Below are 243,793 nucleotides of genomic sequence, written 5' to 3'. Positions count from 1 at the left end.
AAAACGAAAACGTTTGCATATTCCAACATCATTTTCATGGGATTTAATTTCAGATAGGGATTATCCTGATTCCATTTCTCTGAGGAATAACCAACAGTTGGAAAAATCAAAATAAGAATAGTTTTTGGTCGTCCAACTTAATCTAGAACTTGGCGTTATGAAACATGAAAAATATCCTAAAAACATCACACCATGTAGTGCCAAATTCAGATGCGACGAAAATTTTCGCCTGCACCAAGAAGAGGTCAATACACACCCAGCGCCCAGCCATTGTACGCTATTGGTTTTCCGAGCCGCACTTACAGTTTAGCCTTACCATCTATACACCGGCCGTCTGGCCACTCGAATCCCCATACCATTTTAGCACAAACCAACACACGAAAGCAACAAGTGGCCAAACTGGTTTTGCCTTCTCAGTCAGTCACAAGAAAGCTTAATTCTTTGGATTGCAATTTTTCGTTAGTGGCTTCGCCTTTGCCCGTATATTCCTCCACTCTTTTACTTCTGACGTAAAGGTGTGCGGTCCACTTTCAGCATGGTCCCAGGTTCTGCTGCTCACCTGGGACCAAGCAGAAAGCTCGTACGACGATTGAGTGCCATGTTGGCGGGTAGTGAGTGCCTCGAGTGGAACTGCCATAATAGTTTATGGCAGAATAGGGAGCTTCGGTATATAAAGCTCAGGGGCTGTTTCGATAAATTCGCGAGAGTGATGCGCTTCAGAAGTTTGAGGAGTTGCAACGATGAACTGTACAGAGCGACCAAATAATATTTATTTTATTTTGTATGTAAATCTTTGCTCCCAATAATTTATTTTCCGAATTTCCAAGAAAAAAATGTACATCTGAGAAGGTCGATAAATACCAGGTTTATGCATACGAAACCGGATTTTTTCATGTAGGACTACGTCTTTGATTTCTATATAGGGAGGAAAAATGTAACGATATAATATTACGAAAAATTAAAGGTTTTCAAATGTTGTTCTGCCATTAAATTATTTCTAGAGAATATTTTGGGTGATATATAAAACATAGCTAATGTATTTTAAGCGTGTTAGAATGTTTTAACGATCTACAAAATTATTCGAATGTGATCTATCAAAAGAACGAATGAAACGATTTTAACGGAAGTTGGTTTGATGTTACATGATGCAATGTATTTCATTAATGTAACTGATATGTTTGATCTCTCAAAAGTGAAATGTAAAAAGAAAAAAAGAAATAGATTTTTGTCGTAAAGTTGAAAAATGAAATAAAGAAAATCAATATTCATATCGTTCAAATGCTGTCTCGTTGGAGGAAAATACGCGCTTCTCTTTCTCAATACAAATACAAAATACATAGAAAACATAGTACTAACCCTAACTTAACTTTTTTGTGTATAAATTTTACTTGAATTTCCATCAAAACATTACACCATAATAAATCATTATAACATAAAATCATAACATTTATCCCCCAATTGCTGAGAATGTATTGCTTTTTCACATCGAACACATTTTTGATATGTAGAATTTACTTTCATTAAAAAAAATGGTTTGAAAGCGTGTATTCCTCTCGAATATCCATTTTGCATTTTTGCTTCATAGAATTCATGTTATGTCGAATTGCGTCGCAAGGTTGACATATTTGCACAATTCGATTGGACTTGAGTCGAACGGATTTCAGAATGCGAAATTTCAATCCATTCGGAACATTTTGGAACTCTGACGCTGTTATGGCGATGCTCATGATAGCGTTTCCCAAGTGAATGTATTCTTCCTCAACCCACTTATGTTGATTAGGCCGTAGGAATCGCAATCGTTCGCTCTCTACCTTCGCGTACATGTCGACCATGAATTGTTGGCACAGCTCACGACATCATATAATGACATCATACGATACACATAAAATCCATCGAGCGCACTACTTTATTTTATTCGTCTGGTATAGCTATTCATAAATATTATATAAAAAGGGGTAATGATGTACATAATGAATGGAGTACCTGTGGCAGGATCACGTTGTCTAATGTTTGTGCAATGTTCATCTTGTTCTTTCAGAATGGTCGGGCATTTTTCGACAAAGATATTTCTTCTGATTTGCATTGTGTTCACACATATTCTAGAGCTTGCCACTTAGAATACATTCACGGCGTGTTGTTTAGTATAGAAATCTCAACTAAGTACTACTAAAAGTGATGCAAGTAATACTACGATGAGAAGGCGAACGCTGGGAACGTTAGTGCTATTGAAGAAGAACATTGAGAGAATCGTAGAACGATGTGCGTTAACGATGAATTCCAGATTTTTTTTTTCGAATCACAATTTCTCGCGTCATTGTGCAGACACCTTCTATGTTCCTAGTAACGCTTGCGCACTGAATCTAGACACGTGCTCTCCAGCAGATGTTTTATCAGAATTGATTACAATAACGTGATTGTCATTTTGTAAACCAAGCAAGTGTGATTTGAAGTTTTTCGATAATTCGTTGTGCTCATTCAAAAATACTTCTAGCTCGCCGGCGATACGCCTGGCTCAGGGAAGTGAGGTTACTAGCGAATGTGTGGATGAATGTTCGATCTAGCGCCATCTGTCATTTAACAACATAAATAAATTCTTTCTGTTTGAAAAACGACCGACGGTAAAATTATTTCAATTTTGTATGTATAAAGCTACTAAAATCGCGATTAAAAATAGGGAATGGGGGTTTAAATTTATGGTTATATGTATTGTTTGAAGAAAAATTTAAGAAAAAATATCCAATTTTTTAACTGCATAGACGCAGGGCCCGAAATCTTCGACGGTGAAAAATGAAGACCGGCTCTACTCCCAGTAGCTCCAACAAAAAAAATGACTTGACTAGAAAATGAATTGACTAGCGTTGACTAGCGAGGATGACTGGTGAACTAGTCCAGTCAGTGGTTATTCTAACTGACTCGACTAATGAATACAAATCTGCCTCTTCATTCAACTGACTTCAATCCACATTTCCATTTCCCCCTGACACTAATTTTGTACCCCCGTATGCAATCTTATTGTACGTCCATATAAAGTAGAACGAAAACTTGACTCGTAATGCAAAAAAGTAGTTACCCCATCAAACGACGGTTTATTTTCTACCCATCGTGAACTCAAACCAACGAACTTAGACATTTATCAAGTATGCTAAAAAGGTCCCCGCATTAGTATAAGTTAGTATTAAGCGTGCAAAATAGCTCACACACAGCACGCTATTTACAGAAAATTTACAGAAAAATCTAGCTCACCTGTAGCGTTTGTCAAACCACGGTGAACTCAAACATCGATACATGCATAAAGATACATGGGAAAGAGAGAGAGGAACGAATTCGTTTTAGAGGAAGTCACTTCAAAATGCAATGAGGACAATTTGACTGGAAATAATGAAATGATATAGTCGAGTCGGTAGAGGGAAATACCGACTGACTGTTCAGTCGTTTTGGCGGAGAAACTGCGTGAAGAAGCCAAAAGCCATTACTAACTGACTACGGATATAGTCAGTCGGTTTGTCAGCCGACTATCCTCAGTTGACTATGACTATGCCGTGCCTTGCATAGACGCACCCTAATCGGTATTAAATATTTAGTAATCGATATCCTAGCGGAATCGTATATAGTTTACAACCTATTCTCATGCTTACCAAATTTTTTGTGCATAATTTCTCCAAAATCAAACACAAACAAACTCCGTGACACGAGATTTTTATATATACAGCCATTTCATGCCAAATCGATATAGTTGTTCTCAGATTTCTATGAAAAGTGGTAGTTTTGTTCTTTATTGCAAAATATTAGACCCGTTTTTTTTATTTTTTTCGTTAGGGTTACCATTTCCATTTTAGGGTGGTCCGAAAAATCAACTTTTTCCACTTTTTCCCAAAAATGATTTTCTTTAAAAATTCATTACTTTTGAAGTACTGAACCGATTTAGATGATCGACATGTCAAATTAAAGCCAATGAAAAATTGAACTTGCAAAAAAGAAGGATTTTATTTACGCAATTATTGATTGTAATCGTTTTTTATTGTTTTCATGGCTTTGGACTAGAGGACGCTATATTTTTTTATATTTTTTATTGAAAGCTGAGGATTTTTAGGACATACATATGTTGATATCAGAGACATAACATAAAATATATTGATATCATAGATGCTATGATTTTTCAAATTTAAAAATTAAAAAGTCTACGTTTATGTTATTTAAAATATTCTCAGCTATCCACAAAAAATATAAAAAAATATAGCGCTCTCTATCTTTAACCGAGAAAACTATGAAAAACTAACTCAATCAATAATTGAGAAAACGAAAATCCAAAAAGTCACAAAAATAATAGGAATACCGGTAAGTTTCTTTGTTTTTTTTCAAAAATCATTGCTTTGTTCTGCAAAAATTGTTACAAATTTAATATTCAAAGTATTGCCAATCGCTAGTCACAACTTCTTCCCATATTTCCGGCAATTCACGGATCCCTTTGCGGAAATAATCGGCCGGTTTGTCGGCTAACCACGAATCGATCCAATTTTTGACTTCATCAAAATTGGAGAAGGGCTGGTCAACCACCCATGTTGCATCGATCGAAGGAGGTAATAATCGGACGGAGCAATGTCTGGAGAATACGGTGGTTGTTCGCACGTGAAAAAACGGCGATCGTCGTCTCGTGGCTTCAATTCATACGGCATCCAATGTCCTATTTTTCGGATCCTTCCCATTGGTTTTAAACGATCGGATATGGTTTGCTGAGCTACTCCAAGTGCATCTGCAAGATCTTGTTGCGTTTGTGACGGATATTGATAGAATAAAGCCTCCAATTCTTCATCTTCAAACTTTTTTGGCGCTCCGGAACGTTCTGCGTCTTCCAAGTTTGAATTACCACTTTTCAACCGTGCGAACCACGTCTGACATGTTCTCTCAGTTGGTGCAAGGTCATCATAAACTTCCACCAAAATGCGATGACTTTCCGCAGGTTTTTTCTTCATATTGAAGTAATGAAGTAACACTCCCCGTAAAAACATGGTACGAAATTCGACATATTCGAAGTGGCAAAAACTAGGTTATTCACGCTTCAACTTTTTGACATATACTGATGAAGACGCGAAATGACAGTAGCTTTCCAACGAATGTCTGGAAATTTGATTCACTGGAATAATAATCAAGTTACACCATCTGTTGTAAAACCGAAGAAACTTACCGGTACACCCAATAGTATTTTAAGCAGAACTAATTCATAAGCTTCAATTTGATATGTCGGTCATCTGAATCGGTTTAGTTGTTCAAAAGTTACGATTTTTTTTTTATAGTGGGATAAATGAGGAAAATTTGTTTTCTCGAATCATTGGTTAACTTTGAAAAATTATATCTAAAAAACGAAAAAATTAGCATCTCTGATATCGAGATATGTTATGTGAAAAATCAGCTTTCAAGAAAAAATATAAAAAAATATAGCGTCCTCTAGTCCAAACCCATGAAAACAATAAAAAACTACTACAATCAATAATAATGAAAAAAAACCATTTTTTGCAAGTTATTTTTTACGAAAGGCTAGCTTATTGGCTTCATTTATATATCGATCATTTAAATCGGTTTAGTAGTTCTGTTATGAAGTTATGAATTTTAAAATAGTAATTTTTGGGAAAAAGTGAAAAAAAATATTTTTCGGACCAGATATTTAGATATTTCTGATTACAACACAAATTTTGAAGATAGTAAAACAAGAATATAATTTTGCGAATATAGTAGGAATATATATTTTTTTATTTTACTCGATGCTTGCGCTGTGGGGAAGATCAAGAAACTAGCCTCCATATTCAATAAGTTCAGCGTTTCAACGTCGCCCTATACAGGAAGCAATCAATAGTAATGATATGCAATCTTCCGAAATTGGCTTTTTAATGCTTTCCGCAACATTCGTTGCACTATTCATTCATAAATTTCTGTAATGTTTGTTCTGGTCAACAAAAATTTCGAAATCCTACATTAACAATACGATCGTGCCTTGGACACCACCCTTTTAGTTTTCATTCGCGTCGAATTGGATTGGAAGAAAAAAAAACCTGCCAAACAAATACTGTGGAAGAACTAAAATTAGACAATCAGTACAGCAGGGCGTTTATGGAGTTTCTTTCCAGAATCATTCTATGTACAACATATCTTAACCAATGACATAATTTTATTAATTGGATTTCAGAAAGCTACCCAACAGATGCAGATGAGTTTGCCTGTGTTTCTTAGTTGATACTTTCGTTTAGCCTTCTCAACTTAGATAGGCAAATATCAATAGTGACATAGTGGAATACCTAATTACAATATGGTTTGATCAGATGGACTTCAGAAAGTTGAATCAGTATTCGTGTTGCTACATCTTGCCTCCTCCATTGAGTTATCGTATTTTTCTTGTCTTTATCTTAAAATAAATATATTTCTTTGTAGTTCTATATCACCCTGTGTTTTGTAATTTTTCCGCCAGTTTTCGAAAATTTTAATTTCTAACTTTTTATTTAACACTTTTTACACAACTTAAAAACTCATTACGACACTTATATCGCTTCTGTATCATCTAAACTGTAACCGTACAGGTAGTTTTTGGTATCTCCGAATAAGTAACGTTCAGCGCAGTATTCTTATTGTATCGTTCCCATTTGAGTACTGTTAACACATAATAGTAGTTCTCGAAATCGTTTATTGCTGTTGCAGTAGGAGGTTTTCCAGCTCGTCGGCACTTCTCATCAGGAAGGCGGCACTTTCCCGGTAACCTGTGACCAATTGCTTGACCGCCGTGATCTCGGCGCTGTTCAGTTTGTGCGCCAGGATGGGTCGTTTCATGGAAAGATCCGTAGGAGCTGAAAGAGAGAAGGCGATGGAGTTTTAGTCATCGATTTGATTGAACTTCTCCAGTTTGCAACGCTCACCAGTACCGGATGCGGTCATCGTTGTGCTTGTGCTATTGGAACTGTTGGCAGAGTTCATAAAATTCTGATAGTGTTGCGATCGGTTGGGAAACCCGGTGTTATAGTCGTGGAAGTTGGAAATGGTTGGGACGGTTGTTGGAATGGTGGGCGTAGAGCTGGCACTGGCACTCGGGATGTTCCTGAAATAAGTTTAGTCCTAGATTAGAACAGGCAGTTGGGGAATAAAATTTGCTACACTTACAGTTTCATCTGATTTATATCTGGAGTCGGAGTCTGTACAGGTGACAACTTAGGAACACTCGTCAACGGTTCTGTTTTGACCGCTGGTACAGATTCTGTTTCACATTTGAGATTCATATTCTGATACAGGGTTGGTACATTCGGAGGTTCTGATGTCTGGAATTGAACAAAAATGGATTAGTATCGATAATAAATAGTTAACGAAAATCCTGAATTCCCTCCTTCATTGGAAGTGGACGTTTTACCATATAACTTACCGCCGTTGTTTGACTGACAGATTGACTGATCGGTTCCAGTCCTATCCGCATCCGTTTGGCGTTGAGGCTTTCGTTTTCGCAAGCAAGGGCCAGTATTTGCTCGGCTTGTACGGAAGTCAAGTGGGCTGGCGTTGGCCGGGACTAAAATGTAAAATAAAGGCTTGTTAAAAGAGTTCGAACTTCCACTAAATTTATGTTCCTTGAGATCAACCTCACTTACAGTGTTCTCCCAACCCTCGCGAGTTTTCTTATTTCGCCGACAGGATTTGAGATACGTTCGTATACGTTTTCTGGCCCGCTCCGCAAACTCCGGGAACTGACGGGTGCACGAATCGATAATGGCTTGAATCTTCTCTTTTGGCTGCTTCGAAATGGGAATAATACGATCCAGGTTTTCGTCCACGAACAATCGAACGAACATGTTGAACGCCTTCAGCCGTTCCGGATCGTTAACGGTGGCCTCAATGCGATCTTCAGAATCATCTTCCGACAGATCGTCGTCATCTTTCTGCTCCGAGGAGTTAGTTTCATCCTGTTGCTCGATGGGGGAAGGCTGCTGGCGTTCGGTGATCGGTAGCTGATTGAACGATGTCTTGGCGTTCATCGCTAGCGCGTTTTGGTACTGCTGCCAAAGGTTGGTCATTGTGGCTAGATCTGGTCCTTCAGAACCATTTTGAGCTATATAGTAAAATAATGGTTAGTAATGATTCAAAGGTGCGGCGCGATGATACACTAACATTTACCTGCCGCTGAGTTCTGGTAGTTCCACGCAAGTAGCATCAGTTTGAATTTGTCTGCGTCCTTGATTAATCCTGCAAAAAAAAAAGAAAGAAAGACAAAATGGTAAGATACACGTACTTATACTGTATGTGATAATATTTTACAAAATTAATTTTCAGTTTTACGTTTTACTTATGGCAATAAACTGCGTTATATGAATTATTTGAGTCGAGAAGGTTATTCTAATAGAATATTTTCGTAGTTAAATGTTTGCTCGTCCGCGCACCAAGCGAGCGTTCATGAGTTCAATTCCAGAACCCTCTTCATTAACTGATCGTTTAGTTATCTTTTTTTATGCCATTTGTTTATTTTAGGTCCATTAGCATTTTAGCTGTAACGGAGCCAAATTTTGATCGTGTACATGTCACATGTTTATCATATCTATAAATAGCACATTACACAGTTGATATTTTTCGGTGTAAAAGTATTCCTTCTATACCATTGCATATGATACATTACACAGTAGCCAATTAGGCGTAAGAGTATCCCTTCTATTCTTCTATTATCCATTTAGAGCACCGGACAGCGTAGACAGTTGATATGATCACTGTTGTGTTATGAATAGAACAGCAGCCCGATATTTCGATCTTCATTCGACCGTGGATCGATCTCCATCGCCGATGATTGTTGCGTGAACGTAGTTATTCTGTAACAATACAAAGATGGTCAATGAGGACCCTGAATTTTGAACTCACGATCGATCACTTACTAAACAAACGTGCAACAAATGCGGCTACGAAGACCCCCAAGTTGTCCTTTTGAAGGCTAATGTTCTTTGCAGTTTAAAGCTTGTTCAATCGACAAAACACCGGCAAAGAGTTGATGTATCGCTTGGCTCGAGAATATTATACAGAATCACATGCTCTCATGACTGATCAAGATTACCGGATTAATACACTTAAGAAAATTCAAAGTCTAACAACATTCAACGTGTAGCTCATGGATGCGCAAAGTTATGTTCTGAGTCCTTCCTCTTGTATGTGAATTACCGTCGTAGTCTTCCTTAAGCCACCCTCAGCCATTTTCCTAATGGCACACACGCTATTACCCGAAATTTAGCAACAAATCTTGGTGTCCGAACTGTTCTCGGCCGGGCAGGGGAAGCTCTTGCAAATAGTTGTCCTTCCTGTTCCAGATTCTTTTCTTTGCCTGACCTTCTTTATTTTGTAGCATTTTGACGCTCAAGTGATTTCCCAACCTTTGGAATGTCGTACCATCAAAGAATCTATATTTACCAGAATCTGGAACTTTAGACATGAATTCTTGTCTTCATCCAAGTCCAACTCCCGAAGCTGGTCTGCACGAATAATCTTGGCGGTGTTATTCAATTTACCTAAACTATGTATTTTAAGGTAACTTTATCGCTTACACAGGGTGTTTTTTTTTGTTTTTAGAAGAGGGTTGCTCGGGGATTGAGCTGAAGGAGATGGTTTCAATAATGTTCAGCAATGTCCGAGCCTTCTGTCGCATTAACTCACATGGTGTCGAAGTTGTGTTTCGTTGTTGAAGTTGAATATCAACTGATTCCTTATTGTTTTTCAGGTTGAACGGTCCAACTGAACAGTGGAGAAAAATGAATTCTACCACGCTGAAAGGCATTCTTTTGATCAACCGAAATTTGTAACAATATAATATATTATAAGCACTGAGTTAATAAAAAACCCGTCAACAATTGAGATGCTGGTTTTCAAATAATGATCATATTTCTTCTGTCAACCACTCAGGTTATTCTCCTGGCCTAGTGTGGACATCACGCAATGTCATGTAAATCTATTAATATTTCTCCGAGGTAGTTAAAAGCATCTTTTTGGAACGATCTTTTCACATTCAGCTCTCCAGATCAACTTCGGATGTCAAATCTTAAGCGAAGGAATAAATGATTTGTTGGCAAGAATTCACAATGTATCATCATTCGCTTACTCTTCAGAGACTTAAGTGCGGCTTGTCCGAAATAAACTGATCCAAAATTTCTGTTCTCTAGATTCATGCAATGTTTTCAAACTCCAAAGTTTAAACTCATTTTTTTTTTGGCTATGAACCATCCCAAAGAAGATTCCCACAAAGAATCTATTGATGTCACTGACTGCGAGAACGTAATGATGGAAAGTACACCCAAACTAGCGTTGGCAGAAAACATGTCATCTTTGGCAGAAAAGATGCCATTTAGTGTGCTGGAGAGTCAAATACGCAAATAATGAGCTGTTTTAAAAGCTTAAAAATGGTTTGTATGTATGTGTGCAGACATCTCTTTCTGTTTTCTTTCCTCATTTCAGTTGGGATTGTGCCAAAAAAAAAGTCCATACGACGTCAATGGGGATCGAACCAAGGCCGGCTGGAATGCAAAGATATTTTACACGATAACGCTATCCACATGGCTAATGATGCTTCAGCAGTTGTTCAGCAAATACGTGATAATATTGCACCTGATTATAAAATGAAGTTGGGAAGTGTTTTCTAAGAGTAAAAAAGGAGCGCACGAAGGAGAACAATTTCTATCTCGGTCTTGGCCGTGTATTTGGCAAAGTATGCGGAAAGCTTATTTGTCTTTTGTTTCGCTCGCTCGTATTAATCTTATATTGCTGTACCATGTGTGTTATACAAATGCTTACCAGTATTTGTGAGTCATGACATTTTCTGTTATGTTATGTCTCATTTAATGTCATAAATCGGGATGACAAAACATGAGCTAAAACTCGATTTTGGGTGTACAACTCATACATTATGCATGTTGCACAATAAATTTCAACTGAAATTTGAGACATTTCTTTTGAGCGTGCATTTGAAAAACCCTGATGAAATGGTCTACACTTTCAATCGAAACACCGACCTCTCAATCCAGGATGTCAGGTACAAGTTGGGAGCCTCGCACATGACAGTGCAGTGAACCAAGAAACGCACCGGTGAAGGAGTCGCAAGAAGGTGAACCCTCCAAATCACGACGACAGACAGAACACGACGGCCAGCCAGCGATCCCGGAAGCTGTATACAAAGCTGCTCTCGAAGTTCTATTTATTTCGCCATAACAACATCGTTGAATTTCATTTGAGAAAACATCAGAATGAAAATGTTCTGCTTAATTCACGGTGAACACAAAATGAAATGTTTATAACCTTGCATACAAATCATTTCATTGTGAAGTGACGTTCGTGCTCAGGCCCTGTATGTCATTTCCAGCCAACTGGAAGTAGATTCGCTGCAAAAAAAGAGGATTGTTTTAGGATCATAAAAAAGACGGTTGAGGACCATTATTTTTGAAAGTGTCGAAAAAAGAGACTTCCGACTTGTTCTCTGTTTTTTCCATTTTTTTACACACATGAACCACATCAACAGTAGAAAATACAGTTTAAGAATTATACTATATATTCCAATGCCGAAGTCACCCAAAAACAAGAATTTTATGTGACGAATAGCCGTTGCAATTTAGACGGTAGGATCAGGGCCACCTTCTCCTACTGAAAAATAAACTCTTCTGCTCCGTTCTTTTCTGATGTGTGTTGGATGAAATTGCATGAAACCGTTGACCGCTGAGAGAGAAAATGTAATTAGAAACGTTACACTGTATATGCAACCTTTATGACTAAATTGAAAAGTTCACAAGCGCACTTTTTTTCAGTGAAAATCGAACAATTCATGGAAGTTCCCCTCAGTTTTATCATGACATGTTGCCGAGTTGCCCAGTTAACGATTGACTACTGTATTTGTTGGCAAATCACCGAGCCTAATGCGCTTATTTTGATTGAATCATAATAGTGTTACTGAAGTTATAGAAGCGTTCAGAGGATAATCTAGATAGAAAACGGATCCAAGCTTGGGATAGTTCTGACGGGATATCCTCAGTTTATTGTGTTAGCATATGATAATGACGAGTGATGATTTCTGTCAAACTCATCGCCAGTTATCAAATTGAAAGTTTCACCCATTTAATATCACCGGAGCGTCTCTCAAATAAAGTTATATTGAAAGTTTCATAGCATGGAAGTCACGGTCCCACTACACCACAGGCGCAGGTAATCGACTAATCATTCTAGGGTACCGCACAACATTGAACCGTATCGTTTTCATTTGTGTTTCATTACTGACGTTTCGGATACAACCACAAAACTTTTATTTGACCATCTTCTCCCTCTTGGATGGCACTAACGTTCCCAGAGAGTCCTATGTCGTCTCAACGTAGATATTACTAGCATAATTTCTTATTAGTTATGCTAAGTCCCGAGCAAGTTTCAGAGTAAGTTGTCAGTGGAAGCTTCTAGAGATTGGGCTCGATTTTCTATCGATCTAAATTCTTCCCGGGCTGGAAATTTGATTGACATGCCTTGAGGTTCTTTTCACTTCGCATACTGATTCCTCGGGTGAATGTATCAGTCCATATACATGTTGAAGGGTGGAACTATCAGAATTTAGTCAACCTAAATTTGATGCATTTCTTTTGAGTCTGCATTTGATAATCCCTGAACACTACTCATTTTGTAGGTGTATGCGTGGAGAATGATTCTCCATTTTGAGTTTGACGTTTGATGTTAAGTTTCCAAAATGGTTTCCAAGCAAGAGAAGCAGCGTTTGAAATTTTGTACAGCGACCTCGATAACTCTGTTCACTGGATACTTTGTTCACTGCAAAACGCCAATTGGCTTTGAACTGTCGCTTTCCACCGTTTTTCGCGTCTTTTCCAAGTTCCACTTTACGGTTTCCACATATCTCTCTATAGGGCAGAACCATACCATCGTCTACTTTTCATAATGCATTTAGTACAGCATTTATATAACATATACGCCATAGCAATATAAGAGCATTATGAGAGAGCAAATCAAAAGACACATAGCAAATAAGCACGCATTAACCCTATCCTCACAGATTCACGTTTATGCTTTCCTTTTGACTTTTACTTTTCATATCCAACTTAATTAACTAGTGTAATATTCTCACGTATTTGTACAACAGCACCAGTGGCTATGTGAATATCGTAGTCGTGTAAAACCGCCTTGAATTCCATCCGGTCGTGGTTTGATGATTCCTGCTGGGCATCGTTTGAACTTTTTGACGTGGGACTACGTCTAACCGGAGTATATGGGGGGTAAAATGAAGACCTAAACACAGAACATGCAGGAAAAAATGAAAGATTCCGAATGCTTATAACTCGAACATTTCTTACTGGATCGAAAAGATGATTGCATCAATTGATAGGGAATATTTCTACGCTTCTATCGTAATTAATAAAATGTTATTTTTCACTAGATAAACAATTGAATAACTGTAAAATCTTAAGCGTTATCTAAACGCCCTAACTGCCTCAATTGGCCCGATCTACGGTTTCCTTAACACAGCCTTCAAAACCAAGCAGCCTTGGGGAAATCGGCATTGCAAATACATGAAAGTATGGGGACTTTTGTTCTCACCGAAATGTGTTCCCTAACACAGACTTCAAAACCAAGCAGCGTTAGAGAGATCGGCATTTCAAATACATGAAAGTCGGGGGCTTTTTTGTTCCGAGTGAAATGTGTTTCCCTAACACGGGCTTCAAATCCATGGAGCGTGGGAAAATCGGCATTGCATATACATGACAGTCGGGGGTATTTTTGTTCCGAATGAAATGTGTTAACACAGACTTTAGACTTTAGAACCAAGGTGTCTGAGGAAATTGACATTGCAAATTCATGCAAGTCGGGGGCATTTTTGTTCCGACTGAAATATGTTTGCCTAACACATTTGGCTCTGCAAATAAATGCAAACTGCGAGTACTTTTGTACTCGCTTGCCTTTGTGCAAACTAGAATATGTTTCCTTAACACGGTCTTCCGGGGGTACTTCTGCACTCGCATGTTTTTTTTTTGCACTCCGACAGGTGTTTTCCTAACACGGATTACAAAAGCGGGTACGAACACCACGCTTTGGCTCGGTTATTCAAGATTGCATTGAAGGATATGCCTTCATATATTCTGCTCACTGAATTCCTACGCATACCATTTGATGATTAGGCAAGATGTTGATTACCAATTGCTGCGATGACGCCTATTGATTAAACAATATGCGTTCGACGTATATGTCAAAATCGAAACTGAGTGCCTAAAGTTCATCAAATCAAGCAAATTAGCGGTTCGAGAAATACGTACACTTGAGAGATGCAAAGTTCAGAAGGAAACGTTCGAGAAGTACGTACACTTGATAGATGCAAACTTCAGAAGGAAACGTAAAATGAAATAATCGTTTGATAATTCTTCCGTTCACATATTTTGTCCTAATCATCATACCAACGAAGAACATAATCTATCACAATGCATGAATTGAATATGGAATTATACAATCTTTTTACTCATGAAGCAAATATATTGAATTCAATTGAATTCGAGAATTGTTCCATTCAATCAAAAATTTAATCAATACAAACAAATGATTGGTACGATAAGGTAGTCCCACGTCAACCTTGTGGTTATATCATAGATATTAGGCTGTCAAAAAAGTCCTGCGGTATTTCCGCGAGGTGTCGTTGTAAGCGCGTAGTTCTAGTTGTATTCATTGTATCGAGTCATACTATAGCTTGTTGGAAAGGTATTTTTGCGCGCTATAATATAGTCCTTGACAGTGTTTTGTTTGGTTGAGTCGTTCGTGAGTTATAGTGTCGCAAATATGGAGCAATATAAAGAGAAAATCCGACATATTTTACAGTACTACTATGACAAAGGCAAAAATGCATCTCAAGTTGCCAATAAAATTTGTGCAGTTTATGGACCCGATACAGTTTCCCTTTCCACCGCACAACGATGGTTTCAACGTTTTCGTTCTGGTGTAGAGGTCGTCGAAGATGCGCCACGCTCCGGAAGGCCTGTCGTCGAAAATTGCGACAAAATCGCTGAATTAGCCGAGAAAGACCTAAAAGAAAGTAACTTGAACAGAGTGTCTATTCTCTGTTCACTGGATACTTCAACTAGAGCGCTGACTGGCGTCGTCTAAATCAGCCTTTACGACAACGTGAAGCGCAAACGGTCGTGGTCGAAGCCCGCTGAAGCGGCTCAGACGGTGGCCAGGCCCTCATTAACGGCCAGGAAGGTTCTGCTGTGTGTTTGGTGGGATTGTCAAGGTATAATCTATTATGAGCTGCTTCCCTATGGCCAAACGCTCAATTCGGACCTGTACTGCCAACAACTGGACCGCTTGAAGGTAGCACTCATGAAGAAGAGACCAAAACGGCGCATATTTGACTTAAAATAGATGATTGTAACTAATTTTATGAACAAATGAAAATTCAAAAAAAAATACCGCAGGACTTTTTTGACAGCCTAATATAACCAACCCATTTTTTTCTCCAAGCGTTCAGTCTGAGAGAAGAGATATCTGCTCCCATACATATACACATTTTTAAACTATTGAAAAAGATGCTTTTATTTCTTCATTTCACTCTTCAGCACACGAAAAAACATTTTTTTCTGTCGAATTTGATATTTGAAATGTTTGATAATTTGATATTTTTGCCAACGCCTAGTAGAGGAAAACGACCTAGTTTGATGAACTCATTTGATGGAAAGTGCTCAGGTAGGTATACACTAAAGTCTGCTTCAATTAATATTGGAACACAAACAATTGCGTGTAGTTCAGTCATTTATTAACGAATTAATAATTTGTTTTTCATACAAATGTAGCATTTTCTTTACTCTTCCATAAAAAAAAAATTAAAAAATTATTCATTGCTGTTTCGAAGAAATTCTCGTACTTTTCCCGTAATACGGCACATTAGGCGGCGCACACCCTTTTCGTCCACCGTTTTGGCGATTTGATTCCACCAGTTCTTCATTTGAGTCATGTTCCTAACAAGTTTTCCCTTTGCCTTAAGCCTCCGCTTCGTGATTGCCCAGTATTTCTCTATCGGCCGGAACTGGGGGCAGTTTGGGGGGTTGAGGTCCTTTGGTATTACGCTGACCCCGTTCGTTGCGTACCATTCCATAACCGTTTTGCTGTAATGGCAGCTTGCGAGGTCCGGCCAAAACATTACTGGACGGTCGTGGGCACGAATAAACGGCAGAATCCGTTTCAGTAGGCACTCTTTTTTGTAGACTTCTGATGTCATTGTCTTGTCAGTGAGAAAGACTTTGGTTTTCTGTCCACAACTGCATATCCCCTGCCAAATCATGTACTTGCGGGCGAATTTATCCGCAAACACGAACTTAAATTTTGCAGGTACATCCCCCCGAGCCGTCGCCAAATAAAATGTTTGACCTGGGATTTGCCCAAAGTCCGCCTTCACGTAGGTCTCATCGTCCATCAGAATACATCCGTCGAACTTGGTCAGCACTTGGTCGTACAGCTTTCGAGCACGGATTCTGGCCACATTGTTCTGCTTCAGCGTCCGATTTGGCTGTTTGCTGGCTCGGAATGACCTTATTCCTTCCCGGAGACGAATTCGTCGCACCGTACTGTGAGCGGCCTGGAACTTATTGGGCAAATCGCGGTCTGAAAGATTGGGATTCCTCTTGACGGCCTTGATGACTTTCCCACGCAGTTTCCGGTCGACAGTTCCACTCCGACGCTTCGAATGCGGCTTCCGAGCCGTCGTCAATGTTTCCTTGTACTGCTTGATAACACGCCATACGGTATTTCTGGGCATTTTAAGCTGTTTAGCTAGCTTAGATGCCGACAACAATGGATTTTCAAGAAAACTGTGCACAATTTTATCTCTCCGTTCGGCTTCCATGGCGGTTGTTTACAAAATGCTATCGTTTGGTGTTATGACATAAATACATGGTGAAAGGTAATGAATTTCCCGACACGTGGGTGAAAAAAGTTTCCAAATCCGTCCACTAGGAGCGCCACAATGAGCAAAAGAATTTGTTCCAATATTAAATGAAGCAGACTTTATATATTTTAGTCAAAATGTTCATACAAAATTGATATCAAATGTGCCACACTTTGGAATAAAATTTTCAGAGAGGGACTTTCTCACCTAAAAGTACACTTAGAACGAGGGTAGGTGGGGGTGATCCCCGTTGAAACTTTTATTTTCCTAGGTCAGCCTAATTCACGAATGGCATAATCTTTATCATAATCAATTTTTCAATCTGTATTTCAAACTCACCAGCATATGCATCTTCGGCAGCAGTCCCGCCACTTGTCCCGTTGTTCTCCGTGGACTCGCTATTGAATGGCATGGAAATTGAATCCTGCAAAAAGAAAAAGAAAAATACGCATGAAAACAAAATAGGATACGTTCCATAACGAGTAAGAATTGTTGCAATCGGAGAGTATATCCCAAATGAACATAATCTAGTTGAACCCGTAAAACGAAACATCTAAGCTCTTGCTTTTGACAACTCCGTGTGTGCAAGCAGATTTCGAGGCATATCCCCTCATAGTCAGCCATCAAGGGTAGGAAGAGGGAGGTCGAGGACAGAATACAATTTCAGCAACGCGCGATTTATGCCGTCATTAGAAGTAAAAACGAAAATCCAAACATAGCGGAGGGGAACAATGAACAGGCAGGGCTTGTATGGGAATATGCGGGGAGGAGGTTGCATATTGGATGCACCACATTCGCGTTCTCGTCGTCACAGGACAGTGCGTTATTGGGGAGGTTTTTCGTTCACCCCCTTGTGCAACCGGGAAGACGCTCCGAGTGGGGTGAGTGGTGGAGAAGATGAGCATCAAGTTTGAGCGAGCGGTGGTGAAGCGGGAGCACACCTTGCTGGGAGAACAGAGGGGTTCATAACATCCCCTTCGGCTGTTCGGCAGAGGAAACAGCATATCATCCCCATCAGATTGAAGCGTATTTGATTCGAAACAGAGGGGGAACTCTGGTACTGCGTATCTGTTCATCGAAAGCCTCCAAAGAAGCTTGGGGGTGGAAACGGTACATCCGTCACTCAGCACTATACAGTGCCGCTAGTGAACGGCATTGCAAGTTCACAAACAGCGTTCGGTGGTGTCGGGGTTGGGGAAATGAAGGTCTGTCCAATGCTCTAATCCTGTGAGCCTCCGGACTGAATAGAGACACCACCGAGGGAGGCTTGATACCAACACGCTATGTCGTATTTGGGAGTGTCAAATGTAAAAAAAAAGAAACGGCAGGACTTCGTATAGATAATATATTACTCTCCATACCGCTTGTGGAAGCGATTGCTCAGTGGAATGAGTGCAATACATAGGATCTCCATCGACCACCCACTATTCGGACATGTCCTCAATTTCCGCACCACTCCCAGTGTTCCGCGTATCGGAGGGAACCCTCGTAAAATATAATCACTCGTCTTCACAAACTTTAGCCTTTATAAGAATACCCCTTCTCTTGATGGCTAACCAAAACTCACCCTTCAGTCCCTCTCCCACCCACACACACCCTGTCCCAACACGTCCCCTAGCAACTATTCTAAGATCCTTCCAACTTTTAGTCTTATACGGATACCATCAGCACTGACGGCTTGGCAAGGAAACGGTCCCCTTCGTTGGTTTTTTCTTCGCCTTCGTTCGATGCTACTCTCCTGTCATATCCCCTGGTCTCTTTCTTCGGCTTAAGATTAATTAATTTTTATATTTTCAGCCATCAGACAGCAGGAAAAGGATCCTACAAAAAGGGTAGCTCTAATGTGCCGTAGGGAAACAGGAAGCGAGTGGGAGGAAGTTCCGAGCGGCTCTTGGAGCTCTAGCGCCGGGCTCAGATAATAAAATGGGAAAAGCTGAGACAAGGGACGGGCAGCGAGATAGAGCGAAGAAAAAAATCTTAGATGAAGAAGTTGGGGGAAAATTCGATTCGGACTTTTTTGGCATTGCTTTTACCGTACCGGAGCTCTTTGGGTTCGTTATCCAGCAGTGAGTCCCCCAAACCCGGACCAACGCCGGGATCCAACTTTTATATTTCTTCAACTGTGGCGTTGGGATCAAGGCAAGGGAAAAAAAACTTCCCTTCCGACTCGGTAGGTTCCTACTCTTCGCTGTCGACCAATTCCCGCCCCCTACTCTGGATGGGCCGATGGGATGCTGAGGACGACCGTTGGGCGGGTAGGGCGCAAATGGGAACAGTGTACATCAGCATCCAAGCGAGAAGAAGAAGCAACGTCGGTGTATGTTTTCCTGCCTGTCTGCCACCATCTGAGAAGGAAGCGGGGGTTTCTTCCTCATTTCTTGTTGGCGTTCAAACTGTCAGGAATTAAAAAAGATAGATGACGTGGAACGACTTGTGAGGCGCTCAGCCCCGGCAGGGTGGCATAAAGATAGCCAAAAAGCTTTCTCCGGGGAGGAGTGGGTTTTACCGGGACGGAGAAATAGAATTTGGGAAAGTAAGTGGTATTTCTCGAAAGGAACGAACGGTCCTTTTCTTGGGCTTGCTGATGAAGGGACCTTTTTTTCCCTCCGATGGTTTGGGGTTTTGTATTGATTTTCGGCAGAGGTTCGTTACATGGACGATGTGGCGATGCCAGGGAAAATATCACCAGAGCCATCACCAGGAATCCGATAGTTGCGGATAGTTTGTACGGTTTGTGAATGTTGGCTTCAATCGTGCGGATTGAAATCGTTACGAGGAGATACTTCAAACAATGGCTATATTTGTCTTGAAGCACTGATTTGCAATTGATTTACTATGATTTACAGTCCAGATATTCCGATTCTTTGATTATATCGGTATTTCAACACACAGCAAAGTGTTATCTCAGGGAATACAAATATCTCTCTAAAGCCACCTTCGAGAAAGTATCAACCTCCCTCATATAGTATTTGTCAAATTCCCTAATGTTCAAGAATCTGTTGTTGATAAAATACTAAGTTATGAAATATTTTTTTGTTTTTGTTCCGTTCGACAACGATCATTTTATAATCTCTCGAATTAAAATCAGTATTGAATTTTTGAACCTTGCGAACTGGATCGAGCTGATCTTGAACAACGTTTGGGTATATTGGAATAATTATTTCAAAAAACAAAAATCATCTGGACATATGTCATCTCGTAACGCTGCTATAGGTGATTGAGGAACAGAGTAAGCGTGCACATTGGCGAAGTTCTCAGCGGTGTACGAAGACTGATGGTAGCCACAAAAGCCTGCCCTCTGATAGACAGCCAACATCTGGAGCACCAAAACAGCGGTTCGATCGGTTCTGAATCCTACTGACAGCTGCGTCAGATAAAATGTAGGCACTTTTATAGGTTTTGAGCCCCACTGATAGCTTTGATGCTGGCATCATCCGAGCACATAGGAAGAGATATGCGATAGCAGTGCCCTGACAGCAGCCTTCAGAAACTCAGCCGTTTCACGTTATTATCAGTCGTATCGTTCGTATTAAATTTATCCATTTCTATCAACAGGCCTGAACATGAGTGCCCTAGTGATGCTAATACTACAAGGTTAATATCTACTTAAAACTATGCCTAACTGGAAAGAGCGGTCAAGTATGCCTTTTTCAAGCTTGCACGAGGTAAGTGAAAGTCATAAGACAAGTAGCAACGGTTCAGAACACGAAACATACTCGATACGGGTTCGTTGTAACCGTAATTTGTACGAGAATGACGAAGGCAGAGAAATGTATGAGGTACGCAGGTTACAAAGGTGTAGGTTAAAATTGATCGACTGAAGAAGATCAGCACAGTTGATTCTCGAGGAAATCAGATCTGATATGAAGGTTGCCTTCGCTGCTTCGCTACGTAAGCACAGCTAGTCGAGTCCGATCAACTCACAACGATCCTCATAGCTTGGTAGATTCAAAGGTTCACTCCAAGGCAAATTACGTAGGACGAAACGGACGAATTTTCGCTGGATAGCCTCAATTCACTGGAATTCATTTTGGTAGTAGGGAGACCATACTATGCACGCGTATTCAAGAGTAGAGCGAACTAGAGCACAATAGAGAGCTTTGATACAACGTGGATCTTTGAACTGATTGGTGACGCAAAAAAATGAAACCTATTATCCTAAATGACTTGGTGATGATGTACAAGATATGATCGCGGATCGTTAGCTCAGACTCTAGAACGATACCAAAATCCTTGATAGTCATAACCAGTCTTTCGACAACCAGTTACACATGTCCGCGTGATGTTCAAATTCCATGTTTGTGTTTAAACACGAAAATACTTTTCGCTAGTGTTCAATATTTATTCCAAACACGCCCAATGCAAAAACACAAACATGTTTATAATCACACGCGTTTCTCACATACATGATGTTTACAATTCAAACACATCATGTGAAAAATATACCATCCATTGTCGCAATATTTCATTGCTCTTCACGTGCACCTTTTCATGCACAGAAAAAAAAAATTTCTCCCAAAACATTTCGTTGCAAAATACATTTTCATAGAAACGAACCAGAAATTAAGTTCGTTTTTCCCGAAAACATTCTCTGAATTGAATTGAAGTCTGGGGAACCGAGGGCACAGCGGGGCGACATCATACAAATGCTGCCCATATAAAGAAATAAATAGAGTAACACGGGGTGATTTGGTCATATGGGGTGATTTTGACCACTCCTTTATCTCAAAAATTACGACTCAACTTGGATTTTTTATAATGTCATTTCTTTCTATTGATGAACCGTATGTACCTAAAGTAAAAAACCTTTGGTAAAACTTCAAAAGTAGAGGGAAACGGTAGCATAAATACAGCAAGCCCTTTGATCGTCAAAAAATGTGAGTTTTCCGATAGTGGTTTTAAGGTTTTTCCCGCTTATTAAACAAACTTTTCATGTATTGTGCAGTACAGTTCTGTTCGCCTACGGAAGAGGAACAATTTGATGTAGCGAAACTGTAAGTTTGATAACAATAAATGAAATTAATTGCATTTTAATTTTCGCATGTTGTGTGGGGTGAATTGGTCCTACAGGTTTGAGACTTTTTTTGGTCTAATTGATTCCAGATGCCTCTGAATCACAAAAAGAGGATGGACAGACAACGTTGGAAGAAGGAGGAGCTGGAAAGAGCAACGCAGGCCATCGAGAACGGATTTTCTTTGCCAAGCATCGAAAGTGTTTGAAAATGCTCGACCAACAGTGAAAAGATTCATGCAGAATTCGAGATGGTGTCAATCCAACTTTTCTGGTCTGGAATCTGGCCAAGACACCTGGTATCGATCCCAACACATTGTTACTGATTGTAACATTATCCCAAAATACTTTACAGAAAACATAAGTATGTTTTTTTTCGATGAAACACACACTGGACCAAATCACCCCGCATCAAATTTTAATGTCCAAAAATCATCTCTTTTATTTTTTATATATTTGGTAGATTGAAGCTTTATATAATGATTAAACATTATTTTATTTGAGAGAAAACAAGTGTAGCTCAGTATACAATGTGATATTTTTTATTTAGACCGTATTGATTTGGAAATATTAGGCGATTTGCTTAGGTGGTCCAAATTCCCAACCCTACTCCCCTACTCTAAAATTAGTTTTAGATGCATGTGTTCAGGAAAGTTTACACCTATTCTTGGTATTTTGATGTGGGTAACTAAACATCTCCGCCACGCTCCACCAATTTTAGTACTTGTTTGAACAGCTAATAATAGCGGGTGTTACTCGAATTCAATATATAAATTGATGCGTGCACTGAATAATGATATCAATTGCGAAGAACTCTGATATCAATTGATGTTTATTTTGTTCAGAACAGATAAAGAAATTTATTTTATTTGCCCAAAATTTCAGACGAAGCACCCATTGACATGATGGGGAATTTTCACTGACTTCACACGATCAGTAAGATATGAGTGTAACCAGTTCAAAAAAAAGCTATGGAATCCATGGCGCTGAAGTTTTGCGTCAGCGAGGTCATAATTGATTTTATCGAACGCGGTTGAAAAATCTGTATAAACAGCATCGATTTGGTTACGAGACTGTAGAGAGCGGGCGATGAGCGATGTGTACAAAACCAAATTTGTGGGAGTGAACCTGGGCACGAAACCGTATTGTTGGTCGGAGATGAAACTGCTGCAGGCGTGAGAGATAGTATCCAAAACTATTATTTCAAACACCGACAATTTTTAAGACATTTGTGTGTGCATGGAAAGTCGCAGTACACTTTTAGACAGTGCAAGTCGTTGTTATTTTCGCATGTCTGATGATTTGATTTAATAATTGTACAGGAATTTAAATTGAGCCTAAAACGACAAGAAACGTTATGGAAACAGAGTGTCCGAAATTCGAATTCACTCTGTCCGAAATTCTTTTTTTTCCACAAATAGTGTTCGAAGTTTGATTTTAATTCGCTTCAATTGAAAAACATATTATGTTCTCAATCAAATAGGTACCACAATAGAAAGCTTAAAAGCCTATTGAACAAATTTACTTAAAATATCAATTAAATAATACCGTTATCAAATTCCTCTTTTATATATAAAACGAATACAAAAATATTTTTTTAATCGATTATATACAGTGAAAAGAAATCAAAAACTGTATATAATCGAGTCCGCCCTGTATTCGATTATTGCCTGTTCCGTTCGATGGCACATGGTCTGGTTGATCAACACTTACGATCATTTGGAGAAATGAAACAAATGGCTTGTTTCGTGGATAACTCCAGAAAACGTTCGAGTTCTGCCGGAAAGATGGTAAAAAGTTGTAGCAAGCAATGGGCAATGTTTCCAATGATTCGTTTGTTAACGTTTTTTAGATAAAAGCTACATTTCATAGAAAGCAGCGAGAACTTGATTGCGCATCTAATAAATTGTCACACCCCCCGTCACAGATTATCGATACCCCACCAAACCCCTTGTTCGTGAATCGTGAATTATCAATCACTTTGTAACGGGATAATAATAAAGAAAGTAGACTTACGCAAACTCAGTTATACAGTGACTCAAATCCGTAATCGTACTCCACCATGCAAATCTCTTTTCACTTCTTTTGAAAGTCGGAAACAGGCTTTCGGAACATTCTATTTAGATAAAATTATAGTGTCATATGAGAGTTAAAAGGTTTGCTATATGTTTTCAGAATAACGGTTTCTATTTCTCTAGAAATGGCGAATGTATGTGCTAATGTATGAAAATTGACTCAAACTCATAATCGTACTCTGGTTGAAATCTCTACTCGATTTCGAAGGCGTTGGCCAATTTCCTAATTCCATCATTATTATGGTATCCCTTGTTCATTGCAACTATCTTTAGCTGTCTTTAGCCTGATCTACGAGTTTTTTGGTGTATTCAGAAGGTATATTAATCAATTTTTTCATTAAGTGGTTTTAAAATCGTTAGTTTTAGAAATTTAATGGTTTCTAAATTTCCTACACAGATAACCTCCTGAGTTTTTTTTTACTGGGATTGATGTCGGAAGATTGTGGAGGAATATCAATAACTTTTGAGTAGTTGTAATGTATTCATGTGCGAACTTCATATGTCTTGAGTCATTGGGTCATTGTCTTGGCAAAACTTGAATACTCAACTCTATCCCATTTTGTTGACACGCCTTAACTCGTAGATAAGGCTAAAGACAGCTAAAGATAGTTGCAATGAACAAGGGATTCCATAATAATGATGGAATTAAGAAATTGACCAACCGCCTTCGAAATCGAGTAGAGATTTCAACCAGAATGCGATTATGAGTTTGAGTCAATTTTCATACATTAGCACATACATTCGCCATTCTTAGAGAAATAAAACCATTATTCTGAAAACAGATAGCAAACCTTTTAACTCTCATATAACACTATAATTTTATCTAAATAGAATGTTCCGAAAGCTTGTTTTCGGCTTTCAAAAGTAGGGAAAAGAGATCTGCATGGTGGAGTACGATTACGGATTTGAGTCACTGTATGTACAACGAGACAGGTTAGTCAACTGTGGTGACTGAAGACGATATGTCTGTAACTGAAATACTAAAAATTGAAAAACGCATTTTGATGCTGGGTACTATGAATAAAGTTCCAAATTTGTGTAAAATGATTTGGGTTATAAAATCTGTAGATTTTTTAACATGTTATCACTTTATCTCATTTTTATGGTACATACTCAAAGTGATATTCCGGATTCATGGAATAATAGTTGCAATAGAAAATATATGACAACCAAACAATTCTGATAATTGCAATCATCCACATCATCAGCAACATTACATTGAATTAAAACTTATTGTTCCTGCCGATTAACTTCAGTCGCTCTCCCATAATGAGTCGGGCTAAACTGTTGCATTATCAACAAAGAAAAGCGCGAAAGATCGTAGAACAAAAAATCCATGCTTGGTGTTTACTTTGCTTACACTATTAACAGAACATTAGCATTCCGCCACCGCATAAGGCAAAGCGAGGAAGGAACTATATCATTTTCACTGTAATCCCACGCTCAATTCGCCAGCACTCTTTGCACCACTCACCTTGCTGCTGTGCATCATCGCACTTGCTTTTCTTTTCGCTGCCATCCCAAACAACGTGTGTATACAGGTAAGCGTATTTCGGTTGCAGGTGGTTTACGCCAACGCCAACACACGTGCACGTGGTTTTAATACCGTATTGTCAGTATTATTATTATTATTATTATTATTATTGTTATTCAACACAGCAGCGAGTGCGCGGAAAATTGCAAGAAAATCGCACAGCAGATTCAAACGGGACACACAAACACAGACACAGCAAAATGGCACGAGGCGAAAAACCGCGTATTTTTTGTTTATCCACGCGTACGAATCGCGGCAGAATCAGATTGCGATCAATCGTTGATAGCCAACGGAAGCAAGCAGCACATATAGACGATGTGGATGGTTTCACCAATTTTTGTTTTTTTTGTTTGAATTAAAAGACAAAAAAGAGAAAGAGAAAAATAATAGTTTTATGATTTTTTGAATCACTTCTCACATTCACACTCTTTTATGTAGACAAAACTTTTATTCTTTTGGTTTTGCTTTGATTTAATTTTCTTAAGATTTTGATTTCGGCTAAAACTCACTCATTGGTATTGTACACACTTTGGAACCAAATCCCTAATCACTGGTAAGACGCGAAGCGTGTTTGTCTGGGGAAGCCGATCCGCACTCGACGACGAGCGAAGAAACACAAACGCTCTGTCAAGACCAGCCGAAGACTATTATTATCCTTGAAGGAAAAATGTAAGATGGAATGTGCCCTTCTCGTCTTCTAAGTTCGAGGGGTTCGTGTACCGTGCTGATGATCTGCTCCTGCTCCTTTGCTCCTCGCTTTCGGGTGTATCTCGGTCTTTCTTGGGTAAAGACCCCCACCACCACCCCCTGCTTGGTACCGGATCCTTGAGTCTGGGTGTTCAGATGTGTTGGTGGTTCGACTTCTCGGGGAACAACCCCTTCCTGATTAGAAGGGGGGTTTGGGTGGTTTCGGGTGGCAGACAGGACACCGAAATGGGTGCTAGCAAGTTGATGGTATTGCTTGAAAGCTTCCTGGAAACTGTAATGACACACACTCCAACAGCCTAGAATCTCTGAATCCTTCCGGAACGCCGCTTTCCGATGTCACTTCTCGCCGAATACTAAGTTTTGACTGACCAAAACATCGTTGCTGCACACCCTATACATAGACAGCGCGAGAAGCTCTTTCCTGAACCAACGCAGGAGGGTGGCGAAGGGTGCGCTTTCTCTTATGTACCGAAAAAGTTTTTTTTTCCTGCGCTGCTTCTTCCCGAGATAGCACACTGCTCTTGCATTATGTATTTGTACAAACCATCATCTACCTCACAAAATTCCCTTTTCTACCTTCTCCTTCCATCATCCCGTGTTGGGCACGCGGCGGGTTTGGGGTGGGTATCGTCACCCTCTCATCCAATCTTTCACCCAGCCAGCGGGCCCGTGGAGAAGTTGGCCTGCCACCGATGGATGATGGTAAGCATCAGCCCTTCTTACGCGCGGGAGGAAAACTCTTCGCAGCAGGATTATGCTGTGTGCAATTTTCGTTCTGGCGTGTTCTGGCATCAGCCCTCTTCTCGTTTGGTACAGCGAGTCGCCTCAAATCAGCGGCGCTCAACTGCTTCTAGCGCGCCGTTGTTGCTGATGATGCACAGTGGGAAAATAATTTCTAAAACACTGTTTTTCTTCGACTTGTTGTTCGTTCAGTAACACTGTATGCCAAGAGTGTGTGTTTTGAATTAAAGTGGGGAGAAACTACTTTGATTAATAAAATCAACAAATATTAGAATAATTTGTTTGAAAGGTCGTTTTCACTATCAGTCCCGAAACTCAATTAACATACTAGGGTAAATGATCTTGGTTTGTCCGATATGGGGCGTTTTTACGCTACTAGTAAATACAAATCGATTTTTGTTCATGAAAATCACACATAATCGATACGAGTTTGGGTTTGTTGAAAAGTCCCAAGTCTCTAGTTGCTAATACTACTATAAGGTGTTGAAATTATTCAAATTTTTATGTTTTCTGATCATGGTTTGTCCGGTTTTAGAAATCACCATTTTTGAATGAAAACATTCGAATTCACAAGCAGATGTTGCATATATCATTGCTTGAGTTTACTGTCATCATATTGATCTGTTCATAATTTAGGCTTTCTTCAGAATATTACCTTTTCTTGGGCATTTCAAAAGTGTTACCCTCAACACAGAGAAACTTTATTTCTGCTATCCGCGAAGGACACAATAAACAAACTCCTGCGCGCCAAGCGGTTGCCATAGAAATCATATGGATAAAATAACATCATTGAATTGGACAACTTGAGAATTGAGTTCATCAAAATGTGTTAATTTAATGGTTTAGCTATGTGAATCTGATACAAATGGTGTGCAAGCATGATGTTTACAATATTTTTAAATGTTATAATCCAGAAAAGGTCTGAATACGTGCGAAATAATCATCTGGTGATAGATTAAAAGTTAGCTCGAATGAGGGGCGCATTGACACAAATAGAAGGTATTTTATAATCCTTCAAAACATGTGATTCCGTAAAAACATACTATAAAACTACTGTAAATCATGAAAAAGATAGTTTTATTTATATTTTTTGAATCATTCGAATACCGTATTTGACACAGGAGCGCTGAATTAGAGCATTCAAAAAAATGGGCAAACCATGATCAAATTTTCGACTGGACAAACCAAAATCATTTATTTTAGAATGTTCTAGAATATTTCATAGATTGGATAAAATTCTAGGAACAAACGCGGGTAGCTTACCGTATAACATTGGAAAAGTGAAAGATTCATAAAGAAACTTATTTGTAAAAAAAAGCTTCATTCTTACAACACAACGAAGTATAAGTGAGATCAAAACTCGTTTTTTTTGTTTTCGAAATCTTGTTTAAACGGTACATTTATTTAAGATCTTTACGATCAATTTTTTTTTTAATTTTTTTCCAGTATGAATAAAATATTTTCTATCGCGTAGCAGAGGTTTTTTTTTATTTAGATTTTAAGTGATGATTTTCGCTACAAAAACGAAAAAAAATCATATTGCCGCCATTATATTTTTAAGTATTTTAACTAATCGGCTAAAACACGTCCTCATAAGCCATATTTCTAGTCTCAAAGTTTTCAAATACATCTTCGAATAAACTCTCAACACGCTGCAAGAGATTCGAACACTTGACTAAATCTCAAATTCCAAAATCAATCGTCAAAAACCAATGTTTTTGGCAGTCTACGTCGAGGTCCCTCCTTCATTTAACAATCTCCCCATTAACTCCATCACCGAGGAATGCAAGCACCGATGATTGTCTAAAATTTTCAATGTACAGTGAAGTCGAGCGGATAGAAGACGATGCCCGCATGACTTTCGATTTATGTTGACAGTAAGTAAAAACTCATTTCCTCATTTCCTCATTGAATGCGAAGGCCGATGGCTCCATTGTCCCCTGACTATCCTCAGTTGGAAATGACTTTACCGAGCCCTGTTTGTGATCGTTGTTTCTTTTGTACGGTAGGCTGTCTCGGTTGTGTGCTCCGCTTGAAGAGTTCATCGCAAGCAAAACCCCAAAGGACTAAATGTTTCTTTCTTTGTTATATCCTTTTATTTTCGGTCGTTCAACAATTCATGCAAAAGCAGAACATACTCAATTTAAACCTGAAATACAACTTTTATTGTACTATTAATATTTTTACCAACTAACAAACGTTGATAAACATTGTGGGTGTAAAGACATCGGTCATTTAAACAACTTCGCATACTTGAAATATTCGAAAAATAATTAGACTACTTTTTGGAAAAAGCCAAAATTATTTTCTTAATTTTTTACAAAAATTTATTACAAAAAAACTATGATACCTACAAAATTCTTGTCAAAGGATGATGTGTAGGAAATTGTTTAAATTTTTACCAAAAAATACCAAAAAATTTCGCTAAAAAAAGTTAGTTTAACAATAAAAATCCATTTTTCTCAAAAACGTATTTTTTTATTAATTAATTTTAGATCTTATTAAAATATGAACTTTTGTCGCAGACGTCAACTTTCTATCTGTTATAGTTTTTGGAATATAAGTCATTTTTGCATGAAGACTTCTGAAAAAAATAATGTTTTTCTCGTAATATTTTTGTGTGTAAATTCTCACGTTTGACATGTTCTTGACATGTTTCTAAATAGAGCATGCATGTAAGCATGTAAATTGCGATAATTTATACATAAAAATGTTACGAATTAAACATTAATAGTATTTTTTCAAAGAAAAAAATGAAAAAGTTGTTGTTCGAAAAACTTTTTCTATGTAAAGTGCCCATTTTCCAATGTATGGGTGATTTTTTGTAAATTCAAAGGGCTTTTTCTATCAATTTTTTTCAGACTATTAAAAACACATGTTTCCGAGAAAAAAAAATTTTAGTTTTCAAAATACGAATTGAAAAATTTTATTTTTAATGAATTTTTTTTCCAAAACTTTGTTTGGTATTTTTTAGTGAAAACCTAAGTAATTTTCTATATTTCATTCTCTGATCAACTTTTTGTAGATCTTATTGTTTTTAAAACAAAATTTGAAAAAACACAAAATTAAACAAAAAACCGCAAAAAAAATCTATCCGACCTACAAAATTTTAGCCAAAGAATGGAGTATAGGAAGTTATTTTGGTTTTCATTAAAAATTATCAAAGAATTTTTTGGAAAAAAAAAATTAATTCAAAAAAAATATGTTCAAAATTTAAATTCATTTTTCTTGAAAACGTATGCTTTTAAAATTCAGAAATTAATTTTTTAGATAACCTTTTTGCTACCGAATTTTTTTCACAAAAAATTTTTGGTATTTTTTTGTGAAAATTTACACAAACATTTCCTGCATTTCATCCTTTAACAAGAATTTTGTAGGTATCATAGTTTGTATGTTATATTTTTTAGTAAAAATTGAGAAAAAAAATTTGGCTATTTTTAAAAAGTAGTCTAATTATTTTTACAATATTTCAAGTATGCAAAGTCACTTTACACCCACAACGTTTCTCTACTATCTGAGATGGTGCTGCCAACTCCTAAGACAAGTTGGCATGAAATTCATCTTTTTCGATATATTATTTCGTTGGAAAGTTACAGCCAAAAGTATGAGTCACCTCAAGGGATGTAGTATTGCAGTACGAATGTTTGAGCGCGTTTTTCCCGAAACCATGTTTTTTCAACTGGTGGTATCGATATCTCAGGATCTATTCGGCCGATTTGGCTGAAATTATTTATCAGCATGTAAAAATGATTTTTTTGAAACGTTACATAGCCCTTTCCTGATATCACATTTTTTCGATTTTTTTTAATTGCCACAATTTTAGCAATTCTTCGTAATTTCTAAAACCCCTATATAACGCTTTAAGTATTGTCCTAAAGCTTTAGAAGATTCATTGGAATTCCATCTGCGACACCCCGTTGCTCCAGAACCGATACCACCAGTAAAGAACCGATTTTCAGACAGTGTCTACGCATCCAGCTGTAAACAGCGTAATAATCATTATTCATACACCCAAAAAATGGAAAATATACCTTAAACAAAAACCACAATAGCCGAACACTTCACTTTATTCCTAACACAAAAAACACGAAAATTCATTATTTTTCGACCTTCCAGACAAGGAACCCCCCTTAAGGGGGTAGTACACTATGAACATCATTAAAAGTATGTGATTTTCACGATTTTTTCAACGAGAAAATAAATTACTATGATTAATCTGGTATCACAGCTTAATCTGATATGATGACAGTCAATTGGACCGTCCCCTGAGTCCCCTTTTAAACTGATGGGATTTCCACAAATTTTTCTAGTGGACCGATTTCAACCAATGATTTTTTTACCCATTCGGTGTGGTTACGACCAAGCTGCGCCATGTTGTAGTGGATATCTCGTTCTACGCAGAGGATACTGCTCGTTTAAGCTCTTCAAATCACTCATACTGCTGGTAAGCTGCATCTACTATTCGTCCGATCACTCCTCATAAGTTCCTGACAGGATTTTGATCGGTAAACAAGCTAACCAGTCCAGAATCTGAAGCTTAATAGGGAAGATAATCGCATGGTTTAATTAATAGAGGCTTCTGGAACGAGAACTACTGGAACGATTCAGATGATCGACATATTAAATCAAAGCCAATGAGCTGGTTTTTCTTGACCACACTTTTTACTACACTTGGAAAAAAATGGTTTTGATTGTGTTTGTTTTTTTATAGTTTGCATGGTTTTGGGAGATGGCGCCAGTGGTTGTGTGGTTAGCTCACAATCCGATCGGCCTGGGTTCAATCCCAGCTGGCGTCGTTGGGATTTTCTGAGGCGAAAAATCTCTTGTTACGTCTTCCTTCGGAAGGGAAATAAAAGAAGTTGGCCCGGCTCATGAGTTGTTGAGTCTGATAGGTAGGAACAGGTGGAGTCGCCTCCCTGATGTCGGTGATTGGCACTAAAGTGGCGGAAATATGCCGACTCAAAACAAGCGAAGATAAAAAAAAATGGTTTCGGGACCAAGGGCGCTATATTTTTGTATATAATTTCTTGAAAGCTGAGCGCACATAACATATCCAAAAATCTGAGAGGTATTTTATCTCGTTTTTGAGTTATCATTTTTCAAAGTTTGGATGGTTTTCCGGACCATCCGTTAACATTGAAAAATCATAACTCAAAAACGAAAGAAAAAAAATGGAAATTCTATCAGAAGGAATTGGTGGGAAAATAACCTTCAATCCTTTCATCTTATGAAGTTCGGTTTCCAAAGAATAAAAGTTGAAAGGTTGAATCCGAGACACGACCGCATAATATAAAATTGGTTATATTTCAAGAATGAATAGTGCTAGAAAAAAATGTTTTCATGTTAATTTCATTCACATTCATTGTATTCACATGTAGACCCTATTTCAAAATTGTTTTTCTTAAATGGTTAAGATTTCGGAAAGTATTGAAATTCCACAAATTTTCAAAAACTCATACATGCGATTTAATGAGTCTGACATGGCACCGCTATACGTCAAAATTCGTTAAATTAAAGAAGTTTTCTAATAATAATAATCTAAAAAATATCGAAGGGGTCATGTTTTGAGCTATAAACATGTTTAATATTGAATTCAATTTTTGAGTATGATTTATCAATGGTGTATTCAAAATCTTATATTTTCTGTATAGCTCATGATTTCCCAACAACTTTGTTGCACATCCTATTTCAATCAGACATCTGGATTTCGATGTTTGCTTGCAAAAAAAAGTCTGTATACGTCCTTATGAAGAATCAGTCATAGTTAAAATTGGTCATCTGATAATCAAAACTGTGTCTCCATAGCCTTCACCTTATGTACAAAGAACCAAAAAATCTGAGAGGATCGAGACAGAGGTCGGCTGATTTGGCGTGGAATTATTCTATTCGCAAATTTTGTATCCTCGAATTAAAAACTAGTATTATTCGAATACCGCTGAAATTATTGAGAGGATGCAAAATCTCAGACGCTTGTGATCAAACCAAAACCCTAAGCAAACTTTCACTGGTTCAGGTCAATCACGGAAAGCAACTACGAAGTGTACAGTCTGCCCAAGCTCAAGCTCAAACTCAATCTGAATCACTGTTAAAATTTAGTGTTAAGATATTTCAAGAGACCTACGAACACTTGACGAAAAATCTCCTCCTATTTTTCAGATTAAATGTATTTTTGGAATATAAATTAACGTTTTTTGATTATGCTTACAAAATTATTAAGCATAACTTAAACAACAATTTCAAAGCTCCGTTAGTCCAACACCGGGAAATTAGTTGTCATATGATCCAAAGCCCAACTTAATTAGACTTTAACTTCGTAATTTCTTTTTTTTTATTAATCCGTTTATTTTTACAGGCTCAGTTACATAAGTTTAAAGGAGCCATACTCTTAACTATATTTCTACTAGCATATATTGACATGTTTCCTTAATTCTATGGTTAATAAAATAGGAAACCGATTACTCGCGGTCGACTCGAGTATCGTAATTTCTTGTAGTTAATAATAAAAATTATAATATTTTTGACAAGGGATCAATATCAGCAATAGATTTTTTAAAATTCAAATACAAATAAATGGTAGCTTAATACACTCAAAAGCGGAGATATAATAAATTCCAGCCAGTGGACAGACACAATTCGTTACTAGATATTGTAAATTCTTTACACTAGAACTACCGACCGGTCTAAATGACCGGTTGTGTATTTGTTCATAAGAATTTATCTTGAAATTTTATTTGATATTTTGTAATAATGTAATGATTTTTTTTAAATATAGTTTATTTCCCTTGATTTTTCTACAGTTTGACAGTTTAGTTTGGTAAAAATAGGTATACAGGGTAACTTCGATACAACGTTCATTTTACTTTCAAAATTGTACGTTGTATCGAATTGTGCGTTATATCAAAGCATAATAAAGAGCTCAGAAACGTAGCTTATGTTACTTTATTGTGTTGCTGTTCGAGTAAAGTTAATGAATAAATTCAACTAGAAGACGAAGCCAACCTTTTCCAGGATGTTTTCCTTCGCATTGTTGATTAAAGTATGATTCATTTAGAATCCGGAATCACAAATCAGTTGTATTTCGGTATTGGTTAAAGGTACAAAACAAGCCTTAGTGTCAAAATACAGATAATTTATTGTTCTTTCAGAAAAAAAAACATTCAAAATATTATTCTTTTGTACTTTGAAAATGCGTACGTTATATCGAGGTAAAATATACGTTATATCGAGGGTACGTTATATCGAAGTTCCCCTGTATTAAAACTGTCGATAGTTCGAGTGTTAAATATGTATCAAATACAGTCATTACCACTACAATAAAATACGAAAACTCGCAATCTACATGGCTTCATAATGACCAATCTGACGAAAACTTTTCCCGTTGTTCCACACGGATGCTCTAATCGTCGAGCCGACTAAGGCAGCACAGTCCCAGGCAGCTTGGTACTTTTGGCCCATGGACCATGTGCTTCTGTGTGGGGGGAGGCATTTCCGAGGGTGGCTGTGTTATTCGGTTGGTCTCCATTCGCATCTCACTCTGGGCTGATTTCTCTTTCCCCATCGAAAGGTAGGAGACACAGTGGTGGCTGTCTTGCAACAGTCCTTTCTCTCTCACCCACGGGTAACCGGTGGTGGCACAACAACCGAGGAGCACACCGAGGAAGAACCGAATCCTAGCCGAACCGAACCTCACACCCCGTCCGTGACCGAGACGTGGTGTGGGGGAAAAAGTCGAACGAGTAGACCGCTGCGATAGCATAAGGAGGGCTGCCTTGCGGAGGCAAGCGAGTTTGAGCCTAAGAGCGCACTGGCACCTCACACCAGAAGTTATTGAAAGTTACCCTCCAGGCTCCCACCCACAGTCCACGTGCGCGACGACAGCAGGAGACGTTCTCATGTGGGCAATGTTCTCTTGGCGTATATTTTTTTCGCGACCTAACCCGACTCAGTGGACAGGGAGGCAAGAAGTGAATAGATGCGTCATGCCATCTCTCCCACGCCGCTTTCTGCTTGAGAGTAATAAAATATAATTTCTAGGCCGGTCGGGGGAGGAAAAGCGGTGATGAGAGGGGGGTCGAAAATAAGTCCTGCTAATTCTTCCAGCCATTACTTTTACGGTGCGATAATTACAGTTGGATGAAGAACGGTGGTTGTTGAGAGTGTATTCATTGACTGAAACATTTTCAATTTTAAGAAAAGAAAACCATCGAAATATGTCATCCAAACTACTATCATTTTCTGTGTGAAAGTCACTGCCTTATTCAATCATTAAAATTTATATATTTTTGTGTTACTCTCGTCGTGACGACCAGCGCACTGTAAGTGTAAAGAAACATTTCTCGTTTTTTTTATACAAAAAGGGAATTCAATTGTAAGACAAAACTTATTACTAGTTTATTCAAAGTATGCTCCACCGGAAACCACAACTTTAGCCCATCTTTCCAGCAATACACGGATTCCAAGCTGGTAGCAGTATAATTGTTTTGCAGCCATCCAGCTATCAAATCATTTTTTTGATTTCTTCATAAAATCGGAACTGATTTTCAGAGAGGGCCGATGCCGAAACCAGAACGATTTGTAGTCTGAAGAAAAAATATCTGAGGAATATGGTGGGTGAGGTAGAACCTCCCAGTCCACTCTTTCTAGATAATTGTTGACAAATCAATGAACATGTGGTCTGGCATTGGCATGCTATAAAATAATCTTGATGTGTATATTCTCCCATTCCGTTCGTTTTTCATTCAGAGCTATGTTCAACCATATAACCTGTATTCGGTACCATTCACGAGTGACATTTTAGGACGGAAGTTTAGGCTTCCAATCGCTTCCAAAATCATTGCTTCTGAGTCGTCTAAATCACTATTCACACATCACCAAATTAGCAATGGATCATATTTTTTGTGAACCACGGCAAGCAAACGTAGACTACCAGCTAAACTTTACTTGGAAAAAAATGGAATAAAACTTCCCGCAATTAAGTTTCTAAGGTAGAAAATGAAACATATTATAAAAAAGGCATACCGTTCTGAATCATATTTCGGACGCTCAAGGCATATGCTGCAGAAAACAGATCTAAGCTTTATGCACAGGTATTATTTGGTTGATATTATTAATAAATTAGTGCAATATGCTTTTAAGCTTTCTGCTTTGGTACCTATTTGATTGAAAACATAAAAAAAATCATCGAATAAAATACTTTTCAAATGAAGCGAATAAGAATCAGACTTCGTACACTAAATCAAATTTCGGACAGATTGAACTCAAATTTCGGACACTTCATTTTGTAATTTTTTGGACGAAAATTACATTACACTTGATTATATTTTACAGTCAACTGCGAAACACACCAAGCAATCACAGTAAACTGTTAACGATGATGAGAACTGATGAAACACGGGAGAAATTCAAATATTTATGAACGGGTAAATTCTACGTGCTCACGCTAAGCAAACGTCAAACACAAACGATAATGAGTAGAGTTGTCAGATTTTTACCGATTATGCTATAATTCAAATGTAGTTCTAATATGAAATGATAGTGAAACCAAGGGCTTACTCTAGAGAAGCAATTGTGGTATTAATTTGATAGTTATATCATCAGTGAATTAAGCATTTCAAGATATTAGAACAAAGTGTCCGAAATATGATTCAGAACGGTACTTCAACACCTAATATTTCCTGTGAGCGACTGTAAGCATGAATAAAGGCTTAATTTCCCATTTCAAACATATGTGTCTAATGGTATATTGATTTACACAACAATGGTAAAGATAAACCTATTTCATGCGCTTTGTTGGTTTAGGTGTCGTAATGATATCACCGAATCAATGACACAAATATAGTTGTTTAATATTTAGGGACATTTTGTAATACATTGTAGCGAAACATTCTTCTCGCAAGTCGTTTAACCAACGCACTCAAGCTGCTGCGAGTATTAGCTTCAATGTGTATCCATCTCCCAAGTCTGTTCTTCCTGGCCCGATGAACTAAGGTTTTTTTTCTCCCGAACAGGCTTCTGGAAGTAAACCCCACCGGTTGGTGGCGAACGAAAACCTTTTAGCAGTAACAAAAACTTACCCAACCTTACCCAGCCAGGGACGCTTTTCTGGAGGGTGGTCATTCTGATGCTGTTATAGCGAACAAAAAGGGCGGAAAGGAGAATGAATATTTCAGCTGGGAGGCACCCACCAAACTCTGACAGACGACAACGGCTACGGAGACGACGACGACGATGCTGACGATATCTAAAAGCGAGATGGGAAAATGAAAGGGATTCGGTGGAAAACCCGCGCGTTCCAGAAAAAAGAGAAACCATCGGTAACATTGACATGGGGGAGGGGGTGAGGGATTCTAGTCTTCTGTGCCAACGACAGCGACACTATAGCTACGCTCTTCATTCCCCGTTCCACGCTAAATTATCGACCCACCGCCCACAACGATACCGATTTCGCTGGTACTGGTAATCATTTTTCCTTCTGATATTTCTTCCAAAACCTAACCCTCGAAGCGCGCGTTTTTGCCAAAATCAGCTTTTGGTTCTCGGTCTCCCCCGACTGCTGCTGCTGGCTTTCATCCTTTTCGGTTTCTATCGTCATACAGCGAAACTCATCCTTTCCATTTGACGAGCGGACCGGTGGGTTTGCGAATGGCAAGGTTGCCAATGCTTCAATGTCACCTATACTCAATTCGAATACGCGGATTACCACCTTCGTTCAACCTAATGTCGCTACCCTCGAATGGAAAATTCTCTATTTTATGGTGGCTAAAATCAATTTTTCGATCAGAAAACTGCCAACACTGCCCGCCATCTCATCCCCCGTTGATGCGATATCAGCGGGAGGAAAAAAACCATATTCCGATCGTGAAATGTCGTCGTCTCCAGCCACATCGCAACGGCAGCAGCAGAAGCCACCGCCAACAGCGTCGGAGCTGTCCTCATCGACGAACGACCGTTGCCTCTCGTTTGCACGCTCATCTCCAAGTTCCAGCCGCCTGAATGAGTCTTTCCGTGCCAGCAACTGTCGCCCAGCGCTGAATTTTATCATCAGCAACTCTACCAACTGTTCGGTACCTACTGGTAACACTACCATCCTATCGTGTGTCCTGACGGATACAGCACGGAGGAAGCAAACGAGCGGCCGAGAGGAAGGAAAAGCTGTGGATGTAGCGCCCTTGTTCGCAGCGATGGGGTCCGATGCTTCCGGTGCTGCGCTAAATGATACACAGAATCTCTGTTCTTTTCTAGTTCAGTAATATTTCCATCGGAAGGTTCCTGTGGGCGTTCCATCATTCGGTTAAATATTTGCCATCCTACCGACTGGGACAGGTTACATTGTTTTCGGTCAATATTTCTCCTTCGAAGGCGGTTAATAACGCATTTCGACTGCTTGAGGCCTAATGTTGCATAGTTTGTGAAATTGGAGAAATGATTACTTATACTTTCTCTGAATATACTTTGAGATGACCCGCGTAATCTTGATGTACACTTTGTCGAAAAATATTCCGGAATTGATCACATGGATTTGCCAAAAAGTTTTTCGCTATTTTGGTTACAATTGTCGCGGAATTCGAGCACGATCGATCATTCCGTTTATTCGCAGTATTCGATTTATTCTGGATTTCAAAAGGGTTTTTGTATTTTGTGTTTCGAATTTTTTGAAAAACATTTGTGGAAAAAGAACTCATGGATTTTGCACTACGATAACCCACTTCTTCTCAAGGATAGCATTATTTGGTACATTTTTTCTCAGTCTTTAGTAATGGATATGTGGAAATTTCTCTCTGCAGCTTGAACACGCATATCTCACGAGAACGAACCAATGAACATTCAACAAATTTTGCCTAAATATGTAAACAAATTTTACAAAATTTATTCACTATTAGCGTAATTGACTCGAAATTAAAAAAAAAAGCTTGTCAAAATTTTATCCCACAAACAAAGGGTATTATTTCGGTTGTCTTCCAGTTTGCCCGGCCCGCCGCAGGTGGTAAAACGTGTGAAACACTTAATAAATCGCAACGCGATGAGTCATGAAACGTATTGTCGGCAGGGTTACTACAGTGTCGGGCAAAACATTAAGACCACTGCTCAAGCAAAAAAAAAAATAAATAAATGACGAAATTTTGAAAAAAAAACCCAATCCAGTGCTTCAATCCATTTATAATAATTTATTTGCATTGTTCGAGGAAATTTATAACATCTGTAGTTAAAATAAGTGTTAAAAATGCGTTTTAAGCATACTTAACAACTAAAATGACGCGACAAAATATAGGACCAGTTCCTCGTTTCGGCTGCTTCGAGTGTTGCTTCGACCGATTATTGAAAAAAATTAATTGTTTCTCGGTAGTATTTTGTGTTTTTCGAATCTTGGTAAGTATTTATCATGTAAACAAGAAGTATGTATGGTATTAATTCTCGAATTCTAGTTGCAATCAACGAAAAATGGATCGCGCGTATAATTGCACGGAAACACAGCGGATGGCCATCTGTAAAATGTCCAAGACAGGCTAGAAGGCCAGGTAGGCAGTAGTTGGCACGAATAAAATATGTGAAATACTTAAGTATTCGCGACGCGATGAGTCATGAAACACATGGTCGGCAGGATTACCATATCTACAAATTAATTTGTATTTCTATGGATTTTTCGGGTTTTTTGAAGCCAAGAATCTGTAGTTACAGATTACAGACTTTTTGGGTTTCATATGAATATACATTTTTTTTTAAATGACGTCCCAATATTAGATATAACTTGTTGTGAATAATATTTTTCAGCTCCAACCTATTTTTTTAACCTTTTTTAAGGCCGTGGAAACTAGTCAGTGAACCGACTCCAAATTAAGAGAACATTTTCTTTACATGAGAAGGAACACATATTTGCCTCTGAAAATTTTTTAACTATTGGAACAGTTGAAAAAATTGGTGGCAATATAGTTGCCACTGCCCGTTATCCCCAAAAACACTTCACTTTTCTTCACTTCATTGCGCCTTTGGTTATGCAAAAATCAAAACAATATTTCTAATGCAGCGATATCGATTATTTCAGCGATTTACAATATTTCTAGTCAAGCGAAAAAAACTGTTTTTATATAGAGTTTCAAAGAAAAAATTTAAATTTGAAATTTCCATCAAATACACCATTTATTTTATTGAAAAAAGTGCATGATCTTTCACAGTAGATCCCAAATAGCACATTTACAGTGAAAGACTTTTCAACAAAAAATGCAACCAATTTAAACATAATTTTTCGCTCTAAAATCGTGGTTTTGTTACAAAATAATGACTCCCAGATTAATATCGTACATTTTTAGCAGCAAAAAAAATGGAGTATTGCCAGATACCTTTAGAAGGTTTTAGCTAAATAAAAATATTCCAAGTGCAGCAAAAAGAATATTTTTTGTTGGTGGCAATATAGTTACCAGTACCTGTTAATGGTTTAACAATCTATTGCAATATAATTATAGGATTGCCAATAGTTAAGGTAAAGGTGGAAGCTAGCCACAAATGGCGACCGAAACTTAACAGTGAAACGAATTGAAATGAACGGCTAGATGACCAAAGCTATTTTATTGTTTTTTTTTAACTAGGTTTTTCTATTTATTAATGAATTTAATGAAATTTTATAACAGACTGAAACGCCCGAACTCACTTCAAATTTGGGGACCAGAACAATATATCTTACTCTCATGATCAATATATGTCCAGAATAAAACATCAAATATAGGTAGCAGGATAAGACTTTAGAGATTTTGGACAACATCTGAAGAAGCCACAAGATATCTATGTCGGTGTTAAAGCTGTAGAAACAGATACTTCTGAACTCGGCAGGAATCGAAATATATATTTTAGAACCATCTGCTGAATCGTAAAACAGTTGAACGACGAATGTTTGAATAAAAAAATTAAATTTGAATAAAATCCTACCGATTAATTTATATAGAAATGAAAAACTATCATAACCTATCCGTATTACTATTACTGGCCTTACGTGAGTATCATCAACATGATGATTTAATGATAACTATGCCAATCAATGATACTAAAGTGAAGATTATTCTCCAAAATTCTATTTTTGAATTTTAACACAGATATCAACACAGATTTTCTGAGACAAAACTAGGATGAAAAGATTCTTTTAGACCAGACAACACAGATTTTACTCTGGCAACCCTGATCGTCGGTCCGTTTTATTGTAGACGTATTTTCTCGGTTGCCTTCCAAGGTGCTCCCATAAGTATTGTCCGCCGCCGCGTGTTCAAATAGATAAGAAAAAGGTCGACGAACTTATCGTTTACGCAACACATTCCGAAATTTCGTTTCGTTGAGTTGGATCTTGAATCCATTCAACGAAAACATTCTTTAATTTAATTTCACTAGGTATGTAGTGATATATCTTGTTTACTCCGGATCATATGTAGTGTAACTGTGACGCGCAATCGAAATAAAGTTGTTCCCAATCGGGTAATAACAATGCAAATAGGATTTGTTTTATTTAATAAAAAATGCAGGTGCTCCGTTAAATGTTTTTGCTATAAAAAGTGCTCTGCCATAAAAAAATCTGAAAATCACTGCTTTAGGACAATACCTAAAGCATTGCATAGAGGTTTTTGAAAATTAGAAGAATTTGACCCAATCGGTCGAGTAGATCGTGAGATATTGATAGCACCAGCTGAAAAAACCTGGTTTCGAGAAAACGCGTTTCAAAACAAGTACAGTCATGATTGCTAAGTGTTCTTTCAGTAACGTTTGAATGCGGGTGAATAAAAAGTCTGGATTTGTCTGGATATTCATCGAATAGACGTTTTTTTAAATTTTTTTATGTTGTGATTTGCGATTTTAATGATTTTTAATGCAGTTCATGTTTTTGCATGTTTTTGAGTTCTTTCTTCGTTTTATTTTACAATTTTCGCGACAAAATTGTTGAAGTAGATCTTACGCTTCAGGTTTGCCCAGAAATTCTCGATAGGACGCAGCTAGGGGACGATGGGTTCGCCAACTTGGGTATCACATCGATATTCAGCCGCTCCATCTCTTCTAACGACCGCTTCGAGTAGTGGGCCGACGCCAGGTCCGGCCAGAACACCGCGTCTTCACCCTTATGGTTATTTTTATGAACGACGCAACTTCCGGCAGGCACTTCGTACTATAAATTACCCCGTTCACGACCAGTCCGGAGCTAAAGAAGAGCGGCTTTGACATCCTCTTCTTCCGACTGTTGCCAATAGTGCAAAGATGTTTTAGATGCCGGAACGGGCGTATCCGACGTCCACAAAGTACCGCACGATGTCCGTTTTCGACGCGATGAGGTACCGTTTATTGAACGCACATACTTCTGAACGGAGTAGCTTCACTATTTTCGCCATCACGACTGATAGAGCTGTCAATTTTTTTCTGCTGACTCATTTCTGACATGTTACTATGATTGATGCTGCATGAGTAGTTTCGTGAGTGTGTGGTAACCCATGAAAAATCGGAAATTTTTGTCCATTTTTTTTTAATGCAAACGTTAATTCTATAATGGATAGTTAAAATATTCTTTGTTTTATTTTTTGGTGCTCGAAAAAAACGTCCGAAATTCGTACCTCTACACTAGAATACCCCCTTAATGTGGAGGAGCTGTGGTTTCAACAAGACGATGCAAGATGCCGAACCGTGCGTGTGGCATTTCTTTATCGAAAATGGGCCTTTCCAATTGAACTTCCACCGCATTTTATGAAGGAAATCATATTCAAACAAAAATTACAATGAATTATGTTCCGAATAAAGCCGGATTTGAAGATATTGATACTATTTAGATGTGTTTTATTCCAATTTAATGTTTTATATCTCTTTTGAAACCGCCCTGTATTACAGCATTAGTTTCGTTATTTTATAGCCTCGAATCGTATAAATAAAAACAAGAACTAGCAGTGGCATTTTTTCGAATATCAATTTGATCGATTGTGAATAACAAAAGGAAGTCAAAGACACAATTCTACGAACGTGAACTAGTAGAAACGATAGTTGATAATTATCAACAGTAAAAATGGAATGGTTTGTAATGGTGCCTAGTTTGTCGATTGTACTCGATTAATGAAAACAATCCTTCCCCGCCCGGTAGTCACGTATCCTTCCCAAAGCCCCACTGTTCATCACCAAAACAATTTATCACACACTAAAACGGAAACATCCGCTTCATTGCCAAACAACTCGCAAATCCACCGGAATCGTTGGGTAAGTGTACAAATTGCACTGTTGCTGCGTTTTATCGTTTCGCTTCATTTTCTCCCTTTCATATTGTTCACACTCACAACAAGCGTGTGTTTGTGTGTGTAAACTTTTTCCCTCTCACACACTTAGTCACTTGTGCGGAGCTTTCCCCAGATTTATTGCATTTTCATGACCATGTTCTATGGATATGGAGAGCATCAGCAGCGTAATAAAAATGAAATAAAATTTGATACAACCACCTGTTGCGCCTTTCGGCTTTCGATGAACGAATGCTTGCTGCAGCAGACAACAATAAGCGAGAAGTGTACTCCCCGGGAGTGGTGTTTAGGTTGGGAAAATTAGAATGATTGTAATGATTACGATCATGTTGCAATCTTGAATGAGTGTAAGGAATTGGTAGAAAACGAAAGATGTAATTCCTGTTGGAAGAATAATTTGTTTGTTATTGGGTCGAAAAAGTGGTTATCATAAAAGCATTGAAAGCTGTTCATTGTTTCCAACTATGTGAAGCACGAACTAGTTTTTGTAATTCAGAGCAGCCTGCTGTTGCGTAGACTCTTGGTACGACTAGGTACAGTTCTAGGCTTTTCTCAAACCCTACTTCCAGGGTGGTTTTTTGTTCCTAAAAGAGTTCCCCAGTCTTCTGCTTAGATGTAACATTGGACGGTACCAGGACAGGTATGGCTAACAAAAAATTAGCGGAGAGTTCTGGAACACTAGGGGAATGCTGCCTGGAAGATATGTATGTATAAGCGATTTTTCGGTATCGCTGTTCTGTGTTCGAAGAGACTGTATACAGAAATGTTCCATGAACTTTTTCTCAACTTGCTGGTCCGCCAGTAACGTCCACAGAGTCGTGGTATGCCCTGCCAGTGATACGAGTTTGGTTGTATGACTGGGCTTGGTTGGTTGGTCTTGCGATGCTTGACTAAAAAACTCCAACCCCCTTGGCATAGAATCCGGACAACCTCCTAGGCGAGGTGATGTGCTATATTCGCTCACGCAACCGTCGATGGTCCCTGAAATTGCTAAGCCAAGCCTGCTGCAACGTTGGCAGCTTCTCTCGGCAGGGGAAAAAAATACCCTAACCCCCCCGTTCTCCAGCAATTGGAAGAGGACCGGCTTCGTTCTTTTCGCAAAAGTTTCCAAATCCCATTCCTCGGCTGCCACCACGCGGCAGAGCCTCAACACACAGACACAAACACACGCCCCAAGCCCAACATGCCGCGCGTACTTCATTTGCTTCAGTGGGTAGCGAAGGTTCGGTGCCGCTTATATTTATATATCAATCTATTTCTTCCCGTCGTCCCGTCGGCTAGGATCACGAGGAGGAGTGTTCGACGAAAAAAGTATGCTTACAGTCGGTCGTCAAGGAGCGTGTTTTGCACGGTTAATTTGGATTGGAAAATCGTATTGATTGCAGTTTTTCAGCACCTGAAAATGAAGAAGAACCGCGTTGTTGACGTAGGACTACGAAATAATGTCATTCAATTAGTGTATCCCATACAAATCCGAAAATCCTTCCCCAAGGTACAAAAACATTTTTATTATTAACCATGCATTTTAGCCAATTCAGAAATAATCACTCGATATGTTCATCTTCATTCTCCATTACTTCTCCAGGCGATTGCGAAACCTAGAGCATACCGTCATAACATAGCCCTCTGACATTGAAGCCCACGCCTTGGTAATGGAAGTTTTTAAAGGATCGACACTTGGGTGCGCTGACCCTTTGGGGCGCCAAAATCCAAGAATTTTGAATAGCATTTTTTCTCAACAAATATATTTTCCAATTATTATATTTCATCTTTCAATTGAGTAAAAAAACACCAATTATCAAGTAGTTGCTTCTGTCCGTACATGAAACCAATAACCTCTCTTTGATTTTCGCAAAATTGAAACACCAAACATCATATTCCATCAATACCCTTTTGATTTTTCGCTACGCATGCCTGGGCGTCCCTCCATGCAATGCAAAACAGATGCATGGAGCCAATACAGAGGGCTATTGCTATTGATAATTGCCCCATATCATTCGAAAAACCGGACAATTTTGTGGATTGATAGTTTTTTTTCAATGAAATAGATTTTGTTCCCTTATACCACTTGATGACATCTCGGCTGTAATGGCAACTTGCCATGTCAAGCCAGAATTTCACTAGATTTTTGTGTGATAGAATGAATGGCGAAATCCTGTTCTGAAGATGCTCCTCCTTGTAAACTTTTCCATTCATTGTTGGCCCTGTGATGCAAACCATTGTCTTCTTTCCACAACTACAGATCTCTTGCCAAATCATCAACTTATGGACAAATTTATCTGCGTAAACAAATTCGAACTTACGCTACGCTTGACAAGGTAAAATTTGTTACTGACTATATGTCCGAAATCCATTTTCACGTACCCTATGATCAGAAAGTACCGCTTTTAAATGAACAAAATCGAGTTAAATTTCAGGCATATTTATTTTGTCTTCTTCAAAATATGATCCAACACACATGTGCCAACACTTGACCCAGTGCTCCATGCATCCCTGGAAGGCCTTTAGTTCCCTCGTCGCATTCTCTTTGATCTCCTCGATCGACTGAAATCTCTTCCCACGAAGTGGCAACTTCAACTTGGGGAACAGAAAAAAGCGAGTCATATCGTGTGAATACGGTGCTTGCTCAATGGTATTTACTTGATGTTTGGTCAAATAATTCAGAAAATGAACCAAGACCGATTTAATTTTTTTATACCATCTGTTTATATTATAAGGCTAATTTTTTATCCTTATCACAATTTTAATCGTAATTTTTAATTCTAATTTAATAAATTAGGTATTAGTTTATAAATCAATCCGCGAAATTTCGAAAACAACTTTTTAACCGCTACTGAATGACTTGTATTTCGATTTCTGACATGTAAACAAAGCGTGCTCTGATTACACGACAAGAAAAAATCATCCGTTTGTGTGTAATAACGTGATAAATGTTTAAGACTACTTTTCGATACACTCCTTATTATACCCCACAAGCAAGATCTATCTAGATTCTAGGTTGTGGAGGAATGAGCAACGGGCATTGCAAGTCACCAAGAAAAGCCACAAGAAACCGGATACACCTCCTCTAAGCGAGGTGATGCTCCTTTAAACGTCTTTGCACAGTCCTGGTGGTACTCAAGATGCCACGAGAAGAGAGTCCCTACGCAAAATCTATTTATCGAATTTAACGCCGCTTAAGATTACATAAAACAAATAGAGCTACAGTATACAAAAAAACAGTCTATCCTAATCATAGCCTGGCCAATTTGTTTTTTTGTTTTGTTTCGACGTACGATTACGTCATTCGGGAACATATTGGGGTACAAATTTAAAATCGAAAATCAAGCACATCGTGAAAATTGTCCAATTTCAAACGCTTATTGCTTAGTCATTTCATGATGGATTGATGAAATTTTTGCGTCAATCGATTTCGGCGCTCCATAACAATTTATTTATATTGAATAAAATAATATATGTCATGAAACTAACTATCGAACAATTGAAAAATCTCAACCCCTAATCTAAGGGAAATAACCACTTCTAATTGGTCGAAATTGACGACACATGCGGCGGTTCCCTAACAGAGACATCAAAACCAAGCTGATTGGGGAAAATCGACAATGCAAATACCTGAAGGAAGGAAGGAAGGTCTTGTATTATAGAGACTTTAAACTTTTGCAATGCATTCGTCTCTAGCCTTGAGAAAGGGCCTTTGAAAACTCTACTCTACTCTATTACTCTACTCCAGCGCTACCACCGCCCTCTTGCCTTGAGAAAGGCACTCGATCCCTCGCCGTCCAGCTCGTCCAGCAACGATGTTGTCCAGTCGGTGTCCACACAAAGAATGAATACCTGAAAGTAGGGAAAGTAGCTTTTGTTCCCACCAAAATGTGTTCCCTAACAAAGACATCAAAGCCAAGATGCCCTAGGGAAATCGGCATTGCAAATACATGAAAGTAGGGGGAGCTTTTGTTCCTACCGAATATGTTCCCTAACAGAGACATCTAAACCAAGATGCCCGAGGGAAATCGGCATCGCAAATGTATGCAAGTTGGAGACATTTTTATATTGGGTGAGTGATTCGATTAATTCTAGCAAATAAAATTTAAATTTGGAACTTTAATGTTGGTTGCTTCGTGAAATTTCATATCAATGACCAATCGTGTATTGTGAAAAATTTAGCACAAGTGTAATTGTAAAATTGTATATGGTAGCAGTTGTGTTAAAAATGACTTGATATATGAAACGATTTATTTCAATTTTCATAAATAAAAACCAAGGTGTGTTCCCACTCGAGAACGGGTCGTTCGGTTTAAGTTGTCTGTTTTGTTGTGTTCATTTTCACCCAAGGAAAGTTCATGCGGCGAGAAAAAATTGGAAAGTGAAGAAATATTCGAGAAAGTGATTTCCCATATGCTCTCATATAGTATAAGGTGTTGTTAGTCCAACTAAAATTCACATTGGGTTGAATAAACGCTCAGAAAGTAAAAATCATATATTACAATATTACCTTTTCCATTTCAAATATGTTTTCTCTATAACATGTTTAACATGATTTTACTGATGTGAAAAACTGATAATTGTGTTCGGTATTGTTATCTTATATTACATTGGTGAGTTTTTTTTCTTTATTTCATCCATACATAACACAGGAGGCATCTCGTCTAGGGTCACAGAGGGCGGTTTTCCACTTCAGCATCTTCTATCTGATACGCACCAACGACCCAACGACTGTTTACCATACTTCTGTCATCATCACTCGGTAAACACTGGTGGAATGAACAAACGATACCCAACTATCAAACAAAATTGCCCTTCTCAGGGCCACCATATCATTATCAAAGAGTTTAACAATGTAATTCTTCAAACATATCCAAACTCAACAGATAGCCTAACGTAATCCTACATCAACTATGCGGTCGTGTCTCGGACACAACCCTTCTCGGACTTTTTCTGGTAAAAGACAGGTTAATTTGTGGATTGTTCCTCCATGATTTATCAGTTTATGTTTATTTATCACATTGCCATTAAAAATATGGCGTTTATACCTTTTCTGGAGATTTTATGTGATGAATTATGAAAAATGGTAGAAATTTACGCAAGAAAAAAATTATCCACCCCCAAACGGATACTACCATTTAAGTGTGTTTTACAGAGTTTTAGTGTGTATTCTAGAACTCTCTCCAATGTAAACATTTTGTCTAGCTGTCATTTAGTGCTCTTAAAATTTTCGTGCTCAAAACTTTAGTTTCGTGTTGAAAATTGGAAGTTATTTGTTGCAAAATACCCGAATGCACAAATTTCGATCAGCGTCCGAAATTTGATTATTGAACATCACAAAACTGGCAATAACTACCATAACTGCCGCTATTGTCCAGCTACACAAAGATACGGTCGCTAGGATTGTGCAGATGTACAAAAAGTGTGATTCTATCTCACCAGCTAAGCGATTGGGGCGTCTTTCAAAGACAACTGGCCGAATTGACAGAGCTATCGTGAAGAAGTTGGAGCTGGACCGAGGAATATCAGCTCCGAAAATTGAGAAACAGAATGGAAGCGAGTTTTCCATTCAACTGAAATCACAATCCGTGCGAAATCGTCTTCATAAGAAAGGTCATAAGAGCAAAGTAGCACTCAAGAAGCCATGGTTGTCCGCAAAAAATATCAAAAAAAGATTGAAGTGGACCCAGAACCACATTTAATGAACCAGTGGACCTGAAATAAGATGATTTGGTAAGACGAGACGAGAGTAATGCTATTTGGGTCTGATGGTATCACAAGAAAATGGCGAACCGGTGAAAGTTTGAAAAAGGAGTGTATGCGGCCTACATTTAAGCATGGCGGTGGTGAGTTACTTTACCAACATTGATTTTTCGAGCAACTAAGCATGACTTAGCAGGTAGATTCACGGTGTGAGTATCTATAGCTACACCCGGCGTTGGAGAACTTGAGTCTATCGATGGAATCATAACCAAGGAGGTTTATTTGGACAATTTGAAGCGAAAACTGCCAGCGTCTCCACAAAAGCTAAAGTTGGGGCGCAGATATACGTTCCAACAAGACGGAGATCCGAAGCACACCTCAAAGCTGGTTTCGCAGTGGTTCAAGGAAATGCGTATCAAGGTTATGGAGTGGCCAGCACAGTCTTCCGGCCTTAATCCGATCGAGCATCTCAATTTTGAAAATTAAGCTCCAGGAGCAAAAACCAATAAGCGTCCAGCAATTGCAGCAAATAATCTCAACTGAATGGGACAAAATCATCCCGGAAACAGCTAAGCTTGTTGAGTCGATGCCACGACGATTCCGAGCAGTTGTTGAAGCCAAAGGTGGTCACGTACCAAAACAATGCGAGCCAGATGAGTGGATTTATTTTTTAACTTTTTTTTTTGTATTAAATTCTAGAGAACTTGTTTTTTTTTATTTTTACCTCGCATGAATTAGCTTTGTTTTAACATTAATAATAATACACAACAATTAACCGTGTTATATTTCTGGTGGGTTTTCTGGAAGAAATCTAATTTTTCACTGGGGGTGGATAAACATGTTTGAATACTGTACAAATAATCATGAACAAAAACGACTTCCCCGGGAAGCTGACAAGACTGATTAAGACTACGGTGGATAGAATACAGTGTTGCGTGTGAATATCAGGTGGATTATCTGATTCATTCAAGTCCTGCATGGGGCGTCGACCAGTTGAAGATTTTAAACATTTTTTTCCAGTCAATTAATTTGCTTTGCTGATAACGTGAGTATTGTCGGCAGAACATTTGAGTTGGTATCAGAACATTACACCAGATATAAGCGCGAAGCAGAGTGAGTTGAGAATTAATGCGTCTAAAACCAAGTACATACTGACTCTCGGATTCGAGCAAAATATTTGAAATGAGGCAATGATGTAATGACCTCAAGACCTTCAAAATAAATGAATAAATAAATAAAACACTGACCCTCATGGTTGGAGTAAACGCAACTTTGCATAAATTTTCCATGCAATCCAAATAGGTTGTCGTGTTAAATTCATGACTAAAAATAGAGTCTAAATTTTAGTATGTACGATTATAAGACAAGAAATAATTAATAATTATAAATAGTTATTTCTTTCTAATAACGATGTTCAAATGAACGAATAGAAAAATTATGTGTCCTGATTTAATCGCGAAAACTCCTTAATATTAAAAAAAACCTCCAGAAGATTCAGATTTATGTTCACTATCGTGCTACACTGAACCCCACTGTACCCAAGGGGCAGAATGGATGTGGGCGCATTCCGAAATAGAGGCGGATATGCCGTGCGGATATACTTTTTCCAGCGTATCACCACTCACTCCGTGCTGGGTGCTGGGGTTCCTATTTCACTCTTCACTGCACCCCTCCGGCTCTGTACCATCACATCCTATCCACGCGTCACATCGGCGAAGAAAACTTTTAGCTTGGTTCGTTCATTTCCCAGATATGGAAGCTTTTGATGCTATAAACACCAACGTTGCTGCTTTTTCAACTCCAACTCCCGAATTCGTTTTTTTTTTCGTTCGTTCTCCCCCCTAAAATCGCCCACTTCGAACGGAGCGCATACATCCGCCGGGAAGGGGACACACTACGGACAAGGTTTTGGCTATCCTTGGCACTAATGCGAAACTCTCAGCTGAACCGTTCCATTGCTCCCACACCCCCGCACATCGAGGGCAGCAACAGAGGAGGCGGAGGTAGCCGTGGATCCAAAGGGACACACGAAAGAAATAAAATGCGGTGACCGACCAAAGGCGAAAAAAGCGACTAACGGGAAAAAAAATGAAAATGGAAAAATGAGAAACCTTCGAAACGGCATATACACAGATATACACATACACTCGGGGTGCGAGAGAGGACAAGAGATGTGCCGAGAGACAAGATGGCACGGAAGACCATAATCCTCTGCTCCTCTGCTTGGGTGTTTTTTTTTTGGGATACGCTCATCCAAAACGGGAAAAATGTATTTAAGGAACGCCTAGTCCAGTTCAGGAATGGGATCACAGAAATGGACAGCATGCCAAACCCAAAACCGCAGCATGGATATTTTTTGCGTTAGCTTAGAAGTGCTAGGCGCTACGCTAGGAATATTAAAGGGAATCCAATGTTCAGTCCGGGAAGCTAGAAATGAAATGACCGGTTTCTAATGGAGCTATGAGGAGGTTATTCATGTGAAAGATTGTTATTGAGAATCAGGGACGAAGCAATTCATGAAATGACCCGAAATGTCGCACCATAGGAGGATTCATTCTGATTTCGTTGCACTCATAGAATGCGCAGCATGCCCTCGAACACAACGCGTCATATGTAGATCGTCTTAGAGAACACGACGGAGCGCTCATCAACCACTGTACGCTTATACCATAATCCCGTGAAGCCTCTGTCACAGCCCTCCCACACCAGCTTAGTTGAAATTCAAAGTGTACATATCGGCGTTGAGCAGATCAACCGCACATTCTGCACAGAAAGAAAAACAAAATCCGTCGCATCGTGCGTATGCACACACCGTGAGTCAGCCGTTCTCCACCAACTCCAGACGCAATATATGGGGAACTCAGTCCCACCAAAAGGGATGCACACAAACTCCCAAAGCGAAATGCGCCGGAAAAAAATAGGAAGAGACTCGAAACAACCTCGTCAAAATGTTGCCTTCAGAACCAGAATTTGATTGTTTGATGGGGTGATCTTGAGCCGCTTTGTATCAAACATTTTAAGTTATCAAACTCAAAACGATCGGCACATCCCACAAAACACTCCTTCCAAATTTGAGGAATGAGTGAAAATTTTTCATACTAGAACCCACTTTCGCCCCAGCCGACAGTGTGCTAGGTGCAGTATATTTACCATATCGGCAGATTCTTGGGCGACGCACCACCGCTGATGACGACAAAGACAACGCTCTGGGACGATCCTACGACCCAACATCGGGAAGGTAGGTCTTGCCAGCGCTCATAGTTTCATTTGATTATACTTTTTCCCCTAACAGCAGCCAAAAAAGAAACGCTGCAAATTTTAAAAGCATCCGCTCCGCTCTGCCTGCCGCCTCTGGATCCGTTCCGAGAGTATACTGACTATGGAAGAACCGAAAAAAACCCGGCAAAAGCGGCTCATGGTTTTGAACCCTTCTCACCCCACGAGATGGCCCACCACTCAGCGTGATGTTGCTCCGGTCTTGCCCGTGCCGCTTTGCTTGGCTAAAAATGGTTTTCATTTACCCTCCCCCCGGGGTGCTTTATCGCAACGACGGCAGCAGCAGCAGAATCCAAGGGTTTCTCTTTCGATCCTCTTTTTGTGCCCATCCCACACTCCTCGGCATCGTCCCGTGTTTCTCAGTCGCGTCTTGCACGGATAGAGCGCACAGCCCATGGGTATCCCGCGAGTGTGGTGGGGGAACTTTTCCCGAAACCACCCGAACGCCGAGTTGGACGGCTTGATGGAAGCCGCATCGAAATGGCAGGAGGGACATTTCCACCAAAATGTGCCCACCCGAGTGGAAGTGGAAGGAGGAGAAAAACGTGGGGCCGAGAAGGAAGCTGTGTATCCCGGTACGGTACATTCGGCGAAGGAAACCGTTCGTACGCTTCTTGAAAGAAGCGCTCGCACATTGGGTTCTTGTCGAAAGTTTGACATTTTTTCAACTGGAATGTTTAACTTTGAAAAACCTGCTTGATGGACGCACGGCGCACGACTCATTGATTATATTGAGCACGATAGGTAGCAAATCAGATATATAAGCGTTCGCGTGACATACAAAAATAGCAACGAATATGTCGAGTAAACTCATCAAAAATCGGCTGAAGAGAAAATCATAGGAATTCGAATATAAACGTGTTAACAGGAAACACCTGCAGATAAACAGTACAAGAATCTTCGGAACCCGCTACAACAAATCAATCAAATCCTTAACAGCTGTTAGCATACAGATAAGTTGCTCATCAATGCACAGTTATTTCGTGGATCGGTAAATACCCAAGCCCGAACAACGGGTAAAATTTGTGAAAGTTTAACTGTCGCCGCTAGCTGAAATCAGCTGTTAGCGTTCGTTCAATTTTCCTTCCACCAGCTGTAAAGCGACAATATGAGCGCGCTGCCGTGCCACCGACCGAGCGGGGGATCAGATTACAAAGAGCTGATTCATTACGCGCACGCGTTCGCGAGTATGGATATAGGTCAGTTGTGCTAGGATCAGCAATTAGATTTCGTCGCGGTTTAACCTAACCAGCGACTGGAAGAGAACATACTGTATAAAAAGTATAGCATGGACACATATTCCCGATTCGAAAGGGATACCGAATTTGAACGCCCTTTGCTTCCCGGGTGGCAAAATATTATTGAATGAAATTGTAACTCCTTTCACACTGGGAAGCAAGGGGCATCAAAATTGCTGACAATCCATTATCTTAGTATTTAAGAACCCACTTCTTCTTCTTCTTATATGGCACTAACGTTCCTAGAGGAACTCCGCCGTCTCAACGTAGTATTACTTGCGTCATTTTCATTAGTACTTAGTTGAGATTTCTATGCCAAATAACACGCCTTGAATGCATTCTGAGTGGCAAGCTCTAGAATACGCGTGACCACAGTGCAAGTCAGAGGAAATTTCTTTGAAGAAAAATTTCCCCGACCAGAACGGGAATCGAACACGAACCCCCGGCATGTTAGGTTTGACGCTAACCACTCGGCCACGGGAGCACTTAAGAACCCACAAAGCATGTAAATAATCAGTATCAATAAAGTATCCAAAGAATAGTCAAGTAGTACGTTCGGGTCCTCTACATCCGAAAAAGGTTTTCCTCCGGCGTGAGGAAATTTACTAAGTTGCATCTTTCACTTCGCTACAAATCCTGAGTTACTCTGTTTCACTTGTGCTGCAAGTGGAACATAGAAACTTAGAAACAAACTTGGAATTAGAATTGGCCTGTACTGCAGGACGGTTCTAACCAAACCTCTCCCTTGCAAGGAAGTTATCATTGGAGTTCTCGTTACGCGGGATTTTCATTGTCTAACTTCTGGTTAAGTATTGGACGGTCTGTTCAGCAGAACGTCGAATACTGACCGGCAACCCAACTCGCGTCGTAAGGTCGGCGTGTATCGATCGCCGACATTAACCATGTTCCGATTCTTTTACTGTCATTTTTTGTCCCAATTTACTTCCTGTATGATTATGTGCTCCGGTGGCCGAGTGGTTAGCGTCATAACTAACATGCCGGGTGTTCGGGTTCGATTCCCGTTCTGGTCGGGGGAATTTTTCGTCAAAGAAATTTCCTCCGACTTGCACTGTGATCACGCGTATTCTAGAGCTTGCCATTCAGAATGCATTCAAGGCGTGTTATTTGGCATAGAAATCTCAACTAAGTACTAATAAAAATGACGCAAGTAATACTACGTTGAAACGGCGAAGTTCCTCTAGGAACGTTAGTGCCATTGAAGAAGAAGAAGAAGATGATTATGAAAAAACAGGAAGTGGGTTATATCTATGGTATAACCGCAAGGGTGACGTAGGACTATCGTTGATTTAGAGATCATTTGTTTGAAGTTGAATCTAAATCCATTCTGAATGAATGAATAAATGAATATTTGGGAGACTTCGAAAACGAGAGCGTTACGTTGGAGGCACAAGGTTTTATGCATCCAATATAGGATACGAAAATCCTTGTTCTGAAGAATAATCTTCAGAAGCTAACCTGCTAACTGTACTTGATTGACAAATCACAAACCCAAATGTATTATATTGATATTTTATGGATAGAAAACATTAAAATAAACTCTTTCACATGAATGTAATTTTAAATTCCAAGAGGAACTGGCAGATTATTTTCCGGATCTTTCTCGATGCTGAATGGCATCCAAACGGAAAGAATTCCGCGCGTGTATGTGTGTGTGTTTGTGTGTGTGTGTGTGTGTGTGTGTGTAGCGGCTGCTTCGAGATCTTCCCGGGGAACCGTTTGTGGCATCACTCTCCTCCTGATGGATTCATGTCTAGCCTATGGTGCACAAACAGGCTCTTGGTGACACCGTTCATCAGCGCTTTCATGATAAACGAAGAGCTTCACCACAACAGCGACAACATGCTCCAATCGCTGTTCAATTAGAACTGAGTGGATTTCCGAGCGGCGCTCACTTATATACCGATTGGTGATTTCAATAGCCTGTTTTGAAAGCAATTTTAAGACTATTGAAACAATTTTTTGGATCAAAAAGTAACAAGTATAGAAAGCGTAGACATTTTATCTTTCGAATGAAGTGTTTATCATACCATTTCATTCAGTTGTTTAGGAGCTATTAACGCTCAAAATCTCGGTCTCCGGCGTAACGCTTTCGTTTTCGAAACTTTGATTTTACACCCCGGTATAGAAATGAAAGACGTAGTCCTACGTCAAAAAAATTGGGCAATCCTGAATATGTCAAGTTATGAACGATATTTCAAGTGAAATGGGCAGAAAATTAGCTCAAAGAATGCAATCGTGCAAGTGGTCACGCAGGTCATATGAATATTGTTGCATTAACATTTAACACGTTGAGGTCCGGAGTGCTCTTACTGCGCTCTCAATTCATTCCGCATCAGGAGTATTAATAATGATAATAAAGGTAACCAATATAAGCATATAAGCTTATAAGCATTCCCTTTCGAACAAAAATACCTTCCACTACGATAAGAAACGTCGAAAATTTCCATAGAGTCGCCCCTATGTGGCTTAACATAGGATCTATAGTGAAAAACGTACTTTTTCGTTTATTTCACGCCATCCCCAAAAGCTTCGAGATAAAAATTTGAAAAAAAATACTGAATGTGCATCTCACTAAGGTGTATCCAAAAAAAATTTCATCAAAAATTGAAATACTAAAAAAACATTGAAATTAAAAAAAATAATTTTTGTGGTTTAGAAATTCAGTACTACTTTAATTCATATTTAAATGTATTCCTACGGTTTTTCTAGATATGTGTGATTATTTTCAGTGTTGCGCGGTACAAAAAAATATTTTTTTTTATATTTCCAAAGAGCCTGGCTGGGTAAGGGAGTACAAAGTGCCCCCAAACCAAATCACCAGCTGTGTGGAGAATATTGTATAGGGTACTAAATATGAAATTTTGACAGCAGTACCATATATTTGAGTCCTTATATGGTACAACATAGGATCTATGGTGAAAAATGCACCTTTTCGTTGTTTTTGTTGTTTTTGTGGCGTAATTTTTTCCTGATTTTTAAGAGCATTGCGAGACACAAAAATAATTTTCTTCATTGTCTGCATTATAATTTTTATTTTCTTGGAATCGATTATTTCATTATATTCGTGGTTTTCAATTATAAGGTTAAAATGAAAATAATAATAATAATTTGGATTTTTTTAAGTGTTTTTCTCATTAATCCGAAAGATCTTTCCACAAGGACTCTATTTTTTCAGAGCTCTATCGTACTGCTGACTCCTATGAATTTGGTAAACCATCTAAATCCAATGTAAAGATAATCTCATCAAAAAATCTTCGTACAGTGCAATGCTCTAAATATACCGACAAAATTTAGACATATAAAAAACAAAATTCAAATGAATATTAGAGCAGTACTTCAAAATAATTCAAAATTCAAATTCAAAATAAATTAAAAATTCCCAAAGGCCAAAAAAGTATTTCTTTTTGCGTAATCCTCTTCAAATTTCAATGTGGAACATGTGGAAAAAATAACACATACGAACGCATTTAAATAAAAATTAGAGCAAAAGTGGGTCTCAGAGTAATTTTTTTTTTTTCAAAATTTCGAAATGCCTGAAAATATATATATATTTTTCCGAAAAAAAATCACATGTACCTAAAATAGACGTAGGGAGAAATTTGAATAGGAACTAGAGTAGTACTGAATCTCAAAATAAAAAAAAATTATGAAAACTTAATTTAAAATAAAAATAAAAGTTAATTTAAATTTCTGTTAGTATTTGGTTTTTTGATGAAAAAAAAAATCACAGGAGGGTTGTGTCCGAGACACGACCGCATAGTTGACGTAGGATTCCGTTAGGCTATGTGTTGATGCGAATTTAAATTGGACTAACAAAACCTAATCTTATATGTAGAGCATATGGAAAATCACTTTCTAATATTTTCTAATATTTCTTCACTTTTCCAATTTTCCGCATTGTATAAACTTTCTTTGGGTGAGAATGAACACAACAAAACAGACAGCTTAGACCAAACGACCCGTTCTCGAGCGGGAACACACCTTGGTTTTTCATTTATGAAAATTGAAAACAATCGTTTCATGTATCAAGTTCTCGTGTGTGATTGTCCTTATACCCTCCTTTCCTTCCTTTGCGGGTAATTCGTCCCCTTGCTCTACACTTACACTTGTGCTAAATTTTTCACAATACACGATCGGTCATTGATATGAAATTTAACGAAGCAACCAACATTAAAGTTCCAAATTTAAATTTTATGTGCTAGAATTAATCGTATCACTCACCCTACTTGCAATACAAAAGTGCCCCCGACTTGCATATATTTGCAATGCCGATTTCCCCCAGGCAGCTTGGTTTTGATGTCTCTGTTAGGGAACACATTTCGGTGGGAGCAAAAGCTCCCCCTACTTTTATGTATTTGCAATGCCGATTTCCCCTAAGCAGCTTGGTTTTGATGTCTCTGTTAGGGACCCGCCGCATGTGTCGTCAATTTCGACCAATCAGATGTTGGTATTTCCGTAAGGGTAGGGGTTGAGATTTTTCAATTGTTCGATAGGTAGTTTCATGACATATATTATTTTCTTCAATATGAAAAATTGTTATGGAGTGCCGAAATCGTTTGAAGCAAAAATTTCATCAATCCATCATCGAATGACTGAGCAATAAGCGTTTGAAATTGGACAATTTTCACGATATACTCAATTTTCGATTTTCAATTTGTACCCCAATATGTTCCTACGTAATCCTACGTAAAAAAAAAACAGTATTTTTGATCATAGTTTTATATAGTTTTTGTGGTAAGTGGAAAACAGTAAAATAAACTCTTTTGTTTCAAAACAAATTGATAGTCCTGAGAAGGACTGGAATGGTTTAAAGGGTTGTGCGGAATCTGCGTTTCAGTAGGATGTAGCAGTTTAGTTTTGGAAGCGGTAGCTTTTACGGATTCGCTGATGCTTTCCTTGACTTTTGCGCCATCGGCTTCTGTGCGTCGATTTGCGAGGGTTTGATTGGCACCGCCACGACGAGCTAAACGACGGATAGCGGGTGTGATACGATGCGATGCAATGCTCTTCGCTCCTCTGCCTCCTTTGCCGCATCCAATTGTTGATGTGAAGAGGAGCGCACCAGCAATTTTTTTTTTTTTATTAAATCGTTTATTTTTACAGGCTCAGTTACATAAGTTTAAAGGAGCCAAACTCCTATCTGTATTGTTACAAGTATATATAAACATTTTTCATTAATTCTAGTGTTAATGAAGTAGAGAACCGATTACTCGCGGTTTGCTCGAGTTTAGAAGGGTGACATTTTTTTCAAAGCGCACCAGCAATGCACACTAGATTTAATTTGATGCTCTCCGCTGCTTCCTCTTCTTTGCTCCCTTTGCCGCACCGCATCCATCGTTGGTTGCCGATGGCTTCCTCTCCTTTGCCGCACCGTATGGTGTTGCTTGATTTGTAGAGCACTGCACACTAGAAGCCCAGATGTTTGCCGATCTGAGCGTTGAACGAGAATGAGAAATCCAAAAATGCTACCGTCCTTTTATATCAGTTGGTATGTGAGAAATAGGCGCCCCCCACTCGCTCGTCATGCAAATATTTGACTTATCGGGGAACGAAAGAAGCGAAGCAGGCGAAAAAGAAATGACGTCAATTTCGACCAATCAGTACCGTTTGGATAGGGGTTGAGATTTTTCAATTGTTCGATAGTTAATTACATGATATATATTATTTTATTCAAGGTGAAAAATTGTTATAGAGTGCCGCAATGTTTTGATGTAGAAATCTCATCAATCCATCATGAAATGACTGAGCAATAAGCGTTTGAAATTGGACATTTTTCACGAGGCGATCGATATTCGTTTTTCAATTTGTACCCCAATATGTTCCCGAAAGACGTAATCCTACGTCAAAAACAGTTCCTGATATAATGATCTAATCGTATTATATTTACCAATTTGATAGCACACAGTCCACTATCAACATTCTGTTCTCAAATCAGACCAGTATCCCCTGCAACGAGTCCACCACTCTCAAAAGTTGGGATACCACGCGGGACACTCTGCCGTTGGTTGCACATCACGGATCAATGTGAGGTGGTAACGTTTTTTCCGTCGTCGTAATTTTTTGGGAATTGGTTCTCTATCACAGCAATTCCACACGTTGCACTCGAGATAGCCTGAAGCAGCAAGGATGGGACAGTAACTACAAAAACAACAACTGTAGAACGAGTGTTTTTTTCTCGATTTCCGAGCGCAGATCGCCCATTTACCTGTCTGCGTAGAACAAACCATCGCAAACCAACGAACGGCTTCGCTTGCATTTTCATACTTTCAAATTTAACGCGGGGGCTCTCTCCGTTTACCTTTGTGGATATAATTATTAACAATATAATTTAGTGAAAATATATACGGTCCCGGGAACGTATTTTTTACATTCAAGCATGTGTTTGAATTTCCTTCAGCTAGGATAAGTGAAAACCAAAAAAAGGAAAATTCATTTCGTGCTGAATGCAAGGGTTAAGGGAAGTAGAGGGGTGCGGAAATGTACGAATTTGTCTAATGCAACGATGCGGTATGAACGCTGTTGTCTCCCGAAATGTAGAAATATGTCTGTGTATAATAAAATATGAATTAAACCGTGTTGCTGCACAACCTCTGAGAAACGAACGGATGCTGCGGGTTGGTTCGGGTAGAAGGGTGAGTGAGCACAGCGTGATGTGGGATGGTACGATGGTTGGAAAAAAGTTTCGCTAGAATTTCACTTTTTTGCGCCACTGACTGAGGCATCGGTCGGAGAGCGGAGGGGAACCCGTGCATCCTTTTATTTTAATTTAAATAATTGTCTAAAAGGGTTCTCCTACGGTTTCCACCTTTATATTTCACGGTCTTTTCCATTTAATGGAATAAAAGTTTCCCGGTTTTGGTGGGTGAGGCGCGCTTTGTAGCCGAAGAAAACTGGACCCATAATTTTTAATTGAAATTATGCAATCTAAAGCCTCACGGAAAGATTTAACATTCTGTTGTTCCATTTCAAACACACAGAAATTGTGTTCCAGACACACCAGGGAGCTTGGTTTAGCTAGGTAAGACTAAATTCAAACATAACTTCCCCGAAGAGTGTTTAACAATCTTATGTGCCTATGATTTATTATTAAGAAAATGTTCTTCAAGAAATTCAATCTCTTACGTCTTAGCTCTCACAAAGTCTCTCAATTATATGCCTACATAGGTATATATTTCTTGGGGGGGAAGTTGTTTAATAAGACTTTATATCCCAGACTACTGCGTACGGTGAATGGCACACCACGAGAGGAACATCTACCACCCCACAGCATCTATATGTACCCGCTCTGAAGCAAACCCCACAGCATCACCCGGTGCCACCCCAGCCAGTCTCGATGCCTACATTCGCTAAATCTCAACCCCTTCGCATCCTCGGCACTACAGGCACTATAAACAAAACGTGTGGTAAATGAAATTTTATGTTTCCCCATCCCAGCTGGTTCCAGTCGCATCCTATGCAGGGGTGCGTTTCATTCCCTGAGCAATCTGAACAATCTCCCTTTCCTGTGGGTGGGCTGAGTGGGTGAGAGTGTATGCACGAATCACCCTCCGACGTGGAAGGAGAATGCAACCATCGACTGCAACCAACATTCCCCTCAATTATCGTAAATACTATCTTCTCCCTGTGAGGCACACATCGTCGCAAGCTGCAAGCTGTGAAAGTTTCCCCCTTGTTTTTCAGACGACGAAAGCGCTGTGTTTGGGATAAAAATGCACCACTTGCCGCGCGACTGCAAATCGTTTCGTAAAGAGCGCGAAAAAAAACTGCGCCATGCTGCGCGAATTGAAACGTGAATAACTATTTTGTAACACTTCCCGATTCACGGGGTACAACAATCGCGCGAATGTTTCGCTCATTAAAAACCATTTCGGGAAGGATACGTTTATCGTGGGTTTTCACTCATTTTTACTATAACTGTTAGAAACAGTAGCTACGTTTCGTGTTCCGAAAAGTTTCGTGTAAATTAAAACGGGTTTTATTATTACCATGTATAATTCCATATCAAGTTTAGAAAGCGATTTTGAAATTATTAAGCCAACCCTCCAATCGATTAAAAATGTTAAATGTTAGCAATTTGTAATGAGATTCGTATTGAATAGTAACTAAAGCTTCGTTCGATTAGAATTGGGACACACTTCTCATTTTACTACAGCGCTTCTACTGGTCGATTCTGGATTGTTTTGATGGCAGATTGTTTGGAAAATTCATTTTTTCGGCGGTTATTGCAAAACGTAGTATTTAACTAAATCAACCATGTGTAGCTTGCTAAAACGTTTTGGTGAATGTTTAGGTAGCATTCGGATGGACCAGAGTAAAAAACTTTTATTCTGAGTCCAGATCATTTTAATTGTATGAAAGCGATCCTGAGATTAAGCTGATTTCTTCTGTTCCCTCTCTAATTGAAGAAACGGGCCTCGTTATAACGGAAATATTCGGACCCGAGAATCTTGCTAGTGTGAAATTAGGAGTTTTTTAAGTTTACTAGCAACCCCGGAGATCTTCGCCTTGCCCAAAATTGTTTTTTTTTATTTAAATTATTTCGAACCATACCGTTTCTACAAGAAATAGTTTTTTCTAAACGTACTTTCACAAGTGATAACAAATAACACCAATCGAATTTAAATAAGTGATAGAATGAAAAACGAATGTGATTGAATTCAAAACCTTTGTAAGCAATAAATACTATGTGAGCTTGAGCTTGGGTAGACTGTGCAATTCGTAGTTGCTCTCCGTGATTGAACCAACCAAATTGCACAAATAACACCCAGAATGACGCTTGGGACTAGCAAATCATTTTCGTTGTGCAGTTTTCAGTGATTCGAGCTTTAAATGGTCAATAACGACGCCGGCCACGTCCTTACAGTCACCAGAGGAAGGGAAGGAATGTTAGTATGATATTCGCCGCCCGAAGGCCAGAAGGGTCGCCTCTATAGCATGGTTCCCTAGCGTTTATCATGGAAGGGATAGTTGTTAGTGGGGAGGATTAAGAATCAGGATTCACTACGGTAAGTGATGTCATTATGTAAAAGCGAACTATCGAACTCGAATGAAAACCCGAAAAATTCGTATTACGACACACGGTAGAAATTATAGTTAGGTATCCTGAGAAGGAAAACCTGTTAAATGGAATGGACTGACAATATATTCCAGTATTTACCGCATGTACTTTTCATCGAAATTCAATCGCGATGACGAAGATTTATATTTGAGGAACCTGAGAAAGTATCCAAAAGAAATCTAAATATTTTATTATTTATCGCACGTATTTTTCGAAATCCTATCGCGATGACGTAGAGTTATATTTGGGAAAACCGAGATAAATTTATGTGTTCTATTCTTTTTGCACGTGCTGGAACTCGAACTTGCAGTATATTCCATAACTCAACGCGCGTATTTCTTATCGTAACTTACCAATCGCGACGGTGGAAGCTACATGTTTAGGATACCTGTATTGGAGGTATCCTAAACATACAACTCTCACCGCACACATACACATATACAAGTATTCACACAGAGGCTACATTTATATTCACATGACACACATATATAGCATATTCTACTGAAATCCTAGTAGAATCTGGAGTCCGATTTACGAAGCCTATCAAATGTAACTTATAATGAATATGGGCCCTATTCCAGAGAACGAGACGAGCAGACGAGTGCTCGTCTCGTTTGTTTCCATATTCCAGAAGACGAGCTCGACTAAAAACACACGAGTAGCTCGTCTGGCTCGATGACCGTTCGGCCGCGCTCGTCGATGAATCAGTCGAATCGTCTAGTTTGTTTGATGTGTTTGTTCACCTTGTTGATTGAAAGCATCGGTGTTTTTCTGCTCCGCCTTTATCTTCAAAAATCGTTTCACGGCTAAACTAGTATTGCCTAAGTAATGTATGTTTTCAACAGCAACCATCAAATTCAATTCAGCAATTGCAAGATTTTACAGATTTTCAAACGGGCCTCTTCCAAACAACACAACCAAATGTAAACATTGAACTCATATCAAGGGGTGCTAGATGACTGTTTTGAATATACTAACACGGCACGAAAAGGGTCTTCACATATTGAACGGAAATGAGTAATTCTAAATTCAAAACAACTACTTTATTGGAAATGCATATATATATATATATATATATATATATATATATATATATATATATATATATATATATATATATATGTATATATATATATATATATATATATATATATATATATATATATATATATATATATATATATATATATATAAAAAGATATATGAAACTTATTCCTTTTTCTTATGTTTTTTTAATACTTAGGCACTGAGAAAAGAGTATCGATTGATCAATTTTAAAACTGTTTGTTGTTTTTCTTAAAACAAAAACATGCCTTCTCATCTGACATCACTGATCATACCGAGAAAAACTGGCTGAAGTCTTTCCAGTCTACCAAATAAAACATTTCAATGAAACTCGTGTACTGGAATGGGATATTTTGCTCGTCTCGACAGTGACTGAAGCCGAGACGAGACGAGACGAAATGCTCGTCTCGTTTTCTGGAATAGGGCCCCATAAAATTTGGACACAAACCTGAATGGATGTAGAACCGAATCTGGTATCTATTAATTTACATTTGAAAATCAAAAGTAAAATGGGCAATTCCAGATGTCTTTTCTTAACCCATGTGGTCCATTCGCGTTGGTGGTTGATGGCCTCGTGCTCAAACCCGTGAAACGAAAGCGCGAAAAGCGAAATGGACTCCCAGGTGGAATAAACACACCCTCAAAACAATAATCAAGAATGGAATCCAACCTCACCGCGTGAAACATCTGTAAGCAATAAATACTATGTGGTTGATTAAGTTCTTGGTTGTAGTATTTACGGCCATTCCACGAGAAACGTCTTAAGATTCTGGTAAGTCGTCATTCAACAAAGAATACAATGCTGCTGGTGATTCATTCAAAGGTGGGTTTTTGACTTTGTCAACTGAATATCTCAAACTCATATGTTTCCGAGAATTCTGTGTTGACCAGGTTCCCAACCCAACAGAAGGAGAAGCTTTCTTCATGAAAAGAAAAAATAAATTTCCACTTCAGTTCATTTCGATTCATGAGTATGAATGAATATAGCAAAAGTTTACTCACGAACCTGTTTTTTCGCAATACTGATCATCGTCAGTGAATATCATCTTCATTGACATCCACCACGTAGAACATATAGAGAAAGGTATCCGAGACACGACCGCATTGTTGACGTAGGACAACTATTTTTCATTCAATTCGCATGCTTTTACCGTTCTGAATCATATTTCGGACGCTTAAGGCATATGATACAGATCTAAACTTTATGCACAGGTATTATTTGCTTGATATTTTTAATAAATTAGTTCAATATGCTTTTAAGCTTCCTACTTTGGTACCCACTTGGTGGAAAACATAAAAAAAAAACAAACGAATAAAATGCTTTTCAAATGAAGCGAATAAGAATCAAATATCGGACACTAAATCAAATTTCGTACAGATTGAATTCGAATTTCGGACACTTTATATTGTAATTTTTTGGACGAAAATTACATTACACTTGATTATATTTTATAGTCAACTGCGAAACACTTACCAAGCAATCACAGTAAACTGTTAACGATGATGAGAACTGATGAAACACGGGAGAAATTTAAATATTGATTAACCGGTAAATTCTACGTGATCACGCTAAGCAAACGTCAAACACAAACGATAGTGAGTAGTGTTGATAGATTTTTGCCGATTATGTTATAATTCAAATTTAGTTCTCATATGAAATGATAGTGAAACCAAGGGGTTTCTCTAAAGAAGCAATTGTGGTATTAATTTTATAGTTATATCATCAGTGCATTAAGCATTTCAAGATATTAGAACAAAGTGTCCCAAATATGATGTTGTCCGAAATATGATCCAGAACGGTATACCAATGATATGGAGAGAAAAAAAAATTGAAATTTTTCAAAAACTTTGAGTGGATACTCGAAAAAAATTATTCCCCATACGTTCTACAATTATCGTTTTCAGCCCAATTGGATTTCGTGTTCGCGAAATCAAGCTTCGTGTTCCGTTGGTGTGAAGCGAAAACGGCAATTCTCTGTATCAAACATGTATTCTATGTAACGGAAAAACATATTATTTGCAAGTGAATTAAGAATCTCGAGCGAAAATTTAACGAAGTACCAGGAAATGCATAGCGAAAGAAAATTGTGAATGACCAATTAAATGATCAATAAATGACGAGTTATGCGACTGAACCCACAAACATCCGCTTAGTAAGAAAGCGTGAATTTTCGAAAAAATACACATCAGTTTTGGGCGGTAAAAAGTTCGCCGGGTCAGCTAGTCATAGAATAAAAAGGCAGTTTGAGAAGTTAAAGATGACATGAATAGCTGTGTAACTTAATGTGTTCGTAAAACTGATATTAGTATTTAACTCCTCTCAACGAAAGAGCGAAAAACTATTCAAAATAACAGGTCAGGCGAATGATTGGCGTCTGAACCAAGATCAAAATGAGCTTCTTTACGCATATCTAATTTCCACCACTGGGTACCAGTTGTATTTCAAACATAAAACATAACAATTTTTAAGTTAATCTACTTAATTAAACAAAATGTAAAGGGAGATTCTTGAATTTACAGAAAAAACAGGGATATTGTAAAACCAATTCTAGAAAGTTATTTTTTAAATATTATTTCATTGAAATGTTGACCACGACTCCATTTCAGGTGTTCATAAGTAAAGTCCAATTTTGAGTTACTTTCTCGAGCCTATCGAATGGTATCCCTCCGATAACACGTGTGATGTTGTCTTCTGGTGCTTGAATCGCTGTTTACCGGCATACAAAAGATATATGATATACTCTCTTAAAAAATAGTCCAACGACGTCAAATCACAGAATCTAGGCGGCCAAATCACAGAATCCACTGGTCCAAAACGAGAAAAATTGCTCATCAATCAATCTCAATCATTGCGCAATATGTTCATCGTTTCGTGGACTTTGTACCATGTGGCACCTTCTTGTTGAAACCACATGTCAACCAGATTCATCTCGCAATAAAAAGATCGAAATTATTACACAATAGCGATCACCTTAGACAGTATCATTGTTCTCATCTGGATCTTCAAAGAGGTACGGACCTATGATACCCTCGGACCGAAAACCGCTACTTGCAGCTTGAATAAGATGACGCAGAACCCCCGTATTAGTATAATCAAATCAAATAATCCAAAAATGTCCAAAGAAACATAATATGGAGAGGAGAGGAGGGCACATTCGGGCACTTTTTGACGTGGGACTACGTCTAACCGGAGTAAATGAAGCCTAAAGACAGAACATGCCGGAAAAAATGAATGATTTCGAATGCTTATAACTCGAACATTTCTTAATAGATCGGAAAGATGTTTGCATCAATTGATAGGAAATATTTCTATGCGTCTTTCAAAATTAATAAAATGCTATTTTTCATGAGATAAACAATTGAATAACTACAAATTGTCAATCGTTATCTAAACGCCCTAACTACCAAATTTTTATTGGCCCAATTTACGATTTCCCCAACACAGACTACAAAATCAATGCACCCGTGAGAATCCGCTTTGCAAATATACATATACCCAAGTCGATGGGAATGACTTGTGTTCCTCTAATACGGACTTCAAAATCAATATGCCTGGGGGAATCCGCTTTGCAAATACATGCAAGTCTGTGGTGTTTTTGTTCCCACCGAAAGGTGTTTCCCTAAGATGGGTTTCAAAACAAAGATACCTGGGGAATTCCGATTTGCAAATGTATACAAACTGCGAGTACTTTTGTACTCGCTTGTTTTTGTGCATACCGGAATATGTTGCTCTAAAACGTACTTCTAAACTGAGAAGCCTGGGGAAATCGTCATTTCAGCTACTAGAGGTGAATGAACTTTCGCGGTTTGTAAGCATACTACATAAACATGAGAGATGCTATAATTTCAGAGGGAAAATTGTATTGGATTTTTTTGCGTGCGCGTTTGATCTAAAAGGCCCAGGAGTTTGTTCCAGGATTCAAAGGCCAATCATTCTGGTAAACAGAGAGCTTTTGCTTGAAACGGCTCAAAGCTGATTCATCCAGCGGCTGTAAGCGATGTCCAACCGCTAGTTGAGCAAGTGGCAAAGCCAATGGAATGTTAGTAAGAAAAACAATCGAGATTTTTAACGCGATTTTTTTTTGCACGACGCATCAGTCGCGTAAAACATTAATTCAGTTTACTTATGTTTTTAATTTGGTTGAAAATTGTACTACTTATTTTTTTAAAAGCAACTGCCCCCTTGCCCCTATTTATGTTTAAACATTATGGTTTCAGTATACCACAGATAGAATACCATTCAATTCAATATTCGTGGAGAATATTAGTTTTATAAAATCTAATCACTTCCTTGAATATCCAGCTGATTGCCCTCGATCAATTCTCCGAAATCACTACTCCCATATGCTCAATATAGGGACGAGCAACACTGGTGATGGTCGACCGCGGAAATCTGCATAGGGGGCCAAATATCCACGAGTCACGACGGAATGCAGCGCTCGGATAAACGCGATTGATAGAAAACAAACAAGTGGACCCTTTCGCCGCACATATGCACAGGATTAAATGAGAATCGATGATAATAACCTTCAGCAGCAGCAGAAATAGCAATTGCAGTCTCCTGTGTCCGACGTGTTTATATGTGTGGGGGTGTGTTTGGGTGAGTGTGTTCGAAGCAAACATGGGAGGGATGTTTGCAAGTGCCGCAAAGGAAACGAGAAGGTGAGCAGCGTACCACGAATGAACAGAACCGGCCGAAACAGGGAACGGATAAAATGAACAAAGGAATACCCGCCGCCGGGAAGCCGGTCAGGATCGGGGGAACTGTTGGATGTTCCAGAAACGGAAGCGCCAGGAACTGGAGGGCTACTCGGACCACACTCTAGGAGAAACGATAAGAGAAAGAGAGAGAAAATCGATACGACAAGAATAAGAAGCAAATACTAAGTAAAGTAAAGTGTCTTTGGCATGTTTGGGTACCGTAGGAGGAGTATAGGCTGGCTGGCATTTGGGAGATGCACGTTACCAGGATGGGGTGACATTCACTACTGTCTTGTAGATGCTGAAGGATGGGAAATCTTAAGAAACCTAGGTGCTTTTCTCGTGCATGTAGCGGAAATCAGGGCTTAGTATCGAAACATGAGTGTGTTTTGCAGGGAAATGTCAGCCCCCAAAGAGAATAGAATTGTAAGGCCTAGCGTTTATGAATTGTTTATGAAGAAGCGCAAGATAATTTCGGAGGTACAACAACGTTTATTGAATCTAACTGATCAATTGGCCAAAAAAAAGGAACAGATGATGAAAGTAACATGAATCTAAGCAACATACAATCTCATGTTTACACTTCAGCCAATCAATCGGCACATTTTTTCGGGTAGTAGAAGACGCCACTTATCACATTCAAATATGCCCAACTTGCGGGCGTCTGGGACCACAAACAACAAAGGCCGACTTGCGGTAGGTCACGCTTTTAAATTCAATTGGGAATGAACCGTACAAACATACATAAATACAGACATATAACCAAGAACGCTTGCTAGCGCGCGCTCGGCTATCATTATATGGCGCGCGCCATATTCTACCCATTTTGTACGCGACAATGCAAAGAGGTTGTGGTTTCACGCTAAGAACGCTACAATCGCCGAAGCGATAAGAAGGCCAAGACGATAAACACGGCAGTGAAGGTGGTGACGACGAGGACGACGATAACACTGGATGCTAGAAGGAAAAGGATAAATCTGTCAAGTCCTGAATCCACTCGCAAATCGTTCTCAAAGCTCCGGCATGGAATATTCAAATGTGGAAAAATTCTTGCCGATGAATGGGGGAGACGTGCGCCCAAAAGTGATGTGGCGATTGCTATTGATTTTTTGAAGTTCAATTCGTTCCTATATCTTCGTGAAAATCAAACACAAGGATATAAGACATTTTTTTATTAGAAAGGCATGGGTGTTCTTCTAATTTAAATCAAACTTCAATAACTGCTATGATAAGAGTAGCTAAAAATAACTTATAACTTCAGACAAATTAGATAATTTCGGATAATTTGGATAATTTCAGATAATTTGGATGATTCAAGATGATTTAGATAATTTCAGAAATAATCGCTCACCAACATAATTTCACAAAAGCTTTTTTTTTATTTTTGAATTGATGGAATTTAAAATAAATATATTTTTATTTGATCTCATGAAGAATTTTTTACGTTTCCAAAAGCGTCTAAAGATTAATTTCTTGATAATAAATAAATTTCTTGAAATGTTGATAATTAATGATCAAAGGACAACTTTTTATTCATTCAAAGATATCTCTGTGGTAAACGGTCGTACTTAAACGTTGTGTTGTAAAAAGTCAATACAATGTTATTAAAGATCTATATTCATTAGTTCGTGCATTGTCCAGGTCAGGGGCGAGCCGAATTTACTTATTAAAATTAAATAAAAAAGAAACTCTGCTCTGTAGCAGCCATAGATTGCACAAATAGGCATAAACTGTAACAATGCTCTTTTCCGTATTGACTGTGAAAAGAGAACCAAGCAAAGTCTGCATATAAGAGATCTGTCACAATTAAGTTACACTAGATATAACCATCCATTAATAATATAGTTTACACTATTCTGGATGAGCTATCCCAATTCCAGTAGCCGCTTTAGATTCCACATCGAAAACTTCTATGTGTATAAGAACTCGAATGCCATTTTTTGTATCTAATAAATATAAATATAAAAATAAATGAATATAAAAAAAATTAAAAGACGAACATAGCTTTTATCAACTGATTCTATGTGGAGATGTACATCAATTCAATTTGTTATCTATATTATTAGCATTTTAGACGCCAGCACAAAGAAAAGTCCATCCCCTATATGAATCAAATTTCGAACAAAACAAACGTATAAGTCTTTTAACTATTCTGGATTTCAATTAATGGTATAAAAAATAATACTAGGGGGTCTTCGTAGCCACTTACGATCGCTTAGTAAGCGATCGATCGTGAGTTCAAACACAGGGCCCTCAATTGACTATCTTTGTGTTGTTATAGTATAGCTACGTCCACCCATACAAATGCTCTGCTCTGCAAGAAATATCGGGCTACTGTTCTCTTAATAACCCAACAATGATCAATATCAACTGTCTTCGCTGTCCGGTCTGCTGAACAATGGAAGGACAGAAAGAATACCCTTACGCCTAAATGGCTACTGCTGTATAATTTACTATAATGTAAAGGAACAGAAAACCTAACGCCTAAATGGCTACCACTACTGTATAATTTACAATTTATAGAACCATAAACATATGTACGTGTACACGATTAAAACCCGGCTCTGTTACAGCAAAAATGCTAATGAGCCTAATAAATAAACAAATAATATTAAAAAAATAATAGTCCATATCTCATTTTCGATAAAAATCTCGTTGATTTCTTTCAAAATTTTTTTTTGTTTTCTATAAATTATCAAATAATCTCACCAAAACTTACCATTATAAAATGCAATTATCTTTAGACACAATTTTTGTATGACATATTTTCACCACTTGCAGGCAAAAGTGATTTGTGGCATGTGAGAAAAATCATTTTCATTTATAATTTTTATTACAAAAGTGTGTTCATTCCTTCTGCAAACCCATATTGACAGATGATACAGCCGACGCTCGATATTAATGAGGAAATCCGGATGCTTTGACTATAGCGCATCAATATCTTGACGTTTCATATAAAAGCATTTTATTCAAACGTCAAAAGTTTCACCACACGGACTTCGATACCGAATGGCCAGATTTGCAAGCGTCTTCGTAATTTTGTAGATATTTCATTTTTACTAGTCTTCTTTTGCGATTTCAATAGACTATAACAGACATTTGAAATTCAAGGAAACATAAATAAAAGCACTTGGTTTGGAAAATTAAAATGGAACCTTCAAATAGAAACAAAAATTTTTTGCGTACAAATCGAAACCACATAAGTGTACTAACAATGTGAGGTCGAAAGAGTGAGTAAAATGAAACAACATTTTATAAGTTTTTCATCGTTTTGATTTTGGTATTTTTTTGGCGGTGTGTTTCTTTAGGCTCCACTCTGTGCACAACATTAAACAATGATATTGAATGATTTTGAGAAAATGAGCAAAGAATATTAGGCGTTTAGTCAACGCTACCTTCGTACATATCACAAATTTTTCGCAGGTTTCTTCTTATTGTTCTTCTTCTTCTTCTTCTTCTTCTTCTCCCTAAGTCCCTACAGAAACTAAGACGCCTCAACGTAGTATTACTTGCATCTAAATACTGATAAGTCGGGATTTCTATGACAAACATTAGCTTATTTATAACACACAGGCTTATTTATAAAATTGAAATATTTACTTGTAGATAACATAATTTTCAAATATTTTTCGAAGACACTGAAAAAACATCTGGCATCTCTGAAGCTGAGAAGAACAGCCTGTAAATTTAAAGCGAGTATAATGATGGATTTTCGGGTAAAAACACAGATGTATAATGGAAATTATGGAACAAATTTATCTGTATCGAAGGAATATTATACGTTGTATTTTAGCTGTAAGTAGTGAAACAATCAAGAACAAGATTAGTACCTAATTTTATAATATAATGGTGAGGTCATAGTGGAACTATTAGAAATTTGTTTTACTAACAGTTGAAAAGGGGTCAAGGGTACCTGTTTTGAGCCTTGAAATATAATCAAATATTTATTGTCATTCAAATTTTTACAACTGGAAACTGCATTCAGTGCTCTTCTTCTTTCTTCCATTGAAGCGCCCAATTATAATAATGAAGACAATTGTTATTAATAAATTAATCGTATATGGTGCCCATAAAGACAACTTCTTGTGATCAAGTGATTGATTGATGCAGCTGGAATACAAAATTTCAATGCAGGCCCGGAATCTTATTGAGTGTGACTTTAAACTAAACGATCTCAACGAAGTTCAGTCGTTTATTATAAGAACTCACTTTTAATCTCTTCTGAAAAAAAAACTGGGAAGTGCAGATTAAGCTATGGCGCAGTTCAGAATATTATTCTGGTGCATCAACAGTTCGGAAGTGTTGCTGATCGACTGAGAAAAGAAACAGAACGCAAAAATGATACACGAACGGACATTCATCCTTGAGATAAAAAAAACATTTTAGGTACAACCATTCGTGCTATAAATGAAAGGCTGAATCTGCCGATTTCTGATCGCACCATTTGACCACGCACATCAAGAAGTAATCTGAAGGGCTATTTTGCTTAGAGGTGCTCAATGTTCAGCAAGGCCAACAAGTTAAAAACAATTTATCTTCGCAAGAATCTACGGTTCTGAATCATATTTCAGACGCTTGAGGCATCTGAGGCAGAAAACAGATCTTAACTTTATGCACAAGTATTATTTGGTTGATATTTTCAATAAATTAGTTCAATATGCTTTTGAGCTTTCTACTAACCTTGCTAACCTACTAAGGAACCGAGGTGGACATAAGCCGTAGAGGTAACGTAATCTGAGACGGCCGCCGACTTGCCGTCTACAGAGGCGGCCTCCCGCAAGCAAACCTGTGTTTCACCGATTGCCCGGTTAATTTGGAATATAAGAGAAAATCCAATGTTTCCAAGTTTCTCATGAGAGAGAGAACAGTATGCACGAAAGTGCTTTGCTGCGCTTTCGCCATTGGAGAACAGCCGAGTTTACTTCTATTTCAGAGTCTTTTGGAAATAGCTTCTTTATGCTTGCAGTTTCGTGTCTTGTGTATATTGAAGCGAAATGGATTGAAATGAAATAATAAATATTGTAATAATTTTTTGAATTACTTAAAGAACATCCGATTTAACCTTGATGCCGTCTTCACATCATAAAACAGAATAGTTTCTCATTTGAATGCTATAGTAGGCCATATAAAGAACTGAATTAATCCGTATATTTACATTTTATCATAAACAGCAGTGGGAAAAAAATATCTGATTCAGCCCTCATCATGTCTATACCTATTCTGTCGTTCTACGCATAGTTATCCCATCCCATTTTTTGACAATTTTCACTTTTCTTCATAAAATGATGTTTTTATGCCTCAACGTCTGGAAAACACAAAAAAAATATTGTTTGTTCCCAGCATTTAAAAAAACAACACCGAGCTCAATTGTCCCATGTTGATATTCTAGGCATAACTGTTCCGCCATGTATTTTTTGTAGATCCATAATGAATAAATCAGTTTAAGTAAAAGAATTTAATGCCACACTTTCAGCAGAGCAAATTCACTTATTTCTGGTTTGGAAGACGAACTAATTCTCAGAAAAATAAAAAAAGGTTAACAGAACACGTGCACACCTTGTTACTGAATGCCTAATAACAATGAGATTTATATTCTGGAAAGGTGTTGCAAATTACTCCCTTCTACATAAAACGATGTTTTTATGCATAATCTTTCGGAAAAACACAAAAAACTTAGTGATTCCTCCCAGTATTTCAGAAAACAACATCAGGTTCAATTTTCCCATGTTGATAGTCTAGACATAACTGTCTTACCATGAATATTAGGCCCGTGATCAACCTTGATAGATTCAAGTGAGGGGATTTTCTCACAATTCATTAAACAGTAGTTTAGTGCTCATAAAAAACCCGGTGTATTGCTAAATTGAATTACTTAAAGCTTCTGGTAGACAAATATGCTATAAAACTTTGATTGCGTTTTTGTCAGTTGCTAATTTTGGAACATGGGACATCTAGGCGTAGAACGGCAGTGTACCACTAGTCTAAATCTATATCTATGTTCGAGAATTTCAATAAGAGACGGTGACTAAGAACTTAGTGAAAGATGAATGAAGTACTTCAGGTCATCCCCAACCAAACATTTACACGGCGATGTAAATATTAGGGACTGCTTCTCATGGTTCAACGTGGGAAATTTTGTCCAAATCATTGATATTATGACGGCTCAGGAAAACCTGGAAGACTCGAAGCTGAAAATGGGACTGGAAGATAATTACATCTTCCAGCATGATAACGATTAAAATCTAATCGACTCGCCTCAAACCCATGGAATAATCATCCCAGAAATCCGAATTGAGCCCAATTGAAAATCTTTGGACTAGCGTTCAGCGTTGAGACACCTTTTATTTTTAGCAGCCCGATGTGTCTTCTTGCAGAGCACAACAGTTGTATGGATGAATCGAACTTATTTCGGCCGTGGATCGATCTCCATCGCTCATGATTGTTGCGTGGACGTAGTTATTCTGTAACAACACAAAAATGGTCAATGAGGGCCCTGAGTTTTGAACTCACGATCGATCGCTTACTAAGCGAACGCGCAACCAATATGGCTGCAAGACCCCCACACCTTTCATTTGACACTACTTAAAATTGGTTAAGAAGCATCGTTCTTGAGATACAAGTAAAGGAAATCGGGGTTTTCGAAAAAAAAAATTGATGCCAAATGTCTTCAAATTGCATGAAACGTCGAGATCTGCTGTAATCTCAAAAAAATTTTTTGTCAAAAATCGACGCTCTAGGACTTTTGGAATTTTTTTCGGAATACGAGGTAATGGTTTAGGCTGCCAATGAAAATCGTCATATCGATTTTTCATACGGGACTCCCTGCGAAACGTTGATTTGCACGATGAAATACGCTTTGTAAGAAAAATTGTTTACTCTGGAGGCTGTTTCAAACAAGTAAAATAATTGTGTATATAGTGCATGTCTTGGTGATATTCCATACAATAAAATAGAAATGAAACGATTTCAGAATGTCTATTTTGTGATGTTTTGGGAAGCAATATCCACCGAAGAAAAGTTGCAACCGCTATTCATCTACGGGGGCGTGAACATCAACAAAGAGTACTACTTACAATACGTCGTTAAAGATCTTTGCCTGCTTTGGAAGTCAAAGTTTCTGCATTCCACAAGATTCAGCGCCGGTGCATAAGAAAATGATTGTGGAAGTGGTGTAAGATTGGATTAACATGTAATTTCAGAAAATGTCAACCTTGAATTTGCTTTCATAATTCGCTTAAGAGAAACAAAAAAATTATAAAAACTAAAGTTCAATTTAAAAGTGACTATATTCTCCTGCAAAATTTCTCAAACGACTGTTATAAGGAACATTTTCTAATTCCAAAAATTGATTAATCAATCTATTCTACTATTTAATATGTTACGATCTGTGGCTCTTCGAGTCAATACTAGCTAAGATAAAAAGAAAATAAAAAAACATATTTTCAAAATCTAAATTATGAATGAAAATACGAATAGTCGCCCTTTCGTATATAATCCGTATACTCCGATGGAGAAAGCTCTGATTTCAAGTTAAAATTATATGAAATATGAAATCATTGAAAAAATATTTTTATAATAATTGAACAAGGCTCATCACTACGTGTTTTAAGTATTCTATGAACAGCTATCAACTGTTTCCATTGATGTTTTCGCAATAGAAAACTGCTTTAGGGCATACTTATCGAAAGAGAGTTCACTTACTTCATTCTATCACAAAACTATTGTAAACAGCGGCACTTTGTCCTCGAAAAAGCAAATAGAAAGTATAAGAACATTAGTTAATCCGAATCAGCTTAGTTTTGAAAATGAATGACAACCATCTTCTTAACAACGAATTTAATCTAAGAACGTTAAAATTGAATTCTGATCACAAAAATCTTCCTTTACTACATTCTCGAGATTGCTGGAATATATTAACAATTTTGGTTACAGATTGGAAGAGAATCTACAGCACATAAGATATCCCACACTTAGAGTGTTCCTCCCGATACCCCCCATGGAAGGGGGTTGTATCCCTTCCTCCCTGAAAGCAGGAATCGATTTTATCCTCGCTTTTCACCCCCTCACGAGAGACACAGAATTTGAACATGCAACAACATCGACGGGAACGTACACCCAAGAAGTGGAAACACCACAGCCCCAGAAGTAGACCCCCGCACACCTTGGACCCAAGATCTCGGCAAAACAGGAGGACAACATTCTCAATTCTTGGCCCCGTGTGCCACCCTGCTATGGGCGCTTCCAGTGAAGTTCCCCTTTCGGAGCATACATGCGATCCGTTTGTCGAAAACTCATCCCACCAAACGATGTCCCCCCTTTCGCAGAGGATGTATGGCTTTTCCTTGGTCTCCCTCAGTCTTTTCTTATCAAATGTTTGGTGTGCGCTCTGTCTCTCGCTGCATTACGGAATTATATGTGTGTGTCTCCGTTCTCCTTGGCAGGAGGCTATCTACAGCCCGGGTGGTGGTCGAATATATCCTATGTCTTGGCTGCTGTGGTGTTTCTCCCAGTGCTAGTACACGTTTATGATACTCTACAGTCACCCCGAATCTGCTCGAGCCTGGGAGTAGTTTCGCCCCCCACTCGCTCTCACTCGGCCCTACCAACCCCACTTTCCCTTCGTTTGAAAAGCCCAACTACCCGCGTCACCGTTCCACCATCATCAAACATCCTATTATATAGATGAGTTTTCTTAGAAGCCAAACTTTACCGAATGCCAACCCAAGGGCCACCGATTCCGGGGCTACCGAGCACAGGGTGGGATGTATGATGTCCGGAAATGGAGGAAGAAAGGCATCTTAGCGTGTGGATTGAATAGCTCCGAGCAACGTAGCGCCGGGCGATAGAACCTGAGACGAGGGTCAATGCAAGACGAGAACCTGGTCCATTTTCGTCCCTCAGGGAGGAGAGCTGATCCTTTTTATCTGCGGCAAAAGCAGGGGCGGAAGGAAATGTACGTCTTAGAAGAAGAAAACAAAACTCCGAAGAAATAGTTCAACTTTTTCGGCTTCTTTTATTTTCTGCTTTGTCCCAAAACGAGAAATATAAAAAATCGACGTCGGCAAACAAAATATGATTATTAGTCGACGGGGGGACAGCACAGAGCGTTAGGACCGAAACCAGCACCGAAAAACTAAACCTGAAAAATACTTGCAATTCAGTATGAAAGCTGAAAGGAATGCGACATCGGGGTCATGACTGTGTGGAGGGAACTTCTTCGATTCTGCAACAGGAAACGAAATATTTGCTGCCGCCCTAAGGGCCAAGCAGTTCAGAATAATTGAAATAACTCCAAACTACGAAATATTCCTACAGCCAAAATCATCCTCCCAGATATTCCTGGACCGAGATAACTTTTCCGCTTTCCGTTCCTCTCGCAGATGAAGCAGATATCATCACTCAACCCACGCTGGTAAATCTGATATTCTCAAGACCAAAATCTAACACACCCCAAGATGCAAGAAGATTAAAGTTACTCTCGAAAAATATTTTCGACAACTATACACCCAACACCCACACTCCCCCAATAGGGGCAAAGTTTTCCTACAAACAGTCGCCGTTCCTCCACTCACCCTGGCAAACAGTGCCAGCAGCTAGAAGAGAACCGCTATCTGGATGGCTGTTAATATATTTTTCTACTTTCGTCTTGGACCCGCTTCCCAATCGATACCAGCCAAAAAAAAATATCATCAGCGGAGCGCCAAAAGGATGACTGAAGGCGTAGGTTCCTCCTTTTTACACCCACAACACCACTAGGGCACCGACTGTTTCCAGAAACCCTCATCACTTGGACAGCTAAATCGCTTCGGATTTTTTTTCTCTTCTTGCCATTTCTGCTCCTGCTTGTGGAAAATAACACCGTCACAACCTCCCCCACAGCCACTGGGATGTTTGCTTGCTTCTGTGTCACTGCGAAAACGGGTAGAGGCAAACAAAAGCACGCGAGGATTACAAGGACTGTCTCGGAAGCTGACTCTACAGGGGAACAAATTAAAAACTTGACCGAATTGAAGGGGCCCGGCGTTCGGAGCGAGCGGCAAGTGCTGCTTGGTTGTGGCAAAATATCGAACGCGAAGAACATGGGAGCCCTCCATAACGATGGAAGTGTGTGTATCTCGAAATATATTCAATAACTCTCATTCTTGCGTCTTGGTCTTCGACTGTCGAGCAAAATTAGAGCTAAGGAAAAATATGAGCCGTCATGTGAAATAATACGGTTTTTACAAGTCAACTTTGTAAACTTTTTAAAATGTACAGAAGGATTATTCTACAAATTCATAAAAGTTATATTTTAGGAAACTAGGACATACATCAAATACAAATCAATACCATTATGAAGAACAGCAGTACTTTCATCATGAAGATGAATTTCCTTGTCGTTCAATGACTACCGCATTCGAGTGTGACTTTTCCAACAGCTAAAATTACATCTACACGCGGAATCATGTATGATTTTCGGTTTTTGTTTCTCTTTTCCACTTTTGATCAGTATTCATTGCCATAGGGTGGCTCAAATATTATAGAATAACATGTAGAAGGTGTTCTCATCAACAAAAATCTGAAATTCAAAATTTAACTATACAAATCAACTATCTGTCCATATTACCCCCACTGTTCCACGATTCCCCTATCACTAAATGAAGGAGTTATTGCCGACCTTCCGGAAAATCACTTTAGAGATGGGATTCATAAATTAGAAACAAAAGAGTGTTGGACATTAAGAGAGCACATTGAGCAGTGAAGTAATTTTTTTGTGAATCATAAAGGGCGTGTCACATCAAATTGCATCACGGAAAAAACGCTGTAGAAATTCGCCCAGTAGACCGATCCTTTTGAAAATTTTAGACAGTAAAATAAAAACTATTAAACAACTTTTGGCGTTTTCCATTTTTCATACTTCGAGCCCAAGCCCGTATGCTCGTACCTTCCTCTTTACCCCGTCCATAAGGTTTTGTACAACGTCAGGTTGTAGTTTTTTTTAACAGAAATCCATTTTCTCTTGAAGTCCGCCTCCGATTTGACAACTTTTGGGTTCTTCCGGATGGCCTGCTTCATAATCGCCCAATATTTTTCTATTGGGCGAAGCTCCGGCGCGTTGGGCGGGTTCATTTCCTTTGGCACGAAGGTGACCCCGTTGGCTTCGTACCACTCCAACACGTCCTTTGAATAGTGGCACGAAGCGCGATCCGGCCAGAAGATGGTCGGGCCCTCGTGCTGCTTCAATAGTGGTAGTAAGCGCTTCTGTAGGCACTCCTTAAGGTAAACCTGCCCGTTTACCGTGCCGGTCATCACGAAGGGGGCGCTCCGCTTTCCACAGGAGCAGATCGCTTGCCACACCATGTACTTTTTGGCAAACTTGGATAGTTTCTGTATGCGAATCTCCTCCGGAACGTTGAATTTGTCCTCTGCGGAGAAGAACAACAGGCCCAGCAGCTGACGAAAGTCCGCTTTGACGTAGGTTTCGTCGTCCATTACCAGGCAATGCGGCTTCGTCAGCATTTCGGTGTACAACTTCCGGGCTCGCGTCTTCCCCACCATGTTTTGCCTTTCGTCGCGGTTAGGAGCCTTCTGAACCTTGTATGTACGCAGGCCCTCCCGCTGCTTGGTCCGCTGGACGAATGAACTTGACAAATTCAGCTTATTGGCGACATCCCGGACCGAACTTCTCGGATCACGTCTAAACTGCTTAACTACGCGCTTGTGATCTTTTTCACTGACGGAGCATCCATTTTTGCCGTTCCTCACCTTCCGGTCGATGGTTAGGTTCTCGAAGTATCGTTTTAGTACTCTGCTGACCGTGGATTGGACGATTCTCAGCATCTCACCGATGTCCCGATGTGACAACTCCGGATTCTCGAAATGAGTGCACAGGATTAATTCACGACGCTCTTTTTCGTTCGACGACATTTTTCCAAATTTACGAAAAATTGACAGTAAAGCATGGCCAACGTGATCTATACACTCTTATCTGATTTTAAAGCGAAAGCTGAAGATATAATTCCTAAAAATTAAATTTCTACAGCGTTTTTTCCGTGATGCAATTTGATGTGACACACCCTTTAAACTTGTTTTTTTTTGTTCCGCTCCACGAACTTTTTAACCTCATCAAGTCTATGTTCCTTGAATGGTGAGACAATGAACAGGTAGGCGAAGCGTTTTGATATTCATTCCAGAACTGTGTAATCCATCGTTAAGTATTTCGAGGAGCACCATATGTTTGATGATCTGCCTGGAAGAGGAGTCCCAGACTTGTCTACAAGAATTTGGGCCGCTAGGTAGAAAACCTTCTCAAATTAAGCAAATCACTGTCGATTTGTGATTTAACGAAATAGACTGGCACAATTGTCGAGTCAAGAAGCGTAACAACCTCAAGGCATATACTACCTTGATCAAGAAGTTCCCGGAATTTAGTACTCAAAGTACTCCCCATCGACTGCAACGTACATATACCAGCGCTTGATGAATCTGGATTGAAATCCTCGAAATATTTATTATGCTTGATTTGAGTTATGGCCATCAGCGCCATCTTCGATTTTTCCATTATTAAACTCATCTCGGGTGCTGAAACGTGTTCCGCGGAGGAAAAAGGAAAAAGAAGAAACAGTCGCAGGGAGCCAAATCAGGTGAAACGTTTGCGTAAAGCTATTCGCCAAAAAAGACCGGATTTGTGGGCAAACAACTCGTCGATCTTGCATCACGATAACGCACCGTCACACAATGCCATCGTTATTCGTGAACATTTGGCTAAAAACGAAACAAGTGCCGTTCAGTAACCACCGAATTCACCTGATTTGTCTCCCTGCGTCTTTTTCCTATTCCAACGACTCAAGAAACCGCTCCGCGGAAAACGTTTCAACACCCTAGATGAGATAATGAAGATAGCGCTGATGACCATAACGTAAATCGAATATAATAAATGACTCATTAATTATTTTTATGTAATTTTCCAATTGCAACTACTCTAGTAAATTCCCTGCAGCAACTACATTGTTTGAGGCAACGCTGTACTTATATTTAATAAAATTGAATCTGGATTGGGACTTTACAGGATTGGAGTACGAAAAAGCGTCGCGAGAATTAACCTTAAGAAGAATTAAATTTCCTGGAACAAACTGAATTGACTGCTTTCGCACTAATTCTCTACGGAACGAACCACGGACGGAAGCTAATCAGAGTTATTCCTTTCAATAAATTGACCTGACTGTCTTCGCACTGATTCCGTACGGAACGAAACAACGAAACGGGAGCTGGATCAATCTATCGAATATCAACTAAGCGGGAGGATCAACGAGTACAAGATCTTCATGTAGTCCGAGAACCAGGGTTTTTTTTTCCAAAATATATTTTTTATTAAGGCACATGTGGCGTTAGCCTGACGGGGCCGGGAGTCCAATATTTTGACAATTTTTGTCTTACAACTATGTTAGTAATATGTAACCGATTACTCGCGGTTGGCTCGAGGTTAGTATTACAAGTGTTCTCATAATTGGTGTGTTGCAGTCTTCGATGCTCTATACGTGTGCCCGACACGGGCTACTTCCTATTGGGATGCAGCTGACCATTAATCAGCAACGGCCCCCTAGTCTGTACCCCATATCTAGCGTGGTGCGTCTTTCTCGACTCGAGGAATCCAGGATAGAATGGTCACTAGCCGGCGCAATCATCAGTTCGTGTAGAGTTGTCATGAGCGGTACAACCTTTGGCTCTTGTTGAATGATCAGTGGACTGCACAACCTTTGGCCCGTGCATCTGTAAAGAGTGTGTGTATGTATTGCCGTGACTAAGTAAAAGTTTATCGATCGGATAGGAGGGATATGAAACGGGGACACAACGAAGGAAACATCATTAAACGTTGACATCGGCGTTTCTGAGGAACAGGTATAGATGAAGCAGAAGATCAGGATCCCGGCTACCTAAGATATCCCGGACGGGGATATCCGATTGTCTGCCTTTTGCTCTCAGTGCTCTAGAGAGCTGAGAGCGAGCAGCATGGAACCGGATACACGACCAGACAACATGCTCGATGTCGTGGTAGCCATCGCCACAATCACAAAGATTGTTTGCTGCGAGCCCAATGCGATAGAGATGCGCGTTTAGGTTGTAATGATTGGACATAAGCCGAGATATCACGCGAATGAAATCACGACCGACATTCAATCCCTTAAACCAAGCTTTCGTCGAAACCTTAGGGATAATCGTGTGTAACCAGCGACCGAACTCATCTTCACTCCACATGCGCTGCCAACTAACGAGTGTGTCCTGACGAGGAATGTGAAAAAATTCATTATAGGCAATTTGCCTTTCAAAAAGTGTGCCTTCTGAAGCGCCCACCTTAGCTAGCGAGTCCGCTTTCTCATTCCCCGGAATCGAGCAATGAGAGGGAACCCATGCTAAGGTAATCTTGAATAATTTTTCGACCAAAACAATCAATAGATGTCTTATTCTTGTTAGGAAATAAGATGAGCGTTTATCAACTTTCATTGAGCGGATTGCCTCTATTGAGCTGAGACTGTCTGAAAAAATAAAATAATGGTCGATGGGCAGTGTTTCAATGATCCCTAGAGCATAGTATATCGCACCCATTTCTGCGACATACACGGAACAAGGATCTTTGAGTTTGAAAGAGGCTCTGGAATTTTCATTGAAGATGCCGAAGCCAGTGGACCCGTTTATGTATGAACCGTCAGTAAAGAACATTTTATCAGATCCAACTTTCCCATATTTTTCCGAAAATATCGACGGAATAACATTGGAGCGTAGGTGATCTGGTATTCCATGGATTTTTTGTCGCATGGACAGATCAAAAATGACAGAGGAATTGCAAAAGTATGGGAAGCAAACTTGGTTGGAGATGCCTGGTGAAGGGTGCACGTCGTGGGTAAGGTACTCATGGTATAAAGACATAAAACTTGACTGAGGAGTCAGTTGGAGTAGATTTTCGAAGTTATCAATCACCAATGGATTCATGATCTTGCAACGGATGAGAAATCTGTAGGATAATTCTGTGAACCGAAGAGTAAGCGGGGGTACTCCTGCCAAAACTTCGAGACTCATCGTATGTGTCGAATGCAAACACCCCATGGCTATACGCAAGCAACGATATTGTATTCTCTCCAGCCTGAGAATATGAATCCTGGCAGCTGATCGGAAGCAAAAACTGCCATATTCTAACACTGATAATATCGTTGTTTTGTACAACAGAATGAGGTCTCCTGGATGGGCACCCCACCATGTTCCGGTTATTGTTTGGAGAAAATTGATTCTTTGCTGGCATTTCTGTTTCAAATACGCAATGTGTCTCCCCCAGGTACATTTAGAATCAAAATATACACCCAGGTATTTGAAAAACATAGAGTGTTGGATCGTTTTGCCGGATAGGTAAAGCTGGAATTGGGCGGGTTCGTGCTTCCTAGAAAAAACAACCATTTCAGTTTTCTCCGTAGAGAATTCGATACCCAGCTTGAGGGCCCACGTGAACAGATTGTTCATGGTATCTTGCAACGACTTTTGCAGAGCGACGGGATTAGTACCCGTGATGGAAATAACTCCATCGTCTGCAAGTTGTATCAGCGTGCAGTCTCTAGTTAGACAATCATCCATATCATTGACGTAAAAACTGTACAAGAGGGGCTTAGGCAGGAGCCTTGCGGTAGGCCCATAAAACTGTAACGAGAAGATTTTGAGTTGCCATGAGAGAAATTCATGTGCTTTTCTGACAGTAAATTGTACATGAAATTATTCAGAATTGGTGAAAGTTCACGATTATGAAGCTTCTCTGAGAGAATTTCCATGGAAACTGAATCAAATGCCCCTTTGATATCGAGAAAAACGGAAGCCATTTGTTCTTTGCGAGCAAATGCGATTTGGATTTCAGAAGATAGCAGCGCGAGACAATCATTCGTCCCTTTACCTCGGCGGAAGCCAAACTGCGTATTTGACAGCAAATTGTTCGTTTCGACCCACTTGTCTAAACGAAGTAGAATCATTTTCTCTAACAATTTGCGAATACAGGATAACATTGCAATCGGCCTATACGAGTTGTGATCGCAAGCCGGCTTGTTGGGTTTTCGTATGGCTATCACTCTCACTTGTCTCCAGTCATGCGGGACAATATTCAGCTCCAGAAACTTGTTGAACAAGTTCAGCAAACGCTGTTTTGCCAAGTCGGGAAGATTCTTCAACAAGTTGAATTTAATCTTGTCCGACCCCGGAGCTGAATTGTTACATGAGAGGAGGGCAATTGAGAATTCTACCATCGAAAAATTCTCATAATCGCATTGGAGCGGAATATCGCGTACGACGCTTTGTGCAGGAACAGAATCGGGACAAACCTTCCTTGCAAATTTGAAAATCCAACGGTCAGAGTATTCCTCGCTTTCATTGGTATGGTTCCAGCCACGCATTCTCCTAGCCGTATTCCAAAGAGTACTCATAGCGGTCTCCCTTGACAAACCATTGACGAACTTCCGCCAATATCCACGCTTTTTTGCTTTAATAAGACCTTTTAGTTTGGCTTCTAGAGCTTGGTACTTTTGAAACCATTCCACTAATCCAGTTTTCCTGAATTTTTTGAAAGCGGATGATTTTTCAAGGTAGACCTTTGAACATTCCTTGTCCCACCAAAGTGATGGAGGACGACGTTGGAAAGTGGTAGCAGGAACACGTTTCTTTTGAGCTTGAAGTGCGCTATCGTAAATCAAACTTGATATAAAATTATACTCTTCAAGGGGAGGAAGTTCATGCATCGAAATGATTGCTTCAGATATTAATTCTGCAAATTTTCTCCAGTCAATATTCTTCGTGAGGTCATACGCAATATCGACTGACTCACTAGATTTTGATTCATTGGCGATCGATAAAATTATTGGTAGGTGATCACTACCGTGGGGATCTTGGATTACCTTCCATGTGCAATCCAGGGATAATGAAGAAGAGCAGAGAGATATGTCTAGCATGCTTGCCCGTGCAGGAGGGTTGGCTATCCTAGTTGCTTCCCCAGTATTTAAAACTGTCATGTTGAAGTTGTCGCACAGATCATAAATCAACGTGGCACGGTTGTCATCGTAGAGTGACCCCCATGCTGTTCCATGGGAGTTGAAGTCACCTAAGATTAACCGCGGCTCCGGCAATGCCTCGATAATATCAAAGAACTGATGGCGGCCTACCGTAGTCCTGGGAGGAATATATATCGAAGCAATGCAGAGTTCTTTGCCATTGATTTGTATCTGGCAAGCGACAACTTCAATGCCTGTAATCGATGGGATAGTGGCTCTATAGAAGGAGTGACGTTTTTTGATCCCCAATAGTACGCCACCAAACGAGTCGTTACGATCTAGGCGAATAATGTTGAAATCGTGAAAATTCAGCTCGTCGGCTGAACAAAGCCATGTTTCACAGAGAGAAAATACATCACAGTTAGAACTGTGAACTAAAAATTTAAATTGGTCTAGTTTAGGGATGATGCTTCTGCAATTCCACTGTATGACAGTGGTCAAATCCTTGACCTCTTGCGCTGAATTAGGCATCGAGGGAAATGAACGCTGCTAAAAAGCCACATTTTTCTTTCAAAAATGTTCTCACAACCGGAAGCAAACATGTCGTTTTTCTTGCGTGTTTCATATCAGCTCCCATTTGTTACCATTTGAATACGGACATTGAAAATTGCAACGAATGGGAACTCAAACAAAACATGCAAAACTGCCAAACAGACGTCTCCGTGCACTAATTTATGCAGTGATCTATGTATCAAAGTTCTGGAATATATTTTCATCGGGTCCCATAATATTATTTCAATACTAAAAAGAGCACATTCAATACCAAAGCAACACTGCTCAAGTGTTACTGTGATATTGAAATTATAAAATATTGGTATTGAAAAGCTATTTCTCTCCAATTTTGATATAATTCTTTAGTATTTTACTTTTATGTCAGACTTGTCCAAACTAAATTTGGGTATCAAGACTGAGGTATCCTTAAGTATTTCCTCCTGCTCGAGAATATACTTTTGGAAAAATATACATAGTATACATTAGGGTGCCAACGAATGTATGGGAAAAAATCGACCCTTAAATTTCAAATTTTACCCTATACAAAATATTTACCACCTCGAAAAAACACCCTATGCCAAATTTCAGCTCAATCGGACTTAAGGGAGAGTGGCGCAACGTGGTCAAAGTTTGAGTTTTTTGAAAATCGAAAAATCACCCAAGGGGAGAGTAAAGGAAATCGGGGTTTTCAAAAATTTTTTTTTTTATGTCAAATGTCTTATGGTGTCACAAACGTTAAAATTTGGGTTTTTTGAAAAACGAAAAACCACCGAAAATCGAGGTTTTGAAAAAAAAGTTTGGGTGCCAAATGTCTTAAAATTGCATTACTCGTCGAGATTTATAGTTATCTCAACAAAAATATTTTTTTTCAAAAATCAAAATCAAAAACGACCAAGTGCCAAAAAAAACATTTTTTGACAAAAAAATTTTTTCGAGATAGCTGTAAATCTCGACGAGTAATGCAATTTTAAGACATTTGGCATCCAAAAAAAAATTTCGAAACCTCGATTTTCGGTGATTTTTCGTTTTTCAAAATACTCAAATTTAAACGTTTGTGACACCAGTAAATGAAGTTCGAATGAGCTAATATTTTGCATAGAGTATATTATTGTGCAAATCAACATTTTGTAGCAAGTTCCGAATGAAAAATCGAGATAACTATTTCAAGAAACAAAACAAAAGAAAAACAAAACAATTTTAAGACATTTGGCATCAAAATTTTTTTTTCGAAAACCCCGATTTCCTTTACTCTAAAAGTTTTGTTTGAGTTTTTCGATTTTCAAAAAACTCAAACTTTGGCCGCTTTGCGCCACTCTCCCTTAAGTCCGATTGAGCTGATATTTTGCATAGGGTGTTTTTTCGAGGTGGTGAACATTTTTTATGAGGTAACTTTTTGAAACTCAAGATGACCCTTTTCATAGGCACCCTAGTACAGGGTAACTTTGATATAACGTACATTTTACTTTCAAAATTGTACGTTGTATCGAATTGTACGTTATATCGAAGCATGATGAAGAACTCTGAAACGTAGCTTATATTACTTTATTGTGATGCTGTTTGAGTAAGGTTGATGAATAAAATCAATAAAAAGACGAAGTCAGCTTTCCTCATGATGTTTCCCTCCGTTTTGTTGATTGAAGTTTGATTCATTTAGAATCCGGAATCACAAAACAGTTGTATTTCGGTATTGGTTAAAGTTACAACACAAGCGTTAGTATCAAAATACAGATAATGTATTGTTCTTTCAGAAAAGAAATATTCAAAAAAAAATTTTTTTTTGGACTTTGGTAATGTGTACGTTATATCGAGGTAAAATGTACGTTATATCGAGTGACGTTATATCGAGTGTACGTTAAAACGAGGGTACGTTATATCGAAGTTTCCCTGTATACATACTTGCTAAATAAACACTATAGTGCTTATGTATTTTATGAAAAGCCATCCTTTTTTGTTTTCGAAATATGCATCAAATAGGAGAGTTCAGATCATGCGTATTATTAATGCTATTTAGAACTAAAAATCCTTTGAGAGACCATTAAAAACAAATATCCCATTGATATAAACGGGGACCAGATTACTTGGGTTTTATGTTCATATCAATCAAAGTCAATTGAACTCATTGACACTAAGGTCTTCTGAAATTTGAAATGATTTGGAGGGCCTATAACATTTGATGATTATATAAATTCAAAACCAGCATAGCACACGGGCTCTATAAACCTATTTACGTAAGACTATGAACATTGCTAGTTGAAATGGTAGTTCAATTAGTCTCAACTAGGAGGACCTAGAAATTCGGAAGTGTAAGCAAGAATAAAATAACACTGAGTTGAGTGTGAAATAAAAGAATGATCAATCCAAGGTAAACGCAAATTGGATGGAATGAACGATTAATGTAAAAAAACTAAATTGGCCAGGCCAGTGGCAGGGATAGGAAGGGTTAGTGAGGGATATTGTTTATACATTTTGAATATATTTTACATAAAATTGGTAAAACTGAAGCACACATATAAAAAACTGGATAAAACTGGATGATATTTGAAAAAACTGGGAGATTTTAGGGTTTAACTGGTTCGAGTGAAAAAAACTGGAAGAATCCAGTTTAAACTGGAACATTGGCAACCCTGCCGAGAACTATTGCTGCGCACATTGGAAGACTTGAACCTGAAGAACTCTCGTCAGTCAATTCAATGGGGGCTTCGGATGTACTCGTAGTGACACAATTTCAAAGACTACCTGCTATTCAGAGAACCTTGGGTTCTTATACAATTTTATTCTATCCTAAATCTACCCTAAATTTAAATCTAACGTGAAAGAAAGAGAAAACAAGATTAATACGAAAGTGATACAGTGATTGGACATGAGCCGAGAGAAACGGTTCGCTCTTATCGTATAGTGTTTTTTTCTATCTTTCTTTCGATCGTTTACGATATTAAAATTGAATTGCCAAATTATTTCGATTTCTTACACTACCTACTAAGGAACAGTATAGCGTTTTGATGGTGTAAACAATAAGTTATTGGTGCACCGACAGACAAATCCAAGGGCAGCAAACGCTTCAGCAGTATGCTCATTGAACCTCAGTTTGTTATCTAGAACAACTACAAGGTCGCGTATGGATTCAACGCACTTTACTATTTCAGACCCAACTGAAAAACAAATTTGCTCTGTGTGAAAGTTATAGGGATCGAATCGACCGTTTGGTTCAATTAAATAATAGGGCCCATTATTTCCGATAGATAGTTCTTATACCTCTATGTAATTGAGGAATATAATGATCATCTTGGGTGTATTTTTATGGAACATGAATGCTTTATGAACAAACAAAATGACAATTTTTTTTGAAAACCAACGATATTGATTGATGAGACTTTACAGATAATAACCTACTGTTTATGATACACTATGCAATCGTTTGCACGCCCATGCAGCAAAATAATTTTGCCCGATTTCAGGGATAAAAAACAGCGTATGCAACCCTGCATTGTCGCCACTGATTTCTATTTACATATTGTAATAAATTCGCAAACAGATTCTCAACCAGATAGGACGTTTTTTAGAAAGTGAAATAAGAGTGAAAGAAAATAGAAAGGAGAAAAATAGTGAACTTTGGAAAAAAAATCTAGAAAAAGAACACAACGTAGGATACCAAAGAGAAGGATTGTTTGGTAAGCGCCAACACCTACTTATCAATTATTCAGTAATTATTATTTTTATTTTATAGAAGAATATTATAGAAGATTCATCGATTAAGAATATTTATTGGTGTGCTCTATGTTTTTCCTTTAATTAACTCTCCTATTCTCCCGCATACGGTCTCACAGATCGAGAATAAATAATTTTGTTTTGACGAGGCTGAATTGAATGACTATTAAAACAGAATGAGTTTGAAAAAAAATATTTTCTTGAGTTTTTTCATTTAACTATATCTTTTTTAATTTTAACTTAACCTTTTAACCCTTTAAGGTTGTAGCCCGGTGTGACGGGTTCAAAAAATATTTTTTTTGCTTACATTTTTCGGAAGGAAAACATCCTAAAAATATACTCAAAAAACTTCAGACCAAAATTTTAAATATGTTTAAAGTTATAACTAATTTAAGAGAGCGCGCCGTAGTGTGTATGAAAGCGTGTGACGAAACTTTAAACGCGTTTTTCTCAAAACCATGTTTTCGAAATTTCAGGGAAGCACTGACTCAAATCTATTCAACCGATTTGGCTAAAAATTGTACCCATTATTCTAGACACACATATCTAAATACGTAACCTTTAAAACATTTAATTTATCAATTTATCAAAAAAATTGATTTTTTTCACTAGTCCGCCATTTTGTTTTAGTTTTTTTGTATTTTATAAGTTAGTTCATTAAAGTAAAGTCTGCAGAATAATAATCTTATTGAATATTTTATTTCCGATGAATCCGGAAGGCTTTGTGCTTCCCCGAACGAGCTCATCTTCTTTTCGAGGACTCCACTCTGACCTCAAATTTATGTAAAATAAAACAAAAAAAAATGTTTTTTTCTATATTTCAAAACATTAATAAAAAAAAAAAAAAAAAATTATAAAACGATCGCATTTAATTTTCTTGTTGAAAAAAAATATGAAAAAACGTCGAAATTTCGGTCGTCACACCGGTCTACTACCGTAACGAGCTGTGGAAACTAGGCAACGAATCGACTCCAACTTCAGAGAACATAATCCTTACATATTTACATTTGAAAAAAAATTAACTATTGATACAGTTGAAGAAAATGGTGGCCACTGCCCGTTAACCCCAAAATTCACTTTATTGCGCCTTTGGTAATACGGTAACGGTATTGAATTAAAGAGACTTTAAACTCTGAGAGTTCATTCGTCTCTCTTGGTTATACAAAAATCAAAACAATATTTCTAGTGTAGCGATACCGATTATTTCAGCGATTTACAATATTTGGAGTGCCGCGAAAAAACCCGTTTTTTTATACAGAGTTTTAGAGAGAAAATAAAAATTGCAATTTTTTATTAAATACACTATTTATGTTATTGAAAAAACTGCATGATCTTACACAGTAGATCCTACGATAGCACGTTTAAAGTGAAAAACTTTTCAACTTGTTGCATTTTCAACGAATTTGAACAGAATTTTCTGCTGGCGATCTAAAATCGTGGTTTTGTTACATAAAGATGTCTTCCAAATTAATATCGTACATTTTCAGCAGCTAAAAAAAATTGGAGTATTGCCAGATACCTTTAGAAGGTTCTGGCTTAGTAAAATATTGAAATAATATTCCAAGTGCAGCAAAAAGAATATTTTTTTGTTGGTGGCAATATAGTTGCCAACACCCGTTAAAGGGTTAACGGGGCGTTGAAACTAGGCAACGAATCGACTCCAACTTCAGAGAATATAATCGATACATGAGGAATAACACATATCTACCTTTGAAAAAATTCCAATTGTTGAAACAGTTGAAAAAATTGGTTGCCACTGCCCGCTAACCCCAAAAAAACTACCTCGTAAATTCAATTTATTGCGCATTTAGCTATGCTAAAATCAAAAAAATATTCCTAGTGCAGTGATACCGATTATTTCAGCGATTTACAATATTTCTAGTGCAGTGTGAAAACTGTTTTTTTATAAACAGTTTCAAAGAAAAAAAATTAAAATTTGAATTGTTCATCTAATACACCATTTATTATATTGAAAAAACTGCATGATCTTACACAGTGGATTCTAAATAGTACGTCTACAGTGAATAATTTCTCAACTTGTTGCATTTTCAACGAATTTAAGCAGAATTTTCTGCCGATGCACTAGAATCGTGGTTTCGTTACATAAAAATGTCTCCCAAATTAAAATCGTACATTGTTAGCAGCCCAAAAGAATCGGAGTACTGTCCGATACCTTTAGAAGTTTTTGGTTAGGTAAAATAATGAAATAATACACCAAGTGCAGCGAAAAAAAATATGTTTTTTGGTGGCAATATACAGGTCGGACTCGATTATATATGATTCGATCATATACAATTTTGGACTCGGTTATATACAATTTAGAAAAAAAAATTTTTTTTATAGTTCAAATATGACTTATTGCAAGAAAAAATGTAACCTTTCAACGTTAATATGAAATTTATAAAAATTTAAAAAAAATTAAGTTTCATAACTCTGTCATTGTTGAAATTCGAACATATGCGTAGAAGTTTTTTTTTCCATTAAATATTATCATCTATCACCTCCTGAGAGATTCTGGAAAACAATATTTTTTGACGTGGGACTACGTCTAACCGGAGTATATGGAGGTGAAATGAAAACCTAAACACAGAACATGCAGGAAAAATGAAAGATTCCGAATGATTATGACTCGAACATTTCTTTATAGATCGGAAAGATGTTTGCATCAATTGATGGGAAATATTTCTACCGGTCTACGGGTCAACCTTGCGGTTATATCATAGATATAACCTACCCATTTTTTTCATGTGAGAAAGATGTTTTCTGACTTTAAGGGGATGAATCAAAAATTAAATTCTTTTATTTTCAATAAACGAAACAGAATCAAGAATAAAACTTTTTTTTTTGACTCGATTATATACAGGATTCGATTATATACAGTGAAAGAAATCAGAGACTGTATATAATCGAGTCCGCGCTGCAGTTGCCACTGCCCGTAAAAGGGTTAAATAAATACCAATAACTGAAAATACGCAATAGCAATACTACAAAGTCACGCACTGTGACACCGTGTGCAAGTATACGAGTTATGATTTTGCGTGCAAGTAGAGAACGGTTAAAACTTTGTGTTATTGTCTAGTAGTAAATTCATTTTCTAATGATTTTTTGATACAGTCAAGTTTGGTAGACCGCAACCTAACATTTGAATATTTATTTGAATATTTGAATATATAATGCCCAAAAGTTTAGCCACCCCTGCCCTATACCATAGAATTTTTAATAGCCTTAATTTATACTATATAATGAACCATACGTTGATTCATATATTGACAGTGTTGTCTTTCAATAAGAACATAGGGGAGCAGAGGGTAAGGCGAATAAGTGAAGAACTTCAATTGTATCATTGAAAACCTTCCAGAACCAGTTTTCTAGAACAAAAATATTTGAAGCAGTTAAATATACTGTTCTTCTATTTCACAAAAAAAAATCCACAAAAAAACCTGTTCGATGTTCTCAATTGAATAAGAAACGACCGAAAGGTAAAACATTCTTTGAAGTGAAGGTGAAACAGACCGCAGGCGTAGAATTTTATCGCTTGCGAGATAAAACATTTTATTTTTTCTATCCGTAATCCGACTTATGATTTGTTCAGTATCAAGTTTAAAATTACATAATATATTTCGTTCTACAACTTATTGCAGTTATCCACTAAAAATTAGTTTCTTGTTTATGGCACAAATTCAGTATCACTACCAAAACAATGTTTGATTCATTCAAATCATTTTTCCTTGCCTTTTGAAAAAAAGGGAACAAATAAGTGCAGTAAGAATGCCTCCATGTAAGAATGCCTCCATGTCTGTCAAGAGCACAGTAATTTCTTGAAAGTTTTACGATGAGTGCTAGTGAATGGAAGTTGCGTGCATCCGTGGCCGAGTGGTTAGCGTCTCACATTATCATGCCGGGTGTTCGGGTTCGATTCCCGTTCTGGCCGGGGGATTTTTCGTCAGAGATATTTCCTCCGACTTGCACTGTGGTCACGCGTATTCTAGAGCTTGCCCCTCGGAATACATTCAAGGCGTGTTATTTGGCTTAAGAAATCTCAAATAAGTATTAATAAATGACGCTAGTTAATACATACGTTGAGACGGCAAAAGTTCCACAGGGAACGTTAACGCCATTCAAGAAGAAGAAGAAGCTAGTGAATGGATCGCATTATACATTTTATATTGAATTCGATACCCGTCCACGGCGGTCAAAAATAATACCAAAAATTTCATAACCGTTTCCTTGGCCAGCACCATCATGATCATCATCAACATCAGATCGTAAGACAGAGGGCGTCGGTAGAATTAACAATAGGCAATTTTCCAAACAACTTCTTATCTCCGGGGTCGACACCCACACCCAACTCTACCACCCAGCATCCCAGCGAAATCCTCCTTCATCAAACTGTCAAAACGAAAAAAGAGGGAAATGCTTTTCCTCGAGATTATTATTTCGCATTTTTTTCGGTATAAATTTCTCCAAGGAATTGCAAGTAACACGGACAGGCCCAACGGCGAGCGGTGCTTTCGCTACCCGAAAGTAGCCCTCCTCCACGCTCCCGCTGTCTTCTTTTCCAGCCTGACGGGTAAATCGAAAAAGTTAGCGAGACGGGACAGCACCGGGAGGGGTTGAAGGCAACCATCATCATAGCTCTGCTGATCCAAGAGAGCACAAACCGGGGGTTGCGATGCAGGATGGAATGAGTAACGTCTTGGAGCGCACATACTGTTAAGAAGTGTATAAGAAGATCCTTTCTCCTGATGGTAGCCAGCCGAGCAGCCAGCCCCGATCCGATATGAAGTCCTGCCCTATGTATTTAAGGGATCTAGATTGGGACGAAAACTGAGACGGGTTGCTGCTGCCAAGTATATACTTATTAAATATAGGATCCTAATGTTGGGTGGTATCCAGCTCGAAGGGGGCTATACCAAATGAGCTGCCCATTCCACCCGAGTCCATCAGGGTTGGGTTCATTTTCTGACTCGCTACTCTCTGTGCAATGCCTATTCATGCTAACGGAGGAACGAAACGGAGTGCTCGGTGGATGCTAGAGCTACACACAGAGAGTCTTCCCATTCCACCCGGATTCACTGGGCGGATGGTGCTCGGTGTTTATGTATAGGGGTACCAAGGAGAATGCCTTCTTCAGAGGGAATGTTTCTTCCTTTCGAGCGGAGCAGCAGGCATCGGAGAGTACACCGGCGAGGAAGAAACAACCACCCGCTCTTCGGTCCCACCTCTGCAGTGGTTTGAGTAAATTGAATGGCTACTGCACCCGGAATGGGGAACACATGGAACGCCTTGGGAGGTGGTAACTATGTACGAAGAATAACATCAGCCCAATCATTCCAACAGCATCTTCTGTCTTCACCCAAAATTGGCATCAAATTGGCCAAGGCACTAGGCACAGGATGCATAATCTCTCGGCCAGTGCATTATATATGTTTTTCGAAGCGAACATGTATGCATTTCAAGATAATGATTATATTAAGCATTGCTAAATGAGTTCTGAATCAGCCTGTATGACACTGTAATTTTCAGATTGTAGATTACTTCGTAGTAGTAACATTCGCCATGGTAGAAAAAAAACCATCTTATAGGTGGAAAAAAATCCTCTGTGAACCCCCTCCGGTGAAATAATTCATTATCGGGACAACCATTACTCACGAAGACACCGAAACCATTTAACATTAATGGGGTGTTAGCTCGCGCCACGGAAGGGGTACACGAGCACGTGTCAAAACGGCGCACCCTTTACCCTTATTTACCTGTGAGTCAGTTCCGCGCTACTGCCACACAATCACTCTGTCATTCCGTCCCATCCCTAGCGGGACCAAATCCCACCCTTTCTTCCGCAACCGTCGAACCGAACCGAACCGACATTGCAATCGTCAAACTAATTCCATTAGTCGCGCTTCAGGAGGATACTTTTAGCATCGTGCTTCTCGGACTTGATGTTTATTTCGAAGAACGATGAATGGGTTACCACAACAAGTAAACAAATATTAGATGGGATAATTCTAACGACGTGTGGTGGAGTAATATAACTAGCCCTCATTAAATCGTTCTATCCACTATTAACCCACGGCGAAGGACAGCGTTGTAATTCATAAGCGTTTAATGGTGTCAAAAATATGTTCATTAAATTAGATCAATTTTTTTTTAAACTTACCATATTCAATGCGTCGTCATCAGTCACTCCCATGCTCCTCGTTAGCTCCAAATACGTGGATGTAATCGGCCTTGAATCATTTTGTTCTGCCTCACTATCACTAACATCATTATCACTAACAACATTAACATCTTCAAGAATGTTGTTCAGTCTCATGTTTTCACTTGTATCAAAACACTCACTCAATTCTTTTTCTGGACATACTTTTTCTTCTGATTTATCATTACTCGGAAGCATCTCTTCACTATCTTTCCCGGCTTTTGCTTCACTGTTTTGTACTTTAGTAGAGAAGGCACTTTCTGCGGCAGTAACGTTTTCAGACACTTTAGGAGAATTGCATCCAGTTGCTTCATCGGATTCTGGTGCGTCGGTAAGATCCACAAACACCCCCTTCTTCCGGCATGCGTCCTCATTCACACTATCAATATTCTCATCACATATTTTACGAACTTGACCTGAATTGTCGTAAAAAGTTTTTAATAACTTGTAATATGTTGAGGTATCATTTTTCGACACCCCTTTTTGCTCTTTATAGTAATCGATATATTTGGAATAATTCTCGTCTCTATTTAAACTATCAAAACGTGAACTAACACTACTTGCACTGCGGGAAGGGGGAGGAGGTGAGCATACCGCCTGACCGCCAAGGCAATCAAATGACTCATCGGTCTTCGAAGTTTGCGAACTACTAACCACCATAGATTCGTCCAATTTGAGAGGTGACAGTGGTCGCAGAGCCCTAGAGCACTGACCGCACAGTGAAAGAAACTTCGTAACCGCCTCCCGCGGCAGAAATGCGTATGTTTCTGTAATCTACAAAAGAAAAGAACTGCCGATGAGACAATCTGTATACAATGAGGAAGAACCTATCAACCCATTACCGTTCTGTAGGTTCGCTTCTGACCAGCATGTCTGCTCGAACGGCTTCCCAGCGAAACGTGCACACCGTAAATGATGTTGAAGAAATTCTCCACAATGGCCACCTTCTTGTATGGTTGGGTATCGGATTCCTGTGAATTGAGCCGTAATTGTTACAGTTCGACTACTGTCGGAGCTGTAGGAAGGGAAGGTGTTTTTGTTGACCTACCGTAGAGTTCGGTGCGTACAGCATGCAACCGTCGTTCTCTTCCTGATTTCGGAACACGAAAATGTCCTGGAAGTTCGGTGGTTTGGTTGTGGTAAATCCTGTTAAGCGAAAGAAATATGTTATATACTTAGGAAGAATTATTAGGTGACCTCAATTATCATTAGCGTTAGATTAACCCATTAACGACCAAGCTGTAAAAATTATTTTTTTGACGAAAGCCATTGTTGTATTTTAGATAATTAACGCTAAAGGAACTGCAATGTTCAAGAATTATTTTTTTCCCATCTTCCATTTTCCGGGAAATAACTGTTCGAAAAATCGAACATTGGCCAAAACCCACACTTTTTTTTGCAAGTACAAACATACTGCGAACTAAAAGTGAAGTGACTTTTTATATATCGTATATTAGCAAATATACGATATTCATAAATGCATCAATTTTGGATTCCCGGAAGAACAAGAACAGGAGAATGGAGGTCTCTAAGTATAAATCCAAATTAATCCACCTAAGGTGAGATGTGGCATTTCTTATTTCATGTAATTTTAACTTATTACTGACAGGCTTTTTCTTTCAAACGAAAGCATATGCTGTTATTTTTATTGTTAACTGTGGAGAAATGTCAATGTTTAAAAACTAGTCTCTGCAATTATCCATTTCCAATCGAACATTTTCCAAAACCTGCAAAGTACCAGAGTACTGCTAATAAACAATGGCATAGAGGATTGGGAGGTTATTATTCGGTCCGGCGGAAGAATATTCACACAAACAATCTCATTAGAATCCTCGTTACACGTACTGATCATTTCCTCCAGCTCCCCCACAAAATAAATTCTACGGGCCGCCATAACCTAAGGTTGTTACGGACAAAAAATCATACAGATTTTCAATCATATTTGCTAAATTAATCGATGTTTGCAAACATTCACAACTGAAAATGCAAGAATGAATGAAAAACCTTCCGTCTTCTAAAGAAAACAAATCAAAATGCGCAGCGAAGGTTAGATGTGTTGATGTTGATTCAGCAGAAAAAAAATGTTCGTTATGGCCAACGTTGGATTTTTCGAAGACTCAATTTCCCCGGCTGTTATTTTTCTGATGCGGGTCAATCGAATGATTTTCACTCTATATCACAATGTATGTTCTTTTATCAAAGCTATACTGTAGAAAACTTCACATATTTTTGTATTTTAGTGGGGTTTTTAATTGAAATTGAAAACACCTTCCAAACATACTTGCTTTAAATCGAATTCATTATCCAATAAGTTACTCAAAATTGAATGAAATCGATATAAGTGGTAGCTAATAAATTAAGCTATCTTTTGGTGCAAAAACATTACCATATGGTTCCTGTCCAAAGACATGAAAAATTATCAAAGTTGCTGTTCGATTTTTCGAACACTTGGCCTAAAATGGGTTAAGTTTTAGAAAATTCAAAGAGAGTTGTCCCACATTAAGAGCTAATTCAAACGGTCGCATGCTTTGAAAATACGAGTATGCAATCAATATTCAACACTACTCTGATATGAAACCCCTGTAGTTTGCTCAGGACTCCGTTTTATCTTGATATTCGAATGCTAATAAGGAGACAAACGATATTTATACAGTAAAATATTTTCCGCGAAAGCATATTCCACAAAAAAATGGAAGATCAATCCTCATTGAAATTAACGTTAATGCAATACACGGCTTTATTTCGCATTGTAATTTTATAGATCTCCCGGAGTTTGCTGGTGAGTTTTTTTATTTGGGTTTGTAGTCTTTTATTGCGTTATCCGCTATTTTCGAGCTCTACGCGACTTTCAAGCGATTTAAATCAAAATAGGATGTTTAATGAGTGCTTTCGTACTCCCGTGGCCGAGTGGTTATGGACTGTGTGTGTAATACCCGATTGCAACATTTACCCGAATGAAGAAGTAAAAATTTATAAAAATCAGATTTTGACTTTTTGTCAAATCCCTGATCAACACAACACGAGAAAACAGAAAAAATGGAAAATAGTAATGAGTAAATAGTAAAAATGATACGGGAGACTTCACTGTTTCGTTTATATAAATTAGTGAAAGCGCAATTAATATGCCTCCTTTCCATTTCGTACTGCTCCCTAAGGCTATGAGACCATTTCTACAATGCCTTTGGAACATGTTTTTCCGAAAGTTTGGCTGGTAATTTGAACATAAATTTTGAAGTGCTATGGAAATGAAATTTAATAATTCATACATTCTTTTCGTAAACTGTTGTTTCGCGTTTTCATTTGGCTTCTTCGGCAAATGAACATCTCTTCCAAGTGGTGTTCAACTGATTTTCATTCATTATCAGGAATATTAACAAAAATTGTAATACTTTTTGAATATGTTTTTCTTTTTTATTAGGGTTTTTAAACATTCGTGTAAATGTTCTATCCAGATAAATGGTATTCGAGTGACCGTGTCTCTTGTAAATGCTCTAAAATCTCGCAGTGTTATTCTTTTTTATATCCGATTGAGCTGAAAATATCGTTCATTATGTTGCATTAAAATTTATTTATTTTTTTTGGGCGGATATTAAACTGTAAGAAAGTTAATCACTCCAGTTTTCAGAAGTACCAATTCTGCTTGCGTACTTTGTGGGCTACCATAAACTTCCGCTTGTGTGAATTACATCCATTGAGAAAAAAATAATATTCTTTTTTTTTCACTATAGGGAACGTGTCAGAAAAGTTTTGTCGAATTTATCGTTGAAATAAATTATTCTATAGTTTCTTTGGGTCCTGCTTGCGATTGACAGCTTTTGTTTATGTGTATGAGCTACGTGAATCAATTGAATGGAAGTTTATAATCGGGTTTGAAACATCTTCATTTATAGAAAATCAATAATTTATTAAATACAAAAACAAAATAAGATCACTTTTTCTTTTCATACTTTTTTTCATTTCATATTCAAACGAATGTGATCAAACGCATATCGGGAATAAATATTGAAATACACAATAAAAAAACAGTAGACTTATTACATTTATCGTTACATTAGTGTAAATGTTGTCGGGTAGCTTTCACACCTTGCCACTCAGAATATATTTAAATCGGAATAATTGGCATAGAAATCTCAACAAAATACTAATAAAAATTACGCAGGTAACACTACATTAAGACGTCGAAGAGTCTCCAGGAACATTAGTACCATTGAAAACGGTGTTAAATGTTTGTCAATTACATTGTTTTTAATTATTTCACTTAGAATCCCTACATGTTGTATATTCAGCACACCCTCTGACGTTTCCATTCAAAAGATATGTTTTGTAAATTTTCCGATGCTCTTTCCACAATTGTCATTTCTTACATTTGGAGTCACCGTTAAGCTTAAGTAACGTTTCTGTCAAAACAAACAACAAGACAGAACCGATCAGCAAACTGGAAACAGTCCATGTAAAATTTCGCTAAAATTCGAATTCTTTAGTGAGCCTAATTCATCTTAGATCATTGTTCAGAGTGTGGTCTTGTTCCTTATAGATGCTCAAAACTTTAGTTTTGATATTTCAAATCCATTCGGGGTAAAACCGAAACCTCAAGCCAGGGTAAAACCGTCACCCGGTTTGTTTCTCACTGACAGGAAAAAAGCGTCCTATTTTTTTAGATGCCTCGTGTTTGTGTTCTTGAAGACAAAAGGGCAAAGCTAGATTGATATTCAGCTGAAAACAGCCAGAACCAACGTTGAGAAGGGCATGTCAACAAAAAATCACCCACATATCCGGTAGGTGCTCACCCAAACTGGGATCAAAACTATTTACTCCGGAAGGAGGTGAAGTTTGTCCGACACCTGCCCGATCTTGAAAATCGTTTCTATGAGATCTTCATTACCGATATCCGTCGTCTGGCGTTTGAACTGGCAAAGACAACGTCCGACAATCTTCCAATAAGAAAAATATAATTGCTGGCTGAAATATCCGGACCGGAATGCGAACCATTCGCTCCGCAAACGTGGGACTACATCAGCAGCGAGTTCTATGGGGTTCAATATGCCAACGATGGACAACTTTTGTCTGCAGTCGAAATACATGAATTTGTTTGGTTTTTTATCATTCAAAATCTTTGTAATCCAATTACATATCATTTGCAACCATTTCCCCTATCTCCTATCTATTAAGGAGGAATTCTGGTATAGAAATTTAGAAAATTCTCATCGTTTACCATTATAGCCATTTCAGTAATGTAGCATCTAATCAAGTACGACCTTGACTCAAAACATCAAACGCGTTTCTTCTCGAAACCAGTTTTTCAAGCTGGCGCACACGATATCTCAAACTCTATTGAACCGAGTTATTTTAAATTTGAGGTGAATAAATTTTTATACATCTTTCTATCGCATGAACCCATAAAAAATATATTTTTTTAAATATTACTATTTTTAAAAAATTCAAATACACTCAGGTTTTTTTACGTGGTGTTTTTTACGCGGATTTTTCAATTAACGCGGTTTTTGTTTTACGCAGTAAAAAAAACCATAGCAATATCACATCTCTCTCTCAGCTAACATTTCTCCCTCATGCTCGCTCAGAGCATATTACAGTAATTAGTGCTTGTGACGGAACTTAGTGCCGCACCCTATTACGGTTCTTACGTGAATTTCAGGTGGCATGGTTTTTGTATGCGTATTTTCCGATTAACGTGTTTTTACTCGGGTTTTCGAACTAACGCGGTTTTTTTTACACGGATTTTCCAACTAACGCGGTTTTTTGTTAAGAGATACGAGGTCTGTATCGCGACTTTCGAATTTACGCGGGTTACGTATATGCGATTCTAGAGTACTCATGTCTCTAACTTATGCTGACAAGTACGGCAATTTTGAATGTTCAGTTAATTTTTGACATATGCTTTTCTTACACGTGTTTTCGTTCATCTTCAATTTTTGCCCATTGCAAAAATGGATCAAGGTATCTGTATCAAATTTTGTGTGAAAAAACAAAATTAAGTGAGCGAACACATACCGAATGTTGATTGTGACATCTGGTGAACCTATCTTGGAGCGAAACAATGTTTATAGGAGTTCGAAAAAATGTTTTCGGAGGGTCGAAAAGATGTAAACGGCGCAAAGCGTGTCGGAAGCCCGAGCACGTCAAACCCTGAAATCAAATATAAGTAATTCGTGGGTATACAAAAAACGTGAGACTTTTAGAACAGCTCTTGTAGATAGAGTGGTCCACTCTATCCCATTCCATTGAGCATTTCCATAGCCTTAGCCGATTTTGCTTCAGTACTACGAAGGGATTTCTCTAAAGATATACAATAGGCAAAAATCGAAGATGAACCGAATCACGTGAGAGAAAAGCAGTTGTCAAAAATTAACTGAGCATTCAAAATAACCGTACTTGTCAGCATAAGTGAGAGACATGAGTACCAACATAATGCCACAAAAAATCTAGAATCGAACATACGTAACCCGCGTAAATTCGAAAGTCGCGATACTTTTTGAAAAGACATCGTACGTATCCCCCGCTTGAATAAACCTAGGTGTAGCCATAAAAAACGTTTCAAAAATCAATGGTGGTGAACCCATCTATCGTCAATCGTAGCAACCATGTTGTAAACAGAGACATTTATTTTGACAGCCTTTACTGTTGATTTGCAGCAGCTATGGTAAAATAGTCAAGCAACTACGCTCAATGCTTTGTTCGTACTCTGGGGAATTTGGACATCGTGAAGCACTTCGTGTCCACCGGATATATCCAATCCGGCATTTACAACATTCTTACCCTTCTGGAGAAAGACGAGAATGTCGAACGGAAACCTGTGCAGCAGAACCTGAAGAGGAAGACCTAGAGCAATGCCTCATCATTCCGCACCTTTGGCCAGTCGGAGCAACTGATCGAACGATGAAGAAGTACCTGGCAAACATGGACATTTGCGGAAACGTCAGTCGAGGCCGCCCGTGTCTGAGCACCAGGCATTCGCCCAGAATGAGCGGATGAAAGTGCAGGTGAAATATACAGTGTCGGACAAAACATTAAGCAAACTGCTCTAGCAAAAAAAGAAAGTGACAAAACTTTGAGAAAAAATAATCCATTCCATCAATCCATTTATAATAGTTTATTTGTATTGTTCGGATAAATTTATAACATCTGCAGTTAAAACAATAGTCATTCATAAAAAATGCTTTTTAAGCATATTTAACTACTAAAATGACACGACAAAATTTAGGACCAATTCCTCGTTTCGGTTGTTTCGAGTGTTGTTTCGACAGAGTTTTGAAGAAAATTGATTGTTTATCGATTATTTTTGTGTTTTTCAGATCCTGGTAAGTATTTATCATGTAAACAAGTAGTATGTAAGGTTTTAATTCTCGAATTCTAGTTGCAGTCAACGAAAAATGTCCAAGGCAGGCAACTGCCAACGCGAATTAGCAGAGTACTCGGAACGATCCAAAACCTTCGTATTTATTGTCCTCCACGACCGCAAAAAAATCCGAAACGATTGGACGTCCAAGCAAAATGACCACGAAGGATGACTCTGCCATAAAGCGAGCCTCCAAGAAAGATCCCTTCAAGGCCTCGAAAAAGATCCGGGACGAAATAAACCAGCTGATCGCCGATGCTGACATTCGTTCATCGTAATTACTAGCGATCCAAGGATAAATCAGATACATCGAAATGAAATTCGATTAAGAGATTCTATCTAGGTTCACTTACAATTGCTTCAAGGACATAACCATGTGACCATGTGAAGGAGCTGGCGCTTTTCAATCTTTGGCAAATCATTAAATGGTCTAAGGCTTTGTGCTCAAATTACGTAACGCATCAGAGAGAGATGAGTCTAGATCGCGTTACATTCTGTGTTTCAACTATACGATTTGTTGATTAGGAGGGGCGGGGTATAGGAGTTCCCAAAATCCGTATAGTTTGTGTACGACGCTTAAAGAAATACACTGTTTGGAACTACATAAAAAGCAAATTCACCGCGGGAAAATTGAGAAAAAAAAACTCTAAATGTAGCATGACCGGTTATTATGAACTTTCGAAATGTAAACGAGCATATCATGTTATCGCCTTTGCACAATTGACTTTATGACTTTTTCTACAAATGGTATGCAGTTATTTCCTTGTTATTTTTATTAAATTGTATTTCGTTTATTTTGCGTTTGGATAATTTATAAATGCTCCAATATTAAAATTGTGAACTAGTCATATCGTGCACTAGAAAATGAATAGCCTCTAGTCATGTCATGTTTTCTCGTCTCAAAATATTGACTCGAGATATTGCAAAATCCAAATATACACTTTCTTTCATTCTATATCATCACTACATGCTATATTACGGTTCCCGAAGCCCAAACAGCAAAATATATAAGATGTTCAAGTATGACTTTTTTTATTGAAAGGAAAATTCATTTAAAATATAAAATTTACAGCTTGGTTTAAATTCAAGATAATACACGGAATCCCCGTTAGTAGAAGTCTGGTTGTTTGAAGCGATCCAGTTACCAAACTAATTTCGATATCTTCATAAGATCGGAGCCACTCTTCAGAAAAGGCCAACCCATGGACCAGAACGAATAGTAATCTGATAAAGCAATGTCTGGGGAATACCGCGCTTGAGGTATAGCCATCTAGTTTACTAGTTTATCTAGGTAATTTCGACAGATCCATGTACATGTGGTTGACGTTGCCATGCTGTAAATTTATCTTGTCATGTCTATTCTCTCATTTCGGTTTTTTTATTATCCAAGTCAAAATCATTGAAACCACTTTTAACAAATGTATGCCGATTTAGTTTACTCTTTGAAAGCTTCGACAAACAAACGAAGACTATAAGCTGCACTTTTCTCTAGAAAAATAATGCAATAAAACTTCCGCAAATGGAGTTTTCCTATACAGAACACGACATTTTAGATGCGATAAAAATACTGGCTTGCACTTCAATCAAACGTTCAAAAACTTATATTTCCAACTTTAACACAATGCCAACAGTACGACATTCGTCACATAAATCAATAAAGTCACACTTGTAGAAGAACTGGTACAAATTCGGTACCCCGTGGGTAATTTGGTACCCACCCGGATCTCCGGCGGTAATGAGCGCACTCTGGTGGTGAATAAAAAAAAAGTTCTAGTAATGTAGTAACAAACGTCAGATGCCAAAAACCCAAAATATCTGTGAAATAAAAAAAATAAAGTTTTGTTGTTTTTGAAATCTATAAAATTTTTCATGTGCGTCTTTTGAAAAATCATTAAAAATCGAATAGTGAGCCGATTTTAAATATTAAAGCTGATTTGGATCAAGAAATTGATGTTCTTGAATGAATTCGAGTAAGTGTATCGAGGTTTTAATCACAAATTTCATAAATTTCATTCCAAAGTGAAAATTCGGTATGCGGATTATTTGGCACTCCAATGTAAACATAGTGTTGATGATACACTATGCTAAGTATTGCATGCCCATGTAGCAAAATTTTACTTTACTTTACTTTTTAGTTAAAAATAAATCGAGATTAAATGTGTTCACTTTTTCTTGAAGAAATCGTTTTTTTTTGTTCCTCTTTGTTTTGTAAAATTGCATGCATTTTCATCAAAGTTGAGTTAATTTACGTAAGATAGTGTACTTCACTTCTATTTTGTATGAAAATGTCAAAAAATACATTTTTCAGTGATTTCAGGACGATTCTTTTAATTTGAAAAAAAATAAAAAATGGGGTGCCAAATTTATACCCAGGCATCTCGGGTACTCGAATTAGAGTTGTTTCACTTCTATGCTCAAAGCTCCGAGCCAAATCAAGATTTTTGAAATCGGTTTGGGGGGAAATGTCCGCAATAGATCCCTTCATAGACTGACGTAATATGAAGAAATTCCGAGCATTGGCCAAGAACTAAGTCCAAAAAAACAAAATGGGGTACCGAATTTGTACCAGTTCCTCCACACTTGTATATTTAATCGATTGTATCAAAAAAAATCGGAATTGTAGTCTAATACTCTGCTAGCAACTGGAATGATAGAAAAACTATACAGAGTGTTTCAACTCAATTCTATATCACATCCTCTGTGTTAGAAAAAAAACTACTCCCGTACAGTCGTGTACTCGAGTAACTAATGTTGTTAGTTCGAAAACATTTTAATTACCTTTAGTCTTGACCCAGAATCGAAACTTGGAGCTGTCTGGGTTGTTCATTTCGAGCCCCCTGAGGGCCCTAGCAATTCTCGCTTGTTTCTTCAGCGTGATTGTCTTCGTCTTCGCGCGATCACCATACGTTCGTATCACCCACGGCTGGAAAATCTGGGAGGCATGACAAGAAACGAAAAATCAACAAAACACACAATTTCACTTTTTTATCCACCCAAACAACGGTATGTGCAGGAACAAGCGAGAAGAGCTGCTGCACTTCGTACATAATAATAATGCTGACAATAAAAGCTACGGGCAGACGGTGCAAAAAAACACGCAAAAGCAAACCTGAAAAGCACTTGAACTGAATAATAAAAGTCTATTTACTTGAAACATCTGATCACGTGTGTAGTCGTATTTTGGTCGCTTCCGTCTAGGCGAACCCAGCTCTTCCTCATCCCTCTTCGGGGCCGACCTGTTGTTGTTGTCCTGTGGTCGACTGCCACACGATGAGGATTCATTCAAATCAGCTGATTTCACCAAACCAAACGATTTTTCACTTTCCTTCTGCACACACAGTTCTTCCACACTACCACCCCCAACGAACGAGTTTTCCTCGCCCACATCACCCTCCGTTAGTGCCGTAGATGGACTTCGTTTGGCGTTCGGCACCAGCGACAACAACGATGCCGACGAGGATGATGAACAGGAAGAAAAAGACGATTCTTTGCGCTTTCGTTTGTTGCGCTGAGGCTGCTGATGTCGGTGAAAGTTTGGTTGTAAAGTGAAATTTTCCAACACATTTCCACCGAACAACGCCGACGACGATGACGACGAGAATGAATCAGGTTGTACTTTATCCGTGTGAGTGAATGTTTCGGCTGCCAACACTTTTCGCAACGTCGAATCCGTACTGTTCGCGCCAAAAACATTCGCACGACCGTCGGACTCCATTTGATTTTCGCGAACGGTTCCGCCCGCGACCAACGCGCTCGAATAACCGAAACTATCGAAAGCACTCATTCGTTCGGCCATTACACTTTCTCACAATTATCAACAAGTAACTCGTAAATGTAACAATGACATAAAATTAAAATTTTGGAAAACCGACAAAAATTATCACAAAACACAACGATACAACGGAAACGTTCTAAACTCTAAAGATACATCTTTCAAACTGACCACTGTCCATCCAAGATGCAGCCACAGCCACAGAAGATTTCCTCCCAATCGAAACCCAAAAACAAAACCTGTTTCCGGCGGAGAAGGATCATTCAGTCAAAATAATAAAGGAAATCAAATTTAAGGAGTCTCAAAAGTCCCTTGTTTTTTTTCACTCTTCCCTTGTTCCGGCATGCACGAAAAATAATAGACGTACCGAAAAATCGCTTTGCTGGTGTTGGATTTTTTCCCCTCCAACGACGACAATGACGACGACGGTTGTGTTGGTGACGCAACGAAAGGACGTTTCCTTCCTCTTTCCTCAAGAGGAGGTCAGACAGGTTTTTCCTACACATCGTAGCACCAGCTGATGTTTTTATCCCGACCGATTGAGGATTCGATACGGAGTGGTGCCTGAAATGTTGAGAATGGTACGTTGACAATTAGTTTACAAATCTACCGAGAGATAGTGAAGAGTTTCCCGATAAGAGCAATAGGGTTTTGTTTACCATTAAATAAAACGCAGAAGTACTGGTCAAAATAATCACCAAATGAACAGACATAAACTTATTCTCCTGTAATCATGACCTTAGACACACGGAATGTTCCATAATATACGAAAAAACAAAATAGTTCTACGTTTTAGATATAGACATATTATATATAGAACGTGAAATTTCAATATGTAACAAATATTTTCGGAATAGGTACTGAGAGTTTCATGTCAATCTCACAGGTTCACAAAGGTTACACAGTGGCGTAGCTATAGGTTCCATGAATAAGGGCATTAGAATTTCCATAAAAACAACCTACCTGTGTTTTGTGCATTGTGGATGAGCTGATTAGTCTCATGTCTGATAGCCTATAACCAGAACTTTCATATGAAATTTGCATTTTTGCATTACATGTTCTAAAATATGGCTCGAACACTTGTGCTGAAGCAGAATCATTCCTACAGTATTTTTTTTATCTACAGTATGAAGTGGAAACAGTATGAACAGTATGAAGGGAAATGTCATAAGAAAGGTTGACTTTACCTTCTAGTTTAATATTTTCATCATTATTTACTAATCTTACAATAGTTCAAACTAAAGGTCGCAGTGGTTCAATGCTCCTACAGAAAAACCTTACCCAAACAACAACACAATAAAGTAATATGAGATATGTTTATGAGTTCTATTTTATGCTTCGATATAAAATAAAATATGCAAAACTCCAAAAAAAAAATATCTCCGCTCCGTCTGAGCTACACTCTGTCCAACTTCTATAAGACCAGGTGATGATCTTGCTGCTTTGTGTCATTGTAAATAAACAATGCTTCAATTTATATTTTAGTGTGTAGGTATTGGTGACTACCATAAACTGCATGATTTTCATAAGTGAGCTAAAACGAATGTTTTCGTGTTTTCAGCTGTCAAGTTTCTATAAGACCAGTTACATTTTCCGTTGTTTTGATCAATCAAATCTGGAAAATGCCGAAGGGAAAAGTCCTCGCGGAGAGAGCAGAAAGACAAATCGGTGCATTTTACCAAGAAAATGTTAGTATCAGAGAAATTTTTCATCGGATTGGACGATCCCATCAAGTAGGGCTCAATTGGGGTTCTGCCAAAACGAACCAAGCGCCATTTTTTTTTCAAAATTGAGTTACTTACACCATTGGATGCAGAACATAATAATCTATCAACTGTAATATAACCATGTCATTCGGACAATTGACAACACCTTCAAACAAAAAATTCTGTGTAGCAGACTGTAAAAAAACGAAATTGCATTCAACCAAAGCGAATCATAAACCCACAATGTGGCATCAGACGATAGTGATCGTTTTCTCCAAGAAGGCAGATCCGAATCTTTAACAGATTTTTCTGTTTCGGAAAGGTCCTGGAATCAGATTTCATTGGGATTTGGTAAGTAAGACAGCCTAAGAGCTGCCATGAAGTGTAAAAGCGCTGATCTGCATTTTTCAAAATTGTGTTCAACCACAACGAACCAAGTGTAATGCATTCATTAATCAATTGTTTTCATTAATTAAGATATTATTTTGTAGAAAACAGCAAAAGTGAGTAAAAATATATACCATTCATGAAATTAGTCAAGAGCCGCTGCAAAATAATAATATGTTATGTCAAGCAGAAACATAATTTTGTTTTTTTTTCATACTTCTAAAGGTTCTGAATAAAAAATTGACGATGTGTGCTTACAGCATGAAAAGTAGTATTATGTTTGACATCATGTTTGTAGCACATGAGCGGTAAAATGATAGATTTGATCCGACGCAGTCAATTAGTGGGAGCCCAAACTTCAAATTGAAATATCTCAAAATAATATTTTTGGCGCTTGGTTCGTTTTGGCAGAACTCCGACCAAATATTTGGCGAATCCTCAAGGATACGGTAAGAAGGAGAGAGCTCCACGTAAATCGAAGCTCTCTGGCCGGGATAAGCGGGAAGTAGCTAGAACAGGTTCGAATACCTCAAAATCGCATGTGCAAATAAAGCAATATTTCAACTAAAGGGTGTGTCACATCAAATTGCATCACGGAAAAAACGCTGTAGAAATTCGCCCAGTAGACCGATCCTTTTGAAAATTTTAGACAATAAAATAAAAACTATTTAACAACTTTTGGCATTGGCATTGACGATGACATTTTCCAAATTTACGAAAAATTGACAGTGAAGCATGGCCAACGTGATCTATACACTCTTATCTGATTATAAGCGAAAGCTGAAGATATAATTCCTGAAAAATTAAATTTCTACAGCGTTTTTTCCGTGATGCAATTTGATGTGACACACCCTTTACTCAACTGCTGGGGTGACAATTCGTCAACTTTTGGATAAATATCCTCACATAAAGAGAGCTTAAAAGGTTAAAACTCCTCATCTTACACCATCTCACATCGGAAGAAGTCTGAGTTTTGCCAAAGCTCACATGAACCGACAGTGGAACATGGTATGTTGTGACAAAGAATGTTTCCGAAAGAATACATTTTGCTATATACCATAACGAAAAGTTCTTCAATGTATAGGTTATATTCACTGACGAAAAAAGTTCAATTTGGATGGTCCTTCAACAATATTTTTCAACCAGGAATTTTGGTGGAGGCTCGTGCATGGTTTGGGCGGGATTCTGTGCAACCGGAAAGCTCAAGATAACTTTCACATCATTCATGAATTACACATATGTTCTGGAATCCCCTTTCCTACCATTTTTGCGTGGATATCGTACAAAAAAAAATCACATTCCAGCAAAACAATGCTACTATTCTTACCAGCAAGGAAACTAAACAATGGATTAAGGACCAAAAACTTAATTTTTTGAACTGGCCGGCTCGCTCTCCAGACTTGAATCCTGTTGAAAATCTTAGGGGGGATCTTGTACGCAGAATCTACACTGAGGGAAAGCGGTACACCACGATTGAAGAGCTCAATGCCGCAATTTCGGAAAAATGGAAAAACATCGAAAAATCCGTTCAGCAGAATTTGGTAAATAGTATTCCAGCACGAATTTTCTAGGTTACCAATTATTGACATGTTAATCAACCGATCGTTTTGAATTTTTCATTGATAATACTTATGAATTTTGAAGTGGTGAATTTTATAATTTTGTGAATTTTGAAGTAGAAATTGGACAACTGAAATTATCATATTTGAGCACAATAAATAAATAAACAACTCTTTTAAACGGAAATGACGTTAAATATACTTTGTTCTAAGCATTCAACAATGTATGAATGTATCTTGTTGAAATTCTAACTGTTTGTGTTGCAACGAAATAGAAGCAGGGTGGTCTTATAGAAGTAAGACAAAGTGTATTCACCATAAATTCTCAAATTTATTAGGACGAATACTTGAAGAAGAGATTATTTCCATTGTATCCTCTGTTCTGACTAGATTTGGCAACGGCTCATTGCTCCAAATCTACTCTCCAGTAGTTTTCGGAAAACAACGTCATGTAATAACATCAACCCATCAAATTGTCCCCAACTGCGACCAATCGAACGTTACTGGTCAATTGTCGAGGATATATTCAAGAAGGGAAGTACTCTGTCTTATTTGGTATAAATGTCAGACTTCAAGAAGAATTGATCAGAAGCGTCCAGGAACTGCACGAAGGCTACTGTGCAGAATTTGATGGGAGGTGTCAAATCTAAGGTACGATCGTTTTACTGAAATCGGTGATCTGCGTGGATTCTTCATTCTACTGTCTGTCAACTAGTGCCACAAATTATCAAAATTTATTCACGAATGAAGGAATTAGATTTTCCCAGTATCGGATGAATTCTCTTCACTTGAAACTCAACACCATATCTGTCATAATGAGTATAACACAAGAGTCGAGACGCGTGAACTTTGTCTGGTATATTGATCGAAAACAGCATGAATGAATTTCGAAAAGTCTGCATTCAGTCACTTTCATTACTGTCAATAATTTCAGGTGATTATCACGAACTTTAAGTTGATCTTCATCGCTTGCAGTGAATTTTTATTGAAAACGTGTCACCCATTGCACATATAAATGGTGTCGTGAGTAATCGTGAGTAGATATATAAAACGTAGCAAGAGTTATTCTATATATTCCACTGCCGAAGTCGCCCGAAACAAGAATTTTGTGTGATGAATTGCCATCCTTTACCATTAATCGATTTCACTCTCAATTGGTGACGTTGCATTTTATGCTTTGATTTTTACTAACACGTAATAATCTTCATTTTCGACCTTACGAATAAAGGGTGTGTCACATCAAATTGCATCACGGAAAAAACGCTGTAGAAATTCGCCCAGTAGACTGATCCTTTTGAAAATTTTAGACAATAAAATAAAAACTATTAAACAACTTTTGGCATTTTCTTTTTATTCATACTTCGAGCCCAAGCCCGTATGCTCGCACCTTCCTCTTTACCCCGTCCATAAGGTTCTGTACAACGTCAGGTTGTAGTTTTTTTTGAACAGAAATCCATTTTCTCTTGAAGTCCGCCTCCGATTTGACAACTTTTGGGTTCTTCCGGAGGGCCTGCTTCATAATCGCCCAATATTTCTCTATTGGGCGAAGCTCCGGCGCGTTGGGCTGGTTCATTTCCTTTGGCACGAAGGTGACCCCGTTGGCTTCGTACCACTCCAACACGTCCTTTGAATAGTGGCACGAAGCGAGATCCGGCCAGAAGATGGTCGGGCCCTCGTGCTGCTTCAATAGTGGTAGTAAGCGCTTCTGTAGGCACTCCTTAAGGTAAACCTGCCCGTTTACCGTGCCGGTCATCACGAAGGGGGCGCTCCGCTTTCCGCAAGAGCAGATCGCTTGCCACACCATGTACTTTTTGGCAAACTTGGATAGTTTCTGCTTGCGAATCTCCTCCGGAACGCTGAATTTGTCCTCAGCGGAGAAGAACAACAGGCCCGGCAGCTGACGAAAGTCCGCTTTGACGTAGGTTTCGTCGTCCATTACCAGGCAATGCGGCTTCGTCAGCTTTTCGGTGTACAGCTTCCGGGCTCGCGTCTTCCCCACCATGTTTTGCCTTTCGTCGCGGTTAGGAGCCTTCTGAACCTTGTATGTACGCAGGCCCTCCCGCTGCTTGGTCCGCTGGACGAATGAACTTGACAAATTCAGCTTATTGACGACATCCCGGACCGAACTTCTCGGATCACGTCTAAACTGCTTAACTACGCGCTTGTGATCTTTTTCACTGACGGAGCATCCATTTTTGCCGTTCTTCACCTTCCGGTCGATGGTTAGGTTCTCGAAGTATCGTTTTAGTACTCTGCTGACCGTGGATTGGGCGATTCCCAGCATCTTACCGATGTCCCGATGTGACAACTCCGGATTCTCGAAATGAGTGCGCAGGATTAATTCACGACGCTCTTTTTCGTTCGACGACATTTTTCCAAATTTACGAAAAATTGACAGTGAAGCATGTCCAACGTGATCTATACACTCTTATCTGATTATAAGCGAAAGCTGAAGATATAATTCCTAAAAATTAAATTTCTACAGCGTTTTTTCCGTGATGCAATTTGATGTGACACACCCTTTACCATGACGATAAGGAAGATGCAAATGAAAAATGAACTTCATGGCAAGCTGATGTTGGTGTTCATTCCACTGGGGTTCATTGATAGTGTTGTTTCATATTTATCGACTCTCGCTTGAGCAGTAGGTTATCAATTCAAGGAAGGCAGAAATTCGTCGAATTTGAATGTCGTGAACATGAATATTTTCAGCACTGCTGTAACCACTATAAGCAATAACAAAACATCAAAAGTTTCAACAATCTATTGTAATTTTTTTATGTTTTAGATTACTTTTCGATACACACATGACATGTGCGTTGCAAATTTTCAAATATTTCATATATTTCCACTCGCTGCAGTATCCGCGAGTAACCCAAGAAGGCAACCGGGAAAATATCTCTACAGTAAAAATGTTTGACGATATATTCCTAGTTTCATCGTGTCGCGAATAATAAAATATTTCTACATCCGATGATGGAGGGTATTCATAGGCCACATGAAAGGGCAACCGGGAAACACTTCTAAAATAAAACGGACCGACGATATAATTCGTGACATATCGCGTTGCAAGTTCTGAAATATACTCGACAAAAAAATGAGAAGAACAGAGTGCAAATTCTAAGTTTTCAAGAGATTTTTAATATGCTGTAACATCGTTAAAACTCAACGCATGAAGATGGGATGTACATCATTTTCAATATTCCACTTTTCAAGTTTTACAATATTCTACGAGCATATTATATCGGTTATTTCGGGAGAATATAAAAAATATATTTCTTTCTGCGTTTTAAAAAAAGGTGGATTGACAGCAAATCCAATTACTCTTATGAACTAGTTTACATTTGGTTCCTAAATCATTCATGCATAACCTCTCCGTTTGAATGAAAAACTACCCCTCCGTCTTTGATAATGGATAATGCAATAATCAACCCGAATGGTAGTTTTGAAAACTCCAATAAATTCTGTTCAAGTTTAATTAGCTGGTTTGACGAAACAAAATTATTTAATTTTTTGTTATCGATGTTAGAAGAGTCAAAAACAGGGTTTTTGTAGTGTAGTGTTGGAAAATCTTCAGTAAATTTGCAAATATTGCAGTAAGTTCTAATGTTAGCAGGAAAATTTATAGCCTAGTGTATCCATGGAACCCCTGTGAACGTTTATACGTTTAGCCGTTTTTTCTAGCCAATCGTTCAAATTTTGGAAAAAAAATTATAGGAGCTCGTCATCGCAAGTTGTACCAGAATTACAAAATGCTATGCGTTCCCTCGAAACGAATTATTCCTAACTTTCGTTTTCATACGTTTATAGGTACGAGCACAGCAAGGAGTAATGATACACACACATGTCACACTCCTTGCTCACAAACTCATTAAAACGAATGTTTTCATTTGTACTTCTGGTGCTCCTCTAATTTATTCCAAACTTTGATAGATTGGCTAAAATAACGTCTAAATGTATCAATATGGAACGTCACAGGGATTCTGGGAACATACTAAGCTAAAAAAATGTCTGATAATATTAGAACTTACTGCAATACTTGCATAATTACAAACACTATCAAAAATTCTATTGCTAGCGCTTTTTTGAAAACAATGCAAAAAAAATATGTTTTTATCTTCAAAGCAACTAATTAAACTTGTACAGAATTTATTTGACTTTTCAGCTACCTTTCGACTACGGTGCGTTCATTGTTTGTTTAGTTATTCATCACTAAAGATGAAAGGGTAATTTTTCATTCAAACAGAAATATCTCTGTATGGAAACGTCCTACAGAAATGTTTTAGGAACTAATGAAAACAGATTAATAAGGTAAATTGGATTTGCGACTAAGTTGATTGGTGAGAAATGTTGTGAGGTCACAACACCTTTGGAAAAACAGAAAGAAATCGATTTTTAATTTCTCCCTGATATGGTTGTCTACTACGAACGAAAACAAAATAAAAATGTATACGTAGAATATTTTACATCCCATCTTTATGCATTGATTTTTCACGAAGTTATAGCATGTCAAAAATCAATTTTGACTTCGCATTCTGTTCCTTTTTTTTTGTCGAGTGTGTGTTCATTCTCATAAAGGGCGAAATTTACTTCGATGGTATTAATTGTTAAGTATTAAATTCGAAATACTCTAACTTGTTCAAAGAATATTCTTTTCGAAGAATTTGAGGAACGGTTCACATTTCATCACCATATTTACATACCCCACACTAGAAAGAGTAAAACATTCAAAATACTTTCTCGAAAGCACGTGGACGACAATATTTATGGACTGGGCTGGAAGCCGAACGCCGATTCATAACCTATGGTGGAGGAATTTAAAATAGGGCGAAGGTACGAAAACGAGTGTAAAATGCTCAAGAGAGGGGAAAGTAATTTGCATTTCCTTCAGTTTGGTTGATTTCCCGCAGCAACAACAGCAAAACTCTACGACAGTATGAGTAGAGCCAAAAGCCGTAAGAAAGGACCGTTTTGTCGCGCTTCGAATTAAATACCTATAATCGCCTAAGGTAAGCGTTTATAGGGTGCGATGTGAAGAGAAGGCAATTTTTGGAACGATCCCATTTGTTGAATCCAGAAAAATGGGATGTCCCAAGCAAGTTACACAAAAACGCGTTCATTTCAGTATTCTTATTAGAATACATATTTGCTCGTAGCATAGGATGCGTACCGTCCAGAAACCTTTAAAACAAGTATCCACTCCAAGCGGGACGGGATCAGCTGGCCCGTTCAAAAATTTTGGCGGCCAAAATGGTCACGCTAATTTGGCACCAAATTTCCCCCAATGGCTAGAGCAGATTGCTCGATCAACAGACGAAAACTCGTTCAACTGGTTATCTAAGCGCGACAGCATCCTTTTATTCCTCATCTCGTTATGCTGGTCCTGTTGCGAGTTGTTTTCGGACAGCTTCATGGTGCTTTAAAATCTCCGCTCCACAGGAAACCGGTCCTTGAGCCTGGGCTGTTGAGTACTGGCTTCTAAGTGGTATTAAATGGAAAAACGAAGTTAAACAACAACTATGAGGAGCGGAAAAGCATAAAATAAAGGTTTAAATGTTTGATTAATTGAATGCTCTCGTTCTGCCACCTTCATCCTTGTCAGATGAAAATTCAACAATAAGTATATCAGTATCGAAAGACAAAAACCAATATCGAAGGTGATTCAGGAATGTAATACGTGATCGCCTTTTTTCAAATTTATTCTTTGTTTCATGACGTGATTAATGAATATCAGATAATGTTGATGAATTTAAAAAAAAATTATTCCGTTTGACAGAAGCAATTCCGCACAAAAAAAAATATAAATTCAATAATTTATTCAGGATAACTAAGATAAGAGATCCTGCAAATTGAAATGTTATGTTAAGTTCAATTACAAGAGAAATTTTGTACCTACAGGGTGGGCCATTTAAAGTGGAAGGATTTGTTTTTGCAATAGCAAAGTAAAGAAGTGGAATTTTAAATTTTTTTTTTTTAAATTCATTTATTTTGGTCCAAGGAGATTTGTTCTAACTACTTTTTGATTATGATATCTCGTAAATGACCGCCTCTGGCCTTGACCGCAAAATGTGCCCTTTTTTCGGCATTTTCCATCACTTTGCCCAATGTTTCGGCCGATATGGCAGCAATTTCTTGTCGGATATTGTCTTTCAGCGCAGCCAGGGTCCTTGGTTTACCAGTGTATACCTTGGATTTTAAATATTCCCATAAAAAAAAGTCAGGAGGCGTCAAATCAGGTGATCTCGGTGGCCAGTCATAATCGCCGTTTTTCGATATTAGGGCCTGATTCTCGAATACACTACGAATACACTTCACGGTGGAAACGGAATGAAACGCATTCGCGATGACAACGGTACGGTGTCGACATCTAGATGCGAGATTAGTTTCCCACTAAATTTATCATTATAATATCAAATTATCTTCAGATGAAATTTTTGTGTGAGATTATTATATCACATGAAGAAAACAAAGTTTTCCACTCACATTGAATACCAGTTTGATACGAAGAAGTTAATTTTCATTAATGATTTTTCATTTGAAAAGTGCTCATTCTGCCTGAAAACTCATCATTATCTTCGACACTTCACTAACTCGTAAAACGTAGTTCAATGGCGTGCCGTTTATTTCGTTTCCACCGTGAAGTGTATTCGAGAATCAGGCCCTTAATCTTCCGGGGAACATTTCGCGCAATAATTTGGTCGTGGCAGCCGCTGTATGGCATGTGGCGCCGTCCTGTTGGAACCAGTAATTGTCCAATTTCTTTTTCACGAACAAATGGCAATAAAAAATCGGTTATCATTGTCCGATAACCCCATTCACGGTTACCGTTGCTCCATTTTCGTTTTCAAAGAAGTAAGGGCCGATGACTTCATCGGCATAAATGCCACACCACACAGTAACTTTTTGGTCGTAAAGAGGTTGCGTTTCGATGAATTGAGGGTTTTCAGTAGCATAAAACCGACAATTTTGTTTATTCACTCCTCCATTCAAGTTGAAATGCGCCTCATCAGACATTATGATTTTTTGCCAAAAGCCACGTTCATTTTTGGCCATTTCGATGGTCCATTTCGCAAAATCAAGTCGACGTGGTAAGTCAGATGGGTTAAGTTGTTGAGCCATTTGAATTTTATACGGAAACATTTTCAAATCAACACGAATTATGCGTCGGAGAGTGGTTCGAGCGATGCCTAACTCTTGCGAACGATGGCGACCTGATGTCGATGGAGTCTCTGCAACACTGGCTCGAGCGGCATCAATATTCGTCGAAACGTCTTGGTCGTTGTCTGGACAGATGACTGGCATTACCAACACTATAGTGTTGTCTCCAGGCGATGTTTTAACTTTATTTTTATTTTTCCACACACAATTGAGAAGTTATTTTGAATGTACAGCTGAACAATTTCAGCGCGTTGTTTAGGTGTGTATTGTTCCATGGTTAAAATTGTACTGAAAAGACGCTTCCAACGCGGTATGACATTTGTTAATCTGACATCTCTGTCAAAAGTTATGGGGTTGCAAGATGCTTCCACTTTAAATGGCCCACCCTGTACAACCAGCAATATATTTGAATAATGCAGATTTTCTCTATGTATGCTTCTACAGTGATAGACATTCGTTTAGCCGCACTTGAAAAAAACTTGAAACACTTACAAAACAACTAGAAATGTTATTTTTATCGGGATACTTATTTGCTGTAGTGGTAGTATATTTAAGTCAATTTTATTGAAAGGACGTGCGTCACAATCACACACACACACACACACACACACACAAGGCGGCATCGGTGATATAAACATTCAAACTTCGTTTTTTCCCGAGACATACGTTTAGCCGGAGGGCATAAAAATCGAGTTTTCACATAATCACCAAGCCTGTATCTGTGTTTTTTGAAAAAAATACTTGGTAATGTTCAATTTACAAGATAAATATTAGATGTGCAATGTAAGAAGTTGGTCAGATTAGTGATTTACGTAGAATTTAAAGGAATGACGAAAGGTATTCTATTGACGGAAGAGGGGCGGAAAATAATAAAGATATTTAGTGAACAAAACTTTTCTAATCGCTCGACCGTAACAAAAATTGGTCGATCTGAGAAAGTGGTACGGAATTTCTCTAAATAATGCCAGAAATATGGGATATAACGATCAACAAATGGGAACACCAAAGTTACTTTCCGTCTTAAAGGTCGAATAAGACACGAAGCAACCAGGAAACGATGTCCTGCTCATACATTAAGGCAGAATCGGTTGTTCCAGTAACGAAGAGGCATATTGCGCGCATCTTGAACGAGTCACCAAACATCATGTGGAAAAAACTTCAAGGGAAGCCGAAACTAACCGCCACCCATAAGCAGAACCATCTCATTTTCGCCCGGCAATACATGGAATGGAAACTAGAATGGAGAAATGTTGTATTTTCCGGCGAAAAAAGTTCAATTTGGATGGTCCGGACTGTTACAGTTGCTATTGGTAGAATTTAAGTCAACGGCATGTCGTGAGATCGAAGCGAAGCCGTTTCCTATCACAGCAAGCTTCCCATTTGTTTCATTTTCACCCGAATGAACTCCGAAAAGTATCTTCAATTACTGTAGGACGTTTTGATTGGCCATATTGAGAATAACGCCACCGAGGATATTGTTTTTTTCAGCAGGATTATGCATAGATCCACGTTTCCAAGCAATCAAAGGCATGGTTTGCCGAGAAGGACATTCCGCTTCTTGAATGGCCTGCTTGCAGTCGATTGCAATCCCATAGAGAACCTATGGAGAATCTTGGCCGAGATGGTCTATGCAAGCGGATGACAATTTGACAACATTTCCAGTCTCAAGGCAGTAATTCAGGAATGTTGGGCTATAATCAATATGGCAACACTTTGAAAGCTGTCTGACTCGATGTCAAATTGAGTTTTCAAAGAGATCCAAAATGGAGGTGGACATACTAAATATTAACTACCGATTGGACTCGAAATTTGCCGCACAAATTTTCTTTTATGGAAATTTTTGGATGCGGCCAAACGAATGTCCACCCTGATTCCACATATTTGAATTACTTAGAAAACAAAAAGTGAATTTATACTTATTTTTAGAATGGGCGCGATGAAAATAAACAATAATGGTCTTTATGAACAAAACTGTACAAAGAATTGACTTATTTTTAAAAATATTGAGGAAAAATAGGGTGCGGCTAAACGAATGTCTACCACTGTATGAGGGTATATTCTTCTGATACGTCGTGGTGAATGTTCTACTAATCATTATTGTTTCTGTTTCTGTAATTGTTTCTGTCGTGATAAAAAGTATCGAACTGTAGCAGAGATATGGAACTGTAAATGTGCCGATTTTGAAACGTCGAAAACTAATATTAAGAGATCATCGTCCCTAATTTCGTAACAATTCCAAGCGAAAATCGGTTGTATCAGAGAAAGTTTACTTCTTTTACGAACGTTGAAAATATAAAATCCTCTGTCACTCGCATATTAACGATTGAATAATATCGATTCAAAATACTTATTTCCCACGAAAACTATACGCAATATAAAATACTTTTGATAATTCTTAGATACCCGTCAAATTACACTTGTTACACCCAATGTTGTTTCGAAATTAACGACTCTACCGATTGACTAGGATCAAACAAATCCTACTATACAATGCGCAGCGAAGAAAACACATCTTCGGAACGAACTAACTTTCGTCTCCCAAGCCGAAGGGGCAAACATTTTTCTCCGGTCATCATCCCCGGCCGATCACATAAACATATCGCCTCTTTTAGGGGAAAGCATCTGTTTGCCCGTGCGTAAGAGCAGCAGCAGCAGCAGAAGACGTCGTTTGAATTTTGAGGGGTGACGGGAGATATTTTTCGGTGCTGGACATCATCATCAGCGCAGGAAACTTTTAGGCTAGCTCTCGGACAGGGAGGATGTTGCTCGAGTTGGTGGCGATGCATGGACACAGAATCCAGTTTTGTGACTTCTTATTTTCGGATCTTTCGGTTCTTCCGCCGAGAGGATGGGGAGATTTCGATGCAGTACATGTGGGTAATGAGCACTGAAGAGTTGATACGATGAGAAAATTTCTCATCTCCGGCCGTGTCCGAAAAACCCGTCCGTTGACCGCTAAGGTCACGCAACATTTGGGAACGTCTAGCTGCGAAGATGCTGGTCCGGTTGACGGTTATCTCGGGAAACTGGTTCTCGGCGGCCAATAGTTCCATGATTTCTCCCATATTTTGAGGAACTGTGAAAGATGCCTAATAGATGCTAAGATTATGGTAACCAGTAACGGAGTAAAAACTGGAGGTCATTAAAAATTCCGTTACTCGAAGCAGGACATTATGCTGGCCCGGTCCATTTAATACTAGTTTAGTTCAAGGTTTCCGAGAGTTGTTTGTCATTCATTTTACGTTAGAAAATTCGGCAAAAACTTGTTTCGAAACCAAAAAGCATGGATTTAAAGATAAAATAACATTTTGCTATTGTGCGAGTACGTGTCTAATAAGCACTTTTCAACGCTTGAGATTCAGTTTCTCTGAAAAAATAGTCGAATTATGAATCATACCCCTATAGATGTAAAAATATTATAAATGTTATAATGAGTGCAGTGATCATAATTCTAAGTTGTCATTCGTCTATATTGTGGATGCAATAGAGGGTGATTTTGTAAGCGTTTGGGTTTCAATCTACAGAAAAAAAAACACAGGAGAAGTGTAAACAAATATTATTGGGGGTCATAGACCAACAATTGTCTTTTATTTTTAAAGATTTTTCATGTGAATGTTGACCACGCTTGCGTTTTAGGTGATTAATACGTGAAGTCCACAATTCAATTCAATAAATTCAGTCAAAATTCAATAAAAGATTCAGTACTACTTTAATTCGTACTGGGATGTACTCCGACACCTTTTCTAGACATGTGTGATTTCAGAATTTTAACAGTGTTGCGCGGTACAAAAACAAACTATATTTCTAGATTAAATTTTTTTTAGAATGAGACCCAGTACTGGTATAATATATATTTAAATGTGTTCGTATGCATTTTTTTATATTTGGAATTCAATGAAATTCTTTATTCATGTGAAAGTACATTTGATGCCATTATGTATGGAACTCGATTTCTTTTGCATGGCCACCACGGGTACGCTTGCAGAAGTTCAGACGCTGAACCCAATTTTCGACGGTTTTCAAGCATAAATCGGTCGATACTGCTGCAATTTCACGTTCGATATTCGTATGAAGTTCATCAATCATCGCTGGCTTGTTGGCATAGACCATAGACTTGACGTAGCCCCACAGAAAATAGTCTAAAGGCGTCAAATCGTACGACCGAGGTGGCCAATTGACTGGGCCATTTCATGAACATGAAACTTGGTTTTTTAATAAATCAATTGTTAAATTCGATGTGTGGCTTGTGGCGCCGTCCTATTGAAACCACAGTTTGTCCATATCCATATCATCCAATTCGGACCAAAAATATTCGGTTATCATTGAATGGTAGCGATTCCCATTCACAGTAACGTGCCGGTCTTGATAATCACGGAAGAAGTACGGTCCAATTACGCCGCCGGACCATAAACCGCACCAAACCGTATTTTATTCGGAATGCAATGGTGACTCATGGAGTACGTGTAGATTCCTGCCTGACCAATAACGCATATTTTGCTTATTGACGAAGCAGTTCAGCCAGAAATGAGCCTTATCGCTGAAGATGATTTTTCGATGGACATCCGGATCATTTCCAAGTTGTTGCTCAGACCGATTCACGAACATACGACGCTTCTGGTGGTCAAGCGGCTTCAGTTCTTGCGTCAATTTAATCTTGTAAGGATATAGGCCAAGATCTTTTCGCAAAATTGTCCACAACGATGTCACAGAGATTCGTACGTAATATTATGCGTTACGTAATATACGTAAGGTGAGGCCCATAGAAAAATACTGGACTATTATGAACAGGCACTACGGAAGCGAGTGGGTGGATTTCATCGGGAATATGTTAAATGGTTCAACAGAAGGATCAACAAATTCAATTGAAACTCTAGATTAAGATTAATTATTATAAAGAAGTGAAGTGAAACTATTCAGCTCAATGAATTATAACTAAATGTAGTACAAGAAAAGGATATATCTCTACGCTACAGTGATTTGAATTTCTATAAATAAATAAATCTATAAATATAAAAATGGATTTTGAGGGGGTCTTCGTAGCCACTTGGTTACGCGTTCGCTTACCAAGCGATCGATCGTGAGTTCAAACTCAGGGCCCTCAATTGACCATCTTTGTGTTGTTATAGAATAACTACGTCCACGCAACCATCATCAGCGATGGAAATCGATCCACGGTGGAACAAAGATCGATTCATCCATACAACTGCTCTGCTCTGCAAGAAACATCGGGCTGCTGTTCTATAAATAACTCAACAATGATCAATATCAACTGTCTCCGCTGTCCGGTCTGCTGAACAATGGATGAACAGAAAGAATACCCTTACGCCTAAATGGCTACTACTGTGTAATTTACCATAATGTAATGGAACAGAAAACTTAACGCCTAAATGGCTACTACTAACTACTGTGTAATTCACAATTCATAGAAACATAAAAACATATGTACATGTACACGATTAAACCCGGCTCTGTTACAGCTAAATGCTAATGAGCCTAATAAATAAATGGGATAAAAAAAATAGATTTCTGTTTGTCTGTCTGATTCTCATGGACTCGGAAACTACTGAACCGATATCGACAAGAAAATTGGTATGTAGGGGTTTTTGGGATCGGGGAAGGTTCTTATGATAGTTCGAGACCCCTCTCCCCTCTCTAAGGAGGGGCTGCCATAACAATGAAATACGAATTTCAGCATCACTCGAGAATTAACCCTCTACAGCCCAAGTCCGCCTTTAGACGGGCTTTGTGGATTTTCTTTTCAAATTATTCAGACATTATTTTCAATGTTCACCCCCACTAAAACATCTTTAGGATATTTTCATCTATCACACATACATATTGTTTTTATGCTGGCAGCTTTCTTCTAGGAGTATTTTATGTTGAAAGTCGGAAATTAGAGATAAAAGTGGAGTAGTTTTTTTTAGATAAATAAAAAACTTGGGCGGTAAAGGGTTAATCAAGCAAACGAAACCAAATTTGGCATGTGGAGGTTTTAATGTGCAATAAATGTTACTATGGTGGTTAGACATTTCTCCCCCCTCTCTAAGGGGGTGCTACCATACAAATGAAACACAAATTTCTGCAGTCTGTTATACAAATGAAGCATAAATGTCTGCCTAACTCAAGAACTAATTAAGCAAACAGAAACAAATTTGGCATGTGAAGATTTTAGGAGGCATGAAATGTTTCTAAGGTGGTTTGACACTCCTCCCACTCTCTACAGGAGAAGGGGGGTTGCTGAATAATTCGAGAACTAATCAAGCAAATGGAATCAAACTTGCAAATTGAACTAAAATTTGCATATGGAGGTTTAAAGGAGCAATAAATCTTTCTATGGTTACTTGACACACCTACCCCCTTTCTAAGGGCATGGGGCCTGCCATACAAATGAAACACAAACTTCTGCATAACTCGAGAACTAATCAAGCAAATGGAGCCAAATTTGGAATGTGAGGATTTTTGGGTACGAGAAATGTTTCTAGGATGGTATGACACCCCTCCCTCCTCTGGAATGGGATGGGGGTTCCATAAAAATAATACACATATTTCAATCGAACATATTCTAACCAAACATGATAATTGAAAACTTTCGGAAAACTCAGAAGCAAAATGGGAAAATTCGAAAAAATTAAATTCGCATATGTTCTACAAATACATATTGACATGCGTTGTTAGTCTATTTTATGTTTGCGCTAACGAAATTGATCTTCGTTCGAATGTGTTGATAAGAGCAAAACTCGTGCAAGGAATTATCCGATTTTGGGCTTTCTTTATTTTTATCATTTTTTCTGTATCAAACATTTATTCCATGTAACGGAGAAACATGTTATTTGCAAGTGGTTGAAGAATCTTGAACGAGAATTGTGTCTGAAAATAATTTGATATTATAATGACGAGTTTTGGTAGAAGTACTAGGAATTTTATAGTAAAAGTAATTTTAAAGGGTAGATTAGGGGATCAATCAATGAACAGTTCTGCGATTGGACCCATAAACGTGCGCTTAGTAAGAAAACGTGTATGTGATAACGAAAAATAAATTTCGACTAGGTAATTTTCTACAGCGTTTTTTCACAGCTCTTTCTTTGGTCGGTAGAAGATTGGATGACTAGTTCATCCGAAATTTTTTTAATCACTGACAAAGTGTGGAAATAAAAAATTATATGGCTTTGTTTTCGGATGTGTTATAAAATGCGACTACTTTCTAGCTGAATTTCTGACTATTTTCTTCTTATACAATAAATATCTTTGGGAGCTGGGGCCGATACTGGTATTATACCATCATTCTTGATTCAGTCTATACCATATTACGTTTTTTGTGTGTTTTGCTAACTACTCCAGCTATACACATAAAGCAAATATAAAACGTCATAAGTTTATAAGTTTGATGAATAAATTCTATCAATGTAAGTACAAAGTAAGATTTCTCAAAATCTGAATTCGACCATTCCATTAAAATCGTTCGAGCATGAGCTTTTGAGATATTTCGCTGTGTTCAACTTGTTGAAACCGAATACTGTGTCGAACAATTCAAAAATACAAAAATGTAACACCGGAAACAATGTTAACATCGGTTACCAATGTAACACCGGTAACACATAAAGTTCGTAACGTCTGCACAGTGAAATATTTCCTAAATATGAAATGTTTCCGAAATGTTTCTTCAGGGTGAAATGGTTTGGAGCAAGGCGCCTCCATATATACCAGGTGAAACACAAAGTACATAGAATAGAAGGTAAGGGATATCTCCTGTGCATACACACGGAGAGCGCATGTGTTACACACACAACAAAGTTAGTAATAACAAATCCTCAATTAGTTCGAAGTACTGAAGTTTTTTCAATATTTCTTGATTTTAAAAGTTCCAAAAATCCTGGAAAGAGACAAAATCGCAAGTCGTGCCGACGGTAAACACGATAATATACCGCTTTTTCAGTGCAAGTAAGTTTTCATGTGGTTTTTTATAGATTTCATACTGAACAGGTTTTGTTTACTTCAGCGAAATGTTGAAGTACCACGTCCCGCGATGCCGGAACAGAATAATTTCGAATGAGATAAACTAATCGGAGATATTTTCAGCTATCCCATGCATTCGCTCCATGGATCGGGAACGGGAACGACACTGCTTCGATATAACCTCTCAACACATTTGTTTATCGGATTGCATTATTTTTATAGTACAGGTGCGATAATTTTACAGTTTTAAATATTAAAATAATTAAGTAAACTGCTATTTCATCATTTCGAAACATTTTTGGAGACAGTTCTTGTATTATAATTTGAAAAATTAAAAAATGTTCAAATTTATTTGGATTCGATCGATGGTTTATTACTATTTCTTGCTTTTTTCCTTTGCCTACCACACTTGAACAAAGCAGGGAGTAGACTACCTTCTTATTCCACGTACTTTGGGTGAAACAATCATATGAAATGCACTTTCAGCCATATTGGAATTGCTGTCGGTATTGTTTACAAACAGCATCAGAACGCTACCGGCGGCTCTCTACAAACTGCTACGACGCTCTTTCGAACGATGCCTACTATGTTCGACTTTTGCGAATTTATGTGAAAAAGAAGGGATGATTTTGTAGAATTTCATTCTGATTTCCACTACTCTCGCATGTGAATATGCAATAATGGCGTATCCTAGCAATAACGAAACAAACAACCCCCGCTCCACAAACCGTAATCCCCTTCTTATTGAAATGATGATGTTGCTTCACCTGTTATACATTGATATAAGCGCCTTGGTTTGGAGTTTTGGATTTTATCTCCCATGTCTACTGCAGTTACATCACCACAAATTAACCATTTCACCTACAACGTTTAACCACACTGGCAGGCTCGCCATATCTACAGAATAATCTGTATTTATACAGATCTTCAGACTTTTTGCAACCAAGAATTTGTAGTTACAGATTACAGATTTTTCGGGTTTTCATACAGATTTACAGATTTTTCAAAATAGCGATCCAATATTAGTTATGGATTGACCTCAATAATATTTTTTTCCCATCTCACCAATTTTATTCGTATAACATTCGAATCAGTCTGGATGAGAGTCATTTTGGCATTCATATGCAAGTGCATCGAAATTCGTTCAGCAATACTCATTCACAGATAAAACTCATCCTACTATTTTCCGTTTATGCCTCACTTTATTTGAGACAGAAAACATTCACCTATCCTTTCGTAAAGTTCATTCTCGATTATAACGGAAAAATACTGTCTCGATTTCCCTCATCTATTCTCAGAAATTTTTGCATTCCCTCATTTGCCTCTCGGAATGATGGTGATATAAACAAACTGGAAACTGTTGCTTGCGCCAGCGAGTGTCTCTGTAAAATCATTCGTTTTTCACTCAAATAGCAATCATTGAGCCTCGATCGTGGCAGTAAAATATAGGTAGATAGTTGAAATCGAGTTGTTTCCTGTGCACTATTGCAATGACATTTTTTTTTGTTTCTAGTATGCCAACGCAAAAGACCATATTAACGCAAGTTATTGATGAGCGGGAAGGTGGATTTCATGTGCACTTGAATGTTGACAAGGAAAAGAGTACAAGGGAAAATTAAATCATACATGCACGCAGATTCAATCTATTTTGACTCACTTGTTATTTTGTTTCGTGCGATTATTCCAAAGGAATATTCATTCATTGAATGTTGTTTTCCACTCTTTGTTTTGTTATGTTTTCTATCAGTCCCGAATGAAGATGATCGGGGAGCGTAAAATGATTCATCGTGCAATCTTACGATTGTTTACTGCATTCTTTTCGCCATGATTATTCCAAGCAGATACAAGAGTGATTTATAATCAGGTGTGGAGAAATGAGCGAATAAACTTTTCCATAATCAGGCGAAAAGATGCAAAAGCCTGTGTCGTCGGCTAGCTTTTCAATAAATAAATAACACTTTTTTCTTTTTCATACTAAATCACAGTGAACGAGTATTTCAAATTTCGTCAAATTCATAATAATTATGCCAGCCAATAATATTGAAGCTAAGATAATGCTTCAAAATGGAACTCGAAAGGGCCTGGCTGGGTAAGGAAGTACAAAGTGTCCCAAAACCAAATCACCAGCTCTATGAAAAATATTGCATAGGGTACCAAATAAATTTATGCAGGACGGACTCGTTTATATAAAGTATCCGATTTCTTTTCTCTGTATATAATCAAGTCAAAAAAATATTTTTAAATTTGTTTTTATGCATATATTTTTCGTTTTTTGCATATAAAAGATGAACATCTTTCTCACATGAAAACAAAAAAAAATATCTTGAATCTCTCAGGAGATGATAGACAATCATATTTGATGAAAAAAATCCTTCTTCACATATGGTCGAATTTCAACAATGATAGAGTTATTGAACTTCTTTATTAATCCGGGAATTTTATGCATTAAACTGACTCTACTTCAAAAAGTACGCCACGTAGGACGATTCTGATGCTTCCATTAGAAACGTGAGAAAATTTAGTATAGGATATAGTTGGAAACATCTAAATTAGCGAATTTAAATAACATATTGGAAGTGAAAAACTCAAGAAATTGTGCTTTTGAAGGTGTTATTATTGATTTTAACCCAACAATCCATAATAAACTTGTTTGTTTCTATAAACCAAATTAAAGTCATCTATCCACTCTACAATTTGTTCTTTGACACCAAACTTCTATCTTCCTTGATTTCGCTGCATTTTCGTTGAAAGCAATTCCTCGTGCGAATTCAATCAAAATCTTGAAAAATCACGACTTTACTCCGCTCATAACAGCCAATTAAATTTCACTTTAACTTTCTAAATATTACATTTTATTTGATATATGTAAATAAAAATTCAAACTGTATACAATCGAGTCCAAAATTGTATATAATCGAATCAAATATAATAGAGTCTGTATATAATCGAGTCCGACCTGTATATTTTCCATAGAGCTAGTGTTTTGATTTGGGACACTTTTTACTTCCTTACCCAACCAGGCCCTTTAAAACGATTTCGATACAGATTTTCTGAGAAAAAACTAAGATAAAAAGATTTTTTGATACCAAAAACACAGATTTTATTATGGCAACCCTGCACACTGGTGGTGATTAGATTGCACAAAACCAAACCAATCGTTGTGAAGAGATTACATAACTTCGGGCGCATGATGCTCGTGGAAATGCTTCGAACGATACCATACAACTGGAGAATATTACTTTTCAGTTATTTTTTCTTAATTTTTGAATGAACTTTAAAAAAATGGTTGTTATTAATTTATTGTGGAGTGGTTCTACTACAAACGGTGGTCCTCTCATTGTTTTTTTCTTAACAAAAAAAAACAAGCTGGAAAGTCAAATGTGTGATAAAAACAAAATGTTGAACAATTTACGGAAGAGTCCCGATTATCTGCGGAATTGAGTGGTCTCAAGACCGATATGTGGATGAAACTCGAAGTAAAAAATTTAGAAACATAACAGCCACACTGTGGTCATTAGATTGCCAATGAAAATGGCCATTTCGAATTTTCAAAGGGAACTTGATTAAAAATGTTGATTCCCACGAAAAACTACCCTATGCAAAATATCAGCTCATTCGGACATCATTTACTAGTGTCGCACAGCGCTCAAAGTTTGAGTTTTTTGAAAACCGAAAAATTAGCCAAGGGACCAAGGGTAAAGGAAATCGGAGTTTTCGAAAACAAAAATTTGATGTCAAATGTCTTCAAAATGGCTTTCGTAATAAAATAAAACGGGTGTAATACTTTGCGGTAAGGAACAAAACTAACACTTTTCACAAAAAAATCTGAAAAACGCTATATCGGTTTGACATGGGATGGCTGTATAAGGATTGGGTGATCTTGGATCGATATTTAGAAGATCGATCTTTTCCTTTCCGATTTCCGATTTTTTGGATCGATTTTTGTACGTCGAAAATCGCGAAAATCGATCTTTTCCTCTCGATCTTTCCGATCTATTTGATCGTAGAATTTTTTTATGTATTTGTTTTTCAGTGAACATTGATTTGAATCTCACCAAAAACCACCTGACCAATTTCATATACATTGGGTCCCTTTCAAGGTTGTCAAATTAGTGGCCGTAAATTTAGTAGAAATAGTTTTGCAAGTTTGGTCATTACAAAACAATTGGTCACAAGTTATATTCATGTGTAACATCAAGTCCAGCGAAAGCATTCTTTTCTAGAACTGAGACTATTACCAAGATTTCGACTGAATCCCAGACTAATGCCACGGTTGAATTTTATGGGATTATTGTCAGCAAAGTACTGGATGATTATCAGTTGTTGAATTTCTAATAATAGTTTTCAAATAATTTATTTAATTAAATAATTACAAGATGTACAAAATGAATGCCCTAGAAAATACCATTTTTGTGGGCTTTAATTTTTTGCTGAGAATTAAAATAAAATGCCTTTAATGTTTAAATAGAAATACGAAACACTTATATAGAACGAATATTAAATTTGAAAAAGAGTATTCGATTTTTCAAAGATCAATTCTTTGGTACTGATTTAATCAGTGAATCGATCTCAAAAAATTATAACTCAAAAACTTTTTTTTTTATCTGTGATAGTGATTTTTAACTCATTTGGCTGGTTCGTCACTTTTTACTTCCATTTTTGGAAGAATGTCGGGAGTGAGAATTGAACTCGTGACCTTTAGCGTGAGAGACATGGATGTTACCACTACGCAATAAAATTTTTTTTTCAAAAATTTGTCTGAAATTTTTAAATGAAAACCTAACTAATTTCCTACATTTCATTCTTCAAACAACATTTTCTAGATTTTCTTCTTGGATGGCACTAACGTTCCAGTGGAACTTTTGCCTTCTCAACGTTTCATTACTTGCGTCATTTTTATTAGTAATACTTGGATGAGATTTCTATGCCGAATAACACTCCTTAAATGTACTCTGGAGTGGCAAGCTCTAGAATACGCGTGACCACAGTTCAAGCCGGAAGAGTTTCCTTTGACGAAAAATCCCCCGGCCAGAACGGGAATCGAACCCGAACCCCCGGCATGATAGTGTGGGACGCTAACCACTCGGCCACGGGAGCGCGCTAATTTATAGATCTTAGAATTCTTAAATTAAGATTTTTCGTAAAAAAGTTTAAAACTCAAGATTTTATTCAAGATTTCAAAAAAAATCTATCAGACATACAAAATGTTAGCCAAAGAATGAAATTTAGAAAACTATTTAGATTTACATTAAAAAATGTCAAAGAAATTTTTGAAAATAAAATATTTTGAAAATTAAAATTCATTTTTCTCGTAAACATGTGTTTTCGTTACATTTTCGTAACAATTTTATTTATAAACTAGCTGACCCGGCAAACGTTGTTCTGCCATATAAATTATTTCTAGTGAATATTTTGGCTGTTCAATAAAAAGTAGCTAACATTTTAACGATCTATAAAATTAATCGATTGTGATCGATGAAGAATAGATTCGACGTGGATATCGAGCAGATACGTGGAGGTTTGACTGTGTATTACATTGGACCGTGGAAAAATGGACTTCCCGAATGCGAGTGTGATGTGGAGATGGAGATGAGATCAATGACATACAGAGAAATGGAGCGCTTTAGATGATAATCTCAGACAAAAATTAAAAAAAAAAACTTTTTTTAAATTGCTAAAATTTGAATGAAAATCCTTACTCTATGTTGTTTAAGTATTCAGCAGACAGTCTCATCTTAACATTTCATGTATAAATCTCATTGCATTTCCGTCCAAACTTTATCCATAATATAAAATCATTATCAGAGACAATTTTAGTACAAATATTTTCCCACTTGCAGACAATGTGTTATCCTGTTACACAGAACACATATCAGAGACTATTTTTAATTTTTTCCGTAGAGTTCTTTTTTATTTATAATTTTGCGTTCTAAGAGAGTGTTCATTTCGCCCAAAAATTCATTGCCACTTTCGCTTCACAGAAATAACTCAATGTCGAATTGCATGGCAAGGCTTCCACAATTGCACAACTCGATTGAACTTGAGTTGCGATCCGTTCGAGTAATTCGGATTCGATCGAATTTCAGAATACAAAAGAATAGTTTATCAGTAGACGGATCTGGAATTTCCGAGTAAATTATTTTATCCTTTTGCTCAGAGCGTATTTTGTCGACTAACCACACTAAAAATGTGCCGAATACATCCAGCAACACGTTGGGTGGAATACGTGTAATTTTGTAATGGAACTCATTACGACTTCATTTCTTTTATTTGAACACACGTGTTGTCATTTTAATAAAGGGTGTGTGATGGTGTTGCTCATGATAGCGTCTCTCAAGTGAATGTATTCTTCCTCAAACCGTTTCTGTTGATTGTGTCATAGGAATCGCAGTCGTTCGCTCTCTACCTTTGCGTATACGTTGACCATGGATTATTGGCACAGCTCAATACATCGTAAAATGACGTTGTCTTGATCGCGTCAATTCATCGAACGACACACATAAGAATATATCGATCACACTTTTCGTGTGATGTGACCTCCAGCCACATGTTCGAAAACATTAATTCAGAATGAGTAATGATATTCCTATTGATTGTAACTGTGACGAATTGGATCTGCACACGTGCTCTCCAGTTGGATTTTCATCAGGATTGACGACAATAGCGTGATTGATATTTTACATTCCGAGTATGTGTGTGATTAGAATAATTTCAAAAATTCATTGTACTCATCCAAAAAGGCTTCCAGCTCGCCGGCGATGCGCCTAGCTTCAGTCGAATTAATTTTACTTGCGTATGTGTGAGTTGAAAGTTCGATGAAGAGGACGAAATTACATCCGGCATTTAACAATATTTACGTTGTTAAATGCCAGATATAATTCGCCCTGTTTGAAAAACGAACGACGGATCAATTATTTGGTATTATGCATATAATAATACAAATATCACAATTAAAAATAGAAGTTAGGAATGTAAATCGGTCATTTATGGTTATAAGCATTTTTTCAAGCCAAGTTTATGCAAAAAATACAAAAACAAAATTATTCAGAATTTTTTTCATAGAACAGTAATCGGTGTTCCAGCGGTATAATATATAGTTTACGACCTATTATCATGCCTGCCAAGTTTTTTGAATATAATTTCATTAAAATCAGTCGAGCCGTTTCGGAGGAGTTCGACCACGAACATCGCGACACGAGATTTTTATATATAAGGATTATCGCGATTTACATGCTCTGCTAACTTTTTTCTATTTAGAAATATGTCAAGAAATGTCAAACGCGAGAATTTACACATAAAAATGTCACGAGTAAAACATTTTTTTCAGGAGTCTTCTGGATACAGAAAAATGCCCAAAACTATAAAAGATAGAAAGTTGACGTCTTCGACAAAAGTTCATATTTTAATGAGATCTACACTTTTTTGGTATACACGATGTCGTTATTTTGGCTTTAAACGAAATTAGAATTAGTTGCTTTTTTTTTCAAAGAAAACATGAACAAGTTGTACCTTTTCTCTGTAAAAGTGCCCATCTTCCGATGTATGGACGACTTGTTGTAAAATGTAAAGGCTATTCATATATTTTTTCGAGATTAATAAAAAAAATACGGGTACTTACGTATCAGCGTCACCAGAGCCGAAATTCAATAGATAGAAATCTTTTCTGCGCGAGCACTTATTTATGTTTTGTATTGTTGCTGCCTTGTTGTTTAGACTGTTTTGTTATTTTTAATGCTACGAAAATGCATATTTGGGATTTGCGGTATTTACGTATGAACGCCACCGGATCGTCACTCATATTTCGAAGCAAAAATTAACCAGGCAATCGTATGCCGTCCGACGCTCGCTAACGCCCGGTCGGACCAAACTTAAGGATCGTCTCCTATGTTGTTTACTGTTTATTGTTTTACAATTCATCCATCGAACTTCAAGGTCTACATGAATACTACACTTAAACTACATTTAAAATTCGATCACGGAAAACTTTACAGCTCACATTGAAATCAAACAAATAATAAAAAGAATTAAAAAGAACACACATAGATGAAACTAGTTCGTGCTGAGCATAATCTGTTCGGTGTGGTGGAAGTCGAAGGAAACTCCGCTGTCTGAGTGGTCGTGGTACAACGTTAATATTGATTCGAGCGAGAATCCATGATGTTTCAAACTAATCGGGAAATCGATGGAACACAGGTTTGCTTGCGAGAGACCGCCGCTTCCGACGGCGGGTCGGCGGTCGACTCGGATTGATGGAGACTTCGTCACCATTACATTGAATCTATAATAAATTTCATTTGGAAAAAATAAATTCGTAATGACTGAGTGTCCGTGCGAACAATAAAATTACTATCTATTCAATTTCGGCTCCGGTGACGCTAATACGTAAGTACCAAAATACATTTTGAGGAAAAATGATTTTTAATTTTTAAAATATTTTTTTTCAGCGAAATTTTTTGGCATTGTTCTAACGCGACTTGTTTCTCCGAAATTTTCTTTTAAAATGACACAATAAATCATACCAAAGTATCAGGTTTGGGTAACGAAGGTACGTGAGAACTGAGCTGAACTTAGTCTGCTTATAGTCATTTCGCTTACCACAGTATTTTTTTTTTGCTTAACATTGCTGTAAATGATTAAATTCTCATCACCGGTCTCGATTATTTGCTACAAAACAGCGTTTTTCGTTGCGTTTCTAGAGTGAGTCGCAGACGGAGATGCTAACCGTTGAATATTTTTCGTTTAAATTATTGGAAACCCATACATCGTAGCGATTTACGTAATCATGCTTCTCCAGATGATCACGAATGATGAAGGTAGATATCTGTAGTAAGTGTGCTAATTCACGTGTTATGTATCGAGATTAATCTTGATCAGCGGACGATTTGATCATCATCAGTATTGAAAGAAACTCTCCGAACAACCCAATAATTAAATCTCAACACATTTCAATATCATTATAACACGTTACTTGGCTCCAAAACTATATTAAGTAAAATGAGGGTTTGTAAATGCACGTTACTTTCGCTACGTGGTGCTAAGTAGCTGGTAAGTAACGTTCAAGATGGTTCGAATTGTGAAGTACTAAGATGAAGTCAATCTGAAATAAATTTACGCAAATTCATTTAAAATCAAACTCTGTCACAGATTTATTGTAAAAAAAACAATGAGATAAAAAAGCAGCTCAAATTGTTTTTTTTTTCAAAGCTGACAATTGTCATAAGAGAAAAATTCGAATTGCTTTTTGACATTCAACAAAATAAGATAAAAATGTATAGTGCACATGCACTGAAAGTTCCCACAACAGTCTAGTACATTTTCCCACAATGTAAAGTTTTATTATTGCTTTATCGTCATAATCGGCTTCTTCAAAATGTTATTAATTGTCAAATCTCTCCCCCTTGATCGGTGGCCCCAATGAACACACTTGAAACTTAAGGCCTTTAATTAGTGCGAACCGTTCTTTCTCGTTACGCGAAGAGACGAATTGTCGACTTCTTTCTTCTCAGAAAACAAATGAGAAATGAAACTCACAAACGTCGCCCAGTTGCGATTGGTCATCATGAAGTTGATAATTGACTCAGTGGTGCTGGCCACGGGAATCTTATATGTGCTGGAGGTTAATTGATTGACACTGGAGTTAAATTCATCTGCACTTTGTGACTTAGCTGGTAGCTCACTGTCTTTGGATGTACGATAAGACAAGTAATATAATAATTTTTCGCCTAATCGAATCAACCATCAGAGGTTTACGCACGCGACACAAACTGGTGATTCAATTGCCCCAGACCAAATGATTCACTCTCGCGAGCCTAATGCGACGTATGGCTTCAATTTGATTCGATCGATTTGGTCGAATGACCACACCACGAGCATAGATGAGTATGATCATCATGAAATGGCAAACTCGCGTTCATATTACCGTTAGTTGTAAGTTGTAACAAGCGAATTGAAATACAACGCAACCGTATGACGCTGTTTGTCGAGTTCATTCGTTCGGTTTTTCAAAACCTCTTTGCAGGCCCATCCAGGGCTCTAGAAGCGCAGTTTCACACATACGAGGGACTCTGATTCAGCACGCATTTTCAATACCCGAAATAATAACACACCAATGTAGAATAAATGCAACATGATGGCATGCGAAAAGATACATCGATGAATTACGCGTAGAATGGCAACATGATCATCGGGTTCATCGTCAAATTTGGTATTGGTTGATTCTGTTGCTGTTCACCGACTGATTCATTACAACCAATACTCTTCTGAATATAGTACTCCCGTGGCCAAGTGGTTAGCGTCACACATTATCATGCCTGGGGGCTCGGATTCGATTCCCGTTCTGGTCGAGGGATTTCTCGCCAGAGACCCCTGTCTGGAAGGTCGAAAAATAACGAATTTTCGTGACTTTTTTTCAGATGTGAGTGAAATATTCGGGTATTTTGGTTATTGTTTAAGGTATATTTGAAAATGTATTTTACATATTTTGAGTGAACGAATAATGATTATTACGCTAATTCTGTTTGAAAATCGGTGCCTTCCTGGTGGTATCGCTTCTGAAGGAACGGGGTGTCGCAGCATGGATTCAAATAAATATTTTGAGAGTTTAATATCGGTCGAGTAGATCCTGAGATATCGATAGTGGAGGCGATCTGGCGTAGTGGTAACATCCATACCTCTCACGCTCAAGGTCACGAGTTCAATTCGCGCTCCCGACATTCTTCCAAAAATGGAAGTAAAAAGTGATGAACCAACCAAAAAGTGTTGAAAGTCACTATAATACAGACAAAAAAAATCGATACCTCCTGCTGAAAGAACGTGGTTTCGAGAAAAACGCGTTTCAAGTTTCGTACAGCAATGCTACTTCCCTTGAGATGAACCCATAGTTATTGCTGTAACTTTTCAACGAGATGAAATATCGAAAAAAAAATTTAGGACAACATTTTTGAGGGCATAAACTTCCCAAAATGCAACAAAAATTCGACCTCCCAGATCGGGACCATAATTAATGATAAAAATGACGCAAATAATACCTACGTTGAGAAGACTTAAGTTCCTCTGGGAACGTTAGTACCATTCAAGAAAAACTCTTTTGAATAACCCTTTTGCTAAGTGGCAATTCATATCAGGATCAAGTCGGGATCATCCCTCGGAACCTATGGATTTTTTGTTAACATTGGAACTAGGCAGAAAAAAAATGATATAAGCAAGATCTGACATTGTTGCTCAAATTCTTTTTTATCTCGCTGGTTTTCCGTTGGAATTTATGCTTTTGTTCTCGTTTCTTAGAAATCCGCTTCTATCTAAGATATCTGGAGAATATGGGGAGTGGAGTAAGGTGTCTTATTGAAGTGTTTCCAGATAAGTAAAAGCGACTTGAGCGACATGTGGCCGAGCGTTGTCGTGCAACATAATCACCTTATCGTGTCTTTGATCATGACGTAATCATTTGATGGGTTTATCTGATTTCAACAGCTCATAATATACAATACCGAGTTGTTCGCACCAAATACACACCATCAGGATCGAACTATGGAAGCATTTCTAAAACTCGCAAGCGATACGTAATGTTTTATCGAGCTACGCCTAATGGTTCCGTTAGTTCCTTTTGTGTTTCAATAGAATCCTCATGGTGAACTCCGATCCTGCATCGTCAAACATTTTCACCTTTTCTGGGTGCTCCTTTACTTCGATATTAAAATCTCCATGCAGCCGCAGATTTCTTCGAATTCAGCACGAATGGAAAAGTTCTCGCAAATGTCTCTTGCACGTCTCAATTTTCACGCTCTAAATACAGCTGCCACCGATCAAAGCTCTCAATCATAATGTTGATGAACTGTTTATAAGTAGCTAACCTCATATTATGACGTTTTTAATGCAACCTTTTGACTAAAAATTTGCTACTGGAACCAAATAATGAAAGCAGCGGGTTTCAAATTGCATTTGTAATTCTGATCAATTGAGGGGCTTAGAATGAAAGGGGTGTAAGTGATTTGATCGATTTCTCTACATCGACTCTCTCTTTTGGTCATAACTTCGCTGCAAATACATTCCCAGCTGTATTTGACAATGTTATCTTCCACAGAATCTCATCTATCGGATTCTATAGCAAACTTAATTTGGAACGTTTTCGTAGTCGAGTTATTAACTAAATGAAAAGTTGATGAAGAGAAATCGATCAAGTCACTTACACCCCTTGCATTCTAAGCCCCTCAATTGAAATCGACTTTGCAACAGGTGGTCAATTCATGACCCATAAGCATTGACTGTATGCACAAGTAATTTACCGTTACCGTTACCATCACGATGTTATAGGTTAAGAATCATCGCAGTGTTATTATTTTAAATTGTCCCGATGCTATCACTATCTATCGCTGAAGCAGCTACTTACGCGTGTGAAATTACGTTTTTATGCAGGACTACGTAGTTCAGTAAAATCGTCGAATCAGAAAACATGTGTTTTTTTTATGAAATAGTTCTAACGTTAATAACTTTTTTTGTTGAGAACTGATTTTGAATTGAACCTGATTTTCCATTGGATTCGTCTGATATGATTCGTATGATATGGTTTACATATTTTTTATCCCATCTGTTTATTATTTATTAGGCTCATCTAGCAATTCAGCTGTAAAGCGGCCCTTACACGATCAGTAGCATCGACATTATCAGTAATGGCAATACTAGCAAGACACACTCCATTCGGCATCATCATTATTCTTCAACCCTACACGATCATTTTAATTGCTTCGAGGAATGCAGCAACTCTAGCCTTCATAGTCGTAAGAGATTTCTACACATACACATTTTCGAAATGAAAACTATCAATGAAAATCAATTTTATTATATCAAATAAACATCCACATCAATAATTTGAAAGGTTTTCTGCAAACAATGAAAAAATCTAGAACTACAGTTGTTCCTAATAATGGTTTCTAATTATGATTTCAACAATTTGATCTTATTATATTATTTATATTAACAATGTCTTCCGGTGATGGATGAAGAAGATTCAAAACAATATGTAAGAGCATTCGAAAACCATTTTGAAATTCTTTTCATTCATCTATTCACAATTTAAACTGTATTTTACAATAGTAATCTCAATAGCTTATGCTTGATTCATTACCATTTAATACCTTCGCAGATGTCGACACCGTATCTCACCCATATGCTTCACCCAATCATTTGGGCTAAAGATGTCGACACTGCACCGTCGCTATCGCGAATTGACATTTCAAGCTTTGTGCTCCATCGTTGTGAAGCGAAAATGATAACGGGTTTTCAGGTAGAAGAAAAAAAAATTGGAAACCAAAAAGTATAAATGAATTTTTTTTTTTTGCATCAAATATGTTGCTCTATGTAATAGAGCAACAGGTTTTCTGTAATTGATGAAAAATCTTGAGCCAAAACTAATTCTGGTGGTAATTTTATTTTATACTAATAAGTTTTAGTAGGGATTTCAGAAAAAGTTATGGAAAATTGATCAATTAAGGTTCAGTACTACGTGTTTTATGCATTCAAGTAACAGTAAATAATAACTTTCATTCAATTTTTGAGAATTTTAAATTGCTTTGGGCCCACTAGTCTGATAGAGAGTAAATTGGCTCACAAACATAGATTTTGAGACAAGATGTCGCACAGTATCCTAGACACCTCGAATGATAGTGTCCCTGCTCTATTACAGTGAAGATGGAGCGAGATCAGAAAATCCGGATTTGCATCATTATTGCCCTTCATATCAATTTTGTCAACCTTACACCATCATTGTTATTGTCATTCTGATGAAGTAATGTCATTATTATTTATCGTGTAAGGGACCCTTAACAGAGCCGAATTTATCGTGTACATTTTTCTCATGTGTATATTACACGGTAGCCATTTAGGCGTAAGAGTTTTCCTATCTCATCGATACATATTTTTATCTATTACACATTAGCCGTTTAGGCGTTAGAGTCTTCCTATTCTATAGATACACGACACATGTCGCATTTTTCGGCGTAAGAATATTTCTATTGTACGAATGTTCACAGTTGAACACAGCTGGACGGTTGATATGAGGCTTCCATTGTTGTGTTTATAAATAGCACCAATTACCGATGCAGCAGATCGATCGTATGTGGAATGAGAGTCGGGGAGATTCCCAGTTTCATATAACCAGAAGGGCTGGAATCGTGTACGCTATGGCACAACTTTTTTTTGAACTCCCTCACTTCAACTTGTAACTTGTAACTATTCTAGATATGAATATTTTTTCTCCGTTCAATTTTTGTTTTATTGTTAAAAGATAGATGAACAAATAATGATAAATGATAGAATGTCTGAAATTCGTGTCTCTACACTAGAATACACTAGAATACTCCCCTTAAGGCAATATTCTATTCTAGAAATTTGAGAAAAATAAAAAAAAATTCCTTCATATTTCTGTATTTCAGGCACTCAAGAATATACACTAGAAAGGACTTATCGAAAATCATATTATTTACCGAGTTAGAGTCATTTTATTGATGTGGTATCTAACCTGGTACGGCGATAAAAATGAACTTCAAACACGTTTTTCTCGAAACCATTTTTTTAAACTAGCGTACACGATATCTCAAGTTCTACTGAACCGATTCATGTCGAATTTATATGAATACAATCTGTAAGCATTTCTCTATCGCATGAACTTCTAAAAATAATATCTTTTGAATTTTACTATTTTAAAAAAATCGGAAAACGTAAGAAAAAACGTTTTAAACCGCATTTTGTTTTTTTTAGCATGTCCGAAAAAGAACCTCAAGCTATTGAGAACCAGAGCAGAGAGTCCAAAGCCCCTAGGAAAATGGTTGTAATAGCTGTTATTATACAAAGAATGAAATGGATAAACTCCGGATCACGTCACTCATCACAGTGATTCTTCCCTCTCCCACTAACAACTATCTCTTTCTTGATGGTCGCTAGGGAACCACGCTATAGAGGCAGCCTTCTGGCCTTCTGGCGACTAATATTCCTTCCCTTCCTCTGGTGGATGTAAGGACGTGGCCGACGTCGTTATTGACTATTTAAAGCTCGATTCACCGAAACTTGCACATTCTCGAGAACGGTTAGGCCTAGGAAAAACGTTATATGTAGCTCAAAATACGACGTCGATAAAATAAAGACGGTAAAATTTTGTTTCTTTTTGAATCTCGCTAACGTTCCCAGTGAAACTTATGCCGTCTCATCGTAGGTATTAACTAGCGTCATTTTTATTAATACTTAGTTGAGATTTCTTATGCTAAATAACACACAAATAATCTCGTATGATGCCATTTTATCGTGGAAACCATGCATTTTCTGTAAGACATAAATATTAAATGACTGTGGACAATGAAAATCACGTTCAAGTAACAAAACGCACCGAAATAAGTTATGGTCAACAGTTTCAAATTTTCAAATGGAACCGACAGATAGCATCTTAATATATGAATTTAAATGATGATCCACATGAAGTATCCAGGAAATATAAACCATAAATTCGACTAATTTTTTTTAAATTACACCAATCTAATAAGTTAGGGGGAAAAGCGTTTTCTCGCCCTTCACGCATATTTGGATGAATTTTCCTCCGCCGACGCACTGAATGCAGTACATCCGACCGCTCAGGACACACTCGCGTATAAGTCCGTAGGCGTCCGTAAGCATTCACGCGAGGTGACTCCAAGCAATGCGGGCGCTTGTTGTGGTCACCGATTCACCCAACACACCAATCGTGTAGCCTCAGTCATGTAGTTCATCGTGCAACCTGCGGACGTGTTTTTAGCTTACAGCGATTTGCAACACGGGAATCGAGCTCCGATGTTGTCTTTCAGTTAGTGGCTGTGTGTCGTGGTGGTAGAAGGGCGTTGGCGTACTGTGCTATGCAAAGTGACCAACATACGCGTACGGGTAGAGCCCTACAACTCATAGCGTAACCCAGCCGCGCGTCGTTGGCGAAATGTTTCGGACGCGCTTATCAGTGCCGTAGATAGCGATAGCGTTCCGATAAGCCAGTGCTATATCGTGCTACAGTTGTAAAATCAATAAAGTACAGGTGAATGATTAATAAGTGGGTAAAGTGTTTGGTGGCTTGAATTGTGCATAAAATTGATGAAAGTTGGCGTCTGTCGATGAATAGTGATGTTTTAAATGCCACAATATAGTGAATGGAAACCTTCCATCGAACCCGTTAAAGTAAATTCAACTAACACAAACTGCAAAATGAAACCGAAACGTGGAAACAGATGTAATCATGATCATAATGAAAGGTATGTCCCATCCGAATTCTCGCAATTGACCAGAAAAAAAACTAGATCATAGTTCTCAAAACGGTGACGTCATGGAAGCCATCACAGCTAAAGCCCCCTTTTATTTAAACATCTTAACATCGAACGGGCACGAAACATGCAACCCAGAAAGTGACTGCGAAAAGGCAAAACTTTGGTAAAAGAAGTCAAAAACCTGTTTTTCATCTTTTATACACTCGGCGGCTGGTATGCGTGGTGTGGTAGTAAGGTGTTATTCCAGCATTATTGTGTTGTGTGTTGATGAAATGTTACGATTATGGCAGGTTGGCTTCTCACAGCGGAACGGTGGCTTCCACACCGAACCTCTCGGATGGTAAACAGGAATGAATCTTTGAAACAGATAGATTTGTGATACTCTCGATTTGCTCTTTTCCTCCCTGGAACGAAGGTTCAGTGAATGTTCCATTGAGGCACCTCAAAGTGCCCTTCATTTAGGGCTAAGAAAAGTGACTGTATAATTCGTCGACGTCTAGTAAGAGCATGCTTACCATTTTCCCTAGATATATCCCTCTGATATATTGAAGACATCGTTCGTTTTTCGTGTGCCTCTGGTACACGAAATAAAGTGTTTATATAAACGGCACAGTTGAATGAAAAGTTCGAGAGCGAAATAATAAATGTCACGTAAATAAACATCTCAAAAGGCATTATTTTGAACTTAAACTTTGATAAATTTTATTGAATTCAAAATAAGTTTTATTAGGATTTTTACCCAAATTGACAATCTCACTTACAAGAAAAAACACAAAATGAATGAATCAAACTCGTGGATAAATATAAGACAAACAGTTCAGTGTTTGTCTTATTTTTATCCACGAGACATGTTGCAATAAGACATGTTGCAGTTCAGTAAAAAAAATCAAATATCAGAAGAAAAAAATCATGTTTAATTTTGGAAAAGTTCAATGCCAAGTGCGTTTTATGGCCCGGTGGAATCATTGGTCCGTTTTCCTTCAACAGTGATGCCGGAGAGAACGTAACAGTAAATATCGTGAATATCGTTCAAAAACGACGTATTTTCGTTGCGTTTATAATTCGAAACGCAGATGAAGATGCGCTCTATTAAATGTGTTTCGGTCAAATTGTATAAAACCAATACGTCGTAGCGATTTACATAACTGAGCATTACCACATATATCATGAACGGTTGTTTGTGATATATGTGGTAAATCTACTAATTTAACTGAGACGCTCATCTTCAGAAGTAGATCAAATGAATGAAAGTTAAGTGAACCAGTCAATTATGAGTTATATGTTCTCAAACTTATTGAGTCGATACTGCGAACCATCTGTCTGTTTGAAGTTTCAATCGAGGCTAAGCTAAGTTGTTTGAAGTTGGTTGTCTCTTTCCACTCTGAGGAATTTATGTGTTTATATTCCTTATTCGGTTTGATGGATTCAACGGTTTATCGTACATCGTTCAGTTTGTGCCACATGAAGCTCGATATTCGAAGAACTATGTCGGAAACACTCAACCAGCACTTCTAGAACACAACAATTCTGCATATAAGGTCACAGTAGGACCTTTTAGAGAAACTTGTAATATGCAGTGAACTTTGCTTTGCTAGTTACAGGGCTTCCTGGAGATTATTAATAACTGGGTCCTTGCCGTTGTTCCTTTCATCATCCATAATCATAGTAACGTCATCCTTGGCATAAAAAAATGCTTAATCATCTTGTTGAAACGATGCTTCTGAGTTATGACTGGTTTATCTGATAATTTTCGATCCTAATGAAAATATTTACTCACCATTTTGTCTACTGTTCCTAACTTTCTGCCCAGGAAGGTATAGGTGTCAGCCACTTTTTCTTCAGACATTCGTCAAAGTTTTTAGGGTACTTTTGCGTCCCTCAGCACCGTGGGACGACCGGAAACACTCTTCCTTTGAATCGATTTACCATGTAAAGAAATGGTGTTGGTATCGCTACATCGACAGACAGGCATTACGCCCTTTATACAACCAGCCTGCGCTGACCACACCCGATGATCTGACAGGGGATTTTTGATTATTCAACAAAGCCAGGAAAAAACAAAAGAAGTTGAACAATTCACAAAGGTCCGTTTTGTTAAAAGAAAACCACCAGCAGAGTGATCATTATAATTTATTGAATTATATACTAATTTGTGCTTAAATATAATAATATAACTTAAATTAATCATAATAAGCTATAGGTATTGAATGTAGTTAAAATATTAAATGAAAAATCCTAATAGTAATTATGTTTCGGCTGAATCCTAAATTTTGTTAGATAAAACACAAGAAAACACTATTTCTAGGGAACATTCGCGATAAAGTAACAAAAATATTATGATACTAAATATTAAAACTATTTACACTTTCTGTTACTATTGAAGGATCTACAAAAAAAAAAGTTGTACTAAATTTCGTTGTACGATAGCTAGAAGAGCCATTAACAGTATGTACTGCTGAAATTAATCTATGTTTAAGACTAAATTTGTTTCCTTGTAGGAATTTTGTAATCTCTTCTAAATAAAGCGATTTACGGAATCTTCGCGTTACTACTATCGAACAACAATTTACAAAATTCTGTTATCGAGTCTACCGAGGTTGAACGATGTCCAACAGCCGTCGCAACTGTAGCGGGAAACAACCAGTCCGCGCCGTTACTTATAAGGATGGTGAACATGAAGAAGTTGTCGATGGTATCGAAACTTGAGCAGATAACACCCCCAATTCAGATCAACAGATGGTAGGTTCCCGTACTGGAACGATTCCCAAGAATTATGTGGATAACAATAGAGGTGATCCGCACCCTATTGTCAATATCGGAAATGAACCTGTAGTTAGGAGGAATCCACCAAGACGTGCACGCCCTGATTACGTCAGTTCTTGCAGTTTATGTCAACACCCTGATAACAGTAGAATGGTACAGTGCGATAACTGTGATCGTTGGTACCATTTCAAATGCGTCAATGTATCCGAAAGCATAGTTGAAGTGAATTGGCAGTGTCCGAACTGTGTATCGAAAGAGCGCGAGCACACTGATCAATACAGAAGGCAAAATAACGCCGCGAAATCAACAGGAACTAGAAGCACACGCAGTGAAGCCAAACGCAGAGTGGAGTTATTGTTGCAGAAACTCGAAGAGAAGAAGCTTTTCGTGCAGCAATACCTGGACGAAAAGTACTCATTGCTTGAATCGCTGAATGACGTTAGCGGTTCAAACTCAGGTTCCGAAAAGGAATTCTTATCAGTAACCGGTAATATATCGGAAATTGAGCAGTGGCTAGCAGACACTAACCGCTGCGGAGTAGAAAACACTGGTTTCGAAGTGGAAGAGATAAGTAACGAACCTTCCATTGATGAATCAATCCGGATCCGTGACGTCCAACAAGCTGCAACACCCTCACTTTTTCCACGAGTAAGACAGCTGCCTCGTGATGCAGCAAATTTGATTCAGCAGAGGCCTCAACATCGTTCGGCAAGGACAAGACCCTCAGGGCACCATGGACCAGGTTCTATGTCTCGTTCGTCGGTGAACCATTGTACTGACGCACTTGGGCGACAGTCGATCGCATTACGAGAGGGCTCAGCGCGAGGTGGTTATAGACCAATAGTAAATGACCCTTTCGTTCCTGGTGAACGATCCACACCAGCGCGACAGCGTTTCCATCAACCACAACGTCAAGAAAATCGAAGTGATGAAGCAATACATATGCTAAATCAGAGTCAGATAGCAGCACGCCAGGCTGTTTCAAAAGAGCTGCCAGAATTCTACGGTGATCCGGAAGATTGGCCGCTCTTTTTTTCGTTGTTCAATTCATCGACTTCTATGTGTGGATTTTCCAACGAGGAAAACATGTTGAGATTGAGAAAGTGCTTGAAAGGAAAAGCTTTAGACGCAGTAAAATGTCGATTACTTCACCCGTCAAACGTTTCGGGAGTGCTTGCAACTCTGAAGATGTTATATGGTCGACCAGAAATGATCATCCAAGCAACGATCAAAAAAGTTAGATCGTTACCGACCCCAACAATAGAGAAGTTGGACACATTGGTAGGATTCGCTCTTGCCGTTGAAAATTTAGTTGCAACCGTTCAAGCATGCGAGGTCAACGATTTTATATACAACGCGTCTCTGAAGTACGAGTTGGTAGAAAGGCTACCACCTGCACTGATTGGGCGAAATACACCAGGAACAACGTTTTTCCGAACTTATTAGACTTTAGTGAATGGTTGCGTTCCATGGCTGAAGACGCAACTGCAGTATCTACGTCGTTGGCTAGCGAAAACCGTCCACGCAGTGGGAAAAAGAACAGTTTTCTGAACATTCACTCGGAATATGAGGACAATCATCTTCCACAGGTCTCACAGGAAAATCAACGGTATTCTGTTGAGTATAATAACATTAGAGAATGCATCGTATGCAAAGGTGAATGTCTCTCAATTGCAAAGTGCAAACGATTCTTGGAGTTCGACTTCGAGTCTAGGTGGGCTATTGTAAAAGAGCGCAAAATGTGTAGAAAATGTCTTCGAAAGCACAATGGATCATGTAGACTGAAGAATACATGCGGAATCAATGGATGTTCATATTTTCATCATCCACTTCTTCACAACGGAGTTAATGATCGAGTTCCTATTCCAAATGATCACAGTAGCGGAACCAGTTGTAATATTCATCAAAGCCAATCCGAGATACTTTTCCGTATTGTTCCCGTAACCCTGTATAGTCCAACGAAAGCCATTCACACATATGCATTTATCGATGATGGATCAGAATTGACATTGATTGAACAGAGCCTCGCAGAAGAATTAGGTGTAGAGGGACCCCAGCAGTCTTTATGTCTGAGATGGACAGGAGGGACAAAAAGAACAGAGACGTCCAGGATAGTTGACTTGAAAATCTCTGGATCAAACAACCCAAACAAGAAATACAACCTTTCTGTAATACATACAATCAGAGATCTTCAACTTCGTTCGCAAACCCTTATTGTTCCTGAGATCGAAAAGAAGTATCCTCATCTTTCCGGACTCCCATTGCAATCATATCAGGATGTATGTCCTCGAATACTGATTGGTTTAGATTATGCTACGTTAGGTAATGCCATGAAAAGTCGAGAAGGGAATCCATTCGAACCAATCGCCATCAAGACACGATTAGGATGGGTAGTCTATGGAAATTGTTCCAATAGGTTGAACGCGGATCATTACATCAACTATCATAGTCCACAAGTATGTAGATGCAACGTTTCCGGTGAAGCTGATCTTCATCAGATGATGAAGCAGTATTTTCACATCGATAGTCTTGGAATATCTCAACCTGAAAAGATGTTGCTATCCAGAGACGAGGAGCAAGCGCAAAACAAGTTAGCAACCTTAACTGTACCAATTAATGGTCGTTTTAGATGCGGGTTGCTTTGGCGGTATGAAAACGCGAGACTTCCAGAGAGCAGGTCAATGGCCTTGAAAAGATGGGAGTGTCTGGAACGGCGGATGAGAAAAGATTGCAGCTTTGCAGGAATGTTGCGACAAAAAATGGCTGACTATGTAGCCAAGGGATACGTTCGTAAACTAACGAAAGAGGAGCTACAGCAACCACATAAACGAGTTTGGTGTCTTCCCGTTTTTCCCGTGCGAAATCCAAACGAACCAAGCAAACTGCGATTGGTTTGGGATGCTGCAGCTACTTCTCACGGAGTCTCACTCAACGATTTGCTGCTGAAAGGGCCAGACCAATTAGCATCACTTCTTTCTATATTGATCCATTTTCGTGAATTCAAGGTGGCAGTCTGCGGTGACATCCGCGAGATGTACTTACAAGTACTTGTCATGGAAGGTGACCAGCAATGTTTAAGGTTCCTTTGGAAAGACCTGGATGAGGATGAAGAAGTCAGCGTGTATATCCTTCTTGTTATGCCGTTCGGAGTTTGCTGTTCCCCAAGCATAGCCCAATATGTAAAAAACACAAATGCGAAACGTTTCGAGCAAGATTATCCTAATGCAGTTCATGCTATCATCAACAAGCATTATGTTGATGATATGCTTGTAAGCGTGGAAACTGAGGAAGAAGCCATTATATTGGCCAAAAATGTCAAAAGAATTCACAAAGCCGGTGGCTTTGAAATGCGCAACTGGCTATCGAATTCGCCGAAGGTTGTAACAGCGCTCCACGAAACCGATACTACAGAAAAAAATCTCAGTGTTGGGAACGAAGTGACCACAGAAAAGGTCTTGGGCATGTGGTGGGATACAGCCAAGGACTCTTTTCACATATAAGTTGTCATCTCGTTTTGACACAAGTCTGTTATCTGGCTCCAAACGTCCCACAAAGCGTGAGGTCCTTCGTCTACTCATGATGATTTTCGATCCGATTGGGCTTATTTCACATTTTTTAATGTATCTCAAAGTCTTATTACAAGATATATGGAGGTCTTCAATAGGATGGGACGATGAAATCTTGGAATCAGAATACTTCAAATGGTCGGAGTGGCTTGAAGTTCTTCCTAATGTGAAAACTATGCGAATTCCTCGCTGCTATCGCATGTCAATATCAATTGACGAAAATAATGAAGTCCAGCTGCACACATTCGTTGATGCCAGTGAAAATGGATTCGCCGCAGTAGTCTACCTCAGATTCCATGAAGGCAGCACAATCGAATGCGCCTTAGTAGGAGCAAAAACACGTGTCGCACCATTGCGATTCCTGTCGATACCACGATCTGAACTGCAAGCTGCTATTATAGGCACAAGACTAGCGCATAACGTCATGCAAGCACTATCCATGAAGACTATGAAGAGATTTTTTTGGTGTGATTCTAAAGACGTCTTGTGGTGGCTAAATTCAGATCACCGTCGCTACAGTCAGTTCGTGGCTGTTCGAGTAAGCGAAATTCTGGAGCTCATAATGTAGACGAATGGCAATATGTCCCATCCAAACTTAATGTAGCGGACGATGGAACCAAATGGAAACGAAAACCTGAATTGAATGCATCCAGCCGTTGGTTTCACGGTCCTGAGTTTTTGTGGAATACTGAAGAGAAGTGGCCGTCGAGTTCACCACCTGCACGAACGAGCGACGAAGAATTGCGACCTCAATTTCTTCTGCATTTCATCCAAACCAATCCTGTTATTGAGATGCAGAATTTTTCACGTTGGAAACCTCTATTATACAGAATGGCATACGTATTTCGCGCTATCGATAACTTCCGAAATGGTGTTTCGAAACAAACATGTTCACGAGGCCCACTAACACAAAACGAGATGATCAAAGCCGAAAGTTATTTGTATCGTGTAGCGCAAAACAGCAAATTTTCCGACGAGATTGCAATCCTGGCGTCGACAATGTTCCTGATAAACCGAAGCAACAAATCCGTAAGAGCAGCCCCTTATTCCATCTCTGTCCGTATCTCGATAGCAATGGGCTATTACGAGTTAGAGGGCGACCAAAAGCTTGCGAGTTCATCGATTTTCATACAGCCAATCCAATCATCCTTCCTCGCGATCACTATCTGACCAAGCTAGTAGTTGCGAGCATTCATGAGGAATATAAACATCAAAATCATGAAACGACGATGAATGAGATCCGACAGCGCTTTTACATTTCCCGTTTAAAATCGGTGTACCGATCGATGCGAAATGATTGTCAGCGTTGCAAAATTGATCGAGCTTCCCCTCAACCCCCACTGATGAGTGATTTGCCGGTAGCAAGACTTGCTGCATTTAGTCGTCCGTTTACACATATGGGTGTGGACTATTTCGGTCCAATGCTGGTGTTAGTTGGACGGCGAACCGAAAAACGTTGGGGAGTACTGGCAACGTGCCTTACAACCCGCGCCATCCATTTGGAAGTTGCCTGTTCGCTGACGACCGACTCGTGCATTCTATCCGCAACATCATGGCTCGCAGAGGAACTCCATCGGCTATTTATAGTGATAGAGGAACAAATTTTCAAGGAGCCAGCAAAGACCTGAAAGAAGCGATGAAGAAACTGGACCAAGATAAGTTGACGGCCGAATTCACCACTCCAAGAACCCAATGGAGATTCATCACACCAGCCTCTCCTCATATGGGAGGAGCCTGGGAAAGGCTAGTGAGAACAGTCAAACAGAACTTAATAAAGTTGAAGACTAACAGGTTACCCACAGATGAGGTGTTACGAAACTTATTTATCGAAGTCGAAAACATAGTCAATTCACGACCTCTTACATCAATCCCACTGGATGATGATGAATCTCCAGTATTAACTCCAAATCACTTTTTAATTGGATCTTCAAACGGCTTGCGATCCTGGGTCCCCTTCGATGACAATCCATCCTCGTTAAAACAGAACTGGCGACTTTCTCAAGAAATAGCTAATGCGTTTTGGAAATCATGGCTTCGTGACTACCTTCCTGAATTGACAAGAAGAACTAAATGGTTCACTGAAACCAAACCACTGGAAGTCAATGACATCGTAGTGATTTCTGATAATAATCTTCCGCGCAACTGTTGGCCCAAGGGACGAATAATTTCAACGAAGGTAGCAGCTGACGGTCAAGTCAGACAGGCCACAGTTCAAACCAGCACAGGAATATATGAGAGACCCGCAGTTAAACTTGCAGTTATCGACGTACGTGTAGGAAGTAATAGGTCTCCGTAAATCGTCAGCGCATTAAGGAGGGGAGTGTTGGTATCGCTACATCGACAAACAGGCATTACGCCCTTTATACAACCAGCCTGCGCTGACCACACCCGATGATCTGACAGGGGATTGTTGATTATTCAACAAAGCCAGGAAAAAACAAAAGAAGTTGAACAATTCACAAAGGTCCGTTTTGTTAAAAGAAAACCACCAGCAGAGTGATCATTATAATTTATTGAATTATATACTAATTTGTGCTTAAATATAATAATATAACTTAAATTAATCATAATAAGCTATAGGTATTGAATGTAGTTAAAATATTAAATGAAAAATCCTAATAGTAATTATGTTTCAGCTGAATCCTAAATTTTGTTAGATAAAACACAGGAAAACACTATTTCTAGGGAACATTCGCGATAAAGTAACAAAAATATTATGATACTAAATATTAAAACTATTTACACTTTCTGTTACTATTGAAAGATCCACAAAAAAAAACTAAGTTGTACTAAATTTCGTTGTACGATAGCTAGAAGAGCCATTAACAGTATGTACTGCTGAAATTAATCTATGTTTAAGACTAAATTTGTTTCCTTGTAGGAATTTTGTAATCTCTTCTAAATAAAGCGATTTACGGAATCTTCGCGTTACTACTATCGAACAACAAATGGTCTTATAAATGTTTGACCGGCTGTAATCTATCGAAACAAAGTGTTTACTATAACACATTTCTTCACAACGCGATGCGAATTGTGAATGATCACATGGAGATGACATTTTAAAACTTGACGTTGGGTGGCAGGATTGTTGTATTGACAAGAAGTTAAAAGAAAATCTTTCATGATTTTCATAATTTTTCGATCTTACAAATCATCACTGTTAAAGGGTTTTCTATATATATTATTAACCTTCAAACGAAACGTTGTCAAAATTTCATAATAATCGGACTACGGTTATTTAAGGAAGAAGAAGCTCTTAGAACTAGAGGCGAATGAATTGAAAGTTTAAAGCCTCTTAAAGCCAAAAAGAAGAAGAAGCTCTTAGAACGATTGAAAAATTTGTCTTTCGTGTGTACCCTCAATAAGTCCATAAAATGTCTCAACAAAGTACAACTTTAATACAAAATATGGCTTTATTCATGAACATTGAAGAAAAAACGACCCGACTGACCGCCGATTTTACTTTGAAGTACAGCAATGGATCTATTTCTTTGTCTTGCTAAAGTTCAGTCCACTTAGATTCCGCAAACTTGATTTATTTTATAGCATCGCCTACAGTGGACCATTCCTTAATTTTTGGCGTCATTTCGTGTTTCAGCGCTAGAAGTTTTAACTCGATACATGAAGTTTTGAAAACATTGTGCTAGATATGAGTCACCTGCATCCATAGTCCGTTCTAAAAATCATTGAAATAGACAAAATCTATTGTATTCAATGTCCTAAAACTGTCGTTGGAATAGATTAAAATACGCGTCTTTTGGAATTTAAAGGAAGCTGCCACTACAACCTGAAAGTGAAGCTTCGTGGGAGGAACTATGACAACTGGGTGGAACCTATCGATAAAATATTGATTCACCAACTGTCCCCAATTCTTCTGAATCGAATTATATTGGGCAGTTGCAATTGAAGCAAATTGAAGGAGACAGTAGTGAAGACTCGAAATAGTGCACAGGTGGCCAAGTATTGGATCTAGGGATACCATCTGGTCGGAGTTGAAAATCAGGACACGAGCTAGTGAAGTAATTTTTAGCCGATTAGGGCATTCCAGTGCTCGAACATGCCCCGTACTCGCCAGATCTAGCCACATGCGACTTTTTTCAATTCCCCAAGATCAAATCCGTGATGAAAGGTACTCGATTTCAGTCAGTAGAAGAGGCGAAGGAAAAAGCGACGCAACTTTTGAACGCCATTACAAAAGAAGAGTTTCAGCATTGCTTCGAACAATGGAAAAAACGTATGAAAAGGTGTGTGAGGAGCCAAGGGGAGTATATTGAAGGGGAGCATATCGTTGTACCGCAATTTTTAAAATATAACCTTTTCTCGTTATGTAATAGCCATACCTCGTAGATATCGATTTTTATTATTGTTGCATAAAACCTCACACTCTACCGCAACCAACTTAATTTGCTACTCCTCATATCGAACAGAATGATAAAGTGAACTCCATTTATATCGATTGTTCGAAAGCCTTCGACAAAGTATCATACGCCTACACAGTGACATTATTGACGTTAACACTTTCCGGGCTTGCGGGCTGGCTAACGGATCGAAAGGCATTTGTACAGTTCAACTCGTCGCCATCCAGTACATTCAACATACCATCTGACGTGCCGCAGGGTAGTGTGTTAGGTCCTTTGATCTTTTCCTTTTCATCAACGGTTTCTGCCTCCGTATATCCTCCGGAAAGTATGCTGATAACGTAAAAACTATTCCCGAGTTCACGCATCTCCAATAGACTGCATCTTGCTGCAAGTATAGGAGATTGACAACGTTTTGAGCTAGCGCAAAGAGAATGTTATGAGTATTAGAAACTCCAAAGTGATCATCTTTAGTCACAGTCGATCTTCGGCCTTAAATACACCATTACCATATCGACAATACTCAGTTGGATCGCGTACAGTGTATTCGCGACATGGTAGTTATAATAGACTCTAAACCTCGTCCCAAAGAACACCTTTCCATTACTACTCCCAAGGCTTTTCCGTATTTGCAACAACACTGTTCAGCAAACCAAGTTGTATAGGGGAGATGGGAGTAAGACGGACATGTTAAAGAAAACTTCAATTGTATCTTTGAAAACTCATGTTTTCAAAGATTTGAAAGCAGTTTCTTACAGTTCAATATACTGGTTTTCGAAATAACTGGCCAAATGTTTTACTAAAATGTGTTTTCCATGTTTTTTACTGAAATTAAAACAAGCCGAAAAGTAGAACATTTTTAGTGGTGCGTGTATAATGGACATGTAGTGGGGGGAATATGGACAGGTTCATAATATACGAAGCGTAGAGGTTTATCGCTCGCGAGAGGAATAATTTCGCTCTCTCTCAGTGTTTGTGCGTCCAGTAACTGAAATAAAACAAAAAGAGAAAGCAATATAAAAAAGAGTTGAATATTCTTCCCTTCAGTTTCCATCATACATTGAATGTGATCGTGAATGTGACCGTCCATTTCAACCCCTCCAGTGCAATTATTTCAATAATTTAAATTTACCACTCACAAATGAATTTACTTTTCCGTACATACCTAATATCGCTTCTCTGTCGACTCACAAACCGAAATATAACCATCAGCGAATTCTATTTTGCAATTAAACCACTCAAAATGCTTAATATCGAAGCCGCAAAAGTTACATCCACTCGCGCAATCATGTTCGATTTTTCGGTTTTTGTTTCTCTATTTCACTTTTGATCAGTATTCATTGTCATAGGATGGTTTAAATATAATAGAATAACATGTAGAAGGGTTGCCCATCAACAGAAAATTGAATTTCTTAATGCAACTATACAAATCAACCACCTGTCCATTATACCCCCACTGTCCGTCTTACCCGCGGCTCCCCTACATCGAAATACGCTTTTTCCCTTTGGTGTGTATTTTAGAACATGATATTCCGGTTTGAACACCTTACCACACATTCCAGGCGAGTCACATTAAACGCCTCCAGAAATTGTTTATACGTTGCATACTTTGAAACCTTGCCTTTGAATGACCCCTTAAATTTTTCTGACTACCAAAATGGTTGCCGTTTGAATAATCATGAGCTCTTGTCGTTGCGACGACTGAGGCCTCAACTGCTGTGCATATTCGACATTCGCACAACAGGTTCAAAATGATGGTTGAAAAGGCAAAAAAATGTGGACACCTTAAGATCCATTATTTCCAAAAAGTCATGATGAATAATATTGACTCTTTGTTGGTTACATATTCTGTTTTGGTTAATGCTTCCTTCGGACAAAGTGGTATATTATTCTCACTCGTTGGCTTACTCGATTTCAGTAGCTCATAATGGTCGAAAATACTGATCCCGCCAAATACAGAGCATTAACTTATATCCATGGATGTTCGACCTTAGAGTTGACCTAACATAACATAACTTCTCTTCTGCCACTGAATCAGCATTTTATAGATTCAAAATCACATCCCAAAATAAAGGGAAAAAAATCCCATCCCGAGGTCTCTTGAGCTCAGTTCAGTTTGGTTTTTATTACTTTGGATGAATCCCGATTTTTTGTTCGACTTACACGAAAAAAAAGAAACCAATTTTGAAGCACATAACATAGTGATAATAAAAAATGCCATACAAATAACTATTTCTAATATAGACAACTCATGACAATTAACACCATTTTTTGTGTTTGATTTCAATTGTGACATCCGTTTAAAAATGATCGCGAATTTTGCATTTGTGGGTAAAGTATATTCTATTTCCGGTTTTTTTGTGGTGTTATGTAAGTACCCATGTCTCTTTCTCATGCCGACAAGTTCGGCCATTTTGAATGTTCAGATAATTTTTTGACAGCTACTTTGCTTACACGTGTTTTGGTCCGTCTTCGATTTCTGCCTGTCCCAATCCAGTCGCTTCGCGATACTATTTGAACAGACCTTGTATATCTCTATGAATACCCAGTAGTTTTTCGAGGTTTTCCCCGCGCTTATGAACAGGTAACAAATCCTCTGCTGTAGTTATCATCACAAAAAATGGCTGAGAAGAGATTCACGCAATTGTTGTTTACTAACAATGTTTGAAATTTCTCTTATGGATCAAATGATGATGCGCTCAACAAATTCTCTTGAAGAGTTTTGACAGCTACTGAATAGACTGAATAGACTGTATGACATATACCGTAATGCATCGAAATCCAGACACTCGAGCGCTTACGATGTGATTGTGCAGTGATTTGAAATCCGAACACTTTTGCTTTAAATTCCGGACACATTTTGTCAACAATATTTCTTTGAGAGTAATCGGTTAGTATTTTTTGTAAAGCTTATTGTTTATTGTTATTCTATTATAATCTTAAATTGTACTTTTTTCCCGGACAAGGGTTTGCAAAACACAAATATTTGTTTTGATTTTTGATATTTTTTTTCAACAGATAGGTACTGTACCCGATACCACACTAAATTGATACAATAGTAGCTATTATTTAGTCACATTAATTCAACGTGCAAAGGATGTTATGAGTTTGGAATGATGTTGAATGTAATGAAAAAGTGTTCGGATTAAAAAGCCGTCCGGGTTCTAAAGCACTACGGTATATGAAAAGTCGGGTTTCAAGTTATATTTCAAGTTATTTTAATATCTTTGCAATGTTTTCCCAAAGTTAGTAACGAACTGATCCTTTTCACCTGCTAATAAATTAAAATATAAATGCTTTAAAATCATGCTCATAAACTACGTATAGTGACTCACTTCCGGGTTTATTCACTAATTCCGATGTAATTACAACTGACCACTTCCCCCCACAAATCCGATTCTACCGGAAGGTTTCGTCTCAGCTTGCCCGTTGCAATCTTTTCGCACATGGGTAAACTCAAACTACTTCCTTGTTTTCAATATTTACATTCTCAACATTTCCCGCTATTCGGTGGGATCAACATTCGGTTGCTTACACCGTGATTTTTGTTTGCCCTGCATAACTCAGCGACCCATAACAAACACTGTCGGTAACCTACTTTCCAGAGGAAAACAATTATTGTGTCACCCCAGAATAAATAAAATTACGACATTCAACCGGCGGCTATGCCAACGCTAATGATGATGATGACGAATCAGGTGTGGAACTGTCTAGCCAATGGAAACTACAGGAAGTGAATATAATTCGAATCGCACCGAAAAGCCGCAACACTATCTCGATGATAACCGCTTCCAATAACCGTGAACTAATAATGAAGCTAGATAAAAATGAAGTTTAATGTTATTAGGACTCAACTGATATGCCTTTCGAAGATTGATCAAAACTATGCCTTCAAAAAAGTGATAAGAAAGTGAACGAACTAAGCGATCGTTGATCGTAATACAATTGTAACGTGCTGATTTAGGATGTATAGTTTATGAATGAAACTAATTATTGATTTTTCCTCTTTTTCTAGATTACTCATCGATTACGAATGTAAACGACAGGGAGGTTTACTCAACCAGCGAATGAATGAGTAATACTACCTAGTAGCAAGTCTCGATTAGCACACATACCTTCGCATAGCTGAAAACGTCACATGGTAAAACCTAAGCTAAGTGCGACACGCGATAATGTGACTGTGAATTCGAAACGATACCCGAGTAGAGCTACACCTCTCGTAGAAGTATGTTGTGCTTGTAGCTAACGGTCCCCATGTTTGGGTTCATAACACCTGATAAATCCAACAGTGAGCTTAAACCGCAAAACGTCATACATTGTGTATTCTCAAAGCTGAAGGTGAAATCTGTGTGGTCGTGAGAAAATATCGAATGTGAAGGTGTTTAATTTGTTATCATCAAGTGGCTCCAGGCTAGATCGAGTGTGTGAATCATTCCAGCTGCAGTGAACATATATTGTTTGAATTTGCGAAACTGTGTCGGCGTTTTCTTCATGTCTCACCCGATGATTTGCAGTGTAGTGTTTCACGAAACTCGCTTTGAATATGGCAGGCGAGGAGCCCACCAAACAGCAGCGGTGCGGTTCATCAGCGAATGCTCACCGCAATGCTCGCCGTGAACGCGTTTACTTAACTTATAGCTTTAGTTTAGCAGTCTACACAACCCTCCTTGTGTGGTTTGTTGTCTTTGGTGCGGTTTACGGGCAGTTCCATACAACGCGGGATCCACGATGGTACTCTCGGGAAGGAGACTACAACTACAAACTGCCCAATCCTGGTGATCCTGATTACAGGTAAGTGTTGAAAGTTTTTGGCTTGAATCCATTTTGCATATCTATGTGTAGTTAATTTTTCCGTTTCCCTTCATGCGGCGCCAAAAGTTTAGCTACGTAAGTAAATATCGTTATGCTTTTGGTTGAATTTCTTTTCAAGTCGAGAGGCGTTTCAGCCAAAGGAAATTCATCAGACGCACGTGTCTTTCAACTTTCCACGTAAAATACAATCAGGACATGCTGATTAACATAGAAATCTTTTCCAATTGAAATGAGACCTCCAATTTGTGCTTGCTGTTACACAACATCCGCCGTTACAAGAACTTCGTGGGTGCAGTTTTAAATTGTAGTAGACGAATGATTAGCGCCACACATATCTTGTCAAGTGCTTCGGGTTCGATCTGGAGCATTTATCGTCGAAAAAATGTCTTTCGATTTATCCTGGTACAAGCATATTCTTGAACTTGCCACCCAGAATACTATCACGGCGTGTTTAAGTGCTAACTTAAATGACGAAAGTATTGCAACGTTGAGAAGGCGAACTTGCTCTAAGAACGTTGTGCCATATCAGAAGAAGACGAATATGTTTTCGATTACATTTCCCGTTTCTCGTTTCCCGATGACGGATTCGACTCTCTACCCAGTCTATTCTGGAATTAACCTTTGAACTTCCAGATAGCCTTCGATGAAAATTTACGAAAAAAAGATCCATTTCAACGCTTGGTTTGCACTTCGTGGTTCATCATAAGGATCATAAGGTAATTAGTGCTTTTGAAAAAAACAGCAATTTCCCAGTTCAAAAACGAAAGTTGATGGATTTTGCAACACTACATTAGGAAGTGTGCGTCTGAAACGCACGGGATTCTTGTTATGACTTACGGCGACCTTGCTCTGTCAGGAACAACATTAAAAATTCTTTTCTACCTTTATGAAAATAACTAATAACACGAAAACCTGAAATGAGCTTGCACTTGACAGTTCTATAGCATTTAACAAATACCGTGAAAGAGCAACAATGCTGAAGCTTCAGTAGGTGATTGGCTTATTGCATTTATAGAACTTTACGTAGGCAAAACAAATATACCTCCTTCTTTATTAAAAGCTGTTCTTCGCGAAAGTGCGAACTAAGATGCCATTTTTACATTACAGTCGTCGGAAGCGTTTGCAAATGATAGCATAGGAAAACACTTTGTAATACTGATTTTATTTAACTTCAAGCATTAGCCGTCTTCTGATGTAGTTTTAATGTATTCTAAAGGGTGTCCCGCATCAATTTGCATCAGGGAAAAAACGCTGTAGAAAATTACCTAGTTGACCGATCCTTTTCAAATTTTCAGGCAATAAAATATGACCCATTGAATAGCTTTTGGCATATCTATTTCATTCAACTTCAATACCACAACCGTATGCTCGCACCTTCCGCCTAACTCCACCCTTAAGGTTCTATACAACATCTGGCTGCAGCTTCTTCTGTACTGAAACCCCCTTTTTCGTCAAGTCTTTCTCAGATTTGACCTCCTTGGGATGCTTCCGTAGTGTCTGGTTCATAATAGTCAGTGGCGTCGAGGGAAGCATTTGCGCCCGGGGTGGAAGAGTTGATTTGCACCCCTTCTTTCGCCAGAAAAGTAGAAACATTTGCACCCAGGAAAGAGTATGTGCCGCACCCGGGGCGGAAGAGTCGATTTACACCCCCATCCCCCGTCAGAAATTATATTCATCCAATTTCTTCATATAAATTCGGCTCATTCTGCACCCCTAAAATCGTGCACCCGGGGCGTTCCGCTTCTTCCGCACCCCCAGTCGACGCCACTGATAATAGTTCAGTATTTTCGATAGGCCTTAGTTCCGGTGCATTGGGGGGTATGTCCTTGAGTACGAAAGTAACCCCGTTAGCTTCGTACCACAACCGGGACCAACAGACGTTTCTGTAGACACTCCTTGAGATAGATCTGCCCGTCTACAGTCCCGGTAGTTACGAACGTCGAACGTCGTAGGGCAGTTGGACTGCTCAAATTAGCCAAAATCCATCTTTAATGCATACACTGTTTTATTCATCTTTAGTGCATAAATTATATGACCTTTGAGGGCTTTCTTGTCAGCTACTTAGTGGTTCTCGAACTGGTTGAAAGCCTCCTTTTATCCCCTTATATTAAGGAGTACTACTTCGTAGGTATTCATTGCGCCAGTGAAGTCCTGATAAGACATGTTTTGCTTTCCTGTCGGCGCACCTCTGCCTTCACCTTTCGATCTCCTCCAGTCTTCCGCGTTTCACATAAAACAATGCTTACAAGATGAACATGTTCACGCTGTTTTCGCAGTTTTGTGTTTGCAAACAAACATGATATTCTCGTACCTGTATTTCAAAATGTGACATGTTTGTATTCGTAATATGTTTGGATATACGTTGTTTGATCCCAAAGCTTCACATGATGTTCAACATGTGTACAGTTTCTTTTGCGATTTCACCTCAACCAAGGGCAGTATGTAGAATAGAAGAACCACCACCACCACTCAACACACGGTGTGTTGGTGTGTTGACATAGAAAAAATGCTTCCCTATCATGGCAATGGGTGCTTCGCCTGAAATTTTGTGCAAAAAAAAACCTCTTCATGTGTTCTGAAGAGAATTTATGAATTGAGCTATTATAACAAGTGCTAAAAATGAATAGTGCGTGGCGGAGATGTTTAGTTACCCACATCAAATTTTGTTTACAATATTTTTTTTATTTCAATATTTCAATTTCAATCGAATATAAAGTACCAGAATTATTCGGCAGTGTCTTACAGCACATTCTGTGAATTAAAAATCAAATTTTATTGAATGATCGGTGGAGATTACTGAATTTCAAAACGAGCTGTATAGCACTGGCATGTTTATGTTTGGGATAAACATTGAGCACTAGCGAAAAGCATGTTCGTGTACAACAAAAACATGAAATTTGAACATCACGTACACATGTGTAAGTGTTTTTCGGAAAACTGATCTCAAATTCGATTTCGTCCCAATATGTCTCCGACTTCGACACTTCATGCCATGTACCTTGTGTGAGGCGTTAATCTTCTTTTAAAGTTCCGTTATTAAGATGTTCCGTTGTCTTTTCCGTGACACTTTTTCCTGCAAAAGATTAATTTGCTCTCCTTGCTTCAATCGGTATAATTCCCACTTTTTTTCAAGGAAAAACCTTCTCCTTAACTTCCATTTCGGAACAATATCGGGAGTGAGAATTGAACTCGTGACCCTTAGCGTGAGAGGTACGGATGTTACTACTACGCCAGATCGCCTCCTCGCAAGTTAAGTTAAGTCGAGGATAAAGCATAACCATCCTCAGTCATGGTTAACCCTTTCGTTACGAGCGTCGTCTTTAGACGACATGAAATTCATACTGCTCTTCGATCACACCAGCGCGATGTGCATACTTTTCGGCGCAGTGCTCCGTACAGGGGTAGCACTTCAACGGAGCACACGGTCGTAATGAAAGGGTTAAAGATGAATATTCACGCTATTGTTTATTAGAAAAAATGGAAAAATCACAAATGAATTTTCAGAGCTCTCTTATTCTGGAGACTTGTTCTTCCACCCCTTTATCATGTAGTTTTTCATATATTGACAGTAACTGCGAAGCTGATCAGAAGAGTGACATATCTTGTGCAGATAGACATGAAAAAAAGTTGAAAAATCTGAATTATTCCGAAACAATTTGAGATGAAAATAATCCTTTTTTCATGCATCAACAGCATGGATTTAAAAAATTGAAGAATATTGATGCCATTCTACAATTCATGTTGTACGTTATACTATTTACATACCAACTTGCTTTGGATCCGTTTTTTAACTCATACAAAAGCTTCAATTTATTGGTCGTAACCCCAGAATCATGCCTGACAAATGCCCAATGATTGACTGAATCTAATTTTTAATTTGTTCAATCATAATGGTTTATCTAAGAGTTTTTTTTTTCATCCAGAGTGGTACTCCTAAGCATTCAGAGGGAGTCATCCATTGAATGCGTTTGTTTTTGCAGTCGTAATATTTTATGACATTGTGCACCCGTGGCCGAGTGGTTAGCGTCTCACATTATCATGCCGGGTGTTCGGGTTCGATTCCCGTTCTGGCCGAGCGATTTTTCTTAAAATAAATTTCCTTCGGCTTGCACTGTGGCCACGCGTTGTCTAGAGCTAGTCCCTCGGAATACATTCAAGGCGTGTTATTTGGCTTAAGAAATCTCAACTAAGTATTAATAATTGACGCTAGTTAATGCATACGTTGGGACGGAAAAAGTTCCACACGGAACGTTAACGCCATTCAAGAAGTGAGTAAAAAAGAGAAAAACATTCCATTGAATTTTACAGCGAGTTGAATCTCACGCAGTATAACTGAATCGAGTTATCGCCGAAATCATCAGAACAACTATGACACAAACTGAGGTATTTTTAAAAACAGATTGCAAAAATACTTCGATCAACGAAATCTACTACTTCAAATACGTGACTGGAAAAAAACGCAAAAGAATTAAAAGCAGCAGAAGCGGCAGCAGAGAGAAAAAAACCTAATGTCACAAATAGACTAGAAATATTCTGACGCGTGAAGATAGCATTGATATAAATGTCTCACAGAAAAAAAGCGTAATTTTTATAATAATTTAATTTTTTTCGTTTTCGGAACAGTTGATTTGCGTCCTATCGCCAGAAAATTGAAAAGTAGAAACATTCGCATCGAGGAGGCAATTGATTGGCACCGTTTCTAATGACTCGTAACACATAGACACTGCAGGAAAGCAATGTCAAAAATAACTGAATTCATGGTCTAATGTCGAAGATTAGTCTGTGTTGCGCAATCAATTTTTTGCCAAACTAACAAAGAAAGAACGATATTCTATAGACATGGAATACCGAATGTCTCATATGATTACTAGTTCCAATCTTCTACTGGGGCATAAATTCAATTACACCAACATTTTTCTAAAAATTGAAAAAAAATCAGAAAACAGAAAATAATTTTATATTTTACCTGAAATTAACTTTGGTACAATATTCTGGATGTTTTTATTAGGTCTACAATCATTCACATTTAAATACCGGGATCATTTAATTTATGATTATCCACTAACAGCCAAAATAACTAAATATTATCACGCCGTTACTCATTCTTTTCAAGGACATACACGTACAACAACCGACGTTATGGATACTACCAGCCGTCAGGATACGGACAACAATACCCAGGACAAAATCTCCCAGGCCAGTATCCACAGAACACGGGACTCGGAGATGATCGATTTAAGTACGACCCGGTAAGTAAAACAAACGCACATTTATTTATAGTCCATTTCAATTTACATATATCCGAGGCTTTGGCGCACAACATACGTTTTTCCCTCTTCAGACTTTGGCAATTAATAAATTCAAATGAGAATGAAGCGCCTCAATCAAAACGCATCTCGCGTAACAAACGATTCATTTTCTGCATTTATCTCACATCATAATAAGCAAAGTCCGACAACACGCATTATTCATGAGAAGTACAACGATTGTGTTACACACACCCGCGGTTTAGCTCTCCATTACCTCGAGCTAAATCATTTGAATGCAAACCGACGCGGACTAAACTCACTTTTCATTGCATTCCGGTTAAAAGTAAAACTTACAATGTGTTCCTTTCTTATCGCTTGGTCGGCGGCTTATTTGTATTTTTTTTTCTCAACGGTATTCATCTCACCTCGCGTTTTACTACAAAGCACTTTTTTCTGCCTTTTTTGAACCCGTAATCACCTACAGCTGTTTATATGATGAGTAATTCCACATGTGGGTCGACGACGTCTCACTATTTTATGATTTATGCAATACATTAATGCTTCTCCATTACAGAACAACCCAAACAACATTCAAACGCCGTTTCCGGGGGTGCTTGGCGGATGGCGGGAAGACCTGCAGGGGAAACTGCGCCGCGATTCGCTCCAGCTGGATCGCGATGTATTCGTGACCACCAACTACGGCCAGGTACAAGGTTTCAAGGTGCACCTGTACGATAATCCCGATCCCAAGTCATTCTACCGGCCGTGGCATAGTCCCGTGGATCGCATAATGGGCACTTGTTCGACGTTTTTGGGCATCCCCTACGCACTGCCACCGACCTTCGAAGGAAGATTCAAACCCCCGAGACAGCATCGTGGCTGGCAGCTGTTGCAGGCCGTCGACTACGGGCCGGCTTGTCCCCAGCCAGTCCAGTACACCGGGGCGACGAAAGGAATTCGTGATATGGATGAAGACTGCCTCTACCTGAATGTGTTCTCGCCAAATGTGAGTAGTTGTCATGTGTATTCGTTTTTTCAAATAACTTTTTCGAAGGCTCAAAGAGCCGAATTCTACATTTGGGTTTTTAAACCGTATCGGACCAAGCGTTCGAAAAATCGAACGGCAACTTAACACTCCTATACTCGCGCATTGGTTTGTCAGACCGAGAAATCAATAATTCGTTCATTTCTCAGTAAATATCAACACTACGACTTCGCGATTCTCTCTAGCTTCGTTATTCGTCGTTCGTCATCGTTTAGCGTATCGCATGTGTTGGTGCAAAGGGGTCGTGTGCCACTTTTTTAACACTTTCGGTCTGACACACCGACGCGAGTATAGGAGTAACTTTTTTGGACAAGTGTCTTTTTTCATATTCTAGAATATTGTTGAATGAAATGTATAAATTTATGTTAGTGGCGTGGAATATTTATAGAATATAATGCATAAGATCATTACCGGACTATTCTTATTTGATTTCAGTCCCTATTGTAACTGGAATGAACAAATCCATATATTAACTATTCGTCGATGTATTCGTCGTTAGATTCATACGTTCAAAAGCAAAATGAAAATGTTTGACTTTTGTATAGTTATTCGCTAAATATAATGGTCATACGTATACACACTTGTGAAGGGATTTCACTTGTGGAAGGATTGTAAACTATAAACTAATCGGTGGCTTATGGTTATTTTTAACATTTACAGTTTCGGGGATATTTTTTTTTTATAATGGACAATATCGACAAGAAAACAAGAAAAAGAAAATGAAGTTCCTAGAAATCCTTTTATATCATCTTTTTATTTTATTTATAAAAAAAGGCATTAATTCTTAGTTTACTAAGAAAACAGAGGCACAGAATATTAGAAATATGCAAACTTTATGTTCCAGAATCTTAATCATCTGGTAATTATCTAGAAGGTCGTTATACATTCTTCTCTTCGATAAAAGACCAGAAAAACACGCAACAACTGCATGAAATCTAAAAAATATGTTTGTTTCGAGCATGCAGTTATGCTATGTTCTGATTCTTGCTCCTATGAAACCACAATCGATTAATACGTTTTTATGTTTTTTATATAGCTCTTTATACTTCCATGAATTAGATTCAGTTGCTTACCTTTGATTAATGACAGTGAAAAATGCGAATTTCGTTATTTGTGTTGGAGTATCAAAAATTACTCTATTTTGATGAGGCTGAATTAGATGACTATTAAAACATAATAAAGACGAAGAAAACATATTTTAGGAGTTTTTTCATTCAATCATACCCTCTTCTTCAAATAAATGCCAATGAAGCCTGAAAAATATACAATGGCAACATTACAGAGAAGTTCAATTTTCGGTCTGTGACACCGTGCGCGAGTATACGTGTTATGATTTTGCACGCGAGTACAGGAGGGTTAAATAATATTCCATGTCTTTGGAAAGCAACCATATGGTAATGTTTTGGCATCAAATTATTAGCTAATTTATTAGCTATCACTTGCTATCAAGTTCAACTAATTTTGTATACATATCAGCCATTTCATGCAAAACCGATATAGTGGCTCTCAGATTTTCATAAAAAGTGGTAGTTTTGTTCCTTATCGCAAAATATTAGACCCGTATTTTTCTTGATTTTTTCATTAGAATGTCCATTCCCATTTTAGGATGGTTTGAAAAAAAAAATTTTTTCACTTTTTTCAAAATTCAAAACTTCTGAACTAATGAACCGTTTCAGATGATCGACATATCAAATTGAAGCGTCGAGACTCGAATCAATTCCGATGATTGCTTTCACGATGCTAATGTTATTACATCATTTACATTCATTTACATCATTTACATCATATCGATATAATTCACGATTACAAATTAATTAAACTGAATTTAGGTAACACATCTTTCCTGGACTATAAGAAACTCCATATCGATATTCATTTTGATTAGATTTAATATTTTGATAATGTAATCTTATGGATTCCAACTATGCACATGGCAAGTGCGGAATAAAAGTAGTTCTTCCTAGAGGCGAATGAACTGAAAAGTTTAAATCCTCTTAAAGCCAAAAAGAAGAAGAAGAAGAAGTAGTTCTTCTGTTATATTTTTCATTAACTACCTGCGCGACATGTTAACTTTGAAAAATCATAACTCAAAAACGCCTCTCTGATTTTTGGATATGTTATGTAAAAAACCTCAGCCTCATGAACCTTATGACAAAATATAAAAAATATAGCTCCCTCTATATTTAACCATGTAAACTAGAAAAAGAGCACAATTGTGATATTTTTTTCAAAGAAGACATGTGATTCTGTTCATGAAAAACAATTTGTTTCCTCTGCATCGTATACAGCGGCTCTGAAAACACTGTAGGAACTTGCCTTTAACGACTCAACCAATCCCGATCTTTGTTTGTTGTTTGGCTGTTTGGATTTCCATTCGATTCTCACGGGTAACTGGAGCAGTATAAGATCCACTGAAACTATCAGAGCCCCGCAGTTCCAGTCCAGTAGTGATATGTAATGGGTAATCTGGCTCATTGGTTTAATTCGTTTTTTATATCTATTTCTATCAAGGCTGTCACTTTGACTAGTGTGATATTTAGTTATTAAAATATAAAAAAAAGGAAACAGAACATATGATCCATTTATCTTTAATGAAAATCAGAACGTTCTGAAGAGATAAGAGAGCGGCTATGATTTTAGGTGGAATCCAGGGCTTGACAATTTCGAAACTAAAATATAAAAATGACTTTTTTACTTCTTCCTTTTTCTACAGCCAATTTCAATTTCGATTGTGTGTATTTCGTTTGCAATTGTCAATTTCGTTTTCGTTCTGCCTTTGAATTTGAAAGCAGACGCTTTCGCTTGACGATTGAAATTGTCCTTTTTATTATCATTTGAATGGGCTATATGTCATTTTCAGTTTCACTTGGCCGTGTCCGCAGGACATAAAGCTACTGGCAGCTGTGAGCTGAATAGATATCGTCCATGTTTTTAATGCCTCAATAGAAACATGTGATTCAGCTGATGAAAAACAATTTGTTTCCACTGCGTCGTATACAGCGGCTCTGAAAACACTGTAGGAAGTTGCCTTCAACGACTCAACCAATCCCGATCTTTGTTTGTTGTTTGGCTTTTTGGATTTCCATTCGATTCTCACGAGTAACTATAGAATATAGAATATAGAATGCACTGAAATTATCAGAGCCCCGCAGAAAGGACAGTAGTGATATGTAATGAGTGATCTGGTGACCCGCAGGTGTACAAAATATCCCTTTAAGGTGAAGGTGGAAGCAAGCCTTTGTAGTAGTATAGGTAAGATCACATGTAAAAATGGGGTAATAGTGTTTGTGAGAGACGAGTCATTTGTTTCGTTTGTTTTGATCTTTGTACGTAAATAGATCAATTCACTTATCAGACTGTGTGGCGCTTCATTGACACGAATCTTTCAATACATTTGAAAAAAAAATTCAATACTAAAGTAAAATGTATGAACGATATGTTCCGATGAATAATTGCAAAAATATATATATAAAGGTGCATTTGCATATGAAGTAAAATTCTAATTATACGCGAGCGTAATATGAGCAAATTTATAACACATGCGGATTGGGGCTCTTTTGGTATTAACAAGTTCTTCCGCATAGTAACTCGATGTTGACAATTCCCTAATATTTTCTTTCGTTCATCGTATTTTTTCCACATATTCACGTTGGAGAGCCTTAACCCTTCTCTTCGTTGGCTGAGGCGTTTTGATTGAATGTAATACTTTTCCGTTTACTGTTTTTGAAAGCATAGGCAGCCGTAGCAGTGTTCCGAGCTCTGCAATACAATTTTCTTACCCAATGTTAAAGTTGCTAAAACTTACATTATAGCCATTAAACGTAAAAATAATAATTGTATTGATATCAACGCAATTTCATTCTTTTGATTTTCATGACATGAAACGATATGACTCAGGAATAATATTTTATTGAGTGGTTTTTATAGCTGATTCGATGATGTTGTCTGGCATCAGTGTCGAAAAAATAACGATGCTTTCACCAATACAAACAAAACCATTCCCGAAACTTGAAAAATGAAAATTTAACTTTTAGAGCACTAGCTCGAGTTTTCCGATGTTTTTCACTATACAGTGCGACAGCAGATGAAAATTTATTATCTTGTGAGTAATCGATTAGAATTTGGTTGATATTACTTGATGGGAAGTGTGCGAAAACGATCATTTTCTTCACAGTGTTTCGCAAAATCATTAATTTTCGGGCGAGAGCTGAGGGAGGGAGATGAAAGAAATGAGCGCCATTGTGGCAGCCATTTGTGGGTAGCTTCTACCTTCACCTTAACCCGTTTTATGCCAAGCGTTCGAAAAATCGAACAGCAACCTCGATAATCTTTCATGGCTTTGGAAAGCAACCATATGGTAAAGCTTTGGCATCAAATGATAGCTTAGTCTACTAGCTACCACCTACTATCAAGTTCATTCAAATTTGCATCACTTTATTGGACATAAAATACGGATTAAAGCAACTATGCGGAAAGTACCTAACCTCACTTAACCTAACAAAAACAAAACCTTATAAAATTTAAAAATATGTAAACTTACCTACAATATTACTTTGATAAAAGATCACACAGTGTGATGTAGGAAAAAAACATTGAATTGGACCTCCTACAGGAACAAACATGTTGGTTTTGGCCAATATTTTTGTTTAACGCTTTTTGATTTTTTGCCATTTTCCGGAGAACAGAAGAACGGAACAAATAATTCTAGAAGATTGGGGTTTCTGTAACACCAATAATCTAGATTACACCAATGCTTTTTGTTAAAAAAAATTAACAGCTTGGTCGTTAATAGGTTAAATCCCGCCAGTTTATGCACATCATACATTGAATTGATGCTTTCGCATTATTTGTCACCTTTGCGATAATTTTTGTTAGTTCTAATCCAGTAAGAGCCTAATCACTGCAACCCTATTCATTTGACTGAGCTGGCAAAATTTCTCAATGATTTCGTGTTACCAATATTTACACGATCCCTTCAACTGGTTCGAAACACAAATCCATAGATGGGTAACAGCTATGAGCGGCCCGTGAAATCAAATCGTATAAAATTTTTCACAACATGTCATATAAATTTCTGGAAAAAGCTTCTAAACGACGATCGATTCTTCTTCTTCTTCAATGGCACTAACGTTCCTAGAGGAACTTCACCGTCTCAACGTAGTATTACTTGCGTCATTTTTATTAGTACTTAGTTGAGATTTCTATGCCAAATAACACGCCTTGAATGCATTCTGAGTGGCAAGCTCTAGAATACGCGTGATCACAGTGCAAGTCGGAGGAAATTTCTTTGACGAAAAATTCCCCCGACCAGAACGGGAATCGAACCCGAACACCCGGCATGTTAGTTATGACGCTAACCACTCGGCCACGGGAGCACACGACGATCGATTACAGCATTCGTATACAAATTATTTTATAACGTTGCTTTCATCAATGTGATTTCTTTGATATGATACACTACTTTGAAATATCCAAATTTCATATTCTTCACTATCAAATCCATAGTCAATGGCACCCATCGGTAGCGAATTATCATCGATACCTCAATTTTCGCTAAATGCTTCGTTCAGTTCGGTTGCAGAGAAAAAGTGGAATCGGTAGAGAAGAGAATAATGCATAGGCATGTGAGCGTGACTCTCCTCATCTCACATCGCTATAACAATTAAATGGATTTTCGAGCAGGCACCAGCTTATATACAGATTTGTTTGATTTCATTAGCCTGCTTTCAAAGCAATTTTTAGGCTATTGAAACAAGCTTTCGTGTCATAATTAACAATCATATAACTCTTGTACAATTTGTCTTTCAAATAAAGAGATTATCATACCACTCTGTTTAGTCGGCAAAGAGGTATTAACGTTCGAAACCTTGCTTTCCAAGCGTCACACTCTCGTTTTTGAAACTTTGAACTTACACTTTGGTACAGAAATGATTGACGTAGGGTTAGCTCGTGTCAAAAACGTTTAGTGGAAGGAGGAGCGAGGGGAGATGGGATGTTTCAAATGATTACCCTAGGGAGCCTGACGGAATGGCTCGCTAGACATCCTATTCCTACCATCCTACGGCATGTATTTCCCATCATTTGCTACAACGTACATCTACCTAGTCTTGAGCTGATCTATACACCTAGCAAAGAATGAATCTGGCAAGCGGCTGAAATACTCCGTAAAGAAGTCCAGTCTTGCTTAGATCTGGATTCCTTATTGCCCATGCGATTGAGCCATGACCCTGAACAAGTGATAATCTGTTGGGCTTAGATTGGGTGAGTACGGAGGATGCTCTAACACCTCAAACCCTAATTCGTGCGCCTTCGCTACTGTCTCGCGTTCTATGCGGGGGCGCATTATCGTACAAGAAAGGAATGGGTTTCCTAGCAGCTGAGATCTGCCTAACTTCTTGGCCACAATACTGAGCTATTGCTGATATCGGTACTGAGTGACTGTCTCGCGTGTATCCAATAACTCCCAGTGGATGACGTAATGACTATTCCAAAACACGCATAACATGAAGAAACGGTAATTGCGAAACTTTTTTGGTGTAGTTTCCGATGGCATAACTCTTCTTATCCAGCGGAGTCCTCTGTATGGACATAAGTGAAAATTTTCGAGTTATCACGAGTGAAAAGCGATATGACGAGTGAAAAGCAAGTTATCATGCTCACTCTTCTCAAGTATAATTCTCGAGTCTGCCCTAAATGGGTGATAGCTCAGCCTGTGTGATGCGTAACCAAGGGAAGAAAGAGTTCTAGTCATAATGGAAGCTGAACACCGATATCTTCAGGCAAGATGCGTCGTTGACTGACACTAAAGTCATCACGGACCCTCTCAACATTTTCGATAACTTGTGGGCGGCCTGACCACGGCAAGGCATGTAATTGCTATCTCTTCGGAACCTGGCATACCACTTCCTGCATGTTTTGATATTAACAACTGATCCATAATGATTGTGAATCATAGGGATATCGGGCTTCGTGATATCGAATAATGATTCTTAATTCATTTCTGGTCAAACTAGGCAGCAGTTCGGTCGTTCGATCTGGGCTTGCGGTTCGACAGTTCTCCTATCTAGTTGCTCTCAAGCTACTTGAGGTTCAGCTGGTGACTGGTTATACTACAGTCTTGTCCTTAGGGGTTCAATTATCACCAGGGGGTCCAAAACCCGCATGTTTAGCGTTACGTAATTTATGCACGACGCCTAAGCGTATTCATGCGCATAATGCGCATAATGAATGGAGCTTGGTTTAGGCTGGGGTGGCAGGGTCAAAACACAAAAACCTCCATCCAGCCCCAAACAACAAAGTAATTTCTATGCGAACTAATCGCTGAAATTAAACAAAATATTTTTTCACCTCTTCTAAAATATGTGAATTTGAATTATGTTTTCATTAAATGCCATTTTTAGTTGTTCAATTGTGTTCAAACGACACATTGTTATTTGTTATTTTGATGTTATTTTCACCGATTTTAGTTATGACAATCGACTGTTATTTTCTAATTTCAGACCCAATCCGGCGTGGCACAAAAATATCCGGTAATGATTTACATCCACGGAGGAGAGTTTGTTCGTGGTGCTTCCAACACCTTTCCCGCCCATATGCTAGCTGCATTCTACGAAGTGGTGGTCGTCACCTTCAATTACCGCCTGGGCGCCCTCGGTTTCTTCTCGACAGGCGATGAGAACTCACCCGGTAACTATGGGATCCTGGACCAGATAATGGCCGTCCGCTGGGTGTACGATAACATTGAGGCATTCAACGGTGACCGCAATTCGATCACGCTGTTTGGGCCAGGAGCGGGGGCGGCTTCTGCTGGTTTGCTGATGGTAGCACCCCAAACGAAAGATATTGTCACAAGAGTGATAGGACAATCTGGATCGGCGGTAGCGGATTGGGCGCTGATTGTGGATAAATACCGGGCGCAGAATACCAGTCGTGTTTTTGGTCAAATGGTAGGGTGCTCCATAGAAACCTCATGGAAGCTGGTAAACTGCATGCGGCAAGGCAGAAGCTTCTACGAATTGGGCAATGCGGAATTCGCACCTCATGTTGGATTGTTTCCATGGGGGCCTGTACTTGATGCTAACTTTACCTTTCCTAGTGACGAGTGGTACGAGGGATGGAGAGAACGAGACTGGCATTTTCTTTCCGAAACACCTGAGGAGTTGATCAAGAAAGGGCACTACAACAGAGGGCTGCATTATATGAGTGGAGTCACCCTACAGGAAGCAGCCTTTGTGATATCACAGAATGAAAGTCTCGCCCCTTACTATGAAATAGACCAGAAATTTTTCAAACAAAAAGTCTGGGAGCTGGTATACCGATACAATTACACTCTTAATTTGAATGGCACTTACGAAGCCGTCAAATATATGTACACATATTGGCCCGATCCCAAAAATACGACCTTCATTCGAGAGCAATATATCAATGTAATGTGAAACATATTCAGCAACAAAACATATCAATAATCAAATCTCGTTTCTAGCTTCTCTCGGACTTCCTGTATCGTGGGCCCGCGGACAAGATGATGAAACTTCTTGTTGAACGAAACGTTCCTGTCTATAGCTACGTGATGAACACAACCATCGAAGGACTGAAGCTGCCGTATTGGCGTAAAGTACCCCATGATATCGAACATTACCTGTTGACTGGGGCCCCCTTCATGGACGTGGAATTTTTCCCGCGCAAAGCCCGTCTTGACCGGCTAATGTGGACAGACAACGATCGAAACATGAGTCACTTCTTCATGAAAAGCTACTCAAACTTCGCCCGGTATGGTAATCCTACACCTCAACAAATACTTGGGCTACACTTCGAGAAGGCCATTAATGGGGAGCTGAAGTACCTGAATCTGAACACTACGTATAATTCTTCAATCAGGTTAAACTACCGTCAGACGGAAAGTGCCTTTTGGACTCAGGTAAGTGAGGTTGGCTCAATTTTAGTAACTGTTGAAAAGCAGTCTTTATCTTTTCTTATAGTATATACCGACAGTCGTGGGAGTGCTAGTGCCAACGTATCCACCAACCACAGAATTTTGGTGGGAGCCGAAAGAACCACTGCAAATCGCGTTTTGGAGTATGTCCGCGGCATGTCTGTTCCTGATGGTACTGGTAGTGATCTGTTGCATGCTGTGGCGCAACGCAAAAAGGTATGGATAGGTAGGACTTTTTTCGAAATTTTCCTTGGGTATTCTTCGAATTTTACCTGCAAATAAATATTTTTTCGAAAACAATAACATTTATAAGTTAACTCTTTGCAGACAATCCGACCGATTCTACGATGAAGGTGTGTTTGTAATGGACAACCCGGAGTCCGAGCGTGACATCGGTATTGATAACAACGTATTGCAGTCACAACCTCTGCGTACGCGTGATAACATCTACGAGTATCGGGACACCTCAATGAAATACAGCAAACACCCACCTGTAGACTCAACCTCAATAAGATCGCCAAGCTCTCTGGCGATGACTCAAACCACCGGGAAATCTATTTCAGGCAGTCAAAGCTCATTGCGCAGTGCCATTTCGATGAAGGAATCGGTGTCCATCAACCCGGCACCTCGATCCGAATCCAACTTCGATCGAAACATAAAATATGCGGAGCGTGGGGTTGATGCGGATACGGTGAGCAAAAATGGCAAATATTCTCGGTCCGATTCGAAAAGTACCCTGGTGGACAGTAGTAGTAAGTCGAGGGAATTCTCCACCAGCACACCCATCGAGGGTGTTTCAAGATCTCAACAACCGACACCACTGCCTGCCAGCCGAGGAGGCCGAACGGGCCATGATCGTAGCAACAACGCGAGTCGAACGAATTTAGTCGAAGGAATTCCGCAGACAGAAGTATAGTTTAAGTCTACCTTAAATAGTTATTTTTCAATGTAAGCTAGAGTATTCGACTGATAACAAACGACGTTACAGTTTACCACGCATTCCATCACAAACAAATCAACCTTGGTAACATATCAAGTTAGGGTATAAGTTAATAGCATAATGCTAGAATTATTGCAGCCGTATTATACAATTTACGCAAAAATCTACAATAGATTGGTTTTTATTTTTAGGTGGAAAGAAGCACCAAGTGCATTACTCGTAACATAGCCGTACAATAACATAAATACGTATAGACATAAATAGAGATAGTAATATGATTTTATTTCATGTTCAATTTTATAGAATTATTCTGTTTAAGTCTGATGTTTTGTGTACATATATGTTTTGTCCATGTCTCAGTGTATCCGTCCACTTTTGTAATAGTGTACCGTCTCAACCTATGTCCTTGTTGATTCGTAGTTTTATTTAGTTGTAAGCTTTACGTTTTTGTAATTTCTGTTTAATGTTTACGTACTTACTTCGTCTGTATATTCTATCGCTCCAGCGTAGATGAATGCAACAATTTTAGGCCAAACTGTGCAAATACCGTTACTTGTATAACTTGAACTAGTTCATGTCAATATGATATATGTATATTGTCTTCCACTTCATTCATTCCAAAATTCAGTGTATGCTTTACTTTCATCAATTATGAAACTACAATTTCGTATTATCTGAATTCACGTAGGTTATTCTAGGAGATAAATGGTAAGCGTTGATGTAATCTGTACATATAGTGATGAATAAAATGATTGATTACCATTTAAGTATTGAACGGATAGATTAGGTTGCACAAATACAGTGAGAGAAGCGCACGCTTTAGATTTTAAGTATTTTAAGTTTCGAAGTATTTTGAATCATTGTATTGATATAGATGTAATAAATAGAATGTTTTGATTTTATTTCAAATTTGTTACTCCATGGTTTGTGCGTACTCCATCTCGTTGCGAAGAAAGTGAATTTCATCAGTCGGACTTTGAGTCCGCCGGATACGCCCGTTCCGGTATCTATAGAGCAATTCCTAATGAAATCGACAAATGACCAAACATGAGTATTTTTGATTCGAATGAAAGCTTGTATTTTTGTATGAGTTTTCCACAGCATTTGGAATTTTTTTGACTCAAGTGTAACTTTAGAAAAGGACGTATCGATTTCAGTAAGAGAAATCTTTGATAATTTATATCTCAAAAACTAAGAGTCGTACCGAAATAGTTTCTTAGGAAGAGCTATAGAGTATTGATGTTTAAACGTGAAAATAATATACAATGAGAAAAAAAATTGTTCTTATTTTTTATTTACAAAAAAAAACTTTCATTTGCAATATCTAAAATATGTTTTTTTAATTCATATAAAATAAAAGTTATGTAGAAAATTTTAAAAAATCAGTCCAAGATGGTAAAATTATTTTTGACGAACTTTGTGAAACATCGAATTTTAATCAATTTTCGAACTTCGAATTTTTGTATGTTAACAATTATTTTTAGGCACAAATTATGAATCCTGATGTGATTTAGAACAAAAAGCTCATTATCAATCTTCTTTTAAATGCAGCCATTCTGGAGATATTTGAAAAAAATATTTCTATTTTATTGTTTTTTTATATATATTTTATTATTTATATTATATACTAGCTGATCCGACAAACTTCGTCCCGCCCAAAATTTTTTCGTTATCACATTCACGTTTTTTACTAAGCGCACGTTCATGGGTACAATCGCAGAACTGTTCATTGATTGATTTTCTAATCTACCCTTTAAATTACCTTTTACTATAAAATTCCTAGTACTTCTACCAAAACTCATCATTCTAACATCAGATTATTTTCAGACACAATTCTCGTTCAAGATTTTTCAACGACTTGCAAATAACATGTTTATCCGTTACATGAAATAAATGTTTCATACAGAAAATATGATAGAATAAAGACAGTCCTAAATCGGACAATTCCTTTTTCGAGTGTTGCTCTTATCAACACATTCGGTGATCCATTTTTATTTATCTATAGAAGAAGATATAGGAGTGCGTTTTATCACACTATCAGCCCCCTCTCCTTCAGAGAGAGGGGAGGAGTGTCTATCTACCATAGGAACGTTTCGTGCCCCCTAGAACCTTCACATGTCGAATTCGGCTCCATTTGCTTGATTCGAGTTATGCAGAAATTTGTGTTTCATTTGTATGGCAACTCCCCCTTTAAGAGGGGAGTGGAGTGTCTAACCACCGAAAAAACATTTATTGCACCCTAAAACCTCCACATGCCAAATTTGGTTTCATATTCTTGATTAATTCTCGAGTAATGCAGAAATTTGTGTTTCATTTGTACGGCAGAAACCCAAAACGTTTCTCAACCGTGTCGGTGATTGAGAAACTTAAGTTAATTGGATGCAATATCCTTTTAAACACATTTTTAAAAATTTGCGGATCATGCCGTTTATCTCTATATGATCTCCGAATTTTTAAAGATGTATCTATATTTGTAAGATGTATATTGTTGTTGTAAAAGTTTAGAAAATTTACCTTTAAAAATGAAGAACAGGCCGGACTCGATTATATACAGGCTCTATTATGCGCCCTATTCCAGAAAACCAGAGGAGAAGACGAGCGCTCGTCTCGTTTGTTTTCATATTCCAGAAGCCGAGCTCGACGAAAAGCTCGACGAGTAGCTCGTCTGACCCGACCGTTCGACCGCGCTCACTGAAGAATCAGTTATGTCGGTTTAGTTTGATGTGTTTTAACCTTGTTGACTTGAAGCATCGGTATAGCTTCGTTCCACTTTGATCTTCAGAAATTGTTTCACGGCTAAACTAGAATTAAATTGGCCAGGGGTTTTCAGATTTTTTTTTATGGCAGAGCACTTTCTATAGCATTTGACGGAGCACCTGATTTTTTTAATCAATAAAACGAATCCTATTTGCATTGATATTATCCAACTGGGAACAACTCTATTTCTGTTACGCATCGCTGTTACACGATATCTGATCCGGAGTAAACAAGATAAATCACTATATGCCCAGTGAAAGTAAATTAAAGAATGATTTATTTCAAGGTGGATTTTCAAGTGGGAGCATTTGCTATAACTTTGCGGAGCACAAATTTCCCACGGAGCAACGTATGAAAACTCCTGGTATAAGCAATGTATGTTTTTAACTGCAACCATGCAATTTAATCCAGTAATTTGTATTTTTAAACGGTTTTATTTAGCTTGCCCTGTAATCTGTTTGTATGTTTGTATGTTTGTAACATGTTTGTCTGTAGCGCTGACCCACATTAATAGAAATTTGACCTCCTTTCTGTTGACCGATTGATCTGAATGTGGAACACACTTTTATCTCTGTAGTCATTATGAAACTGCGTATTTCATGATCTTGAAAATCCAAGCTGGCGGACGCTACAAAATGGCGGATCACATATTTTCTCAAAACCTCATCGATATGGGTTTTCCAAAACCCCATCAATATGGGTATCAAATGAAATGGCTTCAGTAGATCATGAAAAATCCAAATCCAAGATGTCCGCAAGGGAGTCTTCGTAGCCACTTGATTGATCGTGAGTTCAAACTCAGGGCCCTCAATTGATCATCTTTGTGTTGTTATAGAATAACTACGTTCACGCAACAATCATCAGCGATGGAGATAGATCCATGGTCGAAATAGATCGATTCATCCATACAACTGCTCTGCTCTGCAAGACACATCGGGCTGCTGTTCAATAAATAACCCAACAATGATCGATATCAAACTGTCTCCGCTGTTCGGTCTGCTGAAGAATGGAAGAACAGAAAGAGTATTCTTACGCGTAAATGGCTACTAGTGTGTAATTTACGATAATGTAATGGAACAGAAAAACTTAACGCCTAAATGGCTACTACTAACTACTGTGTAATTTACAATTTATAGAAACATAAACATATGTACATGTACACGATTAAAACCCGGCTCCGTTACAGCTAAAATGCTAATGAGCCTAATAAATAAATAAATGGGATAAGAAAAAAAGATGGCCGCAATCACAAAATAGCAAATTACTCTATTAAACGATTTTATTTAGCTTGAACTATTTGTACGTATGTTTGTATGTCTGTAGGGTTGGCCCACATTAATAGAAATTTGACCAATAGGAACTGACCGAATTTATAAAACACCTTTATCTCTGCTGTCATTTTAAAACTGCTTATCTTGGAAAATCCAATTTGGCCGCCGCTACAAAATAGCAGATTCCATATCATCTCAAAAAAAAGATTGATTGAGATATGTGTATCAGATGAACGAACTTGACTTGGATAACACATTAGGGGCTGTCCACATACCACGTGGGCAAATTTAGGGGGGTAGGGGATACGGAAATGTCCACGCTTGTCCACGGTGAGGATGGAGGAGGTTTAGACAATGTCCACATGGACATGAGATTTACTCCGTATTTACGAGATTTTTTAAACTTTACGCCCACCCTGAGTACTCTGTATTCATCAATATAAACACTGAGTTGCCTGAGAGTACTTTTCAAGAACTCCCAAGGTTTCCCGAAAATCCGTATCTTTAGAGATATGTTTCTTGCAATGATGTTTTTCTTCGCTTCTACGGTTGTCTGGAAAGCCTGTGGTGCTACTGATGACAATCAAATTGAGACACTTATCAAGATTAATCCTCGGTACACGACACATGAATTATAAGATTCGCTACAGATGTCTAAAACCATCGTTCGTGAGCGCCTGGTGAAGCATGGATACAAAAAATGCTACAATGTATGGACTACATATTCAACTATATTCCGGAACCCGATCGGATTTGACATATTGCAATCGGAACGAGATTTACTTTTGGATATTGCAATCCATGTTTACAACATTTGCACAACGCGATAGAATTTGAGTATTCGCTTGAAATCATGGTCTGGGTCCGGTGAGACTAGAGGAAAATCTGTGTATACAACTAGTCTCGATAAATGCCAGCAAGTACTGCTAGCAGCTGAACGTATTACCATCAACGATCCAGAACGCTTTTAGGGCGCTTCTAAGACTCCATACCCCGTACTTACCAGATATCTGTCTTCTTCAGATTATCAACTGTTGAGATTCCTGTAAGAACTTCATCTCATTGTTAGCATAAAAAGCGCCTTGCCCAGTTTTTTGACGAGGAAACAAATAAATTCTGAGAGGATGGAATTCTCAAGTTGCGTGAAGGTTGCTGAAATACTGTGGAACAAAACGTTATTTATAATTATAATCAAATAAATGTATGTCTATGAATGTTTTGCTTTTGATTTCTTCCTTAGAATCGGCACAATTTTTTCCGGACAACATTTACCATGATTCAAGAATTAAGAGTTAAAGGTCAACGAAATCATCGAAATCATCGATCACTATTATACTACAAGTGTTTTCTTTTGACTAGGTTCATTGAAACCGCCAGTCACTACTGAACCTGAAAAAGTGGAAGTCATTCATGCTTAGATGAGAAAACATTTCGTAATCCGTGATCACGAATGTACAATGTCCACATTTAGTCGCGACATCTGAGTTTAGAACAAAATACTTTTTTTACTTTCTTTCTATTAAATTTACAAAAAGAATGAAAATTTTCACTTGGTGTTAATTGATACGAAAAGTAAATTTGAATTGATAATTTTAACTTCCAATTTTTCCTTCGCAAAAACAGAGCACAAAGTCAGTAAAACTAATGTTATTTATGAATCTACAGATCAGTTAAATGAACAGCATCAGAAATTGGAGTGTCTGAATTATATGCGTTTGTGTGGCAATTCGGGTATGTTAAACGATCCAAAATAAGCAATACATTTCAACTTTTTGTTTAATTCAACAGCACGATGATTGATACATCGTTTTTTTTATTCTTTATTGTAAAATAAATCCCAATAACTGTTTTCAACCAAAGTGCTTGATTTCATTGTTTGATTTTTTACAACTCAAACAGCCAGCCAGTTTTAATAAAAATACTCGAGAGTATTTTCACAAGTGATCTCTTGATATGAATATGAAGTTACGGTAAATGGAATTCGGAAGAAAATAAGGAGCATCCCAGCCAATGTTGGAAAAAATTGAAACAAATCGTAACTATTAATAAGGCTATCATTTTTATTAAAAACAAATGGAAATAGAAAATAGAAACAAACATGGAATGAAATTTCAGCGAAAAGGATAGAATTTTATTGATTTTTTCCAAAAAACTGGAGGAATGTCCACGTGGACAACAGGGGGAGGGGTATAAGAATGTCCACGCTTGTCCACGGAGGGGGGAGAAGGTGTCATGCTTGTTTCTGTCCACGTGGTATGTGGACAGCACCTTATGTATTTTCTGCAATCCAGTCAATTTTGGTATCAAATGAAATCATTTGACTGATAGAATACAGTACAATGGTTTTTTTGTAGAGAAATATTCTAATGAAACATAAAATGTACTAAAAACTAGAAAATAAAATAAGTAAAAAAAACTTTTTAAGTTAAACGGTTTAATTGTTATTAAACATAATAATGTACTAAAAGCTATAAAATAATTAGGCAAGTAGCAGTTGGCAGTTATCACACCTCTCCTTCATTAGTCTAGGGCAGGGTTTCTCAAAGTGGTCGATATCGACCCCCAGGGGTCGATTTCGGTTTCCCAGGGGTCGACAAAAACGAAAATTGATCTTGATAAAATAACACAAAATTCTTATTTGAAATATTCAAGATGAAAAATTTGTTACGTCATGCACATAAATGACCAAGCATTTTGTAAATTCTTTTCCAATCACTTTATTCCAGTTCAGTTTATTTAACTATGTAAATACCTTGTAATCTCTTGAATTAAATTAGCAGTTGAGGTACATTATCATTCAAGCTCCCACGTATTTCAGAACGCATATGAAAATGCAACCTAAGGACAGAAAAGAAAAACGACGAAATCTTTACTCGGTTACTTCTACACGCTGAAGTTCGCTGACCACCAAGTTTTTCGCATTTGTCAAAATTATCACAAAAGCTTCAAGACCATGTTATATTATCGTATGTCACTCGCATAATACGCATAACACAAGAATTTTACTAAAATGTTTTAAGATCTTCAAAATTTTCAAATTCCTCAATGGATAATAAATCAGTATTATATCACATCTATAGAATGAGCCAAGGTGATAATGCAAGAAAAGTTGATTATCATCAGCACAGATGAGGCAGGAGTACAACCAAAGTTCTAGTTATAACGAAACACTGAAAAACAGTATCCTGCGATGTGAGACATTGCTGAAAATTATCTTCTCGTTTTTCCATCATCATACATTGACGAAAAAGGCTTCATTGTGGTTACAAACAACGCGAAACCGTGTGGAGCCGATCTGGCGTAGTGGTAACATCCATGCCTCTCACGCTAAAGGTCACGAGTTCAATTCTCACTCCCGACATTCTTCCAAAAATGGAAGTAAAAGTGACGAACCAGCCAAATGAGTTGAAAGTCACTATAAATAATACAGATATAAAAAAAAACGCGAAACCGAAGGAAACACTTGAACATCAACGAACGCGGAGATTTTAAGGCTTCAACTAACCAATATTGATCCGTATTTTTGTATTTTGGTAGTTGTGGATAGATTGGTGTGCGATTTGGATGTTTTTCTAGTATAATTTTTTTTCTGTATTATAGTGTCTTTCAACAATTTTGGCTGGTTTGTCACATTACTTCCATATTTTGGAAGAATGTTGGGAGTGTGAATTGAACTTGCGACCTTTTGCGTGAGAGGTGCGGATGTTACCACTACGCCAGATCGCATCCGTAAAAAAAATATGTCAAGTTTATTCATTTAACCAATTGCAATGTTTTCAAATTGATAATTATTCAGTAAGACAAAAAAGCTAAAGATAGGATTTTCAAAGAAATTTGGCTATGGGGGTCTAAGGTGTGACTCAATTCTGGAAAAGGGGTCTCTTGCCCAAAACAGTTTGACAACCCCTGGTCTAGGGCATTGATAAGACTAAAATATAATCGTGGGACATATGACAAAGAAGGGGGGTCTCCGTAGCCACATTGGTTGCGCGTTCGTTTAATAAGCGATCGATCGTGAGTTCAAAACTCAGGGCCCTCATTGACCATCTTTGTGTTGTTACAGAATAACTACGTTCACGCAACAATCATCAGCGATGGAGATCGATCCACGGTCGAAATAAGATCGATTCATCCATACAACTGCTCTGCTCTGCAAGACACATCGGGCTGCTGTTCTATAAATAACTCAACAATGATCAACAACAGATCCATACAACTGCTCTGCTCTGCAAGACGACACATCGGACAGAATCGATCTTGTTTCGACCATGGATAGATCTCCATCGCTGATGATTGTTGCGTAAACGTAGTTATTCTGTAACAACACAAAGATGGTCAATGAGGGGCCTGAGTTTTGAACTCACGATCGATCGCTTATTAAACGAACGCGCAACCAATGTGGCTACGAAGACCCCCAATTTTTATTTTAATGTAATTCGTTTCAATCATCGTACCTAGGTGTTTCGAAATTTATTACTATGCATGTGAAAAAAAACTAGAGTACTTTATTGTGCAACTGTAAGGGGAAATACATACATATAAATTTAAAAATATTCTTTATAAATCGTTGATTAGATGAATAAACATTGACACCATCATCTCCGAAAAAAAAATTAAACGTCTGAGAGATGAAACTATCACCCCTATTCTGTATTTCGATCGATTCGAAATATTTCGAACGACTTGATTAAATTCCATTCTGTATTTCGTTCGAGTTGTATTTACATTTCGTTCGATCTGTTTCTCTTAGAACATTAAAGGGGCAAAACGTTCGAAATAGGTGAAGCGAAATTATAGCTCGAACGAAACAACGATTTCGAACGAAATGGAAATCCGTCGGAATACAGAATTGGGCTGTATATCTTGGTAGAAAAAATATCAATAAAACAAAAAGATATATAAAACTTATTCCTCTTTGCTGATTTTAGGATTTTGACGTTAAGAAAAGAGTCGATTGATCAATTATAGAAATGTTTGTTCTGTTTGTGGTTTTTCTAAAAATAAAAACATGACATCACTGATCATACCGAGAAAAAGTGACAGAAGTCTTTCCAGTCTACCAAATAAAACATTTCAGACTCGTCTCGTCTTCTGGAAAAGGGCCGTATATCAAGACTCGATTATATACAATTTTAGACTCGATTATATACAGGCTGAAACAAAATTTTTGTACGGTTAGGCTGAAAAGTTCATATTTTTGACGTCTAAATGGGCCTTTTGCAAAAATCTAATTGACTATCACAAAGCACAATTTTTCAATAGATACGTGTCAAAATTTAGCAGCAATCGGTCGATTGGTTCGTGAGTTACAGCATTGAGAGTGAAGCAACTTTTGTTATTGTGAAAAAATTGGAAAACTCACAAATGAATGAGAACGATGGCAGAATTGCATGAATTGAGATTCGAATTGCTTCCGCATCCACCGTACTCTTCAGATCTGGCCCCCAGCGACTATTTTCTGTTCGCAGACCTGAAGAGAATGTTCGCTGGTAAGAAATTTAAGACCGATGATGAAGTGATTACCGAAGCTGAGGCCTATTTTGAGGAAAAGTAAGAAGTACTATAAAAATGGTATCAAGTAAGATCGCTATAATCGCTATATCGCCCTCGAAGGCAATGATGCTAAATAATAAAATTGAATTTTGCAAAAAATAGTTTTACTGTGTTACCTTATAAACTTTTCAGCCGAACTGTTATATTTCAAATATAACTTATTTCAAGGAACAATGTAACCTTTCAACATTAAGGCAGTATACTAGTCTAGAAATTAGAAAAGAATCAAAATTGCTTTCCTTCATATTTCTGTAGTTTAGGTATTCAAGAATATACTCTACAAAGGACTTATCGAAAGTCCTATTATTTACCGAGTTAGAACCGTTTTAGTGATGTGATCTAACCTGGTACGGCCATAACAATGAACTTCAAACACGTTTTTCTCGAAACTAGTTTTTTCAAACTGGCGTACACAATATCTCAAGTTCTACTGAACCGATTCATGTCGAATTTATATGAATACAATCTGCATGCATCTCTCTATCGCATGAACCTCTAAAAATAATGTTTTGTACATTTCAATATTTTTTAAAAATCGGGAAACATAAGAAAAAAACGTTTTAAACCGCATTTTGTTTTTCAAACGGCCACCGTCTATCAAAAATCATGTTTTTGACTTGTCCGAGGTTCTTGCGACAGCGGCAACTTTACTGATTCAGAATCTGTTCGATTTTTTTGTTTCAGAAAACCAGAAGGGCACCTCTCATCTCATCACCTCTTAACTAATCTAATTATAAATATTTTTTCTCCGTTAAATTTTTGGTTTTATTGTTAAAAGATAGATGAACAAATAATGATATAATGGATATTGAAAATATGATTTGTTTTATTTTTACGAAGCTCGACAAAACGCCCGAAATTCGTCTTTTTACACTAGAATACCCCCTTAAGGTGAAATTTAAGTGGCTATTATATGTACTGTGGGATTAAAATCGTAATTTTTGAAAATATTGCTTGAATTTTTACCAGGAATTGTTTATATCAATATTATAGCGGAATTGAGAAAGATAGAAGTTGAGCGTCGAAGAATCAATTGTAGAGCGATTAGAGAGCTTTAATTTGATTGATAAAAATAACCAAGCTTAAAATGAATTTTTAGGATAAAACTAATAATAAGACATTAAAAATTACTAAATTTTAAATTTTTCACTTGCAAAATGTTATTTAAATCCACTAATTTTTATGCTTCACTACTATATCCTTTACTAAGTTCTCTCATCTTTCAAATGGAAGCATCAGAATCGTCTTCCGTTGCGTACTTTTTAATGTAGAACCAGTTTGAGGCAACAGATTCCAGAACAAAAAAAAGGAATTCGAACAAATATTGTCCCCTATCACCTCATGAATGAATTCGGATTTTTTATATGAGAAAGGTATTTTAATACTTCAAGGGGTGAATCAAAAACTAAATTAAAAACTTCTGTTATATTCAATAAACGATAAATATATGCATAAAAAACGATTCGATTGTATATATTGAATACAGTGAAAATCAATCCGAAACTGTGGACCTGATCACGAACGTCACTTCACGGTGGAAACGAAAATAATTGTATGCGATTTGTATGCATTTCATTCCGTTTTCACCGTGAAGTGATGTTCGTGATCAGGCCCTGTATATAAACGAATCAGCGCTGTACCAAGTTTCAAAAAAGTCGGAGAGGGTCGGGTCAGCGCCGGCTGATTAGGGACGGAATTGCTCCATATTCATTCGTCTTCGTTCCTAACCCATCACAGATGGAATGAAACAATTGTTACTAGTTTCATTTTTTTGTTTATTCATCTTTGCTCCGCTAACTGTACTAGATTTACCAATACAATAAAATATTCAAATACATCTCACTTAGTCAACATAATTAAGTCGGTAGTTATAAAATTAAACTACGGATTGATTTTTTCTCTTTTTTGTGTGTGAAAATCCAACTGAAATCTTCTTGCCCACATAGTAGTAATCAACTGGAAACTTAACTGTTAATCATCAAAAGTCTTGTTTTATGCTAACAATGTAATGAACAATATAGTGTAATAAGCGTACTTCTCTCTGATGTTACATAATTCTGTTTGGAAACGTAATTTTTTTTCTCGTTGGTTTCAACGAAGATTGCCATCATAACGATGCATCTGTTTTTATTATTCACTCTGTATTTGCATTTGACTGTTTTCTCTCGGCGGCACTTGTTAAATGGGTTTATATAGGCTTCCTCCCAAACAGGCACTTGTATAGATGAAACTGATCTCGTCTAAAGGAACGGAAAAACCTCCTATTACTCGTGTTGCTTACTTTGATACTATTCAGTTTTTTCTTTGTTTGTCTTGTAGGATCTGGATTAGTGATTAGAAGTTCTTTCAAGTTAAAGGGTCAATGGGACAAGCGTTAAGGTAATTATTTCAAATTATTGGGAATTGGATGCATTTCTATTGGAGATCTTGCGTTAATTCTTCATTAGAAGCTTCATGGTGGTATTAGGTATTAGTAGGAATTTTCGGGACGGCTTAGATGTTAATTCGGAATGAAGGATTATTGTAACACGTTTCAATGTTTGAGAAAGGTATCAATGTAAGCAGTTTTGTACTATCTGTTTGTAACAATTACACTAGTTCTGTAATCGTTGACCTATATATTATAATACGCGTATATACAATACCAATTTTGTGTTTTCATTTTATTACGACGATCCGGGTGTTTAAAAAAGATAACTCATCTATATCATTATGGCCTATTGTCGCGGGGATTCGAAATGCTGCGCAACATTTTGAAACAAATGCAACACAAAGAAATCCATGCGGCATAAGCCGCGACGCAATAATTTAGCATGCTATAAAAATGGCCTATCCATGCATTTTATACCATCACAGTTCCGTGTGGTTTCAAACTTTGCCTGCCTCTCCTGCACCACTGAAAATCGTGGGCTAAGTTAAACTTGTAATAATTTACACAGGTAAGTAAAGGGAAAATCTTGGCTACAGAAAGTTTGATACTACGTTATTAACAATTTCTAGGAGTACAAAAGGGTGAATAAATTATGCTCTACCTATCAAGTCTTTGCATTAACCGCTTTATTTTGCATCTCGAGCGGATTGACGGAATTGCTTGCGTCCAATGATTTCCTACTCGACGCTGGAGGCGTCAAAAGGCAGTCCGGTTCGAGAACCGGTGCTGGCGAAGCCTCCTGTTGTATCATACAGGCCAACGTTTCGAGTTGCTCACGACGCAGAGTGGCGCTATCCTGTGTAACGAATGAGAATGAAGGTTTTTTTATTTCCAACCAGAGTAATAAAATATCAAATATTAAACTTACAAACATATCCAACGATGTAGAATGCGTTTGAATGATGTGCGAACTGTCTGTCACCATGTTAGGACAAACATGGGCTAAACCGAATGTGGACTTGATCTGATCGTTCGCTTCGAGCAGAGCTAAGGGTGAAACTTCGTTTTCATCGCATAGCACCAAGAAATATGGTTCCATCCACTTGGCACACGGAGCGATCACTTCCCAGTCTAGGCCGGATACATTCATCGCAGTTTTTCTGTGAAAAAGTATAATGATAGAAACAAAGTTTCGAAGTTTTCCATATGAATGACTTACCTATCAAATGTGTGGCTGATGGCGGCCGCCGCAATCACAGAGTAAGGAAAATTCGCGAGACACACGTCCAGCGAACAAAGATCTAACAATTGAGCGGTCTGGGCAAACTCCAAACCAGAAAACTGAGGATATACAAAAGAATCCGGCTTGCTATCCTTCGACGTAAGACTAGTCGCTGATGGTTGTTGTTGTTGTTGTTGTTGTTTCCGATAGCCTGCACTTCCAGCATGCGGGTTAACCATCTCGCGTTGACGACTAGTGACATTAATTTGCATATACAGACCCAGCCAACCCATTACTGTTACCGGATTAATACTCCACTGGAGTTCACTGAGCAACAGTAGTTCCTCGCGTAGTATATCCTCCTCGGAGCAGGCGCCATCCGTTACGTAAGCGAATTCCCCTATTTTAGGTGGGTATATTTCTTCAACCTACGAATAGAGAACATATTCCTTTTAGAATATTGTTTGTCGAATGAATATCACACTTCTACATACCTTTGCCGCAACGAACAGTGAGGTAATGCCGAGTAGCTGAAGATGGGTTTTCTTCTGCTCTTTCTTCCGGCTGAGATATCGATCGATGTAATCGACCGCCAAATAGTACGTTTCCCGATGTAGTTTGTACACTTCGCACACCTCGATTAACCAGTCCAGCAGGATTGCCCGCATCCTTGGCTGTAGCCCTTTAAAATGAAGGAAATGAATTTGAATAAATGAAAATAGTCATTACATACATGTTCCAAGAATTTTCCCACCAACTATAAAAGACTTGGAAAAGAAAAAAAATCATCAAAAATGCTTTTTATTCGTTTTTTCCCATTCGCTGTTACAGTTATAAAAGCAGGACTGAAAATGACCTGCTTTTTATGATACTTTAGGGTTTCTCTCTTTAAATCGTTAATCAATGTAGCTCGTTGTAGCGAACAAAAGAAGGGACTGAATAACAGGATCATAAAGAGAGTTTTACCTGGATGCTGATCGAACATGTTCGGTTCTCGTTCGAGTGACGCCTTCTCGTCCTTCCGACACATGATTTTCCACACATCTCCCGATTCTGCCCAGGATAGGTGTGGCAGCGGACAAGTCCTCAGCTCAGCCGAGGGCGTCACGCAGCAGGAGATGGCGGGTACGCGAGATCTACTACAATTGTTGTTGTTATTACTGCTATTATCACGATTATGGTTGTGTGAAGAGGTTTTCTTGATCCCGTGCGGTGTCGTGTTACCCTTGGTGTTCCAACTGGCACGGGATCCATCACTCGAGGGGCTAAGAATATTGCTGTTTACAGACGGGGGACTAGCGAGCGGAAAAATGTCGAATTCAGCCGTCGTCGAGTAGCACTCGGACGAGCTCTGTGTGTCGGAGGTGTAGTCGGTGGTAGTTGTCGGGATGTTGATGCTGCTGCTACTGTTTGTGGATGCTGCCGAACTGACCACGCTCGGCACTGGTACTGAGGGCGCCGAGGCTGCCGCAATTGGTGACCGCCGATCGCCCCCATGTCGCTTAGCTGGCCGCTGATTTTCTGTGTCCTATGGGCGGGAAAGAATAAATAAAACGTAATTTTTCAATGCGAAAGTTGATGCAAAACTCATACTAGGAAATAATCCGCGAAAAATAGCAAGGAAAGCCACATGTTCAAAACGGAGCACCGTAATCGACTGTTTTTCGATGCGCAAAATCGCAAACGGTCACTTGAGTGTGTTGCAGAATGTTGTCGCAAACTGGTGCGGATTGCAGTTCTGCGATCGCAAAAGGGGCGAAACGTATATTCTCATGTCGATCATCAATACATATTGTTCCATCCGTAAGAAACGGTATTGTTAATTTACCTATCCATAATCTGAAATAATGCATGTCGTGTGAAAAAATTCTTAACAATGCTCATTTCTCCGCGTAGATCGCAAGACAAACACAGGAAGGGGAACACAATCCTGGCATTCATGCCTTTCTCGCAAGAATAAGCAAGTCTGCGACAACCGAAAAGGGCAGCTGACGTATTGAAAAGGATGAATACCGCCAGTATACAAAAGGAAATTCAAAAAGGCAAATGAGGACCATTTGTTCAGGGAAGACAACTGATTAGGTTTCCGTCGTTAAGATTCATTGAGAAAAATTTAAAATTCAATTTCCGACTATCGCATTAGAGAATGAAGACTACAGTCTTTAGATCAAAGATTCTCGTTTCAAATCAAAGTGCCATGTTCAGATCACAGACTCAGATTGATGATTCTGTTGTCATCTCCAACTCCACTTCACTCCAATCCATGCTCGTCTGCTGTTGAAGTCCTTTAATCCAATACCCTTATCGTAGGGGTTTTATATCATTACTGGTCATTTAGAGCCAGTATCATTTAACCGGAAATCAAAACAATATTATGTTCGTTTTCCGCTTGTCTGTTATTGTCACCCATTGCCCATCTAATTGGGGGTTAATGACTTTTCCAGCCAATCGGGAGTAGATTCATGAAACATAGCAAGAGTTATACATTCCATTGCCGAAGTCGCCAAAAACAAGAATTTCGTGTTATCGATTTTACTCTCAATAGGTTGACGTTGAATTTTATGCTTTGATTTTCACTAACACACAATGATCTTCAATTTCGACGTTACGAATATCCTGACCAAAATGAAGAGGCAAATTCATTCCACTGGTGTTAGTAGATATTGTTGTTCCAGATTTATCGACTCTCGCTTGAGCGGTAGGTTATCAATACAAGGCAGGCTGATATTCGCCATATTTGAATATAGTGAACGTGAATATTTTCGGCACTGATTGTAAGTGTGTTTGAATGTTTAACGACCTTTGAAATTAATCAAATGTGATCGATAAAAAAGAACGAATGAAACGATGTTTACATGTATCTTGATTTAATGTATTTTATCAACGTAACTGACATGTACAGATGTAAAGGAATATATTTTTGTCGCAATGTAGAAAAATAAAATAATGAAAATCAATATTAGTTAGTAATTCTGTGGAAATATGCCCTTGTCATTTTCAAGATGGACGGCTGAACATAGAACTGCCGGGTCGGGTTCATGAATTGGAAACCAACGATACGCCAGGCAACTTCAATTGAGTGATGTACCTTTCTATTTGGAACCGCAGTATTACATCATTATCATTCAATGGGCCATGAACCATGCTTGTGGTAAAAGTATCGAACAGTCATTCACATTTCGGAATCCGATTGATTTCAAATTTCACGTTTCGATCGAAATAGATTTTTGCATTTTTAAATCCGTTCGACTCAAATTCAATCGTTCTATGCAAATGTGGCAACCTCGCCTTGTTGCAAGAAAACGTCAAAGTGATTCATCCGTATTCGTGGATCATTTTATTCTCTATCAGATTGGCAGACTCGAAAGCAATTTTTAATTGTTGAAATTTGAATGAAAATTATCACACATAGAAGACAGCCCTGATCCTAACTTAAATTTTTTCTATAAATTTCCTTGCATTTTTCATCAATACACAAAATTCGGATTTTTCCAATTTTTCACAATAACAGAAGTTGCTTCACTCTCAATGCTGTAACTCACTAACCAATCAAGCTTATGAACATTCCAGCCGAACTGTTATATAGAGAAATAAAAATGTTCTGTTCGTTTGTGTACGCGTCAAAAATTCGAAAAGTTCGGAGCCGATTGAGCTCAAACTATGATACAATATACAAAACAAACAAACACATCTAGGATTGTTGTTACAACATGACATATTGGAAAATTCAACTCTACCATGCAACCACAATGTGCCACAGCAAAGCGTGACAGGGTACAGCTAGTTTATTATAAACATAATTCATACAAAATTAAAACTAAGTTGTAATAACTAACGTGGCACAAATGTTATTAGAATTAATTTATCATCAACTCATAACAGTATTAAATTATCGATAGTAGGCAATTTGTACCCCATAAGCAAATCGCCTAATATTTCCAAACCAATACGGTCTAAATAAAAAATGTGACATTGAACACTGAGCTACACTTGTGTTCTCTAAATCAATAATGTGTAGTCATTCTGTCAAGCTTCAAACTTCCAAATATATCATAAATTAAGAGATAATTTTTGGACATTTAAATTTGATGCGGAGTGATTTGGTCATGTGTGTGCTTCATCGAAAAAACATACTTATGTTTATGTAAAACAATTGGGGATAATATTACAATCAGTAACAGTGTTCTGGGATCGATACCAGGTGTATCGGCCAGATTCCAGAACAGGAAAATTGCATCGAGACCATTTCGAATTATGCATGAATCTTTTCACTGTAGTTCGAGCATTTTCAAACATTTCCGATGCTTGGTCAAAGAAAATCTGTCCGTAACGACCTGCGTTGCTCTTTCAAGCTCCTCCTTTTTCCAACGTTGTTTGTTCATCTTTTTTTTTGTAATTTCGCGGCATCTGGAATCAATTAGACCAAAGAAGAACTTCAAACCTGTATGAACAATTCACCCCACAAAAACGTGTCCATATCATCCCACACAACATGCAAAAGTTGAAATGCGATTAATTTCATTTATTCCTATAAAACTTACAGTTTCGCTGCATCAAATTGTTTCTCTTTAGTAGGCGAACAGAACTTACTACACAATACACGAAAAGTTTGTTTAATCCGAAATGAAACACAAATTTATGCAGAACTCGATAGACTACCGATACAAGATCGACACTCTTTTCTTGGATCGTGTACATTCTATCCGTGACTTGGGTGTTATCATGGACTCAAAGCTACGTTTCCACGATCACATCTCAGCTATCACCTCCAAAGCATTCTCTATCCTGGGATTTATACGTCGGAATGCGTCACAGTTCACCGACGTATATGCACTAAAAGCTTTGTACTGTAGTTTAGTGAGGAGCAACTTAGAGTACGCTGCACCGGTCTGGGCCCCATACCACGTTTCCGAGATTGTACGTATCGAGCGTGTACAGAAATGTTTCATTCGATTTGCATTGCGACATCTCCCGTGGAATGATCCCGTCCATCTTCCCCATTATTCGGAACGTTGTCGTCTAATCGACTTGGAATTGCTCACGGCAAGGCGACTGAAGATGCAACGACTGATTGTATTCGACATCCTCAGTGAAAACATCGAGTGTGCCGATCTTCTTCTGCATATTCCAATAAACGTTCCTCAACGTCAGCTGCGTTTCTCCGCATTAATTGCTGTTCCCGGACATAGAACATGCTATGGCTACAATAATCCATTCAGTTCCTGCCTTCGAGCCTTCAACAATGTCTGCCAAATTTTTGATTTCAACATGACCAAAGATTATTTTAAAGCTAGGATTAAGAATATATCATAAGTATAACCAGTCTGTACGATACTCTCGAAGACGATGAATAAATAAAATATAAAATATAAATCAATGTAACGGTAAAAGACTTCATCCTGCCTAAACCTAACCCGCGCTGGCATCAAAACAACACCCCAAAGCCACCGTTGGGTATACTTTTGGCGGGAAAAGCAATACGCCTCAATGCGCGCGCACTTCGGCTTCGGCTTTCTCCCTGCTGTCCCGTGGTGCCCATGTCATGGAATTATTGCACTATATGCTTTCCTCCAGTTTCGCCCCTTTAAATTGAGAAAATAAACCTCATTCCGATGCGAAGACAAAATGAATAAAAACTAAAAAGTAGGCAAAACGCATAACGATCGAAAAAAGAACATGTAACAAAATGTTTGTTTCTCCTGATATTCCCCTTCTCGGCTGTGCCCAGAAATGCCCTTGCAACCCTCCAACAGTCGTAAGATGTTTACTTTAGTTATTCTACATTCCCCCGTTCTTCAACAGCCATCGCCTTCGCATCGGCCCGAAAAATAAGGAAACTAGGAAAGGATGTATCGCTATCTGGCTTCGAAAAAAGTCAACCCCTGTTGTTGTTAAGCCGTTTGTACGCTGCTGCTCGTGAGTGTGTGAGTTTCGACGTTCCTGAAGAGCAAAGTTGCCGCCTTTAGTCCGCGTTAGCAGAGCAATAACAGCGGCAGCGGCGATGGTGATAGTGATGACCGGGAAAATAACAAGAATCGGACAGACCTCATTCAACGACCCCTTCGCATAATGAATTAGTATAAAGTACACAACACAAAAGAACGTCATAAACACGGGTGGCATTTAAAACATGATGGCGTGTGCGTTGCGTTGATCTGAATGGGAACCGACGGAGAAAAGGATTAATGAAATTGGGGAAGAAAAAAACGAGCAACACATATGCTTGCTGGCAAAATGCAACGGAACTGGAACCAAGGTCGCCGTATGGACCGAGTTGGGATTAACAGACGACTGCTTTGGAACATTCATTAGTGATAAATACGTGAACCATCATACCCGTTGTGGATAGAAATATGTAACGAGACAATTGAATGAGCATCCCCATTCAGAAGGACCACCGGGTACCTCCGGTCATCCAAAATACCGGTTTGTCGTCGTAACAGATTCAGCGCCATGCATGTTTATCTTATTCTTGTTTATCTCATTTTCGTATAATTCTTAGAAGCCAGCAATCGGCTTTGGAGTGCACCGCTCAAGGCGATAAAGGCTATGCCAAGCAATATAATCTTGCTGTAATAACTTCATTTGAATTCAAACATTGATGTATTTTGAGTGATACCAAATCGACCCAACACAAGTTGGATGGGAAAGGTAACAACAGTTCAACTTCAGTGGTTCATTAATCAACTGAAGCGTATCGGTAGTAACCGAAATGAAACATAGAAGCCAACCCAACACACTCATTGAACTTCAGTTGTGTCTTATGTTATACACACTCTAAGATTTTGTTTTGACCAGGCCTCTCTTCAACTGTTCCACCAAACGCTGACGCATAACAGCAATCAAACTGCAAACCGTCATTCACGCACGGCGACCAAAAGCAAGTAACATCTGCGATTCCTCACCACACCTTTTCTTTTCGAGGGATCCTCGTGCAAGGACTCGTCAGCAGTTAACCATTACTGTCAAGCAAATGGTTCGGGAATTTGTCAGGCGGGTGGCATGGCATACAATCGTAACCATCGCAAGTCCTTTCGAACGGGACGATGAAGTCCTTTTGTGCTGTGTTTTGTTTATTCCTTGCTTCTTTTCAATGGAAATGAGGGAACGAATGGTAGTTGGAGGAGCGTCACAAACACACACTTACCGCTTCGTCCGATGTGTATTTACGTTTCCGACTGTTTCGCGTTCTGCCCTCAGGAATGTCTGCTGTTGATCTGCTGGCATCTTCGGTACTGTGAAGAGAAAATGTGAAAATTTTGTCATTCAAGTAGAAGAATTCGAGAGTAGGGCGTCTATATTTTTCTTTTATTCACATTATTAACATGTAACTAATATTTTTTTCCAATGACCGTACGATGTACCAAAAGATCAAATCGAAAAAACATTCTTTTCTGATACTTTGCAAACTCTTCAGAGCTGCACAATTTCACAACCTCTTATTGCATATCGGGAAGCAAACAAACAAATCCTCAGAAAATTACTTTCGTGAGCCATCATTATATTAAGTTCCAAGATTAAAATTGAGGTTACATTCTCGCATGTTTCCACGAGAATCACTAGCGAAATTCTGAACGATCAGAAGTAAAAACTCACACACCGACAGTAGCTTTCAGCTTTTCAGTTTCAGTTCAGCTAGCACGGAACCACGTGTATCCATGAACCGTGGAAAACGAGCAATATACAAACTTTGGTGAAGAAATTCCACCCAATAACCAATCAGAAAACAAACGAAACCAGCATGCTGTAACGTTTAAAAGTTCCACACACTCTTTTCCTATTGTAGGCACTTCAGAATCATGTGTATAAATTACGTCGAATGCATTTTAATTTCTAGAGTGGTCACACCACCACACAAGTAAGAATTGCTACAGTTCCTGATAAATAAATGCTGATTATAATCAATGATTCCCAAACGGATATCGTGGGTTCATTATAGTATAATGATGAGATGATATGTATGCATCCAGTTAAAAAAAAACCATCCCGATCCACATGTCGGAAAGAGACATAGAATCCACAATATGTTCAAGAACAGCGGTACTCAACCTTTTTTGCATAGGGGCCACAAACACGTGTTTTCATTGTGTCGCGGGCCGCAAATCAATAAATAAAGAAGAATGATCTCCAAGCCAAGCCGCATTGTTAACATAGAACTACGATATCATTGCCGGAGAGTAGAAACAACAAAGAAATTTATTAATAAAAAATTTTGATACAAATATTTGATAGCAATGAAAAAGGCCGATAAATGAATGCTTTCACTGAGTGAAGAGCGCAAACTTTTCGCGAAGCAATTTGGGAAGATTGTCAAATTGATTCTAAGCATTAACCCTTTCAATACGGCAGTGTGCTCCGTCGAAGTGTTACTGCTGTACGGAGCACTGCGCCGAAAAGTATACACATCGCGCTTTGTGATCGATGTGCAGTATGACTTTCATGTCGTCTAAAGACGAGGCTCGTACACACAGCTCATCGCGCGGATGTCGTCCATAGACGACACTCGTACACACAGGTCGTCGCGCGGATGTCGCCTATAGACGACGCTCGTAGCGAAAGGGTTAAAATGTACTGTTGATCGCTCACTGTCTAGAGAACTGAAACTGAAATACTGATCTTCTTGAATATCCAGGCAGTTTTCCAGTATCTCTTAGCAAAATTACATCATCAACGCAGAACGAAGCATCTCAGAAGACGCTGAACAGCAACAGGAAATTCAAATTTCTTTTCTGCTTTAATTTTGCTCTACACTATGCTTGCATCTAGCATATTCTGAAGATCCATTCTGTGGCGAAAAAATTGTTCAACACAGTATAGTATACAAACTGAGATTGGCCAGGGCGAGCACAATATTTAGAGAACTTTTACTGGTAGCCAACGACATGCATCAACAAATCTTGACCACGAAGGACTCATATTTATAGATTTTGGTTAGCTTTTGAAGCAGTTTAGAACTATTGAAACAAGTTTTTGGGTCATTAGGTAACCAGCATATACGAGGGCGGTCCGATAAGCACTTAGCCTCATCGCCCGATGGTGTCAGTATCGCAAGAGAGATTACTTATCGTGTAGTACATTCTCGTAAAGGCTACTGTCAAAATTTCAGCCGAATCGGACTCGTAGTTTTGTTTTTACCGTGTGTGGAAGCGGGCGTGTCCGCGGATTTTAGAAAAATGGAAAAAAATGGAAATTTCGCCGTTGCCACGGCCAAATTGGTCGAATTGCACTACGAACTGCTGCCCCATCCACCGTATTCTACAGATTTGGCCCCGTGCGACTTTTTTTTTGTTTCCAAACTTGAAAAAGTCACTCGCCGGGCAGAAATTTGAGTCGAATGAGGAGGTCATCGCCACCACGGAGGCCTACTTTGCAGACCTGGAGAAAACATTTTTTTCAGATGGCTTAAAGAAGTGTGAGCATCGCTGGATCAAGTGTATCGAGCTAACAAAAGACTATGTTGAGAAATAAATCGTCACTTTTCTATTTTTTTTTTGTAGGCTAAGTACTTATAGGACTGCCCTCGTAACTCGTAGACATTTGATTCTTCGAATGAAGTGGTTATCAGGCCAATTCATTGAACCGACAAAAAGGTATTAACGGTTTTGTGATTTGCTCCCTAAACGTAATGCTCTGGTTTCAGAGATTTTAAACTTACACCCCAGTACAGATTCAAATATGATGGGATTCGAAAAAAAACAGAGGCACTTCTCACCATACGGCGTACAAATCGACGTAGTGTCCCCACCGAACAAAACGGCATCATACTGAGCGATATCTAACTTTCATTCTTCCTTCAATCGAGCAAAACCGCTGTGTAACATCAGCATTGAGAAAGACTGCTGTCTGATAGTTGGAGCGAGACGACTTGAATGATGATGTTGTTTTGAATTATAGAGGTCTTACAATTCATCAGTTCATTCGCTTCTAGCCTTGAAAAAGATCGACTTGGAAAAGTAAACTAAACACTCGGCCTTAGGAAAAAATCATTTCGAAAGCCTCCCTGCCGTCTGGTCGCTAGCTAGATGATTGATAATTTGTGAATACTGTAATTTGAATTCGCGAACGGCTTGTTCACACTCAATTAATAGAATACGGTGGAGCTTAGATTGCAATGTTTTCTCTATCCACATTGTCCTTAGAACGAATGCTGCATTTGCATTTCGAACAACAGATTTATGCTCGTCCGATTAGCAGTGATATTTAAATACTGCACCTCGACCACGGGAACACGATAGGAAAATGTGTATTCTTCCATTTTTCGTTGAATTTAAAACGTTTATGGGTTAGGGAACCGTAATGTATTACGTTCCGGAAAAAACAGAGAATTTCCGATTCGATAGATATGCAAACCATCAAAATCCGTTCAGAGCTGAAATAATTATTAACGTTAAAACTATTTCATAAAAATGTGACGTGTTTTTTGATTTGATAGCATTACTGAAAAACATAGTTGTATGTCAAATAATAGGTAATAATTTCATATTCATAATTTCATATTTATTCACTAACGTTAACAATATTTGCCCTAATGATCGGATTAAATATATTTAATAAATATTTAATCTACTAATATTACTTAATGGTAACGGGCCAGATGGGCCAACCAAAAGAGGCCGGTGGGCGGCCCGCGGGCCACAGCATGAGTATAGCTGTTCTGGAACAACAATTCAAAAACCTAATGAGAACTCACGCCAATCGATTTTGAATTATTTTTAATAAAGCTTCAAAATCATATTTCGAACTCTAACATGAGAAGATCGGGCTTTATTATAATAGACGACTTGCAGGCAAACTCGGCTCGACACCATCTCAGCACTGAAACGTTGTGGGTTTGAACACATGGGTCTTTTAAGCAACTTTGCATACTTGAAATATTCAAAAAAGGATTAGACCAGTTTTCGGAAAGGACCAACAAATTTTCATTGATTTTTCACAAGAAATTGTAACTCAAAAGCTATAATACCTACAAAACTCTAGTCAATGAATGAAATGTAGAAAATAATTCAAATTTTCTTAAAAATCAAGATTTTTTGTAAATTTCGCTGAGAAAAAAATATTTAAAAAATTAAATCTCATTGTTCTCAAGAACGTTTTATTTTTAATTCTCAAAAACAATGAATAACCCATACAATTTCCAACAAGTCGTCCTTACATCGGAAGATGGGCTCTTTTATGGGGAAAAAGTTTTTCTAACAACAACTTCTTCATGTTTTCTTTGAAAAAAAAAATAATCCTAATTTTATTTAAAGTCAAAAATATGTCGCTTAAAGATAGCGATATAGTATATTCGACAAACTTTTAGCTCTCATTAAAATATGAACTTTCGGCGAAGACGTCAACTTTCTATCTTTGATAGTTTCGGGAATATAAGGCATTTTTGTATGTAGACTCCTGAAAAAAATAATGTTTTATTTGTAACATTTTTGGGTGTAAATTCTCGCATTTGACATTTTCTTGACATGTTTCTGAATAGAAAAAAGTTAGCAGAGCATGTCAATCCCGAAAATTTATACATAAAAATGTTACAAATTAAACATTAGTAGTTAGTTTTCACGGAAAAGCATGAAAAAGTTGTTGTTCGGAAAACTTTTTTATGAAAATTTAAATAATTTCCTACATTTCATCCTTTGATCAGAATTTTGTAGGTTAGTTTTTGAGTTATATTTATTTGTAAAAAATCAAGAAAATTTTTTTGGCTTTCCAAAAAGTTATCTAGTTCTTTTTTAAATATTTCAAGTGTGCAAAGTTATTTAAATAACCCATGTTTTTACACCCACAACGTCTCACTACTACCTGAGATGGTGCTGCCAACTCCTAAGACGAGTTGGCATAAAATTTATCAATAGTCTTCTTTCCTCCCAAAACTTTTCTAACATATTTCGATACTTTTCTTGTAGAACAATTTATCTTTGGCATTAAAATACGTTCTAGTTTTAGTAATCATTTCTTCACTCAATCACACAACTTTTTTCCTGGGGCAATTTCAGGTTTGCATGCAGTAACTGAGCTTCAGTAAAATACGATCCATACGATTTTTCATCGATGCGATCAACTCAAAACTTCTAAAATATTATTATAAGACATTCTTTTTTTTTGCTGGATACTAGCGATTTTTATAGGTGGCTGTCCTCTCAAATAATTCTCGATTTAACTTTGGAATGTAGTAATAAATCCAAAGTTTATACATTTTCAAATACCGCATGAAAACAAGTAGAAGGGGGTGTACCAAAAGGCACGGGTGGAAACTTGAGTTTAAGAATGCTAGCATAAGCTAGCTTTCCTTTGCGATATTATCCTTGTCTGAAAAATTTGCTGTGGTGGGACGAAACAATTATATCTATGCCAATAATTTCGTGGCCAAAATTGAGAAGCAGCTGCTCACCAAGGCCACGAAAGAGCTGAAGAGCATGTCTAAGCTTCCGCAACAGAAAGTTTGACCAACAGTTTCTCCAGAGGTTGATGTTAAATGGTGGTTCCCTCCGGCCTTCGTTTGTTCCACGTACTCAAGAAAAATCTCCGTGAAATGCGTTTTCCTCCAAATGAAAAAAAATATCTGCGCCAGAAGACGGATATTTCCAAGGTCTTTCGAGGAATTGCTTTTGGGACGGGATCTCCAATTAGTGGAAGAATTTCTGTCGAATATTTACTAAACTTACTATCTTGAACTATGGACATGTTTTTTTATTCTATTCATCAACCAGCCTAATATATATCAAGTAGACTGAGAATTTCCATTATCATTACAAATACAGGGCGGAATCGAATTAAGATAGTCTCGGTTTTATTTTTTCACTGCATATTAGTGATGAAACGGATAGTAGTTTGGCCGGATACTGGATACTGGATATCCGGCAAGCTTCGAGGTCGGATATTAAGGGATGATAATGTGAGAAAGGGTACACTTACTTCGACACAAATCAAATTAAACAAAGCAAAAGAGGCGAAACTGAATTAAACCTGATACGCGAGCTCACGACACCTGTTGGGACAGTTTCAACGAAGTGGCAAATGAAAATGATATCATTATCGTGTTCAGGAAAAAAATCGACAGTTATGCGAAAGCATTTCCAATGGATCGCAATCACGTTCCTTATGTTTGGTAGTCATTAAACTCTAAGCAGTACCCCTATTTGAAAAGGTTTGCTAGAGTTTATATTCAGCTCCTTACAGTAGTGTTTACAAAGAAAAACTGTTCTCTGAACAGTGCATGGTGTAAGAAGCAAAGCGTAATCGACCGGTTAAAAAAAGAATAAAAGTAATAGTGCAAATGAATTATTGTTATGAGTTAATAATTAAATTTTGAGAAAAAAAAGGTTTATGCTAATATTATAAACAAGATTGTGTTAAAGAGAAATTAATGATTTTTTCCAATATCCGGCATCCGGCCGGATAGTTACCGGATATCCGTTTTCTTGGTATCTTGGTAGTAGTTCCAAATGTCGGAGAGGTCTATAGAATTACGGTGGCCAATTGACCGTCATTAATTTTCAACATTTGCATTATGAGACCTATTGTAATATCCTTGTTGCTGGCATCGGTTACAATCGGTCGATACTGTGTCAATATTGGCGAAGTGTTGGGCCCAGATGTATGGCACGATTATCGCTATCTCACTCTACCTACCGTCACCGCCTATCTCACTATCCCTCTGCTGTAAAAGTTCATCATCGGCATCACGATATGTCAGATGGTGGTAAATTGGTAATTCGCGATGACAGCGGCATGGTGCCGACGTCTGGTGACGACTTCAAATTAGGGCCATAATTTGGGTCCCAATCGTTAGTGTAATCTCTATCAGACCAGAAGCCACGAAGCCGGTTTTTAAATTTAAAAATATAAATTAAAATTTTCACATCATGATATTTAATTACTTGAAACACGTATTTCTGACGTTCATTCAACCATGTAGCTATAAAATTCCAACATTGTTACTGAATTTTTTCATTATAATATAAAGTTGTCTTCATAAACAATTTTCCTATGAGACTTTTTCACCACCTGCAAACAAAAATGTTTTCAATTTAATAGAATACTAATTAGATATGGAAAAGCTAATTTTCGTTGATAATTTTAATTTTGAAAACGTTCATTCCGACTGAAAATCAGCTATTCTTTGACGCTCCCCTAAACTAGTAAACGAAGCTCAATGCCGTCAACGCGGATCGCTGTTTCAAAGAAAACAAATACTTTTGACGTTTGAGATGTTGGCACCAAAAATATGGCGGGTGTCGTACAGCTGGTTGGGCCGTAATGTCACATACGAAACAAATATTCAAGCTTGTACATTTGGCACCCCCCTCCTAACATCATCTCTTGGCACATATTTTACGAAGGAGGTGCAATAGTTTGGACTAGAGATAATTACCTACATAAAATTCTCAGACATTAACCCATTTTAGGCCAAGCGTTCGAAAAACCGAACGGCAACTTTGATAATTTTTCATGGCTTTGGAGAGCAACCATTTGGTAAGGTTTTGGCATCAAAAGATAGCTTAAGGACGGGTTCAGTTACTGCAGTGCAGCTACTCTTCTTCTTCTTCAATGGCACTAACGTTCCTAGAGGAACTTCGCCGTCTCAACGTAGTATTACTTGCGTCATTTTTATTAGTACTTAGTTGAGATTTCTATGCCAAATAACACGCCTTGAATGCATTCTGAGTGGCAAGATCTAGAATACGCGTGATCACAGTGCAAGTAGAAGGAAATTTCTTTGACGAAAAATTCCCCCGACCAGAACGGGAATCGAACCCGAACACCCGGCATGTTAGTTATGACGCTAACCACTCGGCCACGGGAGCACATGCAGTGCAGTGCAGCTACTCACACCGTGTGAAAACATCATGCCAGTTAGTGTCATGTGTAATCCGGCGTGCGAGCTACTTCAAAGTTTTTTGATTTTACTCGCACTCGCATCCCTCAAAACGTCAAAAGCAGAATCTAGCGTTCGAATCAGGGATGCCAAATGTAAATACAGTAATCGTTCGCTAACTGGTCCTGGTTTAACTGGTCTGCTATTTAACTGGGCGAACTGGTCCTTGGACCAGTTAAAAAGCACAATTTCGTAAACAATCGACGCCATATTCAAATGGAAGATTTGCTGTGAGGGGCATTCGAATGTAATTTTAAATGTTATGAAAGTTGACATTATTTTCGCACGACAAAAACATTGATTAAACTACAGAAAAACAATTTTCTCAAATCATATGTCATACCTGTTGTCGCACTCAATGCGAAACTTCCATTGGAATCCTTTTATTTATCCAATTACAGGAATTAAGCGAATCAAACAATTCATTGAAGTTTCCCTCGATTTTATTTGACGTTTAACATGCCGGACCAGTTAAAACGCGAATGTCGATAAGTGGTCTTCTCTTTTCGCCCAGTTAGTGAATGTTTACTGTATATGGAAGGTATTGATAGACTTGAAAATTATTGAAAAAACAAATAAAACCCTTATAGTTTCTAAACGAAATCGTTGTTATTTTGTTTTGCACGCTGGCGGGACACGCATTACTTTTGAGATAGTTTTCTTGAGAATTTCTAATATAGAATCATTATCAGGCACAATTTTCATTCAAAATTCATTCACAATTTGCGAAAAAGTATGGTTCTAAGAAAAAAGATCACATATTCGATTTGAAAAAGTACATTTTCATTCATTATTTTAATTTTTGACGTGTATTTATTCTACCTTCAAATCTACTATCATTTTCATTTCACAAATTGGTACACGAAGCTGCTGGCAAGGCGAAATAAATAAAATTAAAAAAAACTTTTAGAGTGCCTTTTATAGCATCACATACTTCCGGAATCACTTAGTTATGGGTGCTTTCGAGATTCTAAAAAAAATATCGACAACAATCTGAACGATATTCCAGAAGAAAGGCACATCCATGTGGTTTTTCAATTTCACTCTTGCAGGTATATCATCCCTCATGAGTGTATCTTGGCGTGTTATTTTTGGACCAATGAAATCCAACAGTGTTTCCACTTATTCAGGTGTTTTTCTCAACACTGCTCTGTACTCTAGAGCAGGGGTTTTCAAATGGTGCTCCGCGGGAAATTTGTGCTCCGCGAAGTTATAGCAAATGCTCCCACTTGACAACCCACGAACGAACAAGGCAAGTCAACCAATTGTCAAGCGAGTTCACCGGCCCAGTAGCTGCTCACTATCAAGTCAGCTACTAGCAACGTATAAATGGGCCTATAGTCTATTAGCTATAGAGATGGGCAAGAGATGGGTACAAGAGAACGAGTTCACCTAAAAGAGTGAACGAACGGTTGTTCTTTTTCAAAGAACGGTAGTTCGCCCCACGAACTGATTGCGAGCGAGCGGTTTGTGGGCGAACTGATTCCGAAAGAACTGTTTGCGAGTGAACTGTTTGTGAACGAACTGATTCAGAACGAACTGTTTGAGAGTGAACTGTATGGGAAAGAACTGTTTGAGAACGAACTGTTTGCGAGTGGACTGTTTGAGAACGAACGAGTGCAGCTGAACTAATTTGCGCTGGACGGAATGGATAAATAGAACGAGAACGATTGTAAGAAAAATATAACGATATTGTCATTTACGAGCAAAAGGCATGTAACGCAGGGTTTATTTTGTTGATGTATACCGAATTTAGGGTTAAAAATTAAATTAGATTTTCGTAGTTTTAAACGCAAAGCTTTATATTTTCAATTTCATGTGATTTTCTCAATTCCGCATAACATTGACATACTATCTGATCATCAGTAAAAATCTGGGTGGAGCTGGGGCGATTCATGAATTAGGTAAACATAAAATCTTCTAGTGAGGGCAAGTTGAGAAAAAAGTTTTGCCTATTGTGTGTACGTGTTATCGTGATTGTTTGTATGATTGATTGTTAGTGAAAACGCAGTTTTTTTCTCTGAATGAACCATTATGAAACATGATCTTACATGAAACCTGTGTTTTGTCCTAGGATAAAATATGAAAAATTGCACATATTTTATGCGCATCAAAGCATTACATATACTATTGTCGACCGATGAACATATTTTCACATACAGTTTGCCACTTTTAGAGTAGAGTCCAAACGAACTGATTCACTAAGATGAATGGTTAGTAGCTGAACCGTTCATCAAAGTGAACTGTTTTGCCCATCTCTAATTAGCCAACACTAACTTAGCAATAAAGTGGATGTAAGCAATTCTCGCGTAACTTTTGAAAAGGTCCTATGTAACAAATGTAAACAAATCGAGTTAATGGATGCACGCTATTAGTCTTCAATCATTGAATGCATTACAAAAACAATCGTTCACGTATCTATTTTCTTCATCTTTTATCGCCGATACAAAAAATATTCAATGTACAGATTCGGATTTTAAGCACCCGGCTGTTACTTCGAACGCCACTTTCCTCCGATGCCCGAAACGTCCGAACTAACAAAGCAGTCAAAACAACACGAAGTCGTACTTCGGTCGTTTTGAGTTTTTGTTTCTTACAGTAGTTGTTATCGATTTCAGTTCAATTCAACGGGTGATAACAATAATAATCTGTCTTTAGAACGAAATGCTGATTTTTGGATTGTTGTTTAGTAGTTAGTTTCAAATTCTTATCGTGCAACGTAATATGTCCAATGTGCAAACGCGGGCAGTCAAAACGTCCAATGTAACATTTTTCGCTCCTTGGCTTCAACTTTAAACTCAAATCACGGAACAACAGCTACGATTGGTTTTGGAGAGCTATTCTTGATCGCTAGTGGTGAGAGGAGCGATAAAGATCGATAACTTTTAAGACAATTCGCGGAATAATGTTCGGGTCTTCAACTTCGTTTTTCTCGAGTTGACGAAAATGTTACATTGGACCTTTTCAAAAGTTACGCGAGAATTATTTGCGGAAAATACATAACCTCACATAACCTAACAAAAAACAAAACCTTCTTCTTCTTCTTCTTCAATGGCACTAACGTTCCTAGAGGAACTTCGCCGTCTCAACGTAGTATTACTTGCGTCATTTTTATTAGTACTTAGTTGAGATTTCTATGCCAAATAACACGCCTTGAATGCATTCTGAGTGGCAAGCTCTAGAATACGCGTGATCACAGTGCAAGTCGGAGGAAAGGGCCTGGCCGGGTAAGGAAGTAAAAAGTGCCCCCAAACCAAATCACTAGCCGTATGGCAAATATTGTAAAGGATATTAAATAAGAAATTTTGGCGGTTTATTTGAACCCCTATCTGGTTTGACGTAGGATCTATAGTGAAAAACGTACTTTTCGTTAATTTCACGCCATCCTCAAAAGATCCGAGATAAAAATTTGAAAAAAATACTGAATGTGCATCTTACTACGATGTATCAAAAAAAATTATCAAAAAAAAATTTCATCAAAAATTTTAGTACTAAAAAAAATAATGAAATCTTGAAAATTTTTTTTTTGGGATTTAGAGATTCAGTACTACTCTAATTCATATTTTAATGTGTTTCTACGGCTTTTCTAGATATGTGTGATTTTTTTCAGATTTTTTTCAGTGTTGCGCGGTATCAAAAAATTTTTTTTTTATGTTTCCAAAGAGTGGTTAGGTAAGGGAGTAAAAAGTGCCCCCAAACCAAATCACTAGCTGTATGGCAAATATTGTAAAGGATATTGAATAAGAAATTTTGGCGGTTTATTTGAACCCCTATGTGGTTTGACGTAGGATCTATAGTGACAAACGTACTTTTTCGTTTATTTCACGCCATCCTCAATAGATCTGAGATAAAAATTTGAAAAAAATACTGAATGTACATCCTACCATGGTGTATCAAGAAAAATTATCAAAAAAAATTTCATCAAAAATTTTTGTACTAAAAAAATATTAAAATTTTGAAAATTTTTTTTTTGGATTTAGAGATTCAGTACTACTCTAATTCATATTCAAATGTACTCTTACGGCTTTTCTAGATTTATAAATATCTTCAAACTGTTTTTTTTTTCAAATATCTAATACTAAAAATAAAATGAAAAAAAATACACAGTACAAAAAAATGTTATAGATTTTCTGGCATTTCGAAATTTTGAAAAAAAAAATATAACTTTGAGACCCACTCCTGCTCAAATTTTTATTTAAATGCGTTCGTATGTGTCTTTTTTCTACATGTGGCGTAATTTTTCCTGAATTTTTAAGAGCATTGTGTGACACAAAATAATTTTCTTCATCGTCTGCATTATTATTTTTATTTTTTTGAAATCGATTATTTTATTGTATTCGTGGTTTTCAATTGAAAGATTAAAATAAAAAAACAAATCGAATTTGTGGTCTCAAAGTTATATTTTTTTTCAAAATTTCGAAATGCCAGAAAATCTATAACATTTTTTTGTACTGTGTATTTTTCTTTTTTATTATTTTATTTTTATTATTAGATATTTAAAAAAAAACAGCTTGACGATATTTATCAATCTAGAAAAGCCGTAAGAGCACATTTAAATATGAATTAGAGTAGTATTGAATCTCTAAATCCCAAAAAAAAATTTTCAAATTTTCATAATTTTTTTTTAATACTAAAATTTTTGATGAATTATTTTTTTGATAATTTTTCTTGATACACCGTGGTAAGATGCACATTCAGTATTTTTTTCAAATTTTTATCTCGGATCTATTGAGGATGGCGTGAAATGCACGAAAAAGTACGTTTGTCACTATAGATCCTACGTCAAACCACATAGGGGTTCAAATAAACCGCCAAAATTTCTTATTTAATATCCTTTACAATATTTGCCATACAGCTAGTGATTTGGTTTGGGGGCACTTTTTACTCCCTTACCTAACCACTCTTTGGAAACATAAAAAAAAAATTTTTTGATACCGCGCAACACTGAAAAAAATCTGAAAAAAATCACACATATCTAGAAAAGCCGTAGAAACACATTAAAATATGAATTAGAGTAGTACTGAATCTCTAAATCCCAAAAAAAAAATTTTCAAGATTTCATTATTTTTTTTAGTACTAAAATTTTTGATGAAATTTTTTTTTGATAATTTTTTTTGATACATCGTAGTAAGATGCACATTCAGTATTTTTTTCAAATTTTTATCTCGGATCTTTTGAGGATGGCGTGAAATTAACGAAAAGTACGTTTTTCACTATAGATCCTACGTCAAACCACATAGGGGTTCAAATAAACCACCAAAATTTCTTATTTAATATCCTTTACTATATTTGCCATACAGCTAGTGATTTGGTTTGGGGGCACTTTTTACTCCCTTACCCGGCCAGGCCCTTTCTTTGACGAAAAATTCACCCGACCAGAACGGGAATCGAACCCGAACACCCGGCATGTTAGTTATGACGCTAACCACTCGGCCAAGGGAGCACCACAAAACAAAACCTTATAAAATTAAAAAAATGTGCTAACTTTTCTACAGTGTTACTTTGATGAACGATCACAAATTGTGATGTAGGAAAAAAAAACAATTGGATTGAACTTCCTACAGGAACAAAAATGCATGGTTTGGCCAATATTTTTATTTGACGATTTTACAATTTTTTGTCATTTTTCGGAAAACGGAAAAATATAATTCTCGAAGATTAGGGTTTCTGTAACGCCAATAATCAAAATTACACCAATGGCTTTTGTAAAAAAAAAATTTACAGCTTGATTGTTAATAGATTAATGATAATTTTCAATCAAAAAATCATCGAAGCAGGCAAAACATAGCGCGTCTCCATCAAAACGAGATCGCATGCCAGTAGGGACGAACTCGACAGGCAAAAAGTCAAAAAGAGATAGCGCGCAAGTAATCGCAGCGGGAGGTATTCTGACCCGTTCGCGCCAGATTTTGTAAACATCCACCCATATTCTCTCTTCTCTTTTTGTGCTTTTTTGACAATTGGAACCATATGTTGGCGCGATATTGCAGAGCAGAACGATAAGCGACGAAAATGGAAACGCGTACGTTGCTTGCTTTATTTCCATTCAAACCTCCCTGGGGAGCAGCACACTCACATCGCGGCTCTCTTCTCTCGAATCGAAGCAAATAAAAAAAAAGAACTGCTTCGCTTTCTCGATTTTGTTGCTTCGTTCGTTTCTGGGTGAGATTTAAATCTCGCCACGGGCATTTAAATACCCGCGCAACTACGGGTGACGTCGATGTACATACGTGGATACCGCGGACACAGAAGCAAGTGCTACGAAAGAGAACGCGAGAGCCAAGAAAAACGCACTCGGCGGGAAAATGGAGACTGCCACCACTAGATAGAAGCGCGAACCATAGAGTAATAACAAAAACATAGCAACAAATCGAGCGCCAGCGTAATAAAAGAGAGGGAAAAGAAAGGCAATGATTAAAGTTCTGGCGCGCTGTCAGCCGACACTCTATACACGTAGCGCATAAAGGCACACACGAAAGCGAGTTATTTGGGCTAAAATATTGAAAAACAATAGCACGAAAAGACACAAACGCAAGGCCTGCTTTGGGAAGTTCAGAGGTTACGTATGATATGATCAAATCGAGCTATTTATACGGAATAACTTCATATCTATCCGAGGTGATTTTTCAAGGTTATAAAGATGCTGCATAAGGGGGATAGATCCGAAGATCCATTGCTCTCACATCACATTCATTTGCGTATCCTGATAGCATATTTCAAGCTTCCCAATTGAACTGCATATCCCATTCGATTAAATTATTCAAAAGCAACAATATCTCTTGCAGGTATTCAGTATAGGAAGTTGAGAGCACCCTTAAATTCTGTACAAATCCTGCCAGATTAAATACGCCCAATAAAAGAAAATCCTACACATTCTCATTCTTCGGCTTGTCACAGCTTAGGAAAAATCACCCCTGTAGGAACGAAGGTCGGTATCAAAGAATGCTGGAGAAAAAGGACCAAAAGACTCAGGTAGAAACAGTGAGATGCACATTATAATGTCCTCTTACCTATACATATCCATTATCTGTGGCCTTAAAGTTGGGAATCCTTCTAGAGACGCCGGATCTCTCTCTTTCTCCCCTCGGTTCCGGTTGGTCCAGATCGAAAGGATCGCCTGGGAAGTCTCTTCCGGAACTTTTTCCTCCGACAATCAATGGCAGGGTCCACTTTCACCACTCCAATCTTCACTTCTTCCGCACTTGATTGCACACACTCTCTAGGGCAGTTCTTCCTTCAGCTACTGAAACGGCAGAAATTCCTAAAGGACCGGCACACCACAAAATTCCGAGCTTTGAGAAACGCACACGCACAACCTCCACAAGTTTGAGTTTGAAGAAAGGTGGAGGAATGGAAGAGACGAAAATTAAATGGCTGACTCTTCCCACGGGGAATCGTGTTGGAAAATATCTTTTTTAAGCCACAAACGGTACACTTTGGGTGCGAATTTGATTGTTTTCATATGCAGAATGGAACCGAGATTTAGATTCCCTTGGGACCGGCTGGATTAGTCGCCCTGGTCGATTGCAATCGCTCACAGCAAACACTTCGACGGTGCGGCACGTTTGCTGCCTAGCACAAACTGAGTTTTTACCTCTTCTTCCTTGACGAACCTCTGCTGAGCTGTTCGCGCATCTCACTTGAAGTAAAACTATAAAAAGAGGGGAGTTTAAAAAATTCGAGGTCAATTTTGGCGCGATGTATTCTTGATAAAAGTTTATTCTAGGTCTTTTTCATAATCACCATCAGAACCGTTGGTTTACGACAAAATAAGTCCCATCAGAATCGAATCTCGAAAACATTTAACATAAGAAATAGAAAGTCGCACCCGCACTTGAGGTTCCACATGAAGACGACACGTAACCAAATTTGCATGAAATCGTGAAATCTTCTTGGTTATTCTTTCGAAAACCCTTCTTATTCTGCAAGAACCATCCAAGAACGATAGTCTCTTTGGCACAGAATTAATATCTAATTATCCAAAACAGTTTCCACGCAAAAATTTACGAAAGCCAATACACTTTCCCGCACTTTTGGGCAAATGTCACTGTCAAAATTAACATGATGAAAACCCAAAATTACGAATGCATAGTACCATCATATAATCCATTCTTTGGCCCATAAAAAGGCAACCCCTCCAACAATGTAAGGCTTGCTTTTCATTCATGAAATCCTGAAATTCCTCCACAATCCACCCTTCTTCTTCTTTTCGAGGTTAGTCGCATGTTTGCTTCGATTGCCACGGAAAGCCCGAACCGAAAATTACCTTTACTGGAAAATAAAAATCAACAACACTTCACCCACCGCGAGCAATGGTTATTTTCACTTTCGCACAGTAATTTTCATTATATTTTGGGGGAAATATCCTGGGTATTTTATTCACTCAACTCAGCAGAAAAAAAGCGCAGAACAACACCTCTTCTGACAACTAGCGGCTGATGATTACGAACCGAACCCGACTTATGTTGCGCAGAGAGTGGTGTTATTCTTCCGATGCCAATCCGCAAAGCTGTCAGCTGCTGTATTCGATCCCGCTCTGACACACGACGTGCCGCACTTATAGGACATAAACACAAGCTGTTGCTCTCACTCACGCTGCAGCGCGCTCTTTTTGTTATGGCGCGCTCGAGAGGAGAGCCTTCAAAGTATATCGTTTTTGATCGGTATAAAATTTTTGACAGATCAAATTGTAAATAGGTAAATTTCTTGGAATAACTACCCTATGTGCATAGTCGGGTTTATACCAAGGTACCTACATATACATATCAAGACGGGTCTATCCCAGCAAACATTAAATCGTATAATTTTGCACGTGTCAAGTCTTACAAGAAATCCGAATAAATCATAATCGCATATAATATCAATCAAAGTATGTCTCGTGTATATTTGAAATCGCATAAAATGTAACGATTTTATATACCATTGTCAAATTAAGTCGCATATCGGTATAATAAACATCAATTTTATGATGTACATTGTCGTAAAATATATTTAATCCGCATCATATGCGTATATTACGCTGATACAGTTTGAGTGTCGCACAAGCGTATAATTTAAATCGATTCAGTACTGTAGTAAATCGTGTTGCATGCTGAAGAAAATCATGAAACAGTAAATTATATTAGATCCTAATAAAGAACATATTACATCATATTGAAATGTCAACGAAATGCTGATGCACTCGAAAGTTTTAACCGCTGTTGAATCAAATTTCAGATAGCCGTGCGAGAAGCTGGTGAATGATAATCCAGACGACCGGAGTTCGAACCCACATCGGAGCAGTTTCCACCAAACATCAATCTGTGCTGTCATTCATATTGCACGCCCAACACAAGTCAATCAAACAATTATTATTTCTACAAACATAAATACTCATTTATAAAAATGGCGATTCGTGAGGCTATAATAAACATTTCACGAAAATATTTTGCGCCATTTGTTTTTTTTTTCATGTCTGTAATAAATCGTATATGAGTATGGCAAAAGTCGTATTTGGTGCTTGGCAATTCATGAATATATTCATATTAGATCGCAATTCAATTTCAACATAATCGCTATTATAGCCGGTCAAAGTTGCATATTCATCCAAACAAATTCGGTAAGCATTTGCCATGCATGTATATGGCCTCCACTTTTGCATACATATGCCAGTTAGGCGCATTATATGCCAACCAAATTTTAGGGCATATGATGTTATATATACGCTTGTTATGCGATTTAATGTTTGCTGGGTAGACGAGATGCCTTCTGTGTTATGAATGAAATTAAGAAAAAAAACTTACCAACTAACCAAAAATCTGAAATTTAATTCAACAGCGGTTAAAACATCAGCATTTCATTGATATTTCAATATGATGTAATATGTTCTTTATTAGGATCTAATATGATTTACTGTTTCATGATTTTCTTCACCATGCAACACGATTTACTACAGTACTGAATCGATTTAAATTATACGCTTATACGACACTCAAACTGCATCAGCGTAATATACGCATATGATGCGGATTAAATATATTTTACGACAATGTACATCATAAAATTGATGTTTATTATACCGAATCGCGACTTAATTTGATAATGGTATATAAAATCGAGTTTTTACATTTTATGCGATTTCAAATATCCACGAGACATACTTTGATTGATATTATATGCGATTATGATTCATTCGGATTTCTTGTAAGACTTGACACGTGCAAAATTATACGATTTAATGTTTGCTGGGTAGGATAACAGAGGGCGGTTTTCGTCATATCTCGTTCCACTTCGGCGTCTTTTTTCTGATACGCACTATCCAACGACTGATTACCATCCTTCTGTCATCATCACTCGGTGAACACTGGTGGAGTGAACAAACAATACCTAACAACCAAACGAAACGGCCCTTTTCAAGGCCACCAAAACATTATCAAAAAGTTTAACGATGTAATTCTACAAACATATCCAAAATCAACAAATAACCTAACGAAATCCGAAATCGTCAACTATGCGGTCGTGTCTTGGACACAACCCTCCTGTGACTTGCTGTCAGATGTTTCTCCCATAAAAGGAGCAAACGTTTTCTTGACTCAGGCTTTGTTTATTTACCTTTTTGACCGAACCAGAATTGAAATTATTTAGTATTTTTTAGTTGTTTTAAAGAAAGAAAAAGTTCAAATAATCTAATTCTATCGTTCAGAACAATAAACACCTAACATTTGGCGAGAAGTGAAACTGAATTATGTTTAAGTTTTTATATATTTCGAAGTCGATAATACTGAAATTTCAGTATCTGCCAAAATATCAGTTGGACCCGTATGATTTGAAATGCTAACATTAATTGATGAAAAAATGTTGTTTGATCATTTTTATTAATTCGATTATTTTTACCTTTAATAACAATACTTTCTCAATGTAGTGGAATATCCTAAGAAAAATAACACTTTTTCCTCTTCTGATTATTGGATCTCTTCTGACGTTTCTGTTGGATTCTTTTTGACAACCAATTTGATTATATCCGCATGACCCAGAGGTGAAACAATCATATGAAATGCACCTTCAGTCATATTAAAATTGCTGTCGGTATTGTTTACAAACAGCTCTAGTGAGAGCCATATAAAAGTGTCGATCAAGCATCAGCGGCTGCACAAAAATAATATAAGTTAAATCAGAAGCAGGTAAAGAAATAGATTCGAAGCAGGTCGATGAATTCATTAGTTAGCATTAACTGCAATCGACGAGTGGTGTCACTCAATCTGCTTCCTTGTGGGAATAATGCTTCTACGGAGGGATACACATCAAACTGTTTTGAGCTATCCTGAATGTACAGTTGATCAAATAGTTTAGTTGCGTGAGAACTGGGACGAAGATGTTCTGAGACAAATTCGCCATGATCTAATCAAATGCTATGCAATTGCGAACTGAAATTTCGAAGACATTTTCGCATTAAATGTAACTAATTGTACTTACTGTATATATATATACACCTTGGTTTATATGTTGTCAGATTTACTGTTGAACGATTTCCTACAGCATGTAATACAATTTTTCGCAGTACTACATTGATTCAATTTATATGCTCATGCGACTCACAAACTGCATCAGCCTGATATGCAGTGACGCGAGTGAAGCTTGTGCACCTGGGGCGGAAGAGTCGATTTGCACCAGCACCCCCACCAGAAAAGGAATCAATCATATTTATCTAATTTTGACGTAGAACTACGTCTTTCATTAAGGGTGCCAAATCAGAAAACAGGTCACGTTTTTATGAAATAAAGTTAACGTTAATAACTATTTTTTGCCGCGAACGGATTTTGGAGATTCACATACTAAACGAATCGGAAATTCCGTAAGATTTGTTTAATATGCTACATTAGAATCCCCTTGTTTGTAAATGGTTAAAATTCATGAAAACTTGAGGCGTTTCCATTTTCCCATACATTTGTTCTGTCCATTTGAGTGCTTTCCCGAACAGACCTGTCAATAACGAGCAACTTATCGACGACCAACGGAGGGGAAATCGTAGGATTCAAAGTTACCATGAACAAAGAAAAAGTAGAAGAATGAAGGGGAATACTTGCCTAGAGTATAAACAGTGGATCTCGCTGAGGCAAACTCTCATTCGGCATCGGACTGTTGAGCAATCTAGTTCACTTTGCTTTCGCTGCGCTTCGATCTTAGATTGGACCCCACCAGTGGTAATCCAACTTTGATATCGTCGTTTGGATTTTCTGTTCGTTTTACGCGTTATTCGTATCGTGTGTTTTTCTTTCCGCGTCATAAATTGGACGCTTCGCGTAGTGTATGATGAGCAAGAAGAAGAGGAAGGCAGGCTTGAGCCCTGCAAAAACGAACGCATTGCCAGGGGCAATAATATTTCGAGGCAAGCGTCATCCAATGATGCACGCGATATTGGTGGAGTGAAAAGCGCTCGCGCTCGCGCGTGTGTCGAAAATGTAAACGCCGTTATCCAGGCAGCAACTAAAATCAAGTTCCCCCCCTGGTGGTGAAGGCGGTCGCTCTTGACAAACTCATCAGCGAATTCGCATCGATGGGTGTTACAGCAGAATACAAGCTGTGTGGCATAATTCAGTCTTTTTCCAAGCAGTTAACATTGTTTGTTTTCCGTCATCATAAGGTTGTGCGTCAAAAAAAATATTTGGGAAATACCAAGCATCTTGAATGTCTTACTGGAATGTTATAAGTTATTTGGGTTCCGGTGCCAGTTGCAAAAGTGCCTTCAGCTAGGATTGCATTAGCGCTATGAAGCATTGCTACTGTTTTCGAGGTTGTTGTTAACAAAAAGAGTTTATTTCGCTTGTTTAGTCACCGAGAAAGTAAATGTCGTTCTGGAATATTGTATGTGGTTTCACTTGCCAGTAGCAAAACTTCCTCTACTAAGGGTGATAGCTGCGCTCGCTCTCGAGCATGAGAAAGAAATACAACTTTTCTCGAGGCCAGTAATATTAACAGAAGCGTTTCTTTTGAGAATAGCGCAAAATGATGAGAAGTGTTTTATATTCCTAGTAGTTTCAAGCCACCAATGTATGCACTGTATTCGAGGTAAATTTTCATTGCATTGACATGAAATAAATTGCGACTTACGATCAGCTAGTGTATTGTTTTGCGAGGGCAAGAATGAATCATCAATCAATTATCGTCAACAAATTCTACAATGAAAAAAACATTTCAGAGATTATTCTACTAAGCAGTTGTTTCTAAAATTTCACAGCATTATAGAATAATATCCGAAGGTATGAATAAACGACTTATATAGAATAACAGCGTAGTTCTACGTCAACAATGCGGTCGTATCTTGGACACAACCTCCTATAATTTTTTTTCATATGAATTCGGTACATTCTGCACCCCTAAAATCATGCACCCGGGTGCGGTCCGCCCCCTCTGCATGAACCAGTCGACGCCACGCTGTTATGCATATATGTTTTCGTATAGATCGGTTTTACAATAGTGTATATCATAAAACCAATGCGAATAATTGAATATTTGCTTATCGTGTTTTTTGTCGAATATATTTGATCAGTACACGTTGACCAAATTTTATCTGTCAGAAAGAGTCAAATATTTGGCTTTGGTCAAACAGTATATGAACAATCTACGGGCATCCGCATCAATGCGTTACTATTCAAAGCATCTTGTCTCGAGTTTTTTTTTTTTTTTTTATCTTCGCTTATTTTTCGTCGGCCTATTTCCGCCACTTTTAGTGCCAATCACCGACATCAGGGAGGCGACTCCACCTGTTCCTACCTATCAGACTCAACAACTCATGAGCCGGGCCAACTTCTTTTACTTCCGCTCCGAAGGAAGACGTAACCAGAGATTTTTCGCCTCAGAAAATCCCAACGACGCCAGCTGGGATTGAACCCAGGCCGATCGGATTGTGAGGCTGTTACGCTAACCATACAACCACTGGCGCCGTCTGTCTCGAGTTTTAGCCGTTGCCAATTTATCAACTCGTCGATTTGCGCACCAGTCGTTGCTATCGCGGTTGCTATAGTATCACTTCTTTTTCGCACCGCAGGTTGCTAAATACGATTGGGTACTTTCGTATTAGCGTCACCGGAGCCGAAATACAATATATAGCAATTTTATTGTATACACTGGCACTCAGATATCTTTTGTATTGTTGCTGCCTTGTTGTTTGTAGTGTCTTGTCATTTTTTATTGTTACGAAAATCCGACCGACCTAACTAAAGGATCGTCTCCTATGTTTCAAACTAACCGGGCAATCGATGGAACACAGGTTTGTTTGCGAAAGGCCGCCGCTTCCGACGGCGGGTCGGCGGCAATAAAAATGCTATCTATTATATTTCGGCTCCGGTGACGCTAATACGAAAGTACCTACGATTGCTTTTACTAGAAGAAATGACAAGAGTCAGTTGATTCTCTTTTGGTCGCGTTATAAATGTAACATATACACTTCCGAAATAATACTTCATAGCAAAATCACAAAAAACGAACACAAGACGAATGAAATTGTTGGAAATTATTGTATTTGTTATACAGTAATGTAATCGGACATTGGCGATGACAGTGATACAGTGTTGACGTCTGGTGGCGACTTTCAATGTGCAGCCATAATTTGGGTCTCGAACTCAACCCAGCAAACATTAAATCGTATAATTTTGCACGTGTCAAGTCTTACAAGATATCCGAATAAATCATAATCGCATATAATATCAATCAAAGTATGTATCGGGTATATTTGAAATCGCATAAAAGGTAAAAACTCGATTTTATATACCATTATCAAATTAAGTCACAATTCGGTATAATAAACATCAATTTTATGATGTAGATTGTCGTAAAATATATAAAATATATATAAACATCAATTTTATTATGTAGATTGTCGTAAAATATATTTAATCCGCATCATATGTGTATATTACGCTGATGCAGTTTGTGTGTCGTATAAGTGTATAATTTAAATCGATTCAGTACTGTAGTAAATCGTGTTGCATGCGGAAGAAAATCATGAAACAGCAAATCATATTAGATCCTAATAAAGAACATATTACATCATATTGAAATGTCAATGAAATGCTGATGCACTCGAAAGTTTTAACCGCTGTTGAATTAAATTTCAGATAGCCGCGCGAGATAGCTGGTGGATGATAATCCAGACGCCCGGAGTTCGAACCCACATCGGAGCAGTTTTCACCAAACATCAATCTGTGCCATTTTAAACATTCATATTCCACTCCCAAAATAAGTCAATCAAACAATTATTATTTCTATGAACATATAATACTCATATATAAAAATGGCGATTCGTGAGGTTGTAATAAACATTTCACGAAAATATATTGCGCCATTTGTTTTTTTTTCTATGTCCGTAATAAATCGTATATGAGTATGGCAAAAGTCATATTTGGTGCCTCGACAATTCATGAATATATTCATATTAGATCGCAATTCAATTTCAACATAATCGCTATTATAGCCGGTCAAAGTTGCATATTCATCCAAACAAATTCGGTAAGCATTTGCCATGTATGTATATGGCCTCCACTTTTTCATGCATATGCCAGTTAGGCGCAACCAACCATATGCCAACCAAATTTTAGGGCATATGATGTTATATATACGCTTGTTATGCGATTTAATGTTTGCTGGGAATGCTTCCACAATTCCAATTAAAGGTAAAAATGTCCAAATAAACATGTCGCATTGCAGGTCTGTCCAATTGGCTAAATGTGGCATTAAATGTAAGTACATTTTTTTGAGACAAATAATGCATACAGTAGAGCTCCAATTATCCGCAAAATTGGTCACATTATCCTAAAGGCTGATGTCACATTAGGCGGATTCGCCGCCGCGGATTCCGCGAGTAAAACCGCAGCGGAGGATCTACAGTGTATTGTGAATAAGCTATGTCACACAGAGCCGGGCGATTTCAAACCGAGAAAAAAACCGTCGCGGTATCCGCGGCGGCGAATCTTCCTAATGTGACATCATCCTAAGAACTAACTGGACGGCTCTCCCGTGCGGATTTTGCAATGACAGACCGCCGCGGAGCCTCGATAATGGAATGTGTATGATATAAAACACACAAGGCGGGGCGGGTGTGTACGGTTCCAAAATCACTGTTGTACGGTTCCTCATTCGCTGCGGTGGCTCGATGGAGATGATGCGCCGCAACGGTTTTATGAGAGTGTTAGTGTTTATACGCTTTTGAAAGGTGAAAATAAAGCAAGGCAATAATAAATGTACTCTCAGGTGAGCCAATACGTGAAATCCACTCTGCAGTCATGTAGCTGCGGATAATCGTCTTCTTCTTCTTCAATGGCACTAACGTTCCTAGAGGAACTTCGCCTTCTCAACATAGTATTACTTGCGTCATTTTTATTAGTACTTAGTTGAGATTTCTATGCCAAATAACACGCCTTGAATGCATTCTGAGTGGCAAGCTCTAGAATACGCGTGATCACAGTGCAAGTCGGAGGAAATTTCTTTGACGAAAAATTCCCCCGACCAGAACGGGAATCGAACCCGAACACCCGGCATGTTAGTTATGACGCTAACCACTCGGCCAAGGGAGCGGATAATCGTATTCCATCCAAATTGTCGAGAAATGCAATATTTGTGATGTTTGTGATCAACTTCTCTCTCCCTCTCGCTCAGGTAAACATCCCCTCTTCCGTTTCCCATCATTCTGTCTTTGTATACCGCCCCTCTAATCCACTTACTGTCCAAACAGTTGTATCTTGTACCGTAGACTCGCTGTTAGGATTACAACTAACAGCAAAGACCCCTCGACCGTTCGCCTAACGCATGCATTGCCAACATTTACACACAAGACATACAAAACAATAGAGAATTCCACACAAAGAAAAAAAGGTTCAATTACAACAATAGGATACACAGAGTAAACACATAAGTTATTATAATACCCTAAAATTTGCATGCAAAGTAAGAATATACCTATTACATTTAAATTTATTCCTATTTATACTAAATTAAGTTAAAATCTAGGTTTTCTAAACGCAGAATAAGTGAAATTGTATTTGTTGCTGTTTGTTGTTATTTGTGAAGATTAAAAGTAAGTAATTGTCCATTGTTCTGTAAGCATATAAATTACAATAAATTTGTTTACAGCTTCGAGCTAACTTTGAGCAAAAATCAAGTTTGCTTCGGGGAATCCGAATCTTCAGCAACACTCGCCTTGCATCCGTCTATAAACATATGATAATGGCAGATAGTGAAACCGTAGAAAGCCGCTGAATATGTTTTACATCAAGCTCCAGCTGCGACTTGTCAATGTGAAAATCGCGCGGTAGAGCCGTCTAGTGTGTTTCCACGCTAAGGATAACCTTATCAAGGTGTTGAAGTTTGCGTCTTGTTAATACTCCGCAATTGCAGAGCAAATGTTCCGAGGTTTCGCTTTCGGCATTACAAAAGCGACACATATCATCACTAAACCTATGTTTTTGAGATGGTATTTACTCGGGCAGTGTCCGACCAGTGAATGTGCTGAAGTCTTTTTCGTTAAGACTCAGCAATTGTTGAGTGATTTAAATACTCGGCGTGATAATTTTTTTGACTGGTTAAGTTGTACAGTCATCCAGTTGGCCGTCATTTTCCGGTCTTACCATTTCTTCAGCTCACTCTTCAACACACATTCAGTAATTCCACAGAACGGTTCTGGACCAGTGAAAGGTGAGCTTGAGCCGCGTCTTGCGAGTTCATCCGCTTGTTCATTTCCCTCTATATCGCAATGGCCAGGAATCCAGTACGGTTGTACCGAACTTATCCGACATAGTTGCCGTAAAAGGCAAATGCATTCCCAGACAATTTTTGAAAAGCACTTGAATGCATTGAGGACTTTAAGTGCTGCTTGACTGTCTGAGAAGATGCAAATGTTGACATGTCTATAATTTCTTTTAAGGCAGACATTTATAGATTCTATTATTACTTCTGTCTGGAAAACTGTTGGCCAGTTCCCAATAGCTACAGAAATTTTTATTCTGGGACCTTACACTCCAGCACCTGTTCTGTTACACATTTTCGACCCATCGGTATAGAACAGGATTGAACCATTACGAACATTGGAACCACCTTCATTCCATACTGAACGAGAAAGTTCGATCACTCTGTATGGAATGTCATAATTGGTCCTAGGTTCCAATCACTGCTCATCTCTGAGGCTTGTCCAACGGGTAAGAGATTCAGGATCCTCAAGTGACGAGTTTTATCCCCGTCTATTATTTTCTTATATCTTTTTAGCTTTAGATCGCTTTTATTAGCCTCCAGCTGAACATGTTGACCCAAAGGTAACAGGCGAAGAATAGCCTCCAATGCATTTGAGAGTGTAATGTTGTAATGTAATGTTTATAAGGGCAATGTTGGCCTTACTGATAATTGCATCTAAGTGTGCGTTCCAGTTTAGTTCAACGTCTAGGATTACGCCTAGATATTTCACTGAAACGCTGAATTTTATTTCCTCTCCTCCAAGATTCAGAGGCTGCAAATGAAGTTTCTTCTTTTTGGTGAAAGGAACAATTGTTGTTTTTGAGGGATTTATGCTCAGACCTTCTTTGATACACCACGATTGTGTAAGGTTTGAGCCCATCTGCATCCAGCTCGATATCACATCGTCGAACTTGCCACGTACCATTATGACTAGATCGTCAGCAAAACCCACGATTTCGGAACCATTTACGTATAAACTTATCAGAAGGTCGTCAACCACCAGTGACCAAAGGAGAGGTGATAGAACCCCTCCTTGTGGGCAACCTTACGTTCCAATCACAGATGTCGACGACCCGCCCAGCTCCGAGCTGATTTGTCTATTTGTGAGCATGCCTTTGATCCATTCGACTATGCAGTCATCGAAATGTCTTCTTCTCATAGCCTGTGCCATTGATACATAATAAGCATTGTCGAAAGCCCCTTCGATATCAAGAAACGCACATAATTCAGTTTCTTTTGACGAAAGAGATTTTTCAATTTTCGTCACAAGCGTATGTAATGCTGTGACTGTGGATTTGCCTGATTGATGGGCAAATTGATATTTAGATAAAGTACATTTGGACATGAATACCGACTTTATGTATTCATGTAGAGCTTTCTCCATAGTTTTCAACAATATTGATGATAAACTTATTGGTCTGAATGATATTTAGGGAGGGATTTATCCCGTTCCCAGCTTTTGGAATGAACCACTTTTAACGAGTCTCCATGTGGAAGGAATATGCTCTTGTATCAGACTGTTAGCAGAGTAACATTACTTCCGCTATGTAATGAAAGAGTAACTCTGAGTAGCTCTGGAATAAATGAACCGGGGGGGTTCAACACAGACTTGCCTTAAAAATCTCGATTAGAGATGAAATTAGCTTAGATTCTCCTTTTTGAATCAGAGCTGGAAAAACTACACCTGCACCTGCGGATTTGTATGGTTGAAAGGATCTCACCGCGCTTTCTACTCTGGCCCTCGTGAAGCAACTACCAGCAACTATGTTTGCGACATCCTTTACACTTTCAGGATACCTTCGAGAGCATTTAATGTCGCGATTATAGCTAGGATTGGTATCATAATGAACAGATGTAGTTCCCGTGAAGTGAGTTTTCATCAGTAAGTCTAATATTTCTGAGGGAGATTTTGTGAACGAACCGTCGTCCTTTTTGAGGGACCCTCGCCCGTTCGAGTTGGTCTTGCAACGATTTTGGTACTTTCAATGCATTTACAGTTATTTACCTAAGATTTTCGTTTAGATCGTCTTAGTTCTCTATTATATTCGGTTAGGGCGCTCCTATATTGAGACAAATCCGAATTAATTTTAGCTCTGTTGAACAGTTTCCGCGCTAATATGCGAAGCCTTTTGTTTCACCACGGAACGTTTTTTGACGAAGAAACTTTCTTTAGTGGACAATTATAGAAAGAAACTATCGTATCATTTAATTCTTTTGTTCGAGCTGTTGAATCGACCTTATTCTTGTATTAAGAATTTTTGACTCGAGTTCAGGTGAATATCGTTCCCAGTTGGTTTTTCTTGGATCACGATATTCTCTGTGTACTGTCAAGCCATCATCCCATACGAAGATAATGTGTCTGTGATCGGCCAAAGACGCCTCTTCCGAAACGTGCCAGTTGTGTATTTTTACAGAAATTACCGGTGCAGTGTTAGGTCCAGGACTTCTTGTCTGATAGCGTTTATAAACATTGTTCATTGCGACTGTTTATGTCAGTACTACCCCACAAAGTATGATGAACGCCACAACCTCTTAAAGAGGTGCCTCAGGTACGTCGCCAGGGAAACAAGCCGAAGCAATTATTATGTCGGATCTTCCCTTGGAGGTTGGTATCTCAACTCTGATCGCAACAATGTCCCGTTTAATGAACTCTGTTATAGGAAAGCATTTAATATTTGCTTTTACTAGAACAGCAGTTCTTGAGAAGTAATGCTTGTCGTCGTAGAATAACTTGCATGAACCAGTATGAATACCAAGTATTCTTCCTTTGTGGACCCAAGGCTCTTGGATTAAGACTAAATCCATAGTGTCGCTCGCACAGGCTCCGCTAACGGCAAGGTTTAAACACCCCCTACCATTCATCCCTCGGCACGGGTCGCGTCACACCTTGATTTAGGGGTTTATCCATAACATTCTTTCCATAATAACCATGGAAAACAGCTATTACAACCATCCTCCTTTACTGGGGCTTTGGACTCACTGCTCTGGTTTCTCAATAATTTCAGGTTCTTATTCGGACATGCTATTATTGAGATCCGTCATTCGCAGGCTGAGTTCAGCACTACCTAAAGGTAGACCTCCGAAAACTCCTTGTCTCACCAAAGTGATTGTAAACTGGTAAAAAGTACACGTTTCTTTTGAGCTTGAAGTGAGTACCCTTTGAGTGGAAAAAAAATCACTTATCATCCAAATTGTATTACACATAAATCGTTTTCGAATCAAATGAATTTCGGAATACTCCATGGCCGGGAGGAAGGTTAACGTCTCATATATCGTAACGTGAGTTTTGAATTAGATTTCCGTTCTACCAACTTTCACCGGTACTTTTACGAAGAGTAACACCCAATCCATGTTTCCCTCGGTGCAATGATATCTCAATATAACGAAAGTGTACTTCCCGTTGTTCGAATTACCAAGGTAAAAGCCAGTAGCCAGTTGCTGTAGAGTGCAAGTAATTTCGCACGAATTGATAAATGAACGGAAAGTACACTCTCGTGGTACATATGTGGTAAATTCGAATTCGAAGAGTTGAATAACCGAGAACACGAAAAACTTCCGTAATTTTCCTTCCGTCAACAGATAGATTCGTATCCTTCAAACTCAAAATACATTGAAGGTGTTTTATGTGCTTTATTCGACATTAAAATCCCAACCAAATACTAATAAAAATAACGCAGTTCGTACCACATTGAAGACAGGAAATGGAAGAGCGTCCAGCTTCCTACAGTTCGCTGTATATCTGAATGAGCCTAGTGCCAAAAAATATCTGTTCTAGTTTGATACGCTTATCATTCATACATAGTTTGAAACGAAATTGACGACCATTACTCTGTTCTACATGCGTCTTTTATGTTTTGCATAAAATATAACACACATGTAGAACAGAGCAACGATAATGATCGATTATGTGGCATATCAAAATAATCAATGAAAATGTTCATGTAAACATTAGAGCATTTGTTTATATTTTTAGGGCATATCTACACAATAACAAGCGTCTTCAATGGTGATTAAATTGGAGATTGCTTGAACCCACGCGCGGCATAATCAGCAGGAGATTGGCGCTGTGGGTAGTTAGGATATCCTTCATCACCAGGGAATACGGCTTTGCGAGAGTGAATCACTCGCCATCCTCCTTTCCGTGTCCAATCCTAGTATGAAATGAATAAAACATTAGCTTGATTCAATCGTTACTCATATCAATAACGCTCACGTTTTGGTTGTATTTAAAATAATATGCTGTGGCGTAAATTGCAAAAGCACTCAATGCGATCTTTCCGGTCCAAAAGCGAACTGCAAAAGCCCAATTGGTTCCCTGCGTATAGATTTCGAACATTATATAATCACAAAACATCAATCTTCAATGAACTTGCCACAACTGGTTTCAATGCTTTTTCCACCAAATCGAGCGGAGCACGGTAAAATCTGCGAATAGGGTTCAAACGTTCCTTCCAGTATTCAGGTACATGCCGAGGTTCGTTGGGAGCCAGTTCCTGATCTTTCAACCATTGGGCTCTCCAGGCACGTTCCTCAGCGGTCATACCCAACAGACGCTCGCGTTCTCGGACCATGCGACCAGTGATGGTCATAGGCTTGACCCCGCCGGTGTTGGATGCCATCGTTTCGATTCTTTAAGAATATTCGATTAGTAACTAAAAAAGTCCACGGAATCGGATGCAGAGTCCGAAGTCAAACGAAAGTATCGAGAAGTTGATGTTCTTCTTTATTATGACAGTAACTATCGGATGCACGGAAAATCAAAAGGATGAAAATATTCTCATCAACCTTTCCCATAAAGTCCTGTTTACACTATTTCACATTCGAATTCACTATTGGCGATCTAATGTACAAATCTACACCTAGGCGGCGCTACGGTAAAAGTGATGATGGTTTTAAATTTTGCAATGTGAGCTTATGGAAGGTTTGTAGTTCTTTTTATAAATTACAATATTATAATCATAAACGATTATTTGATTACGATGAGTTTTAAGAAATTTAATTCTGCGCAATTTCATATATAACATGTTATTTGCTTACCTTTTTCATTTGAGAAAACTGTATAAATATTGACAATGGTTGAATCAAAAAAGGAAATTCGAGAGCACAATCAAAAAGAAGTTGAAAAATGCATGGTTCTTGCATGTGAGAGCAATCTTGGAGAGCTCGGAAATAAAATATATGTGATTTGTTTTTGAGTTTTAGGTTATACTTATGACAGACATACAGCTGTACTACCGCTGTACTTCGAAAATTGTATGTCTGTCACCATGTACAGCGCTAGAACCATGCAAGCAACTCGGTACAATCGCTGTATCTGTACCGACCTATTTCACCGTTGTACATGGTTACAGCTTGTCAATTCCAACTGCTCGCAGCGCCATAGACGGGTAGTGGTGGCACCATGAACAAGTTTTGTCAACACCGAATCAAAACACCGCAGTGTTAAATATTCAGTTATACTTATGACAGACATACACATACAGCTGTACTTGCGTTGTACTTCGAAAATTGTATGTCTGTCACCATGTACAGCGCTAGAACCATGCAAGCAACTCGGTGCAATCGCTGTACCTGTACCGACCTGTTTTACCGCTGTACATGGCTACAGTTGTACTGTGCGCAGCGCCATAGACGGTTAGTGGTGGGTAGCATGAACAAGCAGAATCAAATCACTTGATAAACGTTCTTTTCATTGACTTTCTTTTAAGTTAATAACTCAGATTGGAAACTTTTTTGTTGTGTTTGATAGTTTAGACACTAAATAAAAATCTTTTTCATTGAAATATGTGGTGGAAATTGGAAAAATTTCTGATTGTCAGTTTGACATACGGTACAATGTACAACCAAAGTATGTCTGTCATGGTACGATGGTACCTGTACAACGCTGTACACGTACAACGCAAGTACAGATGTATGTCTGTCCCTGGTATTACATTATCATCATTTTCTTAGTTCAAAAACAAAATTCAGATGTCTCACCGATCGTTTACGGTTTGCGTTAGATCTCCAATTAGCGCATTTGTTCCTAAAACTGAGTCAGTTCCAAACTGACTTTGTATAGGGTGCTTGCATCGTGCATATGTATTAGTGATCTGTTGGGCAGGCAAAAGAGATCGCTGCATAGGATTTATATGGATTGACAAGATTGAGCTTTGTTTAAACAACCATTTTAGCGTAATAGTTATAGAAATTACGCGCTACACTATATTAATATATCAATATATGTCTCTTTACATAAAAACATTTACTTTTAGCGTCAGAGCCATATATACGGAGGAAAATAGAAATTTCTGTTATGATTATGATCCATATCAATCGAAGCAGATTGATTATTCGAAAAGTTTCACAGAAAAAGTGCAAACTGCACATTGCGATTGTATAGCCGGATTGTGTGAAGAGTCCTCCCATTTAGGCTTCGTGCTTTTTGCCCTAAATACTGGTCTCGTGAAGAGGTAAACTATAATGAATATTCGTGTGTAGATATCCTTAATCGGTGGTTAGTTTCGCCAAAAAGCATTGAAATTAAGAGCATACTCAGCCAGAAAGATCAACCAGCCCTCAAATATGATATCCGGGTAGCTGGATGCTCTGCGGAGAAGTGAAGTATGGTTATAAGAAAATTGATCGGAAACGGAGAAAATCCATCAATTGGCTAATACATGGAAAATACAAGGAAACATTCGAACGCGAGCTCGAGCCTCTGTGTCTTGAATCTAGGTCCGAACATGCTGATAATCCTTTCCTATTATTTTTTCGATTCAAATCTAGTAGGAAAGTCGCTCAATGAACATCGCGGAATAGGTGCTAGTAAGTTAAGCAATATGCCTCACACAAAAGCTCTTGTTCGGTAAATAGCTTGCCTAACTGTTTAATAAAGTTCATGTTAGTTCTATGAAATATTTCGTGCTAATACAAAGATCGCAACTATATTTGAATCATCTACAAGAACGTCAATTGATAATGAATCCGCTTCTGCTGCATAGAAGCTACGAATGTAAACGAATGATGTTTGCCCAATAGATGCTCTGCATGTATGTGTAGCAAGAGCCCTATAAAAAAAAAATATTTTCAGGTTTACGAATGCGGCGGTTTGTTGGTGTGCGTTATGTAGTCTGATTTGTTTATATTGGCGATGACGTACTGTGTCGCCGTCTGGTGGCCATATTAGCAGGGGATAGTAACTTCAAGCAAAAAAGTGGGACCGATTCGAGATTGCTTTTATGTAAACAGTGAACTTTTTTTACACTCTAAAAATTGCACCGACTTGCACTGACGACTGAATGATATTGTCAATTTGTGCGAGATGCCTCAAAACAGCTGGGAATAAATATTGTTTATATACAGTAAGTTACATTTAATGCGACGTTTAGATTATTGGACAGACCTGTAATGTGACACGTTTAATTGGACATTTTTGTAAACATCGAGTTCGGGGCCCGAATTATGGCGTCACATTAAAGTTGCCACCAGACTTAGACACTGTACCACTCACTCCACTCCACGTTTACATGTATGAGCTGGCAGGCGCTTCATATACATGCAATTCATATTAGTCATACTTGTATGTTTGTGAATATAATCCTCAAAAGAAAATCATTACACTAAACCTTCGTTTCAAACAACTTATACAGCAATCAAATCACGCAATAAACATCAAGAATTGCTGGGAATCTGTTATCAATTATTTATTTTTTTTATTTCGTTTATTTTTACAGGCTCAGTTACTTAAGTTTAAAGGAGCCGAATTCTTAAATATAATTTTAAAACTATATATATATAAACAATTTTCTTACATCTATGGTTAGTAAGGTGGAAAACCGATTACTCGCGGTGTACTCGAGTTTAGGAGGGTGACATATTTTTAGGAGAAGGATGGGATATAAGGAAATTGTAACAATGTTGATGAACACTCATTTCATAAATCTATTCGTATATCTATAGTGTATTTACATTTCAACTTATTCTACTATTTATAGCAAGGGGACGAATTAACGCAAAGGAAGGAAAGAGGGTATAAGGATGTAGGGACAATCACACACGAAGATCTATAGCTTTAAGGAAAACATATATATGGGACATGTAATCAAGGTCTAACCGAGCCAACACATCTCTCACCGGCACATTGGGCTGTCTTCCTCGGGCCCGAAGGGAGTTTTCTAAATTCGATCTGGCGACCAGATACACCTCGCACGACCAAACAATGTGCTCGATGTCGCGATAACCTTGGCCACAAACGCAGAGATTGCTGCTGGCAAGATTGAAACGAAAGAGTAGTGCATCTAACGAACAGTGATTGGACATGAGTCGGGAGAAGGTGCGAATAAAGTCCCGACTCAAGTCTAGACTTTTGAACCACGGTTTGAGGCTAACCTTAGGGATAATCGAGTGAAACCACCGGCCCAATTCATCTTCATTCCACTTGCGTTGCCAGTTAGCGATGGTATTTTTGCGGACTAAAGAATAAAATTCATTGAAGGCGATTTGACGCTGATAAATATCGCCTTCAATTGCACCTACCTTTGCTAATGAGTCAGCCCTCTCATTACCCGGAATGGAGCAATGTGAAGGGACCCAGATAAAGGTAATGACATAACAGCGTCTGGATAAAGCACTCAAAATTTCTCGTATTCTCTCAAGGAAGTACGGCGAGTGCTTTTCCGGCCTCACTGAACGGATAGCTTCGACAGAGCTAAGACTATCCGTTACAATGTAATAGTGTTCAACAGGTCGTGAGGCGACGCTGTCCAGCGCCCAATGAATTGCTGCCAATTCAGCAATATACACTGAGCAAGGATTCTGAAGACTGTGTGAGGTGCTAAAAAATTCGTTGAACACTCCAAATCCTGTGGACTCGTTTATAGTGGACCCATCAGTAAAGTACATATTATCACAATTGATACCCCCATACTTTTCATCGAAGATCGTTGGAGCGATCCTCGATCGTTGGAGCGATCCTCGATCGTTGGAGCGATCCTCGATCGTTGGTAATCTGAATATCCATGGATATCTTGCTTCATGGACAGATCAAAATGCACAGAGGAATTGATGTAGTCAGGGAACTTATCAACATTTGTTCAAATTTAAAAAGGTGCTTAACTCCAATTTTGTTGACATCTTTTATGCATTCAATTAAATTGTACGATAAATCATATATAAACATAAACATTCCCACCTTTCATCCTTCATTAAACACCTCGTAGTAGAAATCTGTCAGTATGCATACACTTTCCTACGAAACATAGTGGAAAAAAATATATTCGTCGATGTAAACAAGCGGTGAAAAAGACACTTTTCGACGAGTGATTTGTATGAAGTTCCACTGCCGTGATATTAGTGCTTGGGAGGTAAATTATCCTTTATCAGATCAGAAGGACCAAGTGCAGTGTAAAAATATAAAATTTGAATGAAAATTTCTACTTCATATTATTTGATTACCTAACACATGTAGTCCTGACACTCACTTAAGCATTTGTCGATGCATTTCCTGTTTGTTCCACAAACAATCACTATTATAATATAAAATCATCATCAGACACAGTTTTCGTTCGATATGTTTTTTTTTGCAATTTCGGAAAAATCTCTTATTCATCATATAAAATAAATATTCTATACGTTAAGGTAAATTTTCATTCATAATTTTTATTTTGAAAGCATGTTTATTCCACCTGAATATCTATAATTATTTTCGCCCCCCAATGAAAGCACACGAAGCTTAATACCGTCTACGCGAATATACTCTTCAAAATCAGAATCCGAATTGGATTACGATTCCAATAATACAAAAGCAATAGCAGCAGGTTTTCCATTTTCATAGTCTTTATTTTTAGATTTTCCAAAACAATACTCGGAACTTGACAGTTCAGTATAGTTGTATTCGTGAACACGAATGCGAACCCGTGAACCATCTCAGTGCATACCCAACAGCTTTCGGGTTAAACCTAGTGCGAAACTAGGTTGAAACTGAGTGAATATAAAAACGTTTTGACAGCAGTTAGTTTGGTACTAAGGTTAAAACTGAACAAAAACAAATTCGCTATGAATGAATAAAAAAACGTTTTGACAGCAGTTAGGTTGGCACTGGGGTTCAAACTGAACAAAAACGAATTCGCTATATGTGAATCGACAATAATTGAATAATGAAAACGAGGTTTCAGCTTGGTTATGAGCAAGGTGCTTATAAAAATGTATAACAGGTGAAGCAACATAATCACCTCAATAAGAAGGAGATTACGGTTTGTGGAGCGCGGGTTGTTTGTTTTGTTATTGCTAAGATAAGCCATTTTTGCATTTTCACATGCGAGAGTAGTGAATGAACTGGATGAGAATTAAATTCTACAAAATCATCCCTTCTTTTTCTCATAAATTCGGGAAAGTGTAAGTAGGCATCGTTCGAATAAGCGTCGTAGCAGTTTGGTAATAGCCACCGGCAGCGTTCTGATGATTTTCCTGTTCTTCGACCGAGTAGAGATTTTCACCAGAGCTGTTTGTAAACAATACCGACAGTAATACCAATATGGCTAAAAGTGCATTTCATATGATTGTTTCACCTGGTATGTATATAGGCGCCTTGGTTATGAGAGTTGGTTAGTACTTCTTATGGGAGAGGAAATAAAATGAAATATCTAGGCGTAATCCTATATATACGTACACTAAAATCCTACTAAACTGGAATGTACACTCAGATTCAATCATCAGTAAGGCCATTATTGCTTTACTAATGATTGGGATTAGGGATAATCGAGCGAAGCCCAATTCATTTTTGTTCCATTTGCGCTGCCAGTTAGCGATTGTGTTTTTGTAGACTAAAGAACTACATTCATTGAAGACGATTTGTCCCCGCACACTGCAGATTTTTTTTCAGCCATTAGTTTGGTCGGGTTGGGTTGTTAGTGCGCACATCGAGCCAACCAAATAGTCAGGTTGGTAAAGGTGGCCGTACACTGTTTGTCCGGAGGTCAAATATTTGACACTTTTTGACAGAAAAAATTTAGTCAAAATTTAGTACAAATTTCATGTTTGACAAAAATATTTTACAACCATAATTACACCCATTTGTTTTTGTCAAAAATTTGACATAAAACTATTTGGCGAAATACAGCTATTTGGAATGAATGACAAACACGGTTATCACATAGTACACTGTTCGTCGAGTCGGATAATATTTTGTGTGCGTCCGCTGTCATTGACGCATTGTCGTCATGTCGCTGTCAAAATTGTTTAAATGAAAATGGCTACTACAACTGAAGACGTCATATGGTGCTAGGGCAGTTGTCCTAGCCGCTGCACTTAGGATAATTGCAGAGGATCAGAAAAAAACGAAAGAGGTCCATAACCGCAGCATGTGAATGAACGAGTGGATCAAAAAGCGCGAAACGCGATTTCACGTAAACTGGCCCGAGATCTACGAAATGAGTATGCACAGATATGAAAGAACTTCTTTCGTATGGAGTTTGAAGATTTCGATTATCTTCTTTGGTTACACTCTTAATTGAAAAAGAGAATACGCAAATGCGGAAAGCGATGTGCATTGACATTAAGATTTTTGGCTGGAGACAGTTTCACGTCATGACAGTATCTTTTTAAAATCTCGAGAACAACTGTGTCCCATATTGTTCCCAAGGTACCGAAATGCTTTTTTCATAGCCATGAAGAATGAGTCTGTGAAAATATATTTATTTTGTTCTGAGCCCTCTATTTCTGTGTACTTTGTACTAATCATATATCCAAGAAATTTTTATTTTTATTATTTATATTAGTTTTAATCAAATTTAATTTATTACATTGCGTTCTTTCGAATAGAGATGATTATTATAAAAAAAAACTATCGCACACCTATGTACATATATACACATACACATATCGACCCAGGTTTAATTGATAACGGCCAAACGCTTGTCACGGTTCTTCCGGCTGGTGATTGTGCGCATCTTGAAGGCAGCCGCATTCATGAACTTTTTTTTTCGCCTTGCCTATTTTGGTGTTGCCCTGGACGTCGTCCAATCGGATCCCCAGCAGCAGCACATCTCACAGAAAGCCGATCTCCGACAGATGCACGTTCATTCCGAAATCCAGCGCATTCCGGAGACAGATTTACTTATAGTGGAGAGACCACATGCCCAGCAGCAGTTTTCTTGCCGAACTTGATGCAAATCTCCGGCAAGATGTTTTCCTCCAGATAGCGGTGGACGTCGCGAAAGGTCGCACGCTGCACCTTGCGGTCAAGTTAAGCGCGATACTTGTGGGCATCGGTGGCCAACTTCCTTGTGGCTTCGATCAAATCGGAGAGTTCCTCGCGAAGGAAGCCGTCATCGTGAAAGCTGCTACTATCCATGATGAGTGCGGTGGTTTCCCCGGCAGTCATTCTTACGTCAAACTGGGAACTCTGTAGTAATCCCCCGAGGGAACTAGCGTGAGCAGTAGGACCCTAGCGCTGAGAGCGTAACTGTGAACGGCAGCGGCATTGGAACCGCTCGAACGTCTCTTTTGCAATACCTGCTGGATAAGATTCCCTCGAAGCTCTTCACCAGGTACAGCAAGTCTCCAATATCATACGAACCATGGAAATTGAGCAAACCCAAAACCATACAGCACTTGGTCCGCACATCCTGCTAGACGGCGGCATCGTGTGCGACCGTTAACAGAACCGGCTTCAGCACCTTGATCAGCTCGTTAATATCGTTGACTTCCTCGAGCTGGATCACCAACATGATGCGTGCAGCCCACGCTTGTTCGGTTCCCTTGCCCTTCTTAATGGACTTCTCGATCGCATCCACTAACGAGAAGTTAATCTTGAATAAGAAAATAAACTTATAGAGAAAATTACGAACATACCTTCCTGCCATATTGCGAAATATAGAACTAATGTTTACTATCGAGCATGAATGCCAGATATACAGAATAATATGTGCTGCATCAATTTTTAATACTTCTTAGGCCTAACATTCATTGATTAATTTCAATGGGGTAAATGGAATTAGAGGAATTACAATCTCAGCTGAGTAATTTAGGTAGAAAATACACGATACACAGATTATCACAGATTTTTCAGCAATAAGTTAAAATAAAAAGATCTGGCATCGCTTTAGGCAGTTTTATTTGCCACTTGCCACTTTGTTTGCCATTTTTCAACTATCAACATTGGCAAACAATGCCAAACATCAAAAACACCAAAAATTTGATTGAAATATTCAACGTACGTCAGTACATTGTTTGACAAATTGGTCTAAAAAAGTTTAAGCAAAGAAGTACTAAATATTTGCTCGTCGTGTTTTGTGTCGAAAATATTTGATCAGTACACGTTGACCAAATTTTTTCTGTCAAAAAGAGTCAAATAATTGGCTTCGGTCAAACAGTGTATGAGCACCCTAAAGAGTGCGCACACTAGCCAACTGTTGGCCGAATATTCTTGAAAGACTGTATTTATTTTGTGTTTGACAACGGAGAAGAGAACGGTGAATGAAAATCAAAAAGAGATTCAGAGAGCATTGGGTGCATCCCACTCTTAGTGATTCGCACGACACGTATGTTGGATGCTAAAATTGAGAGCGAATTGAGAGCGAATGGAGAGCGAATTGAACTATCAGCCGATAAATAATCGTCGTGTGTGCGTAGATTTATTCTACCCAGTACTGATTAAACGGCCGACCGAATTAGAGATGGGCAAAACAGTTCACTTTAATGAACCGTTCAGTGACCAACCGTTCACTTAAGTGAACTAGTTCTTTTGAGCAGTTCACTCACTCTTTCGTACATTAGAGGGATGTGCCAAATCATGTATAAAAAAGTGTGAAATGTTATGTAGGACTGTTCTTTTCATTCATAAAATGCTGTTTGTTAGCAATAACTCTGTGTCCGAATTTTGTTAAAAATATCTTAGCAGAATAGAAAATCTAACTATGATTTTGAAATTTTGATTTATTTTGAGCCATGATTTATTAATTTTCAGCACAAACTAGCTTTGCGCTGCTTTTCTACCATGTTTTGCCATAACTGCTATAGCAAAACTGTACCAAAACGCGAAAGACTTTCTCGAAATTATCAAGCACAATATAATATAATATAAAAACATTTCATATCAGCGACACAATTTTTTATTTACTGTTGAAAAATACTGTTTGAATCGTTTCGCTTTCACCTGGTTTTTTTCTTGTGATTGCATATCTTACTGAAATATTTACCCTCAACTTGAAAATATGAAATTAAAACTTTATTTGATAAATTTGATAATTGTTCGATTACAATCCGATTTAAGAACCATCGTATCCTGAAATATTGCGTTTTATTATGAAAACGACCGACATCTTATTTTTGTTATTTCATAGGGCTATCGGTTGTTTCCATTCGTTAATTTGAGGACTATTTACCCTGCAGCGGCATTCGTCTATCACTCGTTCGCTCGCCTTCCTCTTATACACCGATCACCATACACAGTTCGTTCTGAACTGTACGCACAGTTCAGCCAGCGGTCAGTTCGTTCTGAACTGTATACACTAGAGGTGGACAAAACGGTTCACTTTAATGAACCGTTCAGTGACCAACCGTTCACTTAAGTGAACAAGTTCTTTTGAGCAGTTCACTCACTCTTTTGTACAGTGGAGGGATATGTCAGAGCAAGTATAAAAAGTGTGGGATGTTATGTAGGACTGTTCATTCATAAAATGCCGTTTTAATCATTATTCGTCCGATATTTGTTAGAAATAACTTAGCACAATAGAAAATCAAACTTTGATCGCGAAATTTTGATTTTTGTCGTTTAATTTTGTTTGAGTCGTTATTCATTATTTTCTGAATAAATTAGCATTGTGCTGCTTTGCTTACGATGTATTGCAATATATGCATCTCAATATATGCGACGCGAATTTTACTGTTTAACAAGACTGTTTAAATCTTTCCGCTTTCAACTATATTTTCTAAGTGAGGTAGAATTGCATATCAACTTACTGAAATATTTACCCTGAACTCCAAACTATGAAATTAAAATTTTATTTGATAAATAATTTAACAATCCAATTAAAACCATCGTATTCTGAAATGTTGCGTTTTTCATGAAAGTGACAATACCGACATATTGTTTTTGTTGTTTCATGAGGCTATTCATGGGGCTATTGTTGTTTCAGCACCATTCATCTATCACTCGCTCGTTTTCTTTCCTCTTATGCACCGCTCATCGTACACAGTTCGTTCTAAACTGCATGCACATTTCAACCAGCGGTAAGTTCGTTCTGAACGGCATACACAGTTCATTCGGCGGTCATTGCACACAGTTCGTTCTGAACTGTATACACAATTCAGTCAGCGGTCAGTTCGTTCTGAACTGTATTATCAGTTCATCGTTCACCGTACACAGTTCGTTCTGAACTGGGTATACAGCTCATATGAACTGTTGCCCATCAAAAAAGAACGGCAGTTCGTTCACTCTTCTTGGTGAACTAGTTCTAGTTCTAGTTCTAGTTCTAGGTTTGCCCATCTCTAGTATATACCAGTAATATGCATCATATATCATCCAAATGTGTCTTGGATGTATATATATATATCGCTTCCAATTATGACTATTTATACGATTTGATGTTTTCTGAGTAATCTCTACCGAATCAGCAGGCCCGAAAGCAGCCATACAAATGAAACACAGTTTCTGCATTACTCAAGAATGAATCAAGCAAATGAAACCAAATTTGGCATGTAACGTAACGGAGAAACATGGTTGAATGTTGAACGAGAATTGTGCCTGAATATAATCTGATATTATAATGTCGAGTTTTGGTAAAAGTACTAGGAATTTTATAGTAAAAGGTAATTTTAAAGGGTAGATTAGAAGATGAATAAGAATCAATTAGAATCAATGAATAATTCTGCGATTGGACCCATGAACTTAGTAAGAAAACGTGGATGTGATAACGAAAAATAAATTTTGGGCGGGACGAAGTTTGCCGGGTCAGCTAGTTTCTAAATAAATGAATGAATTAAATCAAAAAGACATTTTCACTTAAATACCAGGAATGATGCACGAGTTTGAACTGCACTAGAATTATATTCCAACTGTTGATAGCTGTCGTTACTATCCAAACAACCGGAGTTCGAATCCAATCGGTACAAATTTTCAACAACCACCACTCATTTTCAATGTTTATACCCCCTCTCAATAAAAGTCAGTTGTATAGTTTCTATTTCTGGATACATAAATGTTGTTATGTATACAAATAGCGGTTCGTGAGGTTATAAAAATAATTATAACCTCACAATCATTTACCGTCATTGGTTTTTTTGTTTGCATGTAGTAAATCGTATAAACGCATCAAAATAGTCGTACTAGATGCATCTTAAGACGTATATTCATCCAGACTAATTCGCAAGTAGTTGTCATGTATGAGGACATGCAGTTGATTTTAAACATCAATTTGAACTAAAATAATACTTACTCTGGGCCTGATTCTCGAATACACTTCACGGTGGAAACGAAATAAACGGCACGCCATTGAACTACGTTTTACGAGTTAGTGAAGTGTCGAAGATAATGATGAGTTTTCAGGCAGATAGAGCACTTTTCAAATAAAAAATCATTAATGAAAATTAACTTCTTCGTATCAAACTGGTATTCAATGTGAGTGGAAAACTTTGTTTTCTTCATGTGATATAATAATCTCATACAAAACTTTAATCTGAAGATAATTTGATATTATAATGATAAATTTAGTGGGAAACTAATCTCGCATCCAGATGTCGACACCGTACCGTTGTCATCGCGAATGCGTTTCATACCGTTTCCACCGTGAAGTGTATTCGTAGTGTATTCGAGAATCAGGCCCTTAATCTGAAGATAATTTGATATTATAATGATAAATTTTAGTGGGAAACTAATTTCGTGTCCAGATGTCGACACCGTTCCGTTGTCATCGCGGATACATTTCATTTGGTTTCCACCGTGACGTGCCTTCGAGAATCAGGTCCTATGTACGCGTGTACTAGTCAGCAAGTCAGAAGAAGATGCCTAGAATGGGAATCGAAACTCACCAGTATCTAAACCAGGAGTATGACTAAAACGTCAAATCCCTTATATTGCCAGTGTACCCAATATTCTTCGGTTCACTGACATTTTGGTTCTGTCAATTACTGTTTACAACTCGGTCCGGTTATATAGTCGAATAGTGGCTAACTTTAAACTCTATGTTAAATGTGAACACCTCCATGTGAAACCGAAATATGAAAATCGCTTAGAAATAAGCAGCGCAAATAAAGCAGCGCATTTTTCTTTATTTTGACTATCTCCGTGATTTCAATCCTCGCAAATGATATGTTGGTAAACAAATGACGCCATATTGATTTTGATTTTGGATAGCCTATATTCAATTGATGTCTAACCCCTGATCTAAACAGCATGGTATTTGCCATAATTCTGTCAATAAAGAACCACCGTTGATTGTAGCATCTTGAATTTCTGTGCCCCGGGGATGCCAGGTGATTTTATATATATATTTTTCAATCTGTACATATTTTTACAATTATTACGTGTGTATTTTCCACATTTTTTTCAACGTTTTTTATTTACACAAAATTTGAAACGTTTTCACAAAATTAAATGTTTTCACAGTAAATCAGATGACTTCAAACTGAAAACACGGCTTCACATCTGGATACACTGTCTGTACCTTTCACATTGTAGTAGCTCTGACATTGCCTTTGAGGAGAACATTTATAGCATAAACGTGAAGGCGAACGTGTAGTCAGCACTGATAGTGGAGAGAGTGAACGAGTGCGAAAAGTAATACACATTGAACCATTCAAAAAAAGGAAGGTTTCTCGAACGAAAAGATTGTTCTGTTCGCCATTGCTGAAGTCGGAATACGCGATTGGCGACAGGAGTGTTCTGTAGCAGAATAACAACATATCGGGCGTAAAATTTGTACGTGAAAGTGTTTTTTTTACCGTCCCCAGGTGAGTTTTGACGATTTCGCTGCATGGATCGTTTGTTTATGGGCTATTTTTATGTAACTCTGGATCACCTCCCCGTTCAATAGAAGTGATATGGGTGGCGACATGGACTTCGAACCAGTGCTGTCAGCCGGTATACATTGTGCAATGAAGATTTTTGCGGGAAGTTTTTTCAAACGCAAGTAATAATGATTGGCTCGGGAAACAGCAATGAGTGGAAAACCATGATTCTTTCACATTTTTTATTGGTTCTAAACTTTAAAACGTATGTTGTGCTCAATTCAGTAACAATATTAGCCATATTTCAACTGAGCCTTCCATATGTCGCTCAGGATAGTAATTTCAGTCTATCTGGCAACGACTATAAGCGAAGTCGAAAAAGGCAAGAGCAATTTGAATAGACAAGATTTCTTTCATTTTTATCGTGATTTTTTGGGTGCGTGAATAATTTTTCCAGTAAAATTTATCTTTATATTGTTTCACAATAACTAATTGTTACGATTGAATTTGTTTTCCAGACACAAGAAAGTGCCGTTTCGCCAAAATTTGGTGCGTTTTTTCCTGGTGACAACAGGAAGGTACGAGAATAAGAAGAAGCAGGAGGAAAATTTTCTGCAGCAGCTGTACGCACACAGCGATTGAGTAGCCAGCGCCATTATTACACAATACATTGAAATATCGCCGTATGTGAATTTATAGTACCATTGCAAGACGAACGTGTTGTGTACATCAGAAGAAGTATTTTAAAGTTCGTCGAGTTGTCAACTTTTCGTCGTCCGGGAGGTCACACAGGAAAGCTGCATTGGTAGCAACAACAATGCATATAAACAATCCCGATGCAATGAAAGCATGGCTTACGGAAATCCTGGAGCCACTGTGTGACGCTGATCCGGCTGCATTGGCTCGGTATGTTTTGGCCTTGTTGAAAAAGGATAAACCAGAGAAAGATCTGCGAGAGTGCATGAAGGAACAGTTGGATGTTTTCCTTGTCCACGAAACGGAACCCTTTCTAGAGAAACTATTCAAATCGATTAAAGGAGAGGAGTACATTAAGTTGGCATCAGCTAAAGAAGTGATATTAACCCCAGTCGAACCACAGCCACAGGCTGTCGTTAGCAGCGTTCAGTTCCAACCATCCATTGTGGAAGACACCAGTAATGGTAGTTCGAAAATACGCATCAAACGAGAGTTTACTCCGCCCCTGCATGAAAACAACAACACCAGCAGCAGCAATGGTGGTATCAGATCTTCCAAAGATGCTCCCGCTGCAAATGCTACATCCGGAGAGAAAATCGTCCCCAACACGTCGCACGACAATTGCAATGAACTGTCCAACAGTACAACCAGTGGAGCGATACCCACCGCAGCCGCCCCCAGCATCGTTTCGCCTGCCAACACGACAACGGGCGTTGGGAAAACTCCTGTTAAAAGTTCCAGCAATAAGGATGATCATGTGAGTATGCTTATTTGATTTCCAAAATGGATTGTTCTTTGTTTCGCCGAGCAATCGGTTGTTTCATCTGACGTTCTTCTAATATACAGATTTTTTTCGATAATAAACAAACAATGAAATATTGCGATGCAGTTATGAATCAATTACTAGAATTCGATTTGCGAGTACCGAGCTCCGGCTCGTTATTTTATTTATCTTTTGCAAGAATCATTAAAATTACTCTAAACAAAAAGTTAATCTGTGCTATTATGCTAGGGATTGAGTTCACGATGGAAACCGAGATGCTCATATATAAGCAAAGCACAACTATAATAGCTTCAGCTTCAAAATGTTCTTAGCAAACCCATTTTGTGTATCCTAATAAAAAAATGTCAACAAATAATAAACTTTCTCCGTACAAATGCCGGCGCCTGGTGGGGATCCCATCGATATCCTTTAACCCTTTATAAGGTCGTCCTGTCCTGCGGTATTTTTTTTTGAATTTTCATTTGTTCGTAAAGTTAGTTACAATCATCTGTTTTAAGTCAAATATGCGCCGTTTTGTTCGATGACTTGTTACCAACTTCATAATACCCCTGTTATAGAAGCTCGCTTCCTTATTGGCAAAAAAACTCGGATGGCAGTACAGGTCCGAATTGAGCGTTTGGCCATAGGGAAGCAGCTCATAATAGATTATTCCTTGACAATCCCACCAAACACACAGCAGAACCTTCCTGGCCGTTAATGAGGACTTGGCCACCGTCTGCGCCGCTTCAGCGGGCTTCGACCACGACCGTTTGCGCTTCACGTTGTCGTAAGTGACCCACTTTTCATCGCCAGTCACCATCCGCTTCAGAAACTGGTCGATTTTGTTGCGATTCAGCAGCGATTCACATGCGTCGATACGGTCAAAGATGTTTTTTGCGTCAACGTGTGTGGTACCCATACATCGAGCTTCTTTGTGAATCCAAGCTTCTTCAAATGGTTAATAACGGTTTGATGACTTATCCCCAGCTCTTGGCCGATGCTACGGCTGCTACTATGCCGGTCTTTCTCGGCTAATTCAGCGATTTTGTCGCCATTTTCGACGACAGGCCTTCCGGAGCGTGGCGCATCTTCGACGACCTATACACCAGAACGAAAACGTTGAAACCATCGTTGTGCGGTGGAAATGGAAACTGTATCGGGTCCATAAACTGCACAAATTTTATTGGCAGCTTGAGATGCATTTTTGCCTTTGTCATAGTAGTACTGTAAAATATGTCGGATTTTCTCTTTATTTTGCTCCATATTTTCGACACTATAACTCACGAACGACTTAACCAAACAAATCACTGTCAAGGACTATATTATAGCGCAAAAATACCTTTCCAACAAGCTATAGTATGACTCGATACAATGAATACAACTAGAACTATGCGCTTACAGCGACACCTCGCGGAAATACCGCAGGTATTTTTTGACAGCCTAATATATTGCCACCCAACAAAAACATATTTTTTTGCTGCACTTTGAATATTTCACTTAACCAAAGACCTCTAAAGGTATCTGGGAATATTCCAATTTTTTAGGAGGTTACCAAAATTTACACAAAATAAAAAAATATATAGCTATCACACCATAAATTGATAGTCTAGGTCTCTTTTATCAGAATAAAATTTGTCTTTGAGGCAGAAATTTTGCAAAATGAATGTGTCCGGGATCTTTGAAAAAAATCAGATTGAGTCGGGAAAGACGGACACGTGGTGGGAAAGATGGACACTAGCTGAAAATTCAAGTTTTTATACTCGATAAGTTTTGAAGGACTTCAAATAGGCTTAAAAAATGATCGTACAAAAAGGCTACACTAAAATCACCTGGAAGGGCTTGTTATTTTCCTCATTTTTCCATGTCTAAAATAGCTTCGGAATGACAAATTCGGATTACGTTTTAAAAACCGTTCTGCTGATTCGTCCATGATATGTGGGTGCACTTGCAAACGTAGTTAGTGGGCATCTGTTAATAAAAGAAGTAGGAGATAATCAAATAGTTTTCAAAGCAAAATGTTTGTTTTTTGTCGGTGAAGAGTCCGTCTTACCTGACTTGATTAGAATTTTATTTCTCGTCAATATTTCTGGAAATGAGAAAACTTAACCGATGATTCGATAAGCTGGAAGAGAAGTGATGGTAAAACATTCACGTAACGAAAAATACCCCAAAAGTTACTCGATAACAATGGGAATCTTATTTTCTGCAGACGAAAATTTACATCGAGCGGCCCTTTATAGATTACTTTTCTTGTTATTATTTACAATTTTAACAGAAAGCCAGCTAGTTGTACACAGTAAGTGTCAAAGGTATTGATACACTGTACTGCAAGTTTGTACAAAACTCACTGTTGTTGACTCACAACTGTTAATTGATTGAAACATATTTCGAACTGTTCAGTCATAAGGTTAATTATCCAGTCGAAAGCATTATCTTGGTTTGTTCAGTCTTAAATATGACATTGGTTTGTCCACTTTTTGAATGCTCTAGTTCAGCTCATCTGTGTCAAATCAGGTATTCAAATGTTTCAAAACATATAAATAAAATTGTCTTTTTCATGATTTACAGTAGTTTTATAGGATATTTTAATGGATTCACATGTTTTAAAGGCTTATAAAATCCACCTTCTATTGGTGTCAATGAGGGGCGCAATTCAATCACCAAATGATTATTTGGTACGTATTCAGACCTTTTCTGGATTATAACACTTACAAATATTGTAAACATCATGCTTGCACACTATTTGTATCAGATTTATATACAGTAGAACCCCGATTATCCGCGGAATAGTCTGTCTAGCTCGCCGCGAATAACGAGAATCGCGAATAACGCAAAAAAGTACTGAAAATAAGTTTCAAACGTGAAAAAAAGATATTTCAGCTTGAAAACTTTGTTTTATTAAAACAGAAATCATTGAACTATCCATTAATAAGGTCGTGTACACGGTACGCCAGTGTTCAATTAATGTGACAGCCTAGACTAAATCGAAAATGCATGACCCTATCCCCCACTGAAAAATTCTGGGAAGGCCTATAGACGGATTTCGCGCCAACTCGACCAAATGTTGGCATGACCCTCTCAGAACTTAATGAAACTTTCTGGGCGTGAAGGCCTTACCTAAATAAGCAACTTGGCATACTTAGTTTTCTGAAAATTTATCTAGACTAACATGTGGAAAGGGCTAAATATATTTTTAATAATTTTTTATAACATTTTTTACTCGAAAATAGTAAGTCCTACAAAAAAGTAATGCATGAAAGGGTTATAGGAAAATAATTGATTTTCAGAAAAAAATACTGAAAAAATATTTTTTGAAATCCTACACTGAAAAAAATCGGTTTCAAAAACTAAAAGTCGATTTTCTCAAAATAGTCATCTCAGATTTTGACGAAATGGTAGATAAATGTTGGATAAATATGTGCCCTACAACTCTTCCATACATCGCAACTTGTGCATATTTGTAGCAAAAAAGTTTTTCTAACAAAAACTTTTTCAAGATTTTTTCTCGAATTTTTTTTTGGGGTGCTGTTATAGAAAACTCAGTAACAGGTAGAAATGGATTTATAGTGACCCTTTGATGCTAAAGTTTTCAGTTTTCAGCTTGTGTTTGTAGTCAAATACAATATGTTTCAATTCCTAGAGCAACGACAATAGCCATCTGCCAAAAATCTCTTGATCGGTCCGTCAGGTATCGAATAGTTGTTGTAGATTTAGGCATCTAATATAAGTCACTGTAGATATGATAATAATAAATGGATTGTATAGATACCTAAAAGATGCATAAAATGGTTCTGCAGTTGTTTGAAAATTACTAGTCGTGAACGGCAGCAAATGTAAAGTGGTGGAAAAGAAATAGCATTATTTTGTTTCTGCGCAATCATCAGAATTCAACAATGAAAAATGTGACATGATTTAGCAACATGAGTCTAGCCGTGATCTCCAGGATTTGCAAGGATTGTAAATGCAGTGCTGGTATTAACCCCTTCCCGTATTATTTAATACGTCATACATCAAGGGATTTCACTACTCTGCTGAACGTTCTAGCGCCCTATGTTGTGCAAGTACACTACGAGTGAGACTCGATGTTGTACGGGAGAGGGTTAACAACCCCAAGTGTAACCGTAATAAACTACGTCGGTTAACATCAAAAGTAATAGAGAAAATACGTTTACTGAGATATACCCATCCGTTGGATGATACAATGCGAATTTGTGAATCTTGTTTGGCAGCGATTTAGAACAATAGGTGTGTTCCAAAGAAAAAACGACGTATAGATGAGGATAAAACTAACCAAAATATTGGAAACTCACAAGCTCCATCAAATGGTCTAGAGTTCGATAATGCATACGTGTGGTTGTGTTGGCAATAGTTAGAAAATGCATCAGTTTTTGCTGAGTATAAATGGAGTGCAAAAACTGATACAATTGTACTTATGAGAATGGTGCTAATGTCGATGCACTTGCCAATACTACCGCACCTATTCTATATTGATTTTACTTTCTAAAAGTAGCTGTACAACTCAATATAACTTACTTAAAAGGAGAACTGGTAAGTTTCTTCGGTTTTTTTCCAAAAATTAATGCTTTATTCTGCAAAAATGGTCACAAAATAAATATTTAAAATATTGCCCATCCATTTTTTTCCATCTTTCTGGCAATTCACGGATTCCTTAGCGAAAATAATCGGCCGGCTTGTCGGCTAAGCACAAATCGATTCAATTTTTGACTTCATCAAAATTGGAGAAGTGCTAAAGCCATGTTGAATCGATCGAAAAAAGTAGTAATCGGACGGAGCAAAATCTGGAGAATACGGAGGGTGGGATAGTCGTAATAGGTACGTTGCCCGACGTTTAGAATTGTCGTAATGGACCCACATTTCATCGCCAGTAACGATTCGATGCAAAAAACTCTTTCTTTTATGTCGTTGGAGCAGTTGTTCGCACGTGAAAAAACGGTGTTCGACGTCTCGTGGCTTCAATTCATACGGCACCCAATGTCCTATTTTTCGGATCATTCCCATTGCTTTTGAACGATCGGATATGTTTTGCTGCGCTACTCCAAGTGTATGTGCAAGTTCTTGTTGCGTTTGTGACGGATCTTGACCGAGTAAAGCCTTCAATTCTTCATCTTCAAACTTTTTTGGC

The 243,793-nt window shown here is 38.1% G+C and overlaps 5 protein-coding genes and 1 pseudogene across 12 annotated transcripts in view; 2 read left to right on the top strand and 4 right to left on the bottom strand.

Annotated features, from left to right (window-relative positions):
• Positions 1-6,190: 6,190 nt before the first annotated feature.
• On the bottom strand, positions 6,191-106,851 carry LOC129773544 (uncharacterized). The gene is made up of 14 exons (XM_055777158.1): positions 106,204-106,851; positions 105,834-105,987; positions 96,750-96,847; positions 96,544-96,672; positions 96,262-96,475; positions 95,663-96,117; positions 25,461-25,553; positions 17,240-17,324; positions 8,134-8,208; positions 7,617-8,074; positions 7,385-7,537; positions 7,141-7,295; positions 6,900-7,078; positions 6,191-6,830 (listed from the first exon to the last, which is right to left on the bottom strand). Exons 1-14 carry the CDS (start codon positions 106,849-106,851, stop codon positions 6,670-6,672), a joined length of 3,057 nt encoding a protein of 1,018 aa, XP_055633133.1. The 3' UTR covers positions 6,191-6,669.
• An 18,637-nt stretch (positions 106,852-125,488) lies between these two features.
• Positions 125,489-174,428, top strand: LOC129777766 (acetylcholinesterase). 3 transcript variants are annotated; one of them, XM_055784241.1, is made up of 9 exons: positions 125,489-125,575; positions 125,714-125,817; positions 156,564-157,339; positions 162,474-162,609; positions 163,184-163,615; positions 171,154-172,080; positions 172,137-172,571; positions 172,633-172,802; positions 172,914-174,428. In XM_055784241.1, the coding sequence occupies exons 3-9, from the start codon at positions 157,092-157,094 to the stop codon at positions 173,500-173,502; spliced, it is 2,937 nt and encodes a 978-aa protein (XP_055640216.1). In that variant the 5' UTR covers positions 125,489-125,575; positions 125,714-125,817; positions 156,564-157,091; the 3' UTR covers positions 173,503-174,428. The 3 variants fall into 3 exon arrangements, with proteins under 3 accessions (XP_055640216.1, XP_055640218.1, XP_055640215.1); XM_055784243.1 differs by lacking the exons at positions 125,489-125,575; positions 125,714-125,817 and adding an exon at positions 141,317-141,849 and having other exon boundaries at positions 172,633-172,812; positions 172,914-173,052; XM_055784240.1 differs by lacking the exons at positions 125,489-125,575; positions 125,714-125,817 and adding an exon at positions 141,318-141,849.
• A 10,431-nt stretch (positions 174,429-184,859) lies between these two features.
• LOC129779268 (G1/S-specific cyclin-E) lies at positions 184,860-210,056 on the bottom strand. 5 transcript variants are annotated; one of them, XM_055786662.1, is made up of 9 exons: positions 209,836-210,056; positions 208,580-208,809; positions 193,848-193,935; positions 187,667-188,228; positions 187,195-187,382; positions 186,698-187,128; positions 186,407-186,638; positions 186,140-186,334; positions 184,860-185,347 (listed from the first exon to the last, which is right to left on the bottom strand). In XM_055786662.1, exons 2-8 carry the CDS (start codon positions 208,591-208,593, stop codon positions 186,143-186,145), a joined length of 1,707 nt encoding a protein of 568 aa, XP_055642637.1. In that variant the 5' UTR covers positions 208,594-208,809; positions 209,836-210,056; the 3' UTR covers positions 184,860-185,347; positions 186,140-186,142. The 5 variants fall into 5 exon arrangements, with proteins under 5 accessions (XP_055642637.1, XP_055642635.1, XP_055642633.1 ...); XM_055786660.1 differs by lacking the exon at positions 184,860-185,347 and adding an exon at positions 209,164-209,220 and having other exon boundaries at positions 185,745-186,334; positions 209,836-210,055; XM_055786658.1 differs by lacking the exon at positions 184,860-185,347 and having other exon boundaries at positions 185,745-186,334; positions 208,580-208,812; positions 209,836-210,055.
• A 12,825-nt stretch (positions 210,057-222,881) lies between these two features.
• Positions 222,882-224,016, bottom strand: LOC129777679 (NADH dehydrogenase [ubiquinone] 1 beta subcomplex subunit 6). Its single transcript, XM_055784097.1, has 3 exons — positions 223,640-224,016; positions 223,480-223,581; positions 222,882-223,417 (listed from the first exon to the last, which is right to left on the bottom strand). The coding sequence occupies exons 1-3, from the start codon at positions 223,883-223,885 to the stop codon at positions 223,277-223,279; spliced, it is 489 nt and encodes a 162-aa protein (XP_055640072.1). The 5' UTR covers positions 223,886-224,016; the 3' UTR covers positions 222,882-223,276.
• Positions 224,017-231,136: 7,120 nt separating this feature from the next.
• LOC129773542 (interferon-related developmental regulator 1-like) lies at positions 231,137-232,108 on the bottom strand (annotated as a pseudogene).
• Positions 232,109-236,964: 4,856 nt separating this feature from the next.
• LOC129778363 (zinc finger protein swm) overlaps positions 236,965-243,793 on the top strand; it is an 11,633-nt gene continuing 4,804 nt past the window's right edge. Inside the window, exons 1-2 of one of the 2 annotated variants that reach the window (XM_055785230.1) lie at positions 236,965-237,194; positions 237,710-238,644. In XM_055785230.1, the coding sequence (XP_055641205.1) occupies positions 238,009-238,644 (636 nt within the window). In that variant the 5' untranslated portion in view covers positions 236,965-237,194; positions 237,710-238,008. Of the gene's footprint in view, positions 237,195-237,528; positions 237,628-237,709; positions 238,645-243,793 lie in introns of those variants that run through there. The other variant, XM_055785231.1, reaches the window with a different exon arrangement.

This window comes from Toxorhynchites rutilus, chromosome 3, assembly GCF_029784135.1.
Source record: "Toxorhynchites rutilus septentrionalis strain SRP chromosome 3, ASM2978413v1, whole genome shotgun sequence".
Taxonomy (NCBI): domain Eukaryota; kingdom Metazoa; phylum Arthropoda; class Insecta; order Diptera; family Culicidae; genus Toxorhynchites; species Toxorhynchites rutilus.
The sequence above is the reverse complement of the archived record's forward strand: the minus strand, read 5'-3'. Positions and strand labels throughout refer to the sequence as shown.

What these genes read in the sequence shown, in the direction of transcription:
- LOC129773544 (XM_055777158.1), bottom strand. Translation starts at nt 106,851, where the DNA reads ATGGCCGAACGAATGAGTGCTTTCGATAGTTTCGGTTATTCGAGCGCG. An exon ending in ATGACGACGCATTGAATATG is followed by an intron (nt 25,554 to 95,662) that starts GTAAGTTTAAAA and finishes GCGTTGGCGTAA; the next exon opens with ACCACCTGCAACCGAAATAC. An exon ending in GATATAAATCAGATGAAACT is followed by an intron (nt 7,079 to 7,140) that starts GTAAGTGTAGCA and finishes AACTTATTTCAG; the next exon opens with GAACATCCCGAGTGCCAGTG.
- LOC129777766 (XM_055784241.1), top strand. Translation starts at nt 157,092, where the DNA reads ATGGCAGGCGAGGAGCCCACCAAACAGCAGCGGTGCGGTTCATCAGCG. An exon ending in AAAGTGCCTTTTGGACTCAG is followed by an intron (nt 172,572 to 172,632) that starts GTAAGTGAGGTT and finishes CTTTTCTTATAG; the next exon opens with TATATACCGACAGTCGTGGG. An exon ending in CTGTGGCGCAACGCAAAAAG is followed by an intron (nt 172,803 to 172,913) that starts GTATGGATAGGT and finishes AACTCTTTGCAG; the next exon opens with ACAATCCGACCGATTCTACG.
- LOC129779268 (XM_055786662.1), bottom strand. An exon ending in AATACACATCGGACGAAGCG is followed by an intron (nt 188,229 to 193,847) that starts GTAAGTGTGTGT and finishes TCCCGCCCATAG; the next exon opens with GACACAGAAAATCAGCGGCC. An exon ending in CACTGTTCGTTGCGGCAAAG is followed by an intron (nt 187,129 to 187,194) that starts GTATGTAGAAGT and finishes CTCTATTCGTAG; the next exon opens with GTTGAAGAAATATACCCACC.
- LOC129777679 (XM_055784097.1), bottom strand. Translation starts at nt 223,885, where the DNA reads ATGGCATCCAACACCGGCGGGGTCAAGCCTATGACCATCACTGGTCGC. An exon ending in AAGCATTGAAACCAGTTGTG is followed by an intron (nt 223,582 to 223,639) that starts GCAAGTTCATTG and finishes ATCTATACGCAG; the next exon opens with GGAACCAATTGGGCTTTTGC. An exon ending in ATTTTAAATACAACCAAAAC is followed by an intron (nt 223,418 to 223,479) that starts GTGAGCGTTATT and finishes ATTTCATACTAG; the next exon opens with GATTGGACACGGAAAGGAGG.